The sequence below is a fragment of the Vipera berus genome (assembly GCF_964194415.1).
Source record: "Vipera berus genome assembly, chromosome: 6".
NCBI lineage: Eukaryota > Metazoa > Chordata > Lepidosauria > Squamata > Viperidae > Vipera > Vipera berus.
In genome coordinates, this window is record NC_138208.1 from 20,106,546 (window position 1) to 20,394,903 (window position 288,358).

At 40.6% G+C, this 288,358-nt stretch overlaps 9 protein-coding genes across 14 annotated transcripts in view; 4 read left to right on the forward strand and 5 right to left on the reverse strand.

Moving 5' to 3' along the window:
* Positions 1-21,516: 21,516 nt before the first annotated feature.
* Positions 21,517-50,558, forward strand: PANX2 (pannexin 2; the record flags this gene model as incomplete). 2 transcript variants are annotated; one of them, XM_081330270.1, is made up of 5 exons in its annotated part: positions 21,517-21,691; positions 21,816-21,916; positions 22,422-22,750; positions 44,559-46,010; positions 50,209-50,558. In XM_081330270.1, exons 3-5 carry the CDS (start codon positions 22,525-22,527, stop codon positions 50,556-50,558), a joined length of 2,028 nt encoding a protein of 675 aa, XP_081186396.1. In that variant the 5' UTR covers positions 21,517-21,691; positions 21,816-21,916; positions 22,422-22,524. The 2 variants fall into 2 exon arrangements, 1 of the variants encoding a protein (XP_081186396.1); XR_014026777.1 differs by lacking the exons at positions 21,517-21,691; positions 21,816-21,916; positions 44,559-46,010; positions 50,209-50,558 and adding exons at positions 33,391-33,445; positions 39,249-39,335 and having other exon boundaries at positions 22,615-22,750.
* A 32,219-nt stretch (positions 50,559-82,777) lies between these two features.
* LOC308670445 (tetraspanin-7-like) lies at positions 82,778-83,515 on the reverse strand (the record flags this gene model as incomplete). Its single annotated transcript, XM_081331947.1, has 1 exon — positions 82,778-83,515. The coding sequence occupies one exon, from the start codon at positions 83,513-83,515 to the stop codon at positions 82,778-82,780; it is 738 nt and encodes a 245-aa protein (XP_081188073.1).
* Positions 83,516-100,970: 17,455 nt separating this feature from the next.
* On the forward strand, positions 100,971-130,194 carry TRABD (TraB domain containing). 2 transcript variants are annotated; one of them, XM_081330160.1, is made up of 10 exons: positions 100,971-101,133; positions 107,842-107,903; positions 109,266-109,344; positions 111,089-111,255; positions 111,820-111,960; positions 116,737-116,847; positions 118,415-118,554; positions 122,620-122,792; positions 124,061-124,187; positions 127,013-130,194. In XM_081330160.1, the coding sequence occupies exons 2-9, from the start codon at positions 107,880-107,882 to the stop codon at positions 124,174-124,176; spliced, it is 951 nt and encodes a 316-aa protein (XP_081186286.1). In that variant the 5' UTR covers positions 100,971-101,133; positions 107,842-107,879; the 3' UTR covers positions 124,177-124,187; positions 127,013-130,194. The 2 variants fall into 2 exon arrangements, with proteins under 2 accessions (XP_081186286.1, XP_081186285.1); XM_081330159.1 differs by having other exon boundaries at positions 124,061-124,172.
* Positions 130,195-134,838: 4,644 nt separating this feature from the next.
* Positions 134,839-145,626, forward strand: SELENOO (selenoprotein O). The gene is made up of 9 exons (XM_081331094.1): positions 134,839-135,414; positions 136,886-137,089; positions 137,633-137,813; positions 138,450-138,580; positions 139,914-140,194; positions 140,391-140,541; positions 141,458-141,643; positions 141,965-142,121; positions 142,416-145,626. Exons 1-9 carry the CDS (start codon positions 134,876-134,878, stop codon positions 142,611-142,613), a joined length of 2,028 nt encoding a protein of 675 aa, XP_081187220.1. The 5' UTR covers positions 134,839-134,875; the 3' UTR covers positions 142,614-145,626.
* A 208-nt stretch (positions 145,627-145,834) lies between these two features.
* TUBGCP6 (tubulin gamma complex component 6) lies at positions 145,835-176,547 on the reverse strand. The gene is made up of 26 exons (XM_081331091.1): positions 176,524-176,547; positions 172,345-173,174; positions 171,586-171,749; positions 170,372-170,582; positions 168,710-168,883; positions 166,667-166,788; positions 165,140-165,215; positions 164,629-164,738; positions 164,162-164,253; positions 163,672-163,811; positions 161,905-162,054; positions 161,658-161,739; positions 161,483-161,571; positions 161,198-161,313; positions 159,715-159,853; positions 159,512-159,628; positions 157,414-158,659; positions 156,643-156,695; positions 155,511-155,703; positions 154,057-154,225; positions 153,353-153,494; positions 152,919-153,113; positions 152,602-152,734; positions 152,142-152,355; positions 150,570-150,769; positions 145,835-149,178 (listed from the first exon to the last, which is right to left on the reverse strand). Exons 2-26 carry the CDS (start codon positions 173,092-173,094, stop codon positions 149,087-149,089), a joined length of 5,169 nt encoding a protein of 1,722 aa, XP_081187217.1. The 5' UTR covers positions 173,095-173,174; positions 176,524-176,547; the 3' UTR covers positions 145,835-149,086.
* Positions 175,993-195,217, forward strand: LOC308669993 (uncharacterized protein). Of its 2 annotated transcripts, none has more exons than XM_081331096.1 (3): positions 175,993-176,301; positions 177,478-177,614; positions 194,254-195,217. In XM_081331096.1, the coding sequence occupies exons 1-3, from the start codon at positions 176,081-176,083 to the stop codon at positions 194,295-194,297; spliced, it is 402 nt and encodes a 133-aa protein (XP_081187222.1). In that variant the 5' UTR covers positions 175,993-176,080; the 3' UTR covers positions 194,298-195,217. The 2 variants fall into 2 exon arrangements, with proteins under 2 accessions (XP_081187222.1, XP_081187221.1); XM_081331095.1 differs by lacking the exon at positions 194,254-195,217 and adding an exon at positions 185,833-186,056.
* HDAC10 (histone deacetylase 10) lies at positions 179,385-207,482 on the reverse strand. Of its 2 annotated transcripts, XM_081331092.1 has the most exons (22): positions 207,382-207,482; positions 206,695-206,844; positions 205,469-205,685; positions 202,009-202,143; positions 199,674-199,770; positions 198,593-198,690; positions 198,407-198,511; positions 198,262-198,330; positions 197,551-197,677; positions 196,928-196,993; positions 195,550-195,609; positions 195,360-195,449; positions 192,065-192,171; positions 190,815-190,882; positions 189,457-189,736; positions 188,424-188,511; positions 185,819-185,904; positions 184,513-184,566; positions 183,767-183,848; positions 182,522-182,707; positions 181,030-181,189; positions 179,385-180,874 (listed from the first exon to the last, which is right to left on the reverse strand). In XM_081331092.1, the coding sequence occupies exons 3-22, from the start codon at positions 205,585-205,587 to the stop codon at positions 180,849-180,851; spliced, it is 2,103 nt and encodes a 700-aa protein (XP_081187218.1). In that variant the 5' UTR covers positions 205,588-205,685; positions 206,695-206,844; positions 207,382-207,482; the 3' UTR covers positions 179,385-180,848. The 2 variants fall into 2 exon arrangements, with proteins under 2 accessions (XP_081187218.1, XP_081187219.1); XM_081331093.1 differs by lacking the exons at positions 179,385-180,874; positions 181,030-181,189 and having other exon boundaries at positions 183,763-183,848.
* A 6,241-nt stretch (positions 207,483-213,723) lies between these two features.
* On the reverse strand, positions 213,724-226,251 carry LOC308669681 (phospholipase A2 inhibitor and Ly6/PLAUR domain-containing protein-like; the record flags this gene model as incomplete). Its single annotated transcript, XM_081330529.1, has 5 exons — positions 213,724-213,932; positions 219,990-220,130; positions 221,959-222,114; positions 224,491-224,607; positions 226,203-226,251. The coding sequence occupies 5 exons, from the start codon at positions 226,249-226,251 to the stop codon at positions 213,724-213,726; spliced, it is 672 nt and encodes a 223-aa protein (XP_081186655.1).
* A 57,451-nt stretch (positions 226,252-283,702) lies between these two features.
* The window catches only part of MAPK12 (mitogen-activated protein kinase 12), a 31,044-nt gene continuing 26,388 nt past the window's right edge, over positions 283,703-288,358 (reverse strand). The window contains exons 10-12 of one of the 2 annotated variants that reach the window (XM_081330162.1): positions 287,417-287,495; positions 286,726-286,899; positions 283,703-285,668 (exon numbers count right to left, since the gene is read on the reverse strand). In XM_081330162.1, coding sequence (XP_081186288.1) covers positions 285,598-285,668; positions 286,726-286,899; positions 287,417-287,495 — 324 coding nt within the window. In that variant the 3' untranslated portion in view covers positions 283,703-285,597. Of the gene's footprint in view, positions 285,669-286,670; positions 286,900-287,416; positions 287,496-288,358 lie in introns of both variants that reach the window. The other variant, XM_081330163.1, reaches the window with a different exon arrangement.

Here is a 288,358-nt window from a genome sequence, read left to right on the forward strand (position 1 = left end):
TTATTTTCTAGCAGTTCCCCTGTTAATTAGAGCTCTTTCAGCCACTTATGTGCATGTTTATAGATGGTCTTAAAGTTGCAGGAAAACAATTACTTTGGAATGCATGATACTATCTAGACGTGATTATTAAATCAATTTAGGCTAGTAAAACAAATATTTCACATGATGCCTTTGGTTACAGGTACCATTTCCTGCATTCTGGATTAACTGTTTGATTATCTTGACCCGTACCAATCGGGTTTCAGGCCCGGGTACAGCACGGAGACGGCATTGGTCGTGCTGATGAATGATCTCTGGCGGGCTCGGGACAGGGGTTGTTCCTCTGTCCTAGTCCTATTAGATCTCTCAGCGGCTTTTGATACCATCGACCATGGTATCCTACTGCGACGTCTCAGGGGGTTGGGAGTGGGGGGCACTGTTCTACGGTGGTTATCCTCCTACCTCTTGGGCCGTTCGCAATCGGTGTTGACGGGAGGGCAGAGGTCCGCCCCGAGGTCTCTCGTTTGTGGAGTTCCTCAGGGGTTGGTCCTCTCTCCCCTCCTGTTCAATATCTATATGAAGCCGCTGGGTGAGATCATTCATGGTTTTGGGGTGGGGCATTATCAGTACACCGATGATACCCAACTTTTTCTTTCCACCCCAAACCAGCTCAGTGATGCCCTCGACGTGATGTCCCGTTGCCTGGAGGCGGTTCGGGTTTGGATGGGGAGAAACAGGCTCCGACTCAATCCTGCCAAGACTGAGTGGCTGGGCGTACAGGCATCTCAAGTGAATCATCCTATTCCACCTTTAATGATGGGGGGTGAGGTGTTCCCCCCCCCCGTCGATAGGGCTCGCAACTTGGGTGTCCTCCTGGATTCGCGGCTCAGTTTTGAAGATCATATAGGAGCCATGACCAGGGGGGCTTTTGCCCAGGTTCGCCTGGTGCGTCAGTTGCGGCCCTATCTGGACCGGGATGCCTTGCGCACAGTCACTCATGCGCTCGTGACCTCCCGGTTAGACTTCTGTAACGCTCTCTACATGGGGCTGCCCTTGAGGACCACTCGGAGGCTTCAACTGGTGCAGAATGCGGCTGCGCGAGTTGTGATGGGGGCTCCCCGATACTCCCATGTAACACCTCTGCTCCGCGAGCTGCATTGGCTTCTGGTTGCCCTCCGGGTGAGATTCAAGGTGCTGGTGATGACCTATAAAGCCCTAAATGGCTTGGGTCCGGGATATCTGAGGGAACACCTGCTGCCGGCATCAATTTCCCTTCGTCCTGTGCGCTCCCACAGGGAGGGCCTTCTCAGGGTGCCGCCGGCAAAGGATTGCCAAAGGGCAACACCCAGGGGGAGGGCCTTCTCTGTGGGCGCACCTGCCCTTTGGAACCAGTTACCTGTAGAGTTCAGATTTTTGTTCGTTCCGCCGGGACCTGAAGACCTGGCTCTTTGAGCTTTCCGGCCAGGACTGAGAACTTTTAATTTTTAACATATTGCAATTGGGTTTTTAATTAGAGTTAAGGGTTTTAGATTTTAATTAAGGATAATTTAATTTATTTTAATTTGTTATTAACTTTTGTATTGTTATATTGTTTTAATCGCCTTGTGAACCGCCCTGGGTCCTACGGGAGAAGGGCGGTATATAAGTTTAAATAATAAATAAATAATAAATTAAAATAATATTTCTCTAATTCTTGTTTTATTTCTTGTCTTACTTTGTTAATCTGCAGGTGCAGTTAAATAGAAAAAGTGCTGCAAGGTCACTTTTCCAGACTATGACTTTATTTCCTTAAAAAAATACAGAGATTTGTTTTCTTGGTTGTTGAAAAGAATATACTATAAAACAGTGCTTATTGAGTTATAGTTATGGTTTCATTGTTGCTGTATTTTTATTCTATAACAATAAATATGATTAAAGCATTTTGGAGGTATCTTCTTTTTTCTTGTAGTTAATAAGAAATGGACTCCAGAAGATGGTAGAGGACAGGAAAGCCTGGAGGAACATTGTCCATAGGGTCGCGATGGGTCGGACACGACTTCGCAACTAACAACAACAATAAGAATGTACAATAAAGTACTAGATTTTATCCTTCATGGCAAATCAGCCTTAGCTTGTTCTAAGATTCTTCAACTTCATATAAATATTGCTGGCAGATCTATATCTGAACAATAGTTTTCCCAGCTAGATAAGAGTGTATGGCCAACTTGGGCTGATCTCAGAATAAATGAAGCAGAGTTGGACTGCTTGACTCAATCAAGAAGAGAAACAATCTGGAATTAAGGAGAAACTTCCTGACAAGGAGAACAATTAAGCAGTGGAACAGCTTGCCATCAGAAGCTGTGGGTGCTTCATCACGAGGGTTTTAAGAAGAGACTGGGCAGTCACTTGTGTGAAATGGTATAAGGTCTCCTGCTTGAACAGGGGGTTGGACTAGAAGACCTACAAGGTCCCTTCCAGCTTTGGTTGGTTGGTTGGTTGGTTGGTTGGTTGATGCTTGAAGGGAAGAAAAGGAAATACACAGTGCTGCGGTCTAAAGGGGAATGTGTGAGGGAGGGAACGACTTGGAATAGGTTAGTGGCACACTACTCCCAAACTTCTAGTGAATTGTCAAAGGTCAGTTCAGTTTGGGATAGCCTTTACTGTATATTTAAAGAAACTATTCTCCACATTGTTCCTGTGTTACTTTGGTCAGAAAGTAGAATAGCAAGCAAGATGATGATGTTACCCATTCAGTCACATTTGACTCTGTCATTCTGTGGGCTAAGTCTCCACATCTTCTAATCCTGCACTACTTCTTTGATATTTTTTTTCTTCAGAAGAACTGAAAAAGCTTGGATGAGAAAAAAAAATTCAAAGAAAATCCAATTGCCTTTTGGAAAAGCACCATTGGGATATCCACCGATTCTCAAGCCACAAAAGCAGGCCTGTTCCGTTAAAGATGTTTCAAAATTTTCCCCATAGGACAACCAAAGGAAGCCCATCTTACTTGAATGTTTTCCCCAATATGGGGAATAGAAGGAAAGAGAGAACGGTAGATTCTCAGGAACATACACACCTTTTGTTTGGCTGGACTAAAAGCTGCCATGGCCAGTAACAGAGACTGAGTGAAATGGTATTTTGGGGTAAATTGGGAAGAAGGCCACTTTCTCTTTTCTGTTACTTTTCAGGGGTTTTTTTTTGTCATACAGTGCACAGAACGGTGTTCTGGCACCTTTTTTTGAACAGATGAAGCGATTCCTTCTAAGTTGCCAGCGCGAGTACAGGTATGGCTGCAGAGCGATTTTGCAGACCCCCAGCAGCCTGATCTGGGCTCCAGAGGCCTGGAAAAGGCCTTTGCCGCCCGAATTTATGGCTGCAGAGCGATTTCACACACACCATGCCTGTTCCAGAGGCCTTTTCTAAGCCTCCGGAGCCCAGATCCATGGCCACAAAGCAATTTTGCGGCTTTTGCGCAGCCCAATTCGGGCTCCAGAGGCCTGGAAAAGGCCTCCAGAGCCCAGATCCATGGCCATGGAGCAATCAGACCACAGGGGAGGCCGCAAAATCGTTCCACAGCCATAGATCTGGGCGTCAGAGGTCTTCCAGGCCTCCGGAGCCCGGATCAGGCCGCAGGGGGCTGTGGACGCATCCCCTGGCCTCAGATCGGAACGGCAGCAGGAACCGTGGAAAGAGGAGACAGACCTTTTCCAGGTGAGTGAGCTGCGCCTCGGAAGCTCGCTAAAGTGGTTTCTTCTCCCACCGGGTCTATAAAGGGATTTCGACGAACCAGAGCTGTGTGTGACTTCCGGCACTTTTTTTTTTTAGAAAAAAAGCATTGCATTTAATAATTAAAAAGAGATGCATAACAATCTTAAAATGTATGTGGCATTTGTTTCACAAACAAAATCTATTCTAGGGGATCAAACTGGGTTTATCAGTGGTAGGCAAATGAAAAATAATGTGAGGCATATAGTTGATGTGTTAGAGTTTTTGGAAAGGAATAACCAGATCCCTGCGGCGCTAATTTTTTTAGATGCGGAAAAAGCTTTTGATCAATTGAATTGGCAATTTTTGATGAAAGTTTTAGATAAAATGAATTTTGGGGATAAATTTTTGCAACCAATTAGGGCATTATATCAAAAACAGACTGCCCGAATAATAGTTAACAATAGTTTGACTGAAGCTTGTAATATTGAGAAGGGCACAAGGCAAGGGTGTCCGTTATCACCTTTATTATTTGTTTTAACATTGGAGATATTATTTTTTTTTATTGAAAAGTTTTATCATACATTTTATCTTTAACAGTCCCCCCTACCCCTCCCCTATCCCTCCCTCCTTACCCCTCCCCCCCTCCCCACCCCCCACCCCCGACTTCCCAGAGCTAAGTACAAGGTATAAAAAAGAAAGAATCATAAACAACCATATGCTAACAACCATAGACTCTAAAATCTATCACTCTCTAGCTCACATAGGATAACTACAAACACTATTAATATAGAATATATAAAAAAACAAAACAAAAAAAAAATTCTCCTTATTCTCCTTATAAATCTCTAGCCAAACTGGGCTATGATCAGAAATAGTTCTTGCACATATCTTCACCTTCTTAATCCTTAAAAAAAAGTCATTAGTCCACAAAATGAAATCGATCCTGAAAAAAAGATTGATGTCTGTCAGAAAAAAAAAAAAGGTATAATCCTTTTCATACGAATGTCTTTCACACCAAATATCTCGCAGTTCCAAGTCATCCTTCATTTCAAAAAAGGATTTAGGCAGTCTAGCATGACTTGGGACGCGCTTAAAAGCTCCAGCCTTGTCCATCTGAACATCCAAAACACCATTCCAACCCCCCATAAAAATAAAAATTCTATAATCCAACTGGGTAAACTTTGTATGAAATAAACTAAAAAAGTCAACTTGTTGTTAATTAGGAGCATATAATCCAACTAAAAGCATCTTTTTACCTACTAGCAGCAACTCTATCATAACATATCTTCCATGCTTATCTGCTTCAATTAAGTCCGCTGTTAAAGCACTTTTAAGATAAACAACCACTCCATTTTTCTTATTCATTGCAGAAGCAACAAATTGCGTGCCCAACCTTGAGTTCGATAAATACTTTTGGTCCACAACCCTAATATGCGTTTCTTGCAACCATATAACATCTATCTTGAATTGTTTTAAATATTAAAAAACTTTCTTCCTCTTCTGTGGTGAATTTAGCCCATTAACGTTCCAAGTTAAAAATTTAGTTGCCATGCATATCATCCCAAAGCTCTTGGAGCACTGCTTAAACAGGACTATCTTTTTTAGGCCGTGCTCCTCCCACTACTTGGCTGTAAGTACATTTTGGAAATTCCATAGACTTCTGCTGATCTTGTTCTTTTATTTTTATTTTTTGATCGTTTTAAAGCAGCACACGTCACCCTCTGCTCTCTAGAATCATCCAAAGAAGTTGTAGCTTGATCTCCTCCAGCACCATTCTCCTCTGTCTGTCCATCTTCAGCCTCTTGGTGTTCTCCTTCTCCAGATCCCTTTGCAGCTTCCAAAAGTGATAGTGGGGTTGCTTTTAAAACGTTATTGTAAAAATCACGCGCCTGCATCACAGTGGTCAAACGGTACCTTTTACCTTCATACATCACCATCAACCCAACTGGAATCTCCCATCTGAACCTTATATCTCGTTGCTTGAGCTCTTGCACTAAAAATGTAAAATCCTTCCTTCTCCTTAAAATCTTTGGAGGAATTTCTTTTAGAACCAAAACTTCTTGATCAGCAATCACGACTTTAGTACCATAAGCAGCTTGAATAACTTCGTCTCTAATTTCCCTCTTTACAAAATAAACCACCACACCTCTAGGTAACTTTCTCTGTCTGGCAATCCATGAATTCACACGAAACACTTTATCCATGCCTCCCTTTGTTTCAGATGCTGGCTGACTCAATACTACTTCCAGAGCCTCAGAAATCAGCTGCTTTAGATCTTCCTTAATATTCTCTTTTAAACCTCTGATTCTAACAGCATACTGCATCTGGTAATATTGAGCAAGACTCAATTCTTTGTCCATTTTGTCTCTTAAATCTTCATTTTCCAGTACTTTTGCTTCTAATATGGCATTTTTTTGAGTCAAATCTTCCACTTTTTCATCCAAATCTTCCACACATTCAGCCACTCTATACACTGAAGACAAAATGTCTACCTTCATCACTCTGAACTTCTCTTCCATCCTCTCTTCTATTCTCTCCTCCAGTTTCTCCAACTTCTCCTCCATCTTTGCAAATTTATCACCCATTGCTTCCAGAATTACCTGGGCATATTTTCCAAGAGCATCTTGTAAATCCTTCGGTGTCAATACATCAGGAAGAAGCAACGCTTGCAATGATGACTGTTGCACCGGAGAAGTTCCAGTACTCCAAAGAGCTTTTGGAGGAGGTTTAGCCGCCATCTTTACTTTCACTTACTACGCACTTTCACTTTTAAATTTATAAAATCCATTAAGCTAGAAAGCAGCAATAAAAGTCCTCTTCACCTTTTCCTCCTGTACCGCTCTGCCTGCTCCTTTTATTCCATAGTCTTTCCTTCTGGCAGGGGTGGTCGCAAACGCCTGGCTCCGCTCCAGAAATCACGGAGCAGAGGCGCTGACCAGCTGGGAGCAACCCAGGCTACGGGGGAGTTCGATCCTTCAGCCGCCCAAGCTTTAAGCTCAGGCGGCCCCGGAGAACTCAACCCCTACCTGGGGGCTCACCCCCTCCTCTTCTCCCGAGGAGGGGGCTTCAAATCCACCCGAACAGCTGATCGGCGCTGTTTCGGGTGGAAATAACACAGCTGAGCCGCGGGCAGCCCGAAAGGGCTGTCTCCGGCGCCGCGCCGCCACCGGAAGTCCGAGATATTATTGATAAAAATTCGGAACTCGGAAAAAATTAAGGGTATTCAAATTAGAGATCAGGATTATAGATTGAGGGCGTTCGCAGACGATCTGGTTGTTACAGTGACCCAGCCAGAGAATTCTGTTGTGGACCTGATGGAGATAATAATGCAATATGGGAAGGTTTCTGGATTTAAAGTTAATGCACAAAAAACTAAAATTCTGGCCAAAAATATGACAGTATCGCAAAAGGTTCTTTTAGAAGGGCTAACTGGATTTGAGATTGTTAAAAGGGTCAAATATTTGGGGGTGTTTTTGTCACCCTCTAATACAAAGTTATATAAAAATAACTATGAAAGATTGTGGGGAAAAATCCAAAAAGAACTGGAGAGCTGGGAAAAATTGCAACTGTCATTGTTGGGGCGAATCGCAGCAGTGAAAATGAATGTCCTGCCTAAATTTTTATTCTTATTTCAAATGATACCGGTTCTTAAGAAAGATTCTAATCTGGAGGAATGGCAGCGAGGTATCAATAAATTTGTTTGGGCAGGGAAAAAGCCACGAGTTAAACTTAAGATTATGCAGGATACTCGTGAAAGAGGTGGTCTTAAAATGCCCAATCTTAAATTATATTATGAAGCTGCTGCGTTAGCAGGAATAAGTGATTGGATTAATTTGACACAAGAGAGATTATTAAATCTTGAGGGCCATGACTTGTTGTTTGGCTGGCATGCATATTTGTTGTATGATAAAAAGGTAGATAATGTGTTTAAAGCGCATATTTTAAGACAAGCATTGTTGAGAGTTTGGAAGAAGTACAGACATAAGTTAGGTTGTAAGATACCATTGTGGGCAATCCCAAAACACGCAATAGAAAATATAAATGTTGGTTTCAAACATGACGTGACTATGTATAAGGAGATTTTAAGTTTGGAAAGAAATGTTTGGTGTCTGAAACCGTACAGTCTCTTGCGAGATGAGAAGATTGTTCAAACTTGGTTCCAATATGTTCAGCTATGGGCCAGGTGGAAAGAAGATCAGAAAACTGGTTTTACAATGACTGATGAAAATCTGATAAAGCAAATTAGAAAGCAGGGTCCAGCACATATCAAACGGATATATCTTGCATTGATAGAAATTGACTCAGAAACAGAACTTGTTAAAGATTGTATGATAAAATGGGCCCAAAATATTCAAGAAGTTATTACAATGGACACGTGGGAAAAGATCTGGGTGAGGAACGTAAAATTTACACAAGCTCAAAACTTAAGAGAGAACTTTTATAAAATGTTTTATAGATGGCATCTAGATCCTAAAAAGCTTGCAAGTATGTATCCGAATTATCAGCCCAAGTGCTGGAGGTGTGGCGATGAAGATGCAACATATTTTCACATATGGTGGACTTGTAAAAAGGTTAAGGCCTTTTGGATAAAAATTTGGTGGAACATGCAGAAGATTTTCAAGCAAAGGATAAAGTTTTGCCCGCAATTTTTTTTGTTGGGTATAATTACAGATGCTGCGGTTGTGGACACTAAGTTGATGTTGAATCTAACTACGGCAGCAAGACTCTTAATAGGTCAATATTGGAAGAAGGAGGAACTGCCGACTATAGAAGAATGGACTTTAAAGGTTTCTGACCTGGCAGAGATGGCAAAGATTTCGGCTTACTTGAAAGATCACTCGCAAGAACGTTACATTATGGAATGGAGAAAATGGATTGAGTATATCCAGAACAAATATGGGACTAAAAAGTTTCATGTAGCATTTGAATAAGTCTTCCTTTCTTTTCTTTTTTCTTTTTTATAGTTAATAGTAATAGTGTTTGTAGTTATCCTATATGAGCTAGAGAGTGATAGGTTTCAGAGTTTATGGTTGTTAGCATTTGGATGTTTATGAGTGTTTTTTTTTGTTTTTATACCCTGTACTTAGCTCTGGGAAGTTGGGGGGGGAGGGGGGGAGGGGTAGGGAGGGATGGGTGTGGGAGGGGGAGGGGGGATTGTTAAAGATAAAATGTATGTTAAAACTTTTTAATAAAAAAAAATCTATTCTAGGGACTACTGCATCCTCTTAACACCTTTATTGCCACCACTGAATAAAAGAAAACTTCCTGTATTGACTTCTACATTGCAAGGTTATGGTATATATTATATAATGTGCATGAAAGGCTTGGTACTATTTTATTTTAGGAAATGCTTATTAAATACATTTAGGAGATTTCACCACATACGTAGCATCCGTTCTGTGGAATTTGATGTCTTTTCTCTCTAACACAGGCTTTTTGCCTTTTTTACCACCTATTTCCAAATATGAAAGAAACTCAAGTGAAATACTTTTCCTTAAATTATTTATGTCTCCCTTCTGTGGGCCTGCCTTTGTACAAGATGCATTCAGAGCACAGCCATGAAAGACCTCCAGCTGAAGAGATTTAGAATCTAAAAATAAACTCTAACAAAGGGGGTTCCCACCGCATCCAACAGATGTCTACAGGAAACCCTCAGTAGGGTAGAAATGCAATAGCTCTTTCTATCCCAGGTTCCCTAGCAACGTATTCAGATCTGACAAGGAATATAGAGGCATTATGACCAGTAATCATTGCCTTACCTCCAGTGATTATTTTTTCTAAGCCCTGGGATGGATTTGCCACCACCATATAATATGCAATGCAGTCAAGCACACACAACAACTCTCTTAAGACAATAATTGTCCTCTTCTAAGATAATTCAAGGTAATTGAGTTTTAAGTGTCTGAAATAAGCAACCAAGTGTAGAATACTCCAGCTTATTATGGGAAGAAGTGAATGGAATCAATAACTTTCCCTTCCTGGTTCTTCCAGAAAATTACGGAGGGAAGCAACCCCAAAATCAAGATTTAGATTTGCTCAGGCTAAACACTTTCCCAACATTGATTGGCTATGTTAGTGAAGCCACACCCAGTGCTTCCTAGCTACTCAAGAAGGGAAGACTACAGATGTGAGATCTTAGTGACCAGTCTCAAGTCAGGAAGCTGATGTTTGGCCATTTGAGACCCTTGGAACTTTATGGTGTCTCTTGGGGAGGAGGGTAGACCATTTCCTCATTCTCTGTAGGAACTGCAGTCAGACCTGTTTTTTCATCAGTATAAATAGACGAGGGGAGAGAGAAGGTTTGGAGGCTGATTTCTGTCCCCCCCCCATTGGCCATCTGTGGTGTGGACAATTATGTCGTTGCAAGAATGATTCCAAAGTGGCAACAAAATGCCCTGGGTGGAACCTATATATGAAGATCTACCACTACAAATTCTAGACTCTGGATTACATTCAGAATTATTCATGTAACACTCATACAAAGAGGTGCAGATTTTGTTCTTGGGTAAGTCTATTTATGTTACCTAAGCAATTCTTCCCCCCCTAACAACTATATATGTGTCATTCAGTGACTCAGGAGATAACATATTGTCTGTTTATCACCACTTTAAAATGGTGCAAATGTTCTGCTATGGTTTTAGGGGAAAAGCAGCTAATGTACTTAAGACTATACTGTGTTTATTAAATTATCAAGGAATTTAAATTTTACAGGGGGAAAAAATCTATCATCACCAGTAACTCGCTTAATGTTGCTAGAAATATTGGAAAACTACAGGTTCAACAGAGAAATTAGAATTTTAAATTAGAATTGTAGAATTCTAATCTTACGCAAAATATAAATTGTAGATGTTGCTCCATGTTCCCTACAGATTTTCCTGTTACCATAAAGAATGGAAGGGTGAAAGTATGAATCCAGGGGAGTTTCCCAAATCCCAAATCTTTTCATAAAAGTAGGAAACAAAGATCCTCAATTCTGTTTTTGAAGTGAAAGATTTGTTTTTACTAAAGTCAAGCGGTTATAGCATTAGCAAAGCTGGTTCTGAATATTCCTGCACAAAACCTGTGGGTTTTTTCCTCTCCCCCGGCCCTCCCATCCCCACCTTGACCAGTCAATGATATTTGACTGAGGTTTTGGGAATGGCTTTAAGGTTTGGTGCCTCTTTGGTGGAGTTTCAGGCACTGCCCTTGATCAGCTGGTCTGTTCCAGATTGACATTTCTGGTTCCTGCCATTCCCCCTCCTACCTTCATAATCTCTTCCCCCTCCCTGCATTTTATGACAGAATGCCAGCAAAGTATGCTAACGATGGCACAGCTCAGGAATGAGTGCTTTCCTGGTAGAAAATTTGGCTGTTTGAATGAACTTTTCTATTTTGCTCTTAGTCTTTTGTAGAACCTCATCAAGTTCTCATAGAACTTCATACAAGTATGAAGAATCCTAATCTAGTGAATATACATAAAAGATATAATGCCTAAAATATGATAGATACTTGTGTATCATTATTTTGGGATACAACACCAAGTGACATATGATAGTATTCTATAATTAAAAATATTCATCCTAGTCATAATGGATAACAAAAGCAATTATCTGAAACCACAACCATCTCCAAAATGCCTGAGATGATGGACCAAATGAGGCTCCTACATAAGGATTTATCTTAATATATCACACTGTGGAATGTAATTTATGGCCTTTCAGAATAATTAAAAATTGCAATTTGAAGAATGTGTGGATCCAACGATTGTGTAAAATGTAAAGAATTATGTTCAACTCTATAAAGTCTCAATATGTGTGACCACCTAGCCTATCTCAGTTAACTTCCAAAAAATGAATGAGCTTTAGAACTTTCCCAATTACATGGGAAATCCCAAGGCTGCAGCTATTATACTGAGAAAACATTTCAGAACACGTTTGTCACCAAGAAAACTAGATAGATAAATCCATACAGTACAGCAACATGAGTTGGGTTTTTATCAGTACAAGAGGTTCATCCCACATGAATGTGTTCTAAACACAAATGATTGCACAAAACAATTTATTCTGAAGGAGATGAAATTACCTTAATGGAAATACAAATGCACGATATGTGATACAACTGTAGTACCACTAAAAAATGCTTTCACAGTCATCCAATTTGTAATGTGTGAGTTTCACAAATTAGTTCCACTCTTTGACTTCTTAAACTAGCTGCACAACTTTTCGCTGCAATAACTATAAATTAAAATATTTTCTTTAACTGTTGTTTTATATCCATGTATAAAATTTTTGGCCCATTCAACTTAATAACATTTGGGTTTCCTGACACCACCTGTGTATTTCAGATCCTGCCACATAATTTCTATGGGGTTTAATGACTCAGCTGCTCAAAATCCCTATAGCTGTCCTTCATCCACTCTCTCACTGTCCCAGATTTTCTGCTTTAAGACTGATTCTGACTGAAGGTAGGTGTAGCCCCAGAGCTGCAGAAGTGGCTTCCAACCTTCCTGAATTGATAGGCACCAATGGATTTTTTACTGAGATATTCAGAAATGTTTCTGGTACAAACAGAGATGTCCACTGGAACCCAATCAATAAAGTCAAGAAGGCAGTCACAATTAGGCCAGCAAAGACCCACCTTAAGAATATATGTACAGGTAGTGCTCACAACATTCATTCAGCAACCGTTCAAATTTACAATGGTAATGAACAAAGGGACTTATGACCCATGCCCAAAGTTACAGCCATTGCAGCTCCCCCACAGTCATGTGGTCAAAATACAGGCGCTTGGCAGCCCACCCGCACTTATCATCTCTCAATGCTGCAATTCCTCCCACCCGCCTATCTCCCATCTGTCCTTTTGGTCCCTGCTGCTCATGCTCCACCACCCCGGCTGACCTTTACCACTGCGTTTTTGCTTCCACTGTTGATGAGGCAATGAGGCATGTCTCTGCTGGGCTATATGGAGCTGGATTTGCATTGTGAAAAAATGGCAAAAACAGCTTAAAAGAGCTGGAGTGTGCCAACACACACCTTTGTGCCATGCTCTTGGGCTGTATGGGGCTGGCTTTGCATTGGGAAAAGTGGGGGGGACACAAAACAGCCCATCCCTGAGCTGGAGTGGAGAAAAGGATTTTGTTTTGTTCTGTTCTATTTGCTGCTTTGTGGTTTTTCTTCCCTTTTTCACGACACAAAGCCAACTCCCTACAGCCCAGAAGCCAGACCAGGCACACCTCAGCAGCAGGAGCAAGAGGAAGATGGTAGTGGTGGCCAGCTGGGGGCGGTGGAGCACAAGGCAGCAGGGGTTTAAAAGTGCTGGGTGGCAAAGGGGACCGGGACTGGGCTTGGCTGACTTCAACTTCCCAGGGCACAGCAAGCAGCTCAGAGCTGCATGGTTCTGGGGCTGTTTGCAAGTTACAGTACAGGATGGCCAAAATGGCAGAGTTGAGGGGTAAGACAAGTGAGGGGGGGAGTTGGAGGCAGTTCCTTTACTGAGGCTTGGGGTAGGTAGGAGGACCAAGCCTAGGATGGCTTGCATTGGAGTGGGTACTCTGCCAACAACCACTTAATAATGGTAATGGGGATTTCTGGGAATGTGGTCACTAAACAGTGCAATCATGTGATATCCATATTTCTTAGAGACTGACATTCCAGTCCCAATTATGGTCATACGCTGAGGCCTATCTTAAGTTTTTTTTTAATGCACATACACCAATCACAGTCAATCATGGCTTCCATGACGGAAGTTCATGGCTTCCATGACGGCCATGGACCTGACCCAAGTAATTCAGGGCCCGAATCATGGGGCGGGTCACACTCTCGACCTGATTTTTCTATCTGGGCAATGGTTGGATGATTTGGGAGGGGGCTTGCCAACTATTGTCCCCCTGTCATGGTCCGATCATTATCTCCTGCGGCTGGTCTTCCGCTATGTCACCCCCCACTGCCGGGCTGTGGAACTGACCAGGTGGTTCCGTCCCAGGCGCCTAATGGACCCAGAACGGTTCCAGATGGTGCTTGGGTCCTTACCTATCTCCCTCACTCACAGCCTGGTCGATGCCTTGGTGGATGCCTGAGAAAGGGCGGCCACCGAGGCACTCGACCGTGTTGTACTCTTACTACCCCAGACCCGGCACAGATCCCCTTGGGCCCCATGGTTTTCTGTGGAGCTCCGGGAGATGAAGCATCGGAGATGGGGTCTAGAGAGCGGTTGGAGGGCCACCCGGTCTGAATCTGACCGATTGCGGCTAAGAGCCTTCACAAGGTCTTACCTCGCTGCAATGAGGACAGCGAAGTCTAATTACTTCGCTGCCCTCATCGCGTCCGCAGATAATCGCCCAGCCGCCCTGTTTAGGGTGACTCGCTCTCTCCTTGATCGGGAGACGAGGGACGAACCCTTACAGGGGTGGGCTGAGGAGTTTAGTCATCATCTGGTGGACAAAATCGCTCAGATCCGAACCGGTTTGGACTCTGACTGGGCAGAGTCTGACATGGAGGAATTGAGCGGTCTTGAGCATGTTATCTGGACTAAGTTCGACCCCGTTTCCCCCAATGACTTGGACAGGATCATGAGGAGACTGAGCTCCACCACTTGTTTACTGGACCCGTGCCCCTCCTGGCTGGTTTATGCGGCCCGGGAGGAGACACGAGGCTGGTTCCAGGCAGTAATAACTGCTTCCTTGAAGGAGGGTATCTTTCCCGCTGCCTTGAAGGAGGCAGTGGTGAGACCCCTCCTCAAGAAGCCTGCCCTGGACCCGGCTGTTTTAAATAACTACCGTCCAATCTCCAACCTTCGCTTCTTGGCGAAGGTTGTTGAGAGTGTGGTGGCGCATCAGCTTCCTCTGTTCCTGGAGGAAACTGATTATCTTGACCCGTACCAATTGGGCTTCAGGCCCGGGTACAGCACGGAGACGGCATTGGTCGTGCTGGTGAATGATCTCTGGCGGGCTCGGGACAGGGGATGTTCCTCTGTCCTAGTCCTTTTAGACCTCTCAGCGGCTTTTGATACCATCGACCATGGTATCCTACTGCGGCGTCTCAGGGGGTTAGGAGTGGGAGGCACTGTTTTACGGTGGTTCTCCTCCTACCTCATGGGCCGCTCGCAATCAGTGTTGACAGGAGGGCAGAGGTCCGCCCCGAGGTCTCACGTTTGTGGAGTCCCTCAGGGGTCGGTCCTCTCTCCCCTCCTGTTCAACATCTACATGAAACCGCTGGGCGAGCTCATTTGTGGTTTCGGGGTGGGGTATCATCAGTACGCTGATGATACTCAACTTTTTCTTTCTACCCCGAACCAACCCAGTGATGCACTCTACGTGATGTCCCGTTGCCTGGAGACGGTCCGGGTTTGGATGGGGAGAAACAGGCTTTGTCTCAATCCTGCCAAGACTGAGTGGCTGTGCATACCAGCGTCTTGGGTTAGCCAGGCCGTTCCATCATTAATGATGGGGAGTGAGGTGTTACCCCCCGTCAATAGGGCTTGCAACCTGGGCGTCCTCTTGGATTCACGGCTCAATTTTGAAGACCATATAGGAGCCGTGACCAGGGGGGCTTTTGCCCAGCTTTGCCTGGTGTGCCAGTTGCGGCCCTATCTGGACCGAGATGCCCTACGCAGTCACTCATGCGCTTCTGACCTCCCGGCTAGACTACTGCAACGCTCACTACATGGGGCTGCCCTTGAGAACCACTCGGAGGCTTCAACTGGTGCAGAATGCAGCCGCGCAAGTTGTTATGGGAGTTTCCCGATACTCCCATGTAACACCTCTTCTCCGTGAGCTGCATTGGCTTCCGGTTGCCCTCCAGGTGAGATTCAAGGTGCTGGTAATGACCTATAAAGCCCTAAATGGCTTGGGTCCGGATTATCTAAGGAAACACCTGCTGCCGGCATCAACTTCCCATCGTCCTGTGCGCTCCCACAGGGAGGGCCTTCTCAGGGTACCGCCGGTTAAGGAATGCCAGCGGGTTATTCCCAGGGGAAGGGTGTTCTCTGTGGGCGCGCCGGCCCTATGGAACCAACTTCCCACGGAACTCAGGACTGCCCCCGACCTTCGCTCATTTCACCGGGACTTGAAAACATGGTTCTTCGAGCTGTCTGGCCCAGACTGAGGGGTTTTAATTTAATTTAATTTAATTGGGTTTTAGTTTAACTTCAGAGACTGTAATTTAATTAATAGCTTTAACTGATTTTAATTTTGTATGTTATGTATTTTAATTTTCCCTGTAAACCGCCCTGAGTCCTATGGGAATAAGGTAAAGGTAAAGGTTCCCCCGCACATGCGTGCTAGTCGTTTCCAACTCTAGGGGCCGGTGCTCATCTCCGTTTGAAAGCCGAAGAGCCAGCGCTTGTCCGAGGACGTCTCCATGGTCATGTGGCCGGCATGACTAGACGCCAAAGGCACACGGAACGCTGTTACCTTCCCACCATAGTGGTCCCTATTTTTCTACTTGCATTTTTTACGTGCTTTCGAACTGCTAGGTTGGCAGGAGCTGGGACGAGTAACAGGCGCTCACTCTGTTACGCGGCACTCGGGATTCGACCCGCCAAACTGCCGACCTTCTGATCGACAAGCTCAGAGTCCTAACCCACTGAGCCACCTATGGGAATAGGGCGGTATATAAATTTAAATAATAAAATAAATAATAAACCCCTGGGTACAAACTTGTGATGAGAAAGCCAGGTTTGTGAGATTTTATAAGGCTCAAATCAATCTTGTTTTAAAGAAATATTCATACAAACTTGTTCTAATTATTCCTTTACTTCAGTTGACTGAACTGGATGGGAAGATTAGTTTTTCAGAGTTATATGTTATATCGCTTTATGAATAAACACCAAGAATCGTCGTTTTTTGGCTTCCTTATATATATTGAACCCACCATTCAAAACACACTCCCACCCAATCAGAACACACCCAATCCCCCACCCAATCAGAGCACACCTCCACCCACAGAACACACCCCCTCTGGCAGTTTAAAAAAGAGGAACAAACAGCCACTACCACATGCTTCTCCCAGAAGAAGGAAGCTGAAGCCACCAGCCTGAGGATATTTTCCGGCGTATAAGATGACTTTTTAACCCATGAAAATCTTCTCAAAAGTTGGGGGGTCGTCTTATACGCCGGGTCATCTTATACACCGGGAAAAAAACCAAATCAGTCGAGCGTCCCCATTCTTGCAAAGCCGGGCCGCCCCACGCAACCGAGCTATCTCCGGCGCGGCTCCGGGACACGGCTGGGTGGGAGCATCGGGCAGCTCTCCCCACGCGAAGGCGGCGCTGCCCGTCGGCTCTTGTCCGTCGCAGAGGAGGCAAAGGCCCGACTGGCCCCGCCGGCCCTCCCGCTGCTCCCGCGCTTCTGCCGGCCCCCGAGGCGCAGCGTTTCCCGGGCAGCAGGCAGCGCCAGAGGGCAGCCGCCACCCCGCCATGGCCGTCGCCCCTCCTGCTTCCCCCCCCAGGCCTTGAACTTCTCCCATTCAGCGCAGGGCGGGGCAGCTCCGCCCGCAGCCTCTTTTTCATGTGCCGCTTCCCTCTCACCGTCGGCCGAGGCGCGCTCGGCCCAGGCTCCCGGTCCCTCTTCCCGGCCGGCTTCCTGCCCTGCCCCTCATGGAGCTGGACTGGGCGTGCAGCCTCTCGGTGTGGCTGCTTTTCCTGGGCTTTTTCCGGTGTGGCTCCTGCGCTCGGACCTGTTGCTGAGCCGGTGGCTGCTGCTGCGCGTGGAGCTGCTGGCCATCCTGCAGGCGCTGGGCCGTCCTGCCGCTGCCCGAGGGGAGGGCCTCGCGCCCGCCGGACTCACCTGTCACCAGCACTGCTCTCCCCCCCGCGGGGATGCGCTTCCGCCGGGCGGTGCTGGCCGAGACGAGCCAGCAGGCAGCCGCCGTGAGCACGGCACTGAGGGGCAGCGGCAGGACGGCCCAGCGCCTGCAGAATGGCCAGCAGCCCCACGCACAGCAGCAGCCGCCGGCTCAGCAACAGGTCTGAGCGCAGGAGCCGCACCGCCAGGCTGCCCAGGAAAAGCAGCCACACCGAGAGGCTGCATGCCCAGTCCAGCTCCATGAGAGGCAGGGCGGGAATGCAAAACCTCAGATATAACAAAAAATAAATTATTTTTTCCTGAACTCTGTTTTGATTTAGACCAAGCATGTCCAATCTGTGGCCCATGAGCTGCGTGCAGCTCACAAGATAGTACATTTTTAACATTATGTGATTTTATATTATAAAACTATATATTTTATATGTGGTCCAAGACAATTCCCCTTCACTCAATGCAATCCAGGCAAGCTAATTCATAAAAGTAAAGTTTGAAGGGACCTTGGAGGTCATCTAGTCCAACCCCTGCTCAGGCAGGAAACCCTATACCATTTCAGACAAATGGCTGGCCAGTCTCTTCTTAAAAACTTCCAGTGTTGGAGCATTCACCACTTCTGGAGGCAGGTTGTTCCACTGGTTAGTTGTTCTAACTGTCAGGAAGTTTCTCCTTAGTTCTAGGTTGCTTCTCTCCTTGACTAGTTTCCATCCATTGCTTCTTGTCCTGCCTTCGGGCACTTTGGAGAATAGCTTGACTCCCTCTTCTTTGTGGTAGCCCCTGAGATATTGGAACTTGCTATCATGTCACCCCTCACACTTCTCTTCATTAAACTACACATACCCAATTCTAGCAGCCGTTCCTTATATGTTTTAGCCTCCACACCTCTAATCATCTTTGTTGCTCTTCTCTGTACTCTTTCCAGAGTCTCAACTTCTTTTTTACATCGTGTTGACCAAAACTGGATGTAGTATTCCAAGTGTGGCCTTACCAAGGCATTGTAAAGTGGTATTAATACTTCACGTGATCTTGATTCTATCCATTCTATCCCTGTTAATGCAGCCTAGCACTGTGTTGGCTTTTTTGGCAGCTACAGCACACTGCTGGCTCATATTTAAGTGATTGTCCACTAGGATTCCGAGATCCCTCTCACAGTTACTACTATTGAGCAAGGTACCACCTATACTATACCTGTACATTTGGTTTTTCTTGCCTAAATGTAGAACCTTACTTTTTTCACCATTGAATTTCATTTTGTTAGATAGCGCCCAGTGTTCAAGTCTGTCCAGATCCTCCTGTATCTTAAGCCTGTCTTCTGGAGTGTTGGCTATTCCTGCCAGCTTGGTGTTGTCTGCAAATTTGAGTTCTCCATATATCCCCTCGTCCAAATCGTTGATGAAGATGTTGAAGAGCACTGTGCCCAGAACAGAGCCCTGGGGCACCCCACTACACACTTCCCTCCATGTAGATGCAGTTCCATTGAGGACCACACGCTGAGTATGGTCAGTCAGCCAGCTACGAATCCACCTGGTGGTGATGCTGTCTAACCCACATTTTTCTATCTTATCAAGTAGTAGGTTGTGATCTACTTTATTGAATGCCTTACTGAAGTCCAAGTAAATTACATCCACAGCATTCCTCTGGTCCACTAATTTTGTCACTTGGACAAAGAATGCAATAAGATTTGTCTGGCATGATCTTTTTTTGACAAACCCATGTTGGCTTTTAGTAATGACTTTGTTTGCCTCTAGGTGCTCGCTGACTCGTTTGATTATCTTTTCCAGAATCTTCCCAGGTATTGAGGTCAGGCTGATAGGTCTGTAATTTCCTGGATCCATTTTTCCCCCTTTTTTGAAGATGGGAACTACATCAGCTATTTTCCAGTCCTCTGGTAGTTCCCCAGTGCTCCAGGACTTTGAAAAATATAGTTCAGTGGTTCTGAGATCACATCTGCCAGTTTCTTGAGAACCTTGGGGTGTAATCCATCTGGTCCTGGTGATTTGAACTCATCTAGGCTAGACAGGTGCTCACTTACCATTTTCTTGCCTATCTTAACTTGTGTTTCCATTCCGCTTTTTTATGGCACTATTTTTGATAGGTTGGTCTGTTTTTTCCCTTTGTGTAAAGACAGATGCAAAAAACGAGTTAAATAGTTCTGCTTTCTCCCTGTTGCTTGTCACCTTCTTGCCACTTTCATCTACTAATGGACCAATCATTTCCTTCACTTTTTTCTTGTTTTTTTACATATTGAAAGAAGCTTTTTTTTGTTATTTTTGAGTTTGGTTGCAAGCCTTAGTTCATTTTTAGCCTTAGCTTTCTTCACTTCGTCTTTGCAGGCTCGGGCTATTTACTGATATTCTGACTTAGTTATGTGCCCCTTTCCACTTTCTATACTTGTCCTTTTTATCTTTCAATTTATCAGAGAGTTCTTTATGCAGCCATGCTGGTTTCTTTTGAGAGCTGTTATTTTTCTTCTTTGTTTTTTATTGTGCTAAACTGGGCTTTTATTATCTCCCTTTTCAAAATTTCCCAAGTTTCTTGAGTTGTTTTCCCCTTGAGGATTCTCATCCATGGAATTCTTCCCAAGATCTCTCTAAGTTTATTGAAATTAGCTCTCTTAAAAGTCCAAGATTCTAGTTTGACTGTATTCTATTGCTTGTGCTTCCATAAAAGTGTTTTAGCTTGCCATGTTTTAGATCAGGGGTCTTCAAACTTGGCCCTTTTATGACTTGTGGACTTCAACTCCCAGAATTCCTCAGCCAGCCAAGCTGGCTGAGGAATTCTGGGAGTTGAAGTCCACAAGTCATAAAAGGGCCAAGTTTGAAGACCCCTGTTTTAGATCGAAGCTTATAAGGAACTACTTATGTCATTGCAAATAAGGGTCTAATAGACAATTTAAGCATTAATTTGGTTCCCTAAGCTACTGCTTGATTTAGCCATGGATTATGGAACAAGGCAGTGGCTGGATTCACACTAACCCACAATCAGCTCCTGGTTTAATGGATGGGCAAATCCGTTCTAGACATAATAGAATGATTTTGGTTGTATTGTAACTTAATCCTGACCATTCCTTTTAAATCAGGGGTCTTCAAACTTTGCCCTTTTATGACTTGTGGACTTCAACTCCCAGAATTCCTCAGCCAGCGTGGCTGGCTGAGGAATTCTGGGAGTTGAAGTCCACAAGTCATAAAAGGGCAAAGTTTGAAGACCCCCTGCTTTAAATCTTTAGCACTGGCCGTCTGCCTATACTTCTTGGATTCTGCCTAAGTTTCAGGCAACGTTTGCCAGAGAAAAATAATCCAGCAACGCTTCGGAACCAGGAATCGAAATCGATTCCAAGAAGCCTAAGAGCTGCGATCCGCCGATTTGGCGCATGCGCCTGAATGCCACTGAACGCTGGAATGAATTTCTTATTCTATCTAGGACAGGGGTCTTCAAACTTGTCCCTTTTATGACTTGTGGACTTCAACTCCCAGAATTCCTCAGCCAGCAAAGCTTGCTGAGGAATTCTGGGAGTTGAAGTCCACAAGTCATAAAAGGGACAAGTTTGAAGACCCCTGATCTAGGAGGTGAATCTGCAGAAGAACTGAACGGACGAGCTAGTAACGAAAGGAAGCCGGAGGGAAACGGAGCAACCCGGGAACAAAACAAGTCGCCAGCCGCGTTTGCTATAGCGTTGTTTTACCGCCGCCGGTCGCTGCATTGCCCTTCCGTTTCCCCCCCCCCCGCATCCCCGACTTTTTTTTTCCCCCAGCTTCCAAAATCGGGGGCCGCGAGAAGCAGGTCGTGGGGATGGCGATGCACGCTTTTGAGGAAAGCGCTTGGCCACCCACCGTAGTAGCCGCAGCCCCAGACGGAGGAGCGGGCCCGACCTATCACTGCCGTCCCCGCCAGTCGCAAAAGGGTTGCGTCGAGTGACTCGGCAGCTTTCTGCTGTGATGCCGGCGGGCCACTGCCGCCCCCTCCCGGTTCTCCCGCCTGGCCCGGCGCAAAGCGGCCAGCCCCGCCTCCCCGCGGCTGCCTGGCGAGGCGAATTCCAGATGTGGAGGCGAAAGACCTTAAAGGACCTCTCGCCACCGTCTGCCGGAGCTTCGTCGCCTCCGGGCGTCCTTCCGCCACGAGTGCCGCGGCGGCTGCAGCAGCCTTTCCTGCCTGGCTGGCTGGCTGGGCTCCTCCGAAGGGAGAACATTCATTCGGTGCCTGCGCCGACGTAACTGAACCCAAAGCAATCGGCCGTCCTCGTAGGGTTGTGTCGTTCGTTCGTTTGCTTAATCCGAGGAGGGATTTTGTTTAATCTGGGTGGGGTAGGGGGGACAAGGCTCCCTTTTGGACCGAGAGGAAATTCCAGGCCGGCGCTTTTTCTTCTTCCTTGCCGCAGCATCCATCCTTTTCATGCCTGCCTTTGCTTTCGCGCGCCAGCCTTTCGCTCCCTCCCTGGACGGGGAGAGCCTTCCTTGCGCCGCTCCGCAACTTCACCAGGTAAAAACTACTAGGGACAACTCTGGTTACCCGCAGGAAGCCTTTTGCTTTCTTACCGCTCCGGGGGTGTCTTTTACGTCCCAGCAGAACCCCCCCCCGCTTGTGCTTCGCTTGGATTCGGTTTTTAAAAATCTCTCCCTCTCGATTGCCAGGAGGGTGGTGGTGGGGTGGTTGTTGTTGTTGTTGTTGTTTTCGTCGTTGTTATGGTTTTTGGACGCCGGCGGCGTTTCCCCGACAGTTCATCTTTGCTCGCGTTGGTTGCAGCAAAGCCTTCCTGGGTGTGCAGCTCGGCTTTGCAGCAGCCGTCGCCTCCGATCCGGGTAACAGAAGGGGGAAAGCGGGGTGTGTAGGCTTTCCGAGGGCGCGCAGGCAACCTCCCGGCCTGGCTGCCGCAGTCTCGGTAGAGACCGTGCCTGTCTAAGCAAAAAAATAAAAAATATGGTGCCTGCCCGGCCCGCGTCCTCCACCGCTCGCCTCGGCCGCATTCATTGGTCTCCTCCCGCAGGCTGAGCCCATCCCGGGCTCCGGATCTTCTCCGGCGAGGCGACGGCGCCGCTGCTCCGGCCACTGGAGCCCGCTGAGTGTCCTCCGACCCGCCGCTGCCGCCTATGCAACACATCATCGAAAACCATCCGGACATGGCAACGGCGCTGCTGGCTGGGGAGAAACTTAAGGAGCTGATCCTGCCCGGACCGCAAGACGACAAGACGGGCTCGCTGGCCGCGCTCCTCGTGCAGCTGAAGCTCGAGCTCCCCTTTGACCGCGTGGTCACCATCGGCACCGTCCTCATCCCGATTCTCCTGGTCACGCTGGTCTTCACCAAGAACTTCGCCGGTAAGGGCAGGCTGGGGAATGAGCTGGCTCTGCCGGCTTCAAGGACCGACGGCAGGGGGAAAATACAACAGGCTGTGGTGGGATCTTAAGGACCGGGTGCAGCTTCATCCGTTGAAATTCTGCCTGCCAGACAGCTATGGAAAGTGGTGATCCTAAGCAGAAGGAGACACATAAAAGAGCCAGTGCACATCCATACTACCCCTTCCCATCCAGAGTAGTGAGCTGACACTGCAGCAAGAGCACTGCAAATGAAACAAGATCCTACTGGCTTTCCAGTAACAAGGGATCGAGCTGTAGAGCAGCGGTCCCCAACCTTTCCGGTTCTACGAACCGGCGGTGGGAGGGGGGGGATGGTTTTGCATGCGCAGTCTAGATCCCACACATGCGCAAATGAAGTTTCAGACCCTTGCCCGCTGCTTCCACAGCCTGATTCCCAACAGGCCGTGGACTGGTACCAGTCCACGGCCCAGGGTTGGGGACCCCTGCTGTATAGCAAAGATGACAGGTAATCCTCGACTTACAACCACAATTGAGCTCAGAACTTCTGTTGCTAAGCAAGACAGTTTTAAGTGAGTTTTGCCGCTGCAGTTGTTAAGTTAGTAACATGGTTATTAAGTGAATCTGGCTTGACCTTGTCTTTCAGGTCACAAAATTGGATCACATGACCCTGGGACACTGAAACCATCATAAATATGAAACAATTACCAAGCATTTGAATGTTGATGTTCCAATGGCCATAAGTGTGATAAATGACCATGTCATAAGTCATTTTTTCCAATGCCATTGTAACTTTGAACGATCATTAAATGAATGGTTGTAAGTCGAGGACCAACTGTGTATCCAAGACAGTGGGGGAAAAGAAGGGTCACGCCCAAGTGGCCTGTAGTAGAAAGGGGTGCTTTCAGACAGGCAAATCCTGGCCCTATAGAAGAAAATCCATTGTGTGTTGATGGGACCAGTTCCTTCCTTAACACTCTTTCCCCCTTGTACGTCACAAAGATGGAAGAAAAGTTGGCAGAAGACAGAGGGGCCACAGGTGCATGATGTTATATTGTCTGGATGCTCTGTAAATCAGTGAGCAAGGAAAGATGAGCACACACATAATCTCTTCTATAGACCCACCCCAAGTGGTATATGAGAAGGTTCTCCCTTGATTCAATTTCGTCAGAATCTTGAATTCACTTTGGTCACAATCCTTGGCCTCCCAGCCCCTCATCTGTACTTCAGGAACAGTAAGGGCGCCCTACTTACAAACTTGTTTTATCAAGATGACTGGCTAGTTTGGTGTATTAAATGCCTTGGGCATGCATGAACATTATGTTTGGGTTGTCAGTAAGGATAATGGTTAGGGTAAAGTTGCAACTGAAAAGGCAAGATAAGAAAATTGGCACAAAAGTGCCAAAAAATCAACATGGGGGCCATCAAAAAAGTGGTGCTTGTAGAAAAGGGGGTGGGATTAGATGAGATGGTTGTGGCTACCATCTTAACTTTTTTGATGCCCTCTGGTCATTTCTGCTGGAGGTGGAAGATAGAAGGGCAAACCAGAGAATGTGTTTAGAAAAATGTTCCTTCTGAGTTACAGGCCTCCACTTCTCCTTGGTAGGGTGTCAGCGTGAAACTCTCTCTCTTGCCAATTCCTATCCTATTCTTATTGCTGTCTTCCAAGCCACTTCTAGTTACTCACTTTCCTCCAACATAATAGGGGACAAAACATATTTTATTCACGTCAAGAATAAGAGGAAGAATAATATTTAATGACAACCTGTATAGTTAAGAATGGCTTATGTCTGTTTCACTCATGATGAGCTGAGATGAAGGTAACTTCACGAGGAGACAAGCAGAAAGACACACACACACACAAACACACACACACACACACACACACAGAGAGAGAGAGAGAGAGAGAGAGAGAGAGAGAGAGAGGGAGATCTGTTTGTCCCATGATAGGATGCTGAGGGAGACATGGCCTGAGTGTGGGAATGGCAGAGAAAACAGCTGTCATGTGCTTTTGTGTTTGTCACACATAGTATGTGGTGGTGAAGATATTGGAAGGATGAGAATTCTACTCCCTAAAACAGCCATATTTATGTGTCCCTCTATTTTTAAATAAACTTTCTAAAATAGATTTGTCAAAGGATCATATTGGCCTAGGACTAGGTTGTCCATAGGAGCAGGGGGCCAAAATCAATCAAAAATGGCTGCACACACAAACGTGCATGTGCACATGCACACTTTTTTAAAGACTACAATAGAGGTTCAACATAAAAAATAAATTAAGCAAGATTAAAACCTTGGAGTTTGATGGCATCAACCCCTTTTGTACAACTTCAGCCTCCAGAACCCTGCAGAACAATACCACCTTGGCAGCTTTGGGGAAGGGCACCCAAGGTTATTTTATTTATTTACTAGATTTTTATCTCGCCTTTATTATTGTAAAAGGAACTCAAGGAGCAAACATCCCTAATACTCCTTCCTCCTCCTATTTTCCCTACAGCAACAGCCCTTTGAGGTGAGTTGGGCTGAAGGAGATGGTGACTGGCCCAAAGTCACCCAGCTGGCTTTCATGCTAAGGCCAGATGAGAACTCTCAGGAGGTTGGTGCCAGTCTGACCTCTGAAGGAAGCTAATGCATGATAGCCCCTGTGTTCTACATGAGCTATAAGAAACGATGTATTAGGTGCCGACTAAATAGTCATTGATTCTGTTGTTTATTTCATTTCATGTTATGTTTCCAACTCATTGGTGTCTTGGGTTTGGCCTTTTAGAATGCTAGTCTAGTGCTCTTCATGTATCTGTTTTTATATGCACAGAACACCCATAAGGGTGAGAGGGAAATTTTATTTTACTATATATGCATAGCAGTTTGGGCAAGGTAGACAGCCAAACGGCTCCTCCGTTGCCTACTTGGAGTAATGGAAACTCTTTCCTTAAGATCTGATTTAGCACAGTGATGTAGTTGTTGTTTTCACGGAGGCTGCGGTATTTATAATTGGCCTGCTGTTGACATGTGTAAGATTGCTGGAAGTGCCTTCTTGCATGGCCAAAGGAATCTTTCCCCAACCTGGCTCCTTTCCAGGTGTGTGAGAACTGCAGTGCTCAGCATTCCCCAGCAAGAAAAGTCTTTGGGAATTCTGACAATTCTCACACCTGGAATTCAAAGTCCTGGAAGATGTCTGGTTTGGAAAGACTGCTTAATGGCATTCAAGGGTGTTTTCAGTTTTGACTTGGCAAGAGATAAATAGATAATTTTCCAGATATCCTGATCCATTTCAATTGTAATACAGTAGTAGGTCTACAGCAGTAGAAGATAACTGTTTTTATATCTTAAACAGAAGATATGGCCATGTATTACATATATATATATATATATATATCTTAGTCTGCTGCTCCAGACATCTGGCATGATTTCTTTTCCAAGAGGAATAGACATGTTTACTTGTAGTATCCTAAAGAAAAATACACATAAAAGGTTATGATATGAATGAGAAGCTGAGTGCTGGTATGAAGTGCTTTTTCTTTGAAGTCACTACTGTATAGCAGTGTCTGCCCTAGCTGTATCTTCCATGTATAATTTCCCTTGGAGATTGATGTAAGGCCAGCAGAAGGATAATGTGTGTAGTCTGTTACATAAATGAGAAATATCTCATTCCATACTGACTTTCTCATGTTGAATTGGTTGTATAAAATCTCAGACAAACCTGAAATTCTTATGTGTGGTGAACTTGAGCTTTCATTTTAAAAAAATGTTGTATAAGAACATTCTAAGTAACTGTTACATAAGCCAGTATGAGGCATTTAAATACTTGATGATTTTAGCTTGATTGACCTATTTGTTTTATCTATTTCACAGCCCTTAGAAAATAAATCATATTGGCTGCTGAAATCTACCTAACCACTAAGTGTTTGGATTTTTAGTTGAAGCCATTTAGTTTAGTAACTTTAACTTACTGGAGTATGTTTATTGGGCTGTATAATAGCCAGAGGTAGGGCTAGTTTCTGTTGGTGTGAATAGAACATAGAATCATAGGGTTGGAAGGGACCTTTGATGTCTTCTCTTCCAACCCCGTGCCCAAGTCAGGAGATTTTATACAATCCCAGTCAAATGGTTATGCATTTGGAAACCTCCCATAACTCTGGGAGTCAAGCTGCTCCATTGATTAATTGTTCTTCGTCAAAAGAATTCTTATTTCTAGATTCAATCTCTTTTTCAACAAGCTTCCACCCATTATTTCTTGTCCTGCCCCTGGTGCTTTGAATAAGTTAATCTCCTTTTCTTTGTGACAGATCCTCAAGTACTAGAAGATCATGCCCCTCCCTCCAAACCTTCTCTTTGATAGCCTAGGCCACGGGTCAGCAGCCTGTGGCTCTGGAGCCACATGTGGCTCTTTCAGCCTTCTCCTGTGGCTCCCAGTCATCCTCTGCCATTTGCAGAGAGAGAGAGAGAGAGAGAGAGAGGCACTTGTGCTTCCCTTCTCTCTCTGTCTCTGTCTCTGTCTCTGTCTCTCTCTCTCTCTCTCTCTCTCTCTCTCTCTCTCTCTCTCTCTCTCTCACACACACACACACACACACACACACACACACACACACACTGAGTGGGGGAAGAGGACTGGCAGACCAAGGGCAGGAGAGCCAATCCAATAAGAATGTGTGTCAGCTTGTCGGAGAACAGCGTGAGGCCAGCTGGCCAGATGAGCAGAAAATTGGAGAGAGGGAGAGGGGGCGGAGAGAGGGAGAGAGAGGAAAGGAGGGAGAGGAAGAGAGAGAGAGAAAGAGAGAACTCATGCACAGCAGCCTCTATTTCTTTTTAATTAAACACTTCAATCAAGCTCCCCCGCCTCGTGCGCGCACGGGTTTTGCGGCTCCCAGTATTTTCTTTTCTCTGGGAAACGGGTCCAAGTGGCTCTTTGAGCATTTAAGGTTGCCCACCCCTGGCCTAGGCACACCTAGTTCCCTCATCCATTCATGATACAATTTAGCCTCCAAGCCCTTTATCATCTTTGTTGCTGTTTGCAAACTTTCTAGGGTCTCAGCATCTTTTTTTGTATCGTGGTGACTAGAACTGTACGCAGCGTTTCAAGCATGGCCTCACTGGTGCAGTACAAAGAGGTATCGTCATGTCTCATGACCTTGATGTTATCCCCCTGAGTTGCATCAACAGAGGAATAACATCAAGATTCCAAGAAGTGATATACTGCGCTAGTGAGGCCATACTTGGAACACTGCATACAATTCTGATCACCATGATACAAAAAAGATGCTGAGTTTAAAAACATCTATATGAACTGGAAAAGGTGCACATCTTATGACAGTAGTAGTGTTTAGTGGTGGCACAGTGGTTAGAATGCAGTATTGCAGGCTGTCTCTGCTCCCTGCCAAGAGTTTGATCCTGACTGGCTCAAGGTTGGCTCAGCCTTCCATCCTTCCAAGGTCGATAAAATGAAGACCCAGATTGTTGGGGTCAATATGCTGACTCTGTAATCCACTTAGAGAGGGCTGTAAAGCACTGTGAAGCAGCATATAAATCTAAGTGCTCTTGCTATTTCAAAAACAGATACCTTTTTCCATATTGTGTTCTTGAAATTGGTATTTTTTACTTTTGTGAATTTCTCAGGGGGTTCTCTAGGTTAATGTAATCAGTTCACATCTGATCAAACAAAATTTGCATTTGAAAAGAACATTATCTATAGAAATTATGTGGGCCACAGTGGCTAGGACGTTGAGTCAGAAGACCATTGAAAGGTCTACAGCTCAGCAGTTCAAAACCCGAGAGCACGAGCCACGTGACTGAGTTCCCACCAATTTGTCCCAGCTCCTGCTCACTTAATAATCAATCAATCAATCAGAATAGAACTGGAAGGAATCTTGGAGGTCTTCTAGTTCAACCACTCCTCAAACAGGAGACTACCATTTCAGACAGTTTGCGAATGCATGAGAATGTAAGTAGATTAATAGGTACCACTTTGGTGGAGAAATACCAGGGACACAAAAGGAGCCCACTCAGGCATCCCCCTGGGCAATGGTGATGTCACCAGCTAATCCTTTCAACCTGGAAGTGCCTTGGTAGGTGTTTTCAATGCAAATGTAGTAGTGTAGAAATATTTATTGCTCAGCAGCAACTCTTGTAAAAATGTACATATTATAGCCCGCCCCCTGTTTTAGCCAGAGGCCTTAAGCTCTTCCATGATACACTAAAGCACCCTTTCTCAATTTAGGGTTCTGCAAGAGGCCTCTAGGGGTTCTGCTAAAGGTCATGCTTAAAAATTACTTGGAGTTTTTGAAATTTACATGCCGTAACATAGAATGCTAGTGCTTGCAACAGTGGGAATTTTTATGTACCGCAGCTGAGCTTACTGATCACACTACGTGATCTACAATACCATGAGCTATAGATCCTTTTTTTTATATAAAAACCTGTTGACAGGGACTGTGATTAAATCCAAATTTGGATCATACGCCAAATAACCACAGTTTTTATCTAACTTCTGTTATGGATTACATGTTTGCATGACATTTGAACTTAGATTGGATGGATATGTGTGGTTAATCTACTGAAGTTGTAAGTCTGAAGTGGCTGCACAATGAAACTGTTCTTCTATAGCATCCCAGTGGTCTCTCTCCTATTTCTATCTCATTTTAATCACTTGCAGGCATGTAACAGAGGTGAAATCTAGGCTGCAAGCTGTTAAAAATAAACCAAAAAGTGTCAGCCAGCCTGCCACACAGAGGTAGTTGAAATAGAGGCCCAGATGGTGATTGTCAAAAGAGTATAATTTGAACTCAGTGGCTCAGATTTGGTTCATTCATTCAACTCTTTGATGCCAAATCAGTGAAGAATCATGACAGGACAGAAATGTACTACCGTATTTTCCGGCGTATAAGACGACCCGGCGTATAAGACGACCCCCTACTTTTCGTGTTAAATTATAGGGTTTGGGCTAATAACTCAATATTTCACTTCCTGGCACACAATCTGCATATTAACAACTCGTTTAGCGTTAGTACCCTTTTTTTATAAGTGCCACGATGTTGCTAAAATAAAAGAGGTAAACTTTGTGACCCTCCCAGCCCATGCATAAAACAGAAATGAAAAGGCTTAAGCCTTTCCGTTCCCAAATACCAAGGTTTCCCCCGAGTTTTGCGCGGTTAAACAAACGGCATTTGCGTATTAATGTTTCTCCACGGAGCACAAAATTCGCCCAAATTAGGGAAAGTGGGGAGCTAAAGAATCTGGGGCTACAGGGAATACCTCTGGCACGACAGGCAACCCTGGGAAACACGAGGACTGTAGTGGCACGCTCAGTTTGCACAATCCGATCCAGAAAGCGCCCGGAGGCTCCTTCATTACTTCTAACTGCAGAACGTCTCCATGTCCCGCCCGCCTTGCCTTTTAAACCCCGCCCCCTTTTCCCCTGTAACGTTTCTCTGCTCCGCCTGCTCTGTGATTTGCCCAGCTTTGCTCCTTCCCCGCCAAATGGGCGCCTCGCCTTCTTTCCTCTGAGCTCTCTCGCTTGGTGCGCTGCCGCTCTCAGTTCCGCACTCCATGACCGGGCGATTCTTCTGGTTGGCGCGGTCAGGCGGTGCCTCGGCGGGAGCAAAGGTGCTCCCTTCCTACTGTTTAGCGGCGCGCCTCTGGGGACCGCCTGCCCCTCCTCTCGTCGGGGACCTGACAGCCAGCATTGGAAGCGCCAGCATGACCAGTCCTAGAGAGAGCAATGGCGGCGGCTGCAGCAGCCGCCCCATGATCTGACGAGAGTTTGCCCTCCATCACCCGTTCACTGTTAGCCGCCTAACCACGGGTCACCATCGCCTACCTCCATTCACCCAGCGATCCCACCGTCCAGCAGAAAAGATCAGAGAGGTGAATAGTATTTTCCGGCGTATAAGACGACCCCCAACTTTTGAGAAGATTTTCATGGGTTAAAAAGTCGTCTTATACGCCAGAAAATACGGTACTTCTGTTGGCCTGAGGGCCATACTAGGCTTAACAACGGATGTTGAAAGCCATATTCAAAACATTGCAGGGCAGGATCCAGTTTTTAAAATGGGGATTCCAGTGTTGTTAAGGAAGGAAATGGATGCCTGAGCTCTTACAGTGACTGAATTCAGACAGTTTTGCCCCATAAATCTCCCCCAAACACTTATAGTGCAAATATCTCCAGTTTTTCCTCTGTTTGGGAGGAGCCTTGGGGGAAATGCAATATTGATAAGCCCCACTCTTTGCACTCCAGAGGTAGCAGAAAAAAATATCTGGCTGAAGAAGAAGTTTTGAATTACAAATTCAGAAATGTTTCTCCAGTCATCCATTAAAATAAATGCAATATTATATGTATTTATTTTGGAATATGCCTGACTGACTAAGCCGGGCTTTGGCTTTTTAATATTGTGCTATTCAAACAGCTTAAGCAGAAACACTTCCACTAGAGAGACATTGCTGCTCTAACATTCTCTTTATCTAGTTTAAAAAGACAATGTTGCTTACAAATTGCCTTCTAGAATGGACAAGTGCACAATTACAAAAGTTCTTATTTACTCCTTTCCTATAAGAATATGGTGCTTTTATGGTAGGATCTTAAATTACCTAGCTATATTATTGGGAATATAATTATTCTTGATAGGCTTCTGGGGTGGGCATATTTAGTACTGCGGTGTTAGATACCAAGAAGAAAACCATTCTAACTTTTATCAGTGCTAACAACCCTCAGAGTTTAGAGCAGCTAATTTCTAGATAATAACTATAAATGGGGGAAGAGCAACTAAATAAGCAATGATACAGTGTTTTGAGTTGGTGAAAAATCTGCTAACAAAGTCCACAAAAAGCCATTGGGCAAGTAAATTTCTTATAGCCTATTTACAAGCCGGGCTTGAATTAAAGGAAAAAAGACACTCTATGACCAAGAAAAGCTTGTTGAGAAAACCTGAATGCATAGGTGCTGCTGCCTTGGCAAAATTATGGAAATGGTTTAACATTCCTTTCATCTTATTGGGGTTTTTTTTATTTCAGTGACCAAGTTGGTTGTTGCTTGTTTGTGTTTTTGAGATTAGCCAAAGTTGCCACCGGAGTTTGGTGGCAGGATAAAAAGGATAAAAAGCATGATTAAAACAATAATGCTAAGATTTGTCAGACTACAAACAGGCCACCAGCATATTGAGTGATTGAATCAATGGGTCAATATTCTTCCTGTTTAAGCACTCAAAGGAATTTACAACAATTAAAACAGAAGCTGTAAAACCTGATAATAAAAATAGTACAATTCAAATTAAAGACAAAAGCTTTAAAATCAGTGAATAGTTAAAACTGGGGGTTTTATTCCAGTATTCCTTAAATATTGAGATGATTGAGTAAGCGTTTGTAATATTTATTTATTTATTTATATTTTATTTTAATTCCATTTATATCCCGCCCTTCTCCGAAGACTCAGGGCAGCTTACAAGCTTAGCAGTATCTTATAGAGCTGACATTTAATTGCTTAATTAGCTCATTGTAATATTGTTTTATTGGTGAATTCTTTTGCAGAAGGGCTATAGGCAGGGTTGTGTAAGTGCTGACAGACTGAGGGGTTTTTTTTGTTTTGTTTTTGGTGTCAGATATAATGTGCCCATTTTTGTTTGTAGGGTTTTTTAACAAGAGAAAACAAAGGCACAATCCAGAACAAGTTAAGCATCCTAAAGTCCCCCAACATTCCATTAGGGAACGTCTTACAAGTTGACTTTATCTCTCATTAATCTTAACGGTTATTTCAGTCAGTCATGGACAAACTCAACTGGGAATTTGGGGAGATGCAGTTCTGGCATATCTGGAACTTGAACATGTTGGCAAGAGGCTTTAGAGAAAAATGATGTTTTTTTATTTTGATACAGAGAAAACCCAATTCTTATGTCAGCCTTTCAGGAATTAGGGGGTGTTAAAGTAGCAACAAAAAATTGGAGAATGGCCTTATGAAGCAACTTTAATAACTGGCTTAAAAAATAATTACTCCTCAAATCAACAAAAAAGGATTTTTCTTTTGCTGGTATAGAGAAGGCATAGAGAGACCACAAGTCCCCTTTGTCATGAGATGTTACCGTTCTCAGTTGAAATCTCATGAGATTTGGCAACTTAGCCAGACTTTTACCATTTTACCTTAGAAAAAAGAAAAGAAAATAATTGAGCTTGGGCATAAGACTGTTAAAACCTCACATTTTAGCTACTTACTTCTATTTCTACCCCTTTTGTTTGGATTTGTAGAGTTCATTATGTTAAATTATTCATCATGCTTTAAAGCAAGGTTTCATTTGCTAGCAGCTGCATCATCCAAATGAAAGGACAGATTGTTATTATTTCTGCCATTGGTAAGTATTTTGGAATTACAGCATTCAAAAAAACCAGAAGGATAGATTTTGAAATCACTTACATAATGTTAAGTTGTAGTCTTATATTTGATATCCAGAAAAGATTGCATAATCATGCCACATTTTTTTTAATATAGATCATTTCTCCCAAATGTGTTGTAGTTTTGCCTTTTTATATAAGGTGAACAAGCTAAATAAACTGTACTTAGATCAATCTGCATGTTTTGCCTTCTGTTTTCTTATTGCGTGTATTTGAAATGGCCTAATTGCAGCAAAGAAAGCTCATCAATGCTGTGTTTTTGTATCTCTTAGCAGTTTCCTAATTCAGCCCTCTTCCATTCTCATGAAGAAAATAGTGGAGACAACAGTAAGTGATATGACTGATCAGTCAATTTTATTGGTTTTGTTTTATAGGTGGTCCTTGGTTAACAATTGCCTTGTTCAGCAACTGTTCAAATGACAGATAGACAGACAGAACAAACAGATTTATTTTTGCAGTTTCAGTGTTTATCAGTCATGTGTATTATACTAACTTTGCTATTTCCTTTTCAACATTCATTTAAGTGAGCTCTAGTAACCTGTCTATTTCTAAAAAAAATCTTCAAATATCATGCAGTGTTCCTTCTCAGTCTTGGTTGAGATGATTTGCAGCATCAATTTAGTCTGAAATGATGAAAGAAGAGAAAGGATGGTGACATGATCAGAGTGAGCTGATGCCACACCAAATGAAAGCTGTAGCTTTGATATGCTAAAATTAGATTTTGGATCTATGCAACTGCTGGCTTGTTCGTTTTTTCCAAAAAAAGGGATTGGAAACTACAGCCAACCTACTTGCACCACAAAGAAAAATTCAGGAAGATTATAACTTGAACATAACTTAATTTGCATATATTTATGGTTCTTAAATCCTGTGTTTATTTTTCTTAACAAATAAATTTGAAAATATCCAAATATTCTCATTCAAAATTAAAGCATTGAAAAAGAACTCAAGTTCTTATTGTTTCCAGTTTGGAAACAAAATATTTTCCACACCATAATTTTAATTTTCTGTAATTGTGCCCCTTTGGGCAATAACAGCATTGGCAGATGATAAAACCTTTCAGTCTAGTGCACCTGTATTCCCACATTCTTAACACAAATAAAACACAAAGAATTACACAAATGTTTTTGCATACTTTATAGGTCTTTCAGCTGCTTTTACTTGATCTGCAAGTTTTGCATTGTCCTGTTCTGAACGCAAGTTTTGAAGCAGTGTGGCAAATGTTAATATTTGAAAATTTTTTAAAGCACTTTATTCTGGAAGAACATAAATGTAGGAAGTTCTGGTTAAACCAAAATTCTGCTGCCATATCTAGCTTTTGAACATACTTAAATACTGGTGGTCCTTAACTTACTATTGGGACCAGAACTTCCATCACTAAGAGATTCAGTCATTAAGCAAGTCACATTCAAATTTATGACATTTGTTGCCACGGTCATTAAGTGAATCTGGCTTCTCCCATTGACTTTGCCTAATGGAAGCCCTCTGGGAAGGTCACAAATAGTGACCTTGTGCTAGTGCAACCATTGTAAGTACAAACCAGTTGCCAAACACTTCCATTTTTGATCACGTGAATATGAGGATGTTTGAAGATAAGGTTAAATGCTGATTGCTGAAAGACAAATATTTAAGAATCATAAAGTTTAATTTAATTTAATTTATTAATATTTCTATACCGCCCTTCTCCCGAAGGACTCAGGGCGGTGTACAGGGCAAGAATAAAACACAGAAATTTACAAAAACTAAAAAATAATTAAATGCATGCCCGATTAAAATACAATTGATACACAGTAAAAACCCCAATAAAAATGATAAAAAACCCCCACCAATCCCCCCTCAGGCCAGGCCGGCTTGCTCGAACAAGTATGTTTTCAGATCGCGGCGAAAGGAGCGCAGATCGGGCGCCGTCCGGAGCTCAACCGGTAACTGGTTCCATAGCTCCGGGGCGCCCACAGAGAAGGATCTCCCCCTGGGGGCCACCCATCGACATTCTCTGACCGGTGGCACCCTGAGGAGGCCCTCTCTGTGGGAACGCACAGAGCGCAGGGAGCTTGATGCCGGCAGCAGATGTTCCCTGAGGTACTCCGGCCCCATGCCATGGAGGGCTTTGAACACCATTACTAGCACTAGTGGTCAGATGATCTTCATAATTGGAATAAAATAAATGGATACCACTTGTCTAAAGGAACAAAACCAGTACAAAGGAAGAATTGTCTATGTTTTAAAAGGTACATGTGTACAGAAGTTCAAATTGAACTTGGTGATCCTGGGTTAAAATAAAAGAAAAATGAAAAGCAATACTGTTGGTTGTATCTACTATAGACTGCCCAGGAAAACAATAGGGGATAATTTCCAAAAATAAATTTAAAATATCCATTAAATATTTTAAGTCTTGATTTTGACGGAAAGTTGAAGGTAGTCAAATACATACCTGGGACTTCAAGAAAGCAGGTTTCAGTAACTCACAATTATTTCTTACATCAATAATAAATATAAGTGAATGAAACTAATGAAAAGAGGAATACAAAATGAGTGAAAGTTCCTAAAAAATTAGGTTGAAGATTATTTTGATGGACTGATAGATACCTATGGAAAATGAATATCTTAGGGAAATCAAATGTGCAGTAATGTAGCTACCTGACTTGATGATATGAAAAAAATGTTTTGGAATTTTAGTTGTTCACAAACTGTATCTAAATTCAACAATATGCCATATCTACAAAAAAAACCTAGAAATTAAGACCTCCTAGGAAAAATTGAGGAAATATAGTCATTACACAAAAGAAAAGAGAGAAGCCACTAGAGCTGTTGCAAGTAATGGGGTTAGAAATAATTCTAACCATGTTCCTTGTGCATTCCAGTCTTGGTCTTCTTTTCAATCTGTTTAATTTGGAAAGAGATAATGCAGAGGGGGTCAGGATTCTGCCCTGATCAGAGGATAACTCTCTGAAAATTGAACCATGTGAGATCAAACTCTAAATCTCAACCTATAAAAGCAGTTCAGCTGTAGAATCTGTTCAGCAGTAGACGAGGTGATGAAACCTTTTCCTGGATATGCTCAAGCAGAGGCTGGACAGTTAATTGTCAGTAACGCTTTGAGTTTCTGTATTGAGGATAGAGGATTGCACAGAAGGAGCTAAATTCTATGATGCTGAAGACTATGGTATTTCTAAGACAGAAAGTGTTTTTTTTTTAAATACACAAGTTTCATAGCATTGACTCTATAGTGGCCTGAAGGACTATGTTTTCAAACCCAAGTTGTTGTTTTTTTTGTTGTTATTCTCATGGGAAAAAGTTGAAATTTGTGAGGTATATTGTTTCCTATACCGCTAAAGGAGGAAAGGAAAAAAACGGCCCAGTTTGGTCAGATTTAGAATTAGGTTTGTGATTTTACAAGTACTGTGGATGTCTTAAGACAGACATGTCAAACACAAGGCCCGGGGGCCAGATCCGGCCCGCGAAGTGGTTTCATGTGGTCCGCGAAGCCATCCTGGAAACACTTCCTTGGCCCTGGCCCAGAGACCCTCCTTCTGCCAGAGACCCTCAGATCTGTCCCACTCCTGCCCAGGCCCCCATAAGCGAATGATGCGAATGATGTAGAGCTGGCCACGCCCACCTAGTAGGCCATATGCACTGTAGCCACGCCCACCCAGTAGGCCACGCCTACCCAGCCCCCTAAAGGCAACCGCAATGCTGATGCGGCCCTCAATGAAATTGAGTTTGACACCCCTGTCTTAAGATCTTGCTAGTCTTGTAGAAATTTTTTTTTGTCTTTTCAAAAGCCTTCAAATTTCTCAAGCTAAAAAGAAAAAAGGTCTGAAATATTCAGCCTCATAAAATCTGGGGGTCTCTATGGGCTGCAGAAGTGGTATTGGGTATGGAGGGGGGCGGTTCTATGATGGCAGTAGCTTGACTTTTTGTGTCTTAATTCTATTGGGAGTTTTGCAGAGCCTACTTTCTGCCCCCTTTTCTGGTGCAAGAACAAAGTGTCTTTGTGTTTACAGACCTCACTCTTCCCCTCCCCTTGGCTCCAGCCAAAGAAGAATGACTAATCCCCACCTGTCAGCGGCTATCCCAGATACTATGACAAACACATTTCCAAAGTGTTATTCCATCTGCTGCTCTTTTAGGTTATTGAGTTCCAAATAGAAATTACCTGTTTTTCTGGTGTTTGGATGCATTGCCTCAGAGTATCCACAATATTAGCTAATGGAAATCAGACTCCAGAATTCTAGTTGGAAAGGATTCTCTGAAGTCTTTTTTGCTTAGCTTGTTATGGAGTACCCACTTTAGACTAGTATGTCTCTTCTACCTTTCCACTAACATATGGAAAGAAAAATACATGAGATAGGGTCTTTGTTCTTGATTGATCTTGAGAAAGGCTTAGCAGGCCTAACTAGTACTTGACTGGGAGTCTGACAGAAAAATCTGTCTGTCTGTCTGTCTTTCTATATATCTATCCATCCATCCATCCATCCACCCATCCATCCATCCATCCGTGGCAGTTAAGGAACAACAAATTATATTCCTCTGAAAAATACAATAGCAAACTACTCCCATGCATATTGCAGCAATAAATTACATAGAATTGCTAATGGAATCACAAAAGTCAAGCTGACCTGAAAGGAAACATACCTTTTACCCATTAATAAGTACTACCGGTACTTGTACGAATTGAAAGATGGACTAGGTTTCGGAATTTGTGGATTTGTTTAATCAGTGAGGAGGGAAAAGGATGGAGAAAAGAGACTGAGAGAACAGCCCAAAGTCCTCTCCATTGACAATGCATTGAACTATGAAATTTGAATGCCAGATTCCAGATCTACTTAGAAAACCTGTGGATTCTTGTATCTTTGGTTTCCTTTAATTAACAGCAGTAAGAATCCTAGTTAATGCTAAGAATATTGCAAAAACTCCATTGTGCTTTTATTGGATTCTTTATAGCAGCCTGCAGACAGTATGGCTACCATTACCCCATCTGCAGCTTAGGCAAAACAAACATTTACACTCTTGGTAGGTAGGGGAACTTGAATGGGGAAAAACAAGTGATTTAAATTAAAAATGTCAAATTGGGCTGATTCCTTCCCATTACAAAACCGGCTGACTTCAGTGACAGGATTTTTTTCACAGGCATAGGCTCCAATCAGTAAAAAAAATATCTCTACCTCCCACTCCCCAACAGTAAGAGGATTTCATACCATCTCAGGGCTCTGATGTGTTATGGGATAGGTATGTTGAAAGGAGAAAAATGTGGTGACTTCTTAATATTTGAAGAGGTTTCATTTTTATTTTTATTTTTAATCCCATTTATATCCTGCCCTTCTCCGAAGACTCAGGGCGGCTTACAATCTAAAGCACAAATCAATGTGCTTAGCAATAGCCTTCATTCTTTGTATATTTACTTATTTATTAATCCCATTTATATCCCGCCCTTCTCCGAAGACTCAGAGCGGCTTACAATCTAAAGCATATGCCTGCTTATTAGGGCTTTCGCCCCCCCCCCCAAGCGGCATTATTACAAAGTCAGCTTATTGCCCCCAACAATCTGGGTCCTCATTTTACTTACCTCGGAAGGATGGAAGGCTAAGTCAACCTTGAGCCTGGTGGGACTCGAACCTGCAGTAATTGCAGGCAGCTGGTGTTACTTAAGGAGGCATTAGCCCACTGCTCCACCCAGGCTCTTGAATTCCTAGCAGCTAAAAATCTTGAATCCTTCATTCTAAATATTTGTTTTATGTACTGATTATATATACCAACTCTATGTTTTTGCACTATGTCTCAATATGGTGAAGCAGCTTTTCTCAGCTTGTACATTGGAGCAGATATTGGCAGACTTTGCACATTGTTTACCAATGAATGGGCTGCTTGTTTAGGCATTTATTCTCATTTCATATAGTGGTAAAACTAACTAGGAAGTGATCATTTGTAATTGCCAGATCCAGATGCCTGTGTAATTTTTTTCTAAACATGCCAAAACCGTGAGCATGCCCGACCCAGTAAGTTCTAATTTATACTCCTCTATTATTCGGAGTAACCAACTAGGATTTCAAGGGTAGACGTCATACTATGGTAGTAGACCAATGCAAACATTATTTAAACTGTATTAACCAACTTTTAATTTATTTTTCAGAAAGAAGAGGATCTGGGAATTTTTAAAAAAATATTTGCACTAACAAAGGAATAGCTACTTTTCATTAAATAAAACAAAATCAAATAATTCATGTGCCGGGTTGTATTCTTATTTTTGGGAACTACATTTGGCTTAGATTGCTGGGGGACTTGTGATTGCAGTAACCATGTGGCATATTACAGTCATGACCTAACAGGAGCATTTCTGCATGAGCACTAAAGATGGATGATAAACAACAGAGCATTATTGCTTGGAGGAGTGGGGGGTGTACATGAGGTCTCTTATTTGCATGCAAAACCTTGATGTTCATGCTCATGTCTTCTACTGCAAAGATCAAATCATGGCCAAGTTCAATATTATTACTAGAGTATATGTTTAAACCCAATAAATAAATGTTTACTCTGGATTTTAGCCATATAGACCCTATTTTTTTTAACAAAAAATCAGTTTCATCTCCCAGTAAGACTTTAAGGCTATGCTAGCATAATTTTCTTCTCAGTGATACAGAAGTATGTTGTCATTTAATTCCAAGACTTTGTTCAATCATAGGGAATTTCCTTGATTCTCATCCAAGTATTAATCAGGAGAAACCCAGTTTAGCTTTTTTTTTTAAGAATTGGCCAAGGCAGTCTCAGTGCTGCCAGCTGCTGCAACATAAACCATAAAAACTATAAAACTCTTGACTATATTTCAGGCAAGTTAAATCAGTCCAGTTCTTTCCTTAATGGTAAAAAAAAAACATGGCCAACTTAATTGCTTGTAAATATATGGTATCTTAATTGATTATTGTTTTTACTGGTGTTCCTGTAAGCTTTATCCCAAAGGTGTAATCATATTAAATATAACACTTATCTACAATCAAAAACCAGCTATCATTTCTACCTTAAACATATTAAGGAAGATAATCAGAAGGAAGAAAGAAAAAGACAACAATCTTACATAAATTAATGGAATATTAGAGAGTGAAAAGGAAAATAAAATTGTAATGATAACTCAGAACAACAATAGTTATGTAATGGAACTTGGTAACCCTTCTAAGATTTCTAAGACAGTTAGAGTGGGATCTGTATAAGAGCATCTCTTTGGGGGTGGTAAAAAAAATGTGGCTGTGACTGTGTGGTTAAACTCCCATCTTTTTGTTACCCAATCACCACCTTGACTTCTTTCATTCTTCCTGAAGACACCCCTGGATCTGTACAAGTGCACAGAAATATAAATAGTGAGAACAGAGAGCATGGTTTTACCAAAAGAAGGGGGAAATATATGGTTGCTCAACGAATTAAAAATAAGGAATGGGACTATTCTGAATAATATCAGTAATATAATAATATAATGTCAGTAAAATACCTTGGCGTTGCTTAGCATGCTATATTTTCATTCTTTACCTATTCATAGTTTTATTTCCATCATGTAATTTAGGTTAGTAAGATTGTGTATACAGTTCGTTCATACATGAATAAAAATCTAGACTGTTCACAATTTTCTGCCTCGCCTTTAATAGGTTATTATTATTATTATTATTAATTCCATTTATATCCCGCCCTTCTCCGAAGACTCAGGGCGGCTTACAAGCTTAGCATATTAATATTAATGTCCCATTAATATTTGGGAATTATTAAGATCAGATTATTAAGATCAGTATGGTATTTTATGCTATCTGTGTGCAAAGAGTGAGGAGTTTACAATCTGAGAAAACAACAGAAAGGGGAGGGAAGTCCAAGTAGGGGCAACTAATAATTAAATGAGCTGTTGTTTTCATTTGCACGTGCTTTGATTTACAGATAAATTTAGTACTCAATCCAAGGGACTAGAGGATGGTGCCAAAATCTAGTGGAAATAGTAAGGATTGAAAATGGATTTGAATCGTGTGTGATTATTGTACATGGAACCTGTATAAATTTTGAATTTCTAAGTTCGTACTTTAAATATGGATACTTATAAGCAAAATGTCATTGCTGGATTCGTAAAGTAGAGACAGGTTGACACCCATAGACTGTGGTCTCATTTTGTATCCAAACTTGCACCAACAAAATGTGATGTGTTAATGTCACTGTTTGCCCAAGTAAATTTTATTGGAGCAGAGAAGAATATATATTTATTTTTGTGCAAGTGTCAGGCTTGGAGGTTGTTTCTTTGGCAGAAACTCTCTACCACCACGCATTTGCTTTTTAAATTAAAATGCCTTTTAGAACCTAGGTAAGTGGGCTGTTCCATACCAATAATAATGAATGGTTGAAAGCTGAAACTCTTTATTCATTGTTTTTTTAAAAAAAAATTAGCCTGTTTTTCACTATTTAACAGACATTCTAAAGCGGAGATTTGCTTTACAGTTAGAATTATCAGGTGTGTCGGATGTATTTATTTTATTGGGCTTATTGCTGTTTCAATCTCTCAAGTTTTGCTTTTCTAGTTTAATTTTTAATTCTGTTAGTAAATAATGCTATCTAAAAAGGTAAAGAGTAACACTACATAAAGATTAAAGATACCTGCAGGAGACGGATCAATGGCAGCTTTGTGCTATTGCAGTGCACGTCCCACTCCTTCATCATGGGTGTCATGACAACCTTTGTACCTATCAAAGGGGCAAACTTGCATCATGACAGTATACCATTTTCATCATTTTGACAAAAGTTTTAAAATCTTTGGACAACTGGTAAATAAGAAACTACTCTCCATTTTAGTCAGGTTTAAGAATAGAACCATAAAAATTAATGAGGCAATTTAGTTATGCCTATCATATCCCCGTAGAATTAAATAAATTTACTCTGTGCTATATTAGATTTGACTTCAACCCAATTGATGGGATTTTGAATACAAGTGAATTAAGGTACAAGATGAGTTTCTATAGATTACATTCATTTACCTAAATATGTTTTGCAAAGGATTGCTATGCTTTAGTGCTGAATGATAATCTCGGAGATGATCCTGAAATCTATTACTTAGATTACATAGGATTAATATTTTCAGAGAGCAATGAAAATGTGTGTGTCATTAACAATCACAAAAAGGTGTTTTGTGGCAGACTTTCTGGAAATCATAGAATGTATTTCTTTATAATGCTTTTCGATTGTATTTTTATAAAAGCTACTGATTTTTATAAGATGCCATTTTACTGATTTTCATAAGATGCCATTTCATGGATGTGTGATCAATACCATATATAGACAATGAACAGTCTCGCTTTGCAATTCCAAAAATTATTAGGGATAGTGTTAATAACTGTAGTTTATTTTCAGGACACCGAAAATGAAGTCAGTTAAGGAGTATTGTTAAATTCAAAACAGGTTCCACCAAATAGATATCTGGCCTCCAAATTATACGATTGTGCATACTTTGGCAGTATTTGTTTTTTTCTTTAGAAAATTTGAAAGAAACTATTTGCCAAATTGTAACTGGCAACATTCAGATGCAGAATGTTCATATAGTAGCATATTGTAGACTTTGGGGACAAATTAAATTTCATTCTCCTGATTCCATTTTTATTATTTCCACGCTAAGCAATAATTCTGTAGGGTCTCAAAACTGCCTTTATCATGACAGGATTTTGATTAAACTCTGCAATATTCCTTTCATTATAATTTAGGGTATTGACTATGAGGAAATATTTTCAACTGTATCTTTGAAGTCCATAATATTTCATCTTTCCCTATTGAATGGAAGCAATTTAATGGTCTATAACACATTCTGAATTCAATTACTTTTGAATTTAAAATGTCCTGTTTTGTTAGCTGCTCCAATCGTTTGGAGAGCATTTCAAGCTTATAACAGTTCAGTTCTGAGCTTAAAACACTTCCAAAATGATCAAAGCAGCCCATACTGAATACAAAATAATGTTCTCAAAGTAGGGAGCTGCTGTCTCAAAATACTTTGAATCTGAAAGTATTTCCTACCCTTAGTTGCAATTATTCATACACATTGGAGAAACAAAATTCTTTTAAGTATATCTATGAGATAGGAATTGAATATGCCCCCTGTAGATGGTGTTATTCATTATTCATATATTTGGAGATGAATCCCTATTACAGAAATGGTCCTATATTGAGATGTGCTTTAGAAAATTAAATATTTATTTAAAATATTTATATCAACACCTATATTAAACACAACAGCCCTCCCTGGGTGGGTCACAACAATAAAGAATAAAAACTTTACTAAGTAAAAAAAGTATTTTTAAAAATGGCACTAGAAGATCTTCATTGAACTGCTATTGATAATCATAGTTACGGGATTTTTTGTTGAGATGACTTACTTCATTGTCTTTCCCCCCTTTTACCAGAAATTTAACCAAAGCTTACAATTTCAAGAGAATTCTGATTAGGCTAGAGCAGGGGTCAGCAACCTGAAACAGTGAAAGAGCCACTCGGAACCGGTTCCCTCACAAAAGGAAAAACTGGGAGCCGCAAAAAATGTGTGCGCATGCGCATACATGCGCGCATGCGCAGAACAGGATTTGACTGAACAGTGGAGCCAAGGCGAGATATGCACCTACCCTGCATATTTGAATTGATTGGTTGAACTTTTTTAGTCCCACTTTTTTTTTGGACTGCACATGGCAGAGGGCTGGGAGCCGCAGGAGATGGCTGAAAAAGCCGCATGCGGCTCCAGAGCCATGGGTTGCAGACCTGTGGGCTAGAGGGTTCAGAGCTTAAATCATCTGTTTTGTCCTATAACTATCTCCTTGCAATAAAAAAAATATGAGTTATGTTGAACCTACAAAACTGCAATTTTTGCACTTTTTAAGTATACTGTTATGAAGCCAAAGTTTCTCAAGAGCTCAGCAGAAAATATAACACATTCACAGCTGATCTTTTTCAAGTTTCGGTGATGTGAGAAAAAAACAACTCTAATTCACTTTTAGATTGCTTCTCTTAAAAGGAAATGAAAAAACAGAATTTTTAAAAGGATAGCTGCTCTTTTCAATGTTCAATATGAAGAGATGAACTTGAGGACCTTATGCAAAATACTTTTTTCATAGGATGAACCCCCAATTATTATACTGTGGCACTATCCTGTTGATTTGCTGTCCAAATTTGATTGATTAGTATGAAAAACTATCTCCAAAACCATTTTTCCAAATATAATTTTTCATTCCCACTTCCGATGTCGCTGTATATTGAGTATATAGATTTTTCTGCATTGACCTCATGTCTTTGGGAGGCATTTTTTAACTCTTAAGAAAACAGGGTAGTTTAATATGCTGAATATACCATAGACGAAAACCGATATACAGTAGCTTATAAAAATATTTATTTTGCAGAGCTCCTTTTGTATGTTAAATGCACAGCAGTGACTTTTCTCTCTGTTATACAGAGGAGCCCATATACTGTTACACACCACACAACTTCACCCGGGATCAAGCCTTGTATGCCAGAGGATACTGTTGGACAGAGCTAAGAGATGCATTGCCAGGTGTAAATGCCAGCCACTGGCCTTCCTTGTTTGAGCATAAATTTCTTCCATATGCCTTGCTGGCTTTTGCTGGCATTATGTACATTCCAGCCCTTGGGTGGGAATTCTTGGCTTCCACCAGACTGACTTCCGAACTTAACTTTTTGCTCCAGGAGATAGATAACTGCTATCATCGAGCAGCTGAAGGCCGTGCACCAAAAATTGAAAAACAAATCCAGTCAAAAGGTCCAGGGATAACAGAACGTGAAAGAAGAGAAATCATTGAGAATGCAGAGAAGGAAAAAAGCCCTGAGCAAAACCTGTTTGAGAAATATCTGGAGCGCAGAGGCCGTAGCAATTTCCTAGCCAAGCTTTATTTGGCAAGGCACCTTTTCATCATCTTTTTAAGCATCATCCCTATCACATACTTGTCCACCTATTATGCTACACAGAAACAAAATGAATTTACATGTGCTCTAGGAGAGCCTCCAGACAAAACAAGCAATTCCAAATTGCACATACGGGTGAATTGCAAGCTGCCCTCTGTTCAGCTGCAACGCATAATAGCTGGAGTGGACATTGTCCTCCTTTGTTTCATGAACTTGATCATCCTCATCAATTTAATCCACCTTTTCATATTCCGCAAGTCCAATTTCATATTTGACAAGCTGAACAAGGTTGGCATAAAGACCAAGAAACAGTGGCAGAAATCTCAGTTCTGTGATATTAATATCCTGGCCATGTTTTGCAATGAAAATCGCGATCACATCAAGTCTCTAAACCGCTTGGATTTCATTACCAACGAAAGCGATCTGATGTATGACAATGTTGTGCGTCAGTTGCTGGCGGCTCTAGCCCAGTCTAATCATGATGTTACCCCAACTGTACGTGATTCTGGAATACAAACAATAGACCCCAGCATTAACCCTACAGACCTTGACCATAATGAGCCACTGATTATCAAGCGTCCTCGGAAGAAAATGAAGTGGATCACGAGTAGCAATCCCCTTCCTCAGCCATTCAAGGAGCAGTTAACTACCATGAAGGTTGAGAACAGCAAACCTGAGAAGCCAAAGCCGGTGCGTCGGAAGACAGCAGCCGATAGTCTGATTGCACCTTTGCTGGAGACCAACTCAAAACATACCCAACCATCCTCCATTCACAAAACTGAATCTAGTACTCTTCCCAGCGCAGGTAATGGAAAGAAGCATACGCGTCACTTTTCCTTAGATGTTCAACCATATGTATTGAGTAATAAGAAACCCAAGCAAGAAATTCCATCCAATACATCTATGGCAACATCCAAAAGCCAAGAGAGTGGATTCTTAAACCAAGAAGACAAAGCCATAGTTTGTGTCACTTCTTCTCTCAAAGGTATGGAGATATATTTAGCTACTTTTTCCAATCACAGTTGCAGCTAACAAAATTGCTCATTGTTTTGGAATGTTTGAAATGTGGTCAAAAGTGATTCGGATTCCTTAATCCATCCTGTTGATATCTTGCATGATAGCTGTAGCCTCTGCAAACTGAAATATTGATCACATAGTATGGCAGCCACACGATAAATGGGATGTTTGTTAACCTGAAATTTATCATCAAGAATCATGCTTTTAAGCTTAGAATGTATGAGCCATTTGTGAGCCTTTAACTTAAATATACTTTTATAAGTATATTTCTAGCATTGGTGTGGTTCAAGAAAAATATCTTGTGACCCTTAATCGGTGACTCAGTTCTGATTTCATTTTTTTCTCATAAAATCTTTTTCATGAAATCTAAACTTCTTTGGAGCAGTTTCCTGCAATTTAAAATACCTGAATCTTAGAGTTGGAACAAAATCACAATAAATGTCAACTATCAGTATCTCTCAAATATTGGAGAGATAATGGAATAGAATAGAATAGAATAGAATAGAATAGAATAGAATAGAATAGAATAGAATAGAATAGAATAGAATAGAATAGAATAGAATAGAATAGAATAGAATAGAATAGAATAGAAATAAAATGATGTTCTGAATTAGCAAATATTTTCATGGGCTTGTAATATTTATCACACTTTCAATACCTTGCTCTTCCTTCTCCAGATGCCTTGAAGAATTCTGCATATTTATTTTCTGTGAAATATCTTGGTCATTACTTTGATAATGGAATAGTATCACCCAAAGAACTTTCTAGAATTTCTTGTCTTCTTTTCTGCCCTAATCCTAACCTTTTCTGCTATCTATTCAGCACCTATTCCCACATTGACTTCTTAATTAAATATTTATTTATATCCTTCCATCATTTATTTAGAAGTGCTCAGATCAAGACAGCCTTGATTAACACACAACCAGAATTACAGAGATTTTTTTCTTGCCATGGAGAAAAATTTGAAAATGTCTTTGTTTTGCTTCCCTGTTTTGTCAATTGTTGGCTGGATTTCCATGGTTTTTCCTTTCCCAAAATGCAATAAAAAGTAGCCAATGCTAAAAAACACAGAAGGAAGATGAGGCAGAGTTTATTTGTCCTCCTAATCCAAAAAAGTTAAAGATCAGTGAGCATTAACACACAAAGATATGAAGGAAGCTTTCTAAGAGAGAGGATGGTAGCAACCAGTGAGCATTAAAGAGAACTAACTCTTTCAAGAGATTATCTGTCATGTAGCCAGTGAGCCATGTGGAAAGATATAACATCCTACAAGTCAACCAGCCATGACACAATCTATCATCAATGAAAAGGCTGTGGTCTTTTAGAATGAAACTGCATTCACAAAAAATGAATCTCTGAAATTTTCCAGAATTTATCCCATTTCTATAAGAAGGGAACAAACTCATTCATGAAGGCCAGTAAAGATGTGGTAGGACTTCTTTGAGGGACAAGGTGGACAAGGTGATTGTTAAGTATGTCTTTATATTTATACTTTGTATTTGACTTTTGCCCTGTGAACCGCCCTGAGTCCTCAGGGAGAAGGGCGGTATATAAATATTATTAAATTAAATTAAATTAAATATTAAATAGGCAGGGAATTCTCTAATTGTAACGAAACTGCAATTTCAGCATATGTACTAGTAAATAGTAATCCCCCAGCAGATCTAGAGAGAATATCTTTTCTGAAGGTGGTATTTGAGGTGTGCATGTGTGTGGAAGTGATTCTTCATTGATGTTTATAGAAATTTCTTCTCAATTCAATACCAGCTTTGAAGGAATGATTTTCCTTAGAGTTCCTAATGAAGATCATGAAAAAAGCTCTCCAGAATTGGTCCAAGGCTCATCTTTGTCCTTCATCTTCCCCCCCCCCCCCATATTCAGCCTTCAGATCCTTCTGAGTGGCTCTGAAGCAGGAAACATAGCTATTTAACAGCACGGATTTCCAATTTCAAGATATGCTGTATCTTCAAGACCATCACCCCTTCTAATGATAATGAATTACATAGATTAATTAGGGCTGGGCTGCAGGAAAACATGTTTTCTTTTGTCTAAATTTTCTTCCAGTTAAGGTCACTAGTTGGCTACGGTCTTTATTTTACTAGGAGAAAAATGTCTCTCTATTCACTTTTTCCATAGCAGTAATGATTTTAGACCCTTTAATCCTATACTTCTTCAATCACCATTTCTCCAAGCAAAAAAATCCCAAACGTCCTAATTTTTTTTCTCATTTTGAAGGTGTTGAGACCTATTATAATGTTGGTTTTTCTTTTTTCTGGGTTAATTATTTTCTTGTCCAAACCCAGAGACCTAAATGTACACAGTATTCCAAGTGCAAATGTACCATGTATATGTATAATGGATTACAGTACTGTAATTTTTATTTTTCTGATTATTTCTAACCTGACCTTTGTCTTTTTCAAAGCTATTGCATATTGAAACATCATCTTTATAGATACAGTATGTCCATTATGACCCCAAGTTCATTTTCAAGTTAGATGACATCAGTGCATAATTAAGTGTGCATCACTTAAGTGCATAATCTTACTCTTGCATCAATTGATCATACTTGCCATTCAATTCTCTGTTTGTCATGCCTATTTACAGACCTCCTTCTGCAGGTCTTCAAAATTATTTTTGATTTTTATATTTCCTAAGTAGTACTTTATGCAAAATAGGCTAACGTGGTGGAAGATAAACCAAGAGCAGGTGATTCTGAGCAGAAATATCTGTTGTGACAATAACCAATAACTGCCTGACTTCAAGGACACGAACCTGAAAGCAAAGAGTCCGTTAAGAAGCAAACATATTTAAACTGTCTGTGGTATAAAAGTGGAACTTAAGCCGCTCTCATGCTAACTGAGGGCAATTAACACATCAATATGGCTTCATTGTGGCTTGCAATAAAGATACTTATTTAGTCATGTCGTGCATCTTAAAATTCAAATATTCAATTGTTAACAGGATCGCCTCCACTTATGAGCATTTTTATATTCTCAAAAACATGAAAGGTTTGGAGAGACCTTCATGTTTTTTTTTCCATAAGTGTGTTAGGTTTTTCCCCCTTTGGTTACCTTTTTTTAATCAATTTCTATTGAATACGTTCTAAACTGACTGTCCTATAGCTTCCAAGATTTACCCTTTGGACCCTTTTAAAAATTATTGTTCAAGTTTGAGCCTGATTTGAGGACAAATTACATATTTTTCTAGAAGGTCAGAAATTTCAATTTTGAATTAAGATATTTTGGGGTTAATTTTGACCCCTCTCTAATCGGGATTGTATAAAACTTACATAATAAGTACAGAATCACATTTAAAGCTCTGTATAGTGAGGCCTTGAGTAAAAAATATAATAAGTAGTTTAAAAACAAATATGGTATGCATTTTAAATGCATATTACAACCTTTAGTCCTAAAACGTATACTGGGCTGAGAGAGAATGCCCGTCCCAAAGTCATCCAATGAGTTTCGATGACTGAGGATAGAGTAAAACCTGAATGCTATTCCTAGTTCAAAACTTACACTACTATACTACAGTGGCTCTCTTCTAAAATAAGCCTCTTTTGAAACAGAACCTGGAGGGAAGAAAGGCATCCACATTCAGGCCCTTCTTTGTCCTCCAACCTCACTAGATGCCTTTGGCTCCGTTGCTCTCATCCAATTTAGCAAGATGAGAGGGAACATGATAGCAGTGTTCCAATATCTCAGGAGCTGCCACAAGAAAGAGGGAGTCAAGCTATTCTCCAAAACACCTGAAGCCAGGACAAGAAACAATGGATGGATACTAGTCAAGGAGAGAAGCAACTTAGAACTAAGGAGAAACTTCCTGACAATTAGAACAATTAATCAGTGGAACAAACTGCCTCCAGAAGTGGCAAATGCTCCAACACTGGAAGTTTTTAAGAAGAGACTGGATAGCCATTTGTCTGAAATGGTGTAGGATTTCCTGCCTGACCAGGGGGTTGGACTAGATGAGCCCCAAGGTCCCTTCCAACTTATTATTATTATTATTATTATTATTATTATTATTATTATTATTATTATTATTATTATTATTATTATTATTATTATTGTTGAAATAAAATGAAGAGACCCCCACATAGTCTTTTTTTTCAATTGGAAAAAAGATGTCAATTCATTAACTAAATAAGTGTTTTGCTTCTCTTTCAGATTCTTCCCTACCTGGAAAAGAGTCCCTTTATTCCCATGATACCTGCAGGACTGTGCCTGCAACAGGGGTTTTCCTCACCTGTACCCATAACCATATAGCATCAAAAGTCTCTCTGCCCCAGACTAATGAGGTAGAATCAGGGCCTGTCCTGAATTGCAACCCTGTGCATCCACTTCTGCACATCAATACGCTGTATGAAGATAACGAAGAAGAGGGCTCAAACCTTATAGATGATTCTTTAGACAACAGAATTCACTCTCCATCAGAAAGCGGAGACATCATTTCTATGCCTTCCAGAAAACAAATCATGTTGGCAACTTTTGATGAACCCTTGGCAATAGTGAATTAGGCAGAATATTGGCACACAATCCAGAACTGCTGTTAATCAAAGCTTGAACCTGATGTTCCACCCACAGCAGTACGAACCTTATTTTCCCACATACTGCATGAGCATGGAAATACAGACCACAGGTTACTCCAGATCGGTTATTCAGGGTAGTGTCTTGGCTAATGTCAATAGCTTGCAAAATATGTCAATAATAATAAGCCAAACAAATTATTCTATGCTTGGAAACACATGCAATAAAGCACAAGAAATATTAGCTGTAGCTTCAAGAATTCACTTTGGATTACTACAACTATCCAAAATATTTGAAGTGCTTAAATGCATGTCACACCATGTTTCTCAAAGCACATACAGCCTTGAAATTCCAGCTCACCATATAAAGTAGCAACAGATGTAAATGTGTAGGATATTTATTTTTCCCTTTTAAAAACAATGCAGGTGTAAGATTGTGCTTTGTCTCTAAGATTTTTTTAAAATAATAATAATTATTTTTTAAATAATGAAATTGTGTTTCACGGGTATCCATGGCTCCCTCCAATCCCTGACATTAGCATAAAGAAATCAGGAGCTAGACCTTAATCATTACTATGTTTTTATGTGCCAAGAGATGATGAAAATTTATTTTTTTATCACCTATTTTATTGTGAATGAGAGTTTTTGAATCAGATACTATCTTTCCAGAGTGTGGGAAGAGGGTTGCCTATTGCTGCATATTTTTGTCAATTGAGTGAGGTTTATAAAACCAGGTTAAAAACTTTCTATAATAAAGCTTTACAGATGTGAAGAATATTCAAATAGTACTGCTAAAATACTACAAATAAGTTAACTTGCAGTGATACAGAATTTTAGATGTTGGAAACTTAAATCTTTTTTAGGACTTGCCTACACTACAGCATAACACAAGCCAAATACAGGCTTTTGACACATCTAGCATGTTATGATTTATTCGAATGGTTGCTTCTTGGAATGCTGCTAAAAACAAGCTGACTCAAACATGCAAAAGCATGATGTAGTACAAACCAAAGCATTTTGCTAGGAAAACTAATGCAGTCAATGAAGTGACCTTTCAGAAGTTCCTTCAGATATATGCCATTTTTTATTAATTGTCTGTTCCATTGTCCCCAAACTAAGGTAGGGATGAAATAGCATGGAAGTTGCAAAGTTGGAAGCCAGTTTACTGCCACTGTGGCTAGTGAGCTTCATCCAAGAACATTTGGAGAAATTTCTCCTTCCACTTGAAAAATTTTGTCCATGGTAGAAGTTCAGGTGGCTATATGTGCAAGTTCTAGGCAGGCTTTACATGATACGTAACTTGAATTGGATGATGAAGGGTTTGTTTTAGAATAATTCCCCCCTTTAAAAAAAAGTCTTTCTATATAAAATTTAGTAGAAGTCTATTAATTTCAGTTCTTACCCTGAGGCAGATAGGAAGTATAAGCTTGCTTTGTGTATAAATTCTAATTCTAATCAATTTTTGACATTATTAACTGAGATTCAAATTTATAACTGTTATGGATCCATGTAAATTAAGTTCATCCTGGAATTAGATAATTAACTACTCAAATTTGCTAGTTTGAGTTGACAGTAACTTCTAGATTTACAAATTGAGCACCATATCAAGAAGAGCTGCCAGTTTAATGGAGTGTGATACAATCCTGCCCCAACATATTTGAAATGTATCAAATGTTTGAAAATGCATCTATTGTTGTTTGAAATGCTTTTTGCAAACAGTTGGGGTAGGTTTATCCCAGTAGCCCGTACTCTGTCCACCCCAGGTTGGATGCCCAGCTGTAGTGAGAGGGCGGTTTGGCTTTCTTTGCCTGGCTCCGGCTCAGGTGAGAGCAGAGCCGGATTGGTGGACCTGAGGTACTTTCCGGACTCAATATCAATGTCATCTTGATATTATTTTAATACCATCTGACTACCCATTTGTTAACAACTGCCCTATGTGGATATTTTTTATTATTATATGCCTCGTTTGCGCTACTCCAGTGCTGACCTGTATGCCCTCAGGAGGGCACCTCCCTCCTGGTTACGACCTGCTGCCTTTTCCTCCAATCCCCTTAAGGACGGGCCCAATTGTTGGGACCCCGAGAGGTGGTTGGGCATAGATAGGGGCCTCTGGTGGAGATATATTAAGAGGCCCCTAATATGTTTTCTAGCCGGCTGTTTTAAAGGGTTAGGGAGGGGGGGAATGGTAGGGTTGGGAGGAAATTGGGGTGTACCCCACTAACCAGTCATCAGTCCAGGCCTGAAATGGTTCCCGGCGAGATGGGGTTAGGGTTGGGGTCTCCTGGTTTCCCTGGCATTGGGGTGGGGTTTCAAATCCCCACGATTGGGAACGGCAGCAGGCGGTTACACGGAGGGCCATATCAACACCTGGGATTGCGCCCCCGCTGTCTTCAAGCGGTGGCGTGCTCCAACCCTCCAGTTGGTACCCATTTATCCGGGGATGAGAGGGATCAGGCCCCTGAGCTCAGGCTGGTGTACTTTAATGCCAGATCCGTTGTGAACAAGGCTCCCCTCATCTGTGATTTGATCGAGGAGGAACACGTGGATCTGGCATGCATTACAGAAACCTGGTTGGGCTCAGAGGGAGGTGTCCCTCTGACTGAGCTTTGCCCTCCAGGTTTCTGTGTGTTACATCGGCCACGGGCTCAGGGCAGGGGCGGTGGGGTGGCGGTAGTTATATGGGAGACCTTATTTCCGCGGGAGACCACTATTGTACAGATAGGTGGGAGTGAATCCCTCCTCCTGAGGTGTGGCCCTGGGGCTCAGTTGGGCTTGTTGCTAACATACCTGGCACCCAGCTGTGTAGCAACGGCCCTGCCCGAGCTTCTCGACGTCCTCTCAGGGTTGACGGTTGAGTTTCCCAGACTTATAGTTCTGGGCAACTTTAACCTGCCTTCTCTGGGAGGGTCGTCTGAGTTGGCCCGGGAGTTCATGGCCTCCATGACAGCCATGGACCTGACCCAAGTAATTCAGGGTCCGACTCATGGGGGAGGACACACTCTCGACCTAGTTTTCTTATCTGGGGAGTGGTTTGATGATCTGGGAGGGGGCTCGCCAACTATTATCCCCTTGTCATGGTCCGATCATCACCTCCTGCGGTTGGTCTTCCACTATGCCACCCCCCGCTGCTGGGCTGCGGAACCGACCAGATGGTTCCTCCCCAGGCGCCTAATGGATCCGGAACGATTCCAGACGGCGCTTGGGTCTATACCTATCCCCCTCGCTCACAGCCCGGCTGATGCCTTGGTGGATGCCTGGGAAAGGGCTGCCACTGAGGCGCTTGACCGTGTTGTACCCTTGCTACCCTTGACCCGGCGCAGATCCCGGTGGGCTCCATGGTTTTCTGTGGAGCTCCGGGAGATGAAGCGTCGGAGACGAGGTCTAGAGAGCTGTTGGAGATCCAGCCGGTCTGAGTCTGACCGGTTGCGGTTAAGAACCTTTACAAGGTCTTATCTCGCGGCAATGAGGACAGCAAAGTCTAATTACTTCGCTGCCCTCATCGCATCCACAGATAATCGCCCAGCCACCCTGTTTAGGGTGACTCGCTCCCTCCTTAATCAGGAGGTGAAGGAGGAGCCCTTTCAGGGGCGAGCCGAGGAGTTTAGCTATCATCTGACGGACAAAATCGCTCAGATTCGAGCCGGTTTGGATTCTGACTGGGCAGAGACTGACGGGGAGGAATCGAGCGGTCTAGAGAATGTTACCTGGAGTGAATTCGATCCTGTGACCCCAGATGAGGTGGACAGGATCATGAGGAGACTGAGTTCCGCCACGTGTTTATTGGACCCGTGCCCCTCCTGGCTGGTATATGCAGCCCGGGAGGAGACACGAGGCTGGTTCCAGGCAGTAATAACTGCTTCCTTGAGGGAGGGTACCTTCCCTGCCGCCTTGAAGGAGGCGGTGGTGAGGCCCCTCCTCAAAAAGCCTGCCCTGGACCCAGCTATTTTGAACAACTATTGTCCGGTCTCCAACCTTCGCTTTCTTGCGAAGGTGGTTGAGAGCGTGGTGGCACTTCAGCTCCCTCTGTTCCTGGAGGAAACTGATTATCTGGACCCATACCAATCGGGCTTCAGGACCGGGTACAGCACGGAGACGGCATTGGTTGCGCTGGTGAATGATCTCTGCCGGGCTCGGGCCAGGGGATGTTCCTCTGTCCTAGTCCTATTAGACCTCTCAGCAGCTTTTGATACCATCGAACATGGTATCCTACTGCGGCGTCTCAGGGGGCTGGGAGTGGGGGGCACTGTTTTACAGTGGTTCTCCTACCTCCTGGGCCCCTCGCAGTCGGTGTTGACGGGAGGGCAGAGGTCCACCTCGAGGCCTCTCGTTTGTGGAGTTCCTCAGGGGTCCGTCCTCTCTCCCCTCTTGTTCAACATCTATATGAAGCCACTGGGTGAGCTCATTCGTGGTTTCGGGGTGGGGTATCATCAGTATGCTGATGATACCCAGCTTTTTCTTTCCACCCCGAACCAACGCAGTGATGCCCTCGACGTGATGTCCCGTTGCCTGGAAGCGGTCCGGGTTTGGATGGGGAGAAACAGGCTTCATCTCAATCCTGCCAAGACTGAGTGGCTGTGCATACCGGCATCTCAGACTAACCAATCTTTTCCATCGTTAACTATGGGGGGTGAGGTGTTACCCCCCGTTGATAGGGCCCGCAACTTGGGTGTCCTCCTGGATTCACGGCTCAGTTTGGAAGATCATATAGGAGCCGTGGCCAGGGGGGCTTTTGCCCAGGTTTGCCTGGTGCGCCAGTTACGGCCCTATCTGGACCGAGATGCCCTACGCACAGTCACCCATGCGCTCGTGACCTCCCGGTTGGACTACTGCAACGCTCTCTATATGGGGCTGCCCCTGAGGACCACTCGGAGGCTTCAGCTGGTGCAGAATGCAGCCGCGCGAGTTGTGATGGGAGTCTCTTGATACTCCCATGTAACACCTCTTCTCCGCGAGCTGCATTGGCTTCCAGTTGCCCTCCGGGTGAGATTCAAGGTGCTGGTGATGACCTATAAAACCCTAAATGGCATGGGCCCGGATTATCTAAGGGAGCACCTGCTGCCAGCGTCAATTTCCCATCGTCCTGTGCGCTCCCACAGGGAGGGCCTCCTCAGGGTACCGCCGGTCAAGGATTGCTGACGGGCGATCCACAGGGGGAGGGCGTTCTCTGTGGGCGCACCTGCCCTATGGAATCAACTGCCAACGGAACTCCGGACTGCCCCCGACCTTCGTTCATTTCGCCAGGACCTAAAAACCTGGCTCTTTGAGCTATCTGGTCTGGACTGAGGGGTTTAATGTTTTTAAATTGTGATTTAATTTTTGTGGCTAGACTTAATTTATTTTAATTTTATATTGGATTGTTTTTAAATTTTGCCTTGTAAACCGCCCTGAGTTCTTTGGGAATAGGGCGATATATAAACCGAATAAATAAATAAATAAATAAATCTACCATTGCTGTCTTCTCATCTCCTAGCTGTTTAGCATCCTTCAAAAGCAATTTTTTTGCTTCTCTTCCCATCTTTTTGCCCAAATGGAATCTGCATTTCCTTTAAAAGTGCTCAAGGGAAGACCCATTAGCAGTTAAAATGATGTATCTCAAAGAGGAAAAAAATATTAGCTAAGGGCTACAGATATTCAGGGGAGTTCTCAACAGGAAGTAGAACAAAAATGGGCTTTAAAATACAAGACCTAACTTTTGCAACTGCCATTTTGACTTTTTTTTAACTCCCCCCCCAGATGCCTTTAGTAAGAGCCCATTCCAAGCAAAAATGGAAGAAAAGACAGTCCAGCTTAATAACTACCACAATTTGAGTGTCATCTCCATATGATTCTATTCTTCCTTTTTTCCTCAGAGTAGGTACTACAGGTCAGCTTCTGATTAAGCAGTTTCCACTAAGCACATGCCTGTGTTAAGCTGTCAGATGGTGAAGTCTAATGTAGCAGATCACTTAATAATTTCCTAAGCTTTAAACATAGGTGTAGCATTTAAAGCCGAAACCACAAACTTGTGCACAATCAAAACTCAGTTTTAACAGCGTATCTTTTAAAGATGAAACAACATACCTGCCAGCACTTTCCTATTCCAGACCGTACATTAAAGAGATAATGAGAATGTAGTAAGCATTGTTTTCATACAGTGTTTACCTTGCTTGGCCTAAAGTGCACCCTTATGGCATATTTCTTCCTGTAATTTTGATGTGATGTACTTAAGAATAGTGTGATTTTCAAAAAGCACATTGGAAAAACTAGTACGCAATAACCATTCTTTATCAGTTTTCAGCAAAAGAGAAGTTTTTAATACTATTGAAGTGACATGGAAGGAAATATAACATTTCTGTTTGATGGTTATGAAACAATGCTGCATAAATTTATAGGTTTAGATTCTTGATTGTTAATTTATTTTACCTCAGTATGACACAGTATTTATTGAAAATAGCACTGAAAGCAAATAAATATTCTCAATACAATTCATGTTTACTGTTCTATATTCAAAATGGTAGCTAGATTTTATAAATAATATATATAATAGTACTTATATAGTACTGTTAGCAGACCTGAAGAACCAGGTTAGGGACAGATTGCCATAGAGAAAATGTATGTGGTTGCTAAGAGTAGACAATTTGATGGCACATAATCAAATATTTAAAACCCCTATATATTAATTAGTAGTGTGGGAAGAATCCAGAGAAAGAAATATTTTGGGGAATATTAAAAAGGCAGAATATATTTCTCCAAAGGAATAATGGAGAAGATCTTTAAAAAAGACAGAAACTTCTCCCTCCCCACAGCCAAAAAACTCAGCAAAAACCAGCTTTTAGAAATGTAGATGTAATAATCCATTCAGGAAGGTTGGAGCCAGGAAACTAGAAGCTGATGAGATTAGGAAGACAAAGACCCCTAAAATCTATATACCCCACCCAAATTCTAAAAGACATGGCCTTTGGGGACATAATAGGATTAACCCACCAATACCAAAAGGACACACTCAGACTCAGGTCAAAGTATATGACACAGGAAATACAAAGCCTCAAACAGGAATAGGAAACAACCTCAAAAGTCCAAGAAGGTATAAAAACCCACCACTCCCAGCTACATGTGGTCAGTTTTTTCCAGAGCCATATTTCTGTCTGGCTCTCTTCTTCTTTCTAAAGCAGTCTCCATTTTGTTTATTCCCGGCTTGGACTAGACCAATGAAGATTTTTCTTTCAACGGTAGAATGGTTTATTACAAATGGTGCTGGGTATGATGCAAAAACGATTTTAAAATTCCCACAAAAGTTGATCTGGAGAATGTGGCATCCCTAATTTGTTCCTTCAGCTTCAAAACATAGATCTCTTAGAAAGTTTTAGCATAGTTTCTGAAAAGCAAATTCAAAATGCTGTGCGATATTCTCTGCCAAATTCCAGTGAAATTATTTAAAGGATTAACCAGAAAATCAAACAATTAAGATATGCATTATCGCAGGTAAGAATGAAAACCATCCAGGCATTGATTGTGTGCTACAATGCAGAAAAGTTAAATTCTGTTTAAATATCTATAAGTATCCTCTAAAGCATTGGTGTCAAACGTGCAACGTCACGTGACATGTCGTGACATATTGTGACTTTTTTCCCATTGCCAGCAATGGGGTGGGTGCGGTTTTGGCGTGAACATACCTCTGCTCTGATACTTTCTAGATATGTCTAGATACTCAAACATTGGTTCTCAAGCAGCCCCTAAAATTGTTTTCTAATACTAGACTTCACATCAAGAACAAACATGCCTGTTTCCACATTTTTCTTGTATTTGTGTTCTTTTTCAATAAACTGTCTTCTACATGTTTCAGAGCTCTAAGGAAAGTCCTAAACATTTTTGGAATTTCCATGTAAGAAAAAGAGACAATGGCATAAAAATATTCTAAGGTAAATTCACCTCAGTGGAAAATCATGCAGCAGAATTCATTATTTGACTAAAAGTCTTATTCACTCATGACTTGAAAAGCTACCATCCTTGCCTCAACTTCAGAATCTGAGGGATGGACCCCACAATGATGTGCTTCTGTTGGTGGACTGCCATACAGTTAGGAGGGCTTAAGATAGCAAATGGTGAGGAGGCTAAGTAAGTTGGGGAAACCTGCTGTTAGACCACTTGCTCAATCTTCTCTGCGTTCTCAAATTATTCTGTGGCATTCCAATGTATGTTGAAGTAAGATTCAATTCCTAGTTGCCTTAGCTTCTGTAGGTGAAAGAGAAGGTGAGGTTGTTAACCTTTTGTCTCAAGACAGCTGGTATTTTGGATCAGCTTTAACATGTGTCTGATTTCTAATACAGTTAAAATTGGAAAGACTTGGAGTATCTGAGTGCATACCATAAATTCAAACTATATATTTTTATTGTTGAAATCAACAGCAACATTCCTCTTGATTTTAATGTATTAAGAAATCTGTCAAAATCTATAAATCAACATATTTGAAAAGTAAGTATGAGGTAATTTTCATTAAATAATGGAAAGTCATGAGGCCCAGGAAGTGCCTTCATTTGTCATGGTATTTTTCCTATGGGATACCATAACATCTCCTCAACCTTGATTTCCTATGGCCCCAAGCTTGCTAACCTTTCTGTTATTATATATTGGTTGAATTGATCAAACTAAATTGGGTCTCAAGATACAAAAAGAAAGCATTCTTTTACAAATATTCTCTTATTTACCAAATATAGTAACTTCTCAGGGCATGCAAAATTACAATAATAATATTTACTCCAACAGCCAGTTTTGTTGCACTAGCTAATAAACAAGAGTTAACTGGAAGTTCTATTAAATTCAACCAATTATATCACACAAACTATTCTTGGATCCCTCTGGTGGCTAAACTGATTTTTTTTTAACAGAGCACTTTTAAAAATAAACCATTACACCTTATACTACACAAGTTAGGAACATAAAATATAATTGTCATAGAATGCTCTTATCTATTTTTAGTTCTTGACTATTTCCCATTCTCACCAGAAGGAAAGCATCAGCAACTAAGCATCACTTTCTTTAGAATTTTAGAATAATTATAGCTTAAATATAGATGTTTCTATATTTGTTCTAGCCTTAAGTTTGTAAGTATCTTTGATCTTAGAAAATAAATGTTTAGATAAGTCATACATGGTATATCTACTCATGTGTCTTCTAGATCCTTAACATAGTGTACTATGTCAACTTAAATGGGATCCGAATGCCTCCCACCCTGATGGCATTTTGGAAAGCCTGAAAGACCACTTGGCTGTTTTTCCAGACATTGGATTAGGGCAGGGGTGTCAAACTGCCAGCCCATGGGCCGGATGCATCACAACGAAACCACGCCCACCCCATTGCCGACAATGGGGAAAAAGCTCCAATACATTGTGCGACATCATGTGACGTCGTGAGTTTTACCTGTCTGGGATAGGGCGACTGCAGGCCCTACTATATTCTGTGAAACATTTTGGATTGACTGCTGGATTCACCATTCCATTCTTTTTATAATAATAATAATAATAATAATAATAATAATAATAATAATAATAATAATAATAATAATAATAATAATAATAATAATAATAATAATAATAATAATAATAATAAGAAGAAGAAGAAGAAGAAGAAGAAGGAGAAGGAGAAGGAGAAGGAGAAGGAGAAGGAGAAGGAGAAGGAGAAGGAGAAGGAGAAGAAGAAGAAGAAGTTGGAAGGGACCTTGGAGGTCATCTAGTCCAACCCCCTGCTCAGGCAGGAATCCCTATACCATTTCAGACAAATGGCTGGCCAGTCTCTTCTTAAAAACTTCCAGTGTTGGAGCATTCACCACTTCTGGAGGCAGGTTGTTCCACTGGTTAATTGTTCTAACTGTCAGGAAGTTTCTCCTTAGTTCTAGGTTGCTTCTCTCCTTGACTAGTTTCCATCCGTTGCTTCTTGTCCTGCTTTCAGGTGCTTTGGAGAATAGCTTGACTCCCTCTTCTTTGTGGTAGCCCCTTTTCTTCCTTTCTAATTTGGTTTTGGTTGTATCTTATTATGTTGTTTTCATTTTCCTTAGTGTCAGTGCTTTTTTTGTAAAAGAAAAAGGTGCCGGAACTCACACATGTCATACAACCCGCCTTGCCTACCCTACAAGGTTCCATTCAAAAAAGGTGCCGGAACTCCGTTCTGAGCATTCTATGAGAAAAAAAGCCCTGCTTAGTGTAATGCGAGCCAATCAGACCCACTCTGGACTCAGGCGGCTGCAAATCAAATCAACAAACAAATATTCAAGAGTAACCTGCCGGAGGAAGCTAGACTAATTAGGCCCAGTTGAGTCAAAGTTGGCTGGTATTTAAGGAGCAGCCTGTCTTGAGAAAGATCACTAATACAATATTAGTAAAGTAAAGTGATGGTGATCTTTTGGGCCTCAGAGTGTCAAAAATTCAGAAAATGCTTAAGTTGACTCTGCTGGTGTATCTTTCACTCACTCATGCCTGTACACACACATACACACACACACACATACACACTCACATGAGAAACAATTATCTCAGTGCTGCCGCCACCCCTAATCTAGGTGACCCTGAACAGCAGCCCTCAGCAGCTGACCTAAGTCTGGACTTGAAGCAGAGGCCCAGGCCTTGAATACAGTTCTAGTTCCACCACCGCACTCAAAAAGGCCACCCTGCACTGTTGCCCAACGAGGGATAGCCTTGAGGATTGGTGCAATTGCCTCCCCCGGGCCAGCACTCCCCAGCATCTGCCATGCAGCACTTACCTTCAGGCAGTTTTCTCTTTCTCTTGTGAGCCACTGCAGCCTCCCTGAGTCTGCTCCCAGTCACACAAAGCCTTCGTTCTTGAAGCAGCTTCAGAGAAGACTCTTCCACAGCCTTTGTGTTAGATACTGGGTTCATTGCTTGATTGACGAGACGAGGCGAGTGAGTTCAGCCAGAAACATTCTTTATTTGGTTGCAGGAACTGAACTGAGAAACAGGGCTGTGAATGCAGCAATTTATTCCCTGGCCCCTAGGCAGCGGCCAATAGGTTTAAAGCAACCTATTGCTGCCCTAGAAGCAGCCAATGGCAGCGCTGGAGACAGGTTGTCTGAGGAGCTGGGAGCCGTTAGCCAGCTTCCCTGCTTAAGCAACCTTCCAGCAATTAACCCCACGTGATATACTTAAGTAAGACTAAGCCCAATACATTACACTTTGTATCCTCTGAACACTGTGTGGTAATGGGGCGTGCTTTTGAGAATAATTGCTGCCATGTGTTGGTAAACATTGGCGCGTCACCCAAAACATCATGGCATCTTTGTGTCAGGTTCACCATCACAAGTCTAGACTTTGAATTTTCCTCTGAACCTTGTTTGCCTTGAGTTTGCCTATATGTTTATGATACTTGATTAAATTCACAACTTCAAGATAAGCCCAAATATATTTAAGATGCAGAATAAATGCAGCCATTCATATGACCTGGATATCATACAGCACGCTGGATACTTCCTGAGACATCATATTAAATGACAGCCAGAATTCTCCAACCCTAAGAATAGCAATAGCCCACAAACCCACAACCACACTCTGCCAACGACAAGATACAGAAGAATGAAAGAAACAATGTAATCTACAAAATCAACTGTAACCGTTGCAACCAATTCTATGTGGGACAAACATGTCAATTAAAAACCAGGATCCACGAACCCCAGCTGGCAGTCAAACACCACGATCCCAAATCCCTAATCTCTACCCACACTGATACCAAACAGCACCAGTTTGATTGGAACAACACAAAAATCGGCCACACTACCACCCACCATGATCATGAGTTCATTGAAGCCTGGCACTCCACAAGCAATTCCATCAACAGACACATTGACCTACAATCAGCCTACGAACCCCTCAGAATCCCAATCAACCACACAGCCTACCAGCACTGACCCTCAACCAACCCACACAAGCCCCCCTCCCACCAGCAGTTCACCTCTCAATGACCCTGATCTGATGTAACCTGCCCATCACAAGATCCATCACAAGATTCACAGATGACTCACACCTGACCAATCACAGACCCTCACTTGACACACCCACACCTGAAGTCCTTATAAACAGAAGAACACTGACACTGACATCCCCTAAACTCTGCTAAAGATGTTACCTAGCCTGGTAACGAAATGTTTGGAAACCAACCCACAAGTTCAGAGAACAAACCTTTACCCTTATCTTTCACCCGAGCTACAGTACAGATATTTGCCACTGTTGCAAACATATTAAATTTTGATTGTCCCCAACTGTTACTATTTTAACTCCAGAGTGGGGGATTCTTTGAAAGAGCACAGAAATGCATTTGGAGTTAACACTTTTTATGACTCCAAGACAGTAAGAGCCAATATATAAAACTGAATAAGGAACTGTGCAACCCACAATAACGTTTCAGTCAACCTAATTCAGTCTCTATTCTCCATGAGTTCAGTACAATATGAATGAATTGATCTGGCCCAACATTCTGTTTGGACACACAGTTATATAAAGAAGCAATAGTGTAATGTATTGGCCTTTTTATATGTTGTAAGTGTTTGCTTATGTTGCACTGCTTGCTAATTGCTTGGGTTCAATTGCTAAGTGCTAGTTCACATGTATGCTTGTAATGGTTGCTAGCCGGCCCAGACTGGTTGTCTCCAGCTGGCTAAGTATGTCTTTGGGTGGGAAACCTCTGCTTCAAACCTATTGGCCACTGCCTATCAGCCAACCGTATGAATAGCTGTACAGCAGCTCCCTTGTTGCTTCTGTTATGTTTGACCTTCAATAAAGCCTGTTGCTGTTTTGAACCTTCCGTCTCGCTCAATGCCTGCAAACAACCAGCTACACAACAAATAGATATGTTGATGCTCTCATATTATCCTCAGCAAGTAAGCCTAATGGCAGCAGGAGTTAAGTCCAAAACATCAGGATGATACCACAGTGTCTCTTGTGCCTTAAAAATTTGTCTGCATGCCAAAACTAGTTAATGAATAAGGAATAGTAATAGTAAAACTAGTCAACGCTTATTTATCCTATAATAAACTTTGGACACATACACAGCATCATATCTCTACAGTTTCATTCTAGCGCAATGCTTTTACCCAGGGGTGTCAAACTGGCAACGTCACATGATGTGTTGTGAGGTATCACGACTTTTTTCCATTGCCAGCAATGTGGTGGGGGCAGTTTCGGCTTGACACATCCGGCCCATGGGCTGGCAGTTTGACACCCCTGCTTTAACCCAATGTTTCTCAAGCTTGGCAGCCTGAAGATGTATGGACTTCAACTCCCAGAATTCTCCAGCACATCTTCAAATTACCAAGTTTGAGAAACACTGCTTTAACCAACAGCAAAACAAGCATGACTCTCCAAGTAATAATAACAGAAGGCAGCAAAATTAATAAGAAAATAAAATCTTTTCATCTAACCCTGCTTTTTATAAACAAATAGGAATTTCATAATACTCCATCAGAATAGTTTTATGTTTTATTATTTATTATTTATTTATTTGATTTGTATACCGCCCATCTCCCTAAGGACTCAGGGTGGTGAACAGTGACATAAATAACAGAATGCACAAATACAGATAAAACAAATTAAACCCTAATTTTGCCCAAATGCAGAAGATAGTTATCTTAAAACAATAATTAAAACAGAACCCGTCAGACCAGACCGGATTGCTTAAACAGATATGTTTTTAGGTCGCGTCGGAAGGAGCGAAGGTCGGGAGCCATCCGGAGCTCAACCGGTAAACGGTTCCATAGGTCAGGCGCGCTCACTGAGAACGCCCTCCCTCTGGGAGCCACCAGACGGCATTCTCCGAACGGTGGAACCCTTAGGAGGCCCTCTCTGTGGGAGCGCACTGGACGGAGGGACGTTGATGCTGGCAGCAGGTGATTCCTAAGGTACTCCGGACCCATGCCATGTAGGGCTTTGAAAACCACTTGAGTGTAGTTTTCTTTGAATCCTTAATTAGCATGTCAGTTTTTTAAATGTTAAATTATCAGCTATGTATGACAATAGCTCAAGAAGTATTTAATAAAGGGTGCCAGATGGGGCTGAATAAATTATAATTGAATTCAGTATCCTACCAAGCTTTGTTTAATAATAGCTTTTGCAAATAGTTACTTTTAATTAGTTCTCATATGTTGATTTATGTCTTCATTTGTTTATTTAAAAAAGAAGAAACATACAACTCTTGAGGCACATTGATGAGAGTAGTTTAGCATAGATGACTAGCCTAAGAATAATTTTATGGTCCAGGAATAGCTTTAATGAAATGCAGATGGTTGATTTTACAACCATAGTGTTTCTATAGGCATAAACATCAGTTAGTAACAAGCAGGTGAAAAAGAGAATAATTTTTTAGAAAAATATTAAAGTCAGTTGGGCTGGTAAAATATATCGTTATAAATAGACATGCTTACTTTCAGTTTGCATTCAAGGTATATCGTTATTAGAACCAGACACAGTTTAAAAATGATTTAGAAGAGGAAAGCGTATCTGCAGGGGCAATAAAAAAAACCAAAATGGCAACTATGATCATGCAATCAAAATCCCGCATCTTTTTAATGTGCATTGGACATGCGATCCATATAAAAAGGGGGTGGAGGTTTTGCAGTCATGGTCATAGGTCTTTTTTTAACATCCCTCTACAGACATCCAAATAAATGGTACCTCTGGGAGGGTTCAAAATAAGCAAGATAGCAGATAAAGCCTTGCAAAGCAAATACATAGAAAAAGGTCAGAGCTTACACTATGTCAGTGCGTCTACCATCTTTCCATTTAGACCCCTGCCCCACTGCTTTTTCTGAATTATGCACATAAATTTAATTGTCTAAGTTCTCATTCTCATTCTAAAGATTATTATAAATTCAAGGAAAAGAGTAGTTTTCCACAATACACTTATTTCATGGGCAATTTGTGATCTTTTAAGCTTCAAGGAGAAATCCTGAACTAGTTTTGCACAAAACTTTTATGGTGTCTGACATTATTTCACTTTTGAGTATCCTGTGGACACCCTGACCTACCCAGAAGAAGCAAATCCAGTAAGCACATTCTACATATCATAGTATATGTTGGTGGGTTACTGTATAGATCAGGGGTGTCAAACTGCCGGCCCACGGGCCCGATGCATCATAGCGAAACCGCGCCCACCCCATTGCCAGCAATGGCAAAAAAGTTGCAATATGTCTCGACACGTCACGTGACATTGCAAGTTTGACACCCCTGGCATAGATGGTCTTGAACTTTGATTTTACTTATATTGCTGAAGGGGAAAAATCTTATTTAAAGGAATGAAAATTGGCATAAATAGTAGTTTACAACTAGATAAATGGCCCTAATTACTCAAAAAAGGATAATAGCCCCTGACAAAGTGTTCGGTGCAGGAAGGTTTTTCTAGCTGTATATTAATAAAATTCTCTCTCCATCATACCATTTGATCAAAGTCTCATCAGGTGCAGTAAGACTGAGAATCCTTAAAAGCCAGCAGCAAATGGAAGAATGTGGCTGAATTACATGATAATACACTGCAGTAGCACATAATAATAATAAGATGGAAAAGCACTTCTATTCTGCCAGTAAGCCTTCTTAAAGCAAAATATGGTAATCCATTTTGGTTCATTTAATGAACCTTAATTATAATCATTTGCAGTGGTGAATACCAGACGAGGAGCTCAAAAATTATTCTAACAGGCTTTCTCTTTCTTCTTTCTTTCCACTTTATTTGATAGTATGAATATTTCTGTCAATAATCCTGCTTTATTTTCTATTGCATCATGCTATTTAAATTATGAACTTGTAACCATGGATTCTTATTACTGCTAACAACTTTTGTCTGAAAAATGGGAAAGGTTCAGTTAATAAAGTATCTCAAGGATTAAAGCAATAGTGATTGAGAATTTGAGAGGGAGAGTAATATGAGAATAAAGATTAAAAATATTTAGGAAAATGTCAGATTATGGCATCAACAAACCTCTATATTTTATAGGAAAATATATTAACAGCAAAGGGCCAACAATTCTGCAATATAACCACTACAGTATGATCTTTAATTGTGATATGAGAATATTGCAAGATTGATTATCAATAATCTTTCCTCAAATTTGATTTCTAGATATAAAAAAACAAGGTGTTGAATGAAAGCTGCATGTTTAATATGGGAGTCATATGAAGTCTTAACTTGAATTACATATTAAATATTACTATAATTTGGTCTCTCATTTTCTACTTGTTGGAATATTGGAAAAACTTTATCTACAGCACTATTTTTTATTCTATTTCCTCTCCAATTTACTATTTGGTTATAATTTTACAACTGTCAAATGCTCCCACTTAATGACTTTATGCTGCTCCTGGATATGAGTATATATCACTTCAATATTATAATCAATTTAGAAAGTTAATTTCAAGTTGCACTTTAAAGCATTTTACACAATGAGTTGTAATTTAACTGTAATTTAATTCATCCCAAGCTGTTCTCTTCCATTTCTCAGCATGTAGGAAATATGAATGCCACCTTAGAGTAGAAAGAAACTTTGTCTGATGTCAAGAAGAGAATATTTAGCATATATATTGATAAATGAAAGATCCGTTTTCAAGAAAGAGGAAATTTTTTTGCCAGGGCTACCTCAAAAGGAGCAGTATTGTGGAGAGGGGAAAATGTTGCTGATTAAGCAAACAATCCCTCTTTCTTTTGGATGGACTGAATACAATCTGGTTATTCTGGCAGAGTGAAATCTGATACCTTGTAATTAATTACCATAATCAAATTATTCTGAGCACACACACAAAAAAACACGGTTGGACCACAGAGCTTTTTAGTGAAATCAAATTCAGATGAACATAATGAGTAAAGGAACCATAACCAAAGAAAGTTAAAAGTTTTTTTTTCATTATATTTTAGCTGTCATTTAATGAACATTTAATGAACATCTCAATTTTTACAGCTTGGTCTGCAAAACCCGTAAGGGGTCACTTCTAATTCAGAAAATATTTACAGTCTTAGCTATTTTGTTAGCTCCATATGTCATAGATTTTGCAATTGTACCTCTTTTTAAATTCAAATTATTGAATAATTTTCTCTGGCAACCAATAGGAGTGAAAATGTGAAATGCAAGAAGGTAGCAGAAATGTCCTTTGTGTAAAAATGGAAATGTTTGGTTTTTTTTTCCTTCAGCTGGAAAAAAAAATCTTACAAACAGAAATCTCTTTGGAGAATTTGTCCCTGAAGAAATACTGAGAAATTTGGGCATCAGGAAGCATTTCAGCTTGTAGACTCCATCTGAAGTCTGAAACAAAAATTAAAAACTGGATGATTTATATATTTATTTTATTTATTTATTATTTAAATTTATATACCGCCCTATTCCCGTAGGACTCAGGGCGGTTTACAGGGAAATTAAAATACATAGTATACAAAATTAAAATCAATTAAAACTATTAATTAAATTACAGTCCCTGAAGTTAAACTAAAACCCAATTAAATTAAATTAAATTAAATTAAAACCCCTCAGTCTGGGCCAAACAGCTCGAAGAACCAGGTTTTCAAGTCCCGGCAAAATCAGCAAAGGTCGGGGGCACTCCTGAGTTCCGTGGGAAGTTGGTTCCACAGGACGATGGGAAGTTGATGCCGGCAGCAGGTGTTCCCTTAGATAATCCGGACCCAAGCCATTTAGGGCTTTATAGGTCATTACCAGCACCTTGAATCTCACCCGGAGGGTAACAGGAAGCCAATGCAGCTCACGGAGAAGAGGTGTTACACGGGAGTATCGGGAAACTCCCATAACAACTCGAGCGGCTGCATTCTGCACCAGTTGAAGCCTCCAAGTGGTCCTCAAGGGCAGCCCCATGTAGAGAGCATTGCAGTAGTCTAGCCAGGAGGTCACGAGTGCATGGGTGACTGTGCGTAGGGCATCTCGGTCCAGATAGGGCCTCAACTGGCGCACCAGGCGAAGCTGGGCAAAAGCAAATAGCAAGTTACATGTTTGAAGTCCAGTTTATATTTACTCCAGCTGTTGACCTGCTCTGACATTTCAGTGGATCAGAAGCATAGTCCACAAACCACATGAAATTGACAAAACCCCAAGAGTGGATTATTTCCATTAGTTCCAAGAGTTATTCTACTGAAATGAGTTTCAAATATAATTTTATTTCACTGTTTAGCAGAAAAGGCAAAAATTGTTTTGCTAGCTCCAACCACTGATGTCAAGATTCAGGGTGTTTTCTTGCATGAAATTAGAATTACTCTTTTCCACTAGCCTTCTGTAGACAGACAGTTGAAAGTAAATACTCTTGCTGCTATTTTATTATTAGTTCCAGCTGAATAATAATACACATTTTCAATAAAACACAGCCAAAGAGTCAGACAAAGATTCCCTTTTCAGTGTCAAAATGTCTTGACATGAATATGATTGCTTCTTCTACTGAAGGCACAAATCGCCATCTGAAGCCATTTGTTGGGTTTGAGATAGATACGAAAAATAACATAATGCTTCCATAGTAAGAATCTTTCATGTTTCCCCCTCCCAATGTGACTTTACTAAACTCTCTCTTATGGTGTATTTTCAGATATCTGAAAAGAAATCTGTGCAACATCTTTCCAACAAGCAGTTCACAATTTTATTTATTTATTTTATTTATTTTGGGACTTATATGCTGCCCTATCTCCCAAAGGACTCAGGGTGGCTATCAACAATAAAAATACAATAATACAAAAGTTAAAAAAAGAATTAAACTAGCAGCCCCAATAATAAGTTAAAAACATTTTAAAAATCCCTGTCAGTCCAGGTCAGCCTGATGGAAAAGGAATGTTTTAAGGCCACGGCGAAAGGACCGGAGATCCGGAGCCATCCGGAGCTCAAGGGGAAGTTGGTTCCACAGGGCTGGCGCTCCCACAGAGAAGGCCCTTCCCCTGGGGGTCGCCAGCTGACATTGTCTAGCCGACGGCACCCTGAGGAGGCCCTCCCTGTGTGAGCGCACTGGGCGATGGGAAGTCGTTCCCAGCAGTAGACGGTCCTGCAAATATCCCGGGCCTAGGCCATGTAGGGCTTTAAAAGTAAGTACCAACACATTAAATCTCACCCGGAGTGCAACCGGTAACCAATGCAGCTCACGCAGGAGGGGTGTAATATGGGAGTATCAGGATGCTCCCATCACTACTTGCGCGGCCGCATTCTGCACTAGCTGGAGCCTCCGGGTGGTCTTCAAGAGCAGCCCCATGTAGAGAGCATTGCAGTAATCTATACGGGAGGTAAAGAGTGTGTGAGTGACTCTACGTAGGGCATCTTGGTCCAGATAGGGGCACAACTGGCGCACCAGGCGAACCTGGGCAAATGCCCCCCTGGCCACAACTCCAATATGATCTTCAAAACTGAGTCGTGTATCCAGGAGGACGCCTAAGTTGCACGCCCTATCAACAGGAGGTAACACCTCTCCTCCCATAACCAAAGATTGAACCTCTTGGACTAAACGAGATGCCGGTACGTAAAGCCACTTGGTCTTGTCCGGGTTGAACTGGAGCCTGTTCTTCCCCATCCAGATCCGTACCGCTTCCAGGCAACGGGACATCACATCGAGGGCATTGCTGGGTTGGTTTGGGGTGGAGATGAAAAGCTGGGTATCATCAGCATATTGATGATACCTCACCCCGAAACCACGGATGATCTCACCCAGTGGCTTCATGTAGATGTTGAACAGGAGGGGTGAGAGGACCGACCCCTGAGGCACCCCACAACTAAGGGGCCTCGAGGTTGACCTCTGCCCTCCTGCCAACACCGTCTGCGAACGGCCCAAGAGGTAGGAGGAGAACCACCGTAAAACGGTGCCTTCCACTCCCAACCCCTCAAGACGTCACAGCAAGATACCATGGTCGATGGTATCAAAAGCCACTGAGAGATCTAATAGGACCAGGACAGAGGAATAACCCCTATCTCGGGCCCACCAGAGATCATCCACCAGTGCGACCAATGCCGTCTCCGTGCTGTACCCGGGCCTGAAACCCGATTGGTTTCCTCCAGGACCAAAGGGAGCTGCCAAGCCACCACGCTCTCAACAACCTTCACAAGGTTGGAGACAGGATGAAAGTTATTTAAAATAGCTGGATCCAAGGCTGGTTTCTTGAGGAGGGGCCTCACCACCGCCTCCTTCAAGGCGGCAGGGAAGCACCCCTCACCCAAGGAAGCATTAATAACTGCCAGGAGCCAGCCTTGTGTAACCTCCTAAGCCGCATAAACCAGCCAGGAGGGACACGGGTCCAACAAACACATGGCGGCACTTAATTTTCCCATGATCCTGTCCACTTCATCCGGAGTCACAGGATCAAACTCCTCCAAAATGTTATTGGCCAAACCCATTGCTTCCCCCTCGTCAGACACTGCTCAGTCGGAGTCCAGACCAGCCCAAATCTGAGCGATTTTATCCACCAGATACTGACTAAACTCCTCGGCCTGTCCCCATAAGCGGTCCTCCCCCATCCCCTGATTTAAAAGGGAATGGGTCACCCTAAACAGGGCAGCTGGGTGGTTATCTGCGGATGCAATGAGGGTGGTGAAGTGTGCACGCTTCACCACCTCCACTGCCACAAGGTAAGATCTAGAAAAGGATCTTAACTGTGTTCGGTCAGACTCAGACTGACTGGACCTCCAAATGCTCTCTAGGCCCCTTCTCCGGCACTTCATCTCCCGCAGGTCCATGGAAAACCAAGGAGCCAACCGGGATCTGCACTGGGTCAGAGGCCACAAAGGCACAACGCGGTCGAGAGCCTCCAAAGCAGCCCATTGCCAGGCGTCAACTAAGGTCTCGACCGGGCTGTGGGAAAGGGAGGTAGGAATCAATCCAAGCGCTGTCTGGAACCTATCCGGGTCCATCAGGCACCTGGGGTGGAACCACCTGGTTGGTTCCGCCTCTCAGCAGCGGGGAGTGGCATGACAGAGGCCCAGCCGCAGGAAATAATGGTCTGTTCATGAAAGGGGTTGAGAGGTTGGAGTAACCCCACCCAGACCATTAAGCCACTGCCCAGAGATAAAAATAAGGTCGGGCATGTTTTCCCCCTCATGAGTCGGACCCTGAATAATCTGGGTCAGGTCCATGGCCATCATGGAAGCCATGAACTCTCGGGCTACCCCCGACGCACCGCCCAGGGAAGGCAGGTTAAAATCCCCCAGAACCATGAGTCTGGGAAACTCAACCGCCAGCCCCGAGAGAGCATCGAGTAGCCCGGGCAGGGCTGTTGCCATGCAGCTGGGAGAGAGGTACATGAGCAACAGGCCCAACTGACCCCCAGGGCCCCACCTAAGGAGGAGGGACTCACATCCACCTATCTGAGGGACAGTGGCCTCCCATGGACAAAGGGCCTCCTTAATAACAACTGCCACTCCACCACCTCTACCCTGAGCCCGAGGCTGGTGAAGCACACGGAAACCTGGTGGGCATAACTCAATCAAAGGGACTCCTCCCTCCAGGCCCAACCAAGTTTCCGTAATGCATGCCAGGTCTGCGCCTTCCTCCTCAATCAAATCCTGGATGAGAGGAGCTTTATTCACCACAGACCTGGCATTCAAATAAACCAGCCTGAGCTTAGGTACCTGTCCTCCCCCACCCCCGGAGAAGCAGGATGAAGCCAGAGGGTCAGAGCACACCACCGCTCGAAGACAGCGGGGGCGCAATCCCAGATTTCGATATGGCCCTCTGTTCATCCGTCTACCGCCATTCCCAATCACCGTGGGGATCGCTGTCCCCACCCCGTCCCCTCAGGCCCCAAGACCCCCCACCCCGCCCCCCCCCATCGCTGCGACCGTCTACCAACCTGGGCTGAGAAAGGTCCAGCAAAATCCCCCCATTGTCCATTGCCCTGAAGCATTTATTGTTTTGGCTAAAATCAACCTCTTTCTCTTTTTGCAGTTCTTTAGCCTTTCTTGAGCCATACAAAATCAATCATTTGCCTGTTAGAGCAGGGGTTTTCAACCAGTGGTATGGGTACCACCTGTGGTACATTGGCACCTGGCAGGTGGTACGCGACCATCCTAGAAAAGTGGTAGCGGGGGAGGGGAAGGAGCTGAACCGGTGGCAGCACCGCACAAGCCTAAGCGAGAGATGGCTGGAGCTGCAGGGCTGTCAGGGCTCAGCGGAAGTGCCAGAATCAGCGCTTCTTCGGGGCTGTCAGGGCTCAGCGGAAGTGCCAGGAACAGCACCAAGTTCCAGCTGCAGCTCGGTACTGATCCTGGCACTACAGATCCCAGAAGAAGCACCGATCAGCTGGAATGTTGCAGCATCTCCAAGGTCTTGTTATTTACATTCAGATGCTTGGCAACTGATTTCATATTTATGATGATCACAGTGTCCCAGGGTCATGTGAAGTGACCAAAACCTGCTGCAACCACCCAGCAGACAGGGGGTAATAAAAACCAAACACCCCCCACCCCACCCCCGCTGCCAATCCTCAACAGAAATGCTCACAACAATGAAAACCTCGGACAGGACGAAGAGTGCCGCCCGGCAGGCAGGCAGGTGTCTTGCTCGGCTGTGGCTTGGGGGGCACTTTTTTCACTGCCATTGTAACTTCGAACAGTCACTAATTGAACTGTTGTGAGTCAAGGACTACCTATACTTCATCACTTTTTCCCTTTTTTTATCATCAAGTTCTTGACACCTTGCTAGGCGACTGGTGGTACTTGAATATTACCATATTCTAAAAGTTGTACAGTGGGTGAAAAGGTTGAAAAGCCCTGTGTTAGAGGCATGAATGTGATTATTTGTTCATTTCTATTATTAATAACAATCATGCTAAAACTGTTCTGTTTATTCACAATATCAATATGAATATGAATATTAATAATGCTTATACTTAGCACTGTTTTATTTATCAATGTTAATCAATAATTGCTTGCTCTTATTAATCACAGAATTATGACTCAGTGATAAAGCATTTGCTTTGTAAGGAAAAGGTCCTGAGTTACTTCTTGACAAGGCCAGTTGAGAAAGTGGCCCATAGTCACTTTTGGTACAGCAACTTAAAACAATAACAGGTTCTAGAAAGAATATCATTTTCTGCATTCTACATATCCCTTTCAGTTACATCCAGATCTTAAGCACTGCCATAGTTCAAACATTATTCAAGAATCAATATACTAAGTATAGGATATTGTTGTAAAATAAAATGATTACAATTTTCCTGTTGGATTTTTTTTCCAAGTCAAACTGTCTTTGCTAGCAAAGTTCTATTGGTGATGATTTTGTAGATAAAGCATTTTAAATTAGTAATTATGTATTTAAAACATATTGGACTACAACAAAAACAAAGAAGGTATATGCAAATAATAAATAGATAGGGACATATTGCATAAGGACTCTGGAAGAGAGCACAAGGCTCCTTATGTTATGTCAAAACTAGAGTTATTTATCTTGTAACCCTTGCTTTGGGGAGGGATCCTGTTCATTGTTTATTTCTATAAGCTTGGATTAAGAATTGTTCCAATGCTGGTGATGATGGTGGCTTTCTCTGGCAGAAAAAAACTGAAGTGGTTTCCTATTTCTGTGGGTCCTATAATCTCTTCCATTTTGACTTTCAAAGGAAACAGAGTCTGGCCAGCAAATTAAAAGAGGAATTAAATGTGAATGGTGGCATTGTCAGATGTTCTGAGCTGATCCATAGCCAGGAATCTAAAAGAAATCCAGTGAATAGATTCTATTGAAACCCTTTCACACTGACATTTGATGGCCTTTAGAAATTGGTTCTTGACAAGAGCAGGCTGAAAACAAATAGTGAAAAACAAATGGTGTAAGCTATGCATGGAATACTGAGAAGAATAAGGTGCCAAGAAAGTTATATGAACATGTCCAGGTAGTCACCAGAAAATGGGCTCGACTTAAAGGTGTCTTTACCTTTTTAGAGTATAAGTAATGCTCGGTTAGCAACACTTGTTCAGTGACTGAGCTTTTGATACTTGCGGCCATCACAGAGCCCCCATGTCATGTGATCGTGATCTGGGCACTTGATAATCAGCAGGGCTTTCCAACTGTCACAATGTTCTGCGATCATGCAATCTGTGACTTTCCTTCCAGCTTCCCACAAGCAAAGTCACTGGGGAAGTTGGTAAGAAACTGGATGTCATGGTCAAGTGATGTCCTTGCCTAATAATCCGTGGTGATTCACTTAACAATGGTAACTAGGGGACTGCCAGAATTATTTATTATTATTATTTATTACATTTTTATACCGCCCTTCTCCCGAAGGACTCAGGGCGGTGTACAGGGCAATAAATACAAACAGAATATAAAAGTTAAAAACGAATTAAATAAGTGCCCCAGATTAAGACAATAAAACAGTAATTAAAATAAATTAAAACCCCAACCCTAACCCATCAGACCAGGTCAGACTGCTCGAATAGATATGTTTTTAGATCGCGCCGGAAGGAGCGAAGGTCGGGGGCCGTCCGGAGCTCAACCGGCAAGCAGTTCCATAGGTCTGGCGCACCCACAGAGAACGCTCTCCCCCTGGGGGCCACCAATCGGCATTCTTTGATCGGAGGCACCCTGAGGAGGCCCTCTGTGTGGGAGCGCACTGGACTGAGGGAAGATGACGCCGGCCGCAGGTGTTGCCGCAGGTAATCCGGACCCATGCCATGTAGGGCTTTGTAAGTCATCACTAACAAAGAAGGTATATGCAGAATTGCTGTCATTCAACAGTGTGATCATGTGATGTCAAACTTAGCAATGGAAATTCCTTTCCCAATTACTATTGTTAAACAACATATATGCTTTTGAGCTCAGAAAGCCAATTGGGTGTAGCAGTTAAAGGACCAGGCTAGAAACTGGAAAACTGAATTCTAGTCCTGCCTTAGGCACAACACCAGTTGGGCGACCTTGAGCCAGTCATTCTTTCTCAACCCTAGGAAGCAGACAACAGCAAACCCACTTCTGAAAAAGGTTGCAAAGAAAACTTGAGTGTACACACAAACACACAAAAATTGAGCACAGTATTTTTCTTCTCCCATTGATTTGAATAAGTCTTCTCTGAGCATGCTTAAGCCTAGTTCTAATCTTTTGTTCTACTAATTCTCATTTTAAAATCTGCATGAAATGTTTCCCTTTTGGGGACAGAGTGTTCTGATTCTTTTTGATTAAGAAAAGCCTTTGGCTTCCTGTTGGATAAAGTTATGCACAGTATGGATTAATCTTAGAAAGAAGCACATTGTTTAATGAAGTTGCTGCTGTGATGCCATCTGAAGGGCTTTATACAGATGTCTATTGTTAAAAAACCTTATTTCCTTCATCCAAAGAATTATTTGCACAACAGGCAAGTGGACGGGTGGTTGCCCAATGCTTTGCCGTAAACTTCATTGATAAAGATACTTAGGTGGATGCCACGTCTAAGCAAATTTTAACTTGTGAAACATACTGGCTCCTTTCCTTATTTTGAACAGTGCTCTCTAGCTTTCTAAACCTTCACCTACTGCATACAGAGATAATTATTTGGGGGAAAATCTTCCTCTTCCTATTTGGGAAATGCTGCAGTTTCTTTAGCATTCTTTCCAATTAGTAGCTCTACAAGTCTAAAGTGAAACCAGCAAGCCAGTCACAAATTTTATTTTTAGTATTCTTTCAATTAACAACCCTATCCCTGTGGCCATTTTTTTTTCTGTAGGCAGTGAAAACCACCCACTCAGTAAAATCAAGCATCTATTTGAGATTCTTGTCTTTCTTTTGTTTTACTTCTCTTTTTTCAGGGGGAGGCTGCCACTTTCTTGTACATCAGAGATGATATCCTGATAATAAAATGAAAGCGAGTGCTAGTTATGATATCTGCAGGAAGAGGCAATGGAAGAGACAGCATGACATTGCAATGCAAGCCCCGTTCCCTCTTAACATGCATTGTGATGTCAGATGCATATGCAAGAAGGATGGAGCTTGCAGTGGGACAACACAGTGCTGCTTTTGTCATTTTGATGTATGCTGTAAGCTCTGTAGATGCCCCATAACTGCTGGTGCTTCTTACATTCATGAACTGCAGGATATTATAGCACAGGGGTGTCAAACTCAATTTCATTGAGGGCTGCATCAGCACTACAGTTGCCCTCGGGGGGGCAGGGTGTGTGTGTGGCCTGGGTGGGCGTGGCCTACTGGGTGGGCATGGCTAAAGTGTGTATGGCCTACTGGGTGGGCATGGCCAGCTCTACATCGTTCGCATCAAGGGTGCCTATGGGGGCCTGGGCCGGAGTGGGACAGATCTGAGGGTCTCTGGCAGGAGGAGGGTCTCTGGGCCAGGGCCAAGGCATTGGGGGCTGTTCCCTCACTGTTTCCAGGATGGCTTCGGGGGCCACATGAAACCACTTTGCGGGCCGGATCTGGCCCCCGGGCCTTCTGTTTGACATGCCTGGCATGTCACAAAAATGTGGACAAAATGCATCCCCAAAGTTTAAACAACATACTAATAAAGGCCTTGCATTCTTAAATACTACAAAGGCCCACGCGGCCAACAAAATCCAGGGGATTAATCGAACCAACATGGTATTAGCAAACTTTATTTGTGGAATTTCACATGCCTTAGCGGAACCTGGGTCTGAAGCATGGGAATGCACTGTTACCTGCACAGTTTGCACTATCTGCCTGCTGTGCATGAGTTACCATATTGTAGCTTCTCCATAGAAAATACGGCTTTTTAAAAAATACCAGCAGTTCACAAAGCAGGAAAGAAGACTCAGAACTGTGAGCAATTTTCTTCCACCTGACCAGAGATGTAGCTGTTGATTTCCCCTTGATGCACATCTCTATCACTCAAATAAAAGCAATAGATCAGAATTAGTTTGATTTCTGTTGCTCGGATATTTGTCCAAATGCTTGAGACAGGCTGCTTCAGGGTTGAAATTTTCAGAGTTGAAATATCCCTGGATTGTGCAAAGTGATATAAGACATTTCAACACTACTACAACCCAAAGAACTATGGCTGGTGCAAAATGCGGCAACCTGGACACTAGTGGATATGCAGCACTACAATAACAAAACATCTACTATATTCTCCAGTTTCTTTATTGATTAGTAGAGGTTTCCAAGTCCAATTCTTAGTGCAAGCTTTGACCTGTAAATCCCTACATGACTTGGCTTCATGATACCTCCATATGGAATTTTCCTGGCCTATTTGTGTCTATGTACTGAGGGGAGGTTTAATATCAGCACTGAGGTGGAGGTATGGGCCCCCAAACAGGACTCCCCTGTTTTTTAGAGTTACCTACAATCTCCCAGCTGCTATTTTACAAGGCAGTGAAGGCTTTGATAAATAGTTGAGCATCTGGTAGATCAGGGCTTTTCAACCATTTCACCCTTTGTACCACTTTTAGGATATGGCAACATCCGAGTACCACCAGTCGCCTCGCAAGGTGTCAAAAATTTGATGACAAAAAAAGGAAAAAAAGTGATGAAGTACAGGTAGTCCTCGACTTACAACAGTTCGATTAGTGACTGTTCGAAGTTACAATGGCAGTGAAAAAAGTGCCCCCCAAGCCACAGCCGAGCAAGACACCTGCCTGCCTGCCTGTCTGCCTGCCTGGCGGCACTCTTCCTCCTGTCCGAGGTTTTCACTGTTGTGAGCATTTCTGTTGAGGATTGCCAGCGGGGGTGGGGTGTTTGGTTTTTATTCCCCCCCCCCCCGTCTGCTGGGTGGTTGCAGTAGGTTTTGGTCACTTCACATGACCCTGGGACCTAAATATGAATCAGTTGCCAAGCATCTGAATGTAAATCACAAGACCCTGGAGATGCTGCAACATTCCAGCTGATCGGCGTTTCTTCTGGGCTCAGCAGAAGCACCAGGATCAGCGCCGACTCCAGCTGGAGACTGGCGCTGATCCTGGCGCTTCCACTGGGCTCTGACAACCCTGCAGCTCCAGCCATCTCTCAGTCAGGCTTGTGCGGTGCTGCCACCAGTTCAGCTCATTCCCCTCCCCTGCTACCACTTTTCTAGGATGTGTGTGCCACATTTTTTTTATTTTAAGTGAATGATGCTTTTATTTTTCTTTAAATTGCATTGCTTTATAGGAAATTTGATCTGGCTTTTGTGCTCAGAAATGAACCATGCAAAGATCAAAATGAATTTTACTGTTGGAAGAAACTTTATGAGAGCTCAGCTCAAGGTTGACTCAGCCTTCCATCCTTCCGAGGCAGGTAAAATGAGGACCCAGATTGTTGGGGGCAATGAGCTGACTTTGTAATAATGCCACTTGGGTGTGTGTGTGAAAGCCCTAATAAGCAGGCATATACACAGAATGAAGGCTACTGCTAAGCTTGTAAGCCTCCCTGAGTCTTCGGAGAAGGGCAGGATATAAATGGAATTAAAATAAATAAAATAAATAAATCTGTTATGCATAAATAGAAGTATACTTCTGAGCAAATGGGAGAAGAGAAAGCAACATAACGTGCAAGCACATTGGGGGTGGGAGGCAGAATTATGATCCCCTGAATGTTCTCACAGAAAGTCTTAATGCATTGAGTTTCAACATTGATGCATTTTGGTAGCTTGATTAACTGGCTTTGAATTCCATCTCTTCTGAAGCCCAGTTTGAAACAGCATTAGCACATATTCTATAAACAGAAAGGCAGAAGTGATAATTAGACTAGAAATTTCTAAGGAAGATTGGCCTTTAAAAAAAAACCCTCGTCACTTATCTATTTTTCATTCAAACTGCACAAAATGGAAAATTCTAATCTGAATGTTAATGTCAGAATATTAGAAATCTGGGAATGGTTTGGAAAGGAAATAAATTGGTTAGGCTATGTTTTCTTCCATGCCATTTGCTTTTTTCTGCTGATACATGACTTAATTGTTGCCCCTCACTTCTCACCAGATGGTACTATCTGCTTCATGATAAATGGAATGTAAATGGGTTCAAACATCATTGTAACCCACTGGGTGATACATTTCATTTTGGCTTTGCATGCGGTGGTTGAAGTCCACAGGTCATAAAAGGGCAAAATTTGAAGACCCCCTGCTTTACATGATGGAGAAGAAGAAGCCATATCCAACCTCAGTTTTGCAACTAATGGATTGTCATTTATTTGGAGCAATTTTACCCAGCTTCCTTGCCTTAGTATAAATACAGTTCATTAAAATTTCCCTGGGCACACATTCCCATCCAGCCACCTGTATCTCTGTCCTTCCAACAGATGAAGTAGCTTGAGGAGAGTTTGAGAGGCTATGCCCTTGAAGAGTTGTTTTCCATAATATTTCATCTCAAGGACCACGTATGGACAATGTAAAGTGTGTTGATATCCATTGGGAAGCCAACAAGTGATGACACACTCCATACTGGGACTCCTGTTGCTCTGACTGGTTCTGCCAGTTCTCTGGGGAATCATCTCTTTCACTTCAGTTGATAATCTATCCACATATCACAGTCCTCTTTTGGGTCTGAGAGACTGCTGCCCACTGCCCCTTTTTTTCTTTTATAAATGGGTTGACTGAGAAGTGGTCTAGTCAATGCACAGAGTATGTACACATCTGGCATTGACTGTACTATTCTCAATGTTACAAATCCCAAGGAAAGGGTGACTGGGGGAGAAAAAGATTCTTTGTGTTAATATGCATGTGGCTTGTTTGCCTCTTCACATGGTTAACTCACTGAAGAAGCAATCAGAAGGCATCCAAGATACACAAACCTGAAATCTTTGCCACTACTTAGTTGAGTCATAGCTATATTAGGTATATATTTAGAGATATTAGATAGGTATGAAACAAATCAGTTAACAATATAAAAAAAAACTTGGAGTGCAGGAGAGACCTGAGGGTTGGACAAGGGACAAAAATTGTCCAGACAAGTTGGGTCCGATAATGATTTCTTGAGGATGGGGCAGACCAAAGCCTCTTAAATGGTGCTGGGAACACCCCCTCCCATGTTTTCATCACTGAATCTGCCTGAAGGTCACCATCCTGGAGGCTTTCACCAGCCAGAAAGAATAAGAATCTACCATAAAGCAGGCACACACCAACACACAGAAAAGAGAGGGTGGGGGAGAGAGGGAGAGAGCACAAGTAATTTCTTAATAGAGTTACAATTTGCAGGGATTAATTTATTTTCCAGGTATAAAGAATCCCTTTGCAAAAATTGATGATTTTTTTTAAAAGTACATAGCTATGATTTCTTGTGTTACAGCATAAAACACACAATTACAGAACTATAGAAATAGAAAGGAAAATGCAACTTTTAAAATTGCCATAAATGGTAAAGTTTTAAGAACAGTTATATCATGGGTATTTACTTGCCAGACATTCACAGTATAATATGGCAAGCTGCCCACCCCTACACTAATTACAAATATAAACCTAATATCATAAACTTTGCAACAATTCCTTCAAATGTACTTGTAAGCTAAAGTCACTTTTCATAATCACGCACAAGAAAATTAAAACCAGACAAGTCATATGCTATACTTTCACTGAATGATACCATTATACCTTTTTGCTCTCCTTCTTCAGCTGATCATTTCAGTTTGTAACCGTTGGAGAGATTTATTTTATTAGGCAGTCATTTTAATGATTACAAATTTAATACTGTTATTCTGAAGCTGTTTAAACCATTTTTTTTTCAAACTTGGCCACTATAAAATGTGCAGAACTCCCAAAATTCCTCAGCCAGCATTGACTAAAGATAAATTTCTGGGTATTGAAAAGAATATGAGAGTCTGTGACAATCAGACCCACTTGAAAAGCCAGGCATAAATGTAGCCATACCACTCATTGATAAATTATTACTCATTGACATCTCTGGCAATTTGTAATTTAAAAGAAACTGAATCAAACAGAATAATTCCTCTAAAAAACAAAACCAGAAAGAGTAATGATTAAAGTTTTCTTTTTCTGTTTTAGATAGCAAGAATCTTACATGTTTTTCTCTTTGTGAAAATTGCCAGGAAAAAGAATCTAACTTTCTTTGTTTCTGACAAGATCAGCAACTTTAATGCCCATAGTTTCTTATTAGTTCTTATGGAAGTAAAACCCACACATTTGCAAATAATATATCATATGAGCAGGTTTAACTTTGAAGAGTTAACCTCAGGAAAATCATGTGCCCAAGATGGGGTAGCCAAATTATCCGTGTTATTAGCTGGCCACAAAAGTTTTCCTGGTGCAATTATGTTGGTCCAATTATGATGAATATAACTTACAAGGAAAGGGGACAGGCTGTGAAGAAATACAAAGAAAAAATCTGATGACATAACATTACTAAATAGGGAAATATTTTTACTTGCTAATTAAAACAAAATAAAAAATCACAGTCCAAGGTTTTAAATTCTGTAATGTTCACATACAATACTTAATGTATGGTGATATCAGCTGTAGATAAAATATTAGGTATCAGATAGACAGGTTAGAGCAATTATCTTAAACATCTTAAGCCTATAACTACACCTTGAAATAATGTGGGTACATCACTTATCAAAATACAATTTAAAGGAGAAACAGTTGCTGAATTAAGATCTACAACATGATGTCAAAGGCACTTTTCATGTCTACAAGGGTTGCCATTTGGACTGCAATCTTATGGATTTCCTTCAGAATAAACTCTATTGAAGTGACAGGGCCTTTTTCTAATTGGAAGTACATATAGTATTATTTTTTCAAGAAACATATTACAGTATACTATGATTGAATTACAACCCCCTCCTTCACATTCCTACCATAATACTGGGACTAACTCCTAACCTTAATCTGTGTCAACTTCTCAATTCTCTCCACTGCCCTTACCCAGCAAACTGTTATCACAAAACTTTCACTGACTGGCACAAGAAAAAAAAAAGGAGGTTTTGTTCTTCCTAGCACTGTTGATAAAAGAAGTAGTTTTTAAAAGGCATCCAACTGAGAATAGCTTTGCAGTTTAATTATCTGTGAAGTGAGCCAAAAAATCTCCAGCTGAATTACAGAAGGGCTGCCAATTCTGGTTGCTACAGGTATTAAAAAGGAAGGTAATTGGGGAAAAAAGTTCTGAAAGACAAAATAGCATTGTTCTATATTACCAGAAAAGAGGAGGAGAGAAGACATTGTGTAGTTTCTTGTCATGGTGACAAGGATAAGAAAGATGGAGAATAAGGGGAATGAATCACTGAAGACTCAGGAATGCTAGATGGAGCAAAGGAATCTACAAGAATCTGATATGCAACTATCCAGCAATGTTGGAGAATTTGGTCCTGCAAAGTGAAGTTTATGGAAGAAGGCTACAATGCCTTGGAAGAAGGAAGGCTCTCAGGACTCCATATTCACTGTGAGATGGTCCCTGCAAATGATTCTCCCTGTGGTAGGATACGTGCAGCCAGGAGGCAAGAAAGGATGATCCCCACAACTTGCATGAGGGCCAGCCCAAGTGCAGCTGAGGCAATATAGAACATATTGTGGCTGACAAAGTCATGCACCTTGCTGAAACATCCGTTGTGGTAAATACCTCTGGCATCGGAAGGGAGTGGAGCATGCAGGCAACCTTTTCGGGTCCTGCAACAGCTGAGGGGCACAGAGCTATTAGGTGCCTGTTGTTCCACAGACCAGGGTGAGGAAAACCAATCGCGGTAACTGTCTATACCACAGCAATTCAGGTTGCGCTGAATGGAATCCAGGGCTTCTGCTTTTTCCTCATCGTTGCTGTAGGAATTTATGGCTTCTCGCAGTCCATTCTGGAAACCTTCAGCAATATTCTCACGATAAAACAAGCTAGACAGCCCTGCTGTCAGTCCAGCAGCCAAGACAGCCAGCTGGAAGCCCCCATAAGTGCGCAGTAGGCAACGATGTTCAGTGGCAGCACTAAAGCAACCCAGAAAGCTCCATACGATGATAGTGATGCCAGCAGCCAACAAAATGAAGGGGATGGGAGGGTATTGATTGGTTGACAGCATCAAGTAGGTACCTAATGAAATCTTGGCCCAGATACCAATGGTGAGCATGGTTAGACCTGCTGCCCAGAAGACAAAGCTGAAAGCCATGAGAAAAAGTTTGAGGAGAGCCATGCTACCTTTTGGATGAGGAGAGATGGATTTCTGATGTGCTGCTTATGTGCTTCCAGTCCTATTATGCTGTCACTGGATGCTCCTCAGCTCCACCTTTATTCTCCCCCTTGTCAACTGGATAGTGTTGGTTGCCTCACCAGAGATTCTTGTGGAATGCTGTTAATGATACTGCCAGGTGTTCCAGTTAGAAAAATGTTGTGCTGTGTCTTTTTCACAGAGTAGGAGAAAAAAATAGACCTTATAACTTGCTCAACTTGATCAGAATCCAAAATGCAAATTTGTTAGTCTGTATAGTTGTCTGCCACCAGCACACCACAAATGCAGTTAGATTGTTTCCCTGGTCAAATGTGTAGCTGGATTGATTCAATACTGGGCTTGCAGTGCAAGTTGTTTCTAACGTTCCAGAGAATTTCCTCCAGGGAATTGCCTGCCTCTCAAATTGTCACTCCTGTCCTTGTTTCTCCTGTTACATGCCACACCTTGATATCCCAGTTGCTAATTGGCTTGTCATGGTTCTCTGATTTCCCAATGCTAGAAAGGTTTTAAACATCAAAGATTGCTTTTCACTGAACTGCCACTCAGAAAAATCAGTTCCATGAGAACCCTGGTTTACTGACGTAGCAAACTGATGGTGCCTTCTCTTGATCCCCCTCAACCCAGAATATAAGATTCTATTTAAATAAAATATACTTTTCCCCACTGTAAAGCTGAACACCACCATTTTTTAATATATCCTTATCAGCAACATAACACCCCAGCATAGAATTCTGCTTTTCATCTCAAAAGGTGCTCAAAATATTTACGTGATATGCGATAATCTGAAAAACATCAACCCTTTGGAAATACAAGTCCCCGTTAATGGAGATGATTGTGAACTTTGCAACCAACCTTAGCAAGAATTTCCTTTATTATGCATTAATTTTAGAAAAGTGTTTAGAAGTACACAGAAAGCACCAAGTTATTATTCAGTCCTCTTGCTCATTTGCAACTACTTTTATACGGAAAGACATACAGGATTCCAGAAGAGATGATAGACAATTTAGGTTTCCATCCAGTCAATTTACTCCATACTGTAATGTATCTATGTACTGTATAAGAGATTATTTACTCTTGATTAATTGGAACTCATAAAATGAAAGCACTTTGCAGCTGGGACAGAAGATTAATCTTGGAGACAATACTTGGCAGACCGATATTACATTTTTTAAACCACACTTCATAAAACCAGTACATAAGAGCATAAAAGCAACCAGTACAATCTATCTATTTTTGAGCAGTTCTTAATAATGGAATCTCCCAAAATTGTGTCCTTTTGTTAACAAATTGACATCAGTCCCAATTTTTCCTTCCATATGTTTTCATGAGAGAGGTATTGTGTCTCAGAATGTAATGGGATCTTCTAGACTAATGTTTCTCAACCTTGCAACTTTAAGATGTACGGACGCCTGCTCCAATGATTCCCCAGCCAGCATGCTGAAGTCTACACGTCTTAAAGCTGCCAAGGTTTAGAAAGACTGTTTTAGAAAAACAAGTAATTATGGGTGTTTCTAGGTAGACGACAAAGAATTATGAATCAAGCCCAGCCTTTTCTCTTTATCATATTGAGAAAAAAGAGGAACAATGTAGTTGAGACAAACCAAGAGAAAGCAACATCTTCTTGATACACCGTGCATTTCTGACTTCCAAGCAAAATTAATTACATAGCAAAGAAAAAAGCAGTCTAGGTGCTTGTGGCATTCACACACATACAGACACACACACAAAATCAGGCAAGACCATTTTGAAAGCTTAGCTCACAACTACTGGAGAACTGTGGAGAGTTTGAATGATCCAAGAGGGGTGAACGAGCTCTGAGACAATCCTTCTACACAAAATAGATTATGTGATTGAGTGATTTAGACACACGAACAGGATGGGCTCTGAATTGCAGTGCTCATGTTTCCAACACTCAAAGTAAGTGTCTTTTCCCTTTTAATAAATTTTGGCTGGGGAGTGGGCCAGGTTTGAGGTGTTGTTTTATAAATAGTTATAAAAAATTATAAAATTTATAAAAAAAGTATAAACATAAATTTATCTACCCACTACCTAGTAGCATTAAGTCACACAGCAGAGAAGCCTTTCCAGGCAAACCATGGATTTTATAAGATTTTATAAGAAAACATATACATATATATATAATTGAAAAATCCATGTTTATGGATTACTCCATTTTGCAGATTAAGACTGTGACTGTCTAAAGATTTGGTGTTCAAGGAGCAGCATCTTTCCATTGCTGCAAGAATGAGAAATTTTTTGGTAGTGGTTGTAATTTTTAGCAGGAACCTCAGTGGGTGGATAATGATGCAAAACTGTCTTTTCATGCAAATTGCTGGGCGAGGGTTTTCTATTTCTTTACCTATTGGGGGGTACAGTTTTCAATTTTATCAAACTTAGCTTGACCTTATTTTTACACTTTACTTTCTATCTTAAAACATTTTTGAACCAAACTGGATATGTTCTGAGCAAGAGTTGATGCATGTAAAAGAGGGTGAAGCTTTGGTTTTGTTCTACCCTCATAGATGCCTCTGGTTCTGAAGCTGTATGATGACCCACAAATCCAAGTTATCTGTTTATTTAAATATATAGCTAGTGCTCACATCAAAAAAAAGTTTTAATTCATAATAGGAACAGAGAATTTAATCAGGATTAGGGTGTGTAGTCTTACTTCTTTAGGCTCTGATAGGATTGGTAGACAGAGGACCCTCCCAATATTTTGTGATTCTATTCCACCGTATATTCCTATGTTGAGAAAAAACATTAAAAACATATATACATAGTCCTCAACTTATGACCATAATGGAGCCTGTCCATCATAGTCATAAGTCATGACAGTCATAAAACAAGTCACCCAAGTCACCAACCCAATTTTACTATCTTTCTTGCAGTAGTTGTTAAACAGTCTTTAAGTGAACAAATAGTTCACTATGGGCCAGTTTTGCTGAAAGTAAATGCCAATTTTCAGCAAAAACATAATAAAATGTGGTCACATGACTGGGGACACCGCACATGGCCATAAATGCTGAATGAGCCTGTTGCCCAGCACCTGATGTGGTCACATGACTGCAGGCAGGAGGTAGCTGTCAGAATTCAGAATTGGGTCATAATTACCCCAGGAAAGTCCATTGTAACTTCAAATGGTCACTAAGCAATCTATTGTAAGTTGAGGACTACCTGTAGTTACTTACTATACTTGCTAAAGCTATATGTTTCATATTATTAGAACATGAAATTTAACTCCCAAATTGTAAGATTTAAGCTTGGGGCTAAAAGAAATCTAGTCAACTATTTAAACTGAAATTTATTAGCCATAAACTAATCTAAATAGAAATTCATATTAAGCCAGTTAAGTAAGTACACGGTGAAAAAGAAGTTCATGCATTCTCTGACCAATAAAGCTGAAGCTTAACATACATTTTAAGATAAAATTATGATTTTATATTTCCAGTTTATGCCAAATTGCCTGATTTGATACCTGGGTTCATGAAGTTCAAAGTACTGATTCATGATTCATGTTTCATTAAGGTCACCTATGGATTGTGGACAGATAGTTTCCCCCATTTTTCCATCACACTGTTAGTGGTTTTAAAATAAAATAATAAAATGCCTCTAGCTGTTATAAAATACATAAAGTGATCGGAAAATTCTTGTCAATCTGTATTTGAGATCAGCAGTTTGTCCTATTCATAGGAAAGGCTATGTGGATTAATAATTTACATGTCACTTGCTTTAAGCTAAACATTACACTGGTTGCCCTCTACATTTTACTATGTGAGAAGAATAAAGGAGAAGAGGGCTGTGTTACAAGACTTGATTTATTCTGGAGAAACAGTGGCAACTGACTGTAATTTGAAATATTTGCTATGCAAGAAGAATATAAGAGAGACAAAATGATTCCTTTTCTAAGTTATGTTAAGTTACAAACCTTGGTTCTAAATGTTATTCTATTACTTCTAAAAGCTCCCATTAACTCAGGGGAAAAACCATTAATGTGATTGAGAAAGCTGTATGGTTAAAGTCTGTTACTGTTCATAATGATTGAGAAGAGTACTATGGGGTCCTTGGTGGTCTCTGAGCTTGGTTGTTTGCTTGCAGACATTTCATTACCCAACTAGATAATATTATCAGTGCTCACGAGTGTGAGGTTTGCTCTGTTTATATATAATAAATTGCCCTACCATGTTGGTGAAGAGGTGGTTTTCTTCTTGGTAGTTACTTGATTAGGGCATTGTTTTCTGCCTGCTTGTTTGTCTGGTGTTAATCATTACTTATTTGGATATTGGCTGCTGGACAGGATGTGTTCTGGACCTTTTGTTTCCTTCTTAGCTTTTTATTTTCTCCTTATGAATGGTGTGTAAATACTGTATGGTTTATCTCTATGTGGCTGTTGAGGTCTGATTTGCTAGAATCCCAGTCTTAAAGGTATTGCCTAGTACTTTTGGATTTGGTCTACAATGCCTGCAGTTTTCCAATTAAAACTGTAGTTGAGTTTGTCAATGTGTTGTGAGAAAGGAGCTGTCATATTGTCTTCTGACTGCTCACTGGTGTTCATGGATGTACTCTGCTTAACTTCTGCCTGTCTGTCCTACATGGTGGCTGTTGTAGTCCTTACACTGTATGCAAGATCCAATCTGAGTCAGTCACCAGGACCAAAGGTTTACTCATACTTCTTACACTGTTTGTTGTTGATGACTTCTGTCTTTTTCTTCTGGGGTTATGGTCTTTTGGGTGGCTTAAGATGTTTTGGTAGACGTTAGTTGATTTGTGTGCTACGGTGATGCCATGTGATTGTAATCATTTGTGGGTTGTTTCTGAGATTTTGTCTGATATATGCTAATGTTGTCCTTTTCATAGCTTGTGCTGGTTGTCTATAGTGGATTGAGTGGTCAGGCACTTTTTGATAAAGTTGCCTGGGTATCTATTTTGTTGGAAGATGTTGTATAGGTGGTCTGTTTCCTTTATCTGAAATCCCAGGTTGTTACAGTTTGTGCTCACCTGAATACCATTCTTACACAGCTCTTCTTGTGGAAGGTTTAGTTGTTACTGGAGCACTTGGGTTGTTTTTCAATAGATTTGCATTTTTAATTTGTCATTGTTTCCTCTGCTAATGAGGTTACTTTTATTACACAAAATGAAGGCTGAAATACAGTACCCACTCGCATATGGAATAGGCCTAATGGAACATAATGGAAATAACACCTGAGTAAGCAGGTAAGTTAGGTCACAGTTTGTTTATAACTACAATTTCTTGAATAAACCATAATTATTTGGGTTTGTTTATTTATGTATTTGTTAAATTTGGAGGCTGCCTCACTCTAGATAGCCTTGGGCAGCTTACAATGAATAATTTAAAAAATGTACATCTATGAAAAAATAGTTTTTAATCTCTGTAGAAAAACCAATAGGGATTCAACAACCATGTTACTCCAAAGCCTGAGAGAAGAGTTAAGTTTCCAGAGATGTTGAGAGCAGGGTTGTTTGGAGTTCAGGATGTTTACAGTCACAAAAATCCAGATGACCACTGGGTGGAAGGAAAGACATTTTTTCCCCCACTGTTTGTCTTTCCTGCCTTCCCCTTCCAGTTATTATCCTGACTTCTGCAGCCCTAAACATGCTAATCAAAAGGTTTGATCTTGTAGCAATGGACAGCATCCATCTCTGAGGAAAACATACCTGACCACAGATGTTGACAACTAATATTGCATTATTTATAATGCACTTGAAAACTAAATGCAGAATAAATATTAATTGAATTTAAATATACAAAAACACAAAATAGACATATATTAAAAGACAGCTCTGCCTGTAACAGAAAGCAGAATACCAAATACCCTCTTTACAATAAAAAATACACTAGACCCTATAAAATCTATCAATATACTATATAGATGAAGAAAAATTAAGTAATAATTCAGTTTGATAACTCTATTGTAGCATATGTTCTATGTATGGCAATTCTTGGAAAGCAATTAGAACCAGCAATATTTCTTGAATGTGGTCATGAAACTGCAACTATATATTCATGTAGTCATCAAGTGTCAAACTTTAAAAAAAATGTAATTTTGAAAAAATATACAGAAACAAATTAAAATAAGTAATTTACAATAATATAATAATATATCAAAATAATTAAATACCAAAACAATTTCTAGAAAATAAAACAATTTCACTAAGAATTAACATGCTAAGTTGATATAAATCATCCAAATATATCACATATTTATACCAGGAGTTAAAGGTGACTTGAAAGAGACCTTATTTTATTAACTGGAATTACTTAGATCCATTGGTATCCAATTTATGTGGTTTGGAGTGAGACTAGCTGATTGACTTTCCACCAGGCAGACCTCTTCATGGCATGATGTATAACAGACCTCTAGATCAGGATGGAAAATGAGGATTTTTAATTACAGAGAAGGTCATACAATGATGAACTACCCTTCCTGCCCAAAATATAGAAGTACTAACTTCTTTTAGATATGGACACCAAAATGACAATCCAAAACTATTCTGTAAATTAAGAAAGCTTTTTATGTGCCCCTCTTGAATTATTTACCTCAATTAAATCAGTTGCAATTGCTGATTTTATACTCTTCTAATAAAAACTTACAGAAGATGATTTATATTGCAATTTCTGTTTTTCAAATTACTGTATGAAGATGTCATATATGCTGTCCAGCCCCAGACTGAAATGTATCCAGTTGTCTACATTTGTGAAACATTAAAAAAAGAATATGTGAGCTCCTTCTAGCGGCTAATCTATTACAAAGCATTTACTATACTTTTGAAAGCCAATTGTATTCATTTCTAGGGCTATGATGCAATCCAGATTTAAAGGGACAAGTGTGGTTAAGAACATTTGAGGTGACACGCAAGCCCACACCCATTCCGAATCACCTATCTTTTGGATCTGAATTGCACCACACTCCTCTTAGTTTAGTTTCTCCATAAAACTAAAGAAATACAATTTCTGCTTTGTTTTGATCTAGAGTGTCAAGCTGTGTACCAAATATTTTTTTATGAAATATTTAGCACAGGGTTACCAAAGTGGTCAATGTCAACCCCCAAGAGTCCAAGAGACTATCATAATGGATGATCCATGGGTGGGGATCAAAACAGGGTCAGTAAATGTTTGGCAGTGAATAGGTGGTTGATAAATGATGGAAGGCCAATTGGGGTATATTAATCTTTTGGGGTTCTGCAGAGCTCCATGCTAGTCCTGAAAATGAGATGGCTACCAGTGAGACTGTGTTGCTCAGGGTTGGATTGTAATCCACCAGTGAGACTGGCCTCGAGTTGACTCGATTATTATTATTTTTAGTACTGTTACGTACAACAGGGCTTTTCAACCTTTTCACCCATTGTACCACTTTTAGAATATGGCAACATCTGAGTACCACCAGTCACCTAGCAAGGTGTCAAAAACTTGATGATCAAAAAAAAAAAGGAAAAAAGTGATGAAGTACAGGTAGTCCTCGACCTATTAGAGTTTGCTGAGTGACTGTTCGAAGTTACAATGCCACTGAAAAAAGTGCCCCACAAGCCACAGCCGAGCAAGACACCTGCCTTCTGCGCTAAGAAGCGCCAGGATCAGTGCCAAGCTCCAGCTGGAGCCTGGCACTGATCCTGGTGCTTCTGCTGAGCCCTGACAGCCCTGCAGCTCCAGCCATCTCTCGCTCAGGCTTGTGCGGTGCTGCCATTCTCCTCCCCCGCTACCACTTTTCTAGGATGGTTGTGTACCACCTGCCAATGTACCTCAGGTGGTACCCGTACCACTGGTTGAAAAGCCCTGACTTACAATACTGCAATCTAAATTATTTTTGAATAAATTTGGAATCAATGAACAAGCTGAAACTTTATGGAGGGAATCAATGAGCTGAACAGTGTGATGACTCCTGATTTACAAATAAAATCTTGTTGTTGTTAGCTGCAAAGTCGTTTGCAAAGCTTCCTCAGACAGCCATTTTGCTTTCTTGCATTTGTTTTTCTTTGGGATGGTTTTAGTTGCTACCTCTTGAACAATGTTACGAACCTCTGTCCATAGTTCTTCAGGCACTCTGTCTATCAGATCTAATTCCTTAAATCTATTTGTCACCTCTACTGTATATTCAACAGGGATACGATTTAAAAGCCTAGTGCTTTTCCCTACTTTCTTCAGTTTAAGCCTAAACTTTGCAACAGAGAAGCTCATGGTCTGAGCCACAGTCAGCTCCTGGTCTTGTTTTTACTGACTGTATTTGTTGTTGTTAGCTGCGAAGTCATATCCGACCCATCGCGACCCTATGGACAACGTTCCTCCAGGCCTTCCTGTCCTCTACCATCTTCTGGAGTCCATTTAAGCTCACGCCTACTTCTTCAGTGACTCCATCCAGCCACCGCATTCTCTGTCGTCCCCTTCTTCTATTGCCCTCAATCTTTCCCAGCATTAGGCTCTTCTCCAGTGAGTCCTTCCTTCTCATTAGGTGGCCAAAGTATTTGAGTTTTAGCTTCAGGATCTGGCCTTCTAAAGAGCAGTCAGGGTTGATCTCCTCTAGGACTGACCGGTTTGATCGCCTTGCAGTCCAAGGGACTCGCAGGAGTCTTCTCCGGCACCATAGTTCAAAGGCCTCAATTCTTTGGCGCTCAGCCTTTCTTATGGTCCAACTTTCACTGCCATACATTGCAACTGGAAAGACCATAGCCTTGACTATATGCACTTTTGTTGACAGGGTGATGTCTCTGCTTTTTAGTGTGCTGTCTAGATTTGCCATGGCTTTCCTCCCAAGGAGCAAGCGTCTTTTAATTTCTTGGCTACAGTCCCCATCTGCAGTGATCTTGGAGCCCAGGAACATAAAATCTGTCACTACCCTCATTTCTTCCCCATCTATTTGCCAGGAATTGAGAGGGCCGGATGCCATGATCTTGGTTTTCTTAATGTTAAGTTTCAACCCAACTTTTACACTCTCCTTCTTCACCCACAACACGAGGCTCTGACTGTATAGAGCTTCTCCATCTTTGGCTGCAGAGCACATAGTCAATCTGATTTCTGTGTTGACCATCTGGTGATGTCCATGTGAAGAGCCGTCTCTTGGGTTGTTGGAAAAGAGTGTTTGTTATCACCATTGTATTCTCTTGACAAAATTCTATCAGCCTGTGCCCTGCTTCATTTTGTACTCCAAGACCAAACTTGCCTGTTATTCCAGTTATCTTTTGGCTTCCTACTTTAGCATTCCAATCCCCCATGATGATAAGGACATCATTTTTTGGTGTTAGTTCTATAAGGTGCAGTAGGGCTTCATAAAAAGGTAAAGGTAAAGGTTCCCCCGCACATGCGTGCTAGTCGTTTCCGACTCTAGGGGCCGGTGCTCATCTCCGTTTCAAAGCCGAAGAGAACCGGTCAATTTCATCCTCTTCAGCACCAGTGGTTGGGGCATAGACTTGGACTACTGTGATATTGAACGGTTTGCCTTGGATTCGAACTGAGATCATTCTGTCATTTTGGGGATTGTGTCCCAGTATTGCTTTTCCTACTCTTTTATTGACTATGAAGGCTACTCCATTTCTTCTGAGGGATTCTTGCCCACAGTGGTATACCTGATGGTCATCTGAATTAAATTCACCCATTCCTGTCCATTTTAGTTCACTGATTCCTAAGATGTCGATGTTCAGTCTTGTCATCTCTTGTTTGACCACGTCCAGCTTTCCTTGATTCATGGATCTTACATTCCAGGTTCCTATGGAGAAAAAATCTTTACAGCATCGGACTTTCCTTTCACCACCAGACACATCCACAGCTGAGCGTCCTTTCGGCTTTGGCCCAGTCGCTTCATTCTTTCTGGCGCTACTAGTACTAGCCCTCTGCTCTTCCCCAGTAGCATATTGGACGCCTTCTGACCTGAGGGGCTCATCTTCCAGCGTCATATTGTTTTGCCTTTTGGTACTGTCCATAGGGTTTTCATGGCAAAGATACTGGAGTGGGTTGCCATTTCCTTCTCCAGTGGATCACGTTTTGTCAGAACTCTCTGCTATGACCTTTCCGTCTTGGGTAGCCCTGCACGGCATAGCTCATAGCTTCATTGAATTACGCAAGCCCCTTCACCACGACAAGGCAGTAATCCATGAAGGGGTATAAAATAAAATCTTAGTAAATAAAAATGAGTAAAATTCTCCTACATGAAAAAAGATAATTTGAGAACATTGCTCTTAGATGATTTAGTGGTAAAAGGATTGGGTCTCTAGGACTCTCACTTATGGGTATTCCAGAAACTCAGAAAAAGTCTTAGTTCGAGACTGAGCAGAAGAAATATTAGCATTGTTCTTTCTTTGATGACCCTGGTTCTCAGCAAAAAGCCAGTTGTAATTTCCCTTTCAATTGCTTGGTATTTGTCACATCTGAGAAAAGTTATCGAACCATTCCTCCTTCGTTACTGTCTCCCTCTGTTTCCCTTTGCAACAGCCATTGATCACAATATTTCACCAATTCATTTGTTCTTGCTCAAGCAAAGCTGGGGAATGGAAAAGTGGAAAGAATGGATGAGCAGATGGGTGGATGAGGAAGTGAGTGGAAGAAAGAGGTGGGATTCTTGCTTTAAGTCATGATTTGTGAAATAAGCCTCAATAACTGGGATCAGAAAAGCATGAAGCAAAAAGCAAGCAAATGATATTATGGCATCATGTAATGCCTGGATCCTATGGAACAGTTTGAGGCCATTTCTTCACTAGTGTTTCATAATCTGGTAGTCCCAGATTACCTGTACTATACCAATGTAACATCATTAATTTGTTGGGTCATTGTTTCATAGATTTTTTTTTACCAGATTCCTCAGTGTCTTTAACAATGGCACAACTTCTAATGTACTGGAAAAACTGGAATTCTTGAAAATTCGAAGAGATATTCAGAAATGTATCTGCCTTGAAAGTAGCCCATGTTGAACTGCATGGCACAGTCAAAAATCAAGACTTGACCACAGGAAATGTTTTATGACATTTTGTTTTATGTCATAAAATGCTTTATCATAATTTTATGTCATAAAAATATTTCATAAAATTTTATAAATTGCAAATCCACAAAAGGGGTCCTGGATATTGGATGTGTTCTGTAAGCTAGCCCATTTGACGTATCTTGATTGAAAACAAGAGACAGCACAGCCTGGAGCTGGATAGAAGACAGTGGAAGAGAGTTAGGATAGCCACCCTCCAGAATCACCCAGGGACTATCTATTAGGGTAGTAGTAAGTGTTTAGTCTAGGGACGTGGTGGCTCAGTGGGTTAGGATGCTGAGCTTGTCGATCAGAAGGTTGGCAGTTCGGCGGGTCGAATCCCGAGTGCCGCGTAACAGAGTGAGCGCCTGTTACTCGTCCCAGCTTCTGCCAACCTAGCAGTTCGAAAACACGTAAAAATGCAAGTAGAAAAATAGGGACCACTACAGTGGGAAGGTAACAGTGTTCCGTGCGCCTTTGGCGTCTAGTCATGCCGGCCACATGACCATGGAGACGTCCTCGGACAAGCGCTTGCTCTTCGGCTTTGAAACAGAGATGAGCACTGGCCCCTAGAGTTGGAAACAACTAGCACACATGTGCGGGGGAACCTTTACCTTTACCTTTTTAAGTGTTTAGTCTGGTAAGATTCTGTGTATTGTGTGTAAGCAAATAAAGACCTAAACTCTGGCTGTATTGGATCACTCTATCAGAACATGTCCTCCTTCTCCTGGTCCAGATACTAAATGTTTCTATCAAAAACATTATATGGAGCTAGACACTAGTACTTTAAATTTGTGAAAATATAACTAGGAATTTGTCCTTGGTTAAGAAAAGTATACAGATACATGACAGATCAATAGACTTGCCTTATGTGGAACCAGTCCTTCCCTTGTTGACAAATTAATGTGTTTCTTACATAGTATACATCATATGACTAGCACATTGTTAAGTATTTTTATTATTAGTTTGAAATATACGTAGCCCTTGACTGACAACTGTAATTGAGCTTGGAATTAAGACTGCAAGTCATACCAGTCGTTAAGAGGGTCATCATGTGACTGATTTGAATGTATGACTTTTTTGTGGTGGTAGTTAAGTGAATCACTGTGGTCACTAAGTGAACCCATTATCCACAATGGGCAGGGATTTTGGCCAGAAACTAGCTAGTTTCAAGCAAAAACATCATAAGAGGATTGGAGGCTAAAACATATAAAGAACGGTTGCTGGAATTGGGCATGTCTTGTTTAATGAAGAGAAGGATGGGGGGAGGGGACATGATAGCAGTGTTCCAATATCTCAGGGGCTGCCACAAGGAAGAGGGAGTCAAGCTATTCTCCAAAGCACCTGAAAGCAGGACAAGAAGCAACGGATGGAAACTAGTCAAGGAAAGAAGCAACCTAGAACTAAGGAGAAACTTCCTTTGAAACCAGGTTTAAGTACTTTTTGGGGGATGTGTCATAACTTTGAATGATCGCTAAGAGATCGGTCGTAAGATAAGAACTGTAGCTCTTTTATAAATGTACTAAGGCAGAGATAATGTCCCTTCTAGGTTCAAACAACATTAGTAGGATTTTTAATTTGTGTTTGGAGTCCTTGATATTCTCAGCTTGGCTTGCAAACAACCAAGGTAAGAGAGCGCCAGCGACTCCACAATTCAACCTTAAGTTACACATAGTTTATATTTTTAATACCAACATAGCCCCATGAAATGTGTAATTAGTAAAGGACCCACTTTTATTTCTTTCTTTATTAAATTTATTTGCCTCCCATCTTGTTTCAAAAAGATACTGGGCAACTTACAGCAGGGGCGTCAAACTGCCGGCCTGCGGGAAGGATGCATCATCCAGAAGCCGCACCCACCCCATTGCCGTCAATGGCAAAACCGTCCCAATACGTTGCGTGACATCACGTGACATTGCGAGTTTGACATGTCTGATACAGCATTAAAAGCATTAAAATAATAAAAGATAAATATTTCTAAAACAATAAAAATTATTTGTAATTGTATACGGAGATTTTACAGAGAATTTTAATATTAAAAAAGGCACAAGACAAGGGTGTCGACTATTTCCATTATTATTTTAACTCTGGAAGTGCTGAATAGAAACATTAGACAGGACACAGAAATTAAAGGTATGGAGATAAAAGATGAAAAATATAAATTACAAGCATTTAGCGAGGATTTGGTATTTATATTAGAAGATCCTTAAGAGACAAGCCCTAAATTACTGACAAAGATTGAAGAATTTGGAGAAGTAGCAGGATTGAAAATAAACAGAGACAAGACTAAAGTGATAGTCAAAAACTTTACAGATAAACAAAGAAATGAATTGTCAGAAAAAACAGCTCTCCAGATAGTTAAGAAAGTTAAATACCTGGAGATATAGCTAACAGCAAGTTATGTGACAATTAAAAAAAGATAATTATTTTAAACTATTAAAACAAATAAAATTAGATTTGGAAAGATGGAAAAGTCTACAATTATCAATGTTGGGAAGAATAGTGACGGTGAAAATGAATATTTTACCAAAACAACTTTTTTATTTCAAATAATACCTATAAAATTAGAGAATTTTTTTTGATGAGTTAAATGCATTGATTTTGAAATTTATCTGGCAAGGGAAAAGCCAGAATAAGATTGAAATTGTTACAAGAAGCAAAAGAAAATGGAATATTATCAAGCAGCTATATTAACATGGTTAAAAGAGTAGATAACCCTTAGACACAAAAGATTACTATACTGAAAGGATATGACTTATAACTTGGATGGCATGTTTTTCTATGATATGGGAAGAATAAAATCCATAAATACTTTCAAAATCACTATATAAGAAATGCCTTGCTTTTGACATGGGAAAAGATAAAAATGAAAATACCAGAATGGATTTCGACAATGGAAACGTTTGTGCACCCAAATTTAATCAACTATGAGAAACTTGTGACATAAAGAGACATTTTGAATACTGAAGGGAAATTACCAACTAAACAAGAATTGGAAGAACAGGGCATTGAGCTATCATGGTGGCCACACTTGCAAATGCAAATGAGATACGAAAAAGATGCTAAAACATATGTTTTTTATAAAGATCAAACAGTTTGACCAGATATTATTGTCATCAGATGAAAAACTGATTAAGAAACTCTATAAATTTTTGTTAAGCTTAAAGATGGAAGATGAACAAGTCAAAGAAACAATGATAACTTGGGCAAAAAACTTTGGGCATAACGTAGAATTAGAAAAATGGCAAAACTTGTGGGAAAGAAACTATAAAATAACAAGGGCAGCTACCTATAAAGAAAATGTATATAAAATGTTTTATAGAGGGCATTTACCATCTGCAAGATTAGCAAAAATGTTTAAAAACATGTCTAGTAATTGTTGGAAATGTAGGCAAAAGCCAGGCACATACTATCACCTCTGGTGGATATGCCCTAAAGCTAAAAGAATTTGGTCAAAAATACACATGTCGTTAGAGAAAATGTTAAAAAACATTTAAATCTTAAGCCAGAACTACTACTTCTAGGTATAATTACAGAGAACTATGACAAAAATGTATATATTTAATATTACATGTATTAACTAACAGCAGCAAGAATTACATTTGCACAGTATTGGAAAAATGAAGAAATACCAATGGAAGTAGACATAATTAGAAAAAATTTGGACTGTGCGAAAATGGATAGGCTTACATTGCAAATGAAAGGGAAAGATGCAGAATATTTTCAAACATAGGATAATTTTTTACAAATGGCTAGGAAGACGGAAGAGAGAGTAGGAATGGAAGTTGTATTACAATTAATGTTAAATATGTGGACCCAGACAACACCTTGTTTTTTAAGCACTAAAGATTTGTAACTATAAAAACTTAGTAATGGAAATTATAATAAAAAAAGAATAGTAAAAAGAGGGGGGGCAGGATGCACAGAAAGTGGGGAGAGGGGATTGCCTCTTAATTCATCAACCGCCTCCAGTATGATGCTCTCCTCTTGGGGCCCCAAGACGTCTGGCAGAATCAGGTCTTGAGGTCCTTTTTTATTATACTGTAATTTTAGAGACTATTGAACAGTATATCTCTCTTTCCATATAGACCAGGGGTGTCAAACTCAATTTCATTGAGGGCTGCATCAGCATTGCGGTTGCCCTCAGGGGGCCGGGTGGGTATGGCCAGGGTGGGTGTGGCCTACTGGGTGGGCATGGCCAGCTCTACATCGTTTGCATCAAGGGTGCCTATGGGGGCCTGGGCAGGAGTGGGACAGATCTGAGGGTCTCTGGCAAGAGGAGGGTCTCTGGGCCAGGGCCAAGGCAGTGGGGGCCGTTCCCTCACCGTTTCCAGGATGGCTTCGCGGGCCACATGAAACCACTTCGCGGGCCGGATCCGGCCCCCGGGCCTTGTGTTTGACAAGTCTGATATAGACGCTCAGCATGTTTACAGATCCCTAAAAAGATCTCCCAGGGATTAGGACAAGAGGCATTTCATTCTACCAGTTTGACACACAGTAGCTCTAATAACTCTTGTTCCTCTTCTTGTTTTTCTCTACCATCAACAATCCATGCCTTACGGTAACCCAGCATTCTTAATCCTTGGTTCCTATTCTGCCCCAAATGTCTTCTGTTATTCTGCATGTTGTTCTAGCTTTGTATCTATCCTCCCCTGCCTAGAATCGACTGTCCTACCTTAAAACCCAGAAATCCCAGAATTCCTTGCAGGTGGGGCAGATGGAGGGAGTCTCCTAAGATAGGATTGCCAGACATCAGAACTGTTTGAGCAGTTAACTCACATCCCTTTTTGCTTTATCATTCCTCACATTTCTTCCCATCTTACTACTCTCTGCAGCCAGCATCTGTTCTGAACTGCAGAGATCTTCATTTGCATTTGCTATGCTGTGAGTTCTTTAGCCTGTCCTTGTTATTAAAAAAAACAAAACACTGATTTTATGCTGCAAGAAAACACTGGAATGATACGAGTTAAAATGGGATATTTGTATTTTTATTTCATGAGACCAGATGATTCCACTTGATACCTGGAAATGACACTGTCCTTGATATGGCATTTCTTGTCACCTCCCCAGAAACTTACCTAACATGAGCTTTTAAAAGCCTTTTAATTAAAAACCCAAACCCAAAAATGACCATGAGACAAAGCATGCTGTAAAGCATCAACACCAAGCTTTCCAACAATCCTTGTAAGTGCCACATAAAACTCAGAAACTTTGGAAACTACAATGGTGGGTGACTGCAGCTCAGTTCTTTGGCTTCCAGTGTGGGTGGATTGGCCATCAAGACAATTGTTTGCCAAGAGTCCTCTCAAAACTGCAAATGGACCAGTAACTTCCCAAAGCAGGGAAACCCTGTTCTAACCCGGGTTCTTACTTGGAAGGAGAAAACAACAAATGCACCTAAAATTATAGCACCACCATATTTAGATGTAGTTTTGAAAGAAAGTGGGGGGGGGGAGGATGGGGAAAATGTCTTACAGGAACCTAAGCAGCTGCATTCCATCTCTCACATCCCATTTCTGTCTGGCCTGTTGATGTCACTCCCTCTTCCTCCAGAAGGACATACAAAACTCTCTTCTCAGGAGTTTAGTGATAAGTGGAAGTCATCTATCACCATGTATGTCTTAGTCTTGAATGGAGACTCTCGTCTCCATTTTGGGTTTTTAATATCCAAAATGGCTTAGAAAGTTTTAGCTCAATGGAATCTGAGCCTAGGATTACATCTTACATTTCCTGTTGGACACATATAATCTTACCCGCCTTCTTTTAAAAAAAAACACCCAAACTTATCACTTCCAGATCTGACATGCAAAAATCCAAGAGTGCTAAAAAGCAGCAAAGAGATAAAGAAAGTTATAGCCTCCTGCTTCTATCCAGCGGTTGTCCAGTTTTGCAGAACAAGCAAATTCCACTGATTTAACAGAATCTAGGGAGACCAAGGAGCAGAAGTATCCCATGGTTTTACCCCAGTGTTACTCAACCTTACCAACTTTAAGATGTGTGGACTTCAGCTCCCAGAACACTTCAGCCAGAAGACTTGCTGGGGAATTGTGGAAGTTGAAATCCGTATATCTTACAACTCGCTAAGCTTAGAAAACACTACTTTTCCCAACAATCCTCTACAGACGTTGATAGCCGAGAAAAGCTCCTAAAACCAGAGATGGGCGGCTCTACAGATTGAATTCAATAAATAAAGTTGCAGCTCGCAGAACGCATCGCCACCCGTGCAGAAACCCCCCCACGGAGAAACTCCCAACACGAAAGCGGACCACTCTCCGCACCTAGAGTCAGCGCACATGCGCCTTGCTCTGCACCTCGGGAGTTGTAGTTGGCCGTTCCAATCTCCGCCCTTTGCCGTGCAGAGGAGAGGAGCAGGAAGCGAGGCTGAACTACAGCTACCAGAATGCAAAGCGGCGCACTTTCTTCCCCCCCCCTCCCTCCACCTCCCATATGAATGACTAATACAACGTGTTGTCAGGCTAATCTGCCGCGAGTCCCCGGAGGACTCGTTTTTCCCTTTGGGGACTTTTTCTTTTCTAAGTTTGGTCCCGGAACCGCTTTGAGTTTCAGCTGGTGGTTCGTACGCACAAGGTTTCTCCCTTGTCGGGGAGCGGCATAGCTTGGAAAGTAAGTAAGGGGCGAGGTAGTTAGTATTTCCTGCTTAATTTTTGCTTGGAGCAGTACGGAGTTGGCCGAGTCTCTCCTGGTGTGTCTCCGGCTTGTCGTTGGCAAGGTTTTGACTGCAGTAGGGACAATGTCGGTTTAATTTTCAGGCACCCTCCCCACCGTCCTTTCTCCAAAATGGCCAAATGCCAAGTTGGGGGGTGGGGGGAGAGAAGAGCGGAAGGTGTGAAATTATTATTTTTTAAAAAAAAAATATCTGGTGGAAGTTTGTGAACAAGTGGGCTTGCTTTATATTGTGTATTAGTTTTAATGGGATGTCTGCTTTGTTGTACCTTTAAACTTTTTTTTCCCCTCCTTCCTAGCATCTCCCAACGTATCTAGGCAAAAGTCTCTTCAGGGGTTTTCCCACGAGGCAGCCTAATTGGAAAGTTGTGCAAAGGAACCCAGCAAGTGGCATATGGTGCTGGGGATCGAATAAAACTTTTCTGTTTTTCCCGCAAAGATAGAAAATGACAATATTATAATGTGTGACGGTGTAAAGGGACTTTGTCTATTCTTAGCTCTTGCCAAATAGGTGTTATTTTGTAGAAACTGGAAAAGCAATTTAGATTGCTTGCTAATAATAGGCTGCAGCACACTTTTGTAGTTTTCGTTGGTGGAATGATGTGTGTAATTACTTTTGCCCTGTAGTAATAGCATTTTTAATGAAGAAAGACACCATTCAGCCAGAAATTAAATTGGAGCAAAATTCAGATTGTAAGAGAATATGCATTTAAATTCATATTGCTATTAATATGTTCCAAAAAATACAAGGATTGATTCCCTTACTGAAATAACTTTTCTATTCTAATAACAGAGGCTTGTTTTGGAATTATTTGAATAATTGATGCAGTGGCATGATAGTATATAAAATATTTTAATGTGGCATTTTAATTATATGTGTGTATATAGCCGGTGTGTGTATATGTGTTTGTGTGTATCAAATTGTCTATATGCCCATGTTCTATTTCATGAATGTTATACTAAAACTAAAATCCAGTAGCTTAAAACAAGGTTAGATACACGTCAGCAGGACACGTCAAGCATTCCCATGTGAATCTCATTTTGAGTTTTGACTTTCCTTTGTTATGCCCAAAACTTATATATTGCACATTTCTGCACCAAGATGTTTGATATGTATTTGATATCCTGTGCCAGTTCCAGTAAATCTGATCTAGCTATGGTCTCACTTAAAAGACCGAAAACACATTTATCCCCTCATTGCAGGGATGTGAGTCAACTGTAACCACTGGAAATTTACTTGGAACTAGGTAGTTTGCAGGTTGGCCTGTTTAATCAAATAGTATATGAACTTTTGGAAAAGTTTTCAGATTTATAAAAGAGGTACAAAACTCTTTGGCTTAAGAATTGGGGAAAAGGGGTGTTTATTTTTTTAGTTTATTATCACCTCCTGGAAATTCATGTATGTTGTATAGTGGGTACGTTGCGATCCTTTTTCTCGAATCTTGTGCTCTCCAGATTTGTGAGAACTACAACTCCCATCATTCCTGACCAGTAGTCATCACCAAGTTGGGGAGGATGGTTTTAACACATCAGATATACATGTTTTTCCCCTGCATTTAAGGAACCAGAGTTGACTCTTGTGACTATGCATTATCAAAATGAAGCATTTAGTTCCCTCTTGTACATCTGGTGAGCTTACTATATTTGTATTTTTGAAGTAACAATTCTTTCCTTAAGTAACTTAGAAGTTACTTAAGTTGAATTGTAGTCTAACAGGTTTCATGGTGACTGAACAACATATCAAATGATTGCATAAACTCCTGAAAGATGAGCTAGTTTGACTGGGTACAAATTCCAGCATCCAATTATTTCTTGGTCCTGGAAGTGAACTTTGGGCTCTTGATTGTTCACTGTCTTGACTCCAGAATGAATGGTGGAACAGTCAGGTGTTTTTATGTTTTGGGATGACTTAATGCCTCAGAAAATTGATTTAAAAGCTAAATGTTCCTGTCACTAAAGTGGAATGTGCACTAAGATCTATCCATTGGCTATATAGTAAAATAAAAGAAAGTCAAAGCAGGTTAGTATTTTGCAGTCTATAATAACAAAAGAGTATACCATTATTGTTTTCATTGATCAAAAATACCAGCAGTTTCTGTTTTCTCTTATTTGATTTAACTTGATCAATTCCAAAGCACCGTGATAATTATTTTTCTGGAAAAGCTGAAAATAGTGGACTACTAAGTTTATTTTAAAAATAATTATCTGGAAGAATATTTTACTTCATTTGTTTTGAAAATCCTTGGAGTACAGTCATCTATTTCATGGGTGGTAAAAGAGAGCAAGTAGAATCTCAAGTACCAAACTGATTTCAAATTGATTGGGAATATGAGATCTTTACAGAAATATGCCAATTATTATCACTTTTTATCACTGGGGATAGCATTTATTTACCCATTCATTTGTTAGACAAATATTTCCTCCTGGAGCTCAAAACAGTCTGCAAATACTATCTTCTTCCTCCCCCCCCAACAATAAGTGAGTGTGATTGTCCCAAAGTGAGTTTCAGTGTCTGAGGGTGAATTTGACTATGTTCCTAGCCAATGCCTTTACCCCTATACCAGACCATTTCTTAAGGCAATTACATTTTAACAATTGAAAATTTAAAACAAAATAATCCTTTTCTAGATGAATCAGTCTACTGACTTAGAAAAAAATAGATACTAAAAACTTTCAAACTCAACTGAAATACGTTAAAACAAATTAGCTGCAATAGACTAGGCCAGAATCTGAAAAAGTAATAATAAAAGGAGTTTGTATAGATTGGTGTAAAAGAAAATTCAAATGTGAATCAATTAAAGTAACTTTAAGTAGATTCAGATATTTCTCTGGAGACAAAGGAAAATGAGATTTTCTCTGGTTCAGTATATTAAAAAAAATAGAAAGTGATTCAGAACTTGGTCAGACATTAAAATTATAAATAAGATGAATGAGGAGTATTCTGCTTATTGTTGACAATGTCAGTATAAAACAATTTGCTGACAGAAATACTGGGAAATAACAATTGGAAAGAGTCCAATTTCATAATGAAATATACGGTAACTGTAGCATGGATGTTTTATGCAAAGAGAAATGATGCTAAAGCCAAATTTGCAGATAGACAATTAGATCAGGTGGAATTGTAGTGTTAAAATAAAAATAACGTATTAGAATGGCATATAAGCAAATGATAGGATGAAGTCATGGAAATTGATAAACTGAATTTTGCAGTAGTTTTCTGCTTTTTAGCAATATGATTTAATGAGTTATAAAAAATGTTATTGAAGAGGCATGAGTTAAGTTTGATTTTTATGATACAGTTTATTATAGACCATGTACAGTTAGGGAATTGGAGTATATTTATAAATAAACAGAATAGCAGATTGCTACTTTCAAAGGTGTCCAGCCTTAGAAAGCCAGTGGTGGATGATCACATATTGACTGATTCTCTGTTGCTGTAAAGGCACAGTATAAGTGTGAATTGTTTAGCTAAAATTATACTTCAGTCTGTCAGATTTGCAGGCCACAGTTAATAACTTAACTTCTTCCATCAAGTACTTATTAAATACTACTTTTTAGTTCCATAAAGGCCAAATAAAGAAAAGAGTGGGTGTGCCCAAACATGCATAAAGTGAAATTCAGAGGGCTGAAATTAGACAAATCTATAGTGAAAATTTAGGCTTCTTCCTTTGCGGGCTCCTAGTCACACTTAATGCCCATTTGCACATTATTATTTGCAATTTATTATTTATAATTTTAGAATTATTGGGTGTCTGTACAGATTTATTCAGTAAGTTCCGGGACATTGGAAATTAGCATTTGGAATAGAGCAGATCTAAAAATAGTATTATTCATAATGTTATGCCTTTCAGCACAGGGCCATTCAGTAACATTTCTGATTTAAGTATGAATATAAATGTGAGTAATTAAATGAAAAAAAATTGTATCTCTAAGAAAAAGCTGTGTCTTTTTCTTCTGTATTGTTAATTTCTACTCTATGGCACATCATCTTACAAACGAGTTTGGACATTTGATATGCTATTAGTGATATTGTTTAAATTTCTGTACAATTAGTACTAAAGGTAAATCTGATAGAATTTTTTAATCTTGGAAAAGGTTTCTTCCTAATGCAACTTTCATACAGAATCTTTATAATTATTTTTGAAGGATTCATTTTCCTTTTGAAGTCCATTCTAATGACTTTATAGTGCAGCTGTTTGTAATTCAGTCAAATTCAAACTTTTTGGCCCATATGGCAAAAATACTAGAAGTAGTGTATATAACTTTAGTGTTTGCTATGCTATCTATCCTCAACTCCCGATGCACTGTTACATTAAGTCATCTGAACAAAGGAGCTGGAAGTAGCATTGTATTGAATACAATGGGAGTGGAAATCGTGGATTTGCTGTCAAAGTCCATATCCATTCTTTTTCTTCCATTTATGAATGTTACTTCCCCACCAGCAGCAGCAGCAGCAGCATTCATAGGATAGCAGTACGCTATCTGGTCTCCTGTGATAAATTGCTGGGCTTTAAAGGACTTGCTGAAATAATTACGTAGTTAATTTCTCTGAGTGCTTTCCAGATTTTTAACTTTGAAAGAAATAGCCATGTTGTTGGTCTTTATTTGCAGAAAGAGCAAATAATTTTGCAGCATCTGAAGGCTAAACACATTTAAGGTAATATAGAATTTTGTGGACTGTAGCCACTTCAGCAGATACATTTTTAGTTTATGCTTTGCACATTTTTGTGAGAAAATACTGGGGATAGGATTTCATTGTTTAAACCTTGTGATTTTAACTGGAGAGTTTGATTTTGGGAAGAAAGCAGATGTCAGCCCCATTGGTTAGGCCAGACTATGAAACCAATTCCACAGGAAGGCTAAAATTACAAAAATAATGATGATAATCATAATATAGGTGGTCCTTGATTTACAACCGCAACTGAGGTCAGAATCTTGGTCATTGAACAAGTGGTTAAGTGAGATGCCCACATGATTGCTTTGTTCAATGACCGCAGTCCCAGCACTCCAGGTTATACTTGTTAAATGATCTCACAGCTCATTAAGTGGACAGAATTCCATATAAGGAGCCTTGGGCGGGTGGGGGGAATGGGAATCCTGAGAGGCTCTGATCAGGAGCTGAAAATCTTCCCTGCCAAAATCCAGGCATATTTTGTGAGTGAAGAGTGAAAAGACACTAATGTGCAACCTTTACCAGGTTTCCCAGGGGTTTCTCTCCTCTGAGCACCTTGTGCTCCTTACCATGCTGCTTTCTATTCAGGAGCTGAAAATCTTCCCTGTGGAAATCCAAACAGGATTTTCAGCCCCTGAGTGAAGAAAAACTTATTCGTGGTCTGTGCTGGGCCTCCCCTACATGGTTGAGACACCCTGTGCTCTTTACCTTAATGTGCTGCCTCTCTGCTTTCTGCTTGGATTTTGGGTCCCTCTTAACTCTGGGAACTGGCTGAAAGAACTGCCTGCCGAAGGATTTCAGCTTTGGCAAGGTACTAGAGCAGAGCTGAAATCTTCACATTTCTGCATCCCATCAAAGAGGTTCAGTCCCCTTGTCAGGCAGCTCTTTCAGCCAGCCCCCAGAGATGAATGGGAGACCTCTTAATAGGTGGCAGCAGTTTGTAACCTTCCCTGGTGGCTTCCCCATTGACCCTCTGGGGAAGCTGGCAGAAATAATGGCAATCACATGGGGGCACCTGGCAGCCGACTGTAAGTGTGAACAGGTTACCAAACACCCCGATTATGATCATGTGACTGGGATGATGGTGTAACATTTTGGCAATGACTGGAAGTGCTTTATGGCAATGACTTTATGGGCTTTGTGGACTTCTCTGAGACCTTTATAATTGTAAGACAGTCATAAGTCAAGTCTACCTGTAAGAGATTGGCATAATAGCAGAATCTTGCAACTCTGCTCTGTACCTCCTTTCCTTATACTTGTGAGTTAGGGAGGTGATGCTTGAGAGAGTTCCAAACATTATCAGGTTGTTCAGGACTTAAAAAATGTTTCAGTCTTCTCTGAATAGGCAAGAGTTTCTGCACGTGTCCATCACGTTCATCAACTTTAATCTCTACATGGGTGAGGAGAATAATTGCAGACTGGTTTGTGTACATCTGACTAAGCTTAATATACTGTACCTTGCTAGGTAAATATTCAACCTCAGGCTGCCTTTTTTACGTTTTGTTTTCCTTCACATTTTGCATAAACTAATAAACATTGTCCTTATTGAGATCTAGTCTGGTGCAGTGGTTAAGGCACTGGGCTAGAAGCTGGGAGACAGTGAGTTCTAGTCACCTCTTAGACACATGGCCAGCTGAGTGATCTTGGGCCAGGCACTCTCTCAGTCCTAGCAAGCAGGCAATGGCAAACCACCTCTGAAATCTTGCTTAGAAAACTGAAGAGATCTGTCCAAGAGGTTGCCTGGAATCAACACTGATTCAACCCCCCCACCCCAATATCTATGAGAGAAATCAAGCCAATGTCACAGGCAGTCTTTCATACTTCTTGAATATCTTTTGGGCAGGATTGATATACTCTTGGTTTAAGCAGACATTTATGATTTGCCCTAATTAGTGACTTGAACTGGTACTTTTTGATTAGACACTTTAAACTTTGTCAGTACAGTGTCCTGACAGCTTGCCTTGTCTTTTCTGTAGATCTTATTTGATTGGTAAGAAGAAGGGACATTCCAGCGATGGAGGGGGATCAACAGCAAGAGGTAAATTTGCAAATTACAATATGGTATGTAGCTGGGAGAAGTACTTCTGCTGGTATGTTTAGCAGATATTTGTGGTGTGTGCAGTGTGCAAGCAAGCAGAAGATGGAAGCTAAGCTGATAAGCTGCAGATGTGTTGAATTTAAACTTTCACAACTCCCAGCAGGCAGAGTCAAAGGCACTAACCTGGGGAAGGCTAGGTTAGACTGATTGACTGATCTAAAGATAAGGTTATCCATCTACTAGGCCTTGAAAATCTGGTATCAGAGGCTACACTCTTGTGTATACTTGCCCTGCAATGCACTATAAATTACCAAAGTAACATTGTGACAGCAAAACCCCCAATAGATCTTCCTTCCACCCTGAGAGCTGTAGGATTATATACTGCCACTCTGGATTTGTTATTAAACCTTGAGCATTCGTTTGAATAAAAAGATGGGTATAAATCTTATTTTTAACAGAACCCCCTTAATACAGCTACTTTATTTATCATTGACTTGCCTTAAGGAAATAGGATTATATCCTTGCCTGTTGTTTTACATGGAGAGGACAGGGTGTGCTTGAGCTCCATCCAGCAAATTGTTTGTGGCAAGTAGCCCAAAATGCATTTACATGAAAGATTGACAACCATCCCTTTAAAACCATTAGTCTCTAAAAGGAAGAAAAAGCTCACTTGCCTCCATTGCCAATACATTTATGGCTAATTATTAATATGTTACAGTATTGTTGCTTTCAGATAGGTGCTCTACAGGTAGTCCTCCACTTATGACGAGTCACTTAGGACTATTCAGATTTTCACCTAACCTCCTCCATGCGATTTATGGGTTATTTTCAAAGATCCAATGACTGCCCACCACCACCATAGTCATGTGATCGCATTTATGTTACATGGCCATCAAACCATATTTATAGCCGTTGGCAGAGTCCTGTGGCCACATGATCACGATTTACGTCATTTCTTGCCAGAAATTGGCTTTACTTCTGGTTTCTGGCAAAAAAATATCCACTGCACACAATGGGTTCGCGTAACAATCACTGTGTTCATTTAACAACCGTGAGGGAAAAAGATGGCTTGTAAAATCGGGCGCAGTCACGCAATGATCCCTTAATGATCACCACAACCATAATTCGAGGTCACTTCATTATAATTTGTAAGGTCATTGTAACTATCCATATACACTTGGAATTGCCTGTGTTTTTCAACTACAGCCTGTTTCCAAGCAGTAGAATAATTGAAGTCGTAAGTTAACTTGTTTCTTAACTTACAACCAATAACAATAGCGAATGAATTTGAGTGGTGTAAACTAGAATGTAAAAAAATAATAATTAAAAAAAGCCTGCATTCTTTGTTTTCATTCCGTACAGGCTGCTGCAGAACCAGAACCCTTACCTAATGCAGAAGGCGATGGACCAGAAGATGCTTCAGATATTGCATCAAATATTTGTATGTTTTATCCTATTGGAAAGCCAGTTTGCTTTTGTTTCAAAGCTGTTAGCAGTTTTGATTAGAGTTAGGGCTTCTCAGATGTTTGCAACTGCTGTAGCCTAAAGAGTCAGAGCTTGATGCGTTAGAAAGACTCCCACTTTGGATTAACCTACACATGTATCAGAATAGATGGCATATTGACCAAGGTAGAATGAACCACCTCATTTTGTTCTTGTAGAGCTATGTGTTCTAGAGGCTTCCATGTGCACAACATATTTCTATTTTTATAACTCAGGGTGAAGGTTCATTCTCCGAGCTTGTGGGTTGGTTTCTGAATGTTTCGTAACCAGGCTAGGTAACATCTTCAGCAGAGTTTACGGGACGTCATTGTTCTTCAGACAGAAGAACACTGACATCCCCTTAACCAGGGGTAGGCAACCTTAGCTCTTTTATGACTCGTGGACTTCAACTCCCAGAATTCCTGAGCCAGCTATGCTGGCTCAGGAATTCTGGGAGTTGAAGTCCACGAGTCATAAAAGAGCCAAGGTTGCCTACCCCTGCAAGATGTTACCTAGCCTGGTTATGAAACATTCAGAAACCAACCCACAAGCTCGGAGAACAAACCTTCACACTTATCCTATGCTGGAGCTACAGATATTCACCATTTTTATAACTTCCTTTGGTTAAAAAAAACCCCAAAACCTGTTACTGCAGGATTGGCTGAGACCTTTGTAATATATTATTTGCTTAAAATAACTTAATGGTAGAGACACTTAGAATAATGTGTTAGGAGGAAGCTATTAGAAAAATAGAATTTAATGGACAGTAGTTCCCATTAGTTTTGCTTTGTCTTTGAAGCTGTTGCTTTCAGTAATCTGGTTTTTGGATCTATTTTGATGAAATAGAATATTTGTATCTAAAAATACCCTAAATGACAAGACAGTTTTTATCAACAATGAATTCTTAAACTGGCTAGTTTAGTACAGTAGCAGCTGTAAGAATTCCAAAATTGTGTTAGAATTAGCAATAGAGCATTGCTAATTCTGATTATTTAAGAGCCGGTTAGCTCATAGGATGATAGGCTAGCAATTATTTGCAAAGTTTTTGCATTTAGAGGAAAGCTGATGTAAATAGGACTTTTATATTTATAATGTCCTCCTAAACAGAGATCTTATATTACAGATAACTATGGTATTCTTCTTTCTGATTTAATGGCTAGAGGAGTAAAACATGTTAATTCTTGTGGGCAAGCTGCTTAGCTTGTTTGATGATATTTAAATTGTGAGTGTTCTATGAAAAATTGCCTGTGCAAAAAACAACTCTCCAATTTAGTGATTTGGAATAGAGTATGACAAATCTGAATCATTTTGTCTTTGGTACGACTTTTTATTGTTGACGTGCAAAAAAATTGGATTGCAAAGAACTGTATTACATCTGTGAATCAGCTGGAATCCCTTAACACAGTTCTTTTCCCCCCCAATGGCAATGAAGCAACAGGGGAGGATCCTAAGGCTTTTCCAAACAGATCCAAACTGGGGCTCAAAAAGAGTGAATGGTGTAAAGAGGTTTTAGGTATACATTCTGAAGCCTTGCTGATTTTGTCCCTAAAGTTCACAACCCAAAATGGAGGTTGGACTAGTAAACTTAGTCTAGTAAACTTAGCCTAGCCTAGTCACTTCCATTGCATAGATGATAGGATTGTGAAAGGTCGCCGTTGAATATTTGAATTTTGAAATGAATGTCACTGTTTTCATACGCAAAGCTGATGCAGATGCATTAAAAATACTTCTGGAGATGAAGATGAAGAAGAGACAGAAGAAGCCCAGCCTTCCAAGCACTGTGACGGAATTTGCAACTGAAGAGGGCTCCAAAGTTTATGTCGTTGGCACTGCCCACTTCAGCGATAGCAGCAAAAAAGATGTGGTAAAGGTAATTATTGAAATTGGCAGTGGGGTTTTTTAATAGATCATCTTCTATGAAATCTTGAAGATCTTTGTAAAATGATTGAATGTACCTTTGTTTCAAGTTTCTATCAAACCATTTTGTAATGTAAATACATAATCTATGAGTATATAGTTTGAGGATCTCTTTGTGGATTTAATACAACTTTGAAGGTTTAAAGGAAGAATGGAGTGTGTGACAACCTTCTTAGGACAAAAATCCTGATGAGAAAAAAAATAGAATTCTTTTCTTTACGTAAAAAGAAGTGTTGTCATCTATTTCTTTTGATGACTTCTATAAGAATACTAGAAAAAACTAGTATTTTTTAAAAAGTTATTTTTTAAAAAAAGATTATTTAAATTATTTAAATCACTTTAATAATGTAATTATTTTAAACTTGTAAAATTTTGAAAACAGAACACAAGCATTTATACTCCATTGCATTTTTAAAGATGTCTGTGATGAGGCTATTCAGCACGCTAGTATAGAACGTTGCAGGTTGGTTCTTTTTAATTTTGTCTGTAGGTTTGAGCCTGAATCCATCTCTTGCAGACAATACAGGAGGTTCAGCCTGATGTGGTCGTGGTTGAGCTGTGCCAATATAGAGTTTCTATGTTAAAAATGGATGAAAGAACTTTGCTAAAGGAAGCCAAAGAAATCAATCTGGAGAAGCTTCAGCAAGCTATAAAGCAGGTGTGTGTTCCTCTATGATAAAGTCCACTTGTTTTGGTTGTATGAGATAATTCATCACGAAGAGATTCAAACCATACCTTTTCTGCTTTTATAATCGGCTGCAACTGTGGCTGGTGTTAAGTCTACAGCATGAAATCAACTGTAGAATTCTTTTCGTAGCTTCTTCAAGAGGTGCCTTTTGAAATAAGTATGCACAGCATTGGCACGCAGCTGTAAATAGCGTAAACTTGTACAAGTTTAAATTTTCCAACTTTTTCTGAAATTCCTACAGAAAAGGATTGCTTGAGCTTCCATTGCTTTTTCACACTCTGAGTCAGAACTACTTCTTTTATCGAGGTCAGGGCTGTCCAACCGTGGCAACTTTAAGACTTGTGGATTTCAACTCCCATATTTTGGGAGTTGAAGTCCACAGATCTTAAAAGTTGCCAAGGTTGTATACCCCTGACCTAGGTGTTTCTAGCCTTAAGTCTGGGGTCAACAAAAGAGCTATCGTATAATAATCACTTCTTGTTCACTGCTTTTCAGAGGGTGTATGGAGGTGAATTGCAGTGTGGTGTGAAGAGCTAATATGACTTGGTCCCTTTTCCTCTGCTCAGCCATGCTGTGGACATTGTACCCATTTTTTATTGCTTAAAGTTTAAATGATCCATTGCATGTACGTTGGAAATAAACCAAGCAGAGAGAAGAGGAAAGACCAGTTTTTAGTGGTGGAGAAGGGAGATATTCTGCAAAGTATGCAGGGGTATAAACAAGGCTCCTCCAGAATTGCTCAGCAGCCATTTGATCCTGGGAGAAAAAAATGCTGCTGCACACAGGAACTATGCTCGTACCCTCAAACCTTCCGAAACACCTTTGACTCTTCGAACAGTTTACATAGCCTTAAAATACGTAGCCTAAATAGTTTGAGGAAGAGAGCCCCAAATGCAACTCAAGAAGATTTCAAAAATGATAATTTCAGTTATGTCAAATCTTCTTGGCAGGACAATCTAATAAATCAACATTTTGAAATGTGATTATACAGTGCAACTTCTAACAATGCGCAGCTAGAGAACCAAGACATGTAATAAGGTTTAGATAATATTCTTGGAGGACTGGTCTTAATATTCTGAATATTTCTATTTGTTCCTGATTTAAGTATGGGCAGAGATGGGTGGTCAGTAATCTGTGACTCACCCTAAAGAAATAGTTTCTGTTTCCCGTTGCAATTGTCAATATTGCGACATTTAGAAGTTACAACAAAATGATGTACCTAAAGCAGAATGATTTTCTAATCTGCATTTGGAAACAGGAAATGGGAGGTGGCTCAGTGACTTAATGATGCTGGAAATGGTCTCAGCTCTGGCATTTCAAGCCTAGCGCTGTGTGGCAGGGTAAGCTCCTGTCACTTGCTTCAGGGTTTGTCCATCTACAGTCTGAAAGCATGTTCTGTGCAAGTAGATAGATAGGTACCACTTTGGTGGGGCGATGAGTTGGTGCTCTGTGCAGGCAGTCAGATGACAGCTCTGAACCTTCCTGGTTATGGTGTCCATTTGCCAGGCAGGTTCTCTGGGAAGGGAGGGGGTCTTGGGTGATGCTGTAGGAAGAGCCACTCATCTTTCTCTCTGGTGCGAAGCCAGCTTGCTGTCCTGTGATGCATCTTGGGAAGCATGCAAGTGGATCTTCCAACAGTGCTGGTATCTAGGCAAGCCAAACTATTACTCGGCAATTGCCTTGTGATCACCTGGCTCTTGTAACAATGCCATATGCTAACGACAACAACTTGAACTGTTAAATTTTTACCAGTCCCAGATTATGAATCAAATTGAAGATTAACCACCACCACCACCACCACAACATGCACCAATGACATTTATAAATTCTGTCTTAAAGTAAAAGTACAGTCTGATGGCAAAGGATATCAACTAAGACTACAACATCATTAGCAAAGGAGGAGAATGCTATATAATTGTTTTTAAAGTAGAAAATCAGATTTTTTTTAAAAAAAAAAACCAAACCCCTTTGTTTGAAGTAGCAAGAAAATAAGCTGTATGTTGTGTTGGACCTTTTAATTACTGACTTATTTGGGGAATTATTTTTACTGTTCTTTGACAAGAAGGTTGAAACAATAAACATTGCTATGCTAGAATGAGTCAGATAATTTTAGAACCATTTTCTTCCCTTTTGATTCTCCAGGAAGGAGATTAACAGATGACTACAGAGTTTTTAGTTACTTTTGGATTATATGTACATAATTATCACTAATTATGAATAAATCCACTGAAGGATGCAGACCTCTTCGCTGAAAGTTGTGGATCATATACAGGAGGGCGTTTGCACACAATAGAGTGATGTGTCAGTTGAAGCTTTCTTGGTTTGGTAGGCTTTGTTCATAGTCATTCATGGTCTCGTTAGCTCTTGTATTGACTACTCCAGTGTTTTTCAACCTTTTTCGGGCAAAGGCACACTTGTTTCATGAAAAAAAATCACAAGGCACTCCACCATTAGAAAATGTTAAAAAATTTAACTCTGTGCCTATATTGACTATATATAAAGTAATTCTCTTGAATAGGAATCAAATAAACACAAAGAAAGTATTTTATAATTACTTTTCAATTTTTCCCACGGCACACCAGGCAACATCTCGCGGCACACTAGTGTGCCGCGGAACAGTGGTTGAAAAACACTGGACTACTGCAATGTGCTGTACATGGGGCTGCCCATGAAGAACATTCAGAAGGTACACAGGAAGTAGGAAGTAAAGGGTATTGGATATTTGACACACTGTAACACAATTGCTTCATGAGCTGCAATAGTTACCAGTGTGTTTCCAGATGCAATTCAGGGTGCTATTATCTATATATTACTAACAATATCATTGTCATGACCTTTAACTGGGTGAAATGGTGCATCATAGGGAAATAACTTTTTAGTCAAGATACCTCAAATAGACTAGAACAACGGCTAATGACTCTCTTTTACCGGTCTACTATAGAGAGTGTCCTCTCGTACTGTATTGTGGTTTGGTTATGCTGGTCTGACAGCCGCGGATAGGAAAGCATTACAGAGGGTGGTGAGCACAGCACAAGACATTGTGGGCTGTCTCCTGACACCACTGGATGACATCGCCAGGGCTCGCTGCCTTGGAAGAGTGAGAAAAATTCTCAGGGATGACTCACACCCTGGACGGCATCTCTTTACTCTCCTACCATTGGGTAGGAGATATAAGAGTATAGCCAGCTGTACCAACAGGCTGAAGAACAGCTTTTATCCATGGGCTGTTAGGCTTTTGAACGGGATATAATTTTATAAACTTTATGCATGATTGACTTGCGAGGCTGGTGTGTTGTGCAATTAGCTCACATGGTGTAACAAGATGGAGGGTTTCTGTCACTGTAAGTTGGGGGTGGGGGCACGAAGGGAGGCTCAGCCAATCTCAGTGTATACATGGTTGTACTTTGACAATAAAGGTTCATTTCTAACTTACAGAATGTGTGCAAAATCCATGACCCAGGACTTTCAAGAGAATGAAATTTGGGGAAATTGTTTCAGTACTACTGGATGATGCTACATTGTTGCTGCAGTCATAGTCTTCATTTTCAATGTTTCATGACAGTTTCTCAGCCAGTCTCTTAGCCCCTGCCTGCTGTGAAGAAAAGGGGAAGGGGAAGGAAGGAAGGTTTATGCTTGATTTCCACAAGCAAAGTCAGTGGGGAAGCTGGCAGGAAGTTAGCAGTTGCTATGCTTTTTTCCCCACCCATGGTCATTCTGTTTGGCTAAAGAAATATTTCTGAAATGATGACCCCCATAGGGCGTGGATTGTCTAGTCCGGGGGTAGGCAACCTCGGCTCTTTTATGACTCATGGACTTCAACTCCCAGAATTCCTGAGTCAGCTGACTCAGGAATTCTGGGAGTTGAAGTCCATGAGTCATAAAAGAGCCGAGGTTGCCTACCCCTGGTCTAGTCACTTTGAAAGCCTTCATGGCTTGGGGCTGAGTTATCTTAGGGACCGTCTCTTCCCAGTTGTTTCTACCCATCCAATTCAGTCTGGTAGGTTGGACGTGTTACAGGTCCTGTTAGCAAAGGAATGTTAGGTAGCAAGAACCTGGAAACTTGCATTCTTTGCCATGGCCCCTCTCCTCTAGAATATTCTCCCTTCAGATATCAGGATGACCCTGATCCTGCTGCCCTTTTGTAAGACCATGAAGATTTGGTTGTGTGCATGGGCCTAGGCCCTGTATGTGTTAAGGCAGCGGCCCTTAACCTTTTGGGCACCAGGGACTGGTTCTGTGGAGAGAGGTTTTTCCGTGGACCGGAGGAGGTGTGTCTTTGGTGTGCTGCCTGCATCCCGTGGATAAGGCTTTGATTGTTTGCGTGGCCTGGTTTCTAGCATGCTGCAGCCCAGTACCAGTCCTGTGTTAAAGGTCCCATTTCCTGCTTGTATGACCGTGCACAGTAACAGTTTACTTGATGCAGGCTGGCAGATAGATGGTTTTTGACTTCTGTTAAGGGCTGAAAGAGACAACTTCTATACCTAAGGGAGGCCTAGAACCTGTCACTGTACTCCTTGCTCACCATCATCACCACCGCAGTGGCTCTGTGCACACACACACATACACACACGCACACCAGACTTTATATAGTTTGTAGGAAATTTGGTGCTAAGCCAGCTCCAAGTGGTAGAATAACTGTTTTTCTCCTTTCACAAGACTGTTAATGGAATTATATTTGGTTTTTTTTCTATTCAATTCAAGATTAACATATTTATTTTAATGATGTCTCTTCCTCCCTCGTGTTAGAATGGGCTCATGTCTGGATTGATGCAAATGCTGCTGCTGAAAGTCTCTGCACATATCACGGAACAATTAGGAATGGCTCCCGGAGGTGAATTCAGGGAAGCTTTCAAAGAGGTGAATTTAAAATAACAATACTTTTTTTCCTTGAGGCAATATTATAAATTGCAAAAGACTGGCAGCTAAGAAAAAAATGGAGATATCCATTTATTTCATCAGATTCTCCTGGGCCAATTTCTGCCTTTAAGAAATTCTTTAAAAAAAACCTTTTTTTTAAAGTATCCATTGAACAGAATGGGACAACTCACCACAACTCACTGTGGAACAACTCACCACAGGACAATTCAACAAATATAAAAGTTAATTTCAACCGAACTGTGCCCAGTAATAAAATAAAGTCAATCCAGAAATACAGGAGTTACAATAATTTCAATTTATTATGGTTACCAATGATAAAAGTAAGTGAATGAAATGATTGATACAGTGTTGAATAGTCCTGCAGCCAGTTGTGCTGTGGTGAGTTGGCTGTAGTGAACTGTCCTAGACCCCCCATCAGAGTCTGTGCTTCTCTACTATAGGTTTCAATCTCAGTGCTAATGTCAAGTATCTGTAAGGATTGTGGTTTGGTATATAGCCAAGGAATTTGAAAGAGATTTCAAAATATTCTGGCATATATTAGCATGTAACTGTGATGCTCAGTATTTCTCAGTGTTAACAAAGCCCTGTCTCTAGATGTAGGACTTCAAGTGCCAGAATTCCCCAGCCAGCATGGCTTGCTGGGGAATTCTGGGAATTGAAATCCCTATAGATAGTCCTCGATTTACAACCAAAATTGGGATTGGAACTTCCATGATAAATCGATGGGGTAGCAAAATGAATCGTCACATTTTGGACCTAATTTTTTGACCATTTTTAACAGAGTCATTAAGCAAAACACTGCAGTTGTTAAGTGAATCAGTCATTAAATGAATTAGGCTTCCCCAGTTGATTTTGCTTGTCAAAAGCCAACTCGGAAAGTCACAAATCACAAGCACATAACCCCAAAATGCTGCAGATACTGTAAATGTGCTCCAGTTACAAGCACCCTAACATCGGTCACACATTGACCTGTAAGTGGTGCAATGGTCATAACTTTGAAGATGGATCATAAGTTACTTTTTTATAATTTGAACCATCATTAAACAAATGGTTGTAAATTGAGAACTATCTGTCCATCTTAAAGTTGCTGAGATTGGGAACCACTGTTAGATCACAACTGGGCCCAAAGCTATCATCTTGTTTGCTCCGAACACATTTCTCTTCATGTTAGTATTACTTCAGTGTATTTGGTGATTAAGCCTTTCTCAAACATTTAAGCTTAGCAGGAAGCCACATATATCAAAAGCTTTCTCTTGAACCTGGGTTGTGGTTAGCTTGGGTATTCTGTAGAAACAAAAGTACAAACATCATCATCATCATCATCACTATTATTATTATTATTATTATTATTATTATTATTATTATTATTATTATTATTATTATTATTATTATTATTATTATTATTGAACCATGACAATATCTTCCAATGGGTGGCTTGTCTTTACTGATAAATGAAGATAAAGGTGAACAAAGACATTCAAGTCAGTATTATTGTATATCCTTGCTGTTAGAAACTTACACAGTGTTAATCTAACTCCTGTTTTAGGCGAGTAAAGTGCCTTTCTGCAAGTTTCACCTTGGAGATAGACCTATTCCAGTCACATTCAAGAGAGCCATTGCTGCACTTTCTCTCTGGCAAAAAATAAAGCTTGCTTGGGGCCTCTGTTTCCTGTCTGACCCGATCAGGTAGGCATAAGTGTGGCAATTAGTAAACAGATTGTGTGGTTCTCAAGGGATACTAGATGCTTGTGCAAACATTTGTAAACACAGTGAAAAGAGTGGCTGAGAATAGCACGTCTTTAGTGCCAGTTCTGTGGCAAAATCAGGGCAAGTGTTGAGATAGGCAGGGTAAGGTTTGCTAAACATCTTAGTAGGATATAAATCTGTAGTTTAGAGTACCGTATTTATATAACAACTTACAGGAAAAATATAACCATTCAGAGGGTAGAACATACACTGCATGAAAAAGGACATATAACAAAATCTTTATTCCAACATGAATGGCAAAGTTCACCCAGTAAGCAGAACTTCAGAGTATAAATATACAGAATTAGTATGGTGGATGATAGCATTGTTAAGAAATCAGCATGTGAGAGAATGTTGTATTCAGAAAAAAAAATTAAGAGAGAGAGTGTCTGAAAATTACTGTTTCACCACAATTTTAAGGAAAGTTGAAGTAGTAGAATGCTGCTAGACAAATAGAAACTACTGTATGTCTGAATTATCTTTTAATTGTGGAGAACATTGTAGAGATTAACAAGTTGGCTTTCTTGTTTTTACTTCCAGGAAAAAAATCTGCATTTAAAATTTAACTTAAAGCAGTACAATATATTTAAGCATTTAAAAATATTCTGCACTAAAAGGCACAAATAGCCACTTTGTGTGATCTAATTATATAAAATATATTTTTGAAAGCCAGTAATTTCAGCCAAAATTTCAGAGTTAGAACAGTTTATTTTATTCATTTTATGAATAATTTTAATTTTCTTGAAATTAAAAGGGTAGATTGAACTTAAAGGGGAATGCAATACATAGAAGTTAAATTAAAATTAGGGTCTCAGAAAAATTGTTACCGGTAGTCTTCAGATCTTTTCAGAATAACAACTACCATGTCATTGACTAGATGGAGTTTTACTTCCCTGTGAACAAGGCACTTTCATGGAATTCTAGTGCTTTTAAAAATATATTTGCTTTTAATTTTTGCAACCAGTGTCTGTTTTTGTATTTATGTCTTATCAGCTGCTTGTGCAAGTGTTATCTAAGCTGTTTGATCTAGTTATAAGTATCAGATGGTAAAGGGTTGCACACATTAAAACTGAACCCCAATTCCTATCTTTTTGCTGGCATCTCAAGCAGTATGAAGGAAAAAGTCCAGAACATATCTGAGATGGATGAGACATTGTATGAACTGGGATGCTCCAGAGCTTCCAGATAGCCAGCTTGTCAAGGCAGAGTAGAAAAAATGGCAAGTTTTGGCTTAATTGCTCAGTTTTATAAAAGATAATAGACATTGGCACCTAATGAATAATTCAACTTCAGTCAGTTACTTTTTAGAACATGAAGGGGACTATAGTTTATGGATGAAAATATCTCCCAAATTTTTTATATGCTTTTGTCTATAGGGCATTGGGCTATTTTAAATCTGAACTATTATCAGTCCATTCCCTAACACCAGAATGGTTTGGGTTAAGGGTTGAGGCTCGTGCCTTTTAACCAATAATGCCATTACAATAATAGTAATTATCTGTGGACAATATCAGCCATGTTAAAAAGGAAATGGTGTTAAATGATGAAATTAAAAAAGGGTAAACCAGTCATGCTCATTGAGCAATATCTCCTTATTGCTCTTTGAGTAAAGCAACCAGAATCAAATGTTTTAATCTGGATACAGAGTTGAGGTAAGATTTGACATGATGATTCAGAGGAGTGTAAAAATGCTTTGAAAGCTATCTGAGCAGCCAATTGCAGCAAACTCAAAAGGATAACAGGGACACCCTTGCATACTTGTGTGCTGACATCTGATGCAATTCTCTAAATTGCAGTATTTAACTCACCGCACATGTTTTTTCTATTACTGCTCTGTAAATGCCTCTGACTTTATAACTCTGAATCAGATAGTAATGAAATTCTTCTGTCACATTTAGCATAAACCGCAAACCAGACCCATTTGGATACTATCTTGGCCGTGGTGATATGAGAATAATGTGAAATAAAGTCTAATGACTGAGGAGTTGTGCCTAGTGGGCTTTTTGGTATCTCAGCTGTACCAAATCTTCTGTTGTATCACATGCAACATAAACGTAACAGCCAAGCAAGGCTAAAGATCTCTCCAAAGAAATGACATCTTATAATTAGAATGTGTTTTGAGTACTTTTAGTCATCCACACCTCCCACTCACTGTGAGCGTAGTAAGGTAACAGCTGTTTTGTTAATTTTCTGTTGCCCGTTCTTGGCAATAGAAATGCCTACTAAGTTTATTTACAAATATGTTGTTGCCAACAGTTCTTGGTCCTGAGCCAGATTTCCACTGCATGCAAAGGATACACACAAAGAACGTATTACATAAATTTAGGTTATATTTACTACCGCCATAGTTAAAAGAACCTTTTTCTACAGTTGTGATGTATTGGACGCTAGTTGAAAGAGGAGTCTTGCAAGATCAAGCCTTCCAAAGCAAATGACAAAATGTTCAATATTTCTTTCATAATCTCATCCTTGCATTGCCCTTAATTACTACAAGTAATCCTGCACTTACAGCCATTCGTTTATGACCATTCCAAAGTTACAACAAAAGTGATGTAAGATCCTTTTTTCACACTTACAACAATTTCAGCATGCCCTTGGTCACTTGCTTAAAATTTGGACGGTTGACAACTGGTTCATATTTATGACAGCTGGTTCATATTTATGACAGCTGCAGTGTCTCGGGGTCACGTGATCACCTTTTGCAATCTTCTCAGAAGCAAAGTGAATAGGGAAGCCAGATTCACTTTACAACCATGTTGCTAACTTTAAAAACTGCAGTGCTTCACTTAGCAACTGTGGCAAGAAACGTTGTAAAATGGGGCAGAACTCACCCAACTATCTTGCCTAGCAACAGATTTGGGGCTCAGTTGCGGTTGTAAGTTGAGGATTACCTGTACTTAATGTGATAGATCACTTTTTTAAAAGGCATTTGACATTTCTAAATCCTTTTTTTTTAAAAAAAGTAATGCTCTTAACAAGTATCACCAGAAAAATAAACAACATAAATCCACAATTCCCAAATAAGGAGAACGTTTAAAAGTGGGCTGTGTAGAAAAACTATATACATAATTTATAGCAATCTTTCCAAAGTCAGTAAAATGAGTCAGATAGTTGAGGGCAATATGTTCACGTTTGTAAATCACTCAGAATGCTCTAAAGCACTGTGGAGTGGTACAAAAGTCTTAAGTGCTAATAGTTTTGATCTACCTATCAAATTTCTACACCATCCATTTCACATAAGTGACTGGGCAGTTTACAATTTTGCCTGAGTTGAGTGTTACAGAAGTCATTTGTTACCTTTTGCATCCTGTGGTAGATGATGAGTCCTTTAAAAAAGTGTACAGTTGGAATATTTTGGGATTCAAATTGATATTGTACTAACTATAGTTAGAACACCAGATCTTTTCCCCAATATTTTATAAAACAGAACACCAGACCTTTTCCTCAATACTTTACAAAACAGTACTTTGTAATTAATATTTTATAAGTAGGAAGTGAACTAATTTTTAATGATTAATAAGCAAAAATGTCATATTTCTGACCTCAAATATGTTCATCAGTAATTTTTCATTTGATATAAGTTATAATCCATAGGGGTTTTTTCCCACAGAAGTCTCTTTCTCTCTGGGTAACATCCAAAGCACTTACTCATTTCTTTTTAACATTAGTTATGCAGATTTTTTTTTAAAAAAAACACAACTGCTTTGTAGTAAAGGGAATACACTGTTGTGTGTTCTACTCCAGGTGGTTAATTATTGCTTATTAAACAAATATCTCCTATTGTTTAAGGAAAGTGAATTTGCAGTGTACCAGCAATCTGTTAAAAAGGAAAGACTACTACATTATTTCTACATATTTTGATTTCTGTGATTGATTCCTACTTGTGCACTTGTCATTAATTTCTCAATTAGCTAGCATTTCATTCTAAATGTTTTAGTTTTCAGTTTCTATTATCTTTTTTTCCTCTGAGAACATAATGAAGACATTGAGACATTTTTGTTTCAGTAAAGATGATGTAGAGAAATGCAAACAAAAGGATTTACTAGAGCAAATGATGGCAGAAATGATTGGAGAATTTCCAGATCTTCACCGAACAATTGTTTCAGAAAGAGATATTTATTTGACCTACATGCTGAAGCAAGCTGCAAAAAGAACAGAACTACCTCGTGCTTCTGAAGGTATGAAGTTCATGAGCCAAAAATATACATTATGCATACAGGGGTAGTAGCTCTTATCATGTGTTGTTTCTCAGGAAATCTAACCAATCTGCATTGATAACAGTTGAGTCAGCTTAACCAAAGAGGTTAAATTATGGAGTGCTTAATAAAACTTTCTTAGCTAGCAATTTTGGTCTTTGTCAAGATTGTGAAAGTTGATTAAATCAAAATATAACTTAAGTTTACATTCTTGATATTAACCAAAAGGCCAAGAAGCAATTAGCTTAAGTTTAAATTTAAAATAATTATATGATTATTCATGTATTTAATAACTTATGTTAAGAATCATAATTGGACAGTCAGATTTGAAGCAATTCTGAGAGCATACCCATGTCTATGACTTAGGAAACTGAAGGCTGCATTTCTTTTCATGGATGTGCCAATTAATGGTTTTGTGCATCATGCTAAACTATGATTTTCAAACCATGTGTCATGAATATGTTTCCCGTGGCTGGATTCATACATAGTACTACGTATGAATAATGCACATTCTAGCTTAGTCTAGTGAATCAACCCAGTTATAGTCTTCATATCATGTTTGAGTGTAATGTTTTATATATCTAGCTTATTTAAGACACCTTGATTGAACAAACCATGACTTAGGACAGTAAATTAGCCCAGTGATCCAAATATTTGCTACCCAGTTCCTAGCTTACCTCTTTAAGCAATATCATAATCAGATGCATTAATGGGTGACAACCATATTACTTCATCTCCTCTTCCTCCTCTTTTTTCCTTCTATTTTGGAATTTCTATAGCAATATCACTTATTCTTATATACTGCTTCACAGTGCTTTTACAGCTCTCTCTAAGCAGTTTACAGAGTCAGCATATTGGCCCCCAACAATCTGGGTCCTCATTTTCTGACCTCAGAAGGATGGAAGGCTGAGTCATCCTTAAGCCAATGATACTCAAACTGCCAAACTGCATTTCCACAGCTCATGTTTATCCTGTGACATCTATCCTAGACAGAAGAAAAGAGTAGAAGCTGAATGCTATAGCTTGTGTTTTGGAGGCAGATGATCTAGTATCATTTTGCTTTCATTTTCTGTAAACTAAGGATGAAAAACCTCTGGCTCTCCTGATGCTTAATTACAACTCGCAAGATCCTTTGCTATTGGTCCTGTTGACTTGTGCTAAATAACACATTCGTTTGAATCCCTAAAATAATACTGTAATTAATTAACATTGATATTTTCAATTATTGTTTCTTTTGCTCTCCATCCTAGCTGAACCTAGAAGATGCGTCCCTTCTGTTGTAGTTGGGGTGGTCGGCATGGGTCATGTACCGGGGATTGAAAAAAACTGGAACACCGATTTGAATATCCAGGAAATAATGAGGTAATTCTCTCTCGGGTAGGTTTAGTTATTTTTCTTATAAGTTACAATGGCTGCAGTTACTTTGAGGCAAGAATAAAAAAAAAGTAGAGGAATAGACATAGGTGCAAACTATAATATTATATATACAGTAATCAATCTACATTGTGCTAAAATGGCTTTGATTAGATAGAAAATATCTCAAAAATCAGTATTTGGTAGACTGCCTATTAAGTAATTTCCTACCTGAAACAAATGGTGCAAACAGCAATAGAAATGAGACATCAGCATTGAAACAAAAAAGCTCCTCAGTGGCAAATATGTATGTGACCTGTAGATATTGATATGTAAATATATTCAAATAGTCCTTGACTTACAACCATTTGTTAAGTGACCTTTCAGAGTTGCAACGGCATTGAAAAAAATGACATGAACATTTTTCATACAACTGTTGCAGCATCCCTGTGGTCACATGAACAGAATTTGGGTGTTTGGCAGCTGGCTTGTATTTATGATTTATGTCCCAGGGCCTTTTGCAACCTTATGACAAGCAATGTCAATGGGGAAGCCAGTTTCACTTCACAACCTTGTTATTAACTTACAGTAATAACTGCAGTGATTTATTTTACAAGTGTGACAAGGAATGTCAGAAAATGAGGCAAAACTCACTTAACTGTCTCTTAAGTAGTGAAAATTTGGGGCTCACTTGTGGTCGTAAGTTGAGGTCTGTCTATAACCCCATCCACAATTACTATGGCGATTAAAAAGTATCTTTGCAACCCTTCTTCAAATTTATGATCTTTGTAGGAATAGCAAAAGAAGCTGAAATAAGATCATAAGCCTAGGTGCAGTTTCACTTAGTGACTGCTTTGCTAGTCTCTGTTGTGGTCATAAATGTTGACTACTTGCAGTGTGATCCCCCATTGAATTAGAGTGGAACCCATAGAAACTTAACTCATGTTTAGCAGGCTAGTCACCATGTTTAACTGATGTTCACCAGGCTATATATATAATATGACCAAATCAAGAGACAATTCAATGATTTTGTGAAAAGTTGAGCTGAGGTCCCAGAATTCCTAAGAAGAATCTCTGAATTTGTCAGAAGGACCCATGCTTATAGATTTGCAGATCTGTGTGTGTGTGTGTGTGTGTGTGTGTGTGTGAGAGAGAGAGAGAGAGAGAGAGAGAGAGAGAGAGAGAGAGAGAGAGAGAGAAAGAGAGAGAGAGAGAACATCCACCTTGATGGAGCTATCTAAACAAGTCTCTGGTTCCCAGGGACCCCCAAACCTGATAGCATAACCATCTCTTTAGGGACTTCTGGAACACTAAACCATACATTTTGGTGAAGGTAATGTTCAATAAGGCACATGGCACTGGAACGGGATGATTAGGCGCTAACATTTCTCTGCACCCATTTCATGCTAAAACTGTGCCTCAAGGAATGGACCAGGCTAAGGGGCTGGAGGTGGAGGGCCGAGGGGCCATTGTCAGTGAACAATCGTCGGCAGAGGGCCAGCAGAGGAGGAAAGCCCAGTGTGGTTCAGCAACAGCGAGTGGCTGGAAGTGAAATGTGCATAGAGAAGTGTCAGCACCTAATTGTCCTAGACCCAAAGGCACAGTAGAGAAGACTGATCTCCTGGGATCTGCCAAATGTTAATCCCTGGCACATGGTCTCTGCAGCATGCTCTCTCTGCCAGATCTCATGGGCCAGGCTGATATAAGTGAGGAGAGGTGGTCCCTCAAATGCCCCAGCCACATGCTGTGCAGGGATTTAAAGTTTAAAATCAAACACCTTGAACTGCTTTGAACCTGGGAACCAGTTGCAAAGCAGAGGTGTAATATGACCCTCCTAAGAGCACACATAAACGCCACTGGACTTTGCACCAGCTGGAGATTTGAAATACTTTTGATGATCTGTGTCAGTTTTGGCACTGTTATAGATTAATTCCTCCCCACTGGAATCAATGGGAGTAGATTAAGGGAATCCACAAAAAGAATGTATAATGTGGCCTTCTGCTCTGAACTTCAGACAGCTGTGGGTTTCTCTTTTTTCCTCCCTCCACAATTTCAAGTTTGCTGTGATAGAAAAGGACAAAGTGGGAAAAATCCTTAATAAAATTAAAATTCAGCTGAAAGTGTACTTATTGTTCCTTTAAACTTGAAGAATCATTGGAAAGCTGAAAATGGCATCAGAATCAAACCACTGCAAATAAGCTACAGATACTGGATTACTATCCTTATTTTTCCCTTGTTACTAGGCATTGGACTCTGATTGATGCAAGTTGATGCCTGCATGGTTTTTATTGTTTTTTTATTGGGCGGATGTTGAACACCATTGTTCACAGTCTAATCTGTACAGGATGATTTTCACCAGTAACTAAGGCTGCAAATTATCTTAAACTCAAGGGAACCTTTTAATAGAGATACATGGAAGAGTTTGAAGTTCATTTTATCTGCTGCTATCGAGAATATTTTAAAAACAGGCAAAATAACCTTTTCCGCTGTAATCTGACTAGCTGTTTGGTCGGTAGCTTTGAGATAATGGCATATCTATTGACTGAATTAAAAAGGCAATACACAGAGCATTGGTTCTGTGGCCTGGTGGTGGGGGGCTGCGAACTCGGCACAGGGGGGTCCATGAAGGCTTGAAAAAATGTTATGATTTAATTTTGAGTTGTCTTGGGAGTCCGTGGCCACAAAAGGTATTTAAAGGGTTCTGTGCTGAAGAAAAGGCTGAGAACCACTGACGTGGACGATTCAATAGATCAATGCCTGAGGTATGAAATTAATGGCAGCTATGATAATATTTGATGTAAATAATGATTGGTGATTTTTTCTGATTTCTCCCTGTCTCTTTGTTTCAGTGTGCCTCCTCCATCCACGTCCAGTAAAATCCTAAAGTTTGTTACAAAGGTTACAGTATTTGGATTGGTGGGCTACGGCTGCTATCGGATGGGACACAGGACAGTTCGGTTTATTCTTTCTGTGCCCATTGCACAGAAGTATCTTCAGAAACTGATAGACATAAAATCTCAGCATTGATTTGGGAGACTCTGCATCTGGTTGGGACAAAATGGAATTGCACATAAAACTGGAAAACAAGGCAAGAGAGTTTTTGTCCCAAAGTCTGTTCTGATGCTGAGTTACTGCATAATCATTGGATTGGCATTAAGTGCTACACCAGCTGTGATCTGTATAATTAAATGTTTTCCTATCAATCTAATAAATTGTGTGGCATAACCATATATGCCAATATAAGGTACTTAGAATATGTACACATATATTATATTAATATGTGTATGTAGCATATTTGTAATGATGAAATAAGACAACAAGCCCAGTACGATCCACTGGTAACTACCAACAAGCGCCCTAAAAATGAAAGAAACTTTTGCAAGAGCCTGTACAGTTCTTCTCATCACCGTAGCTTGCACAGGAAAAAAAATGCTGTGACCTTTGATTTGTCTGTCAAAGGAACAGAAAAACAATTATGTGAATTGTGTTCTAATTAGAAAGCACAGTGGCCCATATGGTGTGTGTGTGTTTTCATGATCAATAATATTGAGTTATATTTCCTAGAGCCAAGCAATTCAATCTTTAGAAGGATCCCTTCTTACTGGAAATCTTTTATACATAGTGGGTTTTTTAAAAGGAAAAAAAAACCTGAACAAAACTTTTGGAATATCACAAATATGCTGGCTATTGTTGATAAATCATTATCTTTTGAAAGCCTTATTCGATTTAAAAGTTGCCTTTAGCATTACTAAGCAGACGTGATCCAGCCAAAATTAAGCACTTTAACATTCAAATTGTATAAAGCAGGAGGAGTGCAGAACCTTGGTTGGATCAGGCTTTTGCTTTTAGGCCTCTACAACGATCTTTCTTTTTTCCCCCCTTAAATGAAAAGTTCAGCTGCAGTCTGCTTTTTTTTGGTCTCCTTTATTTCAGTTTCTGTTAGAAAACCTATGTTTATAAGATTCTCAGTTCCTGTTGGTGTGAATGTCAGTGTTTCAAAATTACCGTACTGAGAAAATTATACATTTATACTGTAGACTTTTTCATTCCTTTCATTCCTCCTTTTTTGGGAAAAAAAATCTGGAACAGCTGTGTATGTAGAATTTATCCTTCATTTCTTGAGTACCATGTGAGCTATTATCACAATTCCATGTGAATGTAATAAAATGCTGATTAAAAGACTAAATGGAATGTTATTTTAACAGATACTAATGTTTTTAAATTGTCTGGATTTTGCTAACATTACATTCTGGGTACTTTTCAACTAATTGAACTTTTTAACATCACATGTTTTTTTAAAAAAAACCTGTTATGTATATTTATATGCCATTAGAATTAGGACTGTCCTTCGTACAGATCATAATAAGGTAATAATCAGCCCACTGGAAACATATTGTTAGGATTACAACTTTGTTGAATTGGCAAAAAAAAAGATAACCTTGTTTCTTCTCTCCTCATTTTTTGGGAAGGTGGATAAAAGTGCACAATTAGTGACTGAAATTAACAAGTGGATCTCATTTAGTGATTGCCTTGTTTATTGATAGTAATTACAGTGGTGATGCAAAAGTCCTTACTCTTGCATTTATGACCGTAAATTGCTGAAGTAAGATCATAAGCACAGCTGTAGTTTCACTTAGCATCTGTTTTCCTTAACAACCAAGTTGCTAGTCCCAATTGTGGTTGCTAAAGAAGGACTACCTGTAACATCCATGCTTTTGATTGCCTATTTAGCACAGCAAACATGGGAATCAAAACCTTCAATTGAGGGCTATTGGAAACCTGCTTTTGAAAGATTCTTGGGCCCATGTCTATTTCCTTAGCCTAATCTGGAACAGAGAAGTATGCTTAGGTCCCACTAAAAAACTAAGACTTAAGCACTGTTGACTATAAGGGGCAGGTCTATGCTTAATGCTTGCCTTGGGAGCAATGGCCTTAGTTTTCTTACAGCTGAAGTTGAAGTAGAGAAATATCATCATAGGGCAGGATGGATTTCAAGACAGCTTGAAATCAATAGGAGTGGTACACCAACACAGTCTAATGGGCTGTGTTCCCCAGCAGCAGGGGGAAGAAATACTGCTGATTGAAGTTTATTTATTTTTAATGGCACTGTGCATTGCTATTATATCTGCAAAAACAACAACCTGATCTTGCTAGTTAATTACATTAGAAACAATTTGTTCTAAGATTGTGCCAATTGGTTGTAATCAGTTTTCTGAACTAGTAGATATGAGAGATTTGAGATTTCTACTCCTTACATTCCCAGCCAATAAGGTTGAAGAATATAGATCTATAATAAGGGATCTCCATTCAAAAATCAAAGTAGTTGTACACTGGTGGAGGGGGGGAGAAACAGCCGTAACTATATATTCCCCTCAAGATAAACTTGTCAGAATAAGCATAGAGTCTGATAGATGAAATGATGGGGGATTTGTTTTTAAAGGTACAAATCAACATGCGTGCAAAGATTGTGCCACTATTCTTCATACTGCTTTTTGATCACGACTAGAAAGAAATTCCACTTAAAGGTATCATGTAGAAGCAGTGTTTAATAAAAGAGAGTACAGTGATTGTTAATTCTTACAGTTTCCTTTAATTTTTAAAGTTGAATGAAATGTTTACAAGGAAATTATGTGAAAATTATTCTATTTGGGGGGCAATTAGAAAACTGAATGGAGGAACTATAGAGTATTACATTTACATCTTAGTTCATTGAACAGTTTATTTCAGTTTTCAAGCACAGTTCTCTATTTACTAGAAAATAACCCACTGAATTTAGTGGGAATTAGTTCACAATAAACATGGATAGGAGTTTTAATCTGTGTTTTCTTCATCTGGTAAATTAAATAAGTTCCTTTGAAGTATTTGTAATTGGATAATTATTACATAAGATTTTAAAAAGATACATGGCAAACACAAGCCTTAACTTGAATGGATTAAAGCTTAATGATGGATTTGAGGCACACTGTGCTGTATGTATTTCCACTTGCCAAAAATAAATAAAAAGTACTTGTATGCAGGTATCTTACCTTTACCAATAAATTGTATGTGTTTTATTTAAAAAATGTATTGCCTATTTGTTGATGTATATCCCAGAATTCTACTGCATGCATGAATAGATATAGTGGGATAGTCTTTATCATGAATGCCTCATTCATCCCTGGCTGTTTCAGTATTGGTTAAATATATCTTATGTATCCAGCATAAAGGAAATTTATAGAAATGTTGGTTCTGTACATTGTAAAATAATGTAAAAGAAATATGTAACAAAATAAGGCAGCGGGGAAATAACTAATATATAAAAGCAATATATTTTTCCAATTTATCACTGTGTGTGAACAAATGTTAAAAAAGAGAGTGACACCATGTCATTAAGTCAGGGTTCTTCAGCTTTGTGTCGCAGCATTTAATACTCCCTTTGGACAAAATTGCTGTTACATAAGTTTTGGAAGCAACAGATTTTCTGTGTCTGCATGGAATCAAAAGTGTTTTTCCCCCAAAAATCACCTTTCAGAGTTGGCTTTAATGATTTCGGCATCCCACAAAACATTAAAATGTCTATTCTGAATTTGAGAGTGTAGCTTCCACAACTGCATAATTACTGGAGAGAGTAATTATTCTTAGGCACTCACAACAGCTTCTCCTTTTGCTGGTACCTGTGTTCCCCACAAAATAAGGTCCGGACTTCCTTCTTTTTTTGCCTCCAAAAGAGGCACCAGGTCTTCTTTTGGGGGGAATGTCTTTTGCACAGTCTCACCTCACAGCGATGGCACTGACAGCCCCACTCGGACAGCCCACTTTTGCAGCCGCTCATGTGCATCACCCCCAGCTTCCATTTCACTGTCAGGCTTTCAGGAATGCAGCCGAGAAATGAGCTCTGAATTGATGCACGCAGCGTCCCCTGGAAGCCAGGGGGCAATGCAGGCGTCATGCCAGAGCTCCATTCTCAGCTGCAGAGGCATTTCCTAAAAGCCGCTGACAGCGAAATGGAGGCTGGGAGTGAAGCACATGAGCAATGCGAGCAGCCACAGAAGTAGGCCAGAAGGGTGAGGCAGGTGTCGGGGCAAGGGAGGCCTGGCTGCACAGGTAAGCAGTTGTGGGGTGTGTGGGAAAGCTCCACCCCCCCACCCCAAAATGTACCTCACCCCAAAATTAGGGGTCTTATTTTCGGGGAAACGGCATTTACTAGAATAGAGATCAGTAGGAACAAGCTTGCTAGTAGTCTGGAATTCTTGCAGCTCAGTATAAAAATTAACCCTTTTCAATGGACTGATTTTCTGGAGATTCTTATTATCCTTTAGGTATATTTCAGAACTGAGTCACAGTCATATTGTAAAACACAATAGACTACAGAGATCATCCATACCAGTGACTATAGCATGTGATATCACAAATGTGAATAGGTTTTATATAACCCTGCTGATGGTTGGATTAGGTTAGCAATCACTAATATGGGTAATTCTAAATAAGCAATAGACCTATTGTAACTTAGATTACAATTAGTGAGAGGTTGTTTCTAGTTAGATCTAGTTAAGACGTTGGATTAAACTTGTACAAAAAACAAGAAAGCTCAGTACATTCTTAAGGTATCAAGAAATTTTATTGACTTTTGCAGATCCTCTTAGTTATTTGCATAACAGCCACTGTGAATTTTGATCTGCTTTTATGATAGCAGTATCTCTGTTAAAATTCAGAGAAAATAGAAAGAGGAGAAAAATGGTACTGTTACTGTAGGAAGATAAAGGCTGGCTTAGAAAGAAAACAGTGGGAACAGATTATTCTAACGCAAAACCAAGCAGCAGCAGCAGTTTCCACAGGATCCAATTCTTCTATGAAAATGACAAAAACAGTGTTGCACCATTGTGAATAAGCTCTGCCTCTTTCCTACATGCATGCAATGTCATGATACCCACAAAAGGGTCTGACAGTGCAATTCTGCAGTCATTTGATCCCCACCTGCAGATCCTTGTGGAATGCAGTTGCCTTTTGATATTTTGAGCTATCATTCCATGCTTTCTTATTGCTGACAAGCAATGATGCTAATGTGATGGGGGATGAGGAGAGCTGAAACTGAAAAGTCATGAGGGTACCTCACTGTCTATCTTTGCAATAGCTTCTGTGGGTTGCTCTTAAGCCACAACTTAAGTAATGGTTGATAAAGGCACAACTGGATGGTGACATTGAAATGCTATCCCATCAGTACATGCATCAAGAGGAAAAGTATGCCAGCAGGGTTAAAGCATCAAGCTAGAAAGTGGGAAACAGTTCTAATCCTACCTTAGTCATGAAAGCCAGCTGGGTGACCCTGACCCAGTCTTTCTCTCTCTCAGCCCAAATTAACCTCACAGGATTGTTGTGGGAAAAATAAGAGAAGGAAGTTGTGTTGGATGCATCTGCCTCCTTATTTCTAAAAATTATAAAGTTAGTAGGAGATGATAGATAGATAGATAGATGATAGATAGATAGATAGATAGATAGATGATAGATGATAGGTAGGTGTGACAGGCAAGTTCTTTCTGGATTCAGTAATAAGGCTGGTAAAGGGATCCAATATAGGTAGTCCTCGACTTAACAACAGTTCATTTAATGACCGCTTGAAGTTACAACAGCACTGAAAAAATTGACTTATGACCATTTTTCACACTTATGAGCATTGCAGCATCATGGTCATGTGATTTACATTTGGATGCTTGAGAACTGACTCACATTTTTGACAGTTGCAGTGTTCTGGGGTCATGTGATCCCCTTTTGCGACTTTCTGACAAGCAAAGTCAATGTGGAAACCAGATTCACTTAACAAATGTAGCAAGAAAAGTCATAAAATTGGGCAAAACTCACTTGTGTTGAGCCCCCTACTTTACACCCTCTACACCTATGACTGCATCCCCACTCATCCCAGCAATATTATTTGTGGATGATACAACAGTGGTGGGGCTTATCTCCAAGACGGATGAGTCTGTCTACCGGGATGAGGTGGAGCAGTTGCTCTTGTGGAGCAGAGACAATAATTTGGTTCTCAACACCACTAAGACCAAGGAGCTTATAGCAGATCATAGGAGGAATAGATCAGACATTTGGTCCCTGATCATCAGCGGAGACCATGTGGAGCAGGTGGCCAGCTTTAGGTTTCTGGGTGTTACCATAAAAGAGACCTGACCTGGAGTGCTCATGTAATAGCATTGGTTAAGAAGGCCCAGCAGAGATTATATTTCTTGAGACTTCTCAGGAAACAACAACTGTATGAAAAACTGCTGGTGATTTTCTACCATTGCTCCATAGAGAGCATTTTAACCTATTACATTTGTGTGTGGTTTGCCAGCTGCACAGTAGCAGATAGGAAAGGGCTTCAGAGGGTCAATACCATTGCCCAGAGGATTATTCGCTGCCTTTTCCTCCCCCCCCCACGATGAACTGTACAGTTCGCACTGTTTAAGGAAAGCTCAAAACATTGTTAGAGACTCATCCCATTCTCTTTTTGAACTATTACCATCTGGCAGACAGTACAGGATAATAAAAAGAAGACAAATAGGGTGTTTTAATGTATTGGGCTTGAGTGTAACACCACGTGGTAAGCTGGAGCTAGCTAATGGCTCCCAGCACCTCAGACACCCCGTCTCCAGTGCTGCTATTGGCTGTCCCTAGGCGGCAATAGGTTCCTTTAAACCTATTGGCTGCCACCTAGGGGCCAGGCTATTAATTGCTGCAGCTGCAGCCCAGTTCTTCTGTTCAGATCCTGCAAGCAAATGAATATGACCATTGCTGAACTTACTACACAACAGGGTGAAAAACAGTTTTTATCCCAGACCTGTAACCATATTAAATACTAGTGCAATGTTGAAGTGCGATATTAGGGGGAGTGCAATGGTGAATAGAATGTGAAGGGTATGTTTATATAATGTATGTTTTTTTTCATGTGTTTTTACTTGTGTGTAGTGTGCACTTTGGACAGCACTTAATTTTGTTGTGGGATACACAATGACAATAAAGATTATTCTATTCTACTCTATTCTTATTAATTTGTGACTAGGAGCCCATATTTTACCCCAGCATGTTAACTGAGGAATTTTAGGAGTTGAAGTCCACACATCTTAAAAGTTGCCAAGATCGACAAACACTGGGTTACCACCAGTGCTTTTTTTGTAAAAGAAAAAGGTGCCGGAACTCACACATGTCATACAACCCACTTTGCCTACCCTACAAGGTTCCATCCAAAAAAGGTGCTGGAACTCTGTTCTGGGCGTTCTATGAGAAAAAAAAAAGCCCTGGTTACCACTACTGCAGGGCTACCAAGCCTCTCTGCCTTACTGGCATCTTGGCGTAGCCTGGCGGGTTGATGGCAGGACTCGGAAACGGAGGACCCGGAAAACTCCTAAACCAGGGGTCTTCAAACTTGGCCCTTTTATGACTTGTGGACTTCAACTTCCAGAATTCCTCAGCCAGGCACACTGGCTGAGGAATTCTGGGAGGTGAAGTCCACAAGTCATAAAAGGGCCAAGTTTGAAGACCCAAACCGACAGGACGGGCACGTTTTGTATGTTGTCCCTCTCCACGTCCTCAGATTGGCTACGCCTCTCCGTGCCGTCATAGGGTGAACGCCGGAGGCGTGTTTCGCTGAAGGCATTTGGATAGGCTGCACGGAGAAGCTGCGGGCGGGATTAAGAGCTGCGTGACAGGGCGATCTGTCAGACGGTAGCCGAGACGGGAAAAAACGATGGATGGCCGCCGCTCTGCGCTGTAAACGTCGCTGCTTCGGTCGCTTGGGCTCATCGGCCGGCTGGTTCGTGTCCGCCACGACGGCGAGCCCCCTTGTCGGCATGGAGGCGGCCGCCTCGTCCGGGGCTCGGCCGTGGTTCGGCGCTTTGCGCTTCGACAACCGGGCTCTGCGGGCTCTGCCGCTGGATCCGAGCGAGGAGAACGTCCCTCGGTCCGTGCCGGGTGCCTGCTTCTCTCGGGTGCGGCCCACGCCAGTGCAGTCCCCGCGGCTGGTGGCTTTCTCCGCGCCGGCGCTGGCTCTGCTGGGCCTGCGGGAACCGCAGACGGCGGAGGAGGAAGAGGAGGCGGCGCTCTGCTTCAGCGGGAACCAGCTGCTGCCGGGAGCCGAGCCGGCCGCCCACTGCTACTGCGGCCACCAGTTCGGCAGCTTTGCGGGGCAGCTGGGCGACGGCGCGGCCATGTACCTGGGGGAGGTGCTGAACCCGCGTGGGGAGCGCTGGGAGATCCAGCTCAAGGGCGCCGGGCTCACCCCTTTCTCCAGGTAAAGGGAGGCGGAGGAGCTGCTGGGCGGGAGGGAGGGGAGACGGGGAGCCGGACTTGCCAACTGCTGAGTGCGATAAGCTCCCGGGGGTTTGAAGAGTGGCAGCGACGCGTGCACCATTCAGGGGGTTGGGCTTGATGGCCTCTGAGATCTCTTCCAGCTCTAAGATACAGCGGTAGGCAACCTTGGTCTCTTTTATGACTCGTGGACTTCAACTCCCAGAATTCCTGAGCCAGCTGTGCTGGCTCAGGAATTCTGGGAGTTGAAGTCCACGAGTCATAAAAGAGACCAAGGTTGCCTACCCCTGGGGGGGGGGGACTTGGTTCCTTTTCTCAGCCAGGCCCTTTGTCCTGTACAGTTTTATTTATTTATTTTATTTTAATTCCATTTATATCCCGCCCTTCTCCGAAGACTCAGGGCGGCTTACAAGCTTAGCAGTAGCCTTCATTCTATGTATATGCCTGCTTATTAGGGCTTTCATACACCCCCCCCCCCAAGCGGCATTATTACAAAGTCAGCTTATTGCCCCCAACAATCTGGGTCCTCATTTTACCTACCTCGGAAGGATGGAAGGCTGAGTCAACCTTGAGCCTGGTGGGATGCGAACCTGCACTAATTGCAGGCAGCTGGTGTTACTTAAGGAGGCATTAGCCCACTGCTCCACCAAGGCTCCATATTAGTTCAGTTATTGAATAAAAAGGCATGGAAGATGATTATGGGCTGAAGGAATTATCTCTCAGGGCCAGTGCTTTTTTTGTAAAAGAAAAAGGTGCTGGAACTCACACATGTCATACAACCCTCCTTGCCTACCATACAAGGTTCCATCCAAAAAAAGGTGCCGGAACTCCGTTCTGAGCGTTCTATGAAAAAAAAAAGCCCTGCTCAGGGCTATTTTAATTTAGATTACTGAACAAAAGTCTGGACTTAGATGGCTATGTGTCTCTAATGGAGGTAGATCGACTTCTGGATTTATGCCCAATTCCCCAGCAGGTTTGTGATCTTTGTTCACGTTCAAAGTTAACAATTCTTTTCCCAAAGAGGGCAAAATCTAATTGGCATGCATTTGTTTTCCTTCGTTCTCCCTCCCCCCCACCCCTCCCCCATTGCAAGTCCCTGTTTGTTTTCTTGGCAAGATTTTGGGAATGGCTGGCCATTGCCTCCTTCCTAAGGCTCGCTCCTTTTTCTCCCAATTTCTATTTTCAGTGGTGTTTCTAAAATGTCAGAAATGATCACGTTAAAGCTGTACTCTACTGTTGTTTCAAGCTGGCATTACTAAAGCCATTCATTCAGTCATGCTTATTAGGTTGGAAATACTTGAGCTGGAAAATATTTAAAGTAAGAAATTCATTTTGGTTATTTGAGCCTTAAAAGATTCTTTAACATATAAGATGATTTCTGGCCCTTTGTGCTACATTTAATTTTGAGTTTTGAAGTTACATCATATTTACACATTTTATTTCGTTATTTTCAGACAAGCAGATGGTCGTAAAGTTCTGAGATCAAGCATAAGAGAATTCCTCTGCAGTGAAGCTATGTTTCACCTAGGAATACCAACCACCAGAGCAGGGACATGTGTAACATCGGATTCAGAAGTTATTCGGGATATATTTTATGATGGAAATCCCAAAAAAGAAAAGTGTACAATTGTACTAAGAATAGCACCAACATTTATTAGGTAATTGTTCTGGTTGGATGTAATATTAAAAGTGGTGTTCTTTATAACAGAATGTGGATAAACTCTTATTACAGTAGGACAGCAGTTAGTCAGGTCCAGAAGATTTTTGCATATTGCCATGATATATTGTAAATGTTCAGCTTCAGTGTTTTCTGGGATCACAAAGCTAGGATGACTAGCTTTTGTTTGTTAGACTATCTGAAAGATGCATTTTTGCAACTTAATGACTAGTTTCATTTCTGAATTATTTAGCTATATTTATATATGTATGGCTGTAGATTTAGAGATGAATATACTTGGTCACACAGTCAGCCAGATATATAGACTGGATTTGGCATTTTATCTACCTATCAAGTCCTTTCCAAGGTCCTGGGAAAGACAATATTAATTTATTAATAATAATTATATCAGAAATCAGTTTTATTTTCATTTGATGGTTAAATGTGCTTTTTAAAAAAATAGTTACAGAGAAAAAGATCTTACTGAAATGTTGAAATACCTTATGAATGGATGGGAGTAATTGGCAATTTCTGTTTTAAACAGGTTTGGGTCATTTGAAATTTTTAAATCTGCTGATGAATTTACAGGACGTAAAGGTCCCAGTGTTAATAGAAATGATATTAGAGTTCAAATGCTTGATTATGTGATCAGCACTTTCTATCCAGATATTCTGCAAACACACCCTGACAATAATATCCAGAGGAATGCTGCTTTCTTTCGAGAGGTAAGGTGAGAGCTGAGAATTTATAGTATTAAGTTAAATCTACACCTCTCCTCCAGAGGCATTCAGGAAGGCTTTTTAACATTCAATTATTAATGCCATAGTTAACAGGCTAATTTGTCTCATTTGCTTATCATGGAGTAGGAATTTTAATGGAAAATTCACATTCGCAAGCTTGTGTAAATAGCTTCATGCAATCTCTCAATCTCTAAATTTATGTATTGTGTTATTTTATGAAAATATCAATTTATTGTATTTTCTTTTGTTACAGAAGATTCCTGAGACTCACATTTATTCTAAGTCTATTTTGTTCTAATTGTATAATTTCAGACTTTCCGAAGTACTTTTGAAGTACTTGTTAATCTGCAAAAAGAACAAAAAATTGTAGAAAAAATTAAGATCCCAAATTCTACCCTGACGCTTATGTGAAGAATATCTTCCAAATTAAAAGCTGTCTTAGATATTGAAATCTAAAACTCTATGAATGCTAGAATAGAAAACTTTCAACATACACATTTGTTTACCATGTTATTACAACACAACATACACATTTGTTTACCATGTTATTACAACACAGCTCTTCTAAAATATAATTTGTAGATGAAAAGAGCTTGACAACTAATTGGTATATGTTTTAAGGTATCAAGACGGACAGCCAGGATGGTTGCTGAATGGCAGTGTGTTGGATTTTGTCATGGTGTGCTCAACACAGATAATATGAGTGTACTGGGACTTACAATTGACTATGGACCTTTTGGATTTATGGACAGGTTAGTGTAGCTCAGGTTCTTACAATGTATTGATAAGGTAAAGGTAAAGGTTCCCCCGCACATGTATGCTAGTCGTTTCCAACTCTAGGGGCCAGTGCTCATCTCCGTTTCAAAGCCGAAGAGCCAGCGCTTGTCCAAGGACGTCTTGTGGTCATGTGGCCAGCATGACTAGACGCCAAAGGCTCACGGAACACTGTTACCTTCCCACCGTAGTGGTCCCTATTTTTCTACTTGCATTTTTACGTGCTTTCGAACTGCTAGGTTGGCAGAAGCTGTGACGAGTAACAGGCACTCACTCTGTTACACGGCACTTGGGATTCGACCCGCCAAACTGCCAACCATCTGATTGACAAGCTCAGCGTCCTAACCCACTGAGCCACCGCATCCCTCTTAATGTATTGATACTATCTTGCAATTTTGGTCAATAATTTAATTCCAGTACTTTTCTTTCTTCAGTGGAAAAAACTGAAGCACATTGAATTATTATTTCGGTTAAATTGTCTTGCCATTACAGTATGTTTTAAGTATTTGTAGAGTTAGTACAAAATCATTAATTTTGCATGTAGAAATCATTAATTTTGCATTCAGAAAAGATGGAGAGATGAGACTACCTTCCTACGAGCGGAATGGGACAAATTGCCACAGCCAACTCACTGTGGCCAACTCACCATGGCCAACTCATTGCAGAACAACTTCCTACAGGACAATTCAACAGTTCAATTATTTAAAATAATTTAAAAATAATTTAATTTTTGTCATTCACTGTTCATTCGTCCCTCCTTTAGCATCCGTTTTTTAAAAATGATTCTACCCCACCATTTCTTCGATATTAGTGTAACTCTTGTCCTGCGGCAGATTGTCCTGCAGCGAGTTGGCCATGGCAAGTTGTGCCGCGGTGAATTGTCTGTGGCGAGTTTGCTGTGGTGAGTTGGCCCACGGCGGGTTGTCCTAGACCCAGTTCAAGATGGAGAGAGATGAGCTGCAAAAAGATCTTGTCTCTAATGATAGACCATAATGAAAGACTATATGGCACATAAGCATTGTTGAAATGGTTATTTCAAATAGCAATGCTATCTGCATGAATATGATGATACAGTGTTTAAAATGAATGTGATGGCAGTTTATATACTCTGATTTTTCCCCCCATCTTTACCTGTTGTTTGTAACTTTGTGTTTGCACCTGTCTTAGATTTGATTAACTCATCTTAGAAAGTGATGCATACTTGTCTTCAAATATCTAAGTGCTTCCTGCAGTATTTGATGATTCTGTGCCATGTATCCGTATCAGTTAAATATTGCCTTGTATCATTTTATCTTTTGTATTTTTTTCTAGATATGATCCTGAACATATTTGCAATGGATCTGATAACATGGGACGATATGCTTATAATAAGCAACCAGAGATTTGTAAGTGGAATCTAACCAAATTTGCTGAAGCCTTAGTCCCAGAACTTCCACTGGAAATCAGCATTCCCATTCTGGAAGAGGAATATGATGCAGAATTTGAAAAGCATTATTTGCAAATGATGAGAAGGAAACTAGGTTTAATTCAGCTGCAGCTAGAAGAAGATAATAAGCTGGTCCTTGATCTCTTGGAGACTATGCACATCACAGGTGACTATGAATTATATTCATTTTAAGAATACTAAAAAACAAAATCAACTTGACCACATACATTTGGATAATTATGATGCATTAAAAATATTACAGTTGTAAAAACACTTGGAACTCAGTTATAGAAAGTTGAAATAAAAAGTGGAAACTTTCTTATATGGCTGAAATTACCATTCTTGTCTAATCTGCTCTGTAGGTGCAGACTTTACAAATACTTTCCGCTTGTTGAACTCATTCCCTGTGGATTTTGATCCTTTAAACCTAGAAGAGTTTCTGGATCAGATCTCAAAGCAATGTGCGTCTTTGGAGGAACTGAAAGTTGCTTATAAGCCTCAGATGGATCCTAGGTATATTGAGTCATGAGTCTGTGCTGTGAGAGCACCAATGCTGTGTCAGTTTTTGTGAGAGAATAATAATTGCTGACTAATTTTATATATCAAAATATAGCTATGAAATAGATAAATATGTAAATTGACTGCTAAAGTTCAACGTTGCTGTTATAATGTTCTTATACCTCTGGCCAAGCAGCTGAAATAACATTTGTTTCTATATTTAAATTAAACTAAAGATTTAAATTGAAACTCAAGTACTTTGGCCACCTAATGAGAAGGAAGGACTCACTGGAGAAGAGCCTAATGCTGGGAAAGATTGAGGGCAATAGAAGAAGGGGACAACAGAGAATGAGGTGGCTGGATGGAGTCACTGAAGCAGTAGGCGTGAGCTTAAATTGACTCCAGAAGATGGTAGAGGACAGGAAGGCCTGGAGGAACGTTGTCCATGGGGTCGCGATGGGTCGGACACGACTTTGCAGCTAACAACAACAACAAAGATTTTAAGCTATTAGGTGCTAGAAGCAATTATGAGTTGAAATACAATAGAATAATCAATACAAGGATGAGCAAGCAAAACCTGCTTTGTCATTCCATTCATGGTGGAAACTGCCTGTTGAATTTTAAGGAACTTTGGAAGGAAAGCATGAAATGACACAGCCTGTTATGTTACAGAATTGAAAGCACAGGTAATATATGAAAAGCCAAGTCTGCCCACTTTTATTTAAACAAGCTTTTAAAACAGTGTTTTTCAAGCTTGTTGACTTTTAAGACATATGGACTTCATTCTGTCTGGGGAACTCTGGGATTTAAGTTCACATGTCTTAAGTTATCAAGTTTGAGAAGCACTGCTTTAGAAGGATAAAAAAGAACTCTTGACAAGTATAATGCCTAATGATAGGTTATCATATGGAATTGATGTGCTTTTTTCTAGACAACTTTCCATGATGTTAATGTTAGCACAGTCTAACCCACAACTCTTTGCCTTGATTGGAACAAAGTCAAATATCAATAAGGAATTGGAACGAATAGAACAGTTCTCTAAGCTGCAGCAATTAACAACCTCCGATTTAGTCAATAGAAATAAAAAAAACTGGAAAAACTGGTTGCAGAATTACAGGTGAGTTTATTTACATTCCCTTTGCTTAGTGGCCTTCCCCCCCCCCTTTCTTGAGATATATTTATAAATCAGCTAATAAAAATTTAGTCATTGCCTTGTGAAATGCAGATGAATATTTGTGTCTAATGCTGTTATATAACTTCTAATTGTTCATTTGTTAATGTTATATTCTTAGTTAGCACTATGAGATTTATTCTGAAGTACATACTTTTAGAACACATTCAGATTAATGTCTTTTATTTAAAAGTCTCTTTTGAATGAATCATTTCAGATGTTTAACCAACTGTGTTGATCTAAGCACTTGCTTTTATCTGCTTCCAGAGATAGACTAGAAAAAGAAATGGAACACATTAGTAATACTGACACATGGAATGATGAGCATCTGAAAATTATGAATGCCAGCAATCCAAAATATATATTGAGGAACTATATCGCTCAAAAGGCTATTGAAGCAGCAGAAAATGATGACTTTCTAGAGGTAAACAGTTTTTTCTCACATTTATGTTATTTTATTTTATTTTATTTTTGCCCACCCATCTCATAGCAGGAATTCTGGGTGGCTTATCAGTAGATAAAACTGGAGCAACAATAAAATTGAACAATCTCTGACACCCAAGTCCAGGGTCAAGAAAAATCATTCTAGATTTGCCACAAAAACCAACCAATCAAATTCTTGTGAGATGTGCAGGAATGGGGTGGGGCCTCCAAATCCAAAGGACACTATTAAGAACATTCCCGTATTGCTGTCTTGTGTCCTTTCCTTTCTCTACAGGTGAGAAGAGTCTTGAAACTCCTAGAAAGGCCATATGAAGATTCAGAATGCTTCCTAGAGCTATCTGAGGAGAGGGAGGAGGAAGAAAGTGTGACGGCAGCTGCTTCTGCTGTTGCTACCTGCAGCTCAGGAACCCCGGAAAGAATTCCATATAGCAGTAAGCCTCCACTTTGGGCATCTGAGCTCTGTGTGACATGATCTTCGTAACTGCCTTGCTAAAACTTTCCACAAATTGGTTATGAAGCTCCCAGGAGTGGAAAGGGTAGCAAGGTGCTGTAGAAGTGCTATTAAGTCTGAACAGACCATTTGGATGTTTTCTTGTTCTCACCTGAGCCACGTTTATTTTATCAGATGTGACAATCAATTGTTTGGGCACCTACTTCATATGCTAGGAGACTCGGTAGGTTGACGTTTATCTTCTCTCTTGAGCAGGAAGCGCTGCTATATATTTATGCATACTGGCTGGTGAACATCCAAATGAAATCTGTGTTTTTGAAGACAAAAATATGAAACCGAATACTGGATGTATTTTTGTCTGAAAATGAGCTACTAGTACTTCAGAGCTATGTTTTTAATTTTTACTTTTGCAGGGATATTTTAGAATAGAATTAGAATTAGAATGAATAGAATAGAATAGAATAGAATAGAATAGAATAGAATAGAATAGAATAGAATAGAATAGAATAGAATAATAACTTTATTTTTGAATTATACTAATCGGCATACATTAAAATGAAATTTCGTTGCATTCAGCTCTCAAACGGTCACCACCTCCGATATATACTACATAGATAAGACAAAAATAAATAAATACAGAGTTATGCATATACCTACATATATTATATGACACAGAGAAACAACAGTCTAGTTTGGGTTATGTATACATGTGCATGGCGAGAAACACGAATCTTGCGAGTTTACCAGATGGATGGCATAGGGAACAAAGCTATTACAGAATCAGGTAGTCCTGCTAGAAATACTTCGAAACCTCCTCCCAGAGGGGAGCAACAGAAACAGACCGTAAAGGGGGTGTGTGGGGTCGCTGACAATGCTTTGAGCTCTAAGCACACAGCGATTATAAGCAGCATCCTGAATAACGGAGCGAGCTTCCTATGATCTTCTCGGCTGTCCTTACCGCTCTCTGTTTGGACCTTCCGTCTGAGGTACTGCTGCCACCAAACCAGACAGTGATGCAGTTTGTTAAAATGCTCTCAATTGTGCCTCTGTAAAAAGTGGCCAGGACAGAAGGAGAAATATGTGCTCTTCTCATCTGATGCAGGAAATGCAGATGCTGGTTTGCACGCTTCACTAAGAGTGACGTGTGGAGAGACCAATTCAGATTGTTAGTTATCTGCACCCCCAGATTGCCTCTCACTGGGTAGTGAGTTGCTTTTATTTTGAAGATGTGTTTCACTTAAGCAGATTGTTCATGTATTGTACCTCTATGACTCAGTCATGAAAATATCACCACTGGGCTTTAGGGAAATAGCAAAACTGTACACCAGACATGTCCAATTCGCGACGTCACGTGATGTTGCGCAATGTATCGGGATGGTTTTGCCATTGCCAGCAATGGGGTGGGCACGGCTTCCAGATGACGCGTCCGGCCCGCGGGACAGCAGTTTGACACCCCTGCTGTACACTATAAAAAAGCAAACAATTCAGACAAATATTTTCAACAACTACCTTACATGGATATGCATCCAGAAACTTGACTCACTGTCTCCACCTCCTTGTGAATTAGGAAGCATACAGCAAATTTATTTTTTCTTTTTGGTTCAAGGCTGTATCCTGCTTTCTGGGTCTTTACATGCTGTTCACTGAATGAGGAATATTTAACACTTTACTCCCCCAAAATAAATCTTCAAAATTAATGGCACCAATTACTTGTTGAATAGATGAACAAACTGAATTTAGCTTTGCTACTCCTGTTCTTAAGGGATGATTCATTAACCCCCTAACTTAAGAAGTATAGCCTCAGAGTGACATCTTTAAACGATATTGCTGTACTAGGTGAAAATATAAATGACAGATTTTGAACAAGCCTTCTGTCTTCCAATGTTACATTTTGTATAGGTTGTGTATTTTTGTGTTTCAAATTTGCTACCTCAGGGGAGAGTCTTCCATTTTTGGCTATGTGGGGTTTATTGCCCAGGTTTTTTTTATTACGTTTAACTATAGCATTCAGAATATATATTTCATATATTTCAGTTGAAGATCATTCAACAAAATAACTGGATAAAAACATATCTTCTCTTTCTGAAGAATATGTGTCTCAATGGGTGGGTGGCAATGGCTACAGTTAGAATACATTTTTTCTTTTTTTCATTGATTGTGCTGGAATGTGATAAACATAAAAGATATGCTCTTTTTGCATTAATAATGAATTCTTACTTTTGTTGATAAGTTGACATACAGTAGATAGGAGAGAAATTCTGAAAAATAAAAATCCAGAGTACAGGTAGTTGAGTTGAGTTGTGTTACAACCATAATGGAATCTATTATGGTTGTAAGTTTTGATGGTTGTAAAATGGGTCAGTCACAGGACCAACCTGATTTTACTATTTTTCTGCTGCAGTCATTAAGCAAACACATTTGATAAGCAAATGCTGTGGTTGTTAAGCAAACCCATTGTTCACTATGGGATGGTTTTGCTGAAAACCAAAATTTCCAGTTTTTGGCAAAATTGTCATAAAATGCAGTCAAGTGATTGCAGGGCGTTGCAAGCAGCTGTAAGTGCACCAGTGTTGAGTGCTCAAAGTGAGGTCATATGACAGCAAGTTTGGGGCAACCATCAGAACTTCAGATCAAAGTTGTACATCTCCTTTTGTGGGTCCGTCTTAACTTTGAATTGGTCACTAACCAACTGGTCTACGCTGAGGACCATCTGTATTAAAGAACTAATAAGACTTTAAGTCATACTATGACTATTAATAAGTCATTAAGTCATACTATTAAAAGGTCTTATGTTTTTAGTACCAAGTCTTTTTGGTACTTGTTTAAATAAAACATAACAGGACAAATGATGTGAATAAAATTAAATAATTTTATTGGGCCTGGATTTCAGGGTTTTTGGCAATAAAATATACCATGTGACTGTTGTTACCATGATTTTATTTTAAATGAGTGTTATGATTTTCATCATAGTGCATAAAATCTACAAGCTGTCACCATGAGCTGTATTAATTGAAAATAAATGAATTTGATCATGTTTATAGCAAATATTGTCTCTTTATTTTTTAGGGTAAGGAAATTAGGAGATGAAATAAATGTTTTAAATTATTGTATGCAACTAATTTCTAGTTTTTGGAATGGCACTGAAGTAAATTGATCCCATGTTGAGGGGCCTGAATGGATGGAATTCATCTTATGTCCCAAGAGAAACAGTTGCTGTTAGGATTGCACTCTTTGAAGACTACTTGTGTAAATATGGCAGTAAATGTGGAATGTTGCAGATCACGATTTGGGAAACCTGCTAAATGATGGGTTTTACTGGTTATAGGAGGTCCATTGCTCTGAGCAGGACTGGGAATAATGGCTAGAGAATTCTGAGATGAAATCTGCACATCTTTAAAATTTGTTGAAATTGAAAAGTACTGCCCTGTAGAACATCATCAATAACCTAGTCACCTTCCTTTATTTACCCATTACTCCACAGAAGAGAGAACAAGGAGAAAGATTTAAAAGATGAGGGAAGAACACGTAGTTTAGAAACAAGGTACTGCAGTACTATAAGTTTTCTGTTGACTATTTTGATTATTAAGTCCCATAATAGTGTACAAAATCTCAAATTTCTCAAGGTTGGGCAGTCAACGTCAACTTGTTTTACCAACACATCCAAGAAGCCTCTTGGTAACAATACAGAAGTGATTTATCATTGTTTTCCTCTGCTTTTGTTTTGGCTTTTGATTTTCCATTCTGGTCTGTAGGCCTGAAGACAGGTTTGACCCATCTTCCAAGTATTAATCAGGGCTGATTCTGCTTAGTGTTAAGGTCAGCCAAATGCTGCCATTTCCTCAGTTTGTATTTTCAATCTGTCCGTTTTCATCTGGGCAATAATGCAAATTCATGTTGCCAAGCTGATCCTCCACCCAAATAATTTATTACTACAAACACTCTCATGGTCTATTACTACATAATATAATTTGTTCATGAAAATACCAACCATAAATGGGACAATCTCAGAAGAGCTGAGATGCCACTTACAATCTATCAGGCTTCCATTAGATTTTGCACAATGCATTTTACTCTATTACTCTAAGCCTTAGATCCAAAGTTTATAAATTATGATTGATTATAATGTAAAAATGTTCTGAGAAATGTAAAATTGGGTTTGCTGTTAACAGACTTAATTAGAACATTTCATTACAATTCTATATGTACAATTTATTAGGCGTTACAATTCTAGTCATCATGTCCACTGAAAACAAGGAAGAACTAGATTTAGTGTAGTCCAGGGGTGTCAAACTGCTGGCCTGTGGGCCAGACGTGTCACAAGGAAACCACGCCCACCCCTTTGCTGGCAATGGGGAAAAAGTTCTGATATGTCACGCGACGTCATGTGATGTTGTGAGTTTGACATGTCTGGTATAGTTCAATATATTAAACAGCTGCTAAAGTACATTAATTTATTGCATTAGTCTGGCTGATTTTGGGCTGTTTAGTGCTAAAATAAACAATAACAATCTAGTCATATGGGTAAAACAGATACTATATTTTATGTTATTATATCCTAACTCCAACTCTCCAACCCTAAAAAGTTTGCAAGATTATGTTTAGTAATCAGGGAACACAGAATCAGTTGTTTATTCTTGTTTGGATGTTGCATTAATTGTGCACATTCATAAAATTCAAACTTGTATCGTTATGGTTAGCACATTATGTTAAAACAGAGTTTGGGAGATTTTTCTTTTTAAGTGCTGTCCTAGGAACTGAGATATCTTTGACTTAAAGACATACTTGCGAGGGAGTAAAGATGGAATTGCTGTCCATACTTTGGAAAAGCAGCTGCTTTTAGGCAGAAATGCTTCCCAGCTCCGCTCACTTCCCTTATACATTATACATTCCCTTATACATTCATACACTTATTCATATCGCATCCCACCAGGCTCAAGGTTGACTCAGCCTTCCATCCTTCCGAGGTAGGTAAAATGAGAACCCAGATTGTTGGGGGCAATTAAGCTGACTTTGTAATAATGCCGCTTGGTGTGTGTGTAAAAGCCCTAATAAGCAGGCATATACATAGAATGAAGGCTACTGCTAAGCTTGTAAGCCGCCCTGAGTCTTTGGAGAAGGGCGGGATATAAATGGAATTAAAAAAAAATAAGCATCCAAGATGGTGATGCAGCTGTGATGAATCGCACCTTGAGCTTTTTCAAGGACGTTTAGTAGCCTCACCCAGGCCCTCAGCTTACAAAGCAAATGCTAAGACAAAGGGGTGAGGGATATAGGAGGAAAGGTGATAAACAAACCAGAGATTGGTAGCTATTATAAGCAGATAAAAGCACTTGGTGAGCAGCATTGATTTGTGCTTCTTAGATTGTAAGCCGCCCCGAGTCTTCGGAGAAGGGCGGGATATAAATGGGATTAAAAATAGAAATAGAAATATCCTAGTGAGAGTCCTGCCTGGACCTTAGAGCTTTGCCTGGAGCTTGGAAGCAACTAGAGAAGGCGCAACTACAGTGAAATAACACCACATCTCAACTAGCGCAAGAATTTTTGGAAAAAGGCAAAAGTTGTCTTTGGAACACAAAGAACTTTCACAATGCTTAAACAAGCATTTCTACATTCTTGATGCCCATCAGCACATTCAGAAATGTCCTACACCATCACAAAGTAAGATTGCAAAGAATCTGAATGCAACACAGAACCTACATACTTGAGCCTACAAAGTGCAATAGAATAAGGTAAACTTAAAAGCTTTGGTGATATGCTAGTCATGGACTAAAGCAATATAACATACTTTCACATCCAGCACCACTCTGCCATCTCTCTTCTATTCCCTCACATTTATTTATTTATTTCCTTCCTCCCTACCTCCCACTGCAAAGCAATCAATAGCAAAATCTATGTGCTTGCCCAAATCCCAATGATTGGATGTCTTCTGGTGTGCCTTGATGCCAATTAAAAAATAATAAAGGGTACAATAAGAACACTGAGGGAAATGAAGGGTATGTAGATGTATTGGGAAAATGATTAAATAGGTCTATTAAAAAATCTTCACAGCATCTATAATTATAGGCCATTACAGCATAATTAAATAAACAGATTCTGGATTGTGTACATATTAAATTTATCCACACAGAGGTAATTGTCAGGAGTGCACTTTTTTTTTACTCTGAACATCTGCATATTTATTACAAAATAATAAATTTATGCTTTGCTCTTTATTACACATTTACATGAGAAGCTTTGACAATGCTAAAGGAAGAATTTACACATTAACAAATTTACATCTATGCACACTTTGATATATCAAACCAACAAGAGAAACATGCTTCTGTGAACTGAGAAGACAGTATGAACCAGTGCCATGCTATGTGAGGAAAATGGAGCATCTTGCTGTATCAGTGGGATCATTCAGTGCAAACTCTTCAAAGCTTCTGAGGTCAGCAGCTTTCAAATGGCCCTAGGTTCCTTGTAGCAGAAGAGCAGTAGTCTATTCCAAAAGCTCAATTATCTTTGTAATAGTTGTTAAAGTTAATTCGTAGTAAGAAATCTTCCAGGTGAGGCTGGTACCCTCTGTTGACAAGCTTTGTTACTACTGCAAGGAAAGGGAAGGAAAAGAGGCAAAACTTACAAAAGTCAATCTTATCAATTGAATCTGCATCTTCACATTCGGTCTGAAACAGCTTATGGCAAGAGAAATGTTACTGAGTCTTCCAAATGTTCTTACTGGAAAAAGCAAAGTGGCCCTTGAATGAATCCTTGCAACAGTGTGCATTAACTGGATGAGCCACATCAAATCCTAAACTATTATTTCTCCCAGCAAAGTTTCATTTAGTTGCGGAGAACCTTGTCCAGCATCCTGCCCCGCTAAGAATGTTTTAGATATCCTGTAGTGATGCTACCAAGTGCATGGGTAACCATAGCAGTCATCAGCTGGCTTTCCTTATAACAGCTGTAAACAGTGGGACTTAAATTCTGAATAAAAAGGGAAAGGGAAAGGACATAAGGCTCAAAATTAGGGGGTGAAAGTAGGCCTGAAGGAAAAAAATACATGCTCTGCAAAAAGAGGATCCTTAAGTTGGGGGTGATGGCAGGGTGAACCTGATGCGTATTTACTGTAAGGAACCAAACAATTACAAAGAGGATTGCAGAAAGAGAGACAGTGTTATTGACATCTGCCTTCCTTTATGCAAACTGCTTCAACCTGAGGGGTTTACATAGCAAACTAAAGTGCAGACTGCAGAAGCACAGCTGAAGCTGCACCTGATTTCACGGTTTCACCATCTTGATACTAAATGATACTTTTAATATGAAATGAAGTGCAAGTGTAGACCAAAGTTTTTCTTCTACATCGGGAATCCCCAACTTGTGGGCCGTGGCCAACTACTGGGCTGTGGCCTATTGGCCACCGGGCCATGTGAGTGGCTGGTCGGTGGTTGCGCATGCACGCAGCCACACTTGCGCAAGTGTCGTTGCGTTGTGGGTGTTTGGAGCCCACTCGCGTGAGCATCACAAACATCGTAGGCGTTTGTGGCTCCACTCGCACAAGCACCATCAAGAGCGTCATGGGCATTCGTGGCCCCGCTTCTTTCAGGGTTGGTGTCCTGGAGTGGAGGAGGGGGAAAAGAAGGGATGATTTTGTGGGAGGGGTAAATGCATGTGAATGCCCGCAACAACGCTCGCATGAGTGGGGCCATGAACACCCACAATCCTCATGGAGCCGAGCGCGAACCAGCCACTCATGTGGCCCAGTGGCCAATAGGCCACGGCCTGGTAGTGGGCCGTGGCCCACAGGTTGGGCACCCCTGCCTTAAAATACAGAATGTTAATTATCATTTCCCTGGTTTGCTCTAAGAAAACAGATACATTAATTAGTCTTAATTTCAAAGGGACCGTAATGTAATCTTAAGATTAGTTAACTATGCTGTGCTTGAGTTTCATTTTGATTTTCAGACTAACAGAGAAAAATTGCATGGCAAGTCTTACCGTTGAACAGAAAATGAGAGTAATATTTGAATGTGTTATAGGACTGCTGCATTAATCCAAAGTTAGGGTGAACAGCCACTTGTTTGCTGCTATCAAAATTCCATGACTGAGAGATTAACTGGTTACGGAACTTTAAAATGAGGCTAAAGATGCTGTGAATTATGTTCATCACAGGGGCTGCCTTTTCAGTCAATAATCCCCTGCCAAGGAAAAAGCAAAGATACATTTTAAACAGATACCAATGTGAAATTAACTGACAGGCAGCAATGCAATCCCTCTAACTTTGCAATAGTTATAAAAATATGCCTTAAGTCTGGAAACAAAGAAAATATTAAAAAGGAAGTCAGACTAGTTCATTGTTTCTTAAACATCTTGCTTTCAGAACCCTTTCCCGCTTTTAAAAATTAGAGAACTCAAAATAAGCTTTTGTATATGTTTATCATTTACCATATTCAGAGTTAAAATGGATTGATTCACAGAGTATTTATTACTGAATCATATAAAAAGGCATACTAACCCCATTAGATACTAACCCATTGTTCATGAAACCCCACAAAATTTTAACAAATAAAAAATAGTAAGAGTGTAATTGATTTACATTTTGCAAATATCTTCAACAACTCGAAAACAGTTTGGCTTTTGAGAACCAGAGAAGGCCTGGGTGATCCCCAGTGGTCCTAGGACACTGCTATAACCTTTCTTAATAAACTATAGTTCCAGTCTGTTCTGACCCTGGATTAGCTTGAAGGGTTGACATAAATCTCAACTCTTCCCTGCTCTGCATAGAGTCATCGTTACCATAAGGAACCAAATACAAAGAGGATTGGGGAAAGAAACCACTTGTGCAAAGGATCCTAACTATATTTATTTGATTTTTATTTATCTTTTACTATAAGCCATTTGGGGAGACCTATTATCCTAAAAGGATACAAATTATTGTAATCAATCAATCGTCTGACAGTCTCTAGGATTTAAACAAAGTAATAATATTAAACTAGTGGTCAATTTCCTTTTCTTAAAACAGAGTAATGTACACTATTTACAAAACTTCCAAGAGAACCACAAGTGGTTCTGCACTAGGGTGGCTACAGTTCAGATTGCTCCTCAGGACACACTGTACATAGACTGACTGTTTAACAATTTTAAAGGAATTTTTCTGGTAGCTGAAGTACTGTCTAAACTTCTCTTCATTCCTGCAACTCAATGCAAGCAACTATTTCTGTGGTCCATCAATGCACAATGCATTTGTTCTGCTGCATTATAGTAGCAATAAACGTAAACCAAGTCAGTATAATGGAAACCCATGTTTATCCAGCCTTTTATTATATGAAAACTATTGATCAACACACGCAGACAAGTAAGTTATACCAGGGGTCCCCAATCCCCAGGCCACTACTAGGCAGTGGTCTATTTGGAACTGGGCAGTGCGAGTGGGGGACCTGCATGCCTGCAGCTTGATTTGTATGAGCGGCGGGCTTGTACACGTGCATACGCGCTGCAGCTTAACTTGTGCAAGTCGTGCCTCCAAGCTGCAAAGGTTGGGGACCACTGAGTTATATACAGCTTCCTTACCGGAAGATTGCTTTGTTGAGATATTCTGCATGGGTTCTGTAAATTTCTTCCAAATTCCCCACAGAAGACAATTTATTTCCAAATTCACACCAGGTGACATGCAAAATCTGATTGGCAATATACCCTTGAATAACTTTAACAAAATGCTGCATTTCATGCTTATAAAGCTGGAGTTGTCGAAACTGGACTGAGTTCGATGCATGTTTTACTAATGCTGCAAAACAAATATATTTAATCAATCAATCAATCAATCAATCAATCACAGGGTCTGAAAACACATGGTTATTATTTAAAAATGAGAATATTTCAGAAGCCAAATTTAAAAGGAAAAAAAAGATAAATATAATGTAAGGTTTACAAATTACTGCTAAATGTAATAATGTTCAATAAAATATTACACGATCAATAAAATAGATAAATGGAAAAAAATATTTGGCAGAAGTACGCAAATCAGTCTTACCAGTTCGCTTTAAGTGGAACCAGACATCTTTAAGAGTCCATACCATATGTTTCAGCTGAAGCAGGAAGGAGAATATCTTGTTATATTTATTCATACAGTTCTCAGTAATTACAATATTTAAGGGCCAGTCAACCTAAAAGAAAAAGAAAATAATTCTCACTGCATATGAATCTACATTTTGCAACCTTTTGAGACAAGTTTAAAAACAACACAAAGGTGCATTTATAAATAATATCAGAAAATATTCAGGATCAACTGTTCTAATAAATCAATCATGGTTTTAGAAAATGAGTCAAAAAGTTCCGTGGGCATCTCACCTTGTATCGTAGGTCCAAGCAGGTTAGGGCATCAGGAGCATTGGGTTTGAACATGTCTGGGAGGTATTTCAGTGCAAAAGAGAGGTTAGAAGCCAAGTGACTGTCTCCATGAAGACTATACTGAAGTGCCTTATTCAAGATGGAATTGAGGACTAATGGATTCAGAAGTTCACCAGGTGTCTGTCCTGATCCCAGCTTGAATTAGAAAATAGCGTATTAGAGACTGAGAGTTCACTGAGCAGGATATCTCTTGTAAGCAGAAGTTAAGCACGTTGTTTATTACCAGAAAATCTCCTTGTGCCAGAGTTTCCTATAATGCAAAGTTCCAAGAGTGGCTGTTTTCTCTTGACCATCATTGGAAACATGATCAATGAAATGGCTATTTTCTGACCTATCACTGGTTTACATTTTGGCAAATAGATATAGTTCAATACCTTTTCAAAAAGCAAATCGCTAAGGGATTGAGCAAATTCTCCATCTTCCATTAACAAAAAATGCCTCAATGCTTCAAAATGTTTCTCAACATTCAGTTCCACAAAATAATAATCCACAATGGCTTTGTTCACAAGGGAAACACTAAAAAAAAAGAAATAGATGATCCAAATTTTAAAATGTAGAATAATTAAATTCTCTGCTCATTGTAAAAGGGAGGAAACAAATTCATGATAAGCTACCCTAAGGTAAAATGAACTGAATCATAAATTAAGCTGTGAAGTATATTAAAAATATACTTGATGCTGCATACAGAATTAATGATTAGTTTGTACAAAATAACTTACTATAGTTCAACATCCTTTGGTGGCTTTTCAAATAAGGATGCACCATGTGTGTTGAAAATAAAAAAAATCCTTTCAAATAAATCTGGTTTTTCACCCTAACTCTTCATCATATTTGTATGTAATTCCTTTGGCCTGATAAGACTGAAGAGGAAATATGCTATGACATTTATAGATCTAATACAAGTGATTATGATATTTGATACGATATTCATATGTTTCTGCAGTAATCACTAAACTGCCTATACTGGTGACTCAATAAAAGGAGGGGAGATGATAATTTGTTTGTCTTTAACAAAACAATGTGAATAGCAGAACAAAGTACTCTTACATATTGACTTAACATTTCCATTACTACTTACTGAGAAACTAAGGGGGTAGTGATTGACCGTTTCATTAGCACTGGGAGCGATAAGAGCTCACTGAGTTGTACAGCCGTTTCATCTGTTGCCGATTGTATTGAGGGATCCACAGGGAAAGTGTAGGATCTGGGGATCATGTGATGTAACAGATGGGAAACTGGAAGCTCGGCTGTATTACAGGTAGAATATATTTTGAAAGGCTAAACGTTACTATTTTAAAATATTATCATAGGGTAAAATGCAATGAATCAAATAACCAATATGTAACAACCTGTAGTTTGCACTCTCCATCTACTTAGTATATAGATAACAACCATAAAGCAATGGAAGTATTTGTAAAATGCTGTCCAAAAAGTTAAAAACTAAATGGAATCATTAAATGCCAAAGAGTAGAAAGATGATTAGATTATTAATCATGGGAGGAAAAAGCTGCACGTAAACATAATTTATGCTTTAACCACCAATAAGAAATATTGCCTTAGTACATCTATACTTTTGCCCAAGAATTCTGGATTAACAATTTCTAGTGCCTGAATTTTGAAACTCAAGTGACCCAATGAAGCTACAAGAATGGAGAACCGCCATTTCTACACAACAGAAGTATTTTTATTTAGAGTTCAAAATTAGCGAGAAAAATAATGAAATCCCCAAAGTTTTACAGTAAAGGTGACAACTTGTGACCTTCCACATGTTACTGAATATATTAGTATGAGGTGGTCCTAATAAAAGTCAGACAGGGCAAGTCAAATTTTCAAGGATTGTCCCTTTTCTCTTATGGATCATTCCCCAGAATTTAAACCTAAACCAGAAACAGTTTATAATGTTCCAGACAAAATTTGGGGTGGATTATGTTCGGAGCATTAACTTCCAGGAAAATATCCAGCATAGACACATTTCTCATAACATTCAGCTCTGCACAACCTTAGTCAGATATTAAGAGAGTTGTACATTTTTGCAGGCCCTAAAATACTTAGAGATCATGCACCAAAGTTTTATGTACTGTAGTGGCAGTACAATGAAAAAAGAAGCGTGTTAAACCTTAACTTATTATTGAGTCTCTTTTCTTGCAGCCTTTAGAATTAATTAAATTAAAAGAATTTTTAAAAGTATTTTAAAAAAACTCACCCTCCCCAGGCTAAATAGGTAGTGGTCACTGATGTAAAGTATCTACAGCAAACGTGACCAGCCCACGGACAGCATGCAGTCCCAAACAGCTAGTAATGTGGTCCCATAAGATTGTAAACATTTAACATTGTGATTTTTTTTAGCGATGCTAGATTATATACAGCTCAAGACAAATTCACTCTTCACTCAATGTAGCTCAGGCAAGCCAAAAGATTGGACACCCATGATCTAAAAATCATAAACTCCCCACTCTTGAGTTTTAAGTTAGCAACAAAGGCTGATTCAAGCAGTTACATTGTCTTAATGGATCTTGCTTTGAGACTACTCACACATAAATTCATACTGATCCTGATATTTTTCCAGGCAATATTGATTAGATAAGGCTTGCAGGTAATCATCTTCTTTCTTCCATACAGCAACACTGGTGCTAGCTCCTTCCTGGTTTTCAGACACAATGACCTCAGAGACAGAAGTTTGCTGAGTCACAACACTCAGTGAGGTTGATTTTTCAGGTTCTTCTACCTGATGAAAAAGAACTGTTGGCATTATAATGTTCCTTCACTTGTTATATTTCTGTAGTATCATTCATTTTTTCTAAATTCTAAAATGTTCAAATCCACATAAAAATATAGTGGAATAAAAGCAGAAATTTCCCCCGTTTCCATAATGCAAAAAAGTTAGTTTGTTCCTATATAAACCAACAATTTCAATTAAACATATTATTAACATCCTCATATGGCATCTGATGCAGGGACGCGGTGGCTCAGTGGGTTAGGACGCTGAGCTTGTTGATCAGAAGGTTGGCAGTTTGGCGGGTCGAATCCCGAGTGCCGCGTAACAGAGTGAGTGCCTGTTACTCGTCCCAGCTTCTGCCAACCTAGCAGTTCGAAAGCACGTAAAAATGCAAGTAGAAAAATAGGGACCACTACGGTGGGAAGGTAACAGCATTCCATGCGCCTTTGGCGTCTAGTCATGCCGGCCACATGACCACGGAGATGTCCTCGGACAAATGCTGGCTCTTTGGCTTTGAAATGGAGATGAGCACTGGCCCCTAGAGTCGGAAACGACTAGCACGCATGTGCGGAGGAACCTTTACCTTTGGCCTCTGAATCATTCCTAACCTCCTAGCTAGCTAATTGTAAAAGAAGAAAATCCAATTTTTAATGCTAAAAGAGACAGTGGAAGATAATTAATATCCTCCCTCCCTTTCTTTGTTGGTCAACTGCTCCTTATGGAGACATCAGACTCTATTACTCCACACTGAAGCTGGCATTGCTAAGCAAAATCAGCTCAGTGAAGTAAAGCATGTCAAGCAACAATAATCAGAATAGTAGTAGTAGCATTCTATATAATTGTTTCCTTGCTGGCTTAACCTTGAAAGCCTTTGCCAAAGTGGTGATTGGGAAGTCAACAGCACTTTGCATTTTGAAACAGTACAAAAAGATGTATGATTCTTCTCACCGGGAAAGGCTGCAGATCTTCGATATCATCTTGGATGACCACTACATCCCCACCTATAAAAAAATAATTATGTGGGGGAAAAGGAAGAAATACATAAAATTCATATGCATAAATCAAATGTCTCTTTTTGTATTCAGTTTTTATGTTTTATATAAGTATTTTATATTTTAGCCATATATAACTTCACCTCTCCTAATAATCAAAGGTAAGAAAAGTCAAGATAATATATTTTTGGAGCCATGTCCTTTAGTTCAATTTTAGTATAGTTCTCAATAATATTGTAATTCTGTGTTTTATTATTTTAACATTTTTTAGTTGTTTTATAACCTGTAAGCCGCCCAGAGTCACCTTAAAGGGGAGATGGCCAGCATAAAAATTTGACAAACAAAATAAAAATAAATAAAAAATATTGTTTTTTTCCCCCATAAACAGCTTTTTGCTATGAGGTGCCATTCATCTTCCATTTATTTTTATTTATTGGGGACATTCTTAAGATTTGTTTAAGTATCAATACAGGCCAGTTTTAATTATTTTAATGTACCTGACAAATCTTTAATTTTGCTATATAACCTCCCCAAACAAGTGACCTCCTGACTGCTCCAATTACAAAAAGGGATGGGGATTGTAGCCCAGCATATTAAAAAGAAACAAGAGGGATAAGGGCAGTGAATTAGAAAACTCAGATTTCCACTCAGCTATTTGACTTACCTGAATTCAACAGATTTCTTTAATAGCTATATATCGTTATATATATTGGTGTATGTCACTTACCCTGCTCTTCTTCCCCGAAGCTTTCGTCATGCTTTTTATCCAAGTTAGCCAACTCAAGGCCAGGTGGCGTTGCTTCTTGTTCTTCTGCTTTCTCATCAGAGAATCTCCCATTGTATAGAAAGGTCTGTACTGTACAACTTGATGCAGGACCAAAACCTGCTTTAAGATGAGGTATTGGATCACTGTCAGTTGAAGGAGTCCATTCCCCCAGTTGAATACTTGACTGTGATACATGACCAAAGATGCTCCATCGAGGCTTTGAGCTCTCAGAATCAGCAACCAGCTCTCCAACTTTAAAATGTGACTCAGAGGCATGCCCATGGACATTCCACTGAGGACGAGAAGATAGACCTTTGGAAACGTTTTCCCCAGTACAGATATTGGCATCCAAAATATGCCCCCCAGTGTTCCATCGAGTTCTCGTGGCTTCTACCTTTGGCACATATTCACCAATCTTTATATTAGCATCTGAAGCATGACCATGAATATTCCACCTGGGTCTCGAGAGCTCTACCTCAGAGGCATATTCTCCAACAGGAATATGAGCTATGGAAACATGCCCATGGATGTTCCAGCGAGGCCGGCGAGGCTGTTCTTCAGAAGCATAGTCTCCAACCTTGATGTGTGCGTCTGAGGAATGCCCATGTGGATTTGAATGTGGTTGGGAGAGTTCAATATGAGGAATGTAGCCCCCTATTTTAATACTTGCATCAGATATGTGACCATGAATGTTCCACCGAGGTCTCCTGCTTTCAACATTGAAAACATTTTCACCAACCTGAATGTGGCTTTGTGAAACCGAAGGCCTGAGAACTGTGTTAAAATCATATTCATTCTGCAGAGAAGCATGCAAGGCTATTTCTCCTTCTGTAGCTTCTTTTGGCAGAGAATTACTTTCCTTTCTTTGATCACTGAAGGAAAGGTCTGAATTGATACTTTCCAAAGCTTCATCCAACAGGTTTGTCTGCTGTGTTGTTTGGAGTATTTCTTCCTGAGGTTTTGGCAAAAAATCTTCAAAATTCAGACCAAGTTCAGACATACCCTTTGAAAGAGTTGCCATCTGATCACTGCAGGCAGTATGAGAAGCAACTCCTGCTTCTTCAGATTCAGGCCAGTCTGCAGGCTGCACGTTTAGGGGCTGTGTTAATTCCAATGACTGATCATTTGAAATGTAATCTGTCAGTTCAGATTTTGCATCTCTCCCCATGTCCATAATCTTTTGATCGTCAGACTCTAAAGTAGTTACCTGAAGTGCAAAAATGGAAAATAATTACAAAAATGGAAAATAATTACAATGTATATGTAATTAAGTTACATAGCTGACATGTTCAATCCTTTTGTTTTACCTGCAGTTTCTGAAATTACTTGTATACAATTTTATTTTATCATTTCATTTACTAGCTCAACTTCTTGTCTTCATTCATTTATCAAAGGCCTCAAAAATGTTTCATTTGCCATGGAAATCATCTGGCTTACCACAAACCTATAAGCCCTAATCAAAGGGCACATTCACCTTTAAACCAATAACCGACTTAATGGTAGGCTTCATGTATGAAGAAAGTCCCAGATTCCTTACTAACCACTGCAACTTAAAACAGCAGTCACAACTGCTACTTCAAATCTGAATAGAATAATCACGACTAGAAGGAGAAAAGATCTGAAGTAAGATAATTCCCTTTATTTTTTTTTAAAATTGCACCTAATCATGATTGGCCAACATCCTAAAAAAAACAAAAACAAAAACATGACTTTCTTGAATTCCAGGAAGTGGTGTAGATATACATTACATACTATTACACGCTATTCTGGAGCAAATAGGGGTACACTGCAATATGTACCAGTATAACAAAGTACATCCTGAAAGCATTGTTTTCTTTACCAAACTAATCTTAACTTTTGTAGTATTGAAATGTTATCCCATTTTTACTCTTTTGAACAGGAAAAGTTATAACTGCTTTTTAATAAAATATTTTTTATAATTGTAAAGATGGCTATTTTGTTATCAAGTACCGGGTCTACGATAAAATGTCTCTTTTTACTAGACGTTTTACTAGCTTTCAAACTCTGGCCCCAAGCCATATATGTAAGAAGTACAAACCTGAAGATTAGCCTCTTTCCCTTGCCCTCCTGCCAGCATAACCTGTTGACTTTGGTGTTCTGGAATTATATTTAATTTTTTCCTGTACTTTCCACCAGGAAGTTTTTCAAGCATGTCCTAAACATAAAATAGAAATATTAATGTTTGTAATAAGTAGGTTCAATGTGGTTTTTTTTAAAAAAAAGAAAGAAAAAGATCAGTACCTCAATATTTTTTTGATCTTCTAACAAAAAATTGAGACGGGCTGTTTCCAGTTTATGCCTTTGAATTTTCCATAAAGCTTTTTTTTCTCTACGAGCTGCATCTTCAGACAGCTTAGTATAATGGTCAATTAACTCTTGTCTGAATGGAAAGAAAGAAAGAAAGAAAGAAAGAAAGAAAGAAAGAAAGAAAGAAAGAAAGAAAGAAAGAAAGAAAGAAGAAAGAAAGAAAGAAAGAAAGAAAGAAAGAAAGGAAAGAGAGAGAGAGAGAGAGAGAGAGAGAGAGAGAGAGAGAGAGAGAGAGAGAGAGAGAAATAAACAACACTGGTATCTTAGATCAAAGATACTATCAAAGCACAGCAAAACTAACGAAGTTGATTAATACAAATTGCATTACTTCCAAAATAAATACAGCCGAAAAGATCAAAATCAATGAGCAAGGTAGATGTTCATGGAATTCAATGTAATGAAGTTTCCTGTAATATAATGTGATCAAAACGTACAATTAATTACCCAGAAAATCTACCCTAACTATAAGCCAATTTACAAAATAAAAAACATAAATGCCATGTGTTGCTGTGTCTTCAGAAGGAACAATACTTTCTCCTACACACATGGCAAGATTAATATTCTCTTATCATAGTTCTATCTATAAAAGGTAAAGGTAAAGGTTCCCCCGCACATGTGTGCTAGTCGTTTCCGACTCTAGGGGCCGGTGCTCATCTCCGTTTCATAGCCGAAGAGCCAGCGCTTGTCCGAGGACATCTCCGTGGTCATGTGGCCGGCATGACTAGACGCCAAAGGCGCACGGAACGCTGTTACCTTCCCACCGTAGTGGTCCCTATTTTTCTACTTGCATTTTTACGTGCTTTCGAACTGCTAGGTGGGCAGAAGCTGGGACGAGTAACAGGCGCTCACTCTGCTACGCGGCACTCGGGATTCGACCCGCCAAACTGCCGACCTTCCGATCGACAAGCTCAGCGTCCTAACCCACTGAGCCACCGCGTCCCTTTTTAGTTCTATCTATACTATAAGTAAAAATACACTTCAGTTAGTACTTTTGAGTGTGCGTGTGGTAAGTACATTGTGTTCTTTTAACTATTTACTCCGATTAGTGGTGCATGATCCATTAGATTAGCTGAATTCATCACTGCGTTTGACAACTCAACTGACAAAAATATTGCATACTAGACCATGCAATGCTTCAGATTTGATTTGGAAGAGGTGTCTCAGAACAGGTGGCCACAGGAATGCAGTTTCTCTCTAGCAACTCATTAAGGCATCTGCTTCTGTTTCCATTTAATGAGCTGCAGAGAGGGGCTGCATTTGTATTTCTACATATTTCAAACTACCTCTTTTTTCTTTTTTTCTTACATACATGATTTAGAAATTTTTAGTATTAGCATAAACATTCTTATCAATACTAAACTAAATCTGCTCGTGATCAACTGAAAAATTTGAACATGAAATACTATGATTGGCTTACCTTGCTCTTTTCTCTAAATCTTCTTCTAAAGCTTTCAGTCTCTTCTCCCTCTCTCTGAGCTCCCGAGCATAACTAAAATCATCATCAATTTCTTCCTGTTTTAAAGCACGTCGATGCTACCAAAATATTCAGAAAGATTTTCAGAATAATTTCCCAAGACCTTAAAACTGAGCTGAATATTTTTTTCAGGCAAATTCAACATACATACATACAGATACACACGCACGCGCGCACACACACTTTGCTACTACTGAAAATGTACATTTCATATGAATAAAAACATACCTCTTGATCTTTTAAAAATTGTTCTTTCAACTTCTGAAATTGCTCACGTTTTTTTACATCCAGTGCCATTTTTTCTGATATCTGTTGATCTAAAAACAAAGTTAAAACGCCTATTTTTATACAAGAAAAAACACAGAAGAAAGTCAACTAGAATGTAAAGACAATTATAAATTACCAGTAATGGCTTTGAGAGCTTTGCTAGCTGTTTCTCGAGCGTGAACAATTAACTCCTGTTTCTCAATTTCCATGCGCAAAACCTAGGAGAAAATCCACATAATTTACTGTAATTTCCAAATATTATACCATAAAAGGATATACACATTAAATAAATTAAAACATTTGAAATTCCAAATGTTATCACTCAAACAAAAATCTTGTCTAGGAATACTCCATTCTGAAATTATTCTGTTAAATATATTTACCTTTTCTTCCTTGCTGATGGTACTATAGCGAGCAATTCTTTCCATTCGACCTACGTAGACTGCACAGTCTTTCTCAATCTCTTTTAACTCATCGAGAGAGAACGTTACAGAAATCCGAGGGACAGGAATATCAGACCAGCATATGTAGTGCTGCAAAAATATTAAAATGGGCTTTATTCCTCCTGCAACCTTAGACTTTTAGCAATAGTGCTTCTATTACAAAGGAGCTAAGAGAAATAATCTAAAGTAGGCAATGTAGAAGATAAAAAAATAGTTTTTAGGAACCTGCAAATGAAATGAGCTCCAGGGTTTCATGGAAATCACGAGACACAGCAGAAAAGGAGACAGGATAGGAAATCCCTAAAGCACATAGAATAGAGATCTCCAAACTTGGCAATTTTAAGACTTGTGGACTTCAACTCCAGGAATTCTGGGTGAAGAATTCTGGGAGCTGAGGTCCACAAATTTTAAAATTGCCAAGTTTGGAGACCCCTGACATAGAGGATGCAACTGGACTTTGTAGGAAGACAAAGAGAATAGCCGCACAAGCTGGTAATTCTTTACTATAACAGCCTGAAGTTCCTGAACCACCAGCAGCAAAGATAAAGGACCGGACAGAACAACCTCTTTCTGATATACATGGGGGAAAATAATACCGCAAAAAACAGGCAGAACCTCCAGCAATGTTGAACATGACTGGTCACGCAAATAAAAGTGGGTATATACACACACACACACACACACACATATATATATATATATATATATATATATATATATATATATATATATATATATATATATATATATATATATATATATATATATATATATATATATATATATATATATATATATATATATATATATATATATATATATATATATATATATATATATATATATATATATATATATGTTTTGGGACCATATAAAAAGAATCTGAGTTGTCTAGATGATGGATTGTTGGCACCTAACAAGGATTGGTAAAAATGTTCCGACAAAGTGGCAAGGTTCAAAAGGCTTCAAATCCTCTGCAAAGCAGAAAGAAAAATGCTGAAGACCACAGAAAGAGATTTCTGTAATGCAGAGATTCTGCTTCTTAAGCCACTCAAAGAAAACTGAGAAACATTATTTCATCAGGTTCATGCCCTTCAATCTTAATACTAATGTTTGGAGTATAGAAATAAACATGAGCTTGAGCTCTCAGTACAGAATATGGAAGGTACAACAGAGGCTGAGTGAAATGACTATGTCTGCAACACAGCAAGTGAATTACACTATTTATTCCAAAGGAACAAAAGCAATACAAAGCAGGGAAGAGGAGTTGTAAATATATTAAAATATTAAACCTGTTCAGAAATCAGGATCAATAAATTGGCAGTATTGCAAAATCTACCTAAAAATAAGTGCTCTAGAATTAGGATTTCAAATATACTTCTAAACCAGGGGTCCCCAACCTTTCTGGGTTGACGGCCAGGTGGGAAAGGGAGGGGCAGGCACCTTTATGCGTGCATGCGCACACACGCATATGTGGCTGTGCCGCGTACACACGAACGGAGCTGCAAGCATGCTGCTCTGCAAATGGGGTTGCTAATGCTGCGGCGAGGCTAGCATGGGCAGAAGGGGGGTAAGCGTGCGCACATGCGTGTGTGCACTGGCCAGCCACTCAGGCAGCCCTGTGGCCATGACCTGGTAGTGAGCAGCGACCCATAGGTTGGGGACCTCTGTTCTAAACAAAGTAATCAATGATCTTCTAATACTTACCCTGGGACAACACAGCTTCAGTAAGTTTATGGTTTTCCCACAAATATATACATCATTAGCAATATGTTTCAAAAATACAGGAACACAATCTTCTACTTCTTTAGAAATCAAAACATATCCATGGGTCCAATAATGCTTGTCTAAGTATCAAAAAAGTACAACACATCAACATTTCTGAAATGTATCACTTTGGCACAGTTTTAAAGCAATAAAATAAAATAAAATAATAAAATAAAATAAAATAAAATAAAATGAATATCCAAATATTATTGATTTGTTCTTCACAAACCAAGCAACTTCCTTTGAATGGCATGTGTGTTGCAAATATTTTTCACACCTGTTACACTTATTAGGTTCCCTATCTCTCTCAGTCCAACGTATCGTATAGAAATAATTGTTGTTTTTGATAAAAATGAGTAGACAGCGCCTTACTTGTTTTGCCCTGAAGTGGGATATAAATCTAATAAATAATATTTCAAAGAAAGCTTACCTCTAAAGCCAAGATAATCTTCATTAACCTGAATCATGAATTCACCATACACATCTCTGAATACACCACTATACACCCAGTCATGGATAAACCTAAAGCATGAAACATTGAATGTCCTTTTTAAAAAAGATATTCTAGAATGGCTGTTGTATGCAAGATTAATGTATTTCATCAGATTACTAAAATGGTTTAGTTGTAGTAACTGGGAAAATCTGTGTGCCTCACTTTCAGATATGCCCCTCAAACTGATGCCTAAACTGAGAACTCTAAGAAATTCATTACATCATTTTGCCCAGGGGTAGGCAACCTTGGCTCTTTTATGACTTGTGGACTTCAACTCCCAGAATTCCTGAGCCAGCACACAGCTGGCTGAGGAATTCTGGGAGTTGAAGTCCACAAGTCATAAAAGAGCCAAGGTTGCCTACCCCTGATTTTGCCAGATCACTGTGACAATGCAGGGCTCCTACCTTGTGTACGGTTCACAGCTTGTTTTCAGTAGCGACAGGAGAACTGGATAATGCTCACTGCTGCAGTTATTAAGAGTCTCTTGGTAGAGATATGAAAGAAGTTTAACTCCCTGAAATACACACAAGCCAGTTTATGTAAAAAGGATGAAACTCATAATTTTTTTTTTACAGTTCGGACTCATTTGCCTAGCCTTATTCAAGAATTCTGTTGGATAAAGCTACTTTTGACAGCTGCTTGTTTCCTCAAGGAAGGCTGTTTTAGTAGTTACTTATTCAAGCTCTGAATAGGTGGGGAAGTACAGAATATTTTATGTTCAGTTATACTATTTCAAATACTAATGAATAAAAATATACACGTTGAATAGTATAGAAGTCACTTAGGTCAAAGCAGTTAAAATGCATTGCCTCAAAGTATATTGAGCCAAACTGTTTATTGCAACCAAGCCATAAATAAAAATATACAATTTTTTTGTTGTGTCTTAGAAAGAGAAACAAACCAGGCACTACTCACAGTTGGAAAGGAAGCACTGGTACCTCCACCAAATCCCACTGCAGTCGCTCCTAAGCCACAGAGTTCAGCTAAATACCTTAACAAAAGAAACCAGTTACACATGCGTAATCGTATGCAGAGTATTAAAACTGTCCAAGGTAGCGGATAGACAAGATAAGCTGTGAGCCCTGATGGTTGGCTCAGCAGATGAGGATCGTAGCCTTGCACCCTTAATGGAGTTTTTATAGTTATTCAGGAAAAAACCGATGAGTGATCTTGCCTTCTAGAATCTAACCCTGGATTCTCAAACAATATATGTTATGTGTAACTAAACTGTCAGGGGGAAAAAATAACAAATATCTTTTATTACAGGTCTTTAAATCCAATTTAAATTAACATTTTAACTTAATTCATATAATTAAATATTTTAACGTACCGCACATTTCAAAATATCACAATCAATAAAAACAGTTCATAGCAAATTATATCTAAGTTAATTATATGCTATATTGATGTACTGTATTACTGTATAATAATAAAATATATTTCAATTATTTAGATAGTCCATTAATAACAGCTAGGTGTGACAAGATTATCTTGCCTACCCTAGGTTTGAGCCTGAAAAGCTAAGCAGAGCCAGATTTCATTAGTTCTTGAATGGGAGATCACAAGGAATCCTGTGGTCCTAAGTTAGTCAGGGACTTTGAAAAGATATCTCAGAACAAGCCACCAGCCAATCATTTCTACTTAGTCTCATGAAAACAACATCCAGATGTCCTACCAATGTGACATTACTTTCATACATAAAGTATGTGTATGACACAGAGGCAGCAGCTTTTTTATAGAGATTTATTAGAAACAAGGGGGTAAGGTCTACATTTTTTTATTCCCTAATGGTCTTCTAGCCTTAAAGTCTATAGATTCTTTCACAAAAAACATTTTCTTAGTCATAAGAAATTGTACGTTTAATTCAGAAACGCAGCACCACAGGTAACTCATTAAAAATTATGTCTGCTAGCTTCCATGAACAGGAGGTATAAATATTCTGTGACACAACCATGAAATAAGGTCAGGTAATTCAGCTTTCAGTCAGTAGTTTATTTTAGTTACAGATCTAAAGGACTTCTTAATCTAGCTTTCTAGACTTATTTTTGCAGCTACAACTAAATTACAGTGAGCTGTTAAACACAGTTCCCCAACCTTTCCGGCTTTACAGACTGGAGGGGATGGTTTCATGCGAGTGACCAGCAAGCACAAACACACAGCTCCATTTGTGTGAGCAGGCACGTGCACCCACCACTCTCACCAATGGAGCATGCATGCTTGCCTGCCGCTTGCGCAAGTGGGGACGTGTGTGCACTTGTTTGCCTGCCGCTACCATGGCCCAATTCCAAATGGCTCGCGGCCCAGTAGTGAGACACAGCCCGTGGGTTGGGGACCATTGTGTTAAAATAAAGGTAGCATCTTTCACTGTCCTATCTTTGGGACACTGTTGATAAGTGTTCAATCTTCCATTTTTGTCCTATTACATTAATCCTACAATGTTACCTTAGCTGTCGTCCTAGTTTTCGGAAGAGAACGCTGATCGTTAGAAGAGTTAAAGTCAGGGGAGTAGACAAAACACATGCTCGGTAGTATTGTAAATATTTCCTCAGTCCACTTGTGAATGCCTAACAGCAAAAAGAAAAGTTCTTTTAAATTAAAAAATACTAAATCCAACATATCTCAATAGTTATACTAAACTGGAAAATGGAGATAGGATACATTAATCTTTTTCAGAGGATAAGGGTCCTTTCACACATTACAGTTACCTGGACACTGACCTTTTGAAACATAAAATCATTGTTGGCACATGTACACTGCACGAGCAAACCTATTTGTATATCATATTAAGTTATGGCTTATTTAATCACTGTTGATAAATGAAACACAATTATTGCCAATTACTATGGTACAAACCATGAGGGCTACAAATATGCCGAGTCAAAACCAAATAATGACAGCTAATCCATCTTGGTTTAATATATATCCCCTTCCAAATATATAGTGAGGGGCAATCAGAAAGATTTTTACCCAACATAGTCAACAATATATTCTGTGCCAGCACACTACATATACATATTGCTTTGTGGGATGTGGACAACAGTATGTTGAATTGTAAGGCAAGCAATAGCTTTGGAGACCGCTGAATGTATACAATAGCATAAACACATATAGAATGTAACTGGACTTTTGTATTCCTTGCGATATATCAACCAAAATGTGCCAGAATTGAGTGGTACTAGTCTGAGGTTACATTATAAAATTTTGGCACAAATATGAATCTGAATGTTGGTTTCTGAATAAATCAAGAAGAGTTTATAACAGAAGGTATTTGTGAGAATAAATGGAATGCATAACAAATGGCACAATGCTGAGCAGAGAATAAGGCAAAGATATGTGAGGCTATTTCATGTCTTTATGTATAAGGAATATTTGTGTCAATTAGGTATTTGGTCTAAGACAGACATGTCAAACTCGTGACGTCATGTGTTTTGCCATTGCCGGCAATGGGGTAGGCGCGGCTTCCAGATGACGCATCCGGCCCACAGACCGGCAGTTTAACACCCCTGGTCTAAGACATGAATCTGCATGTATTTCTGTATGCAGAGACAATGCTACCTTGTTAATGAGGATAATAAGTTAATAAAGGAATGAGATACTGTTGTCAGTGCCTCCTATTCAAAAAGTGCCTCAAAGCTTGGCAAAGTCTTCTCCTAGCCACGTACTCTGCCTGATTATCAAGCAGGAAGGTAAGAATCCAGAAGAACTCCCAAATTATCAACCTGTTTCTTCAGGAAAGTGAAAAACCCAGCCCCCAAGAAGAGCTAGTCTAGGCCTTGTCAGGGATCAGCGCTATCCTCTGGGACACAATTGCAACTTGCTTTGTCCCATCCACTGTCTTATGATCTCCAGAGACTCTAAAAAAATCAGATCAGAATGATGTAAGTGAATGTCATCAGCAAACTAATTACACTTCATCCAGAATCAACAAATGATGTGCCTCACTAGTATTGGGAGAGAAGGGAATCAGGTAGCACCCATCCTGGAGAGACAAAGAGCTTGACTGCTTAAAACTATTGACTGGAATCATCTGCTCAGAATGGAGAGGAATTACAAAATAGCCCCTTCTGTCTGCAACATCACAAGTGTCCAGGAGAATGTTATGATTGATGGTATCAAACACTAATGAAAAATCTAACAGGGCTAAAAGGTCTGCACCACTGCAATCCAACTTCTGACACACGTTATCTCTAAGAGAGACCGACACATCTTTGGTCTCATAACCAGGTTGAAACCCAAGTGAAATGTAACATTTAGGTTGGAACTGGTGATGCACGAACAAGGTTCTGCTTGCCCTCAGTACCTCCTCTCTGCACATTGTGAAAAAAAGTTTTGTACCACTGGGATTTAATTGAACAGCATAAGGGACAGAAAAGGCTTTTTTTTTCTTCCAAAAACACACCAGACTTTACCAATAGATATCAGGTAAAGACAAGGGCATAATTAAATATTCAATCAAATTAGTAATAAAAACTACAAGTGCATTACCTGAAACACAAGCCCTTTTTTATATGACGAGTCAAGGACTGGTTGAAGAGAGAAACGGCTTAGCCGTGTGTAATAAGTTCCATATTTAGCCACTTCTGACAATAGACAGTTCATACTTTCAGGTGAAGTCCCAGATACATAAATGCCTTGTTTCACTACAAATATCTGAATTGCCTATAAACAATAACAGGAAATTATTGAAATGCACAGCACAGAATATATTTACTAAACAAATGCATGTCCTCATAAATATTACCTCAATGCTAAATACTAATTTGACATTGGAAAAATATATAAGCTTCTAATAAAATTAACATTTTAAGTAATTTAAATCTGTATTTTAATTTAACAGGAAATGTTACTATCTATTCTAAGGTATTGATAATTAATCAGTAAATATATGGGAAATGCTCTTTTGCAGCAACAAAAAGTTAATTTTACTGAATATGCTGTTCAAATCTTAAAGTTAAATCAAAATTATGGCCATTAATATTTGGTGATATATTTTTAATCCATTCAAAAATAAAAGATCTGGACAGTTGATGAAATTACTTACAATAGTTTTAAAAATAGTGTACTTTAAAATATTAAGTAAAGGTAAAGGTTCCCCCGCACATGCGTGCTAGTCGTTTCCGACTCTAGGGGCCGGTACTCATCTCCGTTTCAAAGCCAAAGAGCCAGCACTTGTCCAAGGACGTCTCCGTGGTCATGTGGCCGGCATGACTAGACGCCAAAGGCGCACGGAACGCTGTTACCTTCCCACCGTAGTGGTCCCTATTTTTCTACTTGCATTTTTACGTGCTTTCGAACTGCTAGGTTGGCAGAAGCTGGGACGAGTAACAGGCGCTCACTCTGTTACGCGGCACTCGGGATTCGACCCGCCAAACTGCAGACCTTCTGATCGACAAGCTCAGCATCCTAACCCACTGAGCCACCGCGTCCCTTTTAAAATATTAAGTAGCAACAAATTAACTTAATGCAGGCATTTAAAATTGGCAGCAAATGTATTTTTCCCACAGTATAAGATTTGATTCTTACATGAATTCAATTACTTCACTTAAGTGGTTTTTTACAATCATGTCTTCAAGTGTATAAAAAAATGGAGGAGCAATCCAACGCCCATTGCCATTTATGGAAACCCCTTGATTGAGAAGAACCATTTTCCTTCCACTATACCTCCTTACCAGCAACAATCAACATTTCAGTCGGGCAAAGGACTCTATTGAGACACCTTAGAGCACTGGTGTCAAACTCGCCACGTCACATGACATGTCACGACGTATTGCGACTTTTTTTGCATTGCCGGAACTGGGGTGAGCGTGGCCTCCATATGATGCACCGGCCCAGGGGCCGGCAGTTTGACACCCCTGTCTTACGAGACATTTTTTTTGTGGGGGGTGGAGGGGGAAGGACATTAGGTAATGCAAAAGAGAGGGGGGAAAATAATAAAAGGTCCATTTTGTGAACCAGTCTCTCTGCTCACAATGTGGTGCTGTTCCTAAATCAGTGGCATTAAACAATATCATTGACATATTTTGCAAAATTGAGAAATGTACACTTTTCTTAGGCTAATTTGTCCAGCATAATAAAATGCAAAAATGCATATCTAGGTTTTTCTATTAAAAATAAAACTATTATATATACTGTATACAAATGTTATACCTGATTAAATGAGAAAGAAGTAGATACAACCCCAATAAGAACATTCAATACATCTTTAACAATTTCTGCTTCTTTTACTAATACACGCTGTGGAAACTGAAATTTAGTACTGCTGAAAAGTTGCAGCTCTTGTTCTCGAAGTCTGCAAAATTTGTCAAAGGCTTCTCTTCCAGCTTCTGAAAGATATGGCTCCTCTTTTTTCCCAGGTGGACTGTCAGGAAAAAAAACCCCACAAAAATGTGAAAACTAGAAGTCTGAACTACCTTTGAACCGCGATTCAGTTTGCCTCAAGAAAAATATTATTGACAAAATCATGTATAACATATTATGATTTTTCTTTTCTGTTTGATCTTCAGCATAGCTAAGCTATGAATCATGCAAAAGTATCCACCATGTTATAAAGAGATGTGGATTAGAAGCTGTTTTCAACCAGCTGGCATCTAAGCATTATGGCCCACAATTCCTTTTAAGTAAAGTCCTTTTTATTAAATATTATTTAATACCTGTTGCATTAAATATAGTCAAACAAAAAAGGACAAATAAACTAATTTTAATTTCTTTTGGCAAATTAGGCTTATTTTATTTGTATGTCAGTTTACCTCTGCTATTTATATAAAATAACTTTTAAAGGATTTGGATTCAAATGTTCTGTACATTTATAAAGTTTTGGACAATGTTCTTTAAAACTGCACTAGTAACTATGATAATCAAAAACTTGGTGGTTAGTTTAACATTTTTTTTTTACATTTTTAAAGCTAGACTTTTAGAAAATGCCAGATAAGAGACACTGTATACTGAATCCTGTTACTATGCATTCCTTTTCATCAACAATTATGCATCATCCAAAGGAAAGCAAATGTCCACATTATCAGTTTTCCTTTACTACTATAGCCTTCACACTATTTGATGTACAACTCCACACATTTCCTGTCTCTTATGCCCTACCAAAATGTAAAGAGTAAGTAAACAGAACTGAACAATTTGGATATGAATGTGATATTTTGGATTCAAAGACTGCCACTGTCTATTTTTCCATTCATTGCAAACAAATGGATTTTAGTTGTGTATCAGCAAGGTAATTCTGGAAATAGAACTGTAGTATGAAATCTAATGAAAAGACTTGGAGCAGTGTTGTATTTAATCATGGCACCCTCCAGCTCAAATATAGCTCATTACAACTAACACTTTTTAAAAATATAAAGCCAAACACTTACAATCCAATTCTTTCCCAGCACCTTCGTTTACTAGGTCCATAAGTAAGTGCTGCCTCCCAGAGATCAAGATCTGGTGTCACGCTGGGTTCTGATTGAGAATCTGGAGTGAGATTGGATGCTGACTGGAATCCTTCATCTTCAGAAGGATCAATACTTTGGGGAACCTGCAAATATAAACATACATCATCCCTGTTCCTATATTATCACTTTTAATAATTCTGCTTTAGGATTGTTCTAATAAAAGTAGTGCTTATAGCAAATTGTTTAAATTAATACTTAAGACTCGATCTGTATCCAACTTTCTATAAAAATATCTCATACGAGACAATATTGCTATACTATAACATCCAAACAGAAATAAAAAACATCAATAAATAAAAGCAATAAAACATTTTAGAACCCTAAGCTGTTGTGAAATATTGGCTGATGTGTCACAAGCATATTACTGGTCAAGAAATATTTTGAAATGTTGAGACAGAGATAAGGCATACTGATCTTCTTGAGTATATTTATAGGAATCACATTGTACTCCATGACGGAAACATACAGCATCAGAACAGAGGGATACATGAAGGTGAAAATTTCCATTTTTGTCTTTTGCTTAGGCTTCCAATGAGCTAATAATTGTGGAACTGCACAGGTAGGGTGAATGGAGATAGTAGTGCTTCTTAGCCAATATCATGTGTATTCTATGAAGGAAGTATAAATATCTATGACTTCATTAAGACAAATATTGACATAGACAAAACAATCCTATACCTTGATTGCAAGTCCAGACAGATCTGCATTGTCAGGCACCGGTGGCAAATCCAACCTGATGTCCATATCATATGTACGACTGTGAATGAGAGCACCAAACAGCGAGACCCGAGTTTCTCTCTCATATCTGTCCCCCATTGAACAATTCTGTGAAAACAGTTCTACCATAGGAAGACCTGTACCAGGTGCTGCCTCCAGAACTTGCAAGGTCTTTTGAATTGTATCATTACATTGAAGTTCTTCATTTGCAATAAAAGCCTGCATGTTTGCTTCAAATATGCTAACATCATAATAATCATAACCTTGATATTTAGGGTTTCTTCCTACATATTTGTTATTCACGAAATAATCCTTTTTTAGGGGTGAACAATGAGGAGGCCCAGTTCCTGCAAGCTGTACCAGAAAATCCAAAATAGAAGTAATTTCAGTAAATGGTAAGCAAGTAGACTGTTCTAATTCCTCTACAAGTTGCTCCAGCCTGTCTGCTTCTAAGCTAAGTCCAGCAACTCTCAAATTGAAAGACAGCATTAACATTTTGTTTTTCACGGGGAGTCTAGAAAAATGTGATTGAGAAACTTTGCGAGTTTCATCCAGGAAAAGATTAGCAAACAGAGTATTATATGCAATCTTTTTGAGACTTTTGCTTGAATTTTTTTTGCTGCTCTTTCCTTTGCTCAAATGGACCTTTGTTGACACAGATACTATGTGAGCCTCACACAAGTCACCAAATAGTTTTGTAATGCTCTCCATGGTCTCATCAGTTATGGATATCCACAATCAACTCAGTTTGAATCCAGCACTAAAAGTCAAGCAAGCATTCATTTGTGTTCCTGAAAAAGTGAAAGAAAGCAAAATTATTAACATAATAATTCATGCTATCTATTGATTTTCTCTGCAATCATTATCAAATTAACAGTCAAGACTCTGGCAATGTCCTACTACTAGAAAGCAAGTAGCAAAAATGTTGCATAGCAGCTCAAGTAACTATGAAGGCTATTTTAGAATAATAATGTTTTAAATCTGTTGGTCTAATTAATACACAAATCTTTAATCAAAACTTGCTTTTCTTTTTTCAGAAGACCTTAATCACATTTTTTTTTTGGGGGGGAGACTACTTGTGCATACCTTTGGGTCAGATTTTCACTCCTTGTGACAGCCTGGAGTAGTCTCTGCTTATTTTAATTAGGCTATGACACTATTTTTCGTAATTTCTTTCGAGCTGCCACTTATTTACTTTATATTTCTTGGCACAACATTAGCTATAAAAACAATGCAAGATAAAAAGGGTTGAGTATGATGCTCAAGAATCCTGTGTAAACTAAATAAATGCATAACCTCCCAAGAAAGAACACACTTTATATAGAAACAACTGTCAGGCTTACAACCAACACTACCTAGGGCAGATGGGGTGCCAACTACAGCAAAAAACTGAAGTATACATAACTGCAATGTAGAACCAAAATGGGAAGCACTCAAAAACTATCCAGGCTACAAATTCAATTGGAAAAGCAAAGAAATGATTGACCATGCAAACAGAGAATTCCTGGAAGCCTGGCACGCAAACAAAGGAGCTATCAATAGATAATTATGAATCATAAGGCAAAAATGCATGACAGACATGTCTTTCTGAAGGCATGAACCAATGGCATCTATGAAAGTAGAAAGCCATGGTGATAAGTTGCCTGTTACATTCTATGGAAGAATCAGAGATTTGTGCAACATTATGAATAAATGCATTCTAGGAGAATTTTTTAAATTAAACTATAGGATTGGATGGGTGGGAAAAAGACAAAGGGATATCGAAAAAGAGGTTAGGTCATTTCTGAGTCTCAAGAATGAGTGAGAAAGATGAAATTTCACTTTATATAAAGGTCTGTTTGTGTCAAATATATGGCTAAAGCACAAATCAGTTCTATCACTTGGCATTGGTTATTATTCATTTAAACCTAAAGATGTTGTATTGTATTATCTCTGTAATGACAAAAGTTGGTCACATCTGTTATGTATTTGTTTAATGTATTTTTGTCACTTTTTAACTTGACCTGTTATTCTCTTCCCATTTTTCTTTTATATTAGTTTGTATTTTAATGCTCATTTTTGAATTTTAATAGTGTTTTTTTTAAAAAATCTATAACTTGGCAGAGGAATTAACTATAAACCTAAAATAATTATTTAATTGTACAGAGTATGATGAAAGCTGTTAGAACAAATGGATACCAAATTGATAACAGGTTCTGAATATGATACAGACTGGTACTTGATACTGCCAAAAATTAATCTTAGGGGAAAATGGACAGGGAAGATGAAGTGAACAAAACTAGAGTGAAAATAAATCTGCAGTAATAAAAAGTATTAGATGCCAGTTTAACAGCCCAGCAGAAATGTAAATTAGATGACTTGCTGCAAAAAAATGAAATACTCTGCATTAGGGTCTACACCAGGGGTAGGCAACCTCGGCTCTTTTATGACTCATGGACTTCAACTCCCAGAATTCCTGAGTCAGGAATTCTGGGAGTTAAAGTCCATGAGTCATAAAAGAGCCGAGGTTGCCTACCCCTGGTCTACACTGAACACTCCAAAGAATGTAGTCAGACAAGGAACGTTAGAATAAAAGCTGCAGAAGCTTTAATTTTTGCTGAAAATTAAAGGTGTTTTGTAAATAGATGGCGCAGCCTAAATCCCGAGCCTCCATCAGCATCAAGGGAATTAAAAGCAAAAGATGACAAAATGTTTTTTAATGAAACTATAACAGAGGGAATTAATTATCAGGAGCATTTCAGACATTCGCATGGGATGATACAACTAAGAATGATACTGAAACCAATGCTAAAATATTAAGTCTCCAAAACAACGAAAAGGGAAGTTATAAACACTGTTAAGAATCGTCAGAAATGGAAAGGTTGTGCCCTGACGTTCAGAAGAGGGGATTGTTTTATTGAACTGATAACAACGGCTACCTCCAGCTTCCCTCTGTTATGGTTTCATTAAAAAAACATTTTGTCATCTTTTGCTTTTAATTCCCTTGATGCTGATGGAGGCTCGGGATTTAGGCTGCGCCATCCATTTACAAAACACCTTCAATTTTCAGCCAAAATTAAAGCTTCTGCAGCTTTTATTCTAACATTCCTTGTCTGACTACATCAGGGATCTTCAAACTTGGCCCTTTTATGACTTGTGGACTTCAACTCCCAGAATTCCTCAGCCAGCGTGCCTGGCTTAGGAATTCTGGGAGTTGAAGTCCACAAGTCATAAAAGGGCCAGGTTTGAAGACCCCTGGACTACATTCTTTGGAGTGTTCAGTGTAGACCAGGGGTAGGCAACCTCGGCTCTTTTATGACTCATGGACTTCAACTCCCAGAATTCCTGAGTCAGCTGACTCAGGAATTCTGGGAGTTGAAGTCCATGAGTCATAAAAGAGCCGAGGTTGCCTACCCCTGGTGTAGACCCTAATACAGAGTATTTCATTTTTTTGCTACAATTCTATTTCTTTTCCACAGTTTCTTTCGTCATTGTAGCAAGTCATCCTTTCCCTGCAGAAAAGGACCACTGAAGGGCGGCGACGGGTAGGATTCCCTAGGTCAGGGGTAGGCAACCTCGGCTCTTTTATGACTCATGGACTTCAACTCCCAGAATTCCTGAGCCGGCTGGCTCAGAAATTCTGGGAGTTGAAGTCCATGAGTCATAAAAGAGCCGAGGTTGCCTACCCCTGACCTAGGTTAAGTAGGGATGTACAGCAATGCCTCCTCTCCGCCATCGACACGGAGATTTGGAAAAGCCGGGACAAAAATCTCAAAAAAGGCGGAGGGTGATACGACGCCGGCGGGAAAGGAAAGTCGTCGTTGGCAGACCAGGCCCAGCTCCAAGCTTCCGGGATGCTTGGTCGTCCGGCTCTCGCGCCACTTCTTGGCGGATTAACCAATTGCGCTGGTCGCCCGTGGGGACCGAAAAAACGTCAAGGTAGGCAAGAAAGCTGGAGCTCCCAGCTCGGCAACCCATACTGGGCAGTCCGCGCTCGACGAGCCTGGAGTAGCCGAGTCGAGAAGGCGCCATTTCGCTTCCTCTCCCAAATAATAACAAATAAACCTCCCCTCCCCCCCCCCCTCCTCCTCCTCGTCGCCGGTCTGGGAAGCGAGACCCGGCCGCCTCCAACGCCTGTAATTCAATGAAAGGTTGACTTACCGCGGGGCACGAAGTAAAGCAGCAAGATTGAGGCGGAGCTACCGCAAGGAGGGAGGAGTCGGGCAGGCGCAGAATGGCAGAAGTGCCACACCTGGTAGGAATGGAGGCATGTGATAGGCGGGTGGCTGGATCAATCGTCTCACCCTGACAGCGAGGGCGTGGATCGGGCTCCGTAAAGGGCGAAGGGAGGGGCTTGGCGGGCTCAGACGAGGCTCCGTGGAGCTTTTCGGTTTGGAATGCGAGACGCGCCCCGCAAGCGGCGACTCGCGCTGTCCTATTGGGCGCTCCTCTAACGTTGTACAGGTAGTCCTCGACTTACGACCGCAGTTGAGCCCAACGTTTTTGTTGCCAAGGGAAACACTTGTTAAGGGAGTTTTGCCTCATTTGATGGCTTTTCTGAATCACTGCAGTTGTTAAGGTAAAGGTAAAGGTTCCCCCCCCCGTGTGTGTGTGTGTGTGTGTGTGTTTGTATGGTGTGTTTGTCTGTGTATGTGTGCACATGAAGACCTAAAGCATTAATTACTCTAGATTAATGAAGTATAATAAGAGCCTTGGTGGAGCAGTGGGCTAATGCCTCCTTAAGTAACACCAGCTGCCTGCAATTAGTGCAGGTTCGAGTCCCACCAGGCTCAAGGTTGACTCAGCCTTCCATCCTTCCGAGGTAGGTAAAATGAGGACCCAGATTGTTGGGGGCAATTAAGCTGACTTTGTAATAATGCCGCTTGGGGTGTGTGTGAAAGCCCTAATAAGCAGGCATATACATAGAATGAAGGCTACTGCTAAGCTTGTAAGCCGCCCTGAGTCTTCGGAGAAGGGCGGGATATAAATGGAATTAAAATAAATAAATAAATAAATAAATAATAATTGTTGTGGGGTTGTTACAAAAGCCTTGACTCTTAATTTTATGATTCTTTCAGAACTGATGTTATTTCTGTCTGTCTGTCTATAACACAGGTCTGCAACCCGCGGCTCCGGAGCTGCATGTGGCTCTTTCAGCCGTCTCCTGCGGCTCCCACTCCTCTGCCATGTGCAGTCCAAAAAAAAAAAAAGTGGGACTAAAAAAGTTCAACCAATCAATTCAAATATGCAGGGTAGGTACATATCTCGCCTTGGCTCCACTTTTCAGTCAAACCCTGTTCTGCGCATGCGCCCATGTATGTGCATGCGCGCACATTTTTTTGCGGCTCCCAGTTTTTCCTTTTGTGAGGGAACCGGTTCAGAGTGGCTCTTTCACTGTTTCAGGTTGCTGACCCCTGGTCTATAATCTGATATAGAACTACAGTTTCAATTCTTCTAAAAATTTTGCATAGCAGAGATTATATCACTAGTTTTTCAAAGTAAAAATGATTTAAACTCTGTTTAATTATATATATTATCTTTGCTAGTTTTATCTACACACACACGAACGTATCTTTGTGTATCTTTATATGTAAAGGTAAAAGGTAAAGGTTCCCCCGCACATGCGTGCTAGTCGTTTCTGACTCTAGGGGCCGGTGCTCATCTCCGTTTCAAAGCCGAAGAGCCAGCGCTTGTCCGAGGACGTCTCCGTGGTCATGTGGCGGGCATGACTAGACGCCAAAGGCGCATGGAACGCTGTTGCCTTCCCACCGTAGTGGTCCCTATTTTTCTACTTGCCTTTTTTACGTGCTTTCGAACTGCTAGGTTGGCAGAAGCTGGGACGAGTAACAGGCGCTCAACTCTGTTACGCGACACTCGGGATTCGACCCACCAAAGTGCCGACCTTCTGATCGACAAGCTCAGCGTCCTAACCCACTGAGCCACCACATCCCCTTCGTTGTTAAGTTAGCAACAGGTTAAATGAATCTGGCTTTTCCATTGACTCTGCTCTTTGGAAGGCCGCAAAAGGGGATCGCTTGACCCCAGGACACTGCAACCGTTATAAATGCTAGTCAGTTGCTGAGTGTCTGAATTTTGATTAGGTGACCGTGCTGTAACGGTCATGTGAAAAAAACGGCCATAAGTCGCTTTTTCAGCCCCCTTGTAACTTTGAATGGTCGCTAAATGAACCGTTGTAAGTTGAGGATCACCTGCCTAGGGACCGCTTGGATTTCTTTCCTGGCCCTGAGTTAAATGGGTTGTGTATGTTTCTGATAATACCATCCCCCATCCAACAACTCCCAAGACACCTTGGCTGTAGCAATTGACATTAATGTGCTCCAAGAGTGGGTCTCTGATATTGTGGGGGAGGAAATGCAGGCAAGAGGCTTAAGATTTTCAAACTTAACTAACAAAGACAACAGTGAAGCACCTGTGGAGAAGAAAGGGGGTTTGGATTCCTCAAGATGGGACCTGGCTTTTTTGATATAATGATGGGCAGTCCTTGGTAATAGTTAGATTGGGAATTATTGGCTGGTATCTGTGGTTAACTGATCTTTCAAGCATTCGTGCAAATCTAGAATTTTCAGTTCATCTGTATGTTGGCTCAGGTTGGGATTACATGAATACAGCCTGTAGCTTAGTGCAGCATAGTAGATAATCCTGGGTTAATTCAGTATAATTTCATGTACAAATCACACTCATTACAATCAGCTGAGGGCCCCTGAGAATCAAATCCACTTTTATTCAGTTCTCAGCACATCTACTAAATCTTTATAGATTTTTTTTTACAAAGTTGTGTGAATCCATGTACAGTAATTGCATGAACACATAACATGTAGTGTTCTTGGAAACAGTGTAGTGTAGAAGCTTTCTCTGGGGATTTGGACTTTCCTGTCCAACTTGCAGCTTTTCCAAGTACAACCAGCACCAAACCTATTTAACATTCAATTCCAGACTACATCAGCCAGATGCCATGACCTGCTGAGTAATATACAAACAGATTCCCCCGCCACACACACAGACACACACTTATGGCTTCTTGTCCAAATTACTGGTCAGTATTGAAATATTTAAAACTTCACTAACATCCCAAGGATATTAGTAGCCTTATTGATCAAGCATTAAAGTTATTTCATACACATAGAAGATAATCTCATTAGAGTTAATAATGTAATTAAGTTTATTTAACATTGTGAAAATTATACATGAGAAATAGGTTTTACCCATTGGCAATTGAAAAATGATTCAGATTCATACACTCCAGTGGGAAGTTACTACAGAAATGCAATCCCATTTGTGACCACTATAGCTTTTTTCCCCCTTGGAGCTGTACAGTGCTAGTTGGCTGCCCCATGTGTCTGCCCAATTAGAGCAGGGCCACACAAAGCCTAGATATCACAAGTCCTTTTTTACTACAACAGTTTGTAAAGGCCAACAGCTAACAAACCAAATAACAGAATAACAGAGTTGGAAGGGACCTTGGAGGTCTAGTCCAACCCCCTTGCTCAAGCTGGAGCCTCTATTCCAGACAAGCAGCTGTCCAGTCTCTTCTTAAAAGCCTCCAGTAATGGAGCATCCACAACTTCTGAAGGCAAGCCCTTCTACTGAATTGTTTGATCCATTGTTTCTTATCTTGCCTTCTGGTACTTTGGAAAATACGTTGACCCCCTCATTTTTGTGGAGCCCCTCAAATATTGGAACACTGCTATCATGCATCCCTTGTCCTTCTTTTCACTAGACTAGACAAACCCAATTAGTGCAACTATTCTTCATATGTTTTAGCCTCCAGCTCCCTAATCATTGTTGTTCTTTTCTGTACTCTTTCCAGAGTCTCTACATCTTTTTTATAATAGGGTGACCAAAACTGGATGCAGTATTCTAAGTATGGCCTTACTAAAGTTTTATACAGTGGTATTAATATTTCACATGATCTCGATTCTATTTGTTAATGCAACCAAGGATTGTGTTTGCTTTTGTGGCTGCTGTAGCACACTGCTGGCTCATATTTAACGACGCCAAGATCCCTCTCACGGTTACTGCTACTGAGCAAGGTTTTACCTAATCTGTCCCTGTACATTTGATTTTTCTTGCTTAAGTGTAAAACCTTACTTTACATTGAATTTCATTTTGTTAGATAGTGGCCAGTGTTCAAGTCTGTCAAGATCCATCTGTATCTTGAGCCTATCTTCTGGAGTGTCGGCTATTGCTGCCAGTTTAGTGTCATCTGCAAATCTGATGAGTTCCCTTTCTATTCATACAGTATTCATGCAATATTCATACATTTATACAGTATATATATATATAAATATTTATATATGTACTGTATAAAAAAGTCGTTACAGCAAAGCCAATAACATTTCTGAAGTTAACAGGCTGGGAGATAATTCTCAATTATATAAAAAATCTGTTCAGGAACAATCAGTTCTTATCTTGTTCTGATCATTTGTTTTGTTTTCATGTGCGAGAAGAGATTGTTGAAATAAAGATTACTTTTCATCTTTGAAGTTCTTTGCTACACAAAACAAAATGAAAAAATAGTCAAATTTTGTAACAAAAACATGCATCTTTTTCCTCTTGAGAAGCTCTAACCTCAGGTACTTAAAAGCTCTGCAGTAAGATATTTAATGAAGATTTACATTTTGTTTTCATTCACCTCTGATTGCTTACCTGAACACTGAAGCAATTTCCATTCCTGTTGAAATTGCTCTCTTAATTCTTTTACCATTTCCACATTCTCCTTTAAATCTGGTGCAAAGGTTCCAAAGTTGGTTATAAAATCACCTGTCAAGATGTTGATTATATTTTGCATTATTTTTTGTTCAGTATCCTTTAAAAAGAAAATAAAACATTGCATAAATGTGTACTGGTCTCCAAAAACAAAAAGAAAAGAAACATAGCATTTTATTGCTTGCAGTGTAATAGAATTTGTACTCTATTGAAAGGCTGTGTTGATACCCTGGACTAAGTCATAATACGGCTTGCTTGGTTTTGGTTTAGTGAATTGTATAACTAGACCCTGTGGTTTGTAAACCTTGGTTTATAGCTTGAAGTATTCTGCAAACAGAAACAAATTGGATTTAATTAGTAAGACGCAATGAAACATACCATGCTTAGTCCAATGTGGGAACATATCCATTAAGGGGTCAGTTATCTTTAATACTGTATCTTTTATACTAAATCAGGCTTTCACAGCTGTGAGGTGGAACTCGAAGAAGTCTCCCAGCAATTTGTGAGGTGCCTGTATTGTCCCAAAGGTGCTTTTTCTAAAAGGCAAGTGGAGTTTCCTGGGGTTTTTCCCTAGAAAACATTTGTTTTGTCATCCAAGAAGCTTCTTCACGTCTTCTGAAGAAGCTTCCTAGATGAGAAGCAAACTGTTTGTATGCAGTCTCCTAAAGCCATGAAACAGAAGCACTCAGCTTCCCCCCCCCCTTCCTTTGTCTGGGCAAGTGCTGTCAAAATTTGCTTTGAGTTTTGTTTCTTGCTTTGCCTGCCTCTGTTGGGAGACACAATGGAAAGTTGTGATGCTACAAAGTTTGAGAAGCCCTGGTGATAAATAAATTAAAACTGAGTTATTAACAGGAACTTATTTATTTATTTGATTTGTATACCGCCCTTCTCCCTAAGGACTCAGGGCGGTATACTTCATATTTCTTTCTTGCTAAACTCTAACCACAATGAAATCATTCGTTGTATTTGGGAAGGGTGTTGTTTCACATGTTTATTTATCATTTTGGAGATGTCATGATACTGCAGAATTAAAGAACCCCTGCAATAATTGTTATGCGTGCTTGGTTTGTTTGACTTATTTAGATTTTCCCAGGATTGAGGCATAGGAACGTAGACAAACAGAGAAGCAAAGCTGTGCAATTATTGATGCTGAATCTCAAAAAAAAAAACGTGATTTGGCACACAGACATGAAATATCTGTCTAAACCACTTTAAAGACAACACATCTTTTCTTTGAATTTTCACAATTGCCCTTCACTCCCTTTTAGAAGCGAAATTGAAATGCTACAGCGGCTTATTAGATTCCTTGTGTATTTGCTTCAGGAAAACAAGTGAATCTGAAACCATAGAGAGTTTTAGAAGGAATTAATCACACATTTCCCCTGGATCCTTTATTCTAAAAGATAAGCTCTTTTATTGTAAAACCACTTACCTGGATTACAGCGAGTATCTGAGAGTTTGCTAATCCTTGCAGTAAATTAATAAGCAAGGAAATTCTATTTTTGCCAAGGTTCTGGTTTGGTCCAACAATTATAATGGTTAAATTAGGCTGATAGCTGTACGCAACTGGAAGAATAAATCCAAAGGTAGCAGAGAAGAAGTTGTTTGTTTTAGGATCCTTCCCAAAATAAACGAAAAATTAAAATAGTTTATTTAGTAATAAATGACAGCAAATTAAAATGGCCCAAAACTAAATTTCTTAATTTCTCAATATAGAAACTGTATTTATATATTACTTGGGTAAAGGGATTTAAAAAACGGACATATCTATGGGGCCATAAGAATAACATGCAGTTGTTTCCAGCCTAATAATCAAGTATGTGAATGCTAGAAGCTTGATGTTTACTTTCATTTACATGGGGTTAGGTAGGGGTAGGAAGCTGTTCACCTTCTGCTGACTGTGACTTCACCAGAAGAGGTATTTTGGATTTTGGGGGGGGGAGGGCGAGCGTGTTTAGCTTCCTGCTGGAATTTAAACTTTGGAGGCTTCCTACATTCAAATTATTAGCATTCATACTGTCAAAATTGCCCCAAACGTTTATTAAAAAGCCAAATTATGCTGCTGAAATTTGACCATTTTGCTGCTGAACTTCATTAGTAAAATCTTGGATGTTGGGTTGCCACCTCTGGTCTGCGTGAACAAACTTTTGTTGTTCCTGGAACCCAGAGTGATCAAACCAGTAACTCTTCTCCCCCTATGATTAACAGAATCAGACTTTCTTGACTCAGATGTCCATAAAAATTCCGTGGTGGGAAAAACCATCTTTGTATTTTACAGTTGTGCTTTTTTCCTCGTCATTTTCTATTCATGCCGGGAAGAGAAGGGTTAAAGATGGTGCAAAAATGTCAAAGTTTCTAAAAATGTTGTGCCAATTTCTTCCACTGTAGCAGTTCTTCAGTTTATCCCAAATATATTAATAGTATTTTTTTACAAGACATTGATTGTTTTTTAAATTTATAGCCCACCCAACTCTAGCATGACTCCAGGTAGCAAACTGTACATTTCCAGCAGGCAGAATTCTCAGTGGGATCACAATATTCAAATATTTGTATGTCATCCACACTCTAAAATCAGTGACAACTGTTGAATATATAGTTCAGTTCAAAATTTATGTCCTTGCATTCTCACTAAATTATACTTGGGTGATAAAAAAAGACCATAAAATACCACACCTACTTCTTTCCAGTTGAGAGTGATATTGTGTTTGGTGTTAACTTGTTCAGAATGTTTAGCACAAATGTTGATCAAGAGGACGTTGCTGTAAAGTATTAAATAAAATAGGTTCTATAAATATTATCTCTATAAAATAGTTGCCACCCTGGTAATAATAAAATAAAGCAAATACATGTAGTCCTTGACTACAACAATTCATTTAGTGACTGTTCAAAGTTACAATGGCATTGAAAAAAGTGACGTGATCATTTTTCACACTTATGACCTGTGTAGCAGCCCCATGATCATGTGATCAAAATTCAGATGCTTGGCAGCCGTCTCATATCCATGATGGTTGCAGTCTCCCGGGACAGGCAAAATCAATGGGAAAGCCAGATTAACTTAAGAACTGTATTACTAACTTAACAACTTCAGTGATTCACTTAACAACTGTGGCAAGAAAGGTCATAAAATGGGTCAAAACTCATTTAACAAATGTCTCACTTAACAACAGAAATTTTGGGCTAAATTGTGGCCATAAGTCAAGGACTACCTGTACACATACAAGTATCTGGGGAAAAAAGCATTATATACAAACTGTAAAGAACTGCTATAATCAAATATGTGTTTTAGATGTAAAATTATTCTGATAAAAAACCAGATTCAAAGTTTCATGTTTTTATTACGAAGCTCCACTAACCTTGACAGAATTTCATTTTCAGAATCAGCTGTGCACATTTAAATAAACTGGTTGTAATACTGAGACTTACCCATTATCCAACTCAATTTTCATGTCCATATCACCAACAAATACACACAGGACTCTGCAAAACAAAATATTTCAGATTTACAATCTGTTATGCATATATATATAATAATTTATATCCTACTTTAATATTTTTATAAATAACAAGGTGGCAAATTTACCAAATACATCTTTCTTTTTCTTATAATAATAATCCTGTAAGGTATGTTGGGCTGAGAGAGGGGCTGGCCTAAGGCGTGACTAGAACTAGCCTGGTGCCTTAATCACTAGAGCAAACTTTATGATAAGTACCTTAGTCTATATAAGATAATCTGATAATGGACTACATAACAAACTGGCATAGCTGACAGTCTTAACAAAATTAACCATGTATGTGCAGTATAACTAACAAACCCTGAAAATTCGGTTAAGGAACTGCTAATCTAAACCTCTAAATTAAAGAGCTCTTTTATAAATCTATGTGTATAATTCTGACAATATCCTAGCTACAAAAGACAATTTAAAGATTATAGCATCTATGGCAAAAATTTCCTAATCTATAAAATAATATTATGGATCATGAACAACGGACATACCATCTAATTTATTTCTATCAAAGTAATATATTCTGTATTCATTCAGTAGCAGCAAACCTCTGCTTTTTACCATATCCCATCCATCCCCTGGTATACCTATTTAGTCCCTTTCTACCTCCACAACTCTGTAGTCTGTTGCATCTTCGTTATCATATACATTCACAGTATTTTTAAAATGGATAAAATTTTTGCAGTACAAAGTGCAATTCTGTATGAGAAATAAATTCCACCATGTTAAATGCGAGTTTATTCATATAGAAATGAGTACTGCTCACTCTGCATATGGACCACATATGCAGAAAAGGCACAATATATAGAGTTGTGCGTGCTTTGAAAAGGTGTTGATAAAAGAATATTTGTAGTTCTGTGGGGTCCTTGGTGCTCTCTGAGTTTGGTGGTTTTCTTGCAGACTTTTCACTGCCAAACTAGTTAACATCTATTTGGTAAAGAAAAGTCTGCAAGAAAGCCACAATGTTCATAGAACACCAAGGACTACATTGAAAAAATGTGCTTGGTTTGCACAAGATGGCTAATTAAAGTTAGTATGACTCCTAAAAAAATTTTTTAGGGTCATGCATATGGCTAAAAAAAGTCAACTATTTTAATGAATAGTAGGTGTTGCCTTTAGTGGCATTCAAAGTATCTCTGAATCATTTTTGAATAGTAATTTATTACGTTGTCCTTTAAATACACAACTGTGCAAGAAAGTATTAGGCACAACAATCTTGTACCTACTTTTGTACCTTCAGGTTCCTACAATGTGCTACTGCAATGGCAGAAGAAAGTGAAGGTGTAGATGAAACTGCAAGCCCATTGATCACCTAAATAACATGATAATAATGAAAATGTTACTATTTTATGTAATATTACTTACAGTCAAGATTATACATGTATTGCCTTATATGTATAAATTCATCATATATGAATGTCTAGATTGGTACAGATATAAGAACAAGTAAAGTCTCTGCAAATACTGTCAAATTTATATCCAAACAAAATACTTGGACATTTAAAAGCACATATATTTGCAAATCTGGATATGTTCCTGTTCTGCCACAAAAGGAATAACTTGGCTATTATTACATCCAGTTGTAAGTAAATCCAATTCGAAGAGACACTTGTGCAGCAGGCTGAGGCAAAGAGGCAGTCCCAGAACCAGCGAAATCTGGGGGCTGGACAGGGGACAGATTATACCTGTCCTCAGCGTGGAAGGGACTGCCATTCTCAAATTGGCCTTTTTAGCCACACCGAATGCTGCTTTAGGACCTCTTTCCATAGCACGATACTACAGTCTCTCGAGACTGAAAGATGCCAATGATGTAAATAATCCAGATCAGAAAATCAGTGAAGGATCTGTATTTGAGGGGCTACCAGCAAATACCAGTGTCTGGATGACATATTTCCCCTACATTAAAGTCAGTTAAATCTTAACGATGCACCAAATAGGAATGTACAGTACATAGTCTATTTACATGATACATTTGTATTCTGGTTTCAGTCAACCAGTATTAAAACATTTTGATATGGGACAAATAGAAAGAAGCTTAGGCTTCCCCAGGTATAAACAGAAGGACTCCAATTCTAAAAAGCATGTTGCTAGGACAAAGAAAATTGATTAACTAATTAGCTAAACACTAATAATTTGGGAGCACCCCTCTACTATTCATTTGAGCATATTAACTGTGCAAAGAGGGAAATATTGTCATTTAATTTACAAAAGTATTAGGATTGACTTAGGTGGCTAGAAGTTGCTTTCTACTCAGTAATTTTTATCCTAGCAAAGATTGTGCATGAATAAAAGGCCTGCTTGGGTATAGAGAAGGACTGCATCCTATCTGGGCCTCTTCAAACTCTTACATGATTTTGTACAGGCATGTACACAAGTCATACAGCCACAGGTATATATGGAGGATGGAGACAAATAATGACATGCATATCATGATGCCACAATTTTAGATATTTTATCCTGCCTTTATAGTTTTTATAAAATAACTCAAGGCAGTGAACACACTTAATACTCCTTTCACCTCTTATTTTCCAACAACATTTTTTCCAACCTGTGAGGTGAATTGGGCTGAGAGAGAGTGACTGACCTAAAGTCACCCAGCTGGCTCTGGAATTTATATGCCATCTTGGAACTTAAGTACAAAAGCCAAGATCTGCACTGTTGTTTAGAATGAAATAACAAGAGTTGGAAGGGACCTTGGAGGTCTTCTAGTCCAACCCCTGCTCAACCCTGCTTCTTTGTGACTGTGGTTACTTGAGGACATATATGCACACAGTTTGGCTTGACATCAAGGAAACTTTTTCAGTTCCAGCAAAAATGTTTAACCTTTATTCATAAGATGTGATTTACTGCTTTCAGAAAAAATATTCACATATCTGTAACCCAGGTTAGTCTTCTTTCCGCGCAGTTATCAGCTTTACTGAGTTAATTGGAATGTGTTTTTGTTTTTAGCATTAGCATTTACATTGCAGAAGGATGCCCAAGGTGGGAATATATGCTAATCCTTCCATCTCCTAGAGCAGGGGTAGGCAACCTCGGCTCTTTTATGACTCATGGACTTCAACTCCCAGAATTCCTGAGTCAGCTATGCTGACTCAGGAATTCTGGGAGTTGAAGTCCATGAGTCATAAAAGAGCTGAGGTTGCCTACCCCTGTCCTAGAGCATCCAATACAAGATGATGAAGCTTCCAGGATAGGAAACAAAATGTCTTGTTTTTCCTCAAAAAAATCAGTCCTGTTGCTTTTTTTTTCAAAAACAAAAAAACACTTTTGATACTATGACCTGGACCTATCCTGGATACCTGAGAATCTTCATAGACAAAAAAGAAAGGGCATAGCTTCGATTTAAGTACAACTTCCTTGTAGGGATGGCTGTGGGATTTTAAAGTATGTTTAAAGGTAAAGGTAAAGGTTCCCCTGCACACGCATGCTAGTTGTTTCCAACTCTAGGGGCCGGTACTCATCTCCGTTTCAAAGCCAAAGAGCCAGCGCTTGTCCGAGGACGTCTCCGTGGTCATTTGGCCGGCATGACTAGACGCCAAAGGCGCACGGAACGCTGTTACCTTCCCACCGTAGTGGTCCCTATTTTTCTACTTGCATTTTTACGTGCTTTCGAACTGCTAGGTTGGCAGAAGCTGGGATGAGTAACAGGTGCTCACTCTGTTACGCGGCACTCGGGATTCGACCCGCCAAACTGCCAACCTTCTGATCAACAGGCTCAGCGTCCTAACCCACTGAGCCACCGTGTCCCTAAAGTATGTTTAGTTCTCCTCAAAACCAACTGGAAGAAAATATGTCATATCAAATCAACTCAGTTTTGCCAAATGACATTACCTCCTTTTTAATGATTTTGTTAAGGACAGCCAGCATGTTCAAGAGTGAGCTCAGAGCCTCTTCTTTCATATATTTCACATCAAATGCACTGTGAAATACATATATTTGAATGATGGTTATACCATGGAACATTTGGAACAATTGTACTGCTTGAACAACATACGGAGGTTTGAATTTATGACTTTTTAGTGGATATATAAAAGTCACCCAGATTATAAATAACTCTGTGTACTGTACACTAAAAATGATGTCCCTATTATTCAGAAGGATTTTCTGTTAATTGCAACATTAATTATCCCATAGCAATTCCTTCTTGCAAGATATAAAGAAGGACTTTGGAATTCTGGGATAAACAGTATTACTGTGAGGCAGGGTGAGGTTTTTTTTTATATGGGGGATTTTTAAATGTTAAAAGACGCCCGGAAACACCTCAGTGTGAGTTGGGCAGCTATATAATTTTGCAAAATAAACAAATAATCACAGGCCACTTCTACTTGAACTTCTACAGGTAGTCCTCGACGTACGACCACAATTGAGCCCAAAATGTATGTTGCTAAGTGAAACATTTGTTAAGGGAGTTTTGCCTCTTTTTATGATCTTTCTTGCCACAGTTGTTAAGTGAATCATTGCACTTGTTAACTTAATAACGTTGTTAAGTGAATCTGGCTTCCCCATTGACTTTGCTTGTCAGAAGGAGTCAAAAGCTGATCACACAACCCCTGGACACTGACCATCATAAATATGAACCAGTTGCATGCATCCAAATTTTGATCACATGACCATGAGGATGCTACAAATGTCACACATGTGAAAAATGGTCATAAATCACTTTTTTCAGTGCCACTGTAACTTTGAACAGTAACTCAATGAACTTTTGTAAGTTGGGGACTACCTGTATTTTACACAGACACGCTTTGGCTACCAATCCTTTGAACTGGAGAGGCTAGGCATTCTTTTTCATTGAAAGCTGAATACGAAATATTGGTTGTACCATGATACACATTATTTTGAGCTGGTGACCAGTATAGCTAACCTGAGAGTTGCTTTGAACTCTTTCACATCCAGTCCTTTTGGAATGTGAACAGTTGGTGGGAGCAGATGTGTATCACTCTCATCAATAGCTGCTGCTGTTTTAATAAGGGGTTTCAAAGACAAAATGCTTTTCATATGCATCTCCAAAAACCTATCTGTTTTGATGACTTCATTGATATCACCCTTTCCGACTTCTTGAGAACTTAGGAGTTCCACATTGGTCTGTGTAAGCTCAGCTTCCTCTGCTTGACATGTACTGAGATCTTGCACTGGATTTACATCTGGGAACAACAACAGAACACAGCCTGTCTTTATAGTGAAGACAAATTATGCTTGTTTTCCTCAAGCCAGCAGCCTCCAGATCTCAACTCTCCAGATTACAACTCTCCAAATTCTAGCCAAGTTACGGAAAGTTGTTTATGCTAGTTATACTTGGGGTCTGGGTATTGCCACTTTTCAAATCTCTGACCAGATTTTTTTTTGCGGGGGGGGGGGGGAAGCATTTAGCTCAGAAATAGTTCATTTAGTTCAAAATCTGAACATTATTGTTTTTTAGTAGAAAACAATAAAAAATAGATAGCTTTGATATTGTTGTTGCCTAGTTTATAACATTTAACAATCCTCTTATTGTTGGAGCTATATACTGTTATCTGCAAGTCAGATAAATGGGTTGTGCCTACTTTAAAAATGAGTTGGAAAAAATGTATCAGAGTTGAAGGAGCACAGTACATAATTAAAGCAGCTGTGATTTTCCCAACTGCTACAAGAAGGAAAAAGATGTAGGTCCATTAATGAATCGACTTATTAAAGCATCATGTCCTTATTGCAACTCATTGTGCTTATGCTCCCACATCCCAAAACACTTCTTTTAGTTGATATTTTTAAGTGCACACAGTCTTAAGTTCATATTCTTTTAAATTAATTTAACTCCAGTTATTTCAACCAAGTATATTGTCGTAATTATCCATTGTAAATTTGCCATTGACATCCTTTATATCTTCACTCTTTCATTTGACAATTCAAAAAGAAGAAAAAATAACTGAGGACAAGTTGTTAATTTATATTGACTAAATTAACAATTTGAGAATAAAATAAATTAAATTAAGTCAATATATTGCCAATTTATATGACTTTTATCACCTAGTGACGCTAAAATCTAGCCAAAGTTTCTAACACTGCTTCTAAAATGGCATAGGAATTTGATAACCTACTTAGGATTTGCTTTGGAATATTTAAACTTGATAAGATTTCTGTGAATTATGAAAAAGACAGAAAGTAAACTAGATCCAGAAATATTTTAATACTTTTTCCATGATCTGCATCAGTATATCAGAAAAAAAAGGTGATTTCTGCCATTACCTTCGTATATCAAACACTTCCAATATGGCTTATGTGCAGCTCTCACATTCTGAATTGATTCCCTTGCACTGAAAAAGATCAAACGGGATACACATCCTCCTTAAAAATATGTTTTAATCTATATATTTGTCAATACTAAGAATCTGTGCATGTGTTATATGCCACAAAAAACCCGAGGCCAGGGTATATAAAATAAACTTGTATGAAATAAAATTATTAAAGCATAATAACCTAGGTATATCAATATTCAATATCCCATCTGGCAGTATATGGAATTTTTCTACCATTCTTTGTAATTCCCGTGTTTTTCTAATATTTAGACTTTTTTTTTAAAAAAAGCTCAAATCTACCTATATTGTTGAAAACATTCTTTGTTTCATATAAGCACTGGGGATTCTTTTGGATGTACAGACTGGCATATTTGTAGGCAATTAAGCAAACCTACAGAGGCACTTGAAGTATTGGCATAGAAGAATGGTAATTCTACACTTTTGGTTTAATTCCTGCCCCACCTTCTGCCCAACTAGCAGTTCAAAAGCATGGAAATGCGACTATCAGGTAACAGCAGAAGGTAACAGTGTTCTGTGCGCTTTTGGAGTATAGCCGTGCTAGCCACATGACCATGGAAAATGTCTTTGGACAACGCTGGCTCCCTTAGCCAAGAAGCAGAGATCAGCACTGCACCCTAGAGTCGGACACGACTGGACAGGGAAACCTTTACTTTTTTAAGTAAACCTCCAAACAGTGAGGTGTAATCCACTGCAAAATTAAATCCCTTGTGGATCGATGCCTCCTGCACCAGTTTCAGAGGTCTCATCAAATACTGCCTACGTTTTTGGCCATTTATCAAGAGAGAGTGTGAAGGTCACTAGACATTCCCGTTCTTCAGGGTAACACTTGGGTTTTATATAAGCTTCTGTCTTTGTCACTGAAAGTTTAAAGCGTGCTGGTTGGGACCTAGGTACATGCTCGTGTTTGCACTGTTGCCTGACTCAAAAGATCTAAATAGATGAATCCTTTGTACAGACATGCCTAAAAGGAATAAAAAAAAAGTTCAGATAGTGGTTTCAATTGCATGCCCACCATTTTGGCTTTTTTGCTAACCCTTTACTGGAAATAATAGTGTAAGACTGTCCCACCCAGTCTTGTTTAGAACTGGCCTTTTGTCCTTATAATGACTTGTCAATACAGATCTATCTTTCTGATTATTATATGGTTATTATTACACATGGACATAGTCATGTATGTACCTTAAACATGGCATCATTTCACCAGACAAAGGAGGTAAAGGATCTCCAAACAAAGCTTTTAGAGTCATGCAGACTGATTCAGAGAGTGACCTTAAGTGATATCCACCCTAAATAAAAACAACAACAAATGGTTTTAAAATATAAAGGAGCATATGAAATACCAAGCAAAGATTAAGCAAACAACAACATCCAAATGTTGAATTATTAGAAAATAAAACAAGTGGTATACATAAGGCACCAGCGTATGCTGGTCTCCAAGCACCTGTGCAATCACCTATTGAAAATACTGGTGGCCTTCACTTAAGGACCACTTGTTCAGTGATCGTTCAAATTAATGATGGCACTCAACAAATGATACTTACAACCAGTGTTCAATGTTCCAGCTGTCATAGCATTCATGCAGTCACATATCTATGGAGATTCTCAGTCATCCAGGTCATGGTTGTCCCAAAGGGGCTTTTTCAAGAGACAACTGGACTTCCTTCATTTTCTTTGAGGACTTTTGCTTCTCATCCAGGAAGCTTCTTCAGCTCTGACTGGATGGTGGGGAATGGAAGGATTTATAAAATATAAATCCTTCCATTCCTCACCGTCCAGTCAGAGCTGAAGAAGCTTCTTGGATGAGAAGCAAAATGTCTTCAAAGAAAAACAAGAAAGTCCAGTTAGTTGCCTCTTGGAAAAGTACCTTTGAGACATGCAGTCACATGGTCATGATTCAGGAAATTAGGGATCGGCTTGCAATTATGATGTTTACAGCCTCCTGCAGTAATATGGTCACAATTTGCAATCTTCACTGCTGGCTTTCTACAAACAAAGTCAATGGGGAAGCTGGCAGCAGGTTGGCAAATGGCAACCACATAACATTGGGCTTAAGAATGGCGCAGGATTTGTTTAACAATGGCAACCAGAAGTGCCAGAACTGCAATTGCTAAGCAACAGAGTCATGTGACAACTTGTTTTATGATTGCCATTGCTTATCGACAGAAATTCCAGTCCAGTTAAGAGCAGCCAGAGGATAGGGTCCCCATGTTTTCCTGTCACTGTATTTTTTTAGATGTACCTGTTTTTAGTATCACTTTTTGAAGCTTTGAAGTATAATTGTTAATAGCCTGGCTGAATGCTGATGTGCCTTACACTCCCTTGTTGGTTTACAAACGTGAACTTTCTTCATTATACTATGAGGGTTTTCCTCTTCATAGTAAAAGTGACTTGATTTAACTTACATCAGATATTGTATTTTACTAGCTTTTTTTAAAAGAACATTTTATTTTTGGATATGTCCTTGGATTTTTTAATCTTAAAAAGATGGGAACTTTCCCCCTTTATTTCTTTTTCATTTATTCTCTGCTGTGGGAATTCTTATTTAGGCTTCTTCTATGGTTATTTTGCTCTGGAACATTTACTTTCTTTGTCCTGAGAAAGAAACTTTGCACCCTGCAGTGAAAGCTTGACTATAACGGAGATCTGGACTACATTAAAATCAAAATAACAATAAGGATTTTGAATGTTACCTATTACTACATGCAACAGAAGACAGCTTCCAAGAGACATTGCATTCCAATTTGTTGGAAAATTTACTGAACAACAAGTGTTATGGAAATATTTTCAATAAAGACCTACATTTTTGAGGCGTGAGAAGCAATTGTTTGGACAGGTCCCATTTATAATTTTAAAGAAAAGTAAATAATAACAATAACAATAACAATAACAATAACAATAACAATAACAATAATAATAATAATAATAATAATAATAATAAAAAGTTGGAAGGGACCTTGGAGGTCACCTAGTCCAACCCCCTGCTCAGGCAGGAAACCCTGTATCATTTCAGACAAATGGCTGTCCAGTCTCTTCTTAAAAACTTCCAGTGTTGGAGCATTCACAGCTTCTGGAGGCAGGTTGTTCCACTGGTTAATTGTTCTGTCAGGAAATTTCTCCTTAGTTCTAGGTTGCTTCTCTCTTTGGTTAGTTTCCATCCATTGCTTCTTGTCCTGCCTTTGGGCGCTTTGGAAAATAGCTTGACTTCCTCTTCTTTGGGGAAGCCCCTGAGATATTGGAAGACTGTTATCATGTCACCCCTAATCCTTCTCTTCATTAAACTAGACATACCCAATTCCAGCAACCGTTCCTTATATGTTTTAGCTTCCAGTCCTAATCATCTTTGTTGCTCTTCTCTGTATTCTTTCTAGAATCTCAACATCTTTTCTACATCATGATGACCAAAATTGAATGAAGTATTTGTTTGCAGTGTCCCGGGTAAAGATGATAAACTGGAAGGAATTGTTTTCCTATTAAAAATCAATCTATGGTATTTGATCCTAGAAGGTTCAGAGACAATGGTTGTATGCATTTATGGGAGATTAGAAGATGCTTGTGGACTTTCTGTGAGTTAAAAACAACAACAGATTGTTAACAGAGAGCTTTAAAGTTTAGTTTTGTGTCAGAATTACTTGTTAATTGCTTTCTTATATATAATAGATAGAAATGGTTGGAAAAAAGAACCAAAGAGTGAAATTTGTATATGTATTAATGAATCATGAACACAGTTCGCATGTTGTTTGGAAAATTAACATATGTGTGTAAAGAATAAAAATAAAATATATAAAATAAATAAATTGGTTGATTAATAATTTCTATACTTGTAATATTTTTAAAGTTATACTGTATACTAATTTTGCAAATATAAAGTTATAAATTGCTTTCCAAGGGGGAGGGTGAATAATTTTATTGCTGAAGCATATTTATCAGTATTCAGTGAGAGAGGATATTTTATACGTATGTTTGATATTCTGTTTGATGCACTGTTTGTCTTTATTGTTGTTGTTTTTCCCTTTTTCTGATTTTGTATTCTAACTTTGGAGATAAATAAAAAATATTAGGAAAAAAGTACCCCAAAATAAGAAAAACTCATTTCATAAAGAAAGATTTAACTGCAAGATATAATAGCATTATCTCAATATTTCAAAACCTCACACGTTTTTGTGATCTCTGGAATGGCCTGTATGGCCTGGTTGACAAGTACCCAAAGTGAGGTCACCTGACGAGTGGGAAGGGAGGCCATTGGAACTTCAACTTCAGGTTATAAGTACCCCTCAGGTAGGTCCATTGGAACTTTGAATGGTTGCTAAGCGATATGTCATAAGTCAAGGACTACCTGTATTTATAGACCAGTGGGCATCTGAGATTTGTGTCAATATGTGAATATTCATAATCCTAGAAAAATCTGAACAGTAATTACCTCAAGAAGTTGATAGTATTTATTAAACTGAAAATCAAATTTTAATAAAATCCATACCTCTAAAACTGCACACAACTTTCCTTTAGCTAAATTCATTAGAAAATGAGTAAGATGGGAAAAGCATTCTGGAGTTGCTTTCATCTGCCCCTAAAAACAAAACAAAGAGAAATAAAGATTTTTTTAAAAAAAAACTGCCTGTTTTCATGAAAAAAGAGAAAGGAAAAACAGTATCTAGAAAAGAGCTTACCTCTGGATCACCTATTCCAGAATCATATCCAGCAGAAATCAAAACAAGTTCTGGATCAAACTACAGTAGGGAAAAAATCAACAGAGTTTATACTGCAGAATAATGTGTACAGTATAAAGATGCTGTGAGTTATAGTCCATCAAGACCTGGAAGGTCACAGGTTCTCCAATTCTCCAACAAGCCTTTCAGGGCACGTCCAGCCACCTACTTTCTTAAATTAATCCAAGATTTGATCTTTGATCTACTGTTCCCTTTCCAACTTTTCATAAAATCTTTGAGCAGTGCTCCTCAACCTCAGCTACGTTAAAATTTGCAGAATTCCCAGAATTCCCCAGACAGTTGAAAAACGGTGACTAAAAGCAACCAACAAGGATTCCCTGCATTGCTGCTTTTTTGCTAGGAAGAACTTGCATGCTGATACTCCTTCCAGTTGACCAATGTAGGATATGGAGAACCAAAACTGTCTTTCAGACCTCACATTGTCATTCTTAATCCCTTACTCATTTGTTTCTTTCCCAATTCAGTCCCAATCCAATCAGTTTGAGCTGATAGGTTTTCCATTCATTTTAAAACCATGGATCTCAAAAAGAGAGGGAAAAGTACAGATCAAGGGCATTCTCATTACAGGCAATCCTTGAGTTACAACCATTCAGTGACTGAAGTTACAGTGAAAAATTTTCACTGTAATTTATGTCCCTACGACCATTGCAGCATCCCCATGGTCATGTGATCAAAATTTGGCAACCAGCATGCATTTACAACAGTTGCAGTATCCTGGGGTCATGTGATCGCTTTTTTCAATGCTCTCAGCCTGCCACTGACAAGCGAAGTCGATGGGGAAGCAGTATTTGCTTAACAATTATGTGATTCACTTAACAGCCCTTGCAAAACAGGACATAAAATGAGGTGTAACTCACTGAACAACCTCCTTCCTTAAAGGTTGTGATTGTAAGTCAACGACTGTCTGTAGTATCTCTGGAGCTATTCCTTTCACACCATTACAGAGATGTCAGAGAATTGGCTCTGTCACACAATTGTACAACAACATTCATTTGTGAAGGGGCTCATAGTCTCTTTTTTCTAAAAAAAATATCCAAACAACTAGCAGCTCATGTTATGCAGAGATAATTGCAGCAAAACAACAAACTGGGGAGCTCCCAACAGAAGCAAAAAAATCAGGAGTGTGGTACAGCTGCTGTCTTGGTTTTGGATCCTTCTTCCTGTAGATAATCCTAAGCATATTTTTTAAAAAAAGAAACTGTTGCTTTTAAATAGCTGAAGATTATTTCTGATAGTACACAAAAGTATTTTACTATTGTACTCTACTTTTAAATAGCATCTGCAATTGGGGGGGAAGGGTCCAGAATTCAAAAGTTACCTCAAAAGCTATTGGAAGCAAAACATGAAGAAATGCAGCCAAATAATCTGAATTTCCCATTCCAACCTGCAAAGCCAAGCATAATATAAAATATCAATTCTTTTAAAACAGAAAACAAAGAACCCCAAACTGCCATTATATATAGGCCTGTTAGGCCACAAATATCTTAGTGGAAATCATCTCTGGAGAGCATTGTGCTTCTCCAACAAATTCTAAATTGTATTTAGCAAACAGTTTTCTAAATCCCCAGGAAGGAAAATTATATGGACATTTTAAAATTTGTGCTAGGTTCCAGTTGACAATATAAAGTCTGCATTTTACTTTTTTTTGCCCCAAATGCAACCCTCATTAATATTTCCAAAATGATAAAACTTTGTTATTTTTCTTAAAAGTCCTTGCTACAAATAAAAATTACAGTACTCCATCAGAAATCATGCTTCCTTGTGCATAATTCCTCTGCTGTATACAAGAACACAAATCTATTCTAATTACAAAATGAGTTCTCAGCTGACGCAAATATGTATGCAAGGTGTGTGTAGGGAATTAAAAACAAAATGCATCAAATGCATGATTGCTAGAGCTTAACATCTATTTGTATTATGGTGCTATTAAACAATATTTACCTGATTCCAAGGAACATTTATGGTGAATCCTCTTCCCTTCCCCTGACCAACCGCATCATAATTAGATTCACTGAGCCAAGGCCAAAATTTCTGGTGTTCGAACCGATGCCAGGAAAAATAGAGAATACTAGCAAGAACAAAGTACTATTTAATGAAGTTGCTGCTAAAACCGAACAAGCAAACAAGCAGCAGTGCTTATTTCTGGAGAGAACAGCTGAATTAAGCCTGAAATCTATGAATTTTTACTATCTAGTTTTCTGTAACCTGATCTAAATACAGGGTGTTCTCAAAGAGCTTAATTTTGTGTAGTTATAGTTTTTAAGATGCTGCTGAACTTAAGCTTCCCACAAAAATGTGGGTGTTGGTATGAGTGCCAACCAATTTGTAAATGTACCTGACAATGGCAAGTATACTTTTAATCAGTTGTTTTCATCTTTATTTATCTTTGGATTAGACCTCATCTATCACTTTAGTTCAACACCGAAGGGAGTTTTACAGCCATGTTATAAAAACAGACAATAAAAGATAGGTTATAGCAAAATTAATTCAATTTGCCTAAAAACCAAAACAACAGGACATAATTGTGTAGTGCAAGCTATCAAAATATCTTAAGGCCTGCTGTTTGCTACTGAAGTTCATTGGTAAACATTTTGAAACTCATGCAGTTTTTGAGTTTGTTGCAACATCTCTAAGAACAAGCAATTGACAAACCTTGGGTCATCATCAAATGCGTATTGAATTCCTTGTCCATGATGCACATCCCAGTCAACAATGAGGATTCTGCATGAACCAACCACAACGTTCATTAAAAGGTAAGATCTTCAAGAATTTGTGACTTTAAATAGATATACTCCACCTTTGCAGGCCGTATTTTCTTTGAGCATATTTTGCTGCAATAGCAACATTATTGAAGATACAAAATCCATTGGCTGCACTTCTTTGACTATGATGACCTGGAGGCCTGCAAACAAGCATGACTGAGTCAATTAACCATAAATTGTACCAAAGAACATTTACTTAGAAAATATTTCAATTTGGTTACCTTACTAGAGCCAAGCCATTACGGGTCTTTCCCGACATCACAGCATCTACCAGTTGCAGTGTTGCTCCCACAGCCAGTTTGGCACAACGATATGTTGTCTGAAGAACAGAACAAGTTCATGATTCAAAGACTCTACTGCATTTTCCAAGAAGAATGAATGAAGGCTGGAGAGATGGGAACAGCTTGGCACTCTACAACACTGAATTTCCCCACTCATTCAGGCATTGGGTATTACAACTGTAATCCATAGAAGCACTCAGCAGTCACCACCTCCCACTTTATATTCCCAGCAATAGGAGAACTAAGAAAACAGGAATTTGGGGAGGTGGAAGGTCTAGAGCAGGGGTAGGCAACCTTGGCTCTTTTATGACTCGTGGACTTCAACTCCCAGAATTCCTGAGCCAGCCATGCTGAGGGGAAAGGGAGAGGTTTCCAAGCTGAGCCGTGCTGGCTCAGGAATTCTGGGAGTTGAAGTCCACGAGTCACAAAAGAGCCAAGGTTGCCTACCCCTGGTCTAGAGGAAGCTTAGAATCTTAGCCATAAGAAAACCTCCACCTGTCAGAGGGATAGGTTTATGAACATATAGTTCCAGGGAAGGTAAGAGCTGTGAGCCTGTAGAAACATTTTAAAGTTAAGGGTGGCCATTGGAAACCCATTTTAAGTTATTTAACAGGGCTAAATTTGGTTCCTTCTTCCAACATTAACAAAATGACTGTGGTGTTAAGATCTTATTCTAGTTACATAATTTTGGGTAGAGATTTTAAGAAATAGAGAAAAAAGAAAAGCATCTCTAAATCAGGAAAGGGTTTAGTGGCGGTAGCAAAAGCAATAGATCCTTTTCAGGCCTTCCATAGGGAGACTAAAAAGTCAAAGCAACAGCTGCAACCATGTGATCCTTGCAAGATCCATCCCCTGCAAGGTGTCCTTGGATCCTTTAGAAATATTCATGAGTTAAGAACAATATGCTTTAATTTTGAAGAACAGCAGCCCCACAACACTGAGTGGATAGCAGGATTTGGAGAAAAAGGTTTATCGTTAAGGAATATTGTATCTAGGAAGAATTCCTGATTACGCTCCATACTGGATGAAAGTAAACAGCATCATATTCAGCAGAGACTTTTTGGAGCGCTTCTTCTTCCATTTTCTCAGTGTTCTTCACAATTTCCACATAATCCATACTGGAAAAGAAAAAGAAACACTGTCACCCATTGAGACAACATAGGGTGTGAGCCAGTTTCAAATACTGCTGTCTCTATTACTCTGGTAATCAGGAATCTGGTTGCAGATAAACTGACAGGACAGCTATCTATGGAAAGCCAACTGAGATCTCAGATAAAATGCTAAACCAGTATGTATATAAACTGGGCTGATTATTGATTTTGCCCCTAAGCCAAAACTATATTGGGACCATTTTTCTTATCAGGAACAGCCATGTAAAATGCAAATCCATTGGGATGGATTTTTTAAAGTTTAGAACACTAAGTCTAGGAGGCATTGAACTTAGTAATCCAAAAGAACATTTCTTACTGGTGCTTCATTTCTTACTATGGCTCAGTTCAGGGCAACAATAAATCTCCCAAGATTAAGAGACCAAGAATGAATGCCAGCCTTGAACCCATCCCCCTTTCTATTATAACAAATATTCCCTTTTTCCATTTTTTGTGGATTAATCTGAGTGTGTAATTATATTTACATCAGTGCTGATGCTAAGAAACTGTGGAAAGTGGAAAAGTTGGGAGCAGTTAGAGATGGGAAGATGGCCTGGTGCCATCACTAAGGGAAACAGGGAGAGATCCTAAAAGCCAAGAGAAAACTCATTGGATGGGTAATTTAAATATTCAGAAATCAAGGTTAGCTGAAGAACTTAGAATAATAGGGTTGGAAGGGACCTTGGAAGTCTTCTAGTATCTAGTTCAACCCCTTGCCCGTGGCAGGAGATCCCGTACCATTCTGGACAAATAGTGTCCAGTCTCTTCTTGAAAACTCCAGTGATGAAGCACCCACAACCTCCAGAGGCAACCTGTGCCACTGATTGTTTTCACTGTCAAGGAAATTTTGCCTTAGTTTTTTTTTTAATCCCATTTATATCCCGCCCTTCTCCGAAGACTCAGGGCGGCTTACAATTTAAGCACAAACCAATGTGCTTAGCAATAGCCTTCATTCTATGTATATGCCTGCTTATTAGGGCTTTCGGCCCCCAAACGGCATTATTACAAAGTCAGCTTATTGCCCCCAACAATCTGGATCCTAGTTCTAGGTTGGATTTCTCTTTAATGAATTTCCTGACCTCGGGTACTTTGGAGAATAAATTGACTCCCTCTTTGACAGCCCCTCAAGTACTGGAATACTGCTATCATATCATTGTTAGACCAGACATATCTAGTTCCCTCAATTGTTCATCATATGGTTTAGCCTCCAGACCTCATATCATTTTGTTGGTCTATTCTGCACTCCTTGTAGGATCTCAGCAGAATCAACTTCTGAATGGAAGTTATCTCTTTGCAGCTTGCCCAGCAAATGACCTTTTCTAGTTATCAGGATAATGAGCTCAGTGACCCATATGACGAATTCTTAGTCTTAGTACATAAGGTCCAACTCAACACAGATGCACACGGTATTTAAACCGTGGTTCAATTGTGATATTGTCGCTTTCTGTAGTAATTATGCACGCTGGCAATGAAGATGCTGAGAGATAAAGAAATAAGTTATTTATGTTTTCCCTCTTCCAAGGAGTTTTTTTCCAATGAGAAACTGGGGCTCTGGCAGAAAGACTGCAAAACTCTCTTTGCAATGTTTTTACAGGCAACATTTGAGCCAATAGCCCATTTATCATTTTATCTCTTGGCCATCCAGTGAACTGCTAAACCAGTCACTTAGCAATCATTTAAAGCGATGACCAATTTGAAAAAAGGAGACTTACAATCTGAATTCAAAGTTTATGTGAACAATTTTTGGGTGCCTGGCAACATGGCTGCATTCACAGTTGTTTGCAGCATCTCAAAGTCACGTGAGCAGTTTTTCAAGCTTTTTGCCAAAGCCCAGCACTTCTGCTTTTCGGCAAAACCCCTCATATAGCGAACCATTGGTTTACTTAAAGACTGCGGCAAAAAGGGCTGTAAATTGGGCAGGCTCCATTATGGTAGTACCTGAAGGACTACCTGTACATACACGATGCCATGTGCACTAAAAACTGTATCATTTAACATAGGCTATTTTGTTACCAGATTTGGGGTGGAACATTTGGGGTATTTTTCAGTGCAAATGGCCATTTCTTTTCTAGGGGGTTTAGGACTTGTCTTGAACTTTATGAAAACAAATTATATCCGTTAAGTGTAAAAGAAACATGGCGCTGAATTTTTCCCTCATAATTTCTCCAACACTGGCTGAGGTGGAGGGATGCTGCCCTAGGAGCGTACCTGTGAATCAGCATGATTTCACTCTCAGTTCCTTCTCTGGCAGAGACAGAAATGCATCTTTCAATCAGGTTATAGTGCTGAAGGCGGCCATAGCAGGAAGAAAGCCGTTCAGGAACCTCCACATCACAGTTTGGGCTAAAAATGAGACCAAGATTTAAGTTCCCAATGAAATTATTACAAATCTATGTTGCAGCTAAGAAAGATTATTTTTTTCATTACCAGAAAGAAAAAAACTGGCAAAGGAAGGAATGTGTTCTTTACTGCAGTACTGATAATGAAATACCTCAGATATTAACTAAAACCCTTTTAAACTGGGGGTTTGAATGATGCAAAAGAGCCCCCCCCCGTTAAGAGTTCTATTTTGGTTGTTAAGAGCAAGGCAATTAAATCTGTCGTGATATTCCTTCCTTAGACAGGGGATTGGACTAAACGACCTCCAAGGTCCCTTCCAACTCTGATTCTGTGATAACAATGGACCAGTGTTCCTCAATCCTGTCAAGCTGAAGATGTGTGGACTTCAACTCCCAGAATTCCCCAGCCATGATATCAACACATCTTAAAGCCGAGGTTGCAATGGACTAAGGCAAGATCAAGACCAGATTTTCTTTTTTGAAGCATGCGGTAATATCCACAGCAAGGCTGTATGTATCAACATCAAAGCCTCTCTCCTTTTGCACATGCAGCAACAATGCACAAGCATGCAAAAGATGAAGGTTTCTGATCATGATGCTCCACTGACTAATATGGGCAGTTATAGAAATTGAATAAATGAAAACAGCGGTATTGCTCATTAGTACATTTCATAAATGTAAAAAATCTGTACTTGCATCACAGCACATTAGCATCATCAGCCTGGCTGATCTCAAAAAAGAAAAGAAAAAAAAAGCTAAACAGGGAGCAAGGTACCAGTACTTATTTGGGTGAGCAGAAAATTCCAAGTTGTAGGGAAGTCAACATCATACTGTATAAGAATCAAATGTCCTTGTAACAACAAGATATCACACTAGGTGGCAGCACCTAATTGACCTTGAAGAAAGCTAAACAGGGTCAGATCTGGTTGGAATTAAGAATTCCTTTGTTAATGTTGATGAGAAGCAAAAACCAGCATAAAATGAACAAACATATTTAGTAGGAGTGTGTACATCAATAACATGCATCATAAACAGAGTACAAGAAAATCTTATCAATAGTTGCTGAACAAATAAAATTTTATGATGGTGCAATAAACATAAATCATGAAACCACACAAATCAGCAACAAAACAAAAGAGCAGATTATAATCAATAATGTTCCCATATTGCCCTTTGATCTAATCTTATAGGCTGCAGCATAGAATCTTTATTAGCTAGCAGAAAAATCAAGAAAGAGAGATCTGATTCACCGAGTTTATTTATAAAAAGTATTTCAGTCTTTAGATCCTGGCATAGATAAAGAAAAAATGTGAGAAAGCAGTGGTGGGATTCAGGCAGTTCGCACCAGTTCCGCAGAACTGGTATCTAATTTTTTGTTGCCCAGGCCCAGAATGGACTTCCGGAAGCAGCATCCACACAGAGAACCAGTTGTTCACATATTTGAATCCCACCACTGGTAAGAAAGTCTCCATTTCCTCAGAACCACAGGTACATTATTACATCTTTCCTGGAACACAGCTGTGGGGACCACAGTGAGATGCACTAATAATCTGGAACTCTGGAATTGATAGCTAACTGATCAATGTGCCTAAAAATTATTATTGGAGAAAAAGTCTCAGAACTGTCTAAGTTCTGTCCAACAGAATCAAACATTATTCTTTGTCTAACAGCAGAAAAGGCATCATTGCGTCCCTCGCCCAGAAGAAACCTGAGTGGCAGGACCTCAGCTTAGGTATTCTTCAACTTCCCCCATCCATGTTACTTCAGAAAGTGATATTTACAAGGCTAAGGAAAAAAAACATGATCTAGTTTGTATTTGGATAGGACAAACACCAGGAAATTGTAAGCTAGGCTGAGATGTCAAAAAAAGAACTCAGGAGGAGGCAGTGACAAGTCCCTTCTGCATTCCTGCCAAGTAAAACCATGACTGGGTCCTTGTAGCCCAAGTTAAGGAATTTTTTTTATTATTATTATTTTCAAGGACAGGCAGTCAATGCTTCTCAGTGCCTCTTATTTAAATGCAGAGGAAATAGGCTGTGTTCAAATCACCACATACACTTAACCAACAAAAATAGCATAAATTCCACTTTCTCCCATTATTTTGTCTCAAATGCTTTAAAAGAATGCAAAAGGTTCCATTCTTTTCCTTTTATGTTCATGTAACTGCAGCAAATAAGGGACGCGGTGGCTCAGTGGGTTAGGATGCTGAGCTTGTCGATCAGAAGATCGGCAGTTTGGTGGGTTGAATCCCGAGTGCCATGTAACAGAGTGAGCGCCTGTTACTCGTCCCAGCTTCTGCCAACCTAGCAGTTTGAAAGCATGTAAAAATGCAAGTAGAAAAATAGGGACCATTACGGTGGGAAGGTAACAGCGTTCCGTGCGCCTTTGGCGTCTAGTCATGCCGGCCACGTGACCATGGAGACGTCCTTGGACAAGTGCTGGCTCTTCGGCTTTGAAACGGAGATGAGCACCGGCCCCTAGAGTCAGAAACGACTAGCACGCATGTGCGGGGGAACCTTTACCTTTACCTTTTAACTGCAGCAAATACATAAATGTTGGGAAAGTAGAAAGTCTGAGAAACACAAAACAATTTCATATTAATTGGTATAAACTGAAGTAGAGAAGGTCTCTGACAGGTTTTCAAGATTGTGTTAGTCTGTCAAAATCAGGAAACAGAAATTGCTAGAAATCTTGGAATGTATCTTAATGTGGTTAGGATATTATAACAGAATCTCCAATGTCTGCCAAAACTTTTTCAATTTATATCTAACGGGCTGCCACAAAGAAGAGGGAGCCAAGCTATTCTCCAAAGCACCTGAAAGCAGGACAAGAAGCAACGGATGGAAACTAGTCAAGGAGAGAAGCAACCTAGAACCAAGGAGAAACTTCCTGACAGTTAGAACAACTAACCAGTGGAACAACCTGCCTTCAGAAGTGGTGAATGCTCCAACACTGGAAGTTTTTAAGAAGAGACTGGCCAGCCATTTGTCTGAAATGGTATAGGGTTTCCTGCCTTAGCAGGGGGTTGGACTAGATGACCTCCAAGGTCCCTTCCAACTTATTATTATTATTATTAGTATAAAGTTGGAATCCTTCTACCCCCTCCCCTTCTTCTGGCACACTGTGTTATGCCTTCCTTCCCTGGGCCTTGCTGCATTCACACACACACACGTGCATCCACTGCACCCTCTTCCCCCAACTCCTGCACAGCCTGTGCCAGGGCTTCCCCCACCCAGGCAATCCTGGTCCAAATTACCATTTTAACTCAAGGACAACCTGTATCTGTAATTCTCTTCTTAACTGAAACAACAACAACAAGCTGTACTTACTCTTTCCATAGTAGCTTATGATTGATCATTTCACCATCATAAACCAAGGCTGTTCCAGCTGCCATGACTTTGTTTGAAGGCACAATGCAGATGTATGCGCAGGGCTTTTTTTTCCTCATAGAACGCTCAGAACGGAGTTCCGGCACCTTTTTTGGATGGAACCTTGTAGGGTAGGCAAGGCGGGATGTATGACATGTGTGAGTTCCGGCACCTTTTTCTTTTACAAAAAAAGCAGAGTGTATGTGGTTTATTAAAGAAACAAAACATGAATCAGGAAGGGAACCAGCAGAATCAAGACATCAATTGTTATTTTTTTGCTTAGAAAAGTCTGAAGTGATGCTACAGCCCACAAATTTAACAGAGCAATCATCCTCCTGGTTTAGTTTAACATTAAACTTTAGTTTAGTACAATGTGAACAAGCCTGTTCAAGCTTCAGACAGAGCACAACTTCTTCCAGTCTTCAAGACCATTCCAGAAGAGGAAACTAAAAGCATCTTCTTTCAAATCCAAACTACTCATAATTGTTAGTTTGACAAGGATAAATGGTTTCAACTATGGTTTACCAAAGTAAGGCAAAATCAAACCACTGTTTCCAGCTCTAGTTTGTTTTGCTATAGTTCATGGTTAAAACAACCATATTTCCCTATAACTGCATAAGTTTCTGAACTGGAAGTAACTAAATAAAGTTGCTGAGTGCTAACTTCAGGATGTGTGAACTTCAACTCTCAGAATTCCTCAGCTAGTATGATCATCTTGAAACTGCCAAGCTGGAAAAAACACTGAATTTGAGCATGTTTCTATCCAGCTGGAAGACATTTAGAAGTTATTCTCAAACTGACTGGGGAATTCTGAGGGTTGAAGTCCACACATCTTAAAGTTGCTGAAGCTGAGAAACACTGAGCTAAGAGAAAAAGGTTGGCCCAAGGTGCAATCACTACATGACTTCTGGGATCAGAGTACAGAATCTGGGTCTCAACAATTAGAATTAATTACTTCTCTACATATTGACTGTCCTATGGCAAACAGTCAGAACTCATCCACGGACACCTGAAGCTACAGCAATCTGTGAGCACACTTTAATAATGGAAGATCTTAATTTCAGATTCATTAATCTTCAAATTCTGTAGACTTCAATGAGCACAGAAGAACAATTTTCTCCATCTCTTGAAATACCACCCAATGCTGCTCTTAACATCACTCTTAATCACACTCAGGACTCTGTTACCTAGGTGCAATCCAGAAAATCCTGCTGCGGAAAATAATTTCGGGATCAAAGCCCAGTGTTGAAGGATCTAGCAAGAGTAAGATAAAACTCTGAGCATGCTGTGGACTTCAACTCCCAGAATTCCCCCAGGCAGCATAGACCATATCGAGGCTGCCAAGTTTGAGGGAAAAAAACAAAACACTGAATTTGAGAATGTTCCAATCCAGCTGTAAGACATTTAAATGCCATTCTCTAGCTGGCTGGGGAATTTTTTAAAGAGTTGTCAAAGAGTTGAAAATTACTGGTCTAAATAACACTAAAATGAAAAATGTTGTAAATTTTGTGTACTATCCTCAAAAAAAGTGTAAAATGTGACATTAAAAAAAGGAGGAGGGGGGAGATCTATGTCTCCAGTAAGATTAAGCTCAGAATGTGCAAAAGCCATTTTTTTAAAAAAAAATCTATTCCTCTGACCCCGTGCAAAAAGCAATTTCTCTCAATTCCCCAAAGAAAACACAATCGGTCACTCCCAAACGTCTGAAATCAGGCGATCGGTGTCAGCAAGTAAGATCTCAAAAGAATCTCTTCTTTGCAATATTATTCCAAATTTAATTTTAACCTCCTAGCAGCCTCACTTCTGTAGCAGCCACCCAGCCATATATTACAGGAAAAAATGTTCGAACGGTATTTAAATAAAAACTTTCCTACCCGAAATACAGCCTCTGCTAAACTCTACCACTCCGCGCGGGGAGAGGAAAATCAAAGCGCTTGGAGGAAGGAGAAGGACAGTCTTGCAACGTCTTATTGGCTTGAATATGTACACAGAATGTTTAGCCGGACCAATCGGGGGGAAAAAAGCCGTGCAAAGAAGGCGGGGAATATCAACCCACAAACACAAATGCCCGCCCTTTTCTAAGCGTTTCCCTCCCTGATTGGACCACCCGACTACTCTTTTGCCAATAGTAGTACACAGAAGAGATTGGGGGAAAGGATGGGAAATACATTTTAACTCCAATCGAAATAAGCGCAGGGGTCTTCAAACTCGGCCCTTTTATGACTCATGGACTTCAACTCCCAGAATTCCTCAGCCAGGCATGGTGGCTGAGGAATTCTGGGAGTTGAAGTCCATGAGTCATAAAAGGGCTGAGTTTGAAGACCCCTGAAATAAGGTTTGGGCTGCTTCGTGGACCGAATCTGGAAACAAGCGCGTGCTGCCACATAATATTCTTTAGTCTGCTAGCTCGCTCCATGGGCGGAAGTGGGCTCAAGAGTAATGTTGCATGGCATATGATTCATTACTAAATAACATCATCAGGCTGGCCTAGACTGACAGGGATTTTAATTATGTTTTTAATTTTTAACTTAATTTTAATTTTAATTTATTCTACTGGGGCTATTAATCTAATTTCTTTTTAACTTTTGTATTATTGTATTTTATTGTTGTTAGCCGCCCTGAGTCCTTCGGGAGATAGGGCGGCATATAAGTCCCAATAATAAATAAATAGATGATAGATAGATAGATACAAGGGACGTGGTGGCTCAGTGGGTTAGGACGCTGAGCTTGTCAATCAGAAGGTCGGCAGTTTGGCGGGTCGAATCCCGAGTGCCGCGTAACAGAGTGAGCGCCTGTTACTCGTCCCAGCTTCTGCCAACCTAGCAGTTCGAAAGCACGTAAAAATGCAAGTAGAAAAATAGGGACCACTCCGGTGGGAAGGTAACAGTGTTCCGTGCGCCTTTGGTGTCTAGTCATGCCGGCCACATGACCACGGAGACGTCTTCGGACAAGCGCTGGCTCTTCGGCTTTGAAACGGAGATGAGCACCGGCCCCTAGAGTTGGAAACGACTAGCACGCATGTGTGGGGGAACCTTTAGATAGATAGATAGATAGATAGATAGATAGATAGATAAAAAGTCATTGCGAATAATACAATTTTTTTTAAAAAAAATACTTAAGCCATTTTCTTTCCTTTTCTTAGGCCAGGGGTAGGCAACCTCGGCTCTTTTATGACTCGGGGACTTCAACTCCCAGAATTCCTGAGTCAGCTATGCTGACTCAGGAATTCTGGGAGTTGAAGTCCACGAGTCATAAAAGAGCCGAGGTTGCCTACCCCTGTCTTAGGCGCATTCCAATTTCCTGTAGACTCCATTCCAGGTTTTCTATATAGCCCATTCTTCGCTGACTTGGTTTTCAATAAAGCCTAGTGGGCGGCTATGTTCCTTCTCAGCTCCTGTCATCTTCTATTGCGTTTCAAAAATCACCCCCCTGTGTTTCCTTCAGACGTTGCTGTTTATTTCAAAACACCATCTAAAATATGTGCCTATTCTCAGTTAATCACCCCCCAATAATTTAGCATCATTTAAGCATGTTCTCATTAGAACGCTGCTTTTCAAGAGACTGATATATTTCAGCCGTACAGTATGAGTACTGCCACCCTGAGCGTCCTTATGCAGACCAACATGTATATGGAGAAGAAGCCACAAGGATGGCCTAGACCAGGGGTAGGCAACCTCGGCTCTTTTATGATTCATGGACTTCAACTCCCAGAATTCCTCAGCCAGCCATGCTGGCTGAGGAATTCTGGGAGTTGAAGTCCATGAGTCATAAAAGAGCCAAGTTTGCCTACCCCTGCCCTAGACCAGGGGTAAGCAACCTTGGCTCTTTTATGACTCATGGACTTCAACTCTCAGAATTCCTCAGCCAGCTATGTACAATAGTGCATAAGCTTTTAGCGAATAACGGCATTTTTGCAGAGATCCTTTTCTGAAGTCTTTCTCGTAGATTAATAATTTTATTTATATTTTCATTCTTTAAAAACATTTCCAACTTAGATGTTTCTTGTTCTTTATACGTGCATAGTAGCACTTATCCAAAAAATTTCTCGCTAAAAAAAAAAGCTTAGTGTTGTCAAGTCCAGGGTGAGTAACCAAGAAATTCTGGAACTGAAGGCTAATCTGGAATACCAAAGCCACATGGCTAGAAGCTGCTGACAAAGCACTGGGGAATTGTAGCCAAGAAACCTACATGGACATGTCCAAGTAGTCACCAGGATGTGAGCTCCATTTAAAGCAAGTAAAAATAGATGCACCAACATTCCACCCTCCTTTGCAGGTAAGATTCATTGTGCTTAGCCCCTACCTGTACTCACTGTACACATACGATTGTGTACCGTCCGACCCATCCTCTGTGATCATTAAGTTCGCAGATGATACCACTATAGTGGGTCTTATTACAGGTGGAGATGAAACAGCATACAGGGGGGAGGTACAAAAACTATCCCTATGGTGTTTCAACACCAACTTGCACCTGAACATCGGCAAGACAAAAGAGATGGTGCTAGACTTCCGGAGGAAAAGAGAGGAACCTGCCCCACTTTACATGGAGGGGGGCTGTGTGGAGAGAGTTTCCTCCTTTAAATTCCTGGGAGTCTACCTCTATGAAGATCTTACCTGGAAAGTCAATACAACCCAGGTGGCCAGAAAGGCCCAACAGAGACTCCACTTCCTCAGGGTCTTGCAGAAGAACAGGGTAGAACAACAGCTAATGACCTTCTTTTACTGGTCTACTATAGAGAGCATCCTCTCGCACTGTATTGTGGTTTGGTATGCTGGTCTGACAGCCGCGGATAGGAAGATATTACAGAGAGTGGTGAGCAGAGCACAAAACATCGTGGGCTATCCCCTGACACCACTGGAGGACCTCGTCAGGGCTCGATGCCTTGGAAGAGTGAGGAAAATTCTCAGGGACGACTCACACCCTGGTCGGTAGCTCTTTACTCTCCTAAAATCGGGTAGGAGATACAGGAGTATAGCCAGCCATACCAACAGGCTGAAGAACAGCTTCTATCCATGGGCTGTCAGGCTCTTGAACGGGAAATAACTTTATGTATGATTGATTTGCAAGGCCGGTGTGTTGTGCAATTAGCTCACATGGTGTAACAAGATGGGTTTGTTGTCACTGTGAGTTGTGGTGGTGGGGGCATGAAGGGAGGCTCAGCCAATCTCTATGTATACAGGTTGTATTTTGACAATAAAGGTTCATTCATTCATTCAACATTTAAGCCTTGGAACATCAGTTATCTCTGAACCACCCTTCACAAGAAGCAAGTATCTGGTAATCCTTGATTTACAAGCTATGCTGGCTAAGGAATTTTGGGAGCTGAAGTCCACAAGTTGTCAACTTTGCAGACCCCCTGCCCTAGACCAAGGGATAAAAACCTCTGGCTCCATTTTAACTGTGCAACAATCCTGCAAAAAAGCTTAGCTTTATGGCTGAAAGTCACTTAACTGCCTTATTTAACAACGGAAATTCTGGTCCCAATTGTGATTGTAGCGCTTGTAGGTCAAGAATGTATAAAGAACAAGAAACATCTAAGTTGGAAATGTTTTTAAAGAATAAAAATATAAAATTATTAATACATGAGAAAGACTTCAGAAAAGGATCTCTACAAGAATACCGTTATTCACTAAAAGCTTATGTACTATTGGGACTAACAAAATAAAAATATAGACTTAGAAGTTAAAATAGTCATATGGGTTTCTGTCTCTGTCTTTGTTTCTCTCTCTAGCTCAGGGGTCTTCAAACTTGGCCCTTTTATGACTTGTGGACTTCAACTCCCAGAATTACTTAGCCAGCTTGCCTGGCTGAGGAATTCTGGGAGCTGAAGTCCACAAGTCATAAAAGGGCCAAATTTGAGGATCCCTGCTCTAGTTCGTTGGCAACTGGTTGGCTGTCATGGAAAACAGAGTTTGATAGTGTTTTTCACCTGTATCTGACCCATTGGTGGAATATGTATATCCAATAGAACCCATATCATATTCCCAGACTGTGTACATGCATAAATAAAGCCTGTTTCATAAGTTTTAGTGACTTACTTCTATCGAAACCAACATTGATTAAATACTCACAAAATTCTAACTATTGAGAAGTGGGGTACACTCAGAGTGTATGGCAAAAAAACATCAAGATGATAGCTACAATGGTGTGCTTGAAACTTCAGCCATTTTTTTTAGATCACAGAGTTTTGATTGCACCATCACGATCACTATCTTGATTCTAGATGCACCCATGATTCCAATGCTAAAATGAATGAAACTATAGTAATCTCTAATCAATAGACAATTGGATAATTGAATTAGCTGGATCCGGAAAATAGATCCAGATCTATATTGCAGGAATACTGCCCTTGTCCTGACAGAGGTTTTGCAATGTGGAATTAAATCAGCCCTGGAGTTCATTTTACCTTCATTTCAAGTAAAAGCATGAATTCTGATGATTCCACTGAAAACAGTCACACATTTTACATCAAGACCCATCAAGACTTTGGGATCAGATCCCTTGTGTTTGTTTTCTAAATGCCAATTATAACTATTCTGTATCTAAAGCCCATGACATTCAGGTTAAAGCTTTTGCCTGAATGTTACCAAAGAAGAGGTAATATACGTGAAACAGAATGAAAATCATTAATATTCCCATCTTTGAAGCTAAGCATTGATCAAAGGTTTAAAAAGAGATGGTAAAGTACATGCAGAATAAATAAAATCTTCCTCTAACCTTAAGAAACAAATAAATCAATCTCTTGTATTTTGTTTTTTTCATTGATTTTATTCTTTAATGAATAAAAAAGAAGCCAAATTCAATCAAACATTTAATCAAATGGTTGTCCTAGTTTAATGACAATTACTATATATATTAATTTATTACAATAAGTAGGGGAACATAGAGGAGAGGCGGGTTTGTGGCTTAGTATCAATAGCCATAAGACCAACTCAATTTTCTCCAAAATTCCCATTTGCCGTAGAAAAGATTCTAACATTGGTCTGAAAGGGGAAAACTTTATACTCATTCTGAACTGAAATCTGTTCTTCTGTCGAAAAAAGGCATCTATTTTTCTACAACATTCTCAGCTTCCCCCCACCCAGTTCTTTCCACATGTGGGCCACCATTGACTTCAGATCAGTGCCCCCACCCGTTCTTATAACATCAAAAGCTTTGCAAAGCTTAACTTTCAGCTCAGCTCCTGCTCCACTCAAAATACTTCAAAAGGACAGTAGAAAAGAAGGGAATTTTTCTTTGGAGAGCCTCTGCTTCGCCTCATCTCACTTTTCTTGAATTGTTCCACTGCCATCTGAAGTCAAAGTCCTCAGGTTCCTTGGTTTATATTCCTCCTGCCCTGAGTAACTCAGGAGCACCCAGAAGGTTAGTATCTTCCCACACACACACATATTGTGGAAGGAGCAAAAGGGGTGGGAGGGAAGAAGCTGGAGTGCCAATTTCCTTGCATCAGTCAGACGGTCCTTTCACACGTCTCTCCCGTCATCCATTACAATTCTAGGGTGCAGCCATGAGGATGTTTATGAAATATCATGAAGGTACAGCAGCAGTAAAATAACATGGGGTCAGTGTCAGAGGGGAAAGGACCTTACAGTAGAAGAATCTTCAACCATTTCATCACAGCAAGATGAGATTCCTTTAAGTGTCCCTGCTTTGTCCAGAGCTGAGAAAGGCTTTGGAGACTTCACTCGTTATATTACATTTTCTCTTGGGATTGTACTGAGGGCTAGGAAACTGCATACTGCCTGGGAGATCATTGTACAGTACAGAATGGGGCTCTCTCAACTGCTTGGGAATTAAGATCAAGGATTCCAATTTTTCAACCTTAATTGAAAAAATAGGCAATCATTTTTTAACATGACCTTTCCATTCCCATCAAATTGAATGAGAAGGCTAAAAATGCTATATCAAATTTGACCCTAAGAGATGATCAATGAGTTCAGTCTTTGACCAACACATCAATACGTCAGTATTACACCAACTGCTGTGACTATGATAACAATTCAAATCAGAACTGGTGGTTAAATAACCACTTTCCGTAATAGATGCTATAAGCTGTAAACAACCATCATGATAATGGATTAGGCCTTAATGCATCAAAAAGCTAATGCTCAGCTTGTCCAGAATTTTTCCATCAGTGATACCAGAGACCCAAAGATTAACATCTTTGGTTTAGCCTCTGCATCATTTGCTCATAAACACAGTTGGCCCTGTTAGGATCAGAGCTGCAGCCTTAGGAAGCCCATCATGACTAAAAAGCAGAGTCTCACTGGTCCAGGAAAGCTGCTGGCCATGCTAACGGCTGGCGTGCATTCAAGGCTGGTGATTGTTGAACTGGCCTGGCTAAATGTTGCCGCACCTCCAATGGTAGCATCACAGACAGCATGGGTAGTGCAGCCCTTCATGGCAACTTTTGTAGATGTGTTTTCTGGTGTTTAGAAAGACAAAAAATTATAAATTTCATATTTAACCACAAGGGGGCAACAGATACACATCAATCAATTTCCTCAAGGCCAAAAAAAAATAATAATACAGTACTCTACACCCACTCCTCTTAAGGTAGATGGCCTTCCTTTTCAGAAGAAACCAATTTGCTGCATTTGTAATTTGTATTTTCATAGGATGATTCATATCCTTTCTTTTAAATTAAAGATAGTCAACAGTCAAATCCTGTGCAACCTAATAAACAGAAAGCAGTGTAATAAAGAAGGACAATAGCACAAAACCTTTTAGACAACAGAGTCAGCACTCAGTATCAACTATATTGCCTCAGCTAATTCATTTTGCTTCTGTAAACTCATAACATTTCCCATAAGTTAGCTGAATGAAGTAGTGAGCCTAAAACATATTTGTAAACTTGCCAGCCATTTGCCTAAAGAGTAAAAAAAATGTTGGAACTCTTTTGCTCCCATAGATTTTGGACCTCTTATGACGGGCACTGACATATTTTGGAGTAAATAGCCAGGCTGTTCAGAATAGTTGCAGAAAAATGGGTTTTTCTTCCACATCTAATACTGATCTGAAGTGCTCTCAGAAATGGATGATCAGAAGATGTTTAACAAAATAACAGATTTGAAAGGGACTTTGGAGGTCTTCTAGTTCAACCCACTGCTCAAGCAGAAAACCTCATACCATTTTAGACCAATTGTCCAATCTCTTCTTTAAAAACTCTAGTGTTGGAGCACCCACAATTTCTGGAGGCAAGCTGTTCCACTGATGGTTCTAACTGCCAGGAAATTTCTCCTTCATTTCTAAGTTGGTTCTCTCCTTGATTGGTTTCCATCCTTTGCTCCTTGTTCTGCTTTCAAGTGCTTTGTAAAACTGGCTGACCCACTCTTCCTTGTGGTAGGTATTGGAACACTGCTATGCTATCACTCCTAGTCCTTCTTTTCATTAAACTAGACATACCCAATTCCAGCAACCATTCTTTATATGTTTTAGCCTCCAGTCCTCTAATCATCTTTGTTGCTATTCTCTGCACTCTGTCTAGTGTCTCCACATCTTTTTTATATGGTGGCGACCAAAACTGGATGCAATATTACAAGTGTGGTCTTACCAAGGCATTATAAAGTGGTATTAACATTACATGTAATCTTGATTCTATCTCTCTGTTAATGCAGCCTAGGACTGTGATTGCTTTTTGAACAGCTGCAACACTCTGCTGGCTCATATTTAAGTTATTGTCCACTAGGACTCCAAGATCCCTTCTCATAGTTACTACTATTGAGCCAGATACAACCTATTGTATACCTGTGCTTCCGGTTTTTCTTGCTTAAATGTAGAAGCTTACTTTTCCCAGCATTGATTTTCATTTTGTTAGATAGGGCCCCCTATTCAAGTCTGTCAAGGTTCTTCTGTATCTTGAGCTTATCTTCAGGAGTGTTGGCTGTCACTGCCAATTTAATATTGTCTGCAAATTTGATGAATCCCACTTCTAATCTCCTTGTTTAAATCGTTGATGAAAATATTGAAGAGTACTGGGCCGAAGACAGAGCCTTGTATACTCCATTGCATACTTCCCTCCATATAGATACAGTTCCATGAAGAAGTACACATTACGTGCCGGAACTCACACATGTCATACAACCCACCTTGCCTACCCTACAAGGTTCCATCCAAAAAACGTGCCGGAACTCCATTCTGGGTGTTCTATGACAAAAAAAGCCCTGGTCAGCCAGTTATGAATCCATCTGGTGGTGATGTATGTAACCCACATTTTTCTATCTTAGCAAGTAGTAGGTTGTGGTCTAATTTATCAAACTTATTGAAGTCCAAGTAAATTATATCCACAGCATTCTTCTGGTCCACTAATTTTGTCATTTGTTCAAAGAATGCAATAAGATTTGTCTGGCATAATCTGTTTTTGACAAACCCATGTTGGCTTTTAGTAATGACTTTGTTTGCCTCTAGGTGTTCACTGATTTGTTGTTTGATTATCTTTTCCAGAATCTTCCCAGGTATTGAGGTCAGTCTGATTGGTCTGTAGTTTTCTGGATTCATTTTTTCCCCTTTTTTGAAGATAGGAATTACATCAACTCCTTTCCAGATTTCTGGTAGTTTCCCAATGCTTCAGCATCTTTGAAAAAATATGGTTTAAAGGTTTGGAGATCAGGCCTGCCACCTCCTTCAGAATTGGCATTGCTTAGTCTTGACATTGTTTAGAGTGTCATGGTATTGCAGAGTGCCAGGTCAGGAGAGCTCAAAACAGGCCGGGCAATTCGTCTAACATAGTTTATCTTGCCTTTTCCCCAGGGTCTTAAGTAGAGTCAATATTTTTCCCTTTCCCATCTTATTTTCCCAGGTAAGTTAGGCTGAGACATGGTCTTTGGTTAAAATAAACCAGTGAATTTTAAGACTGAGTAGAAATATAAATTAAGGGCTCTTATCATTCTAATCCATCATGCCAATGTCTACACTTAGCTACTCTAAAAAACTGACTCCCTGCATAATCTTAAGTTTAACTCGTGGCCTTTTCCCTGCCCAAACAAATTTATTGATACCTCGCTGCCATTCCTCCAAATTAGAATCTTTCTTAAGAATCGGTATCATTTGAAATAAAAATAAAAATTTAGGCAGGACATTCATTTTCACTGCTGCGATCCGTCCCAACAAAGACAATTGCAATTTTCCCCAACTCTCCAATTCTTTTTGAATTTTCCCCCATAATTTTTCATAATTATTTTTATATAACTTTGTATTAGAGGGCGACAAAAGCACCCCCAAATATTTAACCCTTTTAACAATCTCAAATCCAGTTAATCCTTCTAAGAGAGCCTTTTGCGAAACTGTCATATTTTTGGCCAAAATTTTGGTTTTCTGTATATTAACTTTAAATCCAGAAACCTTCCCATATTGTGTTATTATCTCCATCAGGTCCACAACAGAGTTCTCTGGCTGGGTCACTGTAACAACCAGATCATCTGCGAATGCTCTCAATCTATAATCCTGATCTCTAATTTGTATCCCCTTAATTTTTTCTGAATTCCGTATTTTAACCAATAATATCTCTAATGTTAACACAAATAACAAGGGCGATAACGGACACCCTTGCCTTGTGCCCTTCTCAATATTACATGCTTCTGTCAGACTATTATTAACTATAATTCGGGCAGTTTGTTTTTGATATAATGCCCTAATCGGTTGTAAAAAATTTTCCCCAAAATCCATTTTCTCTAAAACTTTCATCAAAAATTGCCAATTCAATTGATCAAAAGCTTTTTCAGCATCTAGAAAAATTAGCGCCGCAGGGATCTGGTTGTTCCTTTCCAAAAACTCTAACACATCAACTATATGCCTCACATTATTTTTCATTTGCCTACCACTAATAAATCCCGTTTGGTCCCCATGAATCACCTGTTGCAGAACCCTCATCAGTCTATTAGCCAAAACCTTAGCAAATATCTTATAATCTGTATTTAAAAGCGATATCGGTCTATAGTTTTTAACTTGAGTAGCATCTTGGTCTTCCTTCGGAATCAAAGAAATAAAAGCTGTTCTCCAAGACGGTGGCACCTTTCCCCCCCTCTGGATTGTCTGGAACAGTTCCTTTAACGGTTTCATCATCTCTAATTGTAAATTTTTGTAATAAGCCGCAGACAAACCATCCGTACCTGGTGCTTTATCCACCTTCAATTCCTTAATTGCTGTAAAAATTTCTTCTTCTGTAATTAATTGATTAATCTCCTCTTTTTGTACTTGCGTAAGAACCGGGATGCTAGCATTCTCCAAATATATATCAATGTCTTTTTCATTAATCTTCTCCTTAGCATATAGTTTAGAATAAAAATCCACAAAAGCGTCCTTGATAAGGTCCTGTTGGAACACAACCCTTCCTTTATACTCAAAGAAATAAAATGCTACAGTTGTGGACACTAAGTTGATGTTGAATTTAATTACGGCAGCGAGACTTTTGATAGGCCAGTATTGGAAGAAAGAGGAACTGCCGACCATAGAAGAGTGGACGTTAAAGGTTTCCGACCTGGCTGAGATGGCGAAGATTTCGGCCTATTTGAAAGATCACTCGCAAGAACGCTATATTATGGAATGGAGAAAATGGATTGAGTTTATCCAGAACAAGTATAGGGTTAAGAAGTTTCATGTAGCATTTGAATAGGTCTTCTTTCTTTTCTTCTTTTTTTATTTTTGTTTTTCTATATATATTTAATATATATATATATATTTATCCTATATAAGCTAGAGAGTGATGGATTTTAGAGTTTATGGTTGTTAGTATATGGTTGTTTATGATTGTTTTTTTTATATATACCTTGTATTTAGCTCTGGGAAGTCGGGGGGGGAGGGGGGGAGGGGGGAGTGGTAGGGGGGGAGGGAGAAGGGAGGGGGAGGGGGGTTTTTTAAAGAAAAAAAATTGTATGTTAAAACTTTTTAATAAAAAACTGACTCCCTGCCCTATATTTGAAATGCAGCCCTGGCATGTTAAATGAAAGTGCCATCTACTGCAACAGGTCCAAATGAAAGTTTCTTTCAAGTTTGACTTCAGGGGAATGTCTTATGTAGTTTTCCTGGCAACATCATGGAAACAGTTTGCCATAGCCTTCTGAGATTGTTTGATCCTTCTCCCATATATTTTATAACCCTGGGATATTCTGAATCTAGGTAGTACCCATGTGTGATCCTGCTCAGCTTGTCAAGACAAGCCAAAGTTAGCTAAGTGCTGCCGAGTTTCTCTCTGAAAAAACTGAGATATTGAGAAGACAAGAGTTCAAAGATATAAAATACTTAAAAATAGAAAGAAAGAAATGCCCCAACTGTTTAAAAACCTAAGACCTCTTCTTTATAAATGTACATTCCATACCTGCTGAAAGCTTTCTCATCTATTTTACTTGACTGGCAGCAACATTCCTTTGCTCATGTTATTGGATCTTAATGCAAGAAAAAGCCATGTGCCCCCTCCCTCGCAACACACATAATGCACAAGTTCTCAATGCATCTGTATCTCTGATGAGCACAACATTCGTTTCTGCTTGCTGTGTTCCTATGAGTATCTTGCATAGTTCATAGTTCAGATGCCAAATACCAGGTAAACAGCTTAAACTTAAAGCATACTTGCCAGAGACTTTTGGGAGCTAAAGTCCATATATCTCCAAGTGCCAGGGTTGAGAAACACTGGCTTAAAGACTGCATTCCAACTTAAAATTGCAGATGCCTGCACAATGTCATGAGCTACTGATGTGGTTCTTCACTTCTAACTTTCCTAGATTCATGTTGGACTTCATGTCCCTTTTGGCAATATACTTAAAAAACATCCAAGGTGTTTCATACATCTTCTAATTATATGTCTCCAAATAGGTTTTACTGCTAATCTTTCAAGGAAATTGACAATACCTGAATCAGTCCATGCCATTATTGGCTTGTTGGACCTGTCCTTGGCTTGGCATATAAGGACCTTCAAGGACTATGTCCTGCCAAATGATTCCTGAGATTAACACTGTGACAATCAGAGTTTCCAGTTTCACAACATCCCTTTGCATCTGATGAGTTTGACAAAGATTAATTCATATTTATTATCACATGAATAGTGAAGCTGACTGTTGCTGCTGCAACCTTAAGAATTCTTATTGGAAAATTTTTTCTAGATAATTACCAATCTGGGTTCAGACATGGATTTTGCTCAGAGACAGCATTGTTGCCCTGATAGATACTCTCCATTAAGAGAGAGACAAAATAACAAAATCTCTTGGTGACTTTTAATACTGTTGACCATAGTGGCTAACTGACATAGGAAAGATAGCCGGAGGAAAGTTAGTAAAATTCAATAAACTCTTTAATTGAAAACTTTCTGCATAAAATCGCCATATGATAAATATTTGGATAAGTTTCATTAGACACAACAATTATTATTTTCCTATCTTCCATGCCTTCTATAAGGTTCTCCATCCTGTATACATTTTATTTAAATGGTTTTCTAAGATGCAGCGTAATATCAAACCCCATAAGAACCCATATAAAATGCTGAATGAATTACCAAAATGTATGTATCCAGCCAAATCAATGCACTGAGACTCGGATCCAACACAATCAACAGTGTCATCCTTACAAGAATCAGGAAATGAAGCGTAGCAGGCTGGACACTGAAGACCATTGACCTTGGTATCTAATTCTGGCACTGAATAAATAGAAAAATTGTGGAAACTATATCAAACAGCATAATTAAATAAGACAATGACATCTCTATGGGTTAAATTTTTTTGGGGGGGGATTCCTTTTTTGGGCTCAGGATGCATGTTTCTATTAGTTAGTTGATGGGATATTACAGAAGATTAAACAATTTTGTACCTTGTTCTATCTTTTCAAGATCTCTTTTTCCCCACTCACAATAGCAGTAAACATACTAAACATTTTAATATTCATGTTCCTCATCAATCATAATTCTTATGTTTATTATAGCAATTTTCTTGTCCCTAAGAACTGAGCTCAGTGAATGAAAGAATGCTTCTTATAAAGGATTTGTTTGACTGCTTACATGGATAACTTTAGGCTATTTCATTTTAGACTGTTCACTGAATTGTTATAAATGTGCACAAGGCAAATTACCCATTTATGTATTGTTATATATATATATCTTGTGAGTCATTTTTAATGTCCTTTTTATGCTGTCTCTGCTTTCAGTATGTTCTTGAAAAAGAAATGCATTTTCTGAAACTTTTTAATGGCCTTGGAATTCTTCCCTCTTTTGTTTACTTCACTTTTGATATTCCTCTTCCCTTGTTCCAACCTTGCAACCCCTGAAGAGGGGTTTCCAACTCAAAACAATGTTGTCAGAACTCTTCCAAAGAGGTTGGAATAGCCATTTCCAGATTAAAACATTTTACATCTCATACCTCTGCTCCATCTGCTAATATGGAAAGGGAAAGACATGGCACCTTGAGAGAAAAAAGTTTACTTTTTAGATTAAGTACAGATTTAAGATAGGGACGCGGTGGCTCAGTGGGTTAGGACGCTGAGCTTGTCGATCAGAAGGTTGGCAGTTTGGCGGGTCGAATCCCAAGTGCCGTGTAACAGATTGAACTCCTGTTACTTGTCCCAGCTTCTCCCAACCTGGCAGTTCAAAAGCACATAAAAATGCAAGTAGAAAAATAGGGACCACTACGGTGGGAAGGTAACAGCGTTCCGTGTGCCTTTGGCGTCTGTCTTTAGATGCCTAAAGTACTGTGAGATCTTGTGTTACTTTAGGCCTCCATTCTCTGCAAATGCATTGAAGGCCTGGAGCAGCCATGAAAGCGAAGGATCTCGATCTTCACAATAACACACCCCCTCTGGAAGTTTAAAAAAGAGGAACAAACAGCCACTACCACATGCTTCTCCCAGAAGAAGGAAGCTGAAGCCACCAGCCTGAGGATGACGGATGGGATACCGTCAAAACGTTGCTCCTACACCTTCAATTCTACGTGGGGAAAAAACCCGAATGACCAAAGATGATCCCTATATATATATATATATATATAAGGGACGCGGTGGCTCAGTGGGTTAGGACGCTGAACTTGTCGATCGGAAGGTCGGCAGTTTGGCGGGTCGAATCCAGAGTGCCGCGTAGCAGAGTGAGCGCCTGTTACTCGTCCCAGCTTCTGCCCACCTAGCAGTTCGAAAGCACGTAAAAATGCAAGTAGAAAAATAGGGACCACTCCGGTGGGAAGGTAACAGCGTTCCGTGCGCCTTTGGCGTCTAGTCATGCCGGCCACATGACCACGGAGACGTCCTCGGACAAGCGCTGGCTCTTCGGCTATGAAACGGAGATGAGCACCGGCCCCTAGAGTCGGAAACGACTAGCACGCATGTGCGGGGGAACCTTTACCTTTACCTTTATATATATATATATATATATATATATATATATATATATATATATATATATATATATATATATATATATATATCCTTGAGTGAAATCATTTGTACAAAAGCACAAGGGAATAAAGCTCAGAATAGATACCTACATTTGACTGGAAAATCTGTATTGCAGGCATCGTGCTTACAGCAAAAAACACTGGTCCTTGATCTTCCTTTTTTACCCAGATTAATGTGAGCAGAACCATCTTCACAGACACTTGATGGAACACAGCTTTTAATAATCCCCTGAGCCTGAAGTTCTTCTGCAGGGCGGAAAATAAATTCAACATTTCTAGCAGATAATGAGAATATGCTGACACTAAAAGTGGCAAAACCTATTTAAAATTACAGTAAACACAAAGAGTAGCACCCTGTTCAGATAACATATTTGACCCTGAAAATCACTAACCAGGAAAGAGATCTTTACTGGTGACTGGTACATCACACAACCATTAACTACTTCAGTGGTCATAATTTGGAGATAGAATCTCCACCACTCATGAATCATTACACCAAGAGTGACACAGTTTCATAATATTTGTAGCCTGTTTGCCATTGGCCATACAGGCAGAGATGCAGCAGTGGGCAAAGCCTGGTCACTGTAGCCATCCCAGGTTTGGAATGTGTGTTTTATAAGCAGCCCCTTATATTTTTAGCCATTCTTTCTCCTCAGGATTTTTTCTTGGAGAACTAAAGGCATGAGCATCCACAGAAGCCTGCTACTTTCATTAAAAGCAGTGCTTTTTTGTCACAGAATGCACGGAACAGCCTTCTGGCACCTTTTTTTGAAGGGAAGAACCAACTCCTTCTAAGCTGCCAGCACGAATAAAGCTCTGACTCGGTGAAAGGAAGCTGCCCGGAGAAATTGGGGGCATCGAAGGTCAACCCAGAAACACTTCCACGGCCCTGAAAGCAGAACCTCTTCTCTGCCTTGATTCATGGGGCTCCCCCCACCTCCGCTGCCTGTCTTCACCCCCGTGTTGGCCACCAGGGACAGAACTGACTCCTGGAGAGAATCTCTTCAAGGGACCAGGTGTGCTCCCAAAGCAGCAGTGCCACCGCTGCCTTGGTAACTCTGGCTCCAGAGGAAGCCTCTGTGTCATCAGAGGTGGCAGAAGACATATCGGCTCCGAACAAGCGCCCTCTCAAAAGCCACGGCAATTGCGTCCATCAGCTGATACTGCTCACGCAATCTGCACCTCAAAAGCTCCCTAAAGCGGTTCCCCCCCCACTCAGTAAACGGTTTTCAACTGGAGCGAGAGCTGTGCGTGAGTTCCGGCACTTTTTTTTTTTTTTTTTACAAAAAAGCACTGATTAAAAGCAATATTTTGCAATTGTTGCCACAAGCTTCACCCCTTTTGTAAATGCTTGTGACTACCCCCATAATGCACATATAAAAGGGGATTCAATTAGTCTAATCTGATTTATGAGCGGGATCTATTTAAAGCTACATCTAGTCTCCTAGTGTTAGTTAGCTAGATTAAAAGGCCTCCATTTGAGTTCCCACAACACATTACTCCCCTCCTGTAGGATTTCTCACTGCTGGACGGTATCAACAATTTAAACTTTAGGTCAGGTACTTTGATGGATTACTTCTTCCCAACTACATTTACCTGGCCCATCAGAGCAGGAAGGCGGGATACGTTGTGGATCCCAACTGTTAATAAAGTACACCTAGTGGGACCCAGGAAAAGGGCATCTTCTGTGGGGCTCTCCATTTTGGAATATCATTTCCCCAAGATAAGATTGGCCCCCACCCTGCTTTTCTGCAAGGCCTGGAGACACGATTTCATCAGGAGGCTTGGGAATCCCATTTGGAGCCAATCAAGTGGTTGTGGGGTAAGGGTTTAAACTGTGAATTTTAAGTTGTGGATTTTTAATATTGTTTTCTGCCCAGTGTCAGTGTGTGTGTGTGTGTGTGTGTGTGTGTGTGTGTGAGCTGGGTGGCTATATAAATTTGTTTAATAAATAAACAAATGTTAAAACACTATTATAAATGATTTCTATTGCTATTCTTCACTTTCCAGCCAAGTTGACTGATAAAGTAAATTGCTGAATAACTCAAGCATGCAAAATTGTCCAGAGTCATGTGGCATATAAATTTAATAATTATTTAAACAAGTGAAATGAGAGGACAAATAAAGTACTATAGACCTTTAAAAGGGAACCTTTACCCTCCTGGATACCCATCCCTTTGTAGTTTCATAGCATCAGGGTGGGAAGGGGTTATGCAGTAGGACAGGGCTACTATCTCCAGAGGGTAAGAAAATGGCTAAAGTTTTATTGCCTGCTGGTCAGCTGAACTTTTGCAGTTTGATTCTGGTCCATCACTGAGTCCAACCCCCTTCTCCATGCAGGAATGTATCCCCTGGCAAGTGGTGTGTGGCTTCTGTTTGAAAGGATACCCACAGCTTCTCTGTTTTTTCATTTTCAAGATGGTTCCATTTGCAAACAACTTTTATTGTTCATAGGATTCATTTTTCTAACAGGCAATGGGCATTTGTTGTGCCAAATTAGGCAGCCACACGCAATTCTTCATGGAAGTTCTCTTTTTAAGTTTATTCATCAATTTTCAAGAACACAAAAGATATGAATATTCTGAAATCAACATATAATCCCTACTTTCCAATGTTACTTACCCAATACACTTTCAAATGCAATAATACCACAAGAATCATGTTCTGGAGGACATAATTCTATGTTACTGGAACAGTTGTGACCTTGACTGATGCAAACTTCACATTTCAGAGCAAAACCTGGAGAATAGAATTGGAAAAAATTGACTCTGTGTGTGTGTGTGTGTGTGTGTGTGTAATTTTTGGAAGAGAAATTATTAAATTTAGTTAGTTCTGAAGTCTGAAATGTCCCCTTAGGGTTCTAACCAAATGATGGGAAAGATTGAAGGCAAGAGAAGAAGGGGACGACAGAGAATGAGGTGGCTGGATGGAGTCACTGAAACAGTAGGTGTGAGCTTAAATGGACTCCAGAAGATGGTAGAGGACAGGAAGGCCTGGAGGAACGTTGTCCATGAGGTCACGATGGGTCAGACACAGCTTCGCAACTAACAACAACAACTAAAACGAGCTATGAAGATAACCATTTGTTTATATGACATGTGAAAAAAAGTAGAATGCATAAGTTTGTATTTGGGGCAATATTAGATGAGCCCACATACTTCATACAGATGAACTAATTATTCTACAATGCTACTCTGGATTTTTGCCAGAAATCTGGGATAAATGGAAGCACATGACTGCCAGGATGCATAACCTGTTCATAAACCTGTTCATAAACCAGCTTGGCCTCATTAGTTAAACATTTCTCTGGTTTATATCAAAGAATTATCTGTATGCTTATGCCATTTCACAATACATACTCTTTCCTAAAAATAATACAAACAAATTTGAAAGTGAAATCCCCAGAACCTTATATAGATCAGACAAATTTGCACAAATAAATCTGCCATTCAGTGAGATGCCAGAAGGAGATTTCAGAAAATGAAAAACTTACAATTATTTGTTAATGATGAAGCTACAGAAATGCCAATCTGAGCTTTTTAATATTAATGTACTCCTTGAAGGCAGCTTGATGATTGAAAACAAGTGTGAATTACAAACGGTAAGAAATCATATCTGAAATAATAAAATCTGAAAAGGGTAGAGCAGATAAAACAAGGCATTAGGTCAAAACCTAGCCATTCAATAAAAAGAATGCCTGACCAAAAAGGATGATTTTTGAGAGCCAGCAAATACCGTAACAGCAGAATTGTACACTTACATGTCATGTAATTTTTTTTTCCTGTTCAGTCTTGTTTGATTCTCGAAGACTGTCTGGACAAGTCCCTGCATTTTCTTAACAAGGTTTTCAGAAATGATTTGCCATTGTGAAAAACTGATTAATCGGATATTGACCAGAACTTCTGTTCATTTGCACAATAAAATTCTTATATAAGTGGCCCAAATAAAGTGATTTAAATTTATTTACATTATCTATGTAATGCTGTCATTTCCCAGATTGTTTAAATTACTTCAATTGCATCGTTTGCACTGTTACAATGATGCACCTTTCAGTTTACTAGGTTTTAAGGAACAAGGAACATTCCCGCCACCCAATTAGTCCATTAACGTGAGGTTTCACTTTATTCTAAACCAAGGAACATAAAACCAGCTGGGTATTCTCTTGTCCAATCCAAAAAGTCAGATCTCCATAGAAAAAGAAAGAAATAACTTGTATTGTGTCAATCTTTTCAAGCATCTGTGCTGTGTACTTTTATAAGGGACAATAGAAAGATACCACACCTGTTCTTCCCACACCATTTTATACCACCATCACCAAAGAAGGAGCTACTCACCACTGGCTATCAGTGCTGAAAGGAGGCCAAAACTGAGGAAAGCCTGCATTGTTGTTAGGTTAGAACTGGGCTAAACGTCTTATGTGGACAGCTTTTTAGCTAGGAAGGATACCTTCAATTACTACAAATGAAGGAGTGTCCCAAAGCATCCTTTCTCCTAAAGTCACAGTGGAGAGGAAATTACATAATAATGACATACCTTGTCTTGACCAATGCAAGCCAGATCACCTACACTGCAAAAGCTGCTTTGGCTTCTGATAGGTTTAAGGTGCTGGTTTTAAAGTCCAAGAGGAGAAGGACTCAAAAGTATGGGGATAGCTTTTTCCTCAATTCTGTTTGAACTGTGAATTCTACTCAAAAGAGGGTACTGCAGGTACAAAGAAGGCAAAAGAGACAATTTGATAACCACAACTGCATTGTTGCACCCGCCATCCTGACTTTTTTCAACCTATCATTTGTAACATCCTGCTGAGTACTTTCAATTTAGGAGCTGGGATCTTGGAAGCAGGTCTTCTCCTCCCCCACTGCATCTCTAGAATAACATCCCCCCCCAAAAAAAATCCATTTGGCCTCTATTATACAGCAATCATCTTCCAGAAAGCTGCTCGAACATGCTGTTAATATCTCTGCTTTGCCTGCCATCTGTTTGGCAGGATGCTGTTTAAATCCTATTATGTTCTTAATTAGAGTTAGGATGTGTCTTTATGGTTTTACTGTTTTAAGATGTGTGCTTGCAGCCATAGAAGAGTAATGAAAAATAAGAGAGAGGAAGGAAGGAAAGATGAATTAGTCACATTTTAACCTGTGCAAAGGGGTGCCCTTCCTGCAGGTCCACCCAAGAAGCCTTCCAGGTAGCCAGACATCACGTAACATGACTTAACAGGGGCACTTAGAGCTTGTTCTCACGTAACGCCATGCTTTGAATATCTAGTTCCAGATTCACCGGTCTTTCTTCAGAGGAAGCCTATAGTGTTTCATAAAACAAACTGCAAGGACACCAAGTTCTAGTTTTCACACTGTACTGATCCACGGTTTGTAGGATAAATTACATTGGGCTGTGATTACACAGCACACTAAGCTATGTATCATTGTTTAGAAAACAACACTGCAGGATTCAAAAGCAGTTTAAAATACTGTTTGGATTGGTTTAGTACATTGCCCTGATGTATCCTTTTGTCTTAGCCTAATGCTAGCAAAATTTTGTAGTACCAGCAATAATTAAAGCAATGTTTGGATTTAGCCTAACAAGTAATGATAAATTATTGATACTGTAATGATCCTAACTGAGTTTCAAGAAATAAAAGACCTACAAATTTCTTATTGTTTTGTTAATTGCAGTGTGGTGTCACATTTGTATCCTACCATTATAGCTGTTATTTACTGCCTTTTATTGAAACAAATCAGATTCATAAACCCTAGGTTAAATTAAGATAACCATAGTCAAGGCCATAGTCAGTTTGTCTGGATTTAGACATAAAGCTCAACCACAATTAGCCTGAAATAGAAGTAAAAAAAGCATGTTTCTTAACATAAAACTCATTCCAGTTTTGTTTTCCAATAGCCAAATATCAAGTGCAATTGTCTGCAAAAGAAATACCTAAATATGAAGAGCTGCTGCAAGGATTTCCATTGGGGATTAACATCAAATAAAGTAAAAATGTTGATTATATGGTCAAAACATCACTCCTTTTTTTTTACTTACGTATGAGTACAGGCAGTCCTTGCCAACTGGGACCAGCAATTCTGTTGCTAAGTGATAGTCATTAAGCAAGACACATGAACATGACAGACTTACCTCACTTCCACTAGTCATTAAGTGAATCACCTGTCTTTGTTAAGCAAGACATCACATGAGCAAACTTGCAATTTGACTGCTGGCTTCTCCCTTCTCTACGGGTGCCAAACTTGATTGTGACACATGACGTATTGTGACGTATCACAACATTTTTTTGCCTTTGTGGAGCTGGGGTGGGCATGGCCTGTGTGTGACACATCCGGCCCACGGACTGCCAATTTGACACCCCTGCGCTTCACTTTGCTTGTTGGAAGTCAGTTGTGAAGCATGCAAATGGTGATCCCTGTGATGGTGGTAAAGTCATACTGGTTGCAAAGTGCCTGAATCTCAATCTCATAACCATGGGGACACTGTAAAGGTCATAAATGTGAGGATTGGTTGTAAAGTTATTTTTGAGTACCACTATAACTTGTAATGATTGCTAAACAGAGCAGTCATAAAGTGAGGTCTATTTGTATAAGGACTCTGTTCTTTAATATTGGTATTGTGGTCATCTTGCCATAGGCATTTCAGTGCAAATGTGAAAATCTGGGTGTAAAGAACAACGAGTCACTCTGACTTCCTTTCAAACTGACACGCCCATGAAAACAATTTTTCCAAGCGTACGTCATCACTGCCACCCACATATCACCTCTTTCCCTCAGTAGGAAATCTTGTCATCACCCAACATTCCAGCTGGGCCTTTCCTCTGAAACCATAACGTGTCTTTCCTCCAGTGATGGCATTTTCTTCACTTCCTTTGCCCATGGTCAAGAATTCAGGCCTTTCAGGCAAGTGAGCCTCTCAATTAAACACTCTCTATGGTCTTTCATCAGGGTTGGACCACACCTTTTTCATGTTACTGTGTTTGGCTGCCTGTCTGGAACTTTCAAAATGAAGGTTTTGTTTACTTATTTTAATATATTTCTCAAAACCAATGGCCAGGGCCAGACCAAGCAATGTTATAGTACTGCTTGATGTGATGCACCAAAAGCCATATAAATTATTCTGGCATTGGAAGTAAAAAAAAAAATATCACAAGCAAAATCTCCTGCAATCTGGCAGTAAATATCCAACAAGAATATGAGAATTACTAAATAACATTAGTTATTAATCAACACTGCTCCACAGATAGCTATCTCTGTGATTTTTTCCAGCTGTGAAGCACAGCTGGCTCAACTTTACTATTGTAGCACTTGGTTGGGTTTGCTTTCGTCTCTCTAGAGCACGGGTGTCAAACTCGCAGCGTCACGTGACGTGTCGTGACATATCACGACTTTTTTCCCATTGCCGGCAATGGGGTGGGTGAGGTTTTGGCGTGATTCATTCGGCCTGCAGGTTTGACACCCCTGATCTAGAGTTTAGTTTTTAACATTAGGTGCATTTGAGAGTGTGAGAATTGCATTCCCATCTAAACCTAGTACTTGGGCAATCAGTTTCAAAGTAAATGTGAAGACACAAATTGCTTGAACAGAATTACACAGAGATATTCGGTAATTTGCTTGCCTGGCATGTAATGTTTCCTGTTTGCAAGCAGTATTAAAGCAATATTTTTATTGTTCATATAAATCTGTCATCTTTTTTAAAAGTATTTTTCCCTTTCCCTTTTTCATCTGCTCTTAAGAAACTGTAAGCCAATTCCAATATGCATCCAACTAAATGAAAATGAACAACTTTCCCATTCATTACAGACTTGCCTAAACCTCAGGGTGGCAGCATCTCTTTGTAGCATTTGTTTATTGTTCATAAATTAAATTTGTGTTTTATTTTTTTCTATACAAGACTCAATTAAATGAAAATGATTATTATTTATTTGTTCAATTTCTATGGCTGCCCATTTCAGTCAATGACTCTGGACAACTTACTATTCAGAAAATATTACAAAATTTTTAAAAAAACATTTTAAAACAATAAAAACAGTAAAACCAGTAATTTATTTAAAAACAACAACATCCAATTCAAAATACACAAAAGCAAGATATTTGGCCCATTAGCAAAATAGCCTGGAAATGGGGCCTTTGGCACATTCAGCAACCCAGGCTCAGGAACATAGCCAGGTTTTTAAGGCCTTACGAAAAGCTAACAGGGTTGGAGCCATTTTGATTTCTGAAGGGAGGATGTTCCATAGAGCAGGGGCCACTGCAGAAGTAGTTCAATTTTTGCCCCCTACCAGCCGACATTCTTTGGCTGACAGGATCTGCAGCATGCCCATTCTGCTTGACATAATTGGACAGGTAGAGACTCTTGAAAAAAGACATTCTCTTAGGTACCCTGGTCCCAAGCCATGTAGAGCTTTATAAGTAACCTCCAACATCTTGAACTGCATCTGAAAACATCCCAGTAACCAATGCAGCTCATGCAGAAGTGAGGCTATGTGTGCTGTATATCTGGCACCATTTACTCTCTATGAGACCACATTCTGCACCAGTTGGAGTTTCTGAATGGTCTTCAAGGAGTGTCCCATGTAGAGTGTGTTACAGTAGTTTGATCTGGAGGTAACAATGGTATGAGTTACTGTGAGCAGGGGCTCCTGATCCAGGTATGGGTGCAATTGGCACACCACCCACATCTGCCTAATCACAGCTGCCACCTTTTCTGCACACCTAGATTGTGCACCAAATCTGTTTGGAGCAGCGACATTACTGCACAAGCCTGAGTGAGAGATGGCTGGAGCTGCAGGATTGTCTGGGCTCAACAGAAGCACCGATCAGCTGGAGCCCAGTGCTGATCCTGGCATTTCTGCTGAGCCCAGCAGAATCGCTGATCAGCTGGAACCCAGCACTGATCCTGGTCCTTCTGCTGAGCCCTGCAGAAGCGCCGATCAGCTGGAGCCCAGCGCTGATTCTGGTACTTCTGCTGAGCCTCCCAGAAGCGCCAATCAGCTGGAGCACAGCACTGATCCTGGCACTTCTGCTGAGCCCTGAAGAAACACTGATCAGCTCCTGGCGCTTCTGCTGAGCCCTAACAGCCCTGCAGGGCTCAGCAAAAGTGCCAGGATCAGGGAAGGAAGGAAGGAAGGAAGGAAGGAAGGAAGGAAGGAAGGAAGGAAGGAAGGAAGGAAGGAAGGAAGGAAGGAAGGAAGGTGATGGGAATGACGAGGGAGGCAGGGAGGGAGGGAAAAAGGAAGGAAGGAGATGGGAATGAGAAGGAAGGAAAGAAGGAGGGGAGGGGAGGGGAGGGGAGGGAGGGAGGGAGGGAGGAAGGAAGGAAGGAAGGAAGGAAGGAAGGAAGGAAGGAAGGAAGGAAGGAAGGAAGGAAGGTGATGGGAATGACGAGGGAGGCAGGGAGGGAGGGAAAAAGGAAGGAAGGAGATGGGAATGAGAAGGAAGGAAAGAAGGAGGGGAGGGGAGGGGAGGGAGGGAGGGAGGGAGGGAGGAAGGAAGGAAGGAAGGAAGGAAGGAAGGAAGGAAGGAAGGAAGGAAGGAAGGAAGGAAGGTGATGGGAATGACGAGGGAGGCAGGGAGGGAGGGAAAAAGGAAGGAAGGAGATGGGAATGAGAAGGAAGGAAAGAAGGAGGGGAGGGGAGGGGAGGGGAGGGGAGGGAGGGAGGGAGGGAGGAAGGAAGGGAGGAAGGAAGGAAGGAAGGAAGGAAGGAAGATGGGAATGAGAAGGAGGGAGGCAGGGAAAGAGGGAAAAAGGAAGGAAGGAAAATCCCCCCCCCGACAGTAATCACAATGCTAATGTGGCCATCAATGAAATTGAGTTTAACGTCCCTGATATAAAAGGTTCTTACATGAATCTGCTTTCCTCATTGACTTTGCTTGTCAAAAGGTTGCAAGGGGATCACATGACCTTGAGACACTGCAGCCATCATCAATATGAATCAGTTGCCAAGCATCCGAATGTAAATCACATGACCTTGGGAGTGCTGAAACGGTCATAAGTGTGAAAAAATGGTCATAAGTCACTTTTTCCAGTGCCGTTGTAACTTTAAACAGTCACTAAACAAAGAGTCACTAAGCAAAATACTTTGGTCACCTAATGAGAAGGAAGGACTCACTGGAGAAGAGCCTAATACTGGGAAAGATTGAGGGCGATAGAAGAAGGGGACGACAGAGAATGAGGTGGCTGGATGGAGTCACTGAAGCAGTAGGCGTGAGCTTAAATGGACTCCAGAAGATGGTAGAGGACAGGAAGGCCTGGAGGAACGTTGTCCATAGGGCCGCAATGGGTCGGACACGACTTCGCAACTAACAACAACAACAAGCAAACTTTTATAAGTTGAGGATTACCTGTACTTAATCACTTTTTTTTCTTTTTGTTTTTGGTCATCAAGTTTTTGACACCTTGCTAGGTTACTGGTGGCACTTGGATATTGCGGTACAATGGGTGAAAAGGTGGAAAAGCCCTGGTCTAGAAAATGCAGGTGGGTCCTGCCCCATAAAATATATACATATATATATATATGTACAAAATGTGATACTTTGTTTAACTTCATTCATCCTCCTACTTTCAGTTTTCCACGATCATCTTCCCATGGCACTATGAAAAGTATTCATTCATCTGTTTATTTTGTAAAAATGTATTCTGTTATATGAAAGCTCAAGAATTAAACTAAGTAGAGCAAAGTTTCAAGATTTAAAATAAAAACAAAACAAAACAAAACAAAATGCAAAGCTACTTGATCAAAAAGAACAAAAAAGATCATTTTAAACATTAATATGTTCTAGAATTGCTAAGATTATCAGAAATCGGTTGGTTTAAGATACAGTATATTGTCTTGTAAGAGTCTTTGGAATCAAGATGGTCGATATGACCAAGGGAGAAAAAAAAATCTTTTTTCAAAATACATTTTTCATTTAATGCATGTTACAAAGGGGCCAAGCTTTCATTGAATGGTTGCAATCAGTATCTTGATTTTTTTTTAAATGCCCTTCCCCCATGGCTCATATAGCCATAACTGCATGGGAAATTATACACCAAATAGGATAGAAATATGTGTAGCTTTCCTTCATTTAAATATTCAAGATCAAGTAATTTTTTGTTTATTTAAAACATTTGTATCCTATAATTCCCCAAAGGGTTTACACAATGACACGAGAAGGAAAGGTTATACAAAAGTAACTCCTAGAAATCATGTTACAGGTGCCTTTTTGTTTCTACATAAATATTAGAATGCTTGCCTATCATTCCAACATACATCTACCTAGTTATCTAAGCCTAAAGAAGGCCCTGTATAAGTTTTCTAAATCTTTTAAGAAAGTTTAATATAAAATATATATAAATATAAAATAATATAAAATAATATATATATAATATATCACAGAATACAGTAGTAATTTCTGATGTGCTAAAGAAATAACACATTTTTATAGTCAAACATTGCTAAAGTGTCTCAGGAAAATATTTGCATTTTATATTGTGAACTGCAGAAATAGAATTTTATATATTTTATTACACCTGGGAAGGCAATTTTACACCATGTTTTTGCATTCTTTTCAAAATGCATGATACTTTTGCCCTCGGCAATTGATGGGAGTAGACATATTTTTTCCCCTCTGTTGATATCTAAAAGAAACATCCTAATTGATTAATCTTTTCTATTTTTAGAACAGTAATAAAATACTTGAAAGGGACTGGAGTTGGAGTGTCTTGACTAAATGATCTACCGTAATCTGAATCGGTCACCGGGACTAGAGGTTTAATCTTCCAAGCTTTTGGAATTGTGCTGGAGCCCATCCTTCGGGAACTTCTTTCTCTCTCTAGAATGTGTGCACTGGGCTATTCTATGCATATTATTTATGTGGTGCCTGGTTGGGTGTGGCTTTTAGTTGTTAATTGGGGTGTTAATGTCAGCCCGGTGCACACATTCTGGAGAGAGAGAAGTTCCCTGAGGATGGGCTCCAGGATGAGTCCAAAAGTTTGAAAGGCTACATCTTTAGTCTGGGTGACTAACTCAGACTGGATCCTGCAACATTATCCCGGAAATGTATATTTGCCTTAATTTGTGTGTGACTAAATCCCAGAGCAGGACTAATAGCCCTTGTCCTTAATGATACTGTGAATAGTAAGGGAGGAGTTTGCTACATGTTTGTTTTTTTCTGTTCAGTTTTTCCTTGGAGCAGCACCAAACAGTGGGAAAGTTTCCCCACCCCAAGAGTTCCTTGTTCTATCTAGAACAAGGAAGAAATCTAGTCCATCCAGATCTCATGGAGCAGTAATTTGAGTGGGATCATAGTTTGGTTTTACTTTGTATGGCTCAAATCAAGCCTCTCCCAGTTTCCATCCAACCTGGTTTTCTCTGAGACCTTACTGACTTTATTCATCCTTCCTCTTTCAGAGATTAAACCTTTTATTTAAACCAGATTATCATGTGGCTTTGCTTTGTTTTGTTTTGCTGTGCCTTCAACTCAATCTTGGCTCCTGGTGACTGCCTGGGGATGTCCCTGCAGTTTTCTTTGTTTGGATGTGGCTTGCCATTGTCTCTTTCCAAGGGCTATAAAAGAGAGATTGGCCTAGGGTAACCCAGTTGGCTTTGTGCTTAAGACAGGGCTAGAACTCACAGTCTTCCAGTTTCAGATCTGATACTTTTAACCACTAAATTTTTGTGTTCTTAATAAACTATTATTTTAAAAGAATATTTTTGCAACCACCTTCCTTCCTTCCATTTGTATGGCTGCTCATCTCAACAAGTGATTTTGACGGGTGAACAATTGTAAAATCGATTAAAAAAAATTTCTATCTAGTACAAAAATTAAAATGCACACAGCAGCTGAGAGGAATGTTGCAATGCATGGTTGTTAGCACAACCAGGAGATGGGATGCTTCACACACTGGCCGGTTGTGATCTTGTGACATTCATTGGAAGACTAGGCTTTGTTCTCTTGACAATCAAATGTAGACTTAATTTGTTTTTCTCTCTGCCCATAAAACTTCACCACCTACTTTCGTTTCAATATGGGATAACAATGAGGCTGGGGGAGGATCTGGTTTGGCGTGTGTTTTTGTGGGTGCATTCAAAGGAGGCCAGTATTAGATGATAGTCTCCCTTTGAATACACCTGCGCAAAACATTTATCAAAATCAGAGCTGATAATCCTCGTTCATTTGGACATAGGTTTAGAATTGTTTTAAGAGAGCTAAACCCAGATTCAAAAATAACATCCCCCACTCACAGAGAGTTGAACCATGGATCAGCAGGAAGCACTCTTTTTTTCCTCCCACGTCACTAGGCAGTCCTTGAGCAGCCATGGATTCTTATTCAGGCTGAGCTAAGTCATCAAATCAAAAATCGGTGCAGGGACTTGGTAGACATGAGGGAGAGTTCAGTTTGAAATAACTGGATTCTCCTTTTGTCTAAAGCAGAATCTGCAAGTACCCAAGAACCAAGAAGGGATCACAGTTAGACTTTTAAAGGGACTAAATTAACCACACTCAGAAATCATCTCTCTGTGATGCTGAACAAATGACAGGTGAAGTGTCGCACCCATCTGTCTTTCTGGGGCTTTTTGCCTGCTTTAAGGGAAAAAAGATGCCTTAAGTATAAGTTGAATATAAGATGGAAGCAAAAGTATAAGAATATTACAGGAAAAAAAGATTGCTAAGGTATATATGTTTTTCCCATGATTAGTTGCAAATTGGAAAAGGCTCTAAGTGAGCTATAAAAGAGTGAAGTGGGAATATTACACAATCAATATGTGTTGAAAAAAACAAAGTAATTTGCTGTTATGTTTATTGATAGAATACAAATTACTGTCAACTCCACTATGTAGACCAGACCAGGAAATCAACACCACAGGAAAACTGGAACTACTGTATCTTTATTGAGATTGGCTATAATAAAAGAATCTTGCAAGTCTGCCTATGCTATATTTCTCCCCACCTCCTTCTTATACTCCAGTGAATCAGGGAGGTGTCTCAGCCACCTCCAAAAGTTTTCTGGTTGTTCTGAATTTTTAAAAAAGAATGTGGCAGCTCTTTTAGGTTAGACAACAGCTTCTCCATATGTCCATCAAGGCTACCCTCCTTAGTCTCTACAATTACTCACCTGAAATTACTGGCTTGTGACCTGTACCAAGAGATCAATCTAAACTAGTGTCATTTCAGTAGGCTATGAAGGATGAGCTTCAAATTATAAATAATCTATATTGGAATCAAGGTTCAAAAAAGAGATACGGAGGAGATAAACATTAATCTTTATGTCTGTCAACAGAATTCACCAAAATGTCTGGCACACAATTGTAACAGTTTTGTAGGCAAGGAAAGTCTCCATGACTAGACAAATCTGACAGGCAGGCTTCGTAAAATCTGGCAATGACATAAGAAAAATGTCTTTTGTCTTGCATAATGCTTTGAATGACCACTAAGGCAGGGGTCCCCAACCCTTGATCCGTGGACCAGTACTGGGCCGCAGCATGCCAGCAACCGGTCCACACAAACAAGCAAAGCCCTATCTGCGAGATGCAGATAGCACACAAAACCACGCACCCTCCGGTCTGCAGGAAAACCTCTCGCCACGGAACCGGTCCCTGGTGCCCAAAATCTTGGGGGCCTCTGCACTAAGGCCTGGCATTTAAACTGTTGGTAATCAATGACATCTCTGGGATTAACTTGACATTAGATGCAAAACTACATTTAACAACACTGACACCTCTTCCTTTCTTTAGAAAAGCAGCTAATTTTAAGGTCTAAGGCTGCTTCATAGCTACAACTTGGGGTGATGGACTGTAAAGAATAGAATAGAATAGAATAGAATAGAATAGAATAGAATAGAATAGAATAGAATAGAATAGAATAGAATAGAATAGAATAGAATAGAATAGAATAGAATAGAATAGAATAGAATAGAATCTGGAAGAGACCTTGTAGGTCTTCTAGTCCAGCCCCCTGCTCAAGCAGGAGAGCCTATACCATTTCAGAGAGTAGTCTCTTCTTAAAAATCTCCTGTGATGGAGTGGCCACGATTTCTGGAGGCAAGCTGTTCCACTCGTTGATTGTCCTCACTGTCAGGAAGTTTCTCCTTAACTCCAGGTTGCTTCTGTCTTTGATCAGTTTCCAACCATTGTTTCTCGTCCTTCCCTCTGGTGCTCTGGGGAAGGTGACCCCTTCTTCCTTGTGGCAGCCCCTCAGATACTGGAATACTGCTATCATCTCTCCTCTATTTCTTCTTTTCTTTAGACTAGCCAAACCCAAGTCCTACAGCCATTGTTCGTATGTTTTAGTCTTCAGGCCTTTGATCATCTTAGTTGCTTTTCTCTTATTTTCTTCCAAACTCTCAACATCTTTTTTGTGATATGGTGACCAAAATTGGCTGCAGTATTCCAGCTGTGGTCTTACTAGGGTTTTATAAAGTGGTACTAATACTTTGTGTGATCCTGATTCCACAGCATTTTGCTGGTCTACTAGTTTAGTCACTTTATCAAAGAATGAAATAAGATTGGTTTGGCATGATCTGTTTTTAACAAACCTGTGCTGGCTACTGGTTATGACTTTGTTTGCTTCTAGTTGTTCACAGATCTGTTTTTTGATTATCTTTTGTAGGATCTTCCCAGGTATTGATGTTAAACTTACTGGTCTGCAGTTTCCTGGGTCAGTTTTTCTTTCCTTTCTTGAAGATGGGAACCACAGCAGACCTTTTCCAATCCTCAGGTGCAGGATTTATGAAAGATGTGGTGCAATGGTTCTGAGATAACATCGGCCAGCTCTTTCAGAACTCTGGGATGTAATCTGTCAGGTCCCGGTGATTTATATTGTGTCAAGGTGGGATAGGTGTTCTCTTACCATTTTCTTGCTTATTTTAATGTTTGTTTCCAGTATGTCTTTTGCAGTGGTTTTTTTGGTATGTTGGGCTATAGTTTCTTTTGTGTGAAGACTGATGAGTTAAGCAGCTCTGCTTTCTCCCTGTTGCCTGTTATTTCCTTGCCATCTTCTCTCTTTAGTGGGCCTACAGTTTCCTTGACTTTTTTCTTGTTAATATGTTGGAAGAAACTTTTTTTATTGTCCTTGATTACTGTTGCAAGTCTTTGTTCGTTCTGAGCCTTTGCTTTCCTGACTTCTTCTTTGCACGTTCTGGCTGTCTGCTGATAATCGGCCTTAGTTATGTGCCCCTCTTTCTATTTTTTTGTATTTGTCCTTTTTGTCTTTCAGTTTGTCAGAGAGATCTTTGTGCAGCCATACTGGTTTCTTCTTGAATTTCTTGTTTTTCTTTCTCAATGGTATTGTGTTGGTATGGGCTTTTATGATTGCATTTTTCAGGGTTTCCCAGCTTCTTGGGTTGTTTTTCCTTTTAGGATTTTCATCCATGGGATCTTTCCTAGGTTCTCTGTGAGTTTGTCAAAGTCAGCTCTTTAGAAATTTAAGACACTGGTTGGATTGTTTTCTATTGCTATTGTTTGCATTATATTAAATTCCAGTATGACATGGTCACTTTCACCCAAGGTTCCGGCAATTTCAATTTCCTCTATCATTTCTTCTCTATTTGTAAGTATTACGTCAAAAATCAAGTTTTGTAAATAATAATAGCTTTTTACCATTAAAAATTCGAATATATTCCTCTCAAAGCTACATGTTTCTACATAAACTATGATTGCCCAAAAGGCAGAATTACAACCACCGTATTCTAAACCTACATATTTTCTACCTTTATGTCACTGGATTTAATTGTGCTTTTAATTAACAGTTTTATATGTTTTGCATCCTGCTCTCCCAGAAGTCACCGAAGATATAGGTTTGTATTCTTTGCTGAGAGAAACAAGACACATTTCCTCATCATCTTGGAATTGATTAAATTGCTTGGCCAGGAACATCCATGTCATTCCAGAACTGGAGCACAACTATGTCAAATCACAACACACACAGTTGTGGAAGGTTGAATAAAGTTGTTGGAAAATCAGGTTGAATTTCCTCAAGCCTGGTATGGGATATAGAGTCTCCTCTATGAAGTCTCCTAATTTTATGATTTTAAAACAGCAGGTTTTCACACTTGGAGAAAAAAAGGCAATCACTTCTTTCAAAATAGCTTTTCTTTTTTCAAAGCCCACTGCATGATTTCAATATGTGCACAGCTTTTCCTATGCTCTTTAATAAATGCTTTCTATCTTTATTGCACATTTACAGTAATGCATTTTGAAGACTTCAGTATTTGGTTCTTACATTTATCCTCAGCAGGTGGCAGCAACTAGCTTATTTTAGTTAATCTCAGAAGCTAAGCCCTGTTGACCCGGGGTAACACCTGGATTGGGATCACCTAGAAATTCCAAGCCTAATGGCTAAACTGAGAAGTTGAGAAAAATATCTCATAAAACTTTCATTCTTTGCCAAAAAAGGACAAGATGGCAATCAGCATGGGTCAAATTGAAATATTTATTTTATTTATTCATCAAATTTATTTTCCCTCCATCTCATGGTTTAGGTGACTCTGAGCTGTTCATAACAAAATAAAACAAGCATTCATCGATTATAAATATAAAAATGCATTAAAATTACAATTAAAGCAAACTAATTAGTGTGGGTCTTTACTTTTACTACACATACACACATTGTTTTCTATATTCTATTTGTGGATAAATTATTTAATTATTTGGGTTTTTCATCCTATCTTTTTCTTTCACTGTTGCTATTTTAATTTTCCTATTTTATCCTACCCTTTGAAACCCAATCTAGTGTCTTTTCAAATTACTTCTTTCCTGCTCCTATCCCTTCCAAATTCACATTCTGACTTGTCCATGTCTCTGGCAAATGAGGCCTTCCCATTAATCAATAAATTGTCTAATTAATTCCCTATTAGTTTGTATGAGAGTGGTCAGCATACCTAATGGGAAAGCACTTGAGGGCTAGAAGTACTCCAGATTGGCATAAATTGCCATCCAAGCCTAAATTGCTACTATATATTACATAGAACACAATGTGCCAGAGGTTGCATGGAGCAATAATAGAACAGACATAGCTTGCAGGGAATTTGCCATCTCATTTCTGGATTCTGAACAAAACATCCAGCTTTATATAATTCAAAAATGTCTCCAGTCATAATAGAATCACAGAATTAGAAGGGGGCATTGAGGTCACTAAGTCTAGCCCTCTGCCCAGCACAGGAATCCAAATTAATAAATTTCAGACAGATGGCTGTGGCTTTTGCTTGAAGGACACTAGATCACTATTAATATCAGCATTTCAGTCACTATTAAGCATGTTGCAATCAATAAATTCAAAACAGTCTGGATTATAAATGAAAATGTTTTTAAGATGAGTTAGATAGTAAAATAAATTAATCCTATCTTTGAAAATCAAATAAAAAGTTGGTGCTAAGAGAAAGTGACTTTTTCTAAAAAAACAAACAAACCAGGATAAACAATATGTTGCTTTGTACAACCCAGTTGTCCAGCTACAATTCATTGATACATTAAAGTTGATCAACTATAATTAAAGGGAGTTAGTTGTTATTAACTTTAGTTATACAGTATGTGCCTTTTTAAAGATTATTAAAGGAAATCTGAGGTCATTTATATTTTGTTATATAAATGCCTATTATATACTACAAAGTCCATGCTTACTATTTTCTTCGCGGTATCCGAAGCAGAACATCCAGATTCAGTCAGTTTTGTTCCATACAGTATTAACCTTGTGAACTCTAAAGCTTCCTCCTTCTGTTATGTATTCAATATGGACAATGATTAATATTTATATGTCACTTATATGTAAAGGTGTAGGACTATACATACGTTGCATATAGTATGTTTAAATGTGTGTTATGCATGTGTACACTTTGAGAGCAAGCAAGTACATTTACCGTATTTTATTTATTTATTTTATATATTTAATTTAATTTCTATACCGCCCTTCTCCCGAAGGACTCAGGGCGGTGTACAGGGCAATAAAAATACAATAAAAATACAATATACAAAAGTTAAAAATAAGATTAAATAGAACTAGCCCATTACAATAAATAATTAAAATACTAAATAAAATACCCCAAACCCATTAGACCAGGCCGGCTTGTTCAAATAGGTAAGTTTCATTTTTAATGTGTGCCATTGTGCCCACAGTAAAAAAATGACAAAGGTTCTTATTTTTCCTCTCTCTCTCTCATCATCTCTCATCAATCATCTCTCATCTTATTTTACTGTATTGATAACTAAGGAATTTAAGGAAATTTTCATTTCAATCAAAACAGCTAGAATTTGTCCTCTCCAAGTAATCTGTCTCTTTTCCCCCTTTGATGGACTCAATTTCCCATTGTTAGAAGTGACTATGAGAGGAATATGTGGTTTTTTTATTTTTCTTTTCAGCATCCAGCTGGGGTATTTTTTTTACATTTTTAATAGCAATAGCACTTAGACATATATACCGCTTCACAGTGCTTTAAAGCACTTTCTAGACAGTTTACAGAGTCAGCATATTGCCCCCAATAATCTGGGTCCTCATTTTACCAACCTCAGAAGGATGGAAGGCTGAATCAACCTTGAGACGGTGAGATGTTGGATGTTTGAGTCATTTTTTTTCTTTTTTCCTTTTATGTACACACACATACACACACACACACACAGAGAGACTCAGACACACACACACACACACACACAGAGACATATAGACTATGACCTGTTGGCAAGCCTCAAAATAAAATAAACATACAAAGAGACTCTCTTGGTTTGTATTTAGGCCATAATTAATTAAGAGCATCTCACTGGCTCCATCAAAGAAATAGAATACCCTCAAGATAAAGAGAAATCACAACTGGACCCCCTCATAATAAATGTACACTTAGGAAGGAATCTATATATCTGAGGACCATCTTCCTTTCCAGAATTTACATGTCCTCCGGGGGTGATGTACGCGTGTGGTAGCAAATGGCTGCAGAAGAAATGGGCTGGTGGTGGCCATGCGGGCTCCTGATGGATAGGGTTGTTGGTAATGATAATAACTTTATTGTCACTTTGAATGTACACCAATCGGCATACATCAAAATGAAATTTCGTTGCATACAGCTCTCAAAGGGTCACCACCTCCGATATATACTTCTTGTTCGTGGCCTGCTCAAATTTCACATTGTCCATTTTAGTCTCTAGGGAGTGAACGATGGCACACAGGACAGATGGAAATGGGGCTCCATGTGATTAGCCCTCAAATTCGCTTGTATTCTGACAACCTCGCCTTCTTTCCTTTTTCTGATCCTGACTCTTCCACCCTTTCCTTAAAGAGGCCTTGCTTCTTTTTGCCCCTGGAGCACGCTGCTGCCGCTGCCACCAACTCCTCCAAAAGCCTCTCTCTCTTCCTCTGGGCCTGCCGACAGCCTCATCCAGTTCCTTCACTCCATAAGCTCCAGGTCCTCTCCTCCTCTGCCTCCTCTGGAAACAGCCCTGATTTGCAATACAATCCATCACTGGGCCAGCAGTCAGATCTTGCTGCTGGTAGAACAAATTCAAACAGTGCCAACAACTTTTAACGGTCTCACCAACAGTTCCAAAGCAACTAGAAACTTGCCATGCCAGCAAAGATTGTCGGTCGTATATTGTATGTTACCTTAGTTCCACCATGTTGCTCAAACACATTAAAATCTTCCTGATCATGTGGCCTATAGCCCTTACTATCCCTCCCAAAACTATTTGCCTTCAAGAGCCAATGCAGCCGCAACCATTCCAGGCGCCGCCATCTTAGATAGATAGAGGCAGGTGTCAGGGCATGGGAGGCCTGGCTGCAGGGGCCCTGAGGTAAGTGGGTGCAGGGCGTGTAGGCAGCTCCACCCCCGCCTACCTGCCTCACCTCGTGGCAAACAAGCAGACAGAATGGGTTTATTTTGGGGCTAGGGCTTATATTAGGCACACCCATAAAAATCAAGCTAGGACTTATTTTTGGGACAGGTCTTATTTTTGGGGAAACACGGTATGTGGGCTACCTTTAACCACTGTTTGTGGTTAAACTAATCTACTTCCAGCAGCTGAAATTTGTCTTTATTCATGATCCAGCTTAGGAAACTGGACGAAGAAAATTCTTCTAACCCCCATCAATATTCATACTGCCTGGGGATAATGGAAATTGTGGTCTGAAAAATCCATAGAGCACCAAAGCTGAGCATTATTTTCTAAAACGCACTCCTTGTCTTAAGGCAGAATCAGGAATCTTGTTACAGGCAAAAGAATCAGGACCATTCAGTTCAGAGATTTATTGCTCACACAAATACACAAAAATCTAGTCAACTAACAGCACTAAACTGGTCCTAGATAAGAGTTAACAGAAATCAAGATGGTGTGTGTGTATGGGGGGTGGGGGTGGACCTGGATCTCTTGTGGGAAGGTAAAAACTCCAGACCAATTTCTCTCTTGACTTTGCCCCTAAGCTCTGCCTCTTCTTCTCCTACTGCACCCTCTTCCTCAACTTGCCTCCCCCCACTCTGCTTCCATGGCTTCGTTGCAGTTGTCTTTCCCTTCCTTCAAAATCTGAGTTCTCACAGGGGAGGCAGTGAAGCAGTTTCAAAAGAACTCTCCTCCCCCACTTCTGAAACAGCCGTTGAGCAAAGTGGCAGTTGCAACAAACAAGAATGCCGTTAGCAGGCCCCTCCCTCCTCCCCCTCAGAGCTTGAAGGCCAGAGGTGGAAGGCCCAGCATAATCAGCCTCCCTGCCTCCTCTTGGATCTGCCCACAGGCTGGTTAACACTCCCCCTTCCCTTCAAAATAAAAATGAAGTGTTTTGAGGTGGAAGAGTGCTTGAAGAAGGCCTCTTGAGTATGAGGCAAAGCAACTTCTCCATCTGAAATGAAACACAGAGATGGTGCCATTACTTTTAGAGAACATTTTCCCATTCTGAAGAAATGGCAGGGTAGTCAGAGGAAGGGGTTCTTAATGATTCAGAAAAGGTTTGGCCTCTGCTCAGTCTCCAGGCCAAAGAGAGCATTTGGACAAAGAGAGAAGTTTCTTCTGTATAAATCTCTGTGAAGGATCCCAGTCCTGAATACATCCCTTTCCTACCTTACCCTTCTTCTGTTCCCCCTTCCCAGGATAAATGGTCTTCTCACTAAAATGCTTTTTACACACCAGTAAGAATATTTTTCCTCCTTTGCTGTACATAGTGATTGAGTCCCCCCTGTCTTCTACAGCCTGCCTCTTTCTCCACACACAAACCTTTTCTCCCCCTGAAACAGGAAAAATGTGGAGAAAAGCACTAGAGCAGAAAGGAAGAAGATGGTGGCAATGAGGCAAAAATTCAAGAAAACATGCTTAATTCATGGCTAGTAAAAGGGATTGTGTGATCCCAATTGATATTATCAGCACAACATTTGGGTCTTATCATTCCCTTTACATTAGAGAACTATGGAAGAAAGTTTTGCAGTAGTCAGCATGTCTATCTGTTTATCATCCGTTTCTTCCCTTTGATTTCTCTCCAGTGACTTTAAGGCAGTGGACAGTTTGCAAACAATTGTAAAAAGAATAATTCTTGTAAAAAGAACATAAAAACCAGCAAAGAACCACATATGTGTCCCAAACACAAGATGTCCCCTCACATCCATATTAGACTTGAGAACTTCACTGAGATCCAGCCTGATACTGCCTCAAAATTTCTGTGCAAAAATAAAATTAACATCAAAGCTTAACCATGCCAGATCAAGGGTATGTCACAGCCAAGAAAAAGCTAGCTGAAATGTAAGAGACCATCAGAAATAAAAATATCCCAAACCTTTGGAGTACTGTATAGAACATGGAAAAAACTCTAAAGCAATGGTTCTCAAACTTTGCATCATATTTTCTAGGGAAAAATGAACAAATTTAAGAGGAGTGCAAATTGAGTAAACCTTGCCCATAAAAAAATATTCAGCTGATGTGAGAATTGGTTCAATTTCTTCCTGAACAACTGGGTGGTAATCATATGAATTCGTTCCTCATAATAACAGCACCATATGGCTTTTTATCTGGGCAGAATATATTCTATAAAAGTGGGAACTCCCCTCCCCCTCAGATTTAGGGTTCAGCATGTTGGAGAATGCACCCTGGTGTTGTGTTGCACTGAAGAGGAATTGATAGAAAGTGATTGCTGATCTTAAGGCCTACTCCATGTCTTGGAGAGGGATAGTCTCTTTCTCTCTCTTGTACGCAAACTTTGCAGTGCAGAAAAAAGGAGGGTGTCTTCATGCAAGCAAAAAGAATGGAAAAGGCCAAGCCAAAGTGACACTGCCAGGAAAACTACTTTGAACCAATTTATGATAAGCAGAGTAAGGGAAAATGTGGAAGTAAAATTATAAATCCCATCATGTAATGTTTTGCTTAAAGGCCATAAGTATTCACTTGAACAACTGAATGGCAGTAATGTTGTAACATGGTGTTTGACATGGGGCCTAGAAAGAAAAGCTGTTTGCTGGATGTGGTTGGTGCAGTAACTGAGGAGGCACCACTGGCTCTTTGATCCAAACTCATATTTTCTTTTTAGTTTTAAACTTTTGCAAGCCAGTTTTCTAGTGGTTAAGGCACCTGGCTAGGAAGCAAGAGATCATGAGTTCAAATCCTGCCTTAGCCATGAAGGCACCTGGGTGACCTTCGGTCACTTTCTCTCTCAGCCCAACTGACCTCATAGGGTTGTTATAGAGAAAATGGGAGGATGAAAGTAGGTTGGATATGTTCACCGTCTTGAGTTATTTGTAAAAATCATAAAGGCAGGATATAAATATATAAATGTAATTGCATAATAATTTATAACTTTTCATATATGTATGTTTTATTACACTCAGATTCTCCTCAAACTGTAAAATGGGTGGCATATTAATTTAGTAAATAAATAAAGGACTACCTGTAATTGAATGTTAATTTGGCCCTGGGAATGGGAAAGGATGAATGAACAATTAAGGAAATAGTTTAAAAAAGGGAAGGAAGAACAATGTCTAGATTTTGTTTTGATATAAGACAAAGTAGAAAGTTTGTCAGGCTTGCAAGATTCTTTTACTATATCCCAAAACAGTAAAAAAATATTCCTGAAAATCCTGCTGCTCTTCATACTGCCCACCTCAAAAATGCTGAAGCTCAAGGAATGAAACGTTGAAATCCTAGAGTTATGAACCATTCTCACCAACCAGATGGCCTAAAGAATTGTTTCTGAATTATTTCTGTATACCTTTCTTTCTGCCTCTAGAGCCACTTCTGATGGCTGTTGTTAAAAAGTGGGGACAGTATTATTGCCCACTTAGAAGTAGTGTGGGAAGAATCCAGAGAAAGAAATATTTTGGGAAATATTAAAAAGGCAGAATGTATTTCTCCAAAGGAATAATGGAGAAGTTCTTTAAAAAGGCAGAAACGTCTCCCTCCCCCCAGCCAGAAAACTAGGCAGAGGTCCTCTTTTAGAAATGTAAATTCAATAATCCTTTCAGAAAGGTTGAAGCTAGAAACTGAAGAGATTAGGAAGATAAAGACCCCTAAAATCTACATACCCACCCAAACTAAAGACATAATAGGATTAACCCACCAATACCAAAAGGGCACTCTCAGTTCAAAGTACATGACACAGGAAATACAAAGCCTCAAAAAGGAACTGGAAACAACCTCAAGAACCTCAGAAGGTAGCTTTCCCAGAGCCATGCTTCTGTCTGGCTCTGCTCTTCAATAAACTCCAACCTTTTTTCTAAAGCAGTCTCCATTTTGTTTATTCCCAGCTTGGACTGGACTCTGATGAAGGCTTTTCTTTCAACAGTAGGAATCACACTAAAACTACAGTACAAGTCCTATGGAATAGGTAGCATTTTTAAAAAAAATTCTAAGTACTTTGGTTTTCTCTTCCATTCAGCAAAATGAGAAAATCATGCCAACTCTCTCTGAATAAATTTTCTGATTTATCTCATTGGAATTTCATATCAATGGAAGGAATTATAGAGTGAAGATTGAATTAGTGGCAGATGATATTGCTTGCCACTATGAAACTTAATGGCAAAACCTTGCAGTTCTATAGGAGTTTTATGTTTAGAGTGGGTTTGTATAATTTCATGATAGCTCACAATAGGCTTACTGGAGAGTATATGGATGGATGTATACACTGACTTGTTACAATTTCCCATTCACAAAAAGTAGGCAAATTAAAAGGAACACCTAAATGGGGAATGAATGGGTCGATTTTATTCAGAATTCACAAGGAGAGAAAAAGGGGCCAGGAATGACTTTACCCTGAAAAGGCTGATGGAGATCTGTCTTATTGGCTTTAAATGCTTAAAAGATGTCTATGTTTCCTTGTTTCACTGTCATCTGAGTATAAGATGAAGATGACTGTCTGGCTTCAACTCAGTCTTGCCAAACAATTCAGTAAGCAACCACCCACCCACCCTTGAAATTTTGATTCTGTCATATTTATATTTATATCATAAATATTTATGCAAGTCCTAAAAGTAGCTAATAAACCTCTGATGAATATCTGGGCCACCCTTCATTTAGTATTAGAAGGAGAAGAACCCATTTCTCATCTGATGAAATAAAGTGTAATTGCAAAACCCAGGTATGACTTGGATATAGATTATGAGTCACCAATTAGCCACTTTTATTCATAGTTACAATTGTTTTAAAAGTACCGGACTATGGTACATAGTCAATTTCTACTTCATTATGTGTTATTATAAAGATTAAAAGCATGTAGTTTTTAAAATATAATATGCAGTTGTGTTTATTACATATTACGTATTGTAAGATATTTCTATGTTGTTTATAATAAAATAACCCTTAAATAGCAAAGATAATACAATGGTTATCTAAAATCACACATCCATATAATACATATCTATCTAATATTTTAAAAGTTTGGAAAATTTGACTAATGTTTTCAAAAGATACCGAAAATGCAGCACAAAAGATTTTGCACGTCTGTCTAAGGGAAAAATACTCCAGAGAAGAGAGCATACAAAAACATAGGACTGTTTTTCTGTCACTTCATATGCCAATACCCTCATCCCCTTCCCTTAATGTTCTAAAAAAAAGTTACCTCCATTAATGAAAGCATACATCTTTGAAGCATGCCAGATTTCATTAGGGACTTCTAGCCATGCCGACTGCACTTTGTTGAGGTGGAAAGAAGTGCATCACACTGTTGCCAAGGTGTTCTGAACAGTAATTCTCCTTCTCTTGACCCATCAACACATATTTTACCAGCAAGGTATCATTCCAGGGATACCTTAGTCCACATTAAGTAGAATGAGAGGAAAAGAACTCCTCCCTGCCCTTTTGTTCCAATGCCTCTAGCAAAAAATTCCAGATCCCTACAAACACTCTCTCTCCCCCCCCCCCAGGCCTCTGCAATTCTGGCCTTGAAATATTACAGTTGAATATGCATCTCTATGGAGAAAAAACAACTTTGGTGGCAAGCCATGTTCTTATCCTACTTGACGTGTGCCCTCACAATTTCATTATTGTTCACAGTGGGACTGTTAACTGGAGTTTTGATATGTGATACTCTAAACGTTTGCACTGGCCAAGTATTCTACAATCTATGTTTTTAACCTTCAAAATAAAAATGAAGTGCTCTGAGTTAGTATAAGATGGGGTCAGCTGCCAGGAGAAATGGGGAGGTCAAATTACCCTCTTTTCTCTCCACCTCATAAAAAAAGAACATTTCCTTTGATTTGGTGACCCCAGCTGAAAAGTCCAGAATGATCATGGTCCAAATGAAGCTTCTGGGTAGTATTCAAGGGTAGCCCAGGTGGTATTCAAGCTGTGAAGTGTGTTGTACTAATCAAGGTGCAAGGTAACCAGGGTGTGAGTGACTCTGAGATGGGCCAACTGCTACGGGATATGGGAAGGTCAAGCTATCGGACCCTCTCAACAAGTCTGTTGTACTTGTTGTTAGCTGTGAAGTCGTGTCTGACCCATTGCGACCCTATGGACAACGTTCCTCCAGGCCTTCCTGTCCTCTACCATCTTCTGGAGTCCATTTAAGCTCACGCCTACTGCTTCAGTGACTCCATCCAGCCACCTCATTCTCTGTCCCCTTCTTCTGTTGCCCTCAATCTTTCCCAGCATTAGGCTCTTCTCCAGTGAGTCCTTCCTTCTCATTACGTGGCCAAAGTATTTGAGTTTTAGCTTCAGGATCTGGCCTTCTAAAGAGCAGTCAAGGTTGATCTCTAGGACTGACCGGTTTGATCGCCTTGCAGTCCAAGGGACTTGCAGGAGTCTTCTCCAGCACCACAGTTCAAAGGCCTCAATTCTTTGGTGCTCAGCCTTTTTAATGGTCTGTTGTACTAGTCAAGCTGCAAAGTGACCAGGCACGAGTGATTCTCTGAAAGGTGTCCCCCTTTTAACTCACTGAGTACCACAAACAAATTTTCCTTACCCATTACAAAAGAAACAAAAGGCTGACCTGACAGCATATATTGTGAGCAAGGCAGCTTACTCCTGCAGCAAAGTTGTTAAAATTGGTGTCCCCCAGGAGGGCTTGGCAGGAAGCAAGAGTGGAAAGAAGCAGAGAATTTAACTGAAAAATAGCTTTTATCCATGGGCTGTTAGGCTTTTAAATGGGACATAATCTCTGTGAACTTATGCAGAATTGACTTGGGAGGCCGGTGTGTGGTGTAGTTGGTTCACATGGTGTGGTAGGGTGGAGGGTTTGTCGTCACTGTGTGTTGGGGGGAGAGAGCAGGGGGGGGAAGGCTCAGCTAATCTCAATGTACACATGTTGTACTTTGACAATAAAGGTTTATTATTATAACTTCAACCAGGCTACCCCAGCCTTCCTCTTTGTCTCAGCCCCTTTTGACCTGCTACTGTATTCTGCTACAGCTTGTTTTTCAGGGCAAAGGGAAATTACCACCAGGTTAAGGACTCTTCTTGTGGGCCTGTTTTTGAAAGTTGCGTTTTGTTTCTCTGACAAACTAGATGAGCTTCTGCTAAACCTTCTGAGAATCCAGGGGTAGCTTTTCTCCTTTCTCTCCAGTATCTTCCTAAACCCCCCTCCCACATATTTACTGTTACAACAAGATTATACAAATTCTTGTTCCTGGATGCTGAACCTTTAGAAGGCTATCCCGGTCGGTGGGGAACCCGAAGTGTGGGCGCTTAGGCGTGTCGGTTCACATCCTGAAGCCAATGCAACCGCCTATTCGGCTGGGCCTCGTGGACGTTGTGCAGGATGTTTCCTTTCGCAAAATTTAATTTTTTTTAAAAAAAGGCTACGATGGCCACCATTTCCCAATAAGAATGATAAATAAATAAATAAAATAAATGATATTTTAAGCCTCACTCAAGAACAGATGCGTCTCTGAAGGATTTTGTCCTTCCTTCCTTCGTCTCCCCCATTTTCCCTTCCCTTCTTCCTTCCTTCCCTCCCTCCAGATTTTCCTCCCCTCCTTCCTTCCCTTTTCTCTCCTTCCTTCCCTCCCTCCCTCCCTCCCCAAAAATCACCCCGGGACACAAAATACACTCAGAGCTGCAGAGTTGTAGAAACAAATAATCAGCATTCCAAAAATACATTTGACACTTTTTTTCAGGCGATGGGCGTGTCTGAAAAGGTGCTTTGGTCCGTGGTTTAAAAAAGCCCCCCCCCCAAACAGGCAGGAGGTGCCAGCAGGCGCTTTGGGCTCTCCCACCTGAGCTTCAGCAGGCGGGCTGGCCGGGCTCATCCTGGCGGAGGTCGGCCGGGTTTCTGGGGACGCTTAGCCAGCCCATCCGGGAGCTCTGGAAGGCCAGAGGGGAGAGCAGGGCCTTCTGCCCGGCCTCGGCTGGTTGCCCACCCTTGATGACTTGGCCAAGGCTGCTGGCGTCCAAAAGCCTGGTGACCGAGAAGCTGGAAGGGAAAGGACAGACTTCACCCATCAGGCCAGTGAGTCGGCGGTCCTCTCGGCTTTAGTGGCGGTAGAATCAGCCATAAAACAAGGCTGGGAAGCAGCGGCTCTTACTGCTCTTCAAAGGTACACTGCTCCCCAAGAGAGAGGCTCTACGTAGCTTACTGGGTCCCCTTGGACAGTCGTGGTCCAGGCAGACCCCGTTGAAGCTGCTCCAACACGCTCTCCGCAAGGCATCCAGACTCCATCCCAACTGAAGGAGGATTTCAAAAGCACCTCGTGCCCCCACTGGCATAAACCCTCTCCTTCCCCAGATCTGTTCCTCCTGCCCCTCCCCGCACAGCGGTCCCCCCTTCTGCTCACTGATTCGCTCTCCCGGGTGTCGACTTATTATTCCAACTTATTATTACTATTATCCTGAATCCCCTTTCGGCTGCTAAGTTGGTTTCTGGGCGCGTTTTCCCTTCTCCCTCCGATTCCCCTCTTCCTTACCTGCCTGAGCTCACCTGGCAACCGGCAGCCTTTCCAGGTATGGAGAGGGTGAAGAATGGTGACAAAAAATCCATTTTTACTGCCTGGGCTAAACAGGGGAGGGACTCGGTGCGTCAGTCAAGATCCCAAGACAGAGCCGGTCCAACCTGGGCCACTTTCAAGACTTGTGGACCTCAACTCCCAGAATTCCCCAGCCAGCCTGACCTAAGACGAAAGTTTACTTGTAAACGCTCTGTATTTTCCCTCTGCAAGAAGTGGCTTCCTTTGGATTTAGCTCTGGGAATCTTCAGGACGAACATAAATCAATTTCTTTTCAAGTGTTCTAAGGTTCCAATCTAAACACATTCTGCTGTCGAGGGTTCGAATTACCACGCTGGCTCTCCGTCTCCTCCCTGGCTCGGCATCTGATCTTCGCAAACCTGCCCCCTCGTTGGAAATTCGGGGCACGAAAGTCTGCTTGCCAAAAACTTCTCCTCCTCCTCCTCTTCCTCCTTCCTTTCCCTCACGATGCGCTGGTTCAGGCGCTCGCATTCCTGGGAGAGCTCCGACACCTGCGTGTCAAGAACATCCGATGTTAGCGTACATGGCTGGCTCAGGAATTCTGGGAGTTGAAGTCCACGAGTCACAACAGAGCCAAGGTTGCCCACCCCTCTTCTATCCAAAGGGGGAACATCCCGAGGGAAGCCGTCGTGCTCTGAGCTCGGGGCGGAAGGCTGCTGGGTGCTCCTACTCCTCGCCCCCGGCTGGCAGGCTGGCTGACAGGGCCCCGGGTCCCACCTTGGCCTCCAGCCACCCGTTCTTTTGCAGCAGCTTCTGGTGAGCCAGGCGCAGAAAGTCACTCTCTTCTGCAGCTCCCTGGAAGCCCTGGGGGAGGGGTCTGCCTTTAAAGCTTTCCCTCCTCTGTGCGACCCCCCCACGAGAAAAGACCCCCATACTTGCAGGGCAGCCGCACAGGGTCTCCCCAGGCAGAGGAGGGGGGCTCCCAGCTCCTCTTCCAGCGCTGCCATCCTCTCCAGCAAAGCGCTTCTCTCCACCAGCAAGTAGGCCACCTGCTCACTGGGGCTGCTGTGGACAATGCCGGTCAAGCCCTCCAGTGCCAGCAGCTCGGCCACCTCCTTATGCTGAGAATCTGGGGAGAAACACAAGGCGGAGCCCTCTCTTGGCATTCAAGTACACTAACCGGAGCTCAGGTGGCTGTTTATCCTTGCTCCCGGAGCCTTGGGAAGAAACCAGAGGGTTGGAGCGCCTCACCGCTTGTAGATAGCGGGGACGTAATCCCAGATGTCGATAGGGTCCTCTGTCTTTACACCTGCTGCCATTCCCTAACGTCGTAGGAATAGGTAATCCTACGATCTGTTCTGGAGCTCCGGAGGCAACCAGCCTTAGCTCCCCCTCCATGTGATCAATCACAGATCTGGTCTGAATAATAGTTGATGGAATTTCCCCTGTTTCCCTCCAACCATGAAAACCCTCCCCCCTCCCTAACCTTATAAAAAATTTAACTAAAAAATTAACCGGGGCCTCTTATTAGGTTTGTAACCGAGGCCCCTATCCCTGCCCAGCCATCTCTCAGGGTCCCAACAATTGGGCCCTTCATCAAGAGGCAGAGTGGAAAGTGAGGCGGGTTGCACCCAGGAAGGGGGGCACCCCTGAGGGCGTATAAGGCTGTGCTGGAGTAGTTGAGACGAGTCATTGATATTAAAGAAGTAAGTTTGCAGGAGGTGTCCTGTTTGCTAAACAATAATCATGTCCGTGTAAGCCGTTATTTACAAATGGGGATAGATGTTAATAAGATGCTAAAGTATTAATTAAGATGGTAAAATATTTGATTCGGAACATGTCTTCGTCCAGTAATCTGCCGATCCGGCTCAGCTCTCACCTGAGCCGGTCCAGACAAGAGTCAATGACTGTCCTCTCACTTAGTCATGAGATCCAGCCTGGGATGGATCAGGGCAGCATTGCTGGGTAAATCTCCTCTGCTAGTCTCTCACACCAGCAGAGGGTTAGTAGCCAGTTAGTAGTTAGGCTCATTTCAGAATATCACATGTTCCAGAATATTACAGGGGGTCACAGGAATAGGAAAAAGTCAAAATATCCCAAATTCTGTTCTAGTCTCTAACCAGGATCAACCAGCATCAAGTTTAAACTCATCTTGGGCAGTAACGCAGCAGAGATAATCATATACGCTGAACCCATCTCTAGGGCAGCGGGGACTAAATCATAGATGTTAAGTGTTCAGCTTCAAGCAGTCAAATCTCATCATCGTTTGGGGGAAAGAAGGTGACAAAAAGCCTCCCCCATAGCTACTACATCAAAACTGCACCCAATAGCAAACTCTGGGAAAGGATGGTCCGTGGCCATTTACAAGCCGAAAAGCCAGAGTAGCAGTCAAGAGCAGAGGGATCCCCGTAGCTATGAACGGCATTCTTCAATTAATCTTAGGTGTCAGATGGTAAATCTAAGGGTCCACAGCTAACTTTTAACTTATTTCAAGGCTGCTGAAGCTGTTCCAGTCTCATAAGCAAGTCAGCAGGGATTGGTTCAGGCCGGTAACGGCGCCCAACAGCTGATTCAGGGCGCCAGCTGATCAGCGGTAGATCATAAGTCACCTGGCCAGATGGTAAATCTAAGGGTCCACAGCTAACTTTTAGCTAATTTCAGGGCTGACGAAGCTGTTCTAGTTCATACGTAGGTCAATGATGTTGATTGATTGAATACAGTAAGTCCAATCTCCAAAGCCAATTTATCTTCCCCCTCAAAAAACAGATGATTGTTCCCCAATTAAATGTAATATGTCCATTTCCCACTCCCCTTCAAACCCCTTAAAAAAGACCTATTTGCCACTTATCCACCCAGAGAGTTTCTATTATTATCTAAAAGCACATGGTTGAGCTTCCAGGAAGTGTAGGAAGTAGTGTTTTTGCCATTTTTTGCAACAAAAAAACAACACAAAACATGATGGTGTTACTATGGTATGGTGCAACTGGTCATAAATTTCAGGTGGTTGTTCAATATGATCATAGGAGACGGGGCTGTTGTCATTTTGAAGACAGGTCATAAATAACTTTTTTCAAGTCTGTCATGACTTTGAACAGTTGTTAAGCGACTGGTTTTAAGATGAGACTTACCTGCACTCAAATGAAGATACAACGTGTGGGATTGATTTTCTGTCACTTCATGTGCCAATGCCTTCACCCTTAGTGTTCTAAATAAAGTTGCCTTCATTAATATATGCATAGGTCTTTGTAGCGTGCCAGATTTCCCTGGGAACTTCTGCAAATAGTTGCTGGAGTTGTGATTCATTTGGTTGTTGCTGTTCTTGTTGTAGCTGTGTTGTTTTGGGCGTTTGTATTGTTTGTGTGTAGGGATCTTCGGATGAAGCCTCGTGGATATCCGTTTCTCTCAAAGACTCTGCATAAGTGTCTCTGTCCTGCTAATCTGGCTTCTGTGATGTTGCAATGGGATGCTGCTCTTCTGAAAAGTGTTCTGACACATCTTTGTTTATGGCATTTGTTTGCTGTGGAAGTTGAGGATTTGGTCTCTGTGTGTGTTGTCTTTCTGTATATGGAAGCAACCTTCCAAACAAACCGAACACAATTCAAACTGCACTGAAGATGTCCCATTCTCCCCTCCTCCCCGAACGGCTTCAGACTTTCAAGATTCTGTTAATGTAGCCTAACAATAAGGTAGAATTAGCACATTTAGTCATAGTTCCTGTCTGCTTTACCTGGGAGGCACACAAACAAACATGCATGATCCCTAGAATCTCCAGACATTGTGTCTGTAGTGGCATATAACTTTAATGGTTGGCATATAATTGAGGATAAATGTTCCATAGGTACAATTAAGACACTTTTCCATCAAAAACCCTAGTAGAGTCCGTAGATTTACAGTGTTTCAATGTTCCTCTATTCTGGGGAGATGATGGTCCAGGCGGCGACAGTCCAAGCAAGCCAGATTCAGGCATCATATGGAATTCTCTCCCAAGCTGCTATACAGCCTACAAAGAGACAAATCACATGGCAAAAAGCAGCATCAACCATATGCTTGATAGAAGAAAAAGCCACATCTCTTAGTCCAACCCTCCATACCACCAACCTGCTGCAGCATATTAAAACCAATTATGGTTGGCATCTGCTCCACAACACAGCACTCACAGCATTTGAAACTCATAGGGGAACTTCAGTAGTAGAGTTTAGTTTAGTTTAGTTTATTATATTTGTATACCGCCCTTCTCCCGAAGGACTCAGGGCGGTGAACAGGGCACATATAAAAATACAGAATACAAAAATTAAAAAGAGAATTAAATACGAGCCCGAACTAAAAACAGTAGAAAAATGTAAAAAATCCCCAATAAAAACCCCAGCACATCCCCCATCAGAGAGATCCACTGTTCCAATGATCTGGAAGCAGGATTTGTTATAAAGTCAGGAGGTACAACAGAGCAAATTCAATTACAGATAATTGCTGTAAGTTCTAGAAGGAAGGGCCAGTCCTTGAGTCAGAGTGGAAATTCTTTTCGTCCATCCTTGAGTTAACTCTATTGCTTAGCTGGATCAAAGGCAGTATGTGTGTGTGTGGGGGGGTTTGGTGGTGGTGGTGGTCACAGCTCGTCTACTACTAGGTCACCTACATGGAAATAAAAGGTGAGAGAAACCAAGGAGGGAAGTTGGCAAATGGCGGGAGAACTTATGCCTCCAAACAAGGGAGAAAATTTGAGACAAAGAGATATTGAAATGTAATCTGTTTGCTACATAGGTGGAAAACATATACAGGTTTTCCAACTCTGGTAGTTTTCCTAAATTTATGACAATAACTTAGCTCAAAATGTTGATGGGAAGTCATTGCAGTTTTAAATCAAGTCACCACATGTCTGGATTCAATTTTACAATCATTTTTACAATAGTTGTTAAGTGAATCACATGGCAGTAAGTCCAAATGCAGATTATCCAGTGGCTGGTTTTTCCCATTTTTTTATTTTGCTCTAAAACAAACTGTGATCACATAAACTGCAAATGATCCTAAATCTGAGCTTGTTGCCAAGTACCCAAAAATGTGATGACATGAGTCTAGGGTTGGTGTGACTGTTGTAACTAAGAGGACAGGTCATAAGTAATTCTTTTTGAGACTTGTCGTGACTTTGAACAGTTGAACCAGTACCAGTCATAAACTGAGGATTACCATTGGAAATACAAAGCCTGGGATTGATTTGCTGTCACTTCATTTGCCATGTCCTTCCTCCCTCCCTTTATTTTAATTCCATTTTAAATTGTATTTTGTCAAATTCCATTTTGGATTGCTTTTATCAAGTTTTGGTGACGGTTTGTTGCTGGAACTTTGCACTTTGATATGGCCCAAGGGCTAATCAATAAAGTTGTTGTATTGTATGCATAGGTCTTTGCAGCATGCTAGATTTCCCTGGGAACTTCTGGAAATGCTTGCTGGACTTTATTGAGCTGGAAGACAGAAAAAAGTACATTACACTGTTGCCAGGGTGTCTTGGGGAGTAATTCTCCTTCCCTTGGCCCATCAACACAAATATTACCATCAAGACATCCATTCCAGGGATTCCTTAGTCAATTATCAAGTGGAATGAGAGGCAAAAGAACCCCTCTCTGTCCTTTGGTTCCAAGAGAGAAGTTATATGAGGGTGGGGTCCCCAGAGCAAAGGGGTTCAAACCCTACAGTTCATGGAACTTTAGCTTTGCTACTTACGTTGATCCTAGGATGCTGGTTCCCACAGTAGAGGAGATTATTCAATACTGCAGAGAATAATCACCTGTGTGGCTAAAAGTGCTGTGAAACTGAAAAAGGAAATTTGCTCATTTCTTAGAATCAGGAATCTCATTACCAAAGCACAGGCATACAATGATAATAAATTTTTCTCTCCGTTACTGGAGCCATCCTGTCCCTCTGATATTGCTGCAGCATCCTTGGAATCCAGCCTCTTAGAAGGAGGAAGCTTTGGGATGCATGTGCAGCAAAGAACTCTGTCATTATCAGCCATTCAGTCATGTCTGATCTTTGAACACTCTATTGATCAGCAATCTCCATGCCCTTCTGTCTTGCACTGCCTCCTTCAGATCTGCCATGGTCATCACAGTGTCGTCTTTTATACTGTCTAACCAGTGGGTGCTAGGGGAGCCTCTTCTCCTTTTTCTGCTGATTGACCTTTTGAGTGAATCAGCTGTCATGACATGACCAAAGTATTTTCAGCATCTGTTTGGCAATCTTAGAGTCGAGGGATATTTTTGGTGAGGAGTTCGTTTGTTATTTTCATAGTTCATGGGATGTGTAATAGTTACCTCCAGGAACGAACTCCAGGTCCCTAATAACACCCTTTCCCTTCTCCTCTGCAATTCTGGCCTTGAAATATTACAGTTGAATATGCATCTCTATGAAAAGATCTCTGCCTGGAGAAAAAACAACTTTGGTGACAAGCCATGTCCTTAGGTTTCTCGATGCGTGTCCTCACGACCTCCAGTTATTGTTCACAGTGGGGACAGTTAACGGGAGTTTTGACATGTGATATTCTAAATGTTTGCACTGGCCAAATATTCTTCAATCTCCTTCTATGCTTTGACCTTCAAAATAAAAATGAAGTGCTTTGAGTTAGTAAAACAGGGGTCAACTGCCAGGAGAAATGGGGAGGTCAAACTACCCTCTTTTCTCTCCATTAAAAAAACAACACATTTCCTTTGATTTAGTGACCCGAGCTGAAAAAGTCCAAAAGGGCCATGGTCCAATTGAAGCTTCTGGGTGCTATTCAAGGGCAACCCTATGTAAAGTTTGTTGTACTAGTCAAGTTGCAAAGTGATCAGGCATGAATGACTCTCTGAAAGGCCTCCCGTTCTTACTCCCTGAGTACTGCAAACAGATTTTCCCTACCCATTACAAAAGAAACAAAAGGCTGACCTGATGTCCTATTTGTGAGCAAGACTGCCAGTCTCATGGCGAAACTGCTTAAATTGTTATCTTCCAGAAGAACCTGGCAGAGAGCAAGAGTGGAGAGAAGCAGAGAATTTAACTTCAGTCAGGCTACCCCAGCCCTTCTTCTTTTGACCTGCTATTTTGCTTACAGTTTGTTTTTCAGGGCAAAGGAAAATTACTGCCAGGTTAAGGACTCTCCTTGTGGTCCAATTTTTGAAAGTTGCATTCTGTTTCTCTGACAAACTAGATGAGCTTCTGCTAAACCTTCTGAGAATCCAGGGGTAGCTTTTCTCCTCCCCGTCCAGTATCTTCCTATCCTCCTTTGCTTGTCCCCCATTACCACTTCCTCCTAAGACTATAGATGTTTTTGTTCCTGGGCACCTAGAATCTCATTTGCCCACTCTTCTTCAGCCGAAACATTGCAGCGGTTGCATTGAAGCCCTGGCTTATGTGGTGTTCCTGCTGGAAGGGAAAATAGTCAGGCTGTAAGTCAGGGAGGCTGTGGGGTGTCTTCCCCCAGGTTCCCCTGTGCTCTTTCCATGAGGAAGGTCCTGTCTATCACAACATTAAGATAATTTCCTCCCATCGGAAATTATTTTCTATATAGCACTCTTCATTGTAAATGAAGGTGTAGACAGGTGGTGGATCCTCAGCAAATTTTGAGGAATCCTCCTGATGAAGAGAAGTACCAAAATCAGCCCTGTCATTTTTGTGTCCTTTCCTTGGAGACCCGATTCCATCCATTCAAAAGCTTTTGTGGTTCACAGAGCTGGTGAAGTCTCCTGGACATGAGAAGCCTTGCAGGGACCTTAGGTAAACTGCATTTTCCATATTCTCCCTGCCCATTTGCCAATATGTAGATAGGTGCCACTGAGCAAATTCGAAGGTTCTGAGAAGAATCCCATGGAAGCAGAACTTATGGAAGGTCAGTGTGGAATCAGGAGCTTCTAGAGGAAGGGTGCTTAGAGGGTTAGGTACACTTTGCCTTCTACCCAGTCCCTGTGTGCAACCTTGAATGTAGAAAGATCCAGAGGTGGCTCCTATAAATGCCACTCCTTGAGGAACTCCTTTCCTTTCCCTCTCCAGCTAATCTCAATGTACACATGTTGTACTTTGACAATAAAGGTTTATTATTATTATGTTCCATCCCAACCCAAAGTGTGTACTCACCACACAGCTCCAGTTTTTGGAGTTCCATTTCAAAGATGAATTTTATTTTCTTCTTCCAAGGGGATTGTTTGTGTTCTCCAATTTACATGTTGGAGAGCCTGCTGTCGTGGCCTTCCTTCTTTTTCTTCCAGAACAAGAGAAACATCCAAAGAATGACCTAAAACAGAGAAAAAGCAATCTACGGAAAGGAACGGAATAAAGATTGTTTAGAATTATTTTGATTCAATTGTACACATTATATATATATATATATATATATATATATATATATATATATATATATATATATATATATATATATATATATATATATATATATATATATATATATATATATATATATATATATATATATATATATATATATATATATATATATTTGTTTTCGTAGATTCTCGCGGGTGTCTGTATGTGTAGATCTAGAGTCTCGGGTTTCTTCCCGCGTTCCTTTCATCTTCAGAAAGTTGTGGCGACGTTTCGACGAAATCCCATCCGTCATCATCAGGCTGGAGTGTTTCTCCTGCTGCTACCAGGAGCAATGCGTATACATATATATATATATATGTATTGCTAACAAAGAATTAAAGGGAGACTGATATGGCCATTTCAAATATATGTAGATCTTTGGTCATTCGGGTTTTTTCCCATGTAAAATTGGAGGTATCAGGGCAACGTTTCGATGAAATCTCATCCGTCATCCTCAGGCTGGTGACTTCAGCTTCGTTCTTCTGGGCTAAGCTATGGATTCAATCCATAGCTTAGTTCTCCAAGACCTATGTTTCCTGGGAAGTTCTGGAAATGCCTGCTGGACTTTATTGAGCTGGAAGAGACAGAAAGAAGTAAATCATACTGTTGCCAGGGTTTCTTGGGGAGTAATTCTGAGCTTCGGATGGCCCAAAACCTCCAATCCTTTCGCCGCGGCCTCAAAACACTCCTGTTCCACCAGGCCGACCTAGACTGACAGGCATTTTATTTAATTTATATTTAGTATTTTTAATTTATCTCTTAAATTCTCTAATTTAATTTATTGCACAGATGTTCTCAATTTTATTTCTATCTTGATCTCTGTACTTATTATATGTTTTGCTGTTAGCCGCCCTGAGTCCTTCGGGAGATAGGGCGGGATATAAATCCCATCAATAAATAAATAAATAAATAATTCTCCTTCCTTTGGCCCATCGATACAAATATTATCAGCAAGACATCCATTCCAGGGATTCCTTAGTCCACCATCAAGTGGAATGAGAGGCAAAAGAATCCCTCTCTGTCCTTTGATTCCAAGAGAGAGGTTATATGAGGGTGGGGTCCCAAGAGCAAAGGGGGGCTCGAAGGCTACAGTTCATGTTGTTTTAATTTTGCTACGTACATCGATCCTGGGATGATGGTTCCCACAGTAGAGGAGCTGGTTCAGCGCCAGTGAGAACAATCTCCCGTGTGGGTCAAAGTGCTGTGGAAGTGACAAAGAAAAGACACTTTTGCTCATTTGTAAGAACCAAAACACATGTGTGTAATTTATAATCCATCCTTCTCTCAGCCTCTGAGACCGTCTAGTCCCTCTCATAATGCTCCAGCATCCCTAAAATTTATTCCAAAGAGATCCCTGCCTGAAGAACAGCAACTTTTGTGACAAGCCAAGTTCTCATGGTACTTGATGCCTGTCTTAAGGAACAATCCTCCAGTTATTGTTCACAGAGGGACATTTCATAGGAGTTTTAACACTTGATTCTGTGAATGTTTGCATTTCCTTCAAGCTCTCATGGGATTTCTGGGCCCTTACCTTCAAAACAAAAATGAAGTTCTCTGAGGTGGGACCATGCCGAAGAAGGCCTCAAGGCAAAAGTCTTCTCCAGCAACTTCTTTCCCAATTCTAATGAAGCCTAAGAGATGGTGCTATTACTTTTGGGGAACATTTTCCCATCCATGCCAACACCAGAAAGGAAATCCCAGAAATGTTGGTGAAAGTGGTACCTTAGGAACTTCTTCATCTTGTATCCCCATGGTAGCTATCCAAAAGAAGATAAAGATTTCCAGCAGCATGGATTCCACCGGTTGGTCCATGGCTGGTGTGATTTTGCTGTGGGTCAAAAGAAGAAAGAGACATCTGTGCCCATATTAATGAGCCACCATTTCCCTCATAAGAATAAGGTGAGCTGGCTCAACTGCTAGGAGATCTGGGGAGATCACGTTAACCTCCCCTCTATTCTCTCCACTTCAGAAAGAAAAAGTTTCCTTTATTTTGGTGACCCCAGCTGTAAAGATCCAAAATGACCATGCTCCAAATGAAGTTTCTGGGTGGTATTAAAGGGCAGCCCTGTGTGAAGTGTTTGTATTGAGCAGCAAAGTGACTCTCTAAATGGTCTTCCCCTTTTTGCTCTATGAGTACCCCAAACAGATTTTCCTTACCCACTACAAAAGGAACAAAAAGCTGACCTGATATTGTATATTGCCAGCAAGGCAGCTAATCCAGCCACGAAGCTGTTTACATTTTTGCTTAGCAACAGAGCCTGCCAGGAAACAAGAGTGGAGAGAAGCAGAGAATTCAAGGTCAACCAAGTTGCTGCAACCCTTCTTCTTTGTCCCAGCCCATTTTGACCTGCTCTGCTGCTGCAGTACCCTGCCTTTCAGTCCAAAAGAAAATTGCCTCCTGGTTAAGGACCCTTTGGAGCTCTTGCTAAACCTTCTGAGAATTCATAGTAGCTTTCCTCCTCTCCCTTTCCCTCTGGTATCTCCCCATTCTCCTTGATTGCCACCCATTAACTCCCCTACCCCCTTGCTTACTATTACAAGAGCATGCCAAACTATTGTTAGATGGTGCTTAGTTTAAGGACAGAGAAAGATTGCAGAGCAATTATCTCTTCAGGTTTTTAAGTTCAGACATCATTTCTCATACAGCAATCCAGGCCAGAAAATATGTATTTATAGAAAAGATTCTACCCAAAGAAAATATGGCATAGTTTAATGATGCTGGGCCCCAAATCACATGACTCTCTTTTAGACTGGTTTCAATGTTGAGGAATCCGGCTCTTAAGGAAGCCAAAGGATCAGATTTTTCCTTTTTTATCCAACAGGCCGATAGACTGCCCTTAGTATGGAAGCTCCATTAAACCTGTCATTTGAGCAAGACTCATTGTTGTGTATTGTGGGCTGACCGTCAGACACAGATGACAGGACACCGTGTTGGAACGAGGAACTCTTCACAGCTCCGCTCTTATATACAGTTGCCGGCTAGTCGCTGGCCAATCCACATACTTGAATGATCCCGCCAAAAACGGTCGGACCAATAACATACTGTTGCTAGGAGAGGCTCAGCTGATGCCCAGCTGGCTGTTAGACCAATAGCATACTGTTGCTAGGAGGGGCTCAGCTGCTGCCCAGCTGGCTGTCAGTTTAACCATAACACTAACATATAATTTAACCATAACACTAACACTGAATATATAACACTCATTATCATAGCTCCCCGCCAGTATTTTTAGAGGGCACATCATAGCTCTGCCCTCTCAATTCTTTCTGTTTGCAGAAAGTTTCTGTTTCTGTTTTTCTTCTGCACAACAAAGTTCAAGTCAGAGAGAGAGAGAACGAGAATATCCCTCCCCAACCACATCCCTCCATCAAGACATGGAGTCATGTCTTAAAATCAGTAATCACTTTCTATCGATTCCTCTTCAGCCCCATTGATTTGCAACACCAGGTGCATTCTCTAACATTCTGAACCCTAAATCCAGATCAGTAAAAAAAGTTCTCACTTTTATAGAATATATTCTTGCCAAATTTTTAAAAAAGAACCATATGGTGCTGTTATTCTTTAAAGAGGAATCATGTCATGTGATCACCACAGATTCAAGAAGATATGGAGCCAATTTTCACACCAGATGCGTTTTTTATGTGCAAGGCTGACTTGATTTTCATTCCTCTTAAATTTGTTATTTTTCCCTCGAAAGTATGACCCAGAGTTCGAGAACCTCTGCTTTAGAGAATTTTTTTCATGTTTGATAAAGTATCCACAGATTTGGGATACAGGTAGTCCTCAACTTATGACCACAATTCAGCCCAACATTTCTGTTGCTAAGAGAAACATTTGTTAAGTGAGTTTTGCCCCATTTTATGACCTTTCTTGCCACATTGTTATTTATTTATTTATTTATTTATTTGTTTGTTTTTATAAACCGCCCTTCTCCCGAGGGACTCGGGGCGGTGTACAGAATAAGGTGGGCATACAGAATGAACAATAGTGAAAAAAACAATAGTAAAATACAAACTGGGACCCCAATTAGAGCTATCAGGCCAGGCCGGACTGGTGGAACAGGTAAGTTTTTAATTCGTGTCGGAAGGTGCGGAGGTCGGGGGCCATCCGGATTTCGGTTGGTAAGCTGTTCCAGAGGGCTGGCGCACCCACTGAGAATGCCCTCCCCCTGGGGGCCACCAGCCGACATTCCTTGAGCGGTGGCACCCTGAGGAGGCCCTCTCTGTGGGAGCGCACAGGACGGTGGGGTGCTGACATTGGCAGAAGGTGCTGCCATAGGTAGTCCGGACCCATGCCATGTAGGGCTTTGTATGTCATTGTTAGCACCTTGAACTTCACACGGAAGGCAACCGGAAGCCAGTGCAGCGCATGGAGGAGAGGTGTGATATGGGAGTATCGGGAGGCTCCCAAGGGTGTCCGTGCCGCTGCACTTTGCACCAGTTGAAGCTTCCGAGTGGATCTCAAGGGCAGCCCCATGTAGAGAGCGTTACAATAGTCTAGGCGAGAGGTCACAAGAGCATGGGTGACTGTACGTAAGGCATCCAGGTCCAGATAAGGCTGTAATTGGCGAACTAGTCGAACCCGGGAGAAGGCCCCCTTGGTCACAGCTCCTATGTGATCTTCCAGGGAGAGCTGCGAGTCAAGGAGGACACCCAGGTTGCGGGCCCTATCAACAGGGGGTAGTAACTTGTCCCCGATGTTAAGGGATGGGATGTTCTGAGTATCCTGGCTTGCCGGTACGTACAGCCATTCAGTCTTGTCCGGGTTCAGTTGAAGCCTGTTCCTCCCCATCCATTCCCGGACCGCTTTCAGGCAGCTGGACATCACGTCGAGGGCATCACTGATGTTGTTTGGAGTTGAGATGAAAAGCTGGGTGTCATCAGCATACTGATGGTACCCTACTCCAAAGCTGCGAATGATCTCGCCCAGCGGTTTCATGTAGATGTTGAACAGGAGAGGCGAGAGGACCGACCCCTGAGGGACTCCGCAAGCAAGAGGCCTCGGGGTCGACCTCTGTCCCCCTGCCAACACCGACTGCGAGCGACCCTGGAGAAAGGAGGAGAACCAGCGCAGAACCGTGCCTCCCACTCCCAGTCCCCTGAGGCGTCGCAGCAAGATACCATGGTCGATGGTATCGAAAGCCGCCGAGAGGTCTAATAAGACTAGGACAGAGGAATGGCCCCTGTCCCGGGCTCTCCAGAGATCATTTATCAGAGCGACCAATGCCATCTCCGTGCTGTAGCCCGGCCTGAAGCCCGATTGGTACGGGTCTAGATAAACCGCTTCATCCAGGATCTGAGGGAGTTGGTGCGCCACCACGCTCTCAACAACCTTCGCAAGGAAGCGGAGATTGGAGACTGGACGAAAGTTATTCAGTGAGGATGGGTCCAAGGTGGGCTTCTTGAGGAGAGGTCTCACCACCGCCTCCTTCAAGGCGGTGGGGAAGTGACCCTCACTCAAAGAAGCGGAGATGACCGCCAGGAACCAGCCTTGTGTCCCCTCTCGAGCTGCATATGCCAGCCAGGAAGGGCACGGGTCCAGTAAGCATGTGGAGGAGCTCAACCTCCTCATAATCCTGTCCACTTCCTTAGGAGTCACAGGATCAAATTCCTCCCAGATGACATCGACAAGACTGTCCATGCCTTGTTCTTCCAGCTCAGCCCAGTCGGAGTCCAGGCCGGTTCGGATCCGAGCAATTTTATCCAGCAGATATTGACCGAATTCCTCGGCTCGACCCTGCAAGGGTTCCTCCCTCACCTCTTGGTTCAGTAGGGAGCGAGTCACCCTGAACAAGGCAGCCGGGCGATTATCTGCGGACACGATGAGGGTGGAAAAGTAGCTGGATTTTGCCACCCTTATCGCAGCGAGATAAGACCTGGTGAGGATTCTTAATCGCAATCGGTCGGATTCGGATCGACTGGATCTCCAACGGCTCTCTAGGCCCCGTCTCCGACGCTTCATCTCCCGGAGCTCCGCGGTGAACCATGGGGCTCGCTGGGATCTGCGCCGGGTCAGAGGCCGCAAGGGTACAACTCGGTCCAGAGCCTCCGTGGCTGCCTTTTCCCAGGCTTCCACTAAGGCATCCGCCGAGCTGTGAGCAGGGAGTGCATGTGCGTCCCCAAGCGCTGCCTGGAACCTATCAGGGTCCATTAGGCACCTAGGGCGGTACCATCTGGTTGGCACCGCGCACCCACAGCGGGGGGTGGTAAAGGGGAAGTCTAGCCGCACAAGGTGATGATCGGTCCATGACAGGGGCATAACAGTCGTGGCACCCCCACCGATATCATTGCGCCACCGTCCAGACAAGAACACCAAGTCTGGGGTGTGGCCTCTCTCATGAGTCGGTCCAGAAATTATTTGCGACAGGTCCATGGCCGCCATGGAAGCCATGAACTCCCGAGCCAGATCGGACGATCCTCCCAGGGACGGTAGGTTAAAGTCGCCCAAGACCATGAGTCTTGGGAATTCAACCACCAACCCTGAGAGGGCATCGAGTAGCTCGGGCAGGGCTGCCGCTGCACGATTAGGTGGTAGGTATGCCAGCAGCAGGCCCAACTGCGCCCCCGGGCCGTATCTCAGTAGGAGAGACTCACACCCGACCATCTGAGGGACGGTGATCTCTCGCGGGCTAAGGGATTCCCTGATGATAACTGCCACTCCCCCGCCCCTCCCATGGGTCCGAGGCTGGTGCAGCACCTGGAAACCTGGCGGGCAGAGGTCAACCAGAGGGACACCACCCTCTTGGCCCAGCCAGGTTTCCGTGATGCAAGCCAGGTCCGCGTGCTCGCTCTCCACTAGGTCACGAACAAGGTGTGCCTTGTTAGCTATGGACCTGGCATTCAGGTAGACCAGCCTTAGCATAGGAGGCTGCACACCTTCGCTCCCGGGTCCTCCGGGGAAGTACAGAGGGTCGGAGCATCTCACCGCTTGTACAGAGCGGAGATGACACTCCCGGTGACGATACGGCCCTCTGTTTGTGCACCTTCTGCCGTTCCCCACCATCCTGGGAATAGGATGTTCGTCAGTACGCCATTGGTTATTGTCGGCGACTGGTCCTCGTTTCTCACCATCGCGAATGGTCGTAGGCCTGGCCTGCGTAATGGTACCCGGAAGGCCTGCCTTCCCCGAGCAGCCATACTCTTTTCCCGCCCCCCTCCCTAACCCGACAAAAAACTTAACAAGAAACTTAACCAGGGGCCTCTTGTTGGTCTTGTGATGGAGGCCCCTGACCCTGCCTGGCCATCTCTCAGAGGCCCAATGGTCGGGCCCGTCATCGAGGTTTGATGTATTGAAGGCAGGACGAACCCAGGAGAGGGGGGAGCTCCTGAGGGCGAGTAGATCTATGCAAGAGTATTGAAGACGCATAGGGTGCATTGGGGAGCATTGTGAAGGTGTCCCCTGGGTGGAGCATTAGAAGGAGGGTCTAGTCGGGTAGGTGGGTATCTGGACCGTCACCCAGCCACTGCCACTTGGTTGGGTGAACCCCAGAAGCAGGCCACTCCCCATCCTCTCACGATGGGCTTGTGATTCTGCTTCTGGGGGTGGTCCAGGACCCACTCTGGGTGAAGCATACCCCATAGAGCTCTCACCTCTATGGGGCTGCAGGTGTAGGACAGGCCACTCTGCCACCGTGGCTTGCACCCAGGCCCATCATGTCCTGTGGGGCGAGGGAGGGCAGGGGGGTTCGGAGCTGGTGGAGGCCAGATGTTGATGGCCTCGGTGGTCTAGTCGCCGTCATCTCCAACGGTCAGCTGCATCCTGGCGCCTTTAGGGGTGTTGATCGGCACGGAGATACCGTCGGCACCTAGGGTGCGGGCCGGGAACGCCACGTCGCATCTAGTGGTGCTGCCGTCGAGGGGTTTTTGGTGAGTTGGTTGACCGGGGCCTGGAGAAGTTTAGCGCCGCTGTCAAGGCCCCTCGGTGGTGGTCGATCGGGTCCGCATAGCCGGTCTGCGGCATCTCCTTGATCCCAGGGAGATGCCGCCGTTGTTCAGGAGCAGGCCAGGAGGTCGAAGCAGGGCAACGACTCCGGTCCTGCTCAGGGCGGTTGCTGCGGCTGTCTCTTCCGCCGCCTAGCTGATCCATTTGATCCGCGGGGTCTTTCCTAATCATCCCTGGCGCCGCTGTTGCCCAGGGAGGCATAATAGGGAGCCGAGGGTGGAGGCACCGGCCCCACTCCGGATGGCTGCAGCAGTTGCCGCGGTTCGGGGGCAGGTTAGAGGCGCCCCATCGCCACTGCCCCCGCCGGTGTTCGGGCCCGTGGGGAGATGACAGGCTAGGGCCCCGCGGGGTACTCGTCGTCGCCGCTGCCGACGATGCCGCCGCCTCCGCTACCCAGCTGGTCCGCAGCGCCTCCGTTGGTCGCTTGGGGACGCCGCCGGAGTCGAACAGGTGGGGGGGCTGGGGCAGGGCAGAGATGTTGCCGCCGTTGCCCGGGAGCCGGTCAGGGGGCCGGGGCAGAGCAGAGCCTCCGGCCCCGCCTGGATGGCTGCGATGGTTGTCGTGGTCCAGGGGCGGGCTTGGAGAGGCCCTGCTGCCACCGACACCGTCGCTGCCGGTTCCCTGAATAGGCGACCAGGCTGGGAAAGAAGAGTCGTCGCTGCCGCCGCTGTCATCCACGCCTCCGCCGCACAGCTGATCCGCGGAGAGACCGCTGCCGCCCGGGAGCCGATCAGGGGGCCGGGGCAGAGAAGAGCCTCCGGCCCCTCCTGGATGCGTGTCCAGGGCCAGGGGGCGGGCCTGGGGAAGCCCTGCCGCCACTGCCATCGTGGCTGCCGGCTCCCAGACTAGGCGACCGAACTGGAGCTGGGGAGTCGTCGCCATCGCCGTTGTAGTCGCCGCTGTAGTCCTCGCCGCCGGCGTCTCCGCCGCACAGCTGATCCGCGGAGATGCCGCTGCCGCCTGGGAGCCGATCAGGAGCCGATCAGGGGGCCGGGGCAGAGCAGAGCCTCCGGCCCCTCCTGGATGCCTGCCAAGGGCCAGGGGGCGGGCCTGGGGAAGCCCTGCCGCCACTGCCATCGTGGCTGCCGGCTCCCCGAATAGGCGACCGAGCTGGAGCTTGGAAGTCGTCGCCATCGCCGCTGTAGGCGCCTCCGCCGCACAGCTGATCCGCGGAGATGCCGCCCCTGCCCGGCAGCATGAACAGAGGTAGAGGCAGGGCAGAGGCGCTGGCCCCCGTTATAACGGTTGCCAACGGCCCAGGTGGCGAGGCGGAGATGTCCCGGCACCCCTGCAGCTGTTTCGGGAGGCAGCGGGCGGTACCATTGCCCAGCTCATCTGCCCGAATTTCTGGCCCTGTTAAGTGAATCGCCGCAATTGTTAAGTTAATAACACAGTTGTTAAGTGCTTCCCAATTGATTTTGAGTGGTAGAAAGTTGCAAAAAGGTGATCACATGACCAGGGACATTGCAACTGTCATAAATATGAGTCAGTTGCCACGTGTCTGAATTTTGATCACATGACTATGGGGATGCTGCAAAGGTCGTAAGTTTGAAAAGCTGTCTTAAGTCACTTTACCCAGTGCCTTTTCCCAGTGACTTTGAATGGTCACTAAATGAATTGTTGTAAGTCAAGGACTTCTTGTATTCCTATTTCTGTCGGTCTCTTATACTTCAGCTAGCTTATCATTCTCTGTGACATAACCCTTGATCTGGCAAGAAGCTTTGAATTTAATTTTACTTTTTCATGGAAATGTTGAGCTAATGTGAGGCTAGATGTCAGTGACGTTCTCACGTCGTATATAGGTGCGAGGGGATGGCTTGCATTTGGGGAAGCTGGGAGGTTCTTTGCTGATTTTTATGGTTTTTTTTAACTATTGTTTTTACAATTGTTTGCGAGCTGTCCATTGCCTTAAAGTCACTGGAGAAAAGGTACTTGTATTCTTTTCTTTAATCAAAACAGTCAATTTTGCCACCTTTGCCAGCTCCATCAGCTTCTGTAGCCATTCGTCCACAGTGGGAATCGAAATGTCCTTCCATTTTTGTGCATAGAGTAGTCTTGCTGCCATCAACATATACAGTCTTTTTTCATTAAACCCAAAAGAAAAGTTTCTGGTTTCATGTTTATTTTTACTTTAAGGATTTCCTGTATGAAAATGTGAATCCTTCTCTAATATTTCTTTGCTTTATCACATGTCCACCATAAATGATAAAAAGTCCCTTCTTTATTTATTATTTATTTATTTTAATGTATTTATATACCGCCCCTCTCCTGAAGGACTCGGGGGGGGGGGGAAGGGCAATTAAAACACAATATACAGCACATAATATAAGTACTTTTATACATTCTAACTTGTCTGGTGTTAAAATACCAGCGATACATCATCTTGTAGAAATTTTCTTTTAAGTTATAATTCAATGTAAATTTTAAACTTTTCATCCACATATTCTCCCATTGTTCCAGCATCACATTAGAATCAAAATGCCTTGCCCATTGTATCATACAATGTTTTACATGTTTACTTTCCAAATTCAATTTCAATAGCCTTTTATAAACCTTAGCAATAATTTGTTCATCACTGCCACACAATAATGTTTCCAAAGCGTACTTACAGTGAAGCTGTGGGAGGGGCGCAGTCCAAAGAAGTTACAGATCTCAGACGTGATCCAAAAGCTTTGGGGAGTCAAGATTGGTGACTAAATTTCTAATTTAGAATGTCAATGGATTAAATTCATCATAGAGGAGAAAGAAAGTTTTTTAATATTTAAAACAATTTAAGACTGATGTTATTTGTTTGCAAGAAACGCATATTAGGGTTATGGACCAAAAGGATTTATTGAATTTAAGATGGGGTACGCAAGCTCCTAATCAACAATAAGTTGACTTTTCTTAACTTACTACACATGAAGGTTACCTAATTGGATTATAAATTTTTTAAATTTTTTATTTTATTTTCATTGGAGATTGGAATGGTGTCCTAGACGTACAGATGGATAAAGCTGGTTTTTTTTTTTTTTTAGCGTGTCCTGAGTCATGCTAGATTGCCTAAATCTTTTTTTTATTTGTACTCAAAGATGATCTGGAACTGCGAGACATTTGGCGTGACATATGCAAGAACTATTTTTGATTATAGTTCAGTTTGGTTGGAGATTAATAAGGTTAATAGAGATAGGCGCTCTTGGCGTGTAATTGAGAATTTGTTTAGAAATTAGAGAAATGTGGGAGAATGTAAATAGTTGATGAAAGTTTTTTTTCTTTTTTGAAATTAATATGAATAAGGATTGGGACTAAGAAATTTCATTTAGCATTTGAGTAAAGCTCCTTTTCTGTTTTCTTCCTTTTTTTTTAATCTGTAATATTAATATTGTTTGTATTCATTTTACATGAGCTAGAGGGTGATAGAATTAATAGTTTGTTGTTGATAGCATATGGATGCTTATGTTTGTTTTTCGTTTTTATACCCTGTATTTAGCTCTGGGAAGTCGGGGGGGGAGGGGGGAATGGGGGAGAGGGATAGGGAGGGTTAGATAGGGGTGGGGGAGGGGGGGATTGTTAAAGTTAAAATGTACTGTAAAACTTTTTATATAAAAAAATAAAAAAATAATGTTTCCAATTCATTTTTAATGAAGTCAAAGCCAAAACACTTTTTATCCAGTTTAAATCTTTTTTTTCCAGTTGTTGGTATGTAAACCAACATAACCCTCTGATTCTAACACTTCGCTCGATTTAAGAATGGGGTCACCTGAGTTTAAAAGTATTAGTTTATCATAGGTCCTCCAGTCTGGTTTCACAACCATTTCTTTTCTAAAAAAAAAAAGCTTCCTGTGGGGCAACTTTGTGGAGAATTTTGTTTTGTACTTGTTTCATTCTACTAATATGGCACATCTATCAAAGTGATTATTAAAATCAACATTACCTTTAACTTTATCATACCATAAATAATGTGCCATCCAAACCTTAGTTCATGACCTTCCAAATCAAGTAGCCTCTTATTCTGGAGGTTCACCCACTCTTTTAACCAGGCCAGGCAACGTGCATCAAAATAAGTTTCAAATCTGGTAAACCCAAACTCCCCCTTTCCTTAGCATCTTGCAATAACGTATATCTAATTCTTGGTTTCTTCCCTTGCCATATGAACTTGGAAATATCCCTTTGCCACTGTTTGAATGGGGGCACCAGTTGCAAGTATTGGGAAAGTCTAGAACAGAAAAGCATCTTTGGTAAAACATTCATCTTGATTACAGAGATCCTACCCAATAATGATAAATGTAATTTATTTATTTTATTTATTTATGTTATTTATTTATTTGTTTTGTATACCGCCCTTCTCCCGGAGGACTCAGGGCGGTGTACAGAGCAAAGTGAGCATACAATAAAGCAACAATAAAACAAATAAAACCCCAAATCCATCAGGCCAGGCCGGCTTGTTGGAATAAATAGGTTTTTAGATCACGCCGGAAGGAGCGAAGGTCGGGGGCCATCCGGATTTCAGCTGGTAAGCGGTTCCAAAGGATTGGCGCACCCACCGAGAATGCTCTCCCCCTGGGGGTCACCAGCCGACATTCTCTGACCGGTGGCACCCTGAGGAGGCCCTCTCTGTGGGAGCGCACAGGACGGAGGGGTGTTGACGCTGGCAGTAGGTGCTCCCGTAGGTAATCCGGACCCACGCCATGTAGGGCTTTGTATGTCATCACTAGCACCTTGAATTTCACCCGGAAGGCAACTGGAAGCCAGTGCAGCTCACGGAGCAGAGGTGTAATATGGGAGTATCGGGAAACCCCCAAAAGCATTCGTGCAGCTGCACTCTGTACCAGCTGAAGCTTCCGAGTGGTTCTCAAGGGCAGCCCCATGTAAAGAGCGTTGCAGTAGTCAAGACGAGAGGTCACAAGTGCATGGGTGACTGTACGCAAGGCATCCAGGTCCAGATAGGGTCGCAGCTGGCGCACCAGACGAACCTGAGCGAAGGCCCCTCTAGTCACAGCTCCTATGTGATCTTCTAAGGAGAGCTGTGAATCTAAGAGGACACCCAGGTTGCGAGCCTTATCTACGGGGGGTAATAACCCGCCCCCGATATTAAGAGATGGAATACTCTGAATATCCTGACATGCCGGTATGTACAGCCATTCAGTCTTGTCCGGGTTGAGTTGAAGCCTGTTCCTCCCCATCCATTCCCCGGACCGCTTCCAGGCAACGGGACATCACGTCGAGGGCATCACTGATGTGGTTTGGGGTCGAGATGAAAAGCTGGGTGTCATCAGCATACTGATGATAACCCACTCCAAAACCACGAATGATCTCACCCAGCGGTTTCATGTAGATGTTGAACAGGAGAGGCGAGAGGACCGACCCCTGAGGAACTCCACAAACGAGAGACCTTGGGGTCGACCTCTGCCCTCCTGCCAACACCGACTGCGAGCGTCCCAGGAGATAGGAGGAGAACCACCGAAGAACTGTGCCTCCCACTCCCAATCCCCTGAGACGCCGCAGCAGGATACCATAGTCGATGGTATCGAAAGCCGCCGAGAGGTCTAATAGGACTAGGACAGAGGAATATCCCCTGTCCCGGGCCCTCCAGAGATCATTCACCAGAGCGACCAATGCCGTCTCCGTGCTGTAACCGGGCCTGAAAGCCGATTGGCACGGGTATAGATAACCCGCTTCATCCAGGACCAGAGGGAGCTGATGCGCCACCACACTCTCAACAACCTTTGCAAGAAAGCGAAGGTTGGAGACCGGACGAAAGTTATTTAACACAGCTGGGTCCAAGGCGGGCTTCTTGAGGAGAGGTCTCACCACCGCCTCCTTCAAGGCGGCAGGGAAATTACCCTCACTCAAAGAAGCAGATATAACCGCCTGGAACCAGCCTCGTGTCCCCTCCCGAGCTGCATAAACCAGCCAGGAGGGGCACGGGTCCAATAAACATGTGGTGGAGCTCAATCTCCTCATAATCCTGTCCACTTCCTTCGGAGTCACAGGATCAAACTCCTCCCAGATAACACCGACAAGACCGCCCGTGTCCTGTTCGTCAGACTCTGCCCAGTTGGAGTCCAGGCCGGTTCGAATCTGAGCGATTTTATCCAACAGATATTGACCAAATTCCTCAGCACGACCCTGCAAGGGCTCCTCCCTCACCTCCTGATTGAGAAGGGAGCGGGTCACCCTAAACAGGGTGGCCGGGCGATTATCTGCGGACCCGATGAGGGCGGAGAAGTAATTAGATCTCGCCGCTCTTATCGCTGCGAGATAAGACCTAATATGGGTTCTTAGTCGCAACCGGTCGGATTCGGATTGACTGGACCTCCAACGGCTCTCTAGGCCCCGTCTCCGACGCTTCATCTCCCGGAGCTCCGCAGAGAACCATGGAGCTCGCTGAGATCTGTGCCGGGTCAAGGGCCGCACGGGTACAACTCGGTCAAGTGCCTCCGTGGCCGCCCTTTCCCAGGCTTCCACTAAGGCATCCGCTGAGTTGTGAGCAGGGAAGGCAGGTGGGGCCCCAAGTGCTGCCTGGAACCTGTCAGGATCCATTAAGCGCCTGGGGCAGTACCATCTAGTTGGCTCCGTACACCCACGGCGGGGGGTGGCAAAACGGAAGACCAGCCGCAGGAGGTGATGATCGGTCCATGACAGGGGCATAACAGTTGGAGAGCCCCCACCAAGATCATCAAACCACCATCCAGATAAGAAAACCAAGTCAAGGGTGTGGCCTCCCTCATGAGTCGGTCCAAGAATTATTTGCGTCAGGTCCATGGCCGTCATGGAAGCCATGAACTCCCGAGCCAACTCAGATGATCCTCCTAGGGATGGTAGGTTGAAGTCGCCCAAAACTATAAGTTTGGGGAACTCAACCACCAACCCCGAGAGGACATCGAGTAGCTCAGGCAGGGCTGCCGCTGCGCGACTAGGCGAAAGGTACACCAGCAGCAAGCCCATCTGCGCCCCAGGACCATATCTCAAAAAGAGAGACTCACACCCGACTATCTGAGGAACGGTGGTCTCCCGCGGACATAGGGTCTCCCTAATAATTACTGCCACTCCCCCGCCCCTACCATGAGGCCGGGGCTGGTGTAGCACCCGGAAACCTGGTGGGCAAAGATCAACTAAAGGAACACCGCCCTCTGGGCCCAACCAAGTCTCCGTGATGCAAGCCAGGTCCGCATGCTCACCCTCAACTAGATCCCGAACAAGGGGAGCCTTATTAGCAACGGACCTGGCATTCAGGTAGACCAGCCGGAGCTCAGGAGGCTGCACATCCTCGCTCCCGGGACTTCGGGGAAGAGACAGAGGGTCGGAGCGCCTCACCACTTGTAGATAGCGGAGATGACCCTCCTGGTATCGATACGGCCCTCTGTTCACACACCTACTGCCGTTCCCCAACGTCCTGGGGATTGGTAGTCCCATGACCCGCTCCCGAGCCTCGGAGGCAACCGCACCCCGCTCTCCCCCTTCGTGATCGATCCCAGGCCTGGCCTGAGCAACGGTTGTTGGACCACCCCCCTTAGCCAAACAACCACAGCCCACTCCCACCCCCCTCCCTAACCCCACAAAAAATTTTACTAAAAAATTAACCAGGGGCCTCATTGAATTTATGCTGGAGGCCCCTGCCCCTGCCCGGCCATCTCTCAGGGTCCCAATAGTCGGGCCCTTCATCGAGATTGGAGGAAGTAAAAAAGGCGGGTCGCACCCAGGAGAGGGGGGCACCCCTGAGGGCGAACAGGTCCGTGCTAGAGTAACGTAGGTGCATAAAAGTTCAGGAGGATCCAGGGAAGGCAGTCCCATAGATAGTAGTTTAGTAGGAGGATCGAGTCAGAGGGTAGGTGAGTATCTGGACCATCACCCAGCCTCACTGCCACTCAGCTGGGTGAACCCCAGAAACAGGCCACTCCCCATCCTCTCACGACGGGTTGCGGCTCTGTTCCCAGGGATAGTCCAGAAAACGCACTCTGGGCGAAGCACACCCCATAGAGCTCCCACCTCTATGGGGCTGCAGATGTAAAACCAAGCCACTCTCCCACCGTGGCTTGCACCCAGGCCCATCTGGTCCTATGGGGAAAGGAGGGCAGGCAAGAGAGTTTATATGCAGGCAGAAATATGTGCGGGTCAGGAAGTCTAGCTAGGTCGCAAGATGGTGAGTTCCCGTCTGGTATCGGCTGGCCAGTCCAGTCACCCCCACAGTTCCCTCGCCGCACTGTCATTCTGGGCGTCATTCCCGGCCGCAACTCCATAGGCCCCCAGCCACTAGTTGGGGCCGTCCAGAGTGCGGCCTTCCAGAGGTGCGGGAGTCCCAGGTCTTCAAGGGGGGGATGAGGAGTCGGGAAGCGGAGGGCCTTGCCGTCACAGGAACCATTGCAAGAGCCACTGCCGTTGCCGCTACCAAAGAAGAACCGTGTCCGCTGCAACGTCGCTGTCACTGTCGCCGTTGCCAAAGACGCCGCCGCCGCCACTCGGTCTAAAAACGGGTCAGAGGAGCGTTGTTGGCAAAACGGGCCAAAGGACCGGAAAACGCCATCGCTGACCACCGAAGCGGGCCAAGCAAGGCCCGAAGACGCCGACGCCGCCAAAAGCGGCCCGAAAACGGCCTGAGAGCGGCTCGAAGACATCGCCGCCGCCGTCGCTGCCGTCATCTTCTCCTCCGCCCAGATGATCCGCGGACGTCTCCTCCGCCAAAAACAGCTTGAAGACGACGACGCCGTCAAGATTGGCCCGAGACGGCCCAAAGTAGCGGGAGAACGCCGGCATCGGCTACAAACGGCCGCAAACGGCCCGGGAATGGCCCGGAGATGTCACGGCGCCGCCGTCGTCTTCTCCTCCGCCCAGATGATCTACAGACATCTCCTCTGCCAAAAACAGCTTGAAGACGCTGCTGCCGTCAAGGTCAGCCCGAGACGGCCCAAAGTAGCGGGAGAACGCCGGCATCGGCTACAAATGGCCGCAAACGGCCCGGGAACGGCGATGCCATGGCAGGCCCGGAGACGCCACGGACGGCACATTGCCTGCTTCGTTGCCTGTCCACCCTGAACCCCAACACAGGGGGCTCAAAGGCACCCCTGAGGGGCTCCTGGGGGACGCCTAACCACTGGGGTTCACAGTGCTCACCTTAACACGTCCGCCATCTTGGGGGCAGAAAGAAAATTATCCCATCTTTGTAAATCCTTTTTGATATAATTCCAAAGAGACACATAGCTATTTTGAAACAATTTTATACTGGTATTTGTCAACATAGCATCAACATAACCACCAAATATTTCACCTTTTTCTTAACCTTAAAACCCGACTTTTTAATCAGTATATCATTATCCTGAGATGACATATTCTTAGTCAACCTTGTTGTTTTCTGTTTATTTATTTTAAAACCTGCTAAAGATCCAAATTTATTTAACTTCATCAACAAATATTCTATATTATTTTGGGGGTGTTGCAGGAATATGGCCAGATCGTCAGCAAATGCCCTCAGTTTATAAACTTCTTTCTTAATACTTATGCACTTTATTTTCTCGTCTTGCCTAATATCTCTATTCAAATCTTCCAACACCAAAATAAACAGCAAAGGAGACAAGGGACATCCTTATCTCATACTCTTTTGAATTTCACATGAGTTGGTTAAATCACCATTAATAACAATTTTTGCTTGTTGTGATGTATAGATAGCTTTAACTCCTTGAATAAAATTATATCCAAAGTCTGTTTTTATTAAAGAAAAGAATATAAGTACCTTCGTTTTTATATGGAGATTGCTTCCGGACTTTGTGCCTGAGATGGAAAAGAATGAAACTTTGATTTTGAGTTTCACTGATTAGATTGGTTTGTTGTTACAGAAATGGCTAGTTGTTTTCTATTGAGAAAAAGTAAAAAGTCGAGGCTCGACGTTAATGCTTTATTTTATTGCAACAGGGGAGGTCAGAAGTCAATCTCTTTTTTTTCCCCTATTTCCTCCCTTCCCCTCCCTTTTTCTCCCTTTTTCTTCCCCATTGTGTCCTACTATTTGCTTTGTATTTTACTTTACATCTTAATAAAATGTTAAAAAAAAGTCTGGAGAGAAAACAAAGGGAAGAAATAGACAAATAAATGCTGACTACTGCAAGCTTTTCCTTCCCTACTCTTCCAGGGAAGGATGTGCCCAAACCTGCTGCTGATACCATAATTAAAAAAAAACACTTTTTACATACTCTATTAATTCTTAACTTAGTTTTGAAACAAAACTTTTTTTCCCTTTGCCATATTTTATTTTGTACTTCTACTGGAAGAGTTTGAAATAAAATATGTAATTTTGAAAGAACCATCACATTAACTCCAATTCAACCCAGAATATTTGTATTTTTATCTCACTTGTCATTTTTAAATTTTTTTCACATTGGGATGAAATTTGTATTAAATGGTTGACTTTTTTTTTGTTTAACAAAATTAATTCCTAGAAATTTGAAGGATTTCCTTTCTATGGGTCTATTTAAAATACTAGTTATCTCCCTTAACGTTTTAGGAAATGTATAGAACATGAATTGCAACTCATGAAAAATGACTGTTAATCCTGGTACTTCTGCAAATTATTTCAAATCTATCTTAATGTCCTTAGATGTATTCCTGGAATTTGTAATAGATGATAATATTACCTGGAAACAAACCAGTTAAGAACGGCTACAGTTCCTAACTGTCTTTAACACAAATTTGTATCTAAGTCAGATCTCTTACTGAATGGACTACCTTTTACTAAAAATGGCAGATGGCGTAGTCCTTCCTCGAACTGATGGAAGAGCTAAAACTGCGCAGGCTATATATTAAAATCGGGCAGGAGACATAAATTCATAAAATACAATCCTGAAAACTGGTTGCGGTGTCTTTCTATATCCACCAGGTGGCTATCTATAATGCTTAAACCAGGGATAGGCAACCTCGGCTCTTTTATGACTCATGGACTTCAACTCCCAGAATTCCTGAGTCAGCATAGCTGACTCAGGAATTCTGGGAGTTGAAGTCCATGAGTCATAAAAGAGCCGAGGTTGCCTACCCCTGGCTTAAACAGACCTCATCTATAAAGGAAAGATATCAAAACATAGTTTTCACACTCTTGGCTACCATCAGCCACAGAAACGAATGTGTTTTTCTATCTCCCAACCTAATCAACTGGAAGATGTTTTGTTAAAGGTGCACGTGGATATAAACAAATCACTACAAGGAGTCCTTAACTTACAATTAAGTCCAAAATTTCTGTTGCCAAGTGAGATAGTTGTTAAGTGAATTTATCCCCATTTATGATCTTACTTGCTGCAAGTGTTAAGTAAATCCCTGCAGTTATTAAATTAATAACCCAGTTGTCAAGTGAATCTTCCCCATTGACTTTGCTTTTCAGGTCTCAAAAGGTGATCACGTGACCCTGGGATACTGCAGCTGTCATAAATGTGAACCAGTATCTGAATTTTGATCATATGACCATTCCTCAGTCGCAAGAATGAAAAACTGTCATAAGTCCCTTTTTTAAAAAAGTGCTGTTGAAACTTCGATCACTAAATGAACTGTTGTAAATCAAGGTCTACCTGTACTCCTGTGGCTTATGGCAAACCTCTCCTATTCTTCTTCTTAAAGCAGTTAGTGCAATTCAAGAATTCCAAGGCAATACTGAGGATCCACTGTGGTCATGCAGGCTTCAGAGAGTGGGAAGGAATGTTTGGGATCACTGCAAGGACATCATATGCTCTGCTACTTCAAGATGCAACCTGGCTTTTTTCAGCTTATTGCATACACTTGAAATTGAATTCCGTTCACTTTAATGAATGGATTTCTTAAAATATTGACTTGTTTTTGCAGGCATAAATGGAAGACTGGAAGAACAGTGGATGCCTAAAGGAGGTCAGGCTACTTTAATTAAAAAAGCATAAAGATGCTGCCTCCTTGAAAATTGCAAAGCATTACTTCTGAATCATTTTAAATGGGCACAGCTCTGAAAGGCATTGATTTTAATATTAAAAAGGCCCTCGTGACCATAAGTGACAAGGATTTTAAATGAGAAAAATTACCCAGAACACTTTAAAACTCTTTTATGTAACTCACAATACAATATTACTGTCCATGCAAATATCTATTTTTATACACAAGACACAACTGAATACTTGTATCATGATTTATGAATAAAGGTGTTTGATCTGTGAAATGTAATGAGTGGTTTTTAAATTGCACAGAAGGGAAAATCAGGGTGAAAAATATATGATTATTACAGCAGCTTTTGAAGACACATGGATGTAAAAATATGAATATATATATACAGTATATATATACAGTATATACACACACACACACACACACACACACACACACACACACACACACACATATATATATATGGATCTTTGGTCATTCAGGTTTTTTCCCGCGTAGAATTGAAGGTGTAGGAGCAACGTTTCGACGGAATCCCATCCGTCATCCTCAGGCTGGTGGCTTCAGCTTCCTTCTTCTGGGAGAAGCATGTGGTGGTGGCTGTTTGTTCCTCTTTTTTAAACTGCCAGAGGGGGTGTGTTCTGTGGGTGGAGGTGTGCTCTGATTGGGTGGGGGATTAGGTGTGTTCTGATTGGGTGGGAGTGTGTTTTGAATGGTGGGTGTGTTCTGAATGGGTGGGGGTGTGTTTTGAGTGGATGGGCTGGTCTCAGCTGCCAGCCTTAGACCTGAGCTGGTGAGTTGTGCTGCTTTTGTTCGGCTTCGTGTTTGTGGTGGTGCCATGTTTTTATAGTGGGTGTCAGTTTGCTTATTGTGTGGTTTGGAGGGGTTTAAAGTGGCTGATGTTGCAGCTGTAGTTAGGTTTCTGTTTTGTGGTTGTGCGTCGTTATCGTTGTGGGTTCGGATTTGCTTTTTGAATGGTTGTGTGGTGGTGATGTCATGTGATGTTATCATGAGTTTGGGTCTGGTAACATCACATGACATCACCACCACACATGATAACATCACATGACATCACCACCACACAACCATTCAAAAAGCAAATCCGAACCCACAATGATAACGACGCACAACCACAAAACAGAAACCTAACTACAGCTGCAACATCAGCCACTTTAAACCCCTCCAAACCACACAATAAGCAAACTGACACCCACTATAAAAACATGGTACTTTGTGAATGCTTGCGCTGTTTATCTTCATATCGTGCACGTCGTTCCTCTTCCCAATTTCTTAGTGCCTGGTATGCAGGGGGGAGGTCTATATGCCGGTTGATAGAGGAGTGGTTTGAAAACCAAGCTTCCTTAAACAAGCGGCCGCCTTTAGTGTTGTCGCTGGCAATTGCCTCAGTCCCTGCTAGATTAAAGACGTTGTGTGTAGCCATGTGTGCCCACACCTGTGAATGTTGTTCTTGTCTTCTAATAGCAAGCTTGTGTTCATGCACCCTAGTCCTCACCCGTTTTGCTGTCTCCCCAATGTAATTGCAATTGCAATTCTGTCACAACATCTTGTATACGACTGAGGATTTTTCTTCATTGGGGAGTGGATCTTTAGGGTGCATGACACAAGCTTGTAAGGTCCAATCAGGTCTGTGGGCAACACCGACTTTGTGAGGAGCTAGTATGCGCGCTGTGGCCTCGGATACACCGTGGATATAAGGCAGTGTTACCCGTGATGTTAAAGGCGTTTTCACATTCATGGCAAGTAGGTTCACCTGGCCTGCTGTGTTGTCTGATAAAGTTAGATGGGTACCCGTTGTTTCTGCAGACATGATAAAGGCGGCATCTTTCTTCCCTTTTTGCCTTATTCGTGCTGCAATGCGTGTCTATACGTCTAAAGAGGGTCCTAATACAGCTGACCTTATGGGTTGTGGGGTGATTACTTTCGTAATGAAGTATCCTGTTCCTTATGGGTGGATTTACGGTAGACCAATGTGTGTAACAAGCCATCAGGTTGACATCTAACCAACACATCTAAAAAGGCCAAAGCCCCATTGGTCTCTTCTTCCGCAGTAAAGCGGATATCAGGATAGATGGAATTGAGCTTCCTCATCAGCCTGTCCTTGTCCTGCCTTTTGACGATCACAAAGGTGTCATCCACGTATCTCACCCAAGACTTGGGGTGTCACGTGGACATCACCCGGGTCTCTAACTGTTGCAGGACTGCCTCTGCAATGACACCAGAGATGGGGGACCCCATAGGGGTGCTCTTCACTTGTTCATAAATGGTGCCTTGAAATGAAAAAAAAAAAAACGTTTTCAGGCATAGGGACTTAAGCTGAAGCAGATCTTCGTTGTTAAGTGAATCTTGATGCTGCCCCGCTCCCTGCTGTTGCAAGCGGTCCCCAATTACAGCAAGTGCTAAGTCTTGTGGAATTGAGGTGAAGAGGGAGGTGACATCATAGGAAACCATGGTCTCTCCCTCCTCTATGCTGACACATCTAATTTTCTCTAAAAATTCACTAGAGTTCACAATGGTATCATTGCTCATTAGTAGATATCTTAACCTGCCATATAGCCATTTGGCCAGCCCAGAGGTTGGAGTTCCCCTAAATGACACAATGGGTCTTAGGGGAGCTCCTTCCTTATGGATCTTGGGTAGTCCATAAAATCTGGCAGTAGGCGCATCTTTGGGGCGCATAGTTCTTAAAGCCTCCCCTATTTTCCCTTGCCATTTTAATCTATTCAGTACCCTTGGAAATTTTAACATGCCTGGGATTCGCATTTTTAATCTTATCAAGGAATATATATGTGTGTGTATATGTATGAACTAATGACCAGCCCAAAATGTCTGTTGTTACGTGACAGTTGAGTTTTGCCTCATTTTGTCTCTTTCTTGTCATAGTTGTTAAGTGAATCACTACAGCTATTAAGTCGGTAATATGGTTAAGTGAATCTGGCTTCATTAATTTTGCTTGTGTCAGAATGTCATAAAGGGTTCACATGACCCCAGGACACTGCAACCAACACAAATATAAGCCAGTTGGCAAGCATCCAAATTTTGATCATGTGATCAGAGATGCTGCAAACGGTCATGTGAAAAATGGTCATAAATCACTTTTTTCAGTGCATTGTAACTTCAAATGGCCACTAAATGAATGGTGTAAGTCAATGACTTCCTGTATCAAACTTTCAAGACATGTATCAAAATGACTGAAAAATAGTAAATCCCCAACAGATACCGGAACAATTAGATCAATTATTCAACAGACTAGATCAGGGGTCTTCAAACTTGGCCCCTTTAGGACTTGTGGACTTCAACTCCCAGAATTCCTCAGCCAGGCTCGCTGGCTGAGGAATTCTGGGAGTTGAAGTCCACAAGTCATAAAAGGGCCAAGTTTGAAGACCCCTGGACTAGATCAAGGATACAAACCTGTTTTTTTCTCAGTCTCATCAGCTTGGTTCCTAAAAGGATCCAGTGATAATAATAGGATTTCCAAGCCTAGATATTAACAGTAGGGACTAGGTGGAACCATCACTTCAGGTGCTTATAAACCAGCATTTAGTCATTTATGCACACAGAAGGGTTACCTTGCAAAAAAACATATATCTACATGAAAGCGTCTTTCATCAAAAGTACATTACTTCATACCGTCCTTCAGTATTTGCTTCCACAAATAAACTGCACCTTTTATGAAGATGTACTGGAAGAAAGTGCAGAAACGAATAGTTAACTAGATTGGATACAAAAAGACAGATGGTTGCCTGAGGGAAGGCAAGCAAAACAATTGAGGTCTTTGATCTACCATCTTCTCTCAATCGTCAAAGGACACTTAGGAATGAAAATTATTTTGAGAAAAAAAATTTCTTCCTTGCATTAAGATGGAGCTAGCAAGTTTTCTTCAGATAGCATACGTTCATGCTGAAGATTAAAAAAATGGAAGCACATGAAGCATGCCCACTTAAAAACAGACAACTTACATACAAGATACATAAGATGTCACACTCCTTTATTCTGTCTCTCCAATAGGTAAATTCAGCTTAAGACAAGATAACTGTCTAATCTGAGAGAATTTTAGGCTGCATGAATCCTGACCACCACCAGATATCAGTACAGGGATCTAGAAAATCCCAACTTGATGCGTTTAGATGTTCCTGAAATCAACACTGAATATCTCCTTCCAGTTTGAACTACTGGTGGTAGCCTGATAGAACTATGCTACAATTTGGAATTTTATTTCAAAAAGATACAGGAACTCTTTGAAGAAGCTGCCTCTTTTCTAGGGATCACATGGTTGCTGGGATTAATTGAACAAAACAAGAGAGCAGTTTTTTGTATCTTTGCAGCTGTTTTCACTTGATTTTAATTACAATTAATATCTGCCTTTTAAAAACCTGCTAACTTCATGAAAAACTGTTCAGAACAGAGAAGAAAACCATCACTGTTATTTATTGAAGTTGGAGGTAGACAAGAAATGCATTGCAAAGAATTTACAATACACTTAATGTAAAACATGGTTGTATTTACATTTAATTTTAAAAGAAAATAACTACTGTTTTTTTATTCCTGAGTTTCTCAGCTTCAACAGAATTGATAAATAAAAGGAATGGCATGCTATTTTTTCCAAGTCAATAGTCATTATCTTATGAAGGCTTATTTTTACCAGAGAGATGGATTATTTCAATAATCATTAACTATTTTTCATACATGTTTTTTAAAGGAGCATATTCACAATTACAGAAGATTGAGTTTGGGATTCTAGATTTCTTTCATTGAAAGAACCCTGCATAGTAAAATAAATATGCAAAAAGCAAGCAGTGAATTTAATTAAAATTCAGCACACAGAGATGACAAGAAACAAAACATTGTATGTTTTGCATCTAAAAATGTCCGTTTTAATTAGAGGCAGTTTATCAAATTTCAAGCAACACACCTAGTATTACTAGGTTAAACCCTTGGATTACCCTTGTCAGTCACAACAGGAAGTACTGAACTAGAGAATCTGATTTAATCAAAATGTCATCTAATCTGACTTTCAGTGCATACGAACATGTGTACAAACATACACACTCTACTCCATGCTTGCATTTCCAAGTAAGAATGCTGAAAGAAGCCTTATGTTGTCTTGTCTTTCTTCACTTGTCGTGTACTTCTTTTTAGACTGACTAAATAAAACTGACCACCCAATGTTTCCCCTTGAAATCAAGTATGTAAAGTTCCATTGTAGAAAAAGATCTACAAAAGATCTCTAGAATAAACATGCTCAGTAACTGTTTGGCAATTAGATTATAATATTTCAGATAATCTAGTTGATGATCTGGTTGAGGAGCTTTGGGCCATCGTAAGATTCAGGAACTCGACTGTAAATTTCCCGTGTTCACAGGGTCCATATTGCTAGCTGTGACTCTAAGAAACTGATGCTCAATATGCACATTATGAGTTATCTTCTAATTGGCTGAGAGCACACAGTGAAGAAAACTAGTTTTCAAATGGAAACTATAAACTAGGAGGAAGAGAAGGGACTGCAGAATCTAGAGGTGGTCATGAGGCAGAATGAAACATTCACATAATCATATAATCTCATTTATAAAGGCACTAGCTTCCAAGCAAATATTTAAAGTATAGGTAACTGGTTCTCAACAAGTGTGCATGGACCCAGTGTATGTTAAATACAGGCAGTCCTCAACTTATGACCATTTAATGATGGTTCAAAGTTACAACAGCCTTGGAAAAAGGAATTTACAATCTCTACTTTCACTTATGACTGTCGCACCATCCCTGCACAATTGGCTCATATTTACGACTGACTGCAGCACCCTGCAGTCACACGATCACAATTTATGTTTGCCAATTTCAGGCAAAAAACGTCCATTGAGAAAGCTGGATTTGCTTCCTGATCGTGTGATTCACTTAACAATTGTGTTGATTCACTTAATGATGGCTGTAAAAATTATAAAATCAGATTTGATTTAATTTACAATCACAATGATTTATGATGGAAATTCTGACCCTAATTGTGGTTGTTAAGTCGAGTACTACCTGTAATTGAAACATACCTTGAAAAATATCGTAACAGAGATGATTCATCTTAGGGGAAAAAAAGTGTTGTTTCTCTTATAATAGGACTAAGGGTCTTTTACAGAGGAACTGCTGTAATTTACAATATAAAAAGTTTTGAGCCCAATGGCTTCAAAATTCATATTAAAATGGTTACATCTCATTTATTTATAAAAGATTTATATAATTATATACATATACATTTACATAAATATAACATTTACAGTCTCTTTTATTTACTCAGTTTTAAACAAACACACAACTTGAGGTTATACTACTGTTTCTTTTGACTCGGACAACTGAAGTGGCTTAAAGTTTACAACTTCTTTATATGTGATACCTGAAAAAGTTAAAGAAACACAAAAATATTCACGTTAGATTCAGGAAAACATTTTTTTAAAAAAATCAAAATTTATTAAGATGGTGCAGTAATCCAGACTTGGGAGAAGGAGGAAAGTGATCTGCGGCTTGGTCACACAAATTGTTTTATCTTTTCCTGAGATCTTATAATTGTGTTAATAAGTCTATTAACCAATATCATCAGTAACTTACAGTTTGAGGTCTCCCATTTAGCTATAGCTGAACTTTTAAAACACAATTTAAAACACCTTGAAATTTGGGCTCTATTTTATAAATTTGAATCGGCCCAATTAAAGCATAGCTTTACACAGAGGATTGATGGTGATAGCATTTGCGATTATATATTTCAGGTATTTTAAGCATCCAGTGCCTAGAAACCAGTTTCCCTTCTTCTTGCTTCACTGATTATCAGAAAAAGCGCAAGTTTGCTCTTACTACTTCAAAAGCCATCTGATACACAAAGTAGTTGATGGTTTTCATGGAATCGAAGTATATTGCTTGCACACATAGCCCTGTAGCCATCTTAACGAGCATGAGTCTCTGATTAAAAACACATTGGGACAGAAAAAAAACCTCCCCAATTAATTCTTGTAATGCGAAATTTACAGAATGCTGTCAGCAAAGAATATTTTTCCCTCACGATAAGGGCAGTTTTAATAAGTCCTATTAAATTTATACCATGCCATTTCTGCTTACAGAAGCTTTCACAGCTATTTACATTTCTCCTTGCTGTTCACTCATTTCTTGCCCTTCTGTGTATATTCAAGTCCTTTGTAGAACTGAGCCTAGCAAAGACATTTGTCTAAGAGTTTAGAACATTAATTGGAAGAGAGGAAATAATATAGGTCAGAGACAGAATGGAACAGCAAGGACAAAGAAGTATTTCTCTCAATTAATGCAGCAGATTCCTCAGTTCCCCTGAATTATATTTTAATTAAAATGTATAAAAATCTATTTGTAGAATATAGATAAAGTTTCCTACACCAATCTCATCTTCATTAGAAGACTGCTATTCAATACAACAATTCCAAACATACACTTCCATTCATCCAGGGGCAGATCCATGTTGTCAAAAGTGTCATCATATTTCTCTGCTTTGTTTTCCTCTTCGGGATCATGAATAGTTTCAAAATAAGAATGTGCCAAAGCTTCGCTTGCTGTTATTCTCTTCTCTGGGTCTAACACCAGCATCTTTTCCAAAAGGTTTACAGCTGGATCAACAAATTAGAAAGGAAATTTAAGGACAAACTCTCTGGAAATAGATCAAGCATGTAATTAATATTTTTTTTAAAATTCCATTTATATCCCGCCCTTCTCCGAAGACTCAGGGTGGCTTACAAGCTTAGCAGTAGCCTTCATTCTATGTATATGCCTGCTTATTAGGGCTTTCACACCCCTCCCAAGCGGCATTATTACAAAGTCAGCTTAATTGCCCCCAACAATCTGGTTAAGTTCTGCATCTTCTAGAGATCATGTAGTTGTTCAAAGACCAGAAGCTCAAAGAACTGTAATTTATAATAAAGCATATCTAGCAGGAAAAGCTTACCTTTATTAGCCAGAAAATCTGACAATTATGAAGAAATTATTGAGAAAATAATTCTACAATGAAATTTTCACAGGGCACAAAAAATCTTGAAAGTGTTTTTATGTAGAAGATAACTCAACCTATTTACTATCTTGATATCAAATAATTTTCTAATATACTACATCCATCAATATTTAACTTACCTAAATGGTTTACATTTTTTAAAATGGCAGCAAAATCTTTTTTCTGTACTTGTGGAAGACTTTTGATATAATTTTTTGCCTTAAAATAAATAGAAACAAAGATTATTGGATGCGAATTGTTATTAATTTAGGAAAAGAAACAAAGAAAAAGAAATTAGATGCCATCAAACTGGGTTTCCTTCCTGAGAAAAAATATGGGAAAAAATGCACTTCTGGAATACAGAGAAAAATTACATATGTGTGTGTATGTGTGTGTGTGTATATATATATATATATACACACACATACATACATACACACACACACACGTACATACACACATAAAGGTAAAGGTTTCCCCTTTCCAGTTGTGTCCAATTCTAGGGGCCGGTGCTTATAAGGCCACTACAAAGGGAAGTGCTATGTACAGGTGGTTCTCGACTTACAACCATTCATTTAGTGAACATTTGAAGTTACAACGGCACTAGAAAAAGTGACTTACAACCAATCCTTGTACTTACAACATTGCCACATCGCCATGGTCACTTTATCAAAATTTGAGCCTTGGCAATTGGCATGTTTCTATGACAGTTGCAGTAGCTGGGGTCATGTGGTTGCCATCTGCAACTTCCCGGCCAGCTTCCGACAAGCAAAGTTAATGTGGGAGGCCAGATTCGCTTAATACCTGGGTTATTATTTTAACAACTACAAGTGATTTCCTTAACAAAAAGTTAGCAAAATTGAGTGTGACTCACTTTACAACTGCTTAGCAACAGAAATCCTGGAGTCAATTGTGGTCATAAATCAAGGATTACCTGTACACAATGTAAGTCAAGTTTAACATTCTTGCACCTCTTATTTTTGTCTGTGTGACTTTTAATTTTTATTAATCAAATTTATATAGCTGTCCATCTCATGAGAAGTGATGTCATATGTCTCTATCTCATTCGATTGGTTAGGATA

What these genes read in the sequence shown, in the direction of transcription:
- TRABD (XM_081330159.1), top strand. Translation starts at nt 107,880, where the DNA reads ATGGAGGGGGATCAACAGCAAGAG. An exon ending in AGGGGGATCAACAGCAAGAG is followed by an intron (nt 107,904 to 109,265) that starts GTAAATTTGCAA and finishes CATTCCGTACAG; the next exon opens with GCTGCTGCAGAACCAGAACC. An exon ending in GCAAAAAAGATGTGGTAAAG is followed by an intron (nt 111,256 to 111,819) that starts GTAATTATTGAA and finishes CATCTCTTGCAG; the next exon opens with ACAATACAGGAGGTTCAGCC.
- SELENOO (XM_081331094.1), top strand. Translation starts at nt 134,876, where the DNA reads ATGGCCGCCGCTCTGCGCTGTAAACGTCGCTGCTTCGGTCGCTTGGGC. An exon ending in CCTTTTGGATTTATGGACAG is followed by an intron (nt 138,581 to 139,913) that starts GTTAGTGTAGCT and finishes ATTTTTTTCTAG; the next exon opens with ATATGATCCTGAACATATTT. An exon ending in GGAGACTATGCACATCACAG is followed by an intron (nt 140,195 to 140,390) that starts GTGACTATGAAT and finishes TCTGCTCTGTAG; the next exon opens with GTGCAGACTTTACAAATACT.
- TUBGCP6 (XM_081331091.1), bottom strand. Translation starts at nt 173,094, where the DNA reads ATGGAGAGCATTACAAAACTATTTGGTGACTTGTGTGAGGCTCACATA. An exon ending in AGCTGTGAACCGTACACAAG is followed by an intron (nt 164,254 to 164,628) that starts GTAGGAGCCCTG and finishes TTCATGCTTTAG; the next exon opens with GTTTATCCATGACTGGGTGT. An exon ending in AAGATCAAAAAAATATTGAG is followed by an intron (nt 159,629 to 159,714) that starts GTACTGATCTTT and finishes TTTTATGTTTAG; the next exon opens with GACATGCTTGAAAAACTTCC.
- LOC308669993 (XM_081331095.1), top strand. Translation starts at nt 176,081, where the DNA reads ATGCCTCCTCTCCGCCATCGACACGGAGATTTGGAAAAGCCGGGACAA. An exon ending in GGGACCGAAAAAACGTCAAG is followed by an intron (nt 176,302 to 177,477) that starts GTAGGCAAGAAA and finishes TCTATAACACAG; the next exon opens with GTCTGCAACCCGCGGCTCCG. An exon ending in AATCAATTCAAATATGCAGG is followed by an intron (nt 177,615 to 185,832) that starts GTAGGTACATAT and finishes TTGTACCTTCAG; the next exon opens with GTTCCTACAATGTGCTACTG.
- HDAC10 (XM_081331092.1), bottom strand. Translation starts at nt 205,587, where the DNA reads ATGAGGAAAAAAAAGCCCTGCGCATACATCTGCATTGTGCCTTCAAAC. An exon ending in AGATACTCGCTGTAATCCAG is followed by an intron (nt 181,190 to 182,521) that starts GTAAGTGGTTTT and finishes TTCTTTTTAAAG; the next exon opens with GATACTGAACAAAAAATAAT. An exon ending in GAAATTGCTTCAGTGTTCAG is followed by an intron (nt 180,875 to 181,029) that starts GTAAGCAATCAG and finishes TGTTTTGTGTAG; the next exon opens with CAAAGAACTTCAAAGATGAA.